Source organism: Poecilia mexicana, unplaced genomic scaffold (genome assembly GCF_051168715.1).
Source record: "Poecilia mexicana isolate PSO_F unplaced genomic scaffold, ASM5116871v1 scaffold_14, whole genome shotgun sequence".
NCBI lineage: Eukaryota > Metazoa > Chordata > Actinopteri > Cyprinodontiformes > Poeciliidae > Poecilia > Poecilia mexicana.
The window spans coordinates 19,295,079-19,581,214 of record NW_028263383.1 but is presented as its reverse complement, the minus strand read 5'-3'; the positions used below and the strand labels follow the sequence as shown (position 1 = coordinate 19,581,214).

The 286,136-nt window shown below is 41.5% G+C and overlaps 15 protein-coding genes across 23 annotated transcripts in view; 3 read left to right on the top strand and 12 right to left on the bottom strand.

Moving 5' to 3' along the window:
• Window positions 1-2,905, bottom strand: part of nccrp1 (P1, F-box associated domain containing) — a 3,152-nt gene extending 247 nt beyond the window's left edge. Inside the window, exons 1-6 of the mRNA XM_014986444.2 lie at window positions 2,699-2,905; window positions 1,887-1,967; window positions 1,693-1,789; window positions 1,451-1,546; window positions 1,140-1,278; window positions 1-1,036 (exon numbers count right to left, since the gene is read on the bottom strand). The exon at window positions 1-1,036 is cut by the window's left edge and continues 247 nt beyond it. Of these exons, the coding sequence (XP_014841930.2) occupies window positions 890-1,036; window positions 1,140-1,278; window positions 1,451-1,546; window positions 1,693-1,789; window positions 1,887-1,967; window positions 2,699-2,840 (702 nt within the window). The 5' untranslated portion in view covers window positions 2,841-2,905 and the 3' untranslated portion in view covers window positions 1-889. The remainder of the gene's footprint in view (window positions 1,037-1,139; window positions 1,279-1,450; window positions 1,547-1,692; window positions 1,790-1,886; window positions 1,968-2,698) is intronic.
• Window positions 2,906-10,691: 7,786 nt separating this feature from the next.
• Window positions 10,692-14,302, top strand: ckma (creatine kinase, muscle a). Of its 2 annotated transcripts, XM_014986439.2 has the most exons (8): window positions 10,692-10,799; window positions 11,859-12,066; window positions 12,168-12,322; window positions 12,405-12,537; window positions 12,735-12,906; window positions 13,289-13,412; window positions 13,506-13,695; window positions 13,808-14,302. In XM_014986439.2, the coding sequence occupies exons 2-8, from the start codon at window positions 11,874-11,876 to the stop codon at window positions 13,984-13,986; spliced, it is 1,146 nt and encodes a 381-aa protein (XP_014841925.1). In that variant the 5' UTR covers window positions 10,692-10,799; window positions 11,859-11,873; the 3' UTR covers window positions 13,987-14,302. The 2 variants fall into 2 exon arrangements, with proteins under 2 accessions (XP_014841925.1, XP_087868450.1); XM_088012324.1 differs by lacking the exon at window positions 10,692-10,799 and having other exon boundaries at window positions 11,843-12,066.
• Window positions 14,303-16,045: 1,743 nt separating this feature from the next.
• mark4a (MAP/microtubule affinity-regulating kinase 4a) lies at window positions 16,046-46,598 on the bottom strand. The gene is made up of 17 exons (XM_014986435.2): window positions 44,366-46,598; window positions 40,095-40,292; window positions 38,323-38,376; window positions 31,054-31,102; window positions 30,873-30,938; window positions 30,293-30,363; window positions 29,511-29,567; window positions 28,799-29,035; window positions 27,565-27,684; window positions 27,381-27,480; window positions 27,173-27,282; window positions 25,621-25,807; window positions 25,151-25,362; window positions 24,345-24,448; window positions 23,022-23,306; window positions 20,977-21,021; window positions 16,046-20,714 (listed from the first exon to the last, which is right to left on the bottom strand). The coding sequence occupies exons 1-17, from the start codon at window positions 44,417-44,419 to the stop codon at window positions 20,378-20,380; spliced, it is 2,286 nt and encodes a 761-aa protein (XP_014841921.2). The 5' UTR covers window positions 44,420-46,598; the 3' UTR covers window positions 16,046-20,377.
• Window positions 46,599-59,288: 12,690 nt separating this feature from the next.
• exoc3l2a (exocyst complex component 3-like 2a) lies at window positions 59,289-71,630 on the bottom strand. Its single transcript, XM_014986432.2, has 13 exons — window positions 71,350-71,630; window positions 68,796-69,365; window positions 68,073-68,287; window positions 66,922-67,672; window positions 66,711-66,825; window positions 66,513-66,623; window positions 66,319-66,419; window positions 65,444-65,554; window positions 65,221-65,356; window positions 63,972-64,094; window positions 63,688-63,843; window positions 62,632-62,753; window positions 59,289-60,396 (listed from the first exon to the last, which is right to left on the bottom strand). Exons 2-13 carry the CDS (start codon window positions 69,338-69,340, stop codon window positions 60,087-60,089), a joined length of 2,796 nt encoding a protein of 931 aa, XP_014841918.2. The 5' UTR covers window positions 69,341-69,365; window positions 71,350-71,630; the 3' UTR covers window positions 59,289-60,086.
• A 2,576-nt stretch (window positions 71,631-74,206) lies between these two features.
• Window positions 74,207-82,962, bottom strand: ppp1r14aa (protein phosphatase 1, regulatory (inhibitor) subunit 14Aa). The gene is made up of 4 exons (XM_014986431.2): window positions 82,660-82,962; window positions 81,146-81,226; window positions 80,902-80,934; window positions 74,207-77,311 (listed from the first exon to the last, which is right to left on the bottom strand). Exons 1-4 carry the CDS (start codon window positions 82,849-82,851, stop codon window positions 77,135-77,137), a joined length of 483 nt encoding a protein of 160 aa, XP_014841917.2. The 5' UTR covers window positions 82,852-82,962; the 3' UTR covers window positions 74,207-77,134.
• Window positions 82,963-83,828: 866 nt separating this feature from the next.
• Window positions 83,829-88,981, bottom strand: dlb (deltaB). Its single transcript, XM_014986430.2, has 7 exons — window positions 88,700-88,981; window positions 88,370-88,609; window positions 87,700-87,757; window positions 87,340-87,597; window positions 85,910-86,271; window positions 85,394-85,610; window positions 83,829-85,264 (listed from the first exon to the last, which is right to left on the bottom strand). The coding sequence occupies exons 1-7, from the start codon at window positions 88,748-88,750 to the stop codon at window positions 84,543-84,545; spliced, it is 1,908 nt and encodes a 635-aa protein (XP_014841916.1). The 5' UTR covers window positions 88,751-88,981; the 3' UTR covers window positions 83,829-84,542.
• An 8,292-nt stretch (window positions 88,982-97,273) lies between these two features.
• On the bottom strand, window positions 97,274-103,547 carry LOC106917453 (uncharacterized). Of its 3 annotated transcripts, none has more exons than XM_014986427.2 (5): window positions 103,427-103,547; window positions 101,447-101,642; window positions 100,921-101,337; window positions 98,425-98,478; window positions 97,274-98,307 (listed from the first exon to the last, which is right to left on the bottom strand). In XM_014986427.2, the coding sequence occupies exons 2-5, from the start codon at window positions 101,571-101,573 to the stop codon at window positions 97,862-97,864; spliced, it is 1,044 nt and encodes a 347-aa protein (XP_014841913.2). In that variant the 5' UTR covers window positions 101,574-101,642; window positions 103,427-103,547; the 3' UTR covers window positions 97,274-97,861. The 3 variants fall into 3 exon arrangements, with proteins under 3 accessions (XP_014841913.2, XP_014841914.2, XP_014841915.2); XM_014986428.2 differs by having other exon boundaries at window positions 101,447-101,645; window positions 103,427-103,545; XM_014986429.2 differs by lacking the exon at window positions 98,425-98,478.
• An 888-nt stretch (window positions 103,548-104,435) lies between these two features.
• Window positions 104,436-110,119, bottom strand: capns1a (calpain, small subunit 1 a). Of its 3 annotated transcripts, XM_088012323.1 has the most exons (12): window positions 109,998-110,112; window positions 109,502-109,646; window positions 109,259-109,308; window positions 109,133-109,169; window positions 108,689-108,781; window positions 108,552-108,609; window positions 108,319-108,383; window positions 108,101-108,169; window positions 107,781-107,859; window positions 106,463-106,579; window positions 106,314-106,372; window positions 104,436-106,234 (listed from the first exon to the last, which is right to left on the bottom strand). In XM_088012323.1, the coding sequence occupies exons 3-12, from the start codon at window positions 109,303-109,305 to the stop codon at window positions 106,208-106,210; spliced, it is 651 nt and encodes a 216-aa protein (XP_087868449.1). In that variant the 5' UTR covers window positions 109,306-109,308; window positions 109,502-109,646; window positions 109,998-110,112; the 3' UTR covers window positions 104,436-106,207. The 3 variants fall into 3 exon arrangements, with proteins under 3 accessions (XP_087868449.1, XP_014841911.2, XP_014841912.2); XM_014986425.2 differs by lacking the exon at window positions 109,502-109,646 and having other exon boundaries at window positions 109,998-110,119; XM_014986426.2 differs by lacking the exon at window positions 109,502-109,646 and having other exon boundaries at window positions 109,259-109,305; window positions 109,998-110,119.
• An 11,667-nt stretch (window positions 110,120-121,786) lies between these two features.
• On the bottom strand, window positions 121,787-154,353 carry nova1 (NOVA alternative splicing regulator 1). Its single transcript, XM_014986422.2, has 4 exons — window positions 153,886-154,353; window positions 145,187-145,330; window positions 131,510-131,676; window positions 121,787-131,005 (listed from the first exon to the last, which is right to left on the bottom strand). Exons 1-4 carry the CDS (start codon window positions 154,088-154,090, stop codon window positions 129,986-129,988), a joined length of 1,536 nt encoding a protein of 511 aa, XP_014841908.2. The 5' UTR covers window positions 154,091-154,353; the 3' UTR covers window positions 121,787-129,985.
• Window positions 154,354-156,842: 2,489 nt separating this feature from the next.
• kptn (kaptin (actin binding protein)) lies at window positions 156,843-163,631 on the bottom strand. Of its 3 annotated transcripts, none has more exons than XM_088012321.1 (12): window positions 163,299-163,629; window positions 163,134-163,216; window positions 162,523-162,607; window positions 162,387-162,441; window positions 162,094-162,172; window positions 161,596-161,669; window positions 161,169-161,275; window positions 160,047-160,142; window positions 159,894-159,957; window positions 159,667-159,802; window positions 157,822-157,995; window positions 156,843-157,415 (listed from the first exon to the last, which is right to left on the bottom strand). In XM_088012321.1, exons 1-12 carry the CDS (start codon window positions 163,498-163,500, stop codon window positions 157,257-157,259), a joined length of 1,314 nt encoding a protein of 437 aa, XP_087868447.1. In that variant the 5' UTR covers window positions 163,501-163,629; the 3' UTR covers window positions 156,843-157,256. The 3 variants fall into 3 exon arrangements, with proteins under 3 accessions (XP_087868447.1, XP_014841907.2, XP_087868448.1); XM_014986421.2 differs by having other exon boundaries at window positions 160,038-160,142; window positions 163,299-163,628; XM_088012322.1 differs by having other exon boundaries at window positions 157,253-157,410; window positions 160,038-160,142; window positions 163,299-163,631.
• Window positions 163,632-164,960: 1,329 nt separating this feature from the next.
• hnrnpl (heterogeneous nuclear ribonucleoprotein L) lies at window positions 164,961-177,184 on the bottom strand. Of its 2 annotated transcripts, XM_014986418.2 has the most exons (14): window positions 176,868-177,184; window positions 175,209-175,327; window positions 174,800-175,037; window positions 173,976-174,061; window positions 173,753-173,849; window positions 173,100-173,172; window positions 168,199-168,234; window positions 167,852-167,920; window positions 167,504-167,754; window positions 166,539-166,660; window positions 166,243-166,444; window positions 166,082-166,139; window positions 165,380-165,475; window positions 164,961-165,297 (listed from the first exon to the last, which is right to left on the bottom strand). In XM_014986418.2, exons 1-14 carry the CDS (start codon window positions 176,949-176,951, stop codon window positions 165,239-165,241), a joined length of 1,590 nt encoding a protein of 529 aa, XP_014841904.1. In that variant the 5' UTR covers window positions 176,952-177,184; the 3' UTR covers window positions 164,961-165,238. The 2 variants fall into 2 exon arrangements, with proteins under 2 accessions (XP_014841904.1, XP_014841905.1); XM_014986419.2 differs by lacking the exon at window positions 168,199-168,234.
• A 4,393-nt stretch (window positions 177,185-181,577) lies between these two features.
• LOC106917446 (interferon regulatory factor 2-binding protein 1-like) lies at window positions 181,578-187,694 on the top strand. Its single transcript, XM_014986417.2, has 2 exons — window positions 181,578-183,643; window positions 186,854-187,694. The coding sequence occupies exon 1, from the start codon at window positions 181,830-181,832 to the stop codon at window positions 183,597-183,599; it is 1,770 nt and encodes a 589-aa protein (XP_014841903.2). The 5' UTR covers window positions 181,578-181,829; the 3' UTR covers window positions 183,600-183,643; window positions 186,854-187,694.
• A 49-nt stretch (window positions 187,695-187,743) lies between these two features.
• On the bottom strand, window positions 187,744-195,353 carry micu2 (mitochondrial calcium uptake 2). The gene is made up of 12 exons (XM_014986420.2): window positions 195,097-195,353; window positions 194,554-194,689; window positions 193,727-193,758; window positions 193,553-193,628; window positions 193,341-193,388; window positions 192,389-192,471; window positions 190,696-190,749; window positions 190,516-190,613; window positions 189,879-190,050; window positions 189,696-189,804; window positions 189,445-189,602; window positions 187,744-188,612 (listed from the first exon to the last, which is right to left on the bottom strand). The coding sequence occupies exons 1-12, from the start codon at window positions 195,295-195,297 to the stop codon at window positions 188,511-188,513; spliced, it is 1,269 nt and encodes a 422-aa protein (XP_014841906.2). The 5' UTR covers window positions 195,298-195,353; the 3' UTR covers window positions 187,744-188,510.
• An 8,002-nt stretch (window positions 195,354-203,355) lies between these two features.
• Window positions 203,356-235,580, bottom strand: sptbn4a (spectrin, beta, non-erythrocytic 4a). Its single transcript, XM_088012320.1, has 20 exons — window positions 235,430-235,580; window positions 234,528-234,682; window positions 221,530-221,793; window positions 218,632-218,865; window positions 216,482-216,571; window positions 216,117-216,395; window positions 215,892-216,022; window positions 214,705-214,909; window positions 213,036-213,281; window positions 212,769-212,903; window positions 212,419-212,660; window positions 211,650-211,788; window positions 211,468-211,552; window positions 210,998-211,209; window positions 207,759-209,212; window positions 207,600-207,660; window positions 207,230-207,498; window positions 206,089-206,259; window positions 205,875-205,917; window positions 203,356-204,295 (listed from the first exon to the last, which is right to left on the bottom strand). Exons 1-20 carry the CDS (start codon window positions 235,500-235,502, stop codon window positions 204,011-204,013), a joined length of 4,773 nt encoding a protein of 1,590 aa, XP_087868446.1. The 5' UTR covers window positions 235,503-235,580; the 3' UTR covers window positions 203,356-204,010.
• A 14,844-nt stretch (window positions 235,581-250,424) lies between these two features.
• Window positions 250,425-251,273, top strand: bhlha9 (basic helix-loop-helix family, member a9). Its single transcript, XM_014986411.2, has one exon. It carries the CDS (start codon window positions 250,425-250,427, stop codon window positions 251,271-251,273), a length of 849 nt encoding a protein of 282 aa, XP_014841897.2.
• Window positions 251,274-286,136: the final 34,863 nt, after the last annotated feature.

Sequence of the window (286,136 nt, the reverse complement as noted above, 5' to 3'; positions counted from 1 at the left end):
GTTGAGAAAGGTATTAATTTTAATATGCCATTTTTGCTAAAATGTAAATAAAACATTTTTCAGAACAAAATACAAGCGGAGACATGCAAAAAGCTAGTCAGCATTTAGAAGTGTTTGCTTTATACGAAAAATATTCTCCAATAATAATTAAGCAGGGTATAAATTATTTTTGAAATGTCATTTTATTTTAATTCTAAAATGTAATTAATAAAATGAAATTTTCCCCAAAAAACATGTATTTTTTACATTTTGTTTTAATGCCTTTTGAGAGATACTGGTCTGACTTCCTACTAGAAACAAATTTCTTGGTTGCATAAAATGCATATAAATCTGAAAGTGACCTGACTAATTTTGGACTCCGACTCAACTTTTTTTATGGTAAACTGACTATTTGCACTGTATAATAGTTAATCATTTCCAATTAATGGATATTAAGATTGAATTGCATTGATATAAATTTAAATTACTTGGACTGAATCAAACTGTATCCCATATAATAATTTGAAATGGAGCCGTTTGTAAAAGTCCTTTATGTGACTTAACTAAATTGGCAGTATGAAAAACATTTGATTATCATCAGCCTTGTGTGGTTTTGCATTTAGAAACAAATGCTTTTTTTTAATTTGTGGTTAGCGTGCCCACCCTGCACACCTATTTCATGCAGATGTCAGCTCAAACCAACGATACAATGATTTTATGAAGCCACAATAATGTGTCCGTTCCCCACGGGTAAATCCACCTAAGAACAGAGGTGGAATGTGTCAAAAATTACTCCAAACTAACAGTTGCACAAAGTAATAAGTTAATGGTAAGACTGATTGGTGTAGTGCAACATTTATTATGTTCTTTCCAAAGCTGACCTGAACTAGCAGCTGCGTTTCTGTTAAACCTATGAACTGGTTCTGACTGGCTTCACAATGACAGAGCTGTCAGTGAAGCGTGTGGGGAAGAAGTCGTTTAAGAAGCTGTTCTTCAGTCTGTGCTGGAAGTGGACGTATCTCACGCCGGGTCCGTAGCTGGAGAACACGTGAGACACCTGCAGGCCAAAACAGGCAGTGAAAAAAAAATAAATCCGGTCACAGGCGAATCAACGTAGCAATCGGAACGGACTAGAAAAAATAAATAAATAAAAATCGTACCTCCTTCCAGTTGTGGGAGTAAACACTCAAGTTTTCTGTGGGCTTAGCCGTGTGCAGTGAGATGATTGTTGTTTTGTCTGCAGCCAGCAGCTTTACATGCAGCTCATAGATGTAATCATGCAGCTGACTTTCCTCATACCTGATGACGTAACAACACACATGACTCGCCTTGCAAGATGCACGACACTAATTATTAGTAAACCACTGTAATTAGGAGACTGGTTGTTGGTTTAATTAAAAGGGATCAATAAAGTATAGTCTATGAATATTATTTTTAGAGTTGGAGTGGAGGCGAGTGCTCAGTGACCTACCAATCTTGAATGACTATTTCAGGCTGGAACTTGTCCAGCAGCTCATCCCACAGTCCCTCTGCCTTCAGGTCCACAACCTGCTCCAAGGTGAACCAGCTGAGGGCAAAACCACATGGCAGTGAATTCTGTGTACTGCTGTTTTTTCGTTTGTTTTTTTTTAAGCTAAGCCCACAGTTTAGTTTTAATAGCAGTGTGTATAGTATATTTAAAGATAATCCTTGTTAATGTTCAGCAAAACCCACCTGTACTGCGGCAACCCACAGACCACAGCGCCCTCTGGGATGCCACTGGTGTCATAAGGCAGGACCTCTGTTTTCGTGGTCCAGCTAGCAAAGTCACCTGAGATTTAAAAGATTAGTTCACTGAAATGTACTGTTTTTTGTTTTGTTTTGTTTTTTTTTTTAACAAAAAGAGGCTGATTAGCTCCGTCTCTCACCTTCAGGCTGAAAGCGGGGAGGTCCATCTGGAGGCGCATCTGGATACTCAGGCTCAGGCGGAGGGGTGTCCTTACTAAACCCTGTAGGAAGAGGCAATTCACCACCATGACCTCAGGAACCCCCAGGAAAGCATCACAACTCAAAAACAATAGTCCCATTCTTCTGAATAGGATTACTGGGTGTGTACAAATGTTAGGCATTAGTCAGGATCATTGATGATAAATTTTAAGACACACCTCAGCTCTGAAATGAGGAAGCTTAAGTTTCCAGCCCTCTGAACAAATATTTTAGTCACCGCAGTCACAGCTTATCCTTATGTTACCACATTGTTTCAACAGGATTACATGAATGCACTGTTACAACCCAGAGGATGCAAGTTTGTTTATATTTCATCTGTCCTTTTAAAAAAGTTCCAGAAATCTAAAAGAATAATGAAACTCAAGACTGTTTTCTATCCCCACCTGCAAACTAACTTGCTGTTTTCCCCTTCATATTTTCTGAGAAAGTAGTTATCAGTGTGACCTGAGATCATAAACAGCAGGAAAAGTTTGTAGAGCTGAAATCTCAGCTCTATAAACTATATGAAATTGTGACAGTTTACTCTGGAAGCTGACTGCTCCCTTCCCGTCACAACTGACTCAACAGGAAACTCCGAGCCAGCTTCGCATCGGTTACTTTGAAGAACGTTTCCCTGTGGTAGCTTTACGCCTTCTGATTCGGCCTGAATCTGTAAAACAGCTTCGGAACCAGCCCAGTAGCCTGCTGTGAATCATGACAGGACAGAAACTTGAGTGTGACAGTGAAGTGGTACCGATAGGAGACGGGTTCTTCAGCAGGTTCCGTCCCAGCGGCTTGGCCTCATACACGGACTTCCAGTCCACAGCGTCGGGCATCGGGGCGCCCTGCAGACCCCACTCCGCCTCGCATTTCTGCTTCCACTCTGCGGCAGACATCGCGCGTGACAGGCTCCGCGTGGTCTCGCGCTGCTCTTAAATAAGCAGGAAGCGTGGTGTTGGTGCATCAGGAGCCCCACCCAGCTGTTGCAATGTAAACAGAGGACTCCCCTCCGCTCTGCGGCCTCTTAAAGTCACAGCAGCGTAGACAGAGAAGAACCCAAAGGACAAATCTAAACTAACTAGTGATGGAACTGCTGAGTCTTACAGGGGAACCGAATCTTAAGGATGCGTTCACTTTAAAGAGCCGGTCGAAAAAGCTGTTCATTTTTGGAAAATGTACATATTTCTAGCAACTAATATAATTTCAAAAATAATTTATAAAAACGTGCTTTTATCATCGAAATTCACAAAGAATTAGAATCACTGAAGTAAAATTAATATTCAAAGAGCACCAAATAGAATCACAGTATATTCTTGCAGCATATCTATAAACACAAACATAAGTCGAGCTACTCTCATTGGATAATTACCCGTTTTATTACTTGTATAGCGACTCAGCTGCGGCAATCACATTGCCGCATCCCAACATAAAGGAGGAATTGCTGAAGTTCAAGCTGAGCATCAGAAAAGGGATGGCATTGACTTTAAGCCTAGTTGCCAGTGTCAGATCAGACGATCTGAGTATCTCAGAAACTGTAGAACTGCCTTACTGGACACAGTTGTTTAAGAAACAAAAGAAAAAAACATCAGCTTAAAAGAACAAGCTGTAAATCACTTGAACTCACTGAACGATTACAAAGAGGCTAAATTGGTCAAACACCTGAAAAGAATCCAGTTGGAGTAAAATGTCTATGATGTTTCAGTCTAATCAGTTCCTACTGGCTCTCTCTTTACTCACCTTTACTGCATCCAGAACCTTTGCCCCCACAGTATCACTCCACGGTTGTAAGAGTCCTGAGAAAAACCTTTGGTCCATGCTGATTTTCTCAATGTGGACTGTTAAGTTGTAGGTTATACAGTTATCTTTTCAGGAAAAAAGGAGGGGTTGTTTTTATAGTATAACTGACTGGGCAGAAAAAAAATGAGTTTGTTAGTGGTGAGTGCTAGACCATGTGTGAACAGGTTCATAAGTTATAAGGTGCAAGAAGGTTTGTAGAGATATTTTGTGACTTAGAATCCATTTTGAACTCATTTTGATGTGGAGGAACAGAGCATGACACATGGTTTTAAAATAATAATAAAAAAAAGGTTAGGAAAATCTGTAGGAGAAATATGAATTAACATTTGATCGAGTCAAATAGCAAGAATGTTAATTAATTATAAATTGACAAGTAGGAAAGGGGCAGGACATTATAAGATATTATATCTTCTACCTGCTCCTTTTCAAACAGAAAATATAAAATTTGCATGTCACATGGGCAAAATAATTTGTTTTACATTTTATTTCTTAAGTTTGTTTCATTCTATTTTATTTTGTTTTTCTTTTTCTTTATTGTCTGTTCGAAATAAATAAATAAATAAATAAATACATAAATAACGTTACTCATCTTTGTTTCCGACAAGGCTGGAATAGAGTCCTGCTTATTGGAGTGGAAAGGATGCCGATGTGCTGCAGACCACTAGATGGAGACATTTGTAAAGCAATGCAGAAGGCGACAGCCCTCCAACTCAGGAAGTTTCCATAATCTGTGACACAATGAAACGACGTCTCTTAGGCTGGGAAAAGAGCCAGACAGTTAACTAAACTTTAATTGAAAAGTAAGGAAGTTTGTGTTTGGCTGATTATTTCTTTGTTGCAATATTTCATGGTAATTAACCTAAAACAGTTGGGAGATCAGTTGGGAGAATGTATGTTTGTAAGAAACATACATTTGCAGGCTGAGCATCAGTGTCAAATATGTGGCAATGCCAAACCTTTTTGTAAATTGTATTTGAACAAGCAGACTGTTGCAACTACACTAATTGTTTTTATTCTTAATTTATTGTGAGATCCACAGAGAATGGCTTATGTTGATGTAAAAGGCATAAAACCACATCAGCTAACTGAACATGTTTCCTCATCAGGCCTTGAGTTAGACAGATACTCTGGGTTTTCATGTTTCTCAACGACATCCACTTCAAGTACTCAAGCTTGCGTCTTTTTATGCAATTTCTTCTTTTCTACTTCTTCATCAAGTTTCCTCAAAATGTTAAGGACACATTGCACACTATGCTGTCATGGGAAACAAAACACTATACTAGACTAATATGTGTTCAAAGAAGCTAAAGACCACTGAGTTAATGCAAAAGACCTTAAAAAAAAAAAAAAAGCATGGAGCACTACTGAACACTTTAAGAAACAACCAGAAGGTCTAGCAGCTGCTTTAGAATTGCAACCTGGGGTCTTTCTGCATTGTGTGTATGCATGGGTTCTCTCCATGTACTCCACATTCCTTCGACACTCTTAAAACACCTGTTAGGATAACTGTTACGTTAATTGGTGTGTGTACATGGTTGTTTGCCCTGTGTGTCTCTGTGTTGTCCTATGATAGACTGGCCACCTGTCCAGGTTGTACCCTAAATTTGGCCAGTGACCAGGTGCCTACCTGGTGGAGGTAGGCACCAGCTCCTCATGACCCTGCATGGACAAGTGGCTATGAACAATGGGTAGACGGACACTTGGTGGCCATATTGGCTTTGAGAGACTGTGTTGTCAAGAAATGTCACACAGTGGAAGCCTGACTTTAAGACTGATTCCTTTGTGTTTCTCCTGAGTTGTAGCTGATTGTAAAATTAGATTACAACTTGCTGTGATCCATGGTACCATAACATACTGAGGTCCTATGGACTGTCAACCCCTTGTCCATTCAGATGAAGTGATGCACATTTTCTATGCTAAAATAAAGTGTTTCCTCATGCATTAGTTAGAGAAGGTAAAGCCCATCTTGTCAGCATTAAACCTTGTGTTGTTAACTTGTTAATGCTGTGGGAATGAATGAATGAGGTAGAGCACACGCCCCATCCACGGTTTGTGCGTCAGCTGTGGATTTGAAAGTGTGTTTGCAGAAAAACCTTGTTTGCGGAGTTTTGCGACCTGCTAAGCTGGAGCTAAGGCCCAGTCTGAGATGAATAGAAAACTGAGTCGATGAAATTGAATCAGGCTCCTGCCTGGGTGGGGGTTGCTATCCGACAGGGCGCACTTGGAGCTAGCAAGCCTTGTATAATTATAGCGTCGCCCCTGACCATGATGCGTACGCATGACTTAAGTTTTACTGGGTGAAGACTTTGCACCGTGACGACCCTGCAAAACAAAACTCCTGGGATATACAATTACAATCTAGTTTCAAACACTTGATGGCAATGACAAAGGCTAAAACAGTCAAATGATTTGATGTCTTCTAGTCCTTGATGAACACATGCAAGAGAAAGTCTGTCTGCAAGAATTACCCCGTTGCTCTGTGTGATGCAAGTCTGTATGCCAGTTCCTCTCAGACAGGTGCTGCACTGACAGAGATTTAAATATAGTCTGTCATAAAGGCGATATTTATAGCCCCTTCGTACGTCATTTTCGTAGTTGCCCAGCACATAATGTATCCATGCTTGTCATGTTTTGATGAAATTCACATTCCATGCCCTTTAAACAGTAGAAATGCATTGATACTTTTAACAAAGGCATTGAAATGACATAAATCCTTCTATTCCTGAGCCACTTGAGCTAATTTGTTCTCACCTAACAGTTAAGTGTAGCCCTGGGTGCAGCTGCAGCTTGACACCAAGCTATTCTGACACCGGTCAGGCAGTTGGCCAGGATTCCTTTCAAAGGGTCATGGTGCTTTAAGAAAGGGGTTCTGCAGGGTTATGAAGGGTTGCTCACTTCCTCTGAGAAAATGTAGCAGCCAATAAAACAAAAACCAAAGATTCAAGTACTATTTTCTGTTTCCATTGCTTTGAATTCTATAACTTAATCAAAATCATTTAAAACCTGCTGCTACATTGTACAACATGAGTAATTAGGTGAGTATTTCTGTAACCTGTTGGGTGTTCCAGTGTACAAGTTGCAAGGATCGTATCACCACCTTGTTGCATAACTGTCCAAGACTGGAATTATTCAATTGCTGTAAGTAAATGTTGGTGTCAGATTTGCTTGTGTCAGTTCCCCTTTCTAGAAACCAGACCTTTAAACTCAATTTGAGCGATGCTAACTGTTGCGGTACACATCTTGGAACAACTTTTGTTTCCCCAATCTTTGGAGTTTTTCTAACTTAAAAAAACAACAACTCCCAAGCCTGAGGAAAAATCCTTTCCCTTTTCCCTCGGGCTTAGGCTTGGAGGGTTGCAAAAGATTTCTTGCACAATGTATTTTGCACAGACAAAACCAAAGTTAAGATGTTTTGCAATAAGGTACAGGAAGTCAGAACAAAAAACTATTAAGGCAAGGTGGTGGAGGGCTCATCGTTTAGGTTCATTTTGCAGCCGTAGAACTGACCCTTTTGCAATCTTTTAATCAACTCTTTCTAAATATAAATAGATAATTAAATCATGGCCATAACAAAACATCTCAACAAGGAATTAAACCATTGCAACTCTCTACTTGAAATGATGTAGGATATCAGCAGACCGTTGACCAACTGAACAGTTCCTAATTTAAATTACATAAAAAAGGGTTTAAAGAAAAGAGTGTGCCAAAGTTTCTCAACGACATGTTCACTCAAAGATGATGATTTCCTAATTTTGCAGCTAAATAGCATTTATCCCAAACATTTTGAATTTTCACCTGAGATTTCGATCCAAAACCACTTCTTTTGGTTTTCATATTGTAAAAATTAGACTGTGCTAAGATTTTCTAAGCTTTTCCACATATAATGTGACATTTACCATGTGTATTCAAGAAAAAGTATATTAGACAAATAGATAAAAGCATAAGTATGAAAACCTGCAAACTAATACCTAGGTGATGCACCTGAAATAAAGTTTAAGTGTCCATGTGATACTTACTTATTTGCGGGGGTTTTTTCGACTAAAGCCTGCAGAGAGGAGAAAGACAGTCTCAAAACAAGCTCCTTCCAAGTACGGTGTCAAGAAGTTGAAGACCCCTTGAATCAATGTCATTCCAAAAAATTTAGCAAAAGCTTAAATACTGCCAAAAATAAGCTTCATGAAACACAAAGGTGACAGCGTTGTAATTTGTGGTGACTTTTCATCTGATGGAACTGAGGTTTCGGCTGAGATGGATGAAAATATAATCGGGTCAATTTTGACCCAAGACTTTCAGAACAGGAGATCAAAAATTGATTGGGATTTAACGTTCAGAGCAAAACCTTACAAAAAAACCTACGAGGTCACGAGGATAGGCAATGAGGACAAGGGATGTCCTCGTTGTCTGTGAAAAGGTAGAGTGATCAAAGCAAGACATGGGATGCAGATATTGAATCTTGTACATGCCAGATTATTTTTTATTTTATCTTCACGACAAGCTTTGGAATGAGACCCAGCTAATTGCATATTATAAGCTTAGCACATGAAGTGGTTGCAGAAACCTGCTCTAACTTGGTAACCTTTGACTTTGTGCAGGACAGGCAGTGGACAGCTGGGTAACATGAGAAGAGGTTACATAGGGAGCGTGTGGGCAAACGGCCCCGTCCGCTGCGCCTCCTGATCCCGCCTGCGCCAAAAGCAGGAACAAGGAGAGAAGCTGACAAAATACCGTCGGAGAAACTGTGAGAGCTCTTTTGTCTCAAGATCTTTGGCTGCGACGAAGTGTAAGCTTAGCAGGAGGGATGCGATCCCAATGTGCCGGCTGTGCGCAGACGGGAGCAGTGATATCACGAGGAAGCAGGAGTAGCAGGTGTGAACCAAGCAGCTGCCTGTGAGAGGGCCGGGGTATCCCACAAGCACAGCTGCAGGAAGGATCCTGGGATCATCACAGTTTTAGCTCTAACCTAATGGTTCAGCAGTTAAAGATCTTATTTGACAAAAATGCTTGGGTAACTACAGAGCAATACAATCTGTAAAGGAGTCCAAATGAAATTATAGTAAATAAATGGCAGACTGATCGCTTCAAAACAAAAGCAGATATTGGTGGAATCGTTATCTATAAGGTAAGAGTACACTTAGATGACTACAGACATGATGAGAAGAGCAGCAAATAAGCTCTTTAAATGCATCACAGACAGAAAATTCACGGGTCAGTACTCTTTGAACAAATTTGGTGTATTTGCAAATAAAAGCTTGTAAATTCAATAAAATGATTTGATTGGTCCTGAGTTGAACTTTTGCCCTCATTAATGCAACATTCAGACTGGATGCATTAAAATGTCTCTTATCTTTGTTTTCTTATATAAAAAAAAGGTTGTGACTGTTTAAAAAAATGAAATAACTAATCAACTTTGCTGCAGAATATGTTACATTTTAACTGTAGCATTAATGAACAATCAGGTCTTTCTTTTTAGATGAATTTGGTGTTAGCACCTAAATTTACTTTGAAGTACATGACGAAGGATGAAAAATCCTCATGTGAAGGAGGTTTTTATTAAATTAAGTAGTCTTAAAACAGGCAAGCATTCATCTGACAAATACGGATCAAAGAATTGCAGGATCTCCTGTTAAAAAAAAAAAAAATTTTAGTTAAAAAGTTGAGAGAAGCAGTCACAGAAAGACAACTTTCCCCAGATAAATACTTTATGCAAGTTCAGGCTTACTTGACTGTCTCAGCAATATTGGATAGTGCACTTTACTTAGGGCTGCATGATGGTGCAGCTGGTAACACTGGTGGCTTGCAGCAAGAAGGACCTGGGTTCAAATCCCTGCCTGGGGTCTTTTGGCATGCAGTTTGCATGCTTGTAACTTCCTGGCGTCTCTCCAGATACTTCAGCTTCCTCTTGTAGTCCAAAAAATTGCTTGGCTAATTTGTTTCTCTAAATTGCCGTAAGCTATGTGTGTGTGTACTGGTACATTAGACTCTCTGACAGACTGGTGGCTGGTGATAATAGACTTTGGTTTTCCCCAGTTGCACTGTTTGACACTTATGGCAGCCGTCTTGAATTTTAAGGTTGGAATTCAGTCTTTCAGAAGACATTCCACTTAGTTTGAAACTGGGAAATTCAGGTTTTTAGAAACGGAGTAGAAATGTTTTTTTAAGACTCTTAGTCATCACTTTCACACCTGTGGCTCAGAGGGAGCAGCTGCCTCAAAATCTGAAAATTGTGGGTTCAATTCCAGCTTCCTCCTGCAATGTATTGATGTGTCCTTGTGCCAGGCACTTAACGCCAAGTTGCCTACCAGTCTGGATAAATAAGTCCAGTTTGGTGAATGTGGCTCTAGTTTAGAGCTTTGAGTCGTCATAACGACTAGAAAACATAATAAATTCAACCCATTTACCATTAAACCCTAAGCCGTGAGAAAACACCTTATACACGTCACAAAGAAAGGTTCTGTTACTTGGCAAATACCGATGACAAGCCCTCACTACTCATCATCTCTGAAATCCAGAGAAGACTTTGCCTAATAAATAAACAGTGTTGCCAGGCAGCATCACTTAATACATCTGCTACGCCCAAGAGAGAAGAAGACAAACTCTGTCTAATATTCACACCTAACACAAGGATCCCTGTTCTTCCTGGCACGCCTGGCAAACCACAAGCTTTTTCTTGTATCTTTGCTCGCTGACCGCCCCCTCTTTCCTCCCCCAACCGTCGTATCATCTGCACCTCTAACTGCATTACTCCATTACTCTTCCAGTCCCCTCACCCATCCTACTGGGGCTATGTATGGGTCCTTGTGGGAGGAGGACCAGCTGTGGTAACCTTCTTGGATGACAGTGTTGCAAAGGCGCCCCTTTCACAAACTGTTCAGAGTATCAGTTCAGAAACCAGCCAATGAAAGCCCAGCAGGCACTAAAATGGCCAAACGAATGGCAGACGTCTGCCCGGTATATAAACAGGGAGCAGAGACCTCCAGAGCTGGGTGACCCCTATTTTGGCTGTGGTGAACAGGATCTGATCCCAAGGACTGTTACCTCTGTTCTTGTCTTGTGCGCAGGTAAAATATATATATGTATATATATAACCCAATAATGTTTTGATGTTAAAGAAGGTCAAGACGAGGTAGAGATCTAGTTACTGCACGTGCCAAACATTTTAGTAGCTCAAAATACCAGACCAAAATTTCCACAGCAAAGGAAGACTCTGAAACCAGATGGCTTCAAAAATCGCTAGGGTAAAAGTTGCAGTTAGTCTTTGTGGATGTGCAGAATGTGTCTTCCTAAAATAATGTACCAGGTTCTCCAGTTTACTGAATTTTGCCACTTCTCTGTGTTTAGTGAAGCTGACTTGAGATAATACTTTAGGTCATTTAGGTCCTAGTAAAGGTGTTCTGCAGATATTTCTGTCATATTGAGAGTGCTCTCTCAATGAATGGGGACGTGCATGTTTAATAAGCAATCTATAAACCGACAAGCTGTTTTGGCAGCTTTTCTTTATGAGCTTTAATCTTATAAAATAACAACTAAACTTAAACAGTTATTATGTTGAGTAAAAATGTATCGCAGTGAACAACAACTAGAGAAATCAGAAGTAAAATTCAAAGTAAAGTGAATATTTCTGGTGGGCGAGGTCTCGGAGTAGAAACGTGTCTCTAACTTGTTAAAATTCTATCTTAGGCTCACCACAATGACACCTGTGAGTAATACTCTCACAGTCGTCTGATCTGGTGTAGCGGTGTGAGACATGCTTTCAAAACTTTGTATTTTTGCCCACAGATTATTAAGGTACTGCCTGTGTAGCGTGAGTACATAAAGGGTATACAGTCAGATGCACCCGAGCTAAAAATACCCAAAGATCAGGCGCTGCTCCATCTAACCCTCCATTTCAGCGTGACACCTGAGCCTGAGTCTAAGTGACACATGTTACCAGGATTCCACAGCAGGCGCCATTTAAATTTTGCAGCTGTTCCAGAGAATACCTAAATCATAAATTATGATTCCGTTCACATTGAGCCATATTACGCCTTCACTTATGATAGACCCAAGGTGAAGGTTTGTCTTTCCATCTTTTTTTTTTTTTTATAAAAAAAAAAAAGAAAATTTTCCTCTCTCTGTAGTGTTAGAAAGCAATCATGCCTTTCGGAAACACCCACAACAACTTCAAACTCAACTACAAAGTTGAGGAGGAGTTCCCAGACCTGTCCAAGCACAACAACCATATGGCCAAGGTTCTGACCAAGGAGATATATGGCAAGCTGAGGGACAAGCAGACACCAAGCGGTTACACTTTGGATGATGTGATCCAGACTGGTGTCGACAACCCCGGTGAGAGAGACGGCGATGCTAGTAGTCAAATATGATTCAACAGAACCAGTTCCATGCAATCTACTTCACGCTCTCCTCCTGCACTTGCTCCTGTGCTTCAGGTCACCCCTTCATCATGACTGTTGGCTGCGTCGCTGGTGACGAGGAGTCCTACGAGGTTTTCAAGGACCTTCTTGACCCCATCATCTCCGACCGTCATGGTGGATACAAGTCCACTGACAAGCACAAGACTGACCTCAACTTTGAGAACCTGAAGGTGCCTGAAGCTCCACAGCAAAGTGACTCTTAAAACCCATCTGCATAGGAGATGACCTAATGAACTGCAACTTTTTCTCTAGGGTGGTGATGACCTGGACCCCAACTATGTCCTGTCCAGCCGTGTCCGTACTGGTCGCAGCATCAAGGGATACACCCTGCCCCCCCACAACAGCCGTGGCGAGCGTAGAGCTATCGAGAAGCTGGCTGTTGAGGGTAAGCTATAATTAGTTTGAGAGAACTAGAGGGAATCCTAGACACAACTGTTTGGGTTGTGTGAAATGGTGAACCCAGAGAGATACCTCAAAAGAAACATGTTCTGTTCTTTTAATAATAATTAGCTGTCAGGTGACCAGAAACTAACACCGTCTCTCTTTGCTTAAGCTGCCCTGACACACTGTCTGCCCCTGCAGCTCTCACCAGCCTGGACGGTGAGTTCAAGGGAAAGTACTATCCCCTGAAGTCCATGACTGACGCCGAGCAGGAGCAGCTGATCAGCGATCACTTCCTGTTTGACAAGCCCGTCTCTCCCCTGCTGACCTGCGCCGGCATGGCCCGCGACTGGCCCGACGCCAGAGGCATCTGGTCAGTGCACCCAGATAACCTTGAGACTACACAAAACACTCATGAGAACGCCCATGACCACTTCTATGTTTCTTCAGTAGGGGTGATGAGGTGGGGCTTCATCCTGTAACCGGTGGGTTGCTGGTTTGAAGCCCTCCTCCGTCTGTTTTAGTTGTTGTCTGCTTGGGCACTTCAACCAGCCGGCCTGCTGCTGGTGGTCAGAGGGCCGGGTGGCAGCCTTGCCTCCGTCCGTCAGACTTCCCCGGTAGTAGCTTACCACCATTCAGTGAATGACTGAATGTAGTACAAGGCACTTTGGGGTCCTCTGAACTAGATAAAGTGCTTTAAAAGTATAAGCCATTTACCATTTTTTTTCTGTCTTTTCTTCTCCGTCTCCTCTTAGGCACAATGACAACAAGACCTTTTTGGTCTGGGTAAACGAGGAGGATCACCTGCGTGTCATCTCCATGCAGAAGGGAGGCAACATGAGGGAAGTCTTCAGGCGTTTCTGCGTTGGCCTGCAGAAGGTAGGTGATGAGAGGATTTTTAGGTTTTTTTAAAGTCTTTTTCTGAAAACAAAGAAATAATTTTGCCCTAATTGTCTTCTCATGATTCAAAAGATTGAGGAGATCTTCAAGAAACACAACCATGGCTTCATGTGGAACGAGCATCTCGGCTACATCCTGACCTGCCCCTCCAACCTGGGCACCGGCCTGCGTGGCGGCGTCCACGTCAAGCTGCCCAAGCTGAGCACACATCCTAAATTTGAGGAGATCCTCACAAGGCTGCGCCTGCAGAAGCGTGGCACAGGTACTAGCAGACCGCACTGCTTTGACTATTTGTAGATCAGCACTGGAGTAAGATCCTAACAGAGTGCAGAGATCTGGTTTTCAGTCTCTCATCCCTTTCTGTCCTGCTCTAGGCGGTGTGGACACTGCGTCCGTGGGTGGCGTGTTTGACATCTCCAACGCTGACCGTCTGGGCTCCTCTGAGGTGGAGCAGGTCCAGCTGGTGGTTGACGGCGTCAAGCTCATGGTTGAGATGGAGAAGAAGCTCGAGAAGGGAGAGGCCATTGACGGCATGATCCCCGCCCAGAAGTAAAGAGGGACAATCTTCCTGTTTTCTTGTGACCATTCATGTGCAATCGAGCCAGCTGATGGGTGTGCAGAGAACAGCTGCTCTCCTAGAGACTTTGGCCTCTGCTAAACTCTTTCCTTCCAGCTTTTTTTTTCTTTTCTCGATCATTTTGAACTTTTTTTTTTCACGTTCTCCCCAGACGGTTGGTTACATATCCTGGGATCAACCTCCACTGAGCTGGGCTCTCCTGGCAGACGTGGCATCACCTACTTTTTGTAATAAAAAGTGATGATTAATAAACCTGTTCACACTGTTCAATAAAAAGTGCCCCATTATGAAATGTTCAGAGTACTTTTGTTTGCTGATTGGTTTCCGTCAGTTGGTTAGTATATTGTCATTTTGTTTTGCCAAAGGTGATTTTCAAAATCACCTTTGGCAAAAAAATGACATAGACTATTAGTTTAGGAAGGTGACGATATGCAAGTTTGTAGTGCCGACTTTAGCAGCTCTGCCTCCAACTCTAAAAAGCTGACTCTCCTAACCACTTTTCAGGCTTTTACATAGTTGTTGATGTATTTTGGTCTGGCGTTGCTTCAGTTCATCTGGATAATCCTCGTAAGGTCCCACTGCCACGTAGTAATCAGACTTTTTTATGGTCGTGCTGCTGTTGATTTGCTGCAATTCTGGAATAATTATTATATAGATGATTAGGATTCAGATGAGCTTCAGATGTCAGACAGACAGGCTAAAATTTGACTGTGCAATCCTCAATTAGACATATGAATTCATTGTCCGACACAAACATCACAATGGCCCTGCTTGACCTTGAGCTCTTTGGTTTGTACCAAACCTTTTTGTCTCTCTTGTTCAAAAGACAGTCGGCTACAGTAAGGAAGAACAAGGACAGCTTGTGAAGCCAGTTACCATATATCTGTTTAACATAATTTTTAGTTATGTCATGAATGTAAATATTTTCTAAGCCAACTCCGACCCGTAGAATCTGAGATTTAGCTCTTTTTTGTGTCATTACAGTTTGACTTATCTTGCCCTCTGTTTAATGTTGAGACTCTACATTGTTTGGAAATTGCTTTAGCGACTGTCGTTGCTGTTATACTTAACATACATATTTATCCAAACCTTTGGCTTTTAAGGCAATCGGTAAAACTCAGAAATGGCCCATTAATTACATGCTTTACTTACCAAGCAATTACTGCAACCAACACAAGCTTAATGAAGTGACAAAGGAGCTTTTCTTTTACATCTTGCTCATCCAGTTTGGCTTGTAAGCAGTAGTGGAATCTGTTGCATGTTTAGGTAAATTTTAGGCGGATATTATATCATTTTATGACCTCAAAATTCGATAATCGTTATTATATTCTGAATCACAAAACTTCTGAGTATGTTTCCAGGATTCCTACATGTTTTTAATGTAAAAGTTTCTCAGCACTTTATGTTAATTTTGAAATGCAAAACACTGAAGGTTACCTTAAACCGATAGCTTTATACATTGGGTAGATAAGGATGGACGGACAAACACAAGGAAGCAAAGATAGAAAGAAAGTAAGGAATACATGACGAGGAAAGAATAGATGATACGAAAGGAAGAAACAACACAATGGTGAAAGGAAGGAAGCATTTGGAGACAAATGGAAGAATTGACACAAGGAAGGAATAAAAGAAAAACAAAGAAGGAAAAGACACAAAAAAGGATTGGAAGTAAAACATCATGATGACAGAGAGATGAGAGGAGGGACAAAACGATGGCAGGACAGAAGAAAGGAAACACACAGAGGGAAAGGAGAAATGGGACAAGAAAGGAACGAAGGGTACGATGGAAATATAAAGAAGTTAAGAGAAGCCAGATGAAAGGAAGTATTTTCTTTTTCCACATTTATTCTGACCTAGAAACTACTAAAAATCTAATTCCAGGCGTTTCCAGATTGCGTGGGAATCCTGACTCTGTTGTATAATGACTGTGCAGAAGCACCAAATGGGAGCCAGTGGTCGGCCGTGGGGGAAGGAAAGGAACAAACGACCCAAAACCAGGGAAAATACATCAGACACAAAAACAAACTGACAATAATGCCAACATCAGTGAATTTTATTCAACTTCAGCTCCATGTTCTCTTCAGATACCACAACCAACCAGTCTCAGTTTACAATTTTGCTTCTGTGGGAAGAAATTTAACAGCAGAACAGAGTCAGACTGTGACTATTCCTACGTTTGTTTTGCATACAACATCAGCTGTTCTGAAAATCCTTTTAGAAATGAAGTCGGTGTAAAACACTGAGCCAACTGAGCTTGTAATACTGTTCTGTTCCCAACAACCAGACCAGACTCTCTTCCTCTGAACTCCCACCAATAAATACTCCTTTAAAAAGTCTTCACAGTAATTCTTCACACTTCAAGACAACGTCACTCCATCTTAAGCAATAACATTGAGTTGTGTGACTCGAAGGTATAATCTTTTCTTTTTTTCCCCACACACATTTAAGATCACACACCAGTAGTATAGCTTTTCTATGGCTTGCTTGCAACTCTGGGCTTTTTAACCGTGTCATGGCATTAGCAGGATTTGTGTGAATTCAAGTTAAATCTCTTATCGTCAAACAACGAGGTGGAAGAAAGTCACTGTATCTCACTGGAGCCCTTCTGTTTGTTTCTGTCAAAAGGGGGGAAGGTTTAAGGGCGAGGGGGAGCTGGAGCTTCATTGAACAATTGGCTTGTACAAACTGATGGCGTCTGCATTTCATAAAGCCTCCAATCCAAGATGTGCATCACAGTTCATTTCCCCCCCCCCATCATAATCCAAACTCTGAAGTCATGCAGGATTGCAGGTTGGTTTTGCTCCCCCATGTCACTGACAGAAACAGTTTTAATCTAGAATTACTTCCCTTGTTCTAACTATAAATAAACCTTGAGCTCTAAGATATATACTATATTCATATATTTTATATACAGCCATCGACTGACTGATATAAATCCTGTTTTTTTTAATGATATTATTCTAAAAAATAAATAAAGTACCTGTGCAAATATCCACAAATTGAAGTGTTTCACATTTAAGACATTGGCGCCCTCCAGTGACTAGTACTGGGCATGACCTACACAGGTACACTGGAGGGAGCTGATTCAAGTCAAAGCAAAGTGCATTGAGGTCTATATTACCTAATGCTAATATACACCACAATGAAAACCGTCCAGGGAGAGGACATGGACAGACTCCTGGCGTCCATGTTGGTGCGTGCTTCTCAACCTGAGGGGTTGGGGGGGACAGCAGGTCCCCCTGTTGGACTCCCAGAAGCAGCACACACCAAACAGGACCGAGAAGATTCCACACGACATGACAGAGTGAAATACGGCTGATTGTTTCCCTGTGGGGGACGGAGGAGGGGGGATGAAGCCAAAACACTCACTGTGACTCATACAAAAAAAGTTCTCGGTGTGTATGAAGGCGAAGGACCGATGGGTTTGAGTCGAGGAAGTTGGTGGAGTCCTGATGGGTGTGGACATGTGGGGGCGGAGGTGGGATGGGGTTGGTTTAGTTTGGGTTACCATGAGTAAAACCACAACTGAGAGAAAGTTTTAACAGTAAATCAGCAGCCAAACAATATGACCTCTGTAGTCTACGCAAATATCACAGTACATTGTTCACTAAAAACAGGGAGGGAGCATAGAAAGCTTTCTCAGTTTTTTTTTTTTTTTTTCCGTTTTCCTTTTTTACATTAAATAAGTACTGTATGAAGGCGCTGGGGGGTGTTCACTTTAAAGGCAACTGGACTAACAAGAAGAAAACAGTATCCACATTGCCTCCATTGTGCCTGTCCAGGTACAGAACCCGCCCCCTGATCTCCGCAGTCACCGATAATGGACTGAGCAGTTCTTATACGGGGGCTACAGGGGTAAAGAGGTGCACATTTGGGGGAGTACATGACCTCAGCATGTAAGGGTGAGGTGGGATGAGAGGTGCTGCTGCTTGGCTGATCCGTGTTTTGGTGTTTCCCACCAACAAGAGATGATGAGCAAGGTGAGATCACATGGCACAGAATAGAGTCAACACAAGAGTTGCATTGCATTGATAGTACACTAGAGTTGCAGTGTTGCTTGTTATTCTGCAGAGCAATGAAAGACTGTTACCGTGGGATTAACAGATCCAGAGGGAAACCCAGACCTCCCGCTCACCAGAGACACTCATCAGCTCATTCTGGGCAATCCCCTGGTCAGAAGGGAAACATGGTCCCTCCAGTTCGTTCTGGGTCTCCTTAGAGTGGGATGTTACTGGAAGACCTTCAAACGGACACAGCCTGATCAAATACCCTCACCACTTAAGCCTCTACTCTCAGCTCCCCCTGGATGACAGAGGTCTTCAACCTATTTATAATGGAGTGCCTTCACGCAACAAAAAGAACTACCATAATTTCAATCTGTCAGTCTAACGGTATTCAAACAGGTAAAATGTTCTTCTGTTACCTGAGGATTTTGAGCAACTGGATAGTGTCTGTATTCATAACCCTAAACCTAGATTTATCTGTTCCCACAATTTAGTAAAATACTGTAATATTTGTTTAAGTGAACAAATCCAGCTTAAGAACGAGCTACAAATCATTATTTTAGTTGAGTAAAGTTGAAAAGTGGGACAAAGCCTCATCTTTAGGCACAATAATGTTTAACCTCAAACAGTTTTCAAGTCACCATCTCATTACTACAAACGTTTTACATCGAAGTCTTTTGTGTCTTCAGTTTCATATAATTCCAGGAGGATTCCAGAAGGAGTCCCGGAGCGACTGGAATTTTCTCGTGGCGCTTCCCAAGCTGTTGCCGGGTGCTGCTAGCTAGTCGGCTAAAGGAAGACAATTCTTGTCAACAAACACAAAGCTTGTGTTGAAAGATATTTCCACTCAATCATCGCTTCTAATAAGGTAGCAGTGTTTGCAAACAGATCATAGCAACAAGCTTTGAGAGTTACTTTGCCTGTCAGTAAAAGAAAAGCCTCCTGGCATGTTGCTACTGAGGCTAATTAATCAGCTGCTAACAGATTGTTAGACTTGGATGTATTGTTTGCTTATGAAGTACTAGTAAGCAGAAGAAGGCTATTTCATATTTAGCTTAAGTATGACACAATTTTATATGTTTACGTAATCTTTTAATACAGCCTTCTGGCTCTCTGATAGTTTATTCGACACTGACTTTAGATTTTATGATGCTTGTGGCTGGAATAATTTAGTTTTTATTAGTTTCTCAAGTACATGAAATAGCTTAGCACAGATTGTGCAACAATGATTTAACACCAACACTTTCCATATGTCAGGGAAGGGAACTAAATGTTATTGTAGCTATAATAGTAACATTGCATTTTGATATTTTAGCAGCACTGATAATCTTATTTCTCTCTTTTTTTAAATAATTATATTGGGCTAATACATTTTTGTGTTAATACTGTCACACTGTAAAACAAAAGTATTTTGCTCATGGTTTTTGTGGGAACTGCATGGGAACCAATTTGACCAAAAATAATTTCTTTCCTTTTTTAATTTCCAGTCATGAAGAAAGTATGTATGTTTTTTTAATAAAAGTAATTCCACCATGTTATGAATTTTTGTTTTAATTAAGTCAGCAGTATAACAGTGATGATTACAAAAAGTGACTACGCTGTGAGAATCTCAGACCAAACAATGCCAACTGGAAAGCTTTGCTCCACAAGTTCATGAACTTGGAAATCTCATTGGCTTTTTGGACTTAGAATACATCCCTGATTGGCTATTGTTACTCCACATTAGCCTCTGATTGGCCTTGACAGACACATCAACTCCCAGTGACCTTAATCTGACACAGCCATTGCCAGACTGTTCCCATGAGTCAATGCAATGCAACCCTTCGCCCATATGACCACGGAGTTGGACATGTTATCATGTGTGGCGACTGTCCGTAAGTGGTCAAAAGTAGAATGAAACAGTACATGTGACTGTCATATAAAAAGAGTTAAAAAAGGACTTGGTGGTCAGTGACATCTGATAGCGTAGGGATGTTTCTTTCTGTGGAGATGAGAGTGACAGTGGGTAAAAACAAGGATCAGAGCATAACAAAATAAAGAGTCATTATGGCTAAGAGTAGCAATAAAAAATATTCAACTAGGTTCCATCTGATCCAGATCCAGTGGTTGCAGTAGCTCAGTGAAGAAGCTGGCTGAGCTGGGTCGGTGATTGGGTGGACGGTGGGGAGCTTCGGTCAGCGTTACCTTACTGCTCAGGTGTGTGCGAGTCTATGTGTGTGTGCAGAGGGGGTATTCCTGAAAGGGTCCAGCCCCTTGCCCCCGTCTCTGTCCCCCACCCGGTCCCCATGCCCCTGCTTCAATTCACTTGGCGCACACACATAAACGCACAGAAACACACTCTCGATGCAAACACTCCCTCTGGCTCAAAGTTCAAGGTCCTTCGAGATTTGGGTAGCGATGTCCCGAAAAGCTAGCGGTGCCCCCCAGAGTCGCGTGTAGCGTACCCCGTTAGAAGTCTCGGAGGTGCCCGTGGATAGATGGCACACCTCGGCCTCAAAAGCCACGCAGCCCCCTGCCACGCCGTGGGTGCAGGAGAGCAGAAAGGGGCCGGAATGGTGGACCTGGCAGCCACATCCGAGCGCAGCCTCCCGCAGAGCCAGTACCACCTCCGCAGGGTCCCGCCGCCCACCGCCTCTCAGATTCCAGCCACGTCCGACGGCCCGGGGCTCGGACGCTTTTTGATACCCAGGTAGATGGCAACTAGGGGAGGACAGTTCAAGCGTTAGGATTAATGTGACAAAATTTTGCACAAACAAGTGAGGAAGTTTGTGCGTGGACGACGATATCGTCTTTGATGTAACCGTGCTTTACAACAAGAAATGCTAAAACCACAGATGCATTTTCTGTACAAGGAACAAAAAAACCCACATTTTTAAAAAGTAGAACAAAGACATAATGAAGCAACCACAAACGTGTGCAATTTTTGTTCCAAGTATCGTGTCTCAAAGCAGACTGAGCTCACCTTGTGACCGCAAATCTCCTGATTCCCTCAGATTCATTTGTGACCCTGAAGGGCAGACAGACAGAGTTAAGAACTAAATCCACCAGAGAACAATAAGCCTTTTAAATAATCCTCGGTTGTCAGATGAGATGGCATTCAGCAGTGGATACTGTACAGTGAAACCAAATGAGCTTCAAAACAAGCGAGTGACGTAAAGACCAGCTATCCTTGTCCTACAGAAACATGTATCTTCACCGTGGAAGTCACACTTCATACAGCATGCAGATACAAACTCAGCGATTTATGCTACCTCTGTGCAACGTACACATATTGATCATTTTGTTCCACAAAATGAAATCATAACACAACAACACTACGGCTGATGCATGAGATGATATTCTAGAACCAGTTGGACCATGAAAGTAAAAATAATCAATGTCTGTACTCATGCTAAAAGAAAAAAAAAAAAATCAAACGGGGACCTAGAGACAGAAAGAAGAAAATATTCACAAGCCATGCACACAACAAGCAGCACGTGAAGTCAGGCGCCGGCGGAAAGAACTGTGTAAACTCCAGTGAGAGGAGCTAAACGGACGGGGGCAGCACAGGCAGACAAGAAAGAAGCGAGAGACATGGGAACTTACTAACTGTTTTTGATCCTTGTGGAAGAGTACAACCCGAGACTGATTTGTTTGAGCCCTGGCGCTTGGATGGGTCAAGGTTGACCCTGATGCCATAACGGGGTGGGAGGGAGGAAGCAGAAGAAGATAAAGATGGAGAAAAAAAAAGAGGGTTAAGAGCAGGGGGGTCGGGGGAGGGGCATAGAAGAGAGTGTATCTGAGTCACAGGCGAGCAAGTGGCGAAACAGAGCGCAGCACAGGAGCTGATTGGCAGGGGCAAAGCTGAGGTTTGATAAGATTAGACATGTGTGATTATGACGACCAGAAGGGAGAGGGGAGCGCTGGATAATCCACGGCCACAGGAGGGCTTGCCAAAAGGCCAAAATGGATCAAATGTTTGGATAAACATGAAGCCATACTCAGACTGCGCTCAAGCTGAAAGGAAAGGTTTCAGGAAGTCAATGCTGTAAGATAATATCCAACATTTTTATTGCCCCGGTCCAGATTTTAATCTACCTGCAACAGCAAAGTGTAGTGCTGTATAAAGTAGAAAAATCCCTCAAATGCCACAAATGTTCATGTCTTTTACTGGAATTTTATTCGGGTGTTTTCCCACCTGATTCCATTGGACCGGGAACCAAAACTGCAACGTTTGTTACATTTGTAAGCCGGTGTGGTTCGTTTTCACACTGCACTGTCAAACAAACCAAACCCGTTTGAAAGAGCTGCTACCCCCCTTCGCCTGTGGTGGCGCTGTACCAAGAACTACTGAACGCAAAAACCTCTGAAGAAGACACGGAGCACAGCTTCCATCTTCACGAAATGTAAACAAAAATAAAGTGCCGTCAAATGTTAGCAGTTGTAGGATTTCTCTTTTGTTCTTGACAAAACACCACAAGCCATTTCTCCTGCTAGCGCCAAACTCGTGCATTTGTTTTGGTGGTACTTACCCAGAATGCCCTGCTCTTTAGTTCGCCTGCTGCTATTTACAGGCTTAAGTGAAAAATGTAAAGCTCTTCGAGGAACAGTATCCTTACTAGCAACAGTACAGATACTGTTGCTAGTATCTGTACTAGCGTCAATACAGATACTATACTGACAACAGTACAGTATCTGTACAACAGTACAGATACTGTTGCTAGTAAGGACACTGTTGCTAAAACGTATTCGGCTGCCTCTCTCTCATGTAAGAGAAACTTGGCTCAGAACCGAGCTGGTGAGGAGGTGTGAAGAGAACCCATTGTTAGACAAGCTCCGCTGGTCGATTTGCTTTTCTGTCAAACTGCAGAAACTGTTTCATGAAGAAGCTCAAAGTCAGCTAGTAAGGATGTAAAAGAAGACGATGGCTTTGGCTCCATCTCACCTCATATCGCAAACTCTTCCCATTAGTATTCAGAGGAGCAGAAGTTTCCCCTCTGAGCTACGTGTTACGCAGTACATATTCACCTGCGAGTGAGTTTGGAGGTCAGCTTGGTGAAGAGGTTGGAGGTCGCTCTGGTGCGTGCATGGGGCAGCGGGCTGGCATCGTGGTGGGACAGGGTGGGCGATGTGGGCGGGGCGGAGTAGACCGGTGGACCGCGGTCCCTCAGCTGACCCCCGTGGAAGGTGCTGCGGATTGTGGATCCTCGTGTCAGGCGGCATCTGTCCGATGAGGAAGAGGAGGAAGCTGCGCCGGCTCCGGCCATGCTGAGCGTGGAGGGGGACGCTGTGGGCATGCGGTGGCCCAGAGAGCTGAAGGGAAGAAGAAGAAGAAACTGTGTCACATCACCCAGGGATTGGTGTGGCAGAGTCCATCTTATTTTCATATTTCTCTATTCCACACTGGATATTGAGGTTTGGTCCACACGCAGCCAAACAGCTGGGAAAACAAAGACATTTTTATGCATTTTGGCCATTCATCCACACAAAAACAAGCATCACTAAAAACGATTATTTATAAAAACCCTGTATTTATGTTTGTGCGTAGAAGGGGAAACAGAGATTTAGGATCCCGTGCATCATAGACTCGGACAAATAACACGCCACTCTATCCACACGCTTCTCTTGATATGATTCCTAAACAAGATTGTGTTGTGCTCAATTAAAGTTATATTCCAATAAGCTATTTAAAAGTAGTTCAACTTACTTATTTTCCAACACAAATGGACCTCCTGGCGCCATGTTTAATTGCTGACAGGAAGTCCTGGTTGTTTTGAAGAAATCTGACTGGCTGACAGAGACTTTAGCTTAACGCTACACTGCCCCCTATGGGTTTGGCATGTGATAAAAGAAGCTCAACGGGTGTATTTGAGCGGGTTCAAGTGGATAAAAACTCACCTGAAACCGACCCCATGTGTACAGTGCTATTTGTTAAAAGATGAGGCAGAGGTATTCGTTTTTAAGAAGACTCCACTGTGTGTGTGTACACGGCCTGTATCATAATGCTGACTAAGGTTAAACACAGTGCAGTAAGATAAACATCTGTATTTTGGAAACACTGGTATGACTGCATCCTAAAAGCTTACGGTATTTACGTATTTTATGTGCTCTTATTATTTCTTTTTATTATTATTGATTATTCTTTTATGTAAACTGGACTCGGAGTCTGTAATAAAATCTGTCTAACAGATAGGTTTTGTTGCAGTTGTGGTTGACATTTCATTCATTCATTTAATCAGGAAATGTGACAAAAACAGATGTTAAGCGTATCCGTTATAGTCAACATATATTTCTAACTTTCCAGGGTTTTTTTGTTACAGTTTGAGCAGATGGCGCCGGCTCCGGCCTTACCTGTTTTCTTTGCCGTTCTGCAGAAGGGAGTGCCTGTCAGCACCTGAGCGGTCTGTGCACACGTATGTATTCCGGCGTGTCATGGTGCTTCCCGGGATGTTATTCTACGCAGAGATGAACAGTTCGAGAGGCTGACGTTAGGATTCCTCAGATGCTAAAAGCTGTACAGCTACTACAAAATCCCAAAGCTACGGCCATGATCCAATCTTCAGCTGTTGGGAAGAGAACCGGTTTGCACAAGAGACAACAACAATGACCTGCAGCCATGACCCCCTCTGTGGCTCCTCCCACAAAGTAACCACGTACAACTTCTGTGGACACATACCACATAAAAAAACGCACAAAGACACAAAGACTCCAGCACCCACATCTGCAACATCCATAGTTTGCATGACCTGTGAGGTTCAGGCTTTTTCCACCCATCCTTCACTGTCTCTGATTGGCTTAGACCATGATATGTCTGCTGTTGCACCAATACTCTTTACATGAATGACCGGTCTCATTGGCTGCCTTTCTGTTAAAAGTGTGCACAAAACTTTGTCAATATTCTGCTAATGTCGAAAAAGCGCAATTTTGCAATTGCGGTGTTTTCATGAAATAAAACACTGGAAAGCTATGAGTTAGGAAAATGGTCCTTCCAGTGTATCTCACACTCACACACACACACACACACACACACACACACACACACACACACACACACAGATACACAGATTTCCAGATTGGTGCAGAAAGTGGAGGACAGCATGTCTGACCAACCAAAGCAGTGTCTGCCCTCTCCTTGCGTTGATGATCGGCTCACTGACCGTGGTGGCAGTCATGTCTTTGCGGCGGTCTGGGATTTCAGACTTATTGGGGTTGTTGGCACTGCTGACCATTGGGCTGGAGGGAGGAAGGCTGTGGCTCCCCATTACGCTGCAGCTGGCTTTACGCGAAGGCATCCGGCCCTCCCGCAGCTCCCGGTCCCCGGTGCTGGTCGGGCTCCGCTTGGGGTGCATGACGGGCATGGAAGGCCCGCCTTTGTTGTGGAGGACAGCAGAGCAGAGACACACAGAGACTCGCATAAGGAATATTCTGTGGGCACGGTGATGATCCCGAATAATGTGAATGTTTTGCAAGTATGCTCGTGGTTTGCTGAAGATTGAATTAGCAACACAGACCCTGTTAGAAATTATTACCCCCCCTACACCAATGGCTGTTTAAAGCGACTGGTTAGAATATGAAATCGTGGCAAGTTTAAGCCTCAGGATGAAACTACAGCAGAGAAGAGACTCACAGAAGTCGCTGTGTCGCCGTTGTCGGTGGTAGGTGGAGGCACTGCGCTGCGACTTGCTGTGGGAGGAAGAGGTGGAGGAGGAAGAGGAGCCAGTGGCTGATGAGTGCTTGTTCGTCCCGTTGGTGATGGGGCTGGGTCGGACCCTGGCCAGAGACAGTGTACTAGCACTGCGAGCATCACTGCTTTCCTGTGGCGCCCAGTAGACGACAGAGAGGCGAACATCCAGACAGAAGGAACAGCAGTTAGTTCGTTAGTCTGTTTAGGATCCACAACTAGCTGCACCACTGTTCTTACATCGGTCCACACATCATTAATACGTCACTAACGCAGTTTTTCGACTATAAATAAAAACAGGACAAAAAGAAGACAAGTAGCTTCCCTCGTGGTGCATTACATACGTCATGGCCAACTGTTATCGATAGGTTGAAATCAGATCCGATCATTTAAAACTTCAACGTTCCTAAAACGAGCAGTCGTTCCTCAGAACCCGACGGTCCAATCCCTCTGGACGAAGCAAAGCGCAGAATAAGGGGCTTTTGTTTTTACCAGAAGCCATAGCAGGAAACAGAAAGGCAGGTGGATGGAAATGGACTACAGTCAAGTTGGGAATTCAAACCTCTGGATGTTGCTGAATACCACTTAGATTTAAAACTGTTTGCAGCTGGTGAGAAAACGTTGAGCCAAAGTCGGCTCCAGAAAGCACCCACAGCGATTCTACAGCAAAATATGATAAAAATAGTTTAAAAACATCCCTCCCATTCTCATTCTTTTGCGGCTTTAATGCAATAATAGAATCTTTTTGTAGACCTTCATTTAGTGCAGTGACTCCCCTCTTTCACATACACACAACAGGGTGCCGCTTCTGCTGCAGATGAATAATTAATGCGTTCACAGAAGGAATTCTCCACTTAATTATACAGTGTAGTTAAAATAAAATCAATGCTTGATTTAACAACCCGGCAAGCTGAGCTGCACTTTCTTTTTTTCTTCTAATGTGTTTTGATTACAGGTACAGTAAAAACAAACTAAAATGTTAATAGTAAAGAAAACAAATTACGAACAGTCATGTTTTTAAAACAGATATCAGCAAAATAAAGAAATTCATAAACAGTGCTGGTTTTTTAGAAAATATTTGGTATTTGGTCAGATTAGAAATTTAAGATGGCCTACGAAACCAGTTTTCAGAATGGCCAGTCTCTGACCCAAAAGGCCCTTTCTGAAGCAATTTCATGAAAAATAAAAATGCTCTAAAAAGAAAATTTGACTGGGGACTGACTGCTGGAAAACCAAACTAAATAAAGTCAATCTTTTTTCAGATTAGTGAATGCAAAAAGGTGCATGCTGCCAGATTGTGCTGCCAACAACACTCTTTGGTGTGGAAGTTGTTCTCACAGGAAGAAGTTTCACTCTTAGCTAGTTTTAGCAACACTGATGGATATAAAACGAAGTGAGAGGAAGCAGAGTGAAGAAGCTACATTTTGTAGCAAGTCCTTCCGGGTAAGTTCTGCAGTGTGATCAGTAAAAAGAGGCAGGAAGCAAACAGCCGACTCACGTCGCCTTTCCGACCCAGCAGCAGGTAGGTGGCGGTGACCTCGTTGTACTTCTGGTTCAGGAGAGCGTCTTTGATTTCTTCAGGGGTGAAGCCCATCTCGACCATCACCTCTGAGCCACACACACACACAAGTAAGCAAAGCCAACAGATCAGACAGGAGATCACCGTGACGACAATCAGGCGGTGGAGACAAACCGAGCTGGCTGACCTATGCGAGTCGGGTCGCTGTAGTCCTCCACGGGCTCTATGTGGGGCTTCAGGTCGTCCCCCTCGTACCCTGTGTTTATCCATTTGTCCTTCATGACTTGCTGCGTGGACAGAGGCATCGACACACTTCAGTCTGGAGAGCATTTCTACCGCCGCTGCCCTTGCATGCGAGTCGCTCCTCTTACCTCGAGCGTGCAGCGCTTGGCGGGGTTCAGCACCAGAAATCGGCGAAGGATGCCCTCGCAGTCGGTTGACATGTAAAAGGGCACGCGATACTTTCCCCTCAACACGCGCTCTCTCAGCTCCTACAGGCCACAGGCGTCACATGTTTAACACTTAACTTTTGGCCTTGTTATGGAATATTTCTGACTTAAGAGATTTATGGCAATGACTACCGATAACTGCAGAACTCTTCAGAAAATCCCTAAGATGCTGCGTTCGGTTGTCATGTTACTATAGCAACTGGTTTACAGAACAAACAAGTGATGGAAATATTGACTAACAAAATAAATCTTTGCTGATTTTGTTAATTGAATGAACCATTTGTAGTTAAGATACGTACATTTCCTCCACCAGTTGAGTTGGTATTCAGGAATGGAATACATTCTGGCTCAATTAAAGCTGATCCTATTGAAAATATGCTTTTTGGGTGCATGTAGAATGTAAGTTTTATAAATTTCTATATTTTAGTGAGTCTCTACTCAGAACAGGATTAACCCACTGAGGTGTGAGCAGACTGGGTATTTTAAATTTGAACTAAAGACGATCACTGGGTAACACGTCTAAGAAAAATGGAAAGAGTGCTCCGCTCGAAGCTGAAGGTTTGGGCTTAGAAATTTTCCAGAGTTTTGTGCCTCTGAAAAGCACAGATTCTCCAGAGGGAGGGAGTATTCAAACCCTTCCATCCCAGCCAAGACAAGAGTGATTCCTGCCAGTCACTCCTGATAGTTCCCAGTTTGGACTGGGAATGTTCTCTACATTAGAACATATTCAGCAAATGTGTTTCCATCTCCCCTTTAGTGCATTATTTTTTTTGTTGCTGTTGTGGAAAATTCTAAAGCCACTTAAGCTAGTGAACAAAATTATTTTGAGACATTTCCATCAACCATTTCTAATACGATATTTCAAAATGCGCATGAGAAAAAAAATAAAACAGATAAAAACATGACTGGTGAGATTCCTGTCAGGTCTCCTCATAGATTATGTATTGTGGATGAGTTTCCTATTAAATGTTTCTGCATTTATTGAAAACATTTATCCATCCTGTTTGTATCCACCTCCAACAGATTTTTTATCACAGCTCGACTTCTTTTTTTATATTTTTTCCTTGATTGAAGAACGTGTGCATTCTTACAGCGTTTGACAACCACGAAAGTAAACACTGCTCATACTTCCGATCCCCCTGGGGGGAAAACGTACCTTTAGATTCTGGCCGTCGAACGGCAGAGAGCCGCTGACCAGTGTGTAAAGGATGACTCCCAGGCTCCAGACGTCCACCTCAGGCCCGTCGTACTTCTTTCCCTGGAAGAGCTCAGGTGCGGCATAGGGCGGGGAGCCACAGAACGTGTCCAGCTTGTTCCCCAGCGTGAACTCGTTGCTGAAGCCGAAATCAGCGATCTTGATGTTGGCGTCGGCGTCCAGCAGAAGGTTCTCCGCCTGAGGTAATTCGGAGCGAGTGGAACGGTTGGACAGGAGCAGAAAAGGGACACGTTATGCACACAGCAGCAACACACTCAGGGAGAAAAGATGGATCAGTGTCGAGAACTAGTGGGTCAGGGGCACGAAGAGGGGAATGGGAAACAAGAGGACAGAAGAATAAATGAGTAGAGATGAAGAAAATAAAAGGAGAGAGAGAGGAAACACACACTGGACAGATTGGTGGGTTGGAGGGGGGGAGGACTGCATCCCGGACATGACTCATGCTACATGTATGTCAAAGCGTGTTTAGGCTCTGGCTCCGACCTCTTTACTCAGAACTGCAATTAGGATGCTAAAGCACTGCTTTTAGAGACACAGATCCAGATCACTCCCACATGCTTGACTTCCAAATTCTGAGAGGAAACGAAATCGTTCGACTATTGGAGTTCTTCTCCAGGACTATTATTAATTCCATTCATTTGCTCTTCCTCACCTTCAAATCTCTGTGGACGATGTTCTTGGTGTGGCAGTAGTGGACGGCAGAGACAATCTGTGGGGAGAGAAAACAAAAACAAAAAAACAGATGGAGCTGAAATACAGAGCAGTAAGAGTTGAAGGCAGCTGTGCTGTAAGGGCCAAGGTTATTGAAGTCGATTAAAACAAACAAAATAATGGAAAATGAAATTGAGAAAACATTTTTGTTAACTAGAATAAGGAAAAACAGTAATCAATGGGGGAAAGCTGCAACTATACGGAACTAAAACTAATTGAAACATACTGAAATTAAAGACGTAATATTGTTTGTTTTCGTGTTGATGAATCTATTCATTAGCCTTTTGAACTGATATGGAATCAATTTTTTTTAAATCACAGCACTCCATACTTATCTACTAGTCTACAAAATGACAATGGCAAAAGTTGGGATAAAACACCAGAGACAGTTGGTTGTACAACAATACTTTTTTGAAAATAGTTTCTTCAGTTGATTATTCATTATCCAAACGATATATATACATAATCACAATACAATAGTTTGACCTTTTTGAATTCTGCACCTAAAAATGAGGCATGAAAAAACTAAAACTATAACTAATAAAAAACAAAACTAAACAATATTTAGCTCTTAATAACTCTTGAAACATAGCAAACGTACTCTAAAGACGAATCAAAATGAACTGAATTAAACAAACAAAAAGTCACAATAAAATAAAACAAAATTAAAAAAAAAAAAAAAAACACAACCATTACAACCCGGGTAAAGACGACCTTTCCTACCTGTCGGAATTTGGCTCTGGCTTCGACCTCCTTCATCCTCCCATGTGACACGAGGTAGTCAAACACTTCACCTGAGAGGTAGAGCATCCGGGTTAGCAGACACAGCCGGAAGGAGTCCAGTCATTTAACGGCGTGATTAAATATGGCGGATAAACAGAATGGAATTCATTAACTTTAATTTCTTGATTAATATTTAATAAACAGCAGCTTCCACCAGCTTTATTGTCCTCAAGGAGGCACGCTGCAACACATGGAAAACATAAAGACCTAAAAGATCCTTTAACTAAATAGATTTTAGTTCAGATCAATAGAGTTCTAACATCTGACCACCTAATACGAAAAAACCCCCACAAAACACCATCTTGAAACTATAAGATTTTATGTATTATGGTTTTTGGGGCACATCTAGCTTTTCACAAAACCTTTAAAAAAAAACTCATTTAGCTTAATCTTTTTAAAAAAAATAAACAAGAACCTGGGAGAATCTGTGGTTTGATAAGATTTAAATGACGTTAGAACTGGGTGAAGACCAGACCACATGTCAGAACCATAGAAATACCACCCAGGCCAAACTACCCACCTCCACTGGCATACTCCATCACAAGGTAAAGGGTCTTCTCCGTCTCTATCACCTCAAACAGCTTCACTGTAGAGCAAAAAAATACAATTTAACACAATGTTAACAATGCTATCTGGTCACACACATACAAAGCAGCTGCACATATTAAACCAATAAGATGGATGGGAGGAAGTTGTCTTACCTATGTTAGGGTGATTTAAGCCTTTCATTATTCGTACCTCCCGAAAAAGCTGAAAGACAAAACGAGGAATAAACGATTATGATGAATGAGGTACAGTTTATAATCCACCAGACGCAAAGGTGCTTCACTTCAAAACTCTGGGACCTAATTTGTCTAGAGCGGCATTTGGTGTTTAAGATAATTATACAGCAATAACCTAAACAATTCTAATTGATATACATAAAATTCCAGTTCACAACGAAAGTCATCTCAAGGCACTTCACATGAAAGTTAGATCCAAGGAGAGCAATTCTCAAAGTGAAGTCGACTTTGACGAGAGTGAATGCCGCCCCGCGCATAAAACACACATGTTCATAAAAAAAGATGAGCAAAAACCAGCTTCAGTTTATAACATTCATGTCACCTCTTACTCACACATGTGTCTTTAAGACAAACTACATAGGACCCCTTACTAGTTTTGATAACGACAGCAGCTTTGAGAAATCGGGTAGTGATCAGTACATTGTGACTCTCACCTTCATTGGCCATGTCAAAGATCTTTTTTTTTTTTTTTTTACAATTTTGTATAAAACGGTAGAGCTGCAGATGGACATCATGTTCGATTCCACAGGTGACCAGCCTGAACTCTTCTACATTACAATGGAACGCGACTACCATGTGATGGTGTCTGAACGTTTACGAAACTGTTTGTGATTTACTTATTAGATTGTAAACCAATCCCACGTTTGAGAAAGAGAGGGACAAAAGTTTTTACCGCTATATTGATGGGTTAATTCATGTAAATAAATGAGAGGTTTTGCATTTTGCTGGCACTAATTTCTCCCTCTGCAGAGATCTTTTATAAAACAGTCAAAGACTATAAGGCAGCAAATGTGGAAATGGCAATTTGATCTGGGAAGAGCCTTTGAGTTAACATTGCACAAAGCACTATCGGGTTGTGCTGAAAACAACACCAGGTGTAGAAGCTGCTACTGAGTGAAGAGTCAAAATTAGCTATTTTCAGTACCATTAGCTGCCTTTCCATTACAAATAAGTGCAAAACTTTGTTGATATTCCACTATCAACAGAACAAAACAAAAACAAATTGCAAATACAGTGATTCCATTAAATAAGAACAAACTTCATGCAATATTTAAATAATATGTCAAGACATCTCATCCACGTACAACTTCCTGTCGTCTTTTTCATCGTTTCCAGAAGGAGTAACATCCGGTCGTTATTTACATGACTTATGTGATGCGAAAAAATTTGTGTTTTTTTTTGTTGTAGTTTCGTGAAATACACTAATTTCAATGCAGAAGAAGAACCACCTCATCCTAGCGTAAAAACCTTCCATTAAGCAAATTTATTTTTGTAATTCCAATTTGCTCAAATAGGGAAACGTAGCTAGTGAGATGTTAAAAAGTAGTTATGGGGCTGCAAAAAAATAAAAGTGAGAGAAAGCACGGCTTTCAGCAGATGACAATGAAACTAAATTAAGTATAGTAAAACTGATCTTTTTGCGTCATGGAACATGTTGGGTTTGGAAATGTTGGCGGCACAGACACCGCTGTTTTAGCCATGCTAACAGGGCTAATGCAAATACCAAATTATATAAACAGTTAAAACTGTGAGCTCCACAGTCATTTTGTCTGCGTTTCAACAAACTAGTCGGTCTTTAATCTCTTTTTAACCAGACAGGAAGTGGATGAAACAAGACGAATCCCACCAACGGTTCCGTTGCGCAGACATGTGAGCAGTCGAAGTCTCAGGATGACCAGCTCACACAGACAACTCGACACCTAAAATAACCGCATCACATTTAGGATTTGCGAAGTCCTCCTCGTCGTTTAAACACGGCAACAACAACATGATGCCCACGCACAAATGTGCAAGTGAATGTGCAGCCAAGAACCCGCCCGGTTTCTACTCCGTGTTGGAGGTCTGCCGTGAGGCGACGGGCGGCGCGGGGGGATTAAAACCGAGGCAGCTCCCCCTGATTTTATGTAAATAGCTGCATGTTTGCTGGACCAAAGAGCACGGCTGAAAACAGACAGCTCTAATCCGCGATAACAAGGAGGGAAAAGGGAGGAAAATGATGCCTGATAAGCTATTCTACTCCCCGTCATTTCTCTGTGTTTTCCCCCCACCCTCCTCCATTCAGTTCTTCTAGCAGCCTTCGCTAGCCTGATGTCACTGTTGCCATAGCAACCCAGGTATTAAGCTCTTCCCCAGCTGCGCTGGAGAGGAATCTTGGGATACGTAGTACTTGAAACCCTCATCCTGACCCATGCCGTCGGCTCCCCCTGCTCAGAAGCGGCGGGCGGACGGGATCGGATCCGTCAAAAGGAATCACAGCTTTAACAGCTCCTCCAGCGAGAAGTTTGACCCTCGTTGCTGCTGATTAAATAGCGGCCCCGTAATGGCAGCGGATGTGCAAAGCTCTGTGGCGACGAGGCCCCTCCTGCAAATCCTGGCTAGAGTTCAAATCAAACAGATGGTGACAAACTGCATTAAAAAGGGAGTCGTTGCGCCGATGGGTTTTGACTTAAAAACACGAAATAATAATAATAAAAAGAAATGGTTTGATTTGATTTCAGAGTTTTAATAGAACAACGCGGAAATCTCACGAGATTTAAAAGCTGCCTTATGGACGATAAGATGACATTTTCTCCATTTGCAATTTCACTTCTTTCTTCATTGTTCTACGTATGAGACAGCCATCCTTCTTTCTTTCTCCTCTCTACATATATTAGCACCCAGATTATGTTAATGTGGGCTCATTCATGTCTTAGGCCCACAGAATATTCCCCAGCCTAAATACATGTTAAAGAAGTCCATTATTATTATTATTATTATTATTATTAATATGGTCTGTAGAAACACAGGTGAAAAACTAACCCAATGACAGTGTAGCAATAAACTCAACAGGAAATGAGTTAATGTGAATATTAATCTGTTAATATTCAACATGAAATTCTGACAGATTCCAGCTGAAGAAGACTGACTATGAAATTTGGTTAAAAGAAGTTTAAAGCTGTGCACATGTTTTTCTCCCATCATAAAACAGATTTCTCTTTTTGTTTGTTTCTGTCAAATTGGAATTATCAGAGCCACCGTACATGAAGATGAAGCTCTGCTTTATTAGTTGGAGAATTGTAAAAATATTACGTGGATTTGGTCAAACGAAGCCTAAAAGCTAAAGATTAGATTTGTTTTGCCTTTGACTTTTTTATTTATTTATTTATTTGATCAAAACTAATCTTTTCCTCCTCATAGCCTCTGTGACACCAGTGACCTTGTGCAGTTAGAGTATTATCCAGGGTTTAGCGCATGCAGTAAATACAAGAGCTTTTTGTTGTTTTGTAATCCAGACTCTTTACTCTTCACATGCATCATTTTACGTTAGAACATAAAGTGGGTATTTTCAATCCATCTTCTGCGCACTTCCTATAAATTAGATTTTACTTCTTTAAAACACAAAATTGTTTCAAAGTTGACATTTTAAACCAATTTAAGCATTCACTTTACGTTACAAATACGAGATTAGAAAACATGTAATGTTCCGGTACAGAAATGACTTGTGACACAAAAAATAACCAGTGTTAGTTTCTTTTTACTTTGGCTTCAAAGCAAGCACCAACAACAGATGGCAAGTCGCTGAAAACGATACATTTTCTTCCATCTTAACACCGTTTCTGTGAAAAAGTTGCATCGACTACATCTGATGCTTTTGCAATAAAACATCCAAGTTGTGTTTCTTTAAATCTTTCACAGCCCTCTTAAACATTTGCTGTAACCATCAATAAATAAATTACTGCCACAAAAAAGCGCAAATTGATTGCTGTTCAACCAGTTATTTGCAATATTATTATTGAATATAGTGATATTGCCATCATGTTAAAATTGTGATGCATTGTGCAGTGTTTAGATATTAAAATGGTCGAATGAGGACGTCTCTTAGTAGAGACTGTGGGACAAATACAGTCCACTCTCTGGCTGTGCTTTTTACCATTTTGATTTATACCACCAGTTTCCTACATATATTTAATTTCTCCCAAATTTTTGAGTTATTCAGCAAAATCTCTCAGGATACAAGACTTTGCTGCTCTAGCATGTTTGACACCGACATGCTATTTTAGACTCGAGTAGCTTCACTGATAGGCTAACTGCTTTTAGCCCAACTTGAACACAACAGCAGTATTTTCCAGCGTCCAATCAGATCGGTTTTTGAAGCATAGATTAATCCCAGTGGACCAAGAGAAGCGGCTTCGTTGTTTGCTGATGTCGCTTGTGCGCGTTAGAGTTATGGGCATAGCAGAAACGCACAAATACAAACGTTCCGCTTGGACACTTTTGTATGTAAAAAAAAAAAGAAAAAGAAAAAGGCTGTGATTAATTACATGGAATTAATTAAACAAAATGTATGCGACAACGTCCCAGACTTAGTTTTCATTTTTCCACTAAAGATGTAATTCTTGAAAATCTCCTGATCACTAAAACTACGCCCTGCTTTGCTTTTGTTAACATCTATTCAGCATTGGCCTGAATGCCAAAAATCCACAGAACTCCTTCTTACTTTTCAAGAACAATAAACAGAAACTTTAAGCTGCTTCCAACATTTTGAAATGCTAAAGGTGAAAAACGATTAATTATAAACTCAAACTTTAAAGTCTCAAAAACCTGCAATTTTAAGAGGGTCTGTAAGCAGCCATGAACATGTTTAAAAGTGGAAATCTTTTAGTTCACAAGATTCTTCTTCACAGAAAGGAGGTGCAAAAGACAGAAATCCTCGGAGCCCCTTATGGCTAAATGTTGGTGACGGCCATACAAGAACACAATCAGCTCTGCAGGATGTCTGTATTCTTAGTCGCTTACATATCCCCTTCAACTTTCACCCAATTGTGTTACATGCAGCTGCGTGAGGTGATGCTGAGATATCTGGGATATAGGAAGTAAATATCTTAGGATTCTTACGCATCTTCAAGTGAAAATACAACACTTTTAAGGCAGGAAGGACACGACACAGATAGATAGTATTAAAGAAAAGAGGACAAAGAAAAGAAAGATGGGGAAAGTAAAGAAATGAAGGAATAGTATGAGAATATGAGGAAAGACACAAATAAGGAGAAAGTACAGAAGAAAAAAAAAAACAACACTTAGAAGGAAGGACACAACTTTTAGTAAACAGAATGGGGAATAAAGTCTGGAACTACACAGATTTTTTTTCATGCTCTCATTTTGTTTCATCGCAGCCCCTTCCAGACTTAAGGAACCCCGTCTACTGGTCTCCGTGTGCCTGGACGTCCAGCACAGGTTCTCCTGCTCGACATCTCCGTGAGTCAGGCTGCAACGGTGGAGCTTGAGTCACCCCATTCCTGTCGCGACACTTCTCCCCTTTCCACGAAAACGGTGACAGATCCCGACACGAACACCTCTACAACACGTCCTTTGCCGTTACCCGCAAACGCGCGTGTCTGAGGAAGACGTGGTAGGAAGACATGCACACAAACAGAGGGGAGCGTGAGCCGGGTGACCGCGGCCTCCGGGATGAGTCAGCCCCACCCCCCCTCTCTCAGGACAGCGATTAGCCAAGAGAGAGACGAGAGATGATATGTGGATCAGAGGTCTCCTCTTGCTCCCGTCCAAGCCCTAGCACCTGCCACACAGCATCACATCCCATGATCCCCCTCTGCATCAGCATCAGCTGCTCTCCCTTCCTGCTGCTTTCTGCAGGGGGAGATGGTGGAGGAGGAGCCTGAACCTCTCACAGCCCTCTCCGGTCACGGGTTGCGTTTCCGTTGACCAGTGTAATTGTGCAATTTGACATTTTGAAAATAAATTTGCTACGTGGACACATAACGATTTTGAAAAAAAAAAACCCAAAAAAACTGATTTTTTGATTAAAAACATTTAGGAGCTACGATGGTTTATTTCACAAAGCTTAAATGGCACAAAAACAAAATTCACATCGGTGATCAATAACCGGATGTTACCACACAAAGACGACAGAAAGCAGTCGGAGCATCTTGCCGTGGCGTCTTTCTTAATGACAACACATGAACAAATGTATCCACATGTGATTTTGACTGAGTTTCTCATTTAATGAAAGCACGACAGTTGTAAAATTGTGGAATAGTAGCTCCGCTACAAATGCGTTACAAACTTTGTTGCTTTTCCACTAAAGTCAAAAAGAGAATTTTGCAATCGCGACATTTCCACTAAATGTGGAATGCAATTGAAATCGCATGCGAATAAGTTTGTTCATGAAGTGAGTCACTAAAAAAACAAGCCATCGTGGACCAAAGTCCAACCTGGAGTCTGGGTGAATCCGATGAAAAATCTTTTCTTTAATTAAAAGTTAAAAACAAAAAAAAATAAAACAAACTAACAAGAAAAAAAAACATGGGAATGCAGAGAGCCAGAGCTGAACAAAAACAGAAATCCACAGAAAACTACACAAGGGTGTTGGTGGAGAAGAAACAGGAAAATAACGGGAGGAACCAGCCAAGAGTGAGAGGAGGTGAGGTGTGTAAGTACTGGGAGAACGAATGCTGAAACAAAGGACCTAGACTGATTAGCTGACGGGTTGCAGGTGTGGTGGAAGAGAGAGACACACAGGGGGCGAGGGAGAGGAAATGAATCTAACATTAAAGAATAACTAGACATAAGAAACATAATTAAACTAACAAATAAGAAATAATTAACTATAATAAAGTGGAATCTCTAAGAAAGGACTGAACTAAATTAAAACACAAACGAGACTGGTCTAATCAAAAAGGGAACTGAGGAACTCAGAGTTATAATGAAATTAGAATCAATATATCAAATCCCAAAAAACAACTCTGAAGTCTCTTTCCATTTCCTTTTGTTTTCTTCGTCTTTTGTGCCAGAAGCAACATCCGGTTGTTGATTGTGTGACTCATGTGATGGCAAGAAAAAGCATTTCCATCGCAGTTTTGCTGAACACACTAATTTCAATGCAGCCGAAAAACCACCTCCTGTTTGCGCAAAAACTTTTTACAAAAAAAAGTGTTTTTATATTTTTTTAAATTGCTGTGTTTCCATTAAGAGATCTATTTTTGCAATTCCAATTTGCACGATTTTAAGGCCAATGGAAATGCAGCTATTGACTAAAGTTTTGCGCACATTTGTAATGGAAACTTAGAGGATAAAACACAGCGGAAGCACAACATCAGACAGGGCAGTCTGCGTTTTCTTTCCTTGCTCCTGAAAACACGGCACACATCGCTACAGGAGCAACTCAGAAATACAGAGAAGAAAACTGACCTTTTGCAGGCTGGTTGGGTTCAGCTGGGTTTTGTCAATGATTTTTATTGCGACCTGTAAGAGACGAGGAAGAAGACGTTTTGATGAGGAAACGCAAGCAAATTCTTGTACAACAGCAAACATAAAGCCAAGATATTTTTTCACGCATGTCAATTTGTTTCTGTGTATCTCCACTTAATCTGAGCATGTTTATATCTCAATAGAAAATAAAAATTTAAAAAATCATGTCTCCATATTATTTTTACAGTGAAAATTCAATCGCCTTCTACCCTCCAAACAACTCATTCATGCTCTTCCTCTAATGCTCCCGCTTAACATACAACATGCTAACTGAGAAACAAAAAAGTGGGAATTTAAGCTCTTGGGGTTTACAGCTTCTCTGGAGCGTCAAGTGGAGTGACTTCTGGTTAAATTTGCAGGAACATTCACTCCTAAGAAGATTGGCAACTGTCTTGAGTGTTTTCCACTTCGGGACAAATCTCTCCCACTGCAAAGCGATGGACTCTAATTTGACCTGAAAACACCATTTAAACCAAGAAAATCTAGCCCCCAAAGAAAAGATTCGCTAACTCATGCGAACGCAAAGCCTGGTCTGGTGGATCACTAGTTCCTGAACATACAGGCTGACCCGGGATCGACTGAAACAGTTCAAGGCAGCTCCTTTAACGGTCATGGAGAAAAAGCAGATGTCTTTTGAAAGACAGAACTGAAAATACAAGACTGGAAAAATAAGCCGTCTTTAAAGAAATTACTCTTCAAAAACATATGTAAACAGTCTACAAAACATTGATAATGTTGAATATAGAGGGATCCAAGTTAAAACTAAATATATTTTTCTTCGGTCTGTTACATTAAATAATTTTATTATTTGTGCATTTTAACATTTGGGTCATTGTATTTATTTTATTACTTAGATTTTCTTTCTTTTTTTTTTTTTTACATTAATTTTGCATTAAAGGGGCAGTATTATGTGATTTCCCGGCACATAGCACAATATAGTAACTATGTTAACTTCCATGGTTATGAAAATGCAGTATGTATGAAATATGACTTAATGGAAATTTGACTTCATAATTTAACACCTTGAAAATGTCTCTTTAAAAACTCCTGCTCTTTCTGAAACTCTGCCTTCAGGAAGTCATCACAACATTAATCTTCTATTAACCCTTTAACAACAATTTCACTAGCATTGCACTGAGAAGTAGCTTGCATAAGAAGCTCAAAAGATGTGCAGTTCCAACAGGTGCCTGCTAATTGCTGCTGGCTAGTCTGAAGGAGCCGAGTGGGGGAGTGGACTGCTGTGTGAGACAGAAACGTGGAAGCTGCAGCTCTAAGGAAAAGCTGCGTTTCAAAGGCAGAGCTGGGTCCACCCAGGTGTTTTGCACAGCTGAATGGTTGCCAGGGGAGATTAAAGGATTTCTCAAACATGCATAAAAGAATCAAAGCAACACTCCAGATGATGAGGGAATAACATTATAACATTATGTAAAGTTGTTGATATTATATAATACTCTTTAAGATGACATGTAGCAAAGCAAAAACAGTGTATCAGTTATATTTGAATGTGTTTATTCCATACTGACCAGAATGGTTGTAATTAATCAACACTGAGTTCTCTGAAATTATTGCCCACAGGAAAACAGGAAGAGCCCCAGCAGCACTGTGAAGTTACCGCCTTCCCTCGCCCAGGAAACATTTCCATCAACAACATATTCAGCCCACTCATCCTCTTCCTGCCGCCACCCGGGGGTCTCTGCTGCCCCATGGCTCACCTCCCTGCATGTCAGGACGTGGCGCGCCAGCTTGACTTTGGCAAAGTTTCCCTTGCCGATGGTCTTGAGCAGACGGTAGTTGCCGATGTGCGGCTGCTCGTCTGAGCAGGAGGCGATGGAGTTCCTGCACCGGGCGCCCAGAGAGCGGCTGGACTGGCTCGTGGCCTTGTCTGCGCGGCTGGCACCGAGCGGCACATGCTGCAAGAAAAGAGGGGAGCGTCAGGGAGTGGAGAGAAGGTCGGCACCAGCATGACACGCTGCAGCACCAGCATGACACGCTGCAGCACCAGCATGACACGCTGCAGCTGCAGAAATAAAGGCTTTCAAACATCCATCCTTGTGTAATTATTCCATATGTTGTGTTTAATCGGGCGACAAAGTTCCTAAAATAAACAGGCTTTTCAATATTATTCTAATTTCAATTAGAGGGAGCACAGAAATTAAGTAGTAGGGCTCAAATATTTTTAAGTTTTGTTTATTGACATTTTGAGAATAAAGTCATAATTATACAAGAGTAAAAGTCATAATATTAGCAGAATAAAGTCGCAATATTAAAGTCGTACAATTTTTAGAAATAAGTAGTTTTAATGAGAGCAAAGCTTTGATATTCTTATCCAGATCTGACATGACCAGCTCATCTAGTCCTTGGTTCTTTCATCAAGTCCTGCTGCTAATCGTAATCCGATGATGATGTGTTAAAAATGTAGTAGAAAGTAAGCATTTCCTCAACTGTAAAACCGAAAGTACCCTCTGCTTACATTTGCTAGCTAAGGCTAACCATGCTAACCCTGCTAACCACGGTAATCGTTATTCTAAGAATACTCTGTGTTCTTAAATGTTTTTGTTTTAAGATGTTCAGTTGAGATTGGTATTCAAAGGTTTACAGAAAAATGAAAACATTGCAATAGCTATATGTGTTCTGTACTTGGCTAAATACAGACCCCTTCTTGAAATTAGAGGAAAGTCACTTATCAAAGCATATGTGCGTACACACGCCATTTGTGCACACAGACAAGCTAACAGCTGAGGGCCCACTGGGCTGGCTGGCAGAATTACAGGGTTCAAGAAAAGAAGACGAGACTGTTTTCCAGACAGCTGCACTGATTTACAGATGTTTGAACACTCTGAAAAGAAAAAAAAACATAAGAGCATCTGAAATTGTTGTTTTTGCTAAGCAGATGCCTGTATAGCGCTATAAGGGAGAGCTAAATATTGGTGGGTACATTCCTCCAGATGTTCGAAAACAAGTGAAGCTGAACTGAGCTTCATGTGACTACATGCCCCTTGTTTCTGGGTAAACAGCTGCTGTCCAGCACATGAGCATGTTGCGTCTTTTTTTGGGCTCAGAATGGGCTTACTTCTGGGCTCCTGCTACTTGTTCACGCAGTTTCTGTGGAGTGAGGCGCGGCTGTTTGCTGGGGTTCGCAGAGGTCTAAACGGTTCTTCTGTTTCTTGATTGTTGACTAAAATAATAGTTGTGCAACACTGATGATAAAAAGATTGAGTCACGTTGTTTTTAATATGGAGATGCATGTGGGACGGCCGGGAGTTAAATGGATATCGGAGGTGTGAAGTAGTTATCACGAGCTCTGCATTGGTAAAAGCTAATCTGTTGGTTGCAACACAGAAAACATGTAAGATTCACTTGTTGTACTGCTCTGTGGCTAGGCTAACCATTACCATTAGGCTAGCTACTACCATTAGCACAAGCTAACAATGATTTTCTCCACAGTTTCCCCCTTTTACTATTCTTATTGGCCTGTGCCGCAAAATAACCAACAGTTTATAACTATAGCTTACACTAAGTCTATTCAGGTGGCAGCCATATTGGATTCTGAAACTCTTCTGTGGCTAGGCTAACTATTACCATTAGCACAAGCTAATAATAAGTTTTTCCACAATTTCATCCTTTTACCACATTTACTGATGTGTGTCATTGATTTAATGACACGCAGTCAGAAGAACCAAAAGCTTATAACCGTAGTTTAAGTCCATTTGCACAGCAGCCATATTGGTTCTGGTGTCAGGGTAGATAATACGCAGCTGCAGATTCGCCACCTCTCTGAGGTCTCTCCGTTCAAAACCCATCCTGGTTCATGGAGGATTTACTTTCCAGTTAACACTTGTGCAAAAGCAAACCTGTGCAAGTTTCTTTCGAATTATGAGAACACTTGCAGTCGAATGCTTCTTCTTAAGGTTAGTAACAAGCCTCAGGCATTCTAAATGCATCTCCACCCGCAGAGATGGCTGCCATTATTTTTTTTGTTGGCCCATTACAAATAAAACCCACCAAGAGACCGCTGACCTTCCAAATTTGAATCCTAACATCAGAGGTTGTTTCGGTTTGTCTCTTTGGACATGGAACCATGACATTCTGACTTTCAAGTGGGAAAGAAATAAAAAATGAAATGATTTCTCACAGAGATATCAGAAGAGCAGACCTGGCAAATGTTCTTTCAAAAAGAGCAAGCGTAATTTTTTTTTCTTCTTCTGCTCTGACTGATTGCTATTATAGACGTTTCGCTACCTTTTCAAAAACATGACTGAAACAACCATAAAGCTGAGTTCACCACTGCTTCAGTTAAACTACCCACAATGCTGTGCTGCATCATTAACACATGACCAACCAAATACCACTTGCCCAACCTCCTTCCATCTCCCTCCATAATGGCAAAAAGATGGGGGAAAAAAAGTACCGGTTGTTAGTATCATCCCAGTTTTGGTTATCGGACCAATGCCGATAAGTTAAAAAATGACTAATGTCAGCCGATACCAATGTCAATGCCGATATATCGTTTGTTCTTCTAATTTCCACTGGAAGAAACGGCAACAAAGTAAACAACCATCTAACACAAACGGGTCAGGACCAGCTGATGAACTCACTCCTGTATGAGAATCTACCATGGGTAAAACACTGATTACTAATAACTACCTCACAGAACCTCACTTCAGTAAACACATCTGAATTATTTGAAAATGGGCAACGTCAGCAGACATAAACCCTCATACCTGGAACCAAAAGGGGCAAGAAGATAATATCATGCCTGGAGCAGGTGCAAAGTGGCCAACAGGAGGAAAGAGTGGCTTATGGAAGCTTAGAGGTCTGTAGCCGAACAGGCCAACAGTGCAATCCCAGAGGCTGCAGTTACACAACAATAACAAGCCCACAGCCCCGTGCCCCACCTTCAGACATGGTGCTTCTATTCCTGCTCCCACCTCCCTACCTCCAGCACAGCTTGAGAAGCTGGGGGGTGGGGAGGAGGCAAAGTGGTGTGGTGTGGGGGGTGGAGTGTGGGGCACACATGGAGAGCAGCAGAGTTCCTGTCAGGCTTTTCACCTGAGCCATCATGGCACCAGTGATATCTGCTCAATTCACTCATCTGTCACAAAGACCTAATTATACAGAAGATCTGCACTCAGAGACAGATCAATGCTCAATAGATAGATAGATAGATAGATAGATAGATAGATAGATAGATAGATAGATAGATAGATAGATAGATAGATAGATAGATAGACAGACAGACAGATAGATAGATAGATGTGTTGTGTCTTTCCCGCAGGCCTCTCCTCTGTTCCCCTGTAGAATGTATGGCCTGTCTGACACCCACTGGCTGTAGGGCTGGGCGCTTTGTAGGCTGCGCAGCGACGGACTGCACATCATTTTACGCAGTAATCCCCTCCACTTCGTACCAACAAGCCCACATATCCTCTATGCGTTTATATCTGGGCCTCCTGCACTCGTCCCACCCATCCGATTTTGAGAGAACACACACACACAGAGAGGAGAGGAGAGGAAAGGGGTATAATGTGACATCACTATCTCTCCACAGAGGTACATATACAGAGATGTGACGGCGGGTTTTCATGCTTTCTGCGCATATTTGCTGAGCGATATCGACTCAGGTTGCCATCAACTCGTCTCCCTGCACACACACACACAAACACATACACACACACACACACACACACACACACACACGCACACACACGCACGCACACACTCAAGGTTAGCACTTTCCCAAAGAGCAGCACGGTGGCCTCACATCCTGGGCCCCTTGATCTGTACAGAACGAGAAGAAACAGCACCGTGCATGCTCCCCTCCTCCTCCTCTTCATCCCACCCTCCCCCCATGCGCATGGAAAAAAAAAAGGGAAAAAAAGCCCAGAATGCCAAAGGCCACACATAGCAGATCTGTGCTCGGAGATGCACCACCTATCCTATCCTATCCCTCTGCATGCACACAAGCACAAACAGCGGCTGCACTTACATGTTCTCCGGTGCTCCTGTCGTTTCCAGACTGTAATGCAGATCGAGACGACATGTTTTCCTTCTCTTTCGCTCTCCCCCCCACCCCCTCTTAATTTTCCTCTCCCCACCCCCCCAGCTCTCGAGCGACGTTCGCCGTGTATTTGCGCGGACGGTGTTTACAGGATCCACAGACAGAATGGCATCCGCGGATGCGAGGCCCCACCGTCCCGAGTCAATCTGCCTGCTCTCCGAGCGACCGAGCCGAGCTCCGGAGGAGACCTCTGCCTGTCATGGCAGCGATGGATATGTGGAGGAGAGGGAGAGAGAGGTGGTGGTGGTGGAGGAGGGGTGTCCTCAAACAAGCTGCATTTTCCACCATGCACCTTGCAAAGATAGATGTCTTTAAAAGAAAAAAGAAAGAAAGAAAAAACGACCGGGTCGATCAGCGACGCAGCTCAATGCAGAAGCCCTTGCATGCAAGGGAGGAGAAGAAGAAGAAGAAGAAGTGGTGCTAAAATGCGGCGATGTTTGGCCGGAGCCCAGCGTCTCTGTGGCGACTCTCCACCCCCTGCCTCATTTCGCCACACAAAACAAACACGGCTCCGACTGGACCGCTGTCATCCCGTCGCTGTCATAACAGGAACGCTTCGCCCGGTCCCCGCGACGCCAGCGCGACCGCTGCAGAGACGGAAACACGGAGGCTTACGGTGCAGCAGGGGAGAGAGGGCCCAAATGTTCCCAATTCGCTATTCCAGCTCGATCAGATGCGCACAGATCCGTCGAGGCAGCGGCAATAAGCGACACACAAAGGCTTCCGGTCCGTGGTTTGGAAGTAAAAGACCAACCCACGGAACAGGAATACAATTACACTTGTTGTTTACTAGTCCATAGTGCCGACAGTGATGGTGTCAGAGGTGGGCAGATTGGCCAATAAAATAAAATAAAATAAAATAAATTAAAAAAAAGGTATTCAAGTGAGAGCATATAATATATTTTAGCTCAAGTTAAAATAAAAGGTATTCCATGAAAAGTCTGCTTGGGCTCTGAGTAACTGATCGTAAGGTCTGATTTGATATTTAAATGATTCAGACAGAAATATAAAGTTGTCTGGTGCAAATTATTGTTATGTGTTATTTATAAAAATTCAACAGAGCCATGGAGATTTACATTTTACATTTGCATTTTTAAGCAAATCTAAATTCTTAATCTATTGCTCTGGTGATGACGAACATTCTCCTTTTCTTTTCATTGAAAAATAAATCTGCTATGTTATTTTTCAAACATGTTCACAAGCTCATTTTATAATTTATGCCAGCTATCAATTTTCAAATCTTCAGAGTTCTTAACTCGCGGCTGTCTAGCAAAAATAAGCCTCTGGGGTTAGGGACCTCTGAAGAGGACATAGTGGTTCTACTGAATGAATGAATGAATGAATGAATGAATGAATGAATAAATAAATAAATAAATAAATAAATAAATAAATAAATAAATAAATAAATAAAATAAATAAGAGTACAGAAATGTAGCGCTTTATTTTGAAACTAAGATCCTTTGGAAACTAAGATCCATTGACTTCCTGTTCCGACCTGCAAATCATACATTACTTGATGCAGCTGAGATGCGCCACATCAGAGGCTGACGGGGCCGGGACAAAAACAACCACTGCGAGTTTCCCCAGCGTGTATTTGTTCATTTTAATGAATCCAACGTCTCTGGAAAAAAAAAATACCGTGTGGAGAGTTTTCTCTGCCCGGCCCCGTGATTCCTGCAGGGTCCTCTGTTTTTGTAAGACCTGCTGTTGATGACAGGTGGCGTGGCATTGGCCTGCGTGAGGAGGGCTAGTCTCTGACTGTGCGCCAAGGCTCTTCCCACTGTTAGAGCAACTCGTGTAAAACGACACAAACCTGGAGATGAACCACAACATTTAATTTTTGTTGTTTTTGCAAGGAGAACCCCTCCGTCTTACCCAGTGAGCAAGATTCATCATGGACTCTTCCAGAGACGCAACCATTAACACTTATGTATTTACATTTCTACACCAAATCAGTGTAAAGACAGAAAATGAGCTCTATCCACATGTTTATCGGGATCTAGCTGCCATTAGATCGTTGAAACTGTTGATGGCGCTAGGCTCTCTGCTTCCAATACACGATCCCTTGTGGATGTTATGTTGCGTCTTTTAGACTGTTTTCCTAAAGTTTAACTTTTAATTGAAATACTGGATGAAAAAAAGATGACATGATGGCAACTATGTCAATGCACATATTAAAAAAACACGTACAACTAAATGTGTTCCATCAAAGGGAAAACATCCCAGCCTCTCTGGGAACATTTGTTCTAGGCTTAGGCTTAAAGTGATTGGAAAATTGTTGGACAAGTAGTGTAGATTTTTTTATGGGTCATGGAACAACAAACCAGAGAGTTGATACTGCAGAGTTCTTAACATATTGGAGTTTATTTGTCTGGTCCACATGTGTTTTGAGGACCATAAGAAAGCTGTGTCCCTTCCTGTTGTGGGAGTATTGTGGGAATATGGAGTGCTGGAACTGTTTTTACAGAGTGTTTGGTGTCAATAAAGCCAGAAGCATGTATTCTTTGCACAAAAATGTGGTGAAATTAGTTAGAGGTCTCAGAGTTAACCAGATCGGATATTTTAGCTGCGTTAGTGGTGGTGTTGCCCTTGTTTGTTCTGGTCAAGAAGGCGCCGAGCCAAAAGGCAAAGACCTCATTTTACAGCTATTTATACTCGAGGCATTATCTACAGTCTTGAGATGTGGATAATCCCTGAAAGAACAAGATTCTGGATGGACGCCCTACTTCCTCAGTAGAGTGTCTGGCGACAGCCTTCATGACATGTCAAATAGCTCCATCGCCTGGTCGGAGGTCAGACTCAGGCCAATGCCTTTTGAATGTTTTCAGCTGAAGTGGCATCTGGTCAGGATGCCTCCTCAATGTCTTTTTTTTTGTTGGAGGTTATCCATTCAGATCCCCCTCAGAGGAGACCCCAAGACAAAAGCAGAATTTGCCAAACTAGCAACTTCTTATCCCTTCTTTAGTGAAACTTCTTGAAAAACCCCAAGAAGAATTGAAGTGTCACTGGGTGGAGGGAAGTCTGGGTTTCCATTCCTGACCTGCTGCAAAGACAACAGATGGATGGCTTATCAGCAAAAAGAACAATGTTTCTTCTTTTTTAATGTCATTGAAGAATTTTAGACATTGTACGTCGTTGATTTAACTATTTTGACATCAAGATAGTCTTGTCTTGAATCTCTGTGGAATGTCTGGAGTGTACTGGTGCTCAAAGCTTCATTCGTGCAATAATCTAACGACAATGATCACATTGTGATTCTTTGCCACCCTTTAAGCACGTTAAATTCTGCCAGTCATTGCTAGTTAATTGATAATGGTGTGAAACAGAACAGAGCAGTGATGGAGTCTCAAAGGTTCAATAATTGATGAAGTTTCAGATTAAGTTATGTATGTGACACTGTCAGTGCTGGCATGACGATGGCATGAAGCATTTCTCATATTTATAATAGACTCGGTGTCTTCTTTTAAATATACTTTATCATGTGTTCAAGGTAAATAAAATATGAATCCTTCCATTTAACTGCTTTAAATTTCAAGGAGCACAAAGAGACAACCTTCTTGTCTCTGTCGACAAGAAGGTTGGCTGCTTTATGTAATTCTTCCAGGAAGCCACCAGAGGGAGACAGATCCTAGATAATGTTGCGCCTTGTCAGACAATTTGGATCGGTGTAAAGAGCAACTCCGGAGTGTTGAAACACACATTCACTCATTTAAAGTAAGAATTTCAACGGAACATCACCAAAGTTTATTACTGCATCTTCTAAACCATAGTGCTAATGCTGTCGGGGCTTACTACCCTTCACACAATCACTCTTATTCAAGAGACAAACTGATCTCTTTTTAATTTTATTTATTTACTTTGATTCAGCTACGGTTTATCATCATGCACAAAGTCAGTATTTCTGACCGCATTCATACCCAGGGAGAAGAAAGCAAAACATTCCCTCAGTGTCTTGGATAAACATACAGAAATCAGTCGGTTCGTGTGTCAGAGGCTACATGGACCAACCATGAAACATGAAAGGGCAAATTTGCAGAAGCGGCGGGAGCGGACATGGAGCCATTAGCCTCAAACAGTTATCTCTCTGCTGATGAAGGACGATGCTGGGGGTGGACAGATTAGGGGGCCCAGGAGTAGGTCAGAAAGGCCGCAGGAGCAACTTTGTGATGTTTAGAGCTTTTGAACTTAAACCTTACTTTTTAAATGTTACTTTTATTGTGTATGGATATTAACTTTATGTTGGAGTTCATTTACAATATGAGGATGGAGCTATAAGATATATCTTTTTTCTACAACTGAAAAACATAACTGCTAGATTAACTGTGGTTCTCTCTCCTGTCCTTAGGTGTGAGTGTGAATGACTGTATGTCTGTGTTGTCCTGTTGTGGAATGGCGACCTGTCCAGGGTGTACCTCACCTCTCGCCCAATGACTGCTGGATGGATGGAGGTTTTACCACTTATTATCAGAATCTAGCACGAACGTCATCAGAACGCTAGTTCACTTACAGTTTACTTACAGTGATCTTTAAGTAAACTGCACAATCAATTCAATTCAGTTTATTTATATAATGCCAATTCACAACTAAAGTCATCTCAAGGCACTTTACAAAAAAATCATTCCAATTCAATCATACTTACTGAAAACTTTTAAGAGCTTTGCCAGCTGTCACTTTATGGTTGTTGATGATATTCCATCTTGATTCAACCAGGAAACACTCATACATTAAAGAATTTTATTCTCCGTCCCAGACCAGCAGCTCATAAATGTGAATACATGCATAGGACTGTAGTAGTCCAAGTACAGCAGTTCAATCTGTTTCATTGTGATGTGTAAGTATTTACTTAGAATGGAATGCTTTTTGAGTTCAATGTTACAATTGAGACCAGCGAAAGGGTCAAAATGACACCACTAATAGGTTCTGAGAAGCACTGTGGAACTCTCGGTACCCGATATTGGGCCTTGCACAGATTTCAACACTGAATAATTTGGAGTCTCGTCCCACAAAAAACGTTAGCGAATGAGAGAATCAAAGAATACCTACCAACAAATAGGCAATAAATCACTCTAGTTACTTGAACCCAGTGTTTGGGTGAGAATCCAACCCAGTTCTCTATCCCAGCAGTGTTGTGCTGCATCGTCCCAAAATTGGGCTTGCAAGATAACCAGAATTGTTTTGTTTCCCACTATTTTTAGAGTGTAAGTGCACCCTGTTGTTCTGTTTACCTTTTGCAGGTTAGAGTTGAATATGGACCAAAGGCAGCTGGATGATATTCGGTAATGCTAGAAAGAAATACAATGAACAGATTATGTAGCTGGTCAGCATAACCTGCCAGCAATGTGGAAACAAGCCAGCCTGCAATCAAATTCCACAAAGCAGATTCCAGGCTCCCTGTGGAGTCCGGTGCGCAGGGTCACACTCGCGTTTACCCTTTCCTTCACCTCCTTTTTGAAATCACACAAGGTGTCTTTTGGGGCCTAGTCGATGCTGAGAGTTTACTCTGTATCTCACCTCAGAATTGGTTTTCCTGAAACACCTCTTCCTGATGGGGTACAGGACGCGTCGTGCTTACGTAAATAAGCAGGGGGAGCAGGCACAGCGAGCCAAAGGTGAGACCCTGCTGCCATATTTCACAAGAAGAACCATTGTTTTGTTCCAGACTTATTTCTCGCAATGCAAAGCAGTTTCCGTTCTTGCAAATGGCCCGAGCCAATAAATTTGTTGTTAGCGGCAGGAACAGACAACTTGCTGGCAGGTACAGAGGGACTGCGACAAAACAAAGCCGGGGGAGGCTTCTTCAGAAAATGGTTAGACTTGTGTGTTTCGCTATTGTTCACGCAGAGAAACTGTAACACAGAAATGTGTGAACTTCACTGAAGCATTTTTGGACATTTTGAAATTCAAATGATTCCTAAATTGTAGGGTAAAGAAAAAATAGAATCTTGCACAGATTCTCGTTCCATTGCTTAATCTGACCAGACGAGGATTTCAGACATCAGATTATTATTATTTTTTACTATTGTAGACAGAAAAAAAGAGTGAATTTCCACCGAAAACCTCTGAAATTTTCATCTTTTTAAACTCAGACATTTTCCTTGTTTCTTTTAGAGAATTTCTGAGAATGACATCAAAATTATTGAGTTTCTTCTAGCACAGTTTCAACTTTACAAACTGAGAATTGTCCTTTCTTCTTTTTTTTCCAGAAAATTTCAGTGATCAATTTAAAAATTTTTATGGTGGAAATTTCACTCTCCGTTTTTTTTTATATCTACAATGGTCCTTATATGCCCGTTGTACTTTTTAAAAGAAGCTTGAACAAGCATGTTTGTTTTTGGGGTCTTACAACAACAGCCGTTCTTCCCAGAGAATGAAGGTGAGGCCTCTCAGACAGGTCATGGACTTCCCTCACAAATATACAGCCTTTAAGGATGTTCGTTTGAGCAGACTTCTTTTTCTGTAATAAAAGATCTGACTGTCTGGTCTCTGACTGTCATCCCCACTCTCTCCTCTTTCTCCTGCCTCTTATCTATTTTTAAACTCATGTTTGTGCAAGTTTTAGAAGGAGCTGCTGCCCTGAAAAGACACAAAGCACTCTTTCACTTGCTAAAGTAGAGAATGTCAGGGATGTGTTTTTTTTTTGTTGTTGTTGTTGTCTTTTGTTTTTTTGGTGCACTTGAAATTGTGCTTTTGATATGAAACGGTTGCATGATGAGTAAAACTGATGAAAAAGTAATATGGTCCACTCTCTTAAAATACCAGATGTAAAAAAAAAAAACTTTACAGAAAAAAAGTAATTTATAAAAGCTGTATATTGATGTATGTGAACATTTCTTGTTCTGCCCTGGTTGAAGGGAAAAGGTGGCCATTAATATTTGTTATGCTTTACATATAGGTTTTTTAAATCTTATTAAGAGTTTTCCGGCTTTAGAGTTTATCTGGTGACTAAATAGTTGGATTTCCTGTCACTTTAGTTTAATAAAGTTAGACTGAATCATTTTGCCTAAAATTCTAATGTTTCTCTGGGTCATATTTGTCATAAACTAGGTCATTGGTGCCGCACACCAATTGGGATACCGGATGGATATCGAACCCAAGCACCTTCCATTCTAGTTTTCTTGCATAGAGTGGTTGAAGGTGCTTCACACATAATACACAACACTGCCCCTTTAAACAGGAGCAGCAAAAGCAAAGGAGGTGGATTAGCTATGGCTGCTAATAACATATAGTGGCATCCAGGAGTATCGTCTCTGCTCCCCGGACACTAAGGCATCTCAGTAGCATGTCGTCATCAGAATGTCACACAGCGTGACCATCCACAACGACTCTTTGAAGATTCGGGGACGATAAGAGTTATGTCATTCAGTTTCCCTTTGAGATAAATAAAGCATTTCTGAACTGAATCGATTTGAATGAGCTGGACGGACAGACCTGATCGACAAAGGTTTTGCCAACATGGGTTCAGATTGTTCATAGGGGTATTGCATTGCTTCTGTTTTGCCGATCGCACCTGAAGGTCAGAGGTCTCCTGTCCTCCGCCGTCCTGCCGTATCGCAGCTCATGGGCAGAGACGGTCTGCGTCTCGCTGCCACGAGGCCAGGACTGCGAGGCCAAGGGCTGTGCTCACATAAATACAGACAATCAGTACCAAAAAAGCCTCCTCCTGTTTTTTTCTCACTATTATAGAGATGTCAAAATAGTTTAAACAAAGGAAAACAAATAACTCCACAGGTTGGGATGTTTATAGCATACATGGCGTTAGGCCAGATCAAACTTGAGAAAAATATTTGGATCCCTCCACCCAAATACAAATCAAATAAATCAACTCTTATGGCGGGACATATAAGTAAAAAAAAAAAAAAAAAAATCTGATGCATGCCAGAGTTTCACTCATGTGTTTTTGTACAAAGCCCTTCTAATTTGGAGAAAGTTTACTTAAGATAAAGTGTTGGCTTTCAACAAAGGTGAGCTTCCTCCAGTCTGCCCGCCTGAGGCCAGGGTCCTGAGAAACGATCATTTAATGTGACTGCTGATAACGAAGCAAACATGTTGACGTGTCCGGAGCGGAGCGGGCACATGGGAGGCAGGGCCCTGCTGCTCCACGCTGCTAAATAAAGATCCACTTGATGGATACACTCGGATAACATAAATCAGGATATCCCATCAGGAGTGACGAAGTGCACTATTGTTTTGGTTCAAGTGGGGAGCCATCCTGATAGACAGCACATTCTGAGCGCAGGGAGAGGACAGGAGGTTCTCCTTGTGGAAGCTTTCCCCGATGGGTCATGTCAGAGCTGGTTGTTCTCAGATTGTTATGTAATTGTTGTTAGCTAACAAGACGGCACTTGGCCGCTTCCACGAGGAAGTTTCACATGTGAAGTGATTCTCTTCTTCCGACATCGGGATTGATTTGCTACCAGATTGTGATATTTTTGTTTGCAAGTTTTGTTTAATTGTTTGCTTTTTTGGCAGTTCCATTTGTATGTTTAATATTTAGAGATTTTCAAGAGGCAGAGATTCAAGCTGAATCTATTTTATTAATTGCAGTTATTCATTCTAAGGATACAACACTGCAAAAACGCAAAATCTTAAAATCTTACCACGTGTTTTTGCTGAGCTTCTAGTGTAGATATCCATGCACACTTGAAATAAAGCAAAATTGACTTACAAATGGTTTTTCAACAAGATATAGGAACTTGTTTTAAGTTAATATTTCCTTAATATATTAAAAAATACATTAAAAATCTGTACTTTTTAAAATTCGTGTTCTGCTGTTTGCTGTCTACAGGTTCTCCCAATTCAGAGAGATAACTTCATCTTGCGAAAAACAAAGTAATCAATTTCAGTCAGTAGATGTTAGAAGCTGGTAGTGTTAATGTCTGTTAGATCTTAGTCGTCTTTTGTCGTTTTAGTTACAGTTTTTTCTTGTACGTCACCTCAGTACTTTACGTTATCTGTTCTCCCACAGTCGATTCTCATCTGTTCATTTACTCACCAGAATAGCACTTAGCAAAATTCTGTTTTATATAAATATTCCCATTATATTGGTATAGCCATTTCACTGTCAGAACCTCCACTGTCTTCAGCTGGCTTCCCTGTTTGTTTCTGACTTCTGTTATTCAATTCCTTTATTCCTCTGCTCCTCCTTGCTGAACTCAGATCCTCATCACACTTTCTGGAATTTTATTTGTAACAAGATGTAATTATTTCTAGAGAACGTAATCCACATGGAAGGAAGTACTCTCCCAGAAGTGAGAATAGCAGATGGTGAGTAGAGCTCTAAGTACCTTGAAATACCACAAGCAAGTTCAGCTCAGTTCAATTCAGTTTATTTTGCACCAATTCACAACCCATGTTATCTCAGATCACTTTACAAACCAAATTCAGTTCAATCCAGTCATGCATTCACTCCAAGTGATCCTTGTTATCAAACAATTCAATCAAATTCAGTTAGTATTCAAACTGGTTAAGAAGGGTTTCTATTAAAACAAACCCAGCAGATTGCTTTGAGTCGTTGATTTGCAGCACATGACAACCAGGAGGAGGCCTCAAGGAAAATACACCTACATTAAGTAAGGCCAGTTCTGAGAAGTCAGTTTAATGGCAAGGATGAGATTTGGGCAATCAACGGCCTTACGAGATGCTCAAAGGAGGAAATTCAGAAGACTGGTGTTAAAACATAAAAAACATTGAATATATCTATAGTGGATTCCATCCAAATTTTAAGTGCGTAGAAGGAGGAAGAGGACTAGTGAGCATCAGAACCAGTATCCAAGATGAGACATTCAAGGACAGGTCCAAAAACAAATCAGGAAGATGGCCACAAGAATGAACCACTCAGAGAATGTCTCAGATGATGGCAACTGGAAGAGACCTGGGAATAAAAACCCCTTCGTTTGATGTACTAAACAAAGGGGCTTGGTACATCCCCTTCGTTTGGTACATTGAAGGGAATGTACCATATCCTATGATCAAATCCTACCAAATAATTGAAAGAGCATACCTGAAAGACTGCCTAGAAGCACTGATCATGATAGGACAGCAGATCCAGATCGAGCACACCAGACAAGATCCCACGTGCAGGAAAAGAGGATCCAGACTAGAAGGAAAGAAATGCATTACTGTATACCAAGTAGCTGGTATACAGTAGTGCACAGAAATTAAGTGGAAGTACGAAGTGGAGACCCCTAGGTCAAAGTGGAAATCACTTCCCAAAGCGGTGGAAAACAACCAAACTAAGATCCTGTGGGACTTCCACATACAAGCTGTCAGAACAGTAATGGCCAACTAATGGTTGTCCATCACACTGTACAGCACTTCAGTACTGTACATTTTCTACAAACTGGATAAGCAAGTGATCTGCAGAAGCTACATAAGTCAAAGTAGTCGGGATAAACAGTCTAGACTAAACAAGCCCTCTTGCTTAGAACTGCGCAACCTTTTGAGTACTTAATAACACACTGAAAGCTGTATGAAAAACAAACAGAAAAGAGTGGAAGCGTGAAAAGTGCATGACAGTGTGAACAAAGCAGGGCACGGCTTGCTTCCGAAAACAAACAGCCTGATGGATTTTCCATTGCAGTGCAGTGTTAATGAGAGGAAGCAGGGGAGTGCTTCCCAGGGATTGCATTGTGATATCGTGCACCGTTTCACCTTCAGCAGCTTGATCGAGGGAAACCTCCAAGAGTTTGGCCAATCTGTCCTTCTCAGTCAGGGATGGTAAATCCCCGCTTGGGACATTTGGAAAACTGCCATCCAGCATCCGCTAACCGCCTGCTATAAGAAAGGATGTTTGATAATGCCTTTAGATATAGTTCTGACTGAAAAGCCAGCCTGCCAAACTTAACATTTAACCTATGCCAACTTTACTGAATGTGCTTCCTGTTCTATTCCACAAATTCTTGGAACACATCAAAATAAAATCAAGTGCAGAGAGCAGTCAGAGGTCAGAGAGATGTAAGATCTGCTGGTGATTACAGGAAAAAGCTTAAGGGACAAGACTTGATGTGTCAAATGAAACCCATTGTTATCTAGACGGTGGTGCACCTTCCTCTACCTGGCTGCTATGGATCCTGATAGAACCAGTTCAGTTTTATTTACATCATGCAAATTCATATCAAAAGCAATTTCCCAGGTACTTTGCAGTACAAACAAATCAATAGAAATTCATCCAATTCTATTCAATTTATTGCAAGGATGAGGTGACAGTAGGGAGAAAGTTTACCAGCTGAACCAAGCTTTATTGGGCACAGATTGAAACTGAGAGGTAACTGCAACAGAACAGCAACATAAATATAGAGAACATTGTAATTCCACATGAATAGAGCGTACAGAGCTTGTAGTCTCCAGAAACATTCCTGACGTATGACGACAGTGTAAACAAGCATAGTGAGCAAGAATGGATTACTTCTTGTGTAATGTATCACTCATGTAGAAGAGATCTATACAAAAACGGTTCAGTTTGCTAGAAACTGATACTTCTACAGCAACCAACAAATGACATAAGAAGTCACGTCACAAGTGGTGCGACACCATTGTAGACAGTTTCCAGAGCAACCAGTTAAATGCTGGGTGTAACTTACACTTCTAAGCTGTTGACATCCATCTACTGTAAGGGTTCATGAAGTTATTCTGAAGGGTGTGGCAGGTGGGCTAGTACTTGTTTCAGTTTGGCCTACAAAAGTCGGTTCAACTCTAAGTCCCAGGGCAGTTATACAAAAGCAATGAAAGACAGACTTGGCCGATCCGTTTGATCAAACTCAACCAGTTTTTAACCATATCCAGACAACTATAAACAACTTTGCCAAGATGTCTTTTCATCTACTCCTTTTTAAGCCATATTTTCACTGCTTAAACATAAATAGATTTCGTCATTTCTTTGTTTCGAAGAAACAGAAACATAGTCTAGGGGACGAGACACAGAGGATACCTTGTAAAGACTGAAGACAGCATTGCCACCAGTTGATGGGAATTGATTTTATCATGTCTGATATACTGCATGGGCTGCACAAATGTCATCGTGGTCTGCTGTCAGAACCAGCGGCTGTGTTAGACCATGAGTATTCTACCTAAGACAGACGACATTAATTGAGGACTGGGCTATTGTGTTCCAAACACTGTATAACCCTAACCTATCTGGTCCTGCCACACAAGTTTTAAACTCTTTACAACCATCTTATGTCACCTTATGATGTGTTTCAGTAACTGGCCTCAGTCTGGAGGATCAATGCAAAGGCTGACCAAAGGAAAGTAGGGTTTTCTACATCATGTGCGATGCTGCCACCAACATCTTTCATTGATATGTGCAATGCAATGCTTTTATTATGTTGTCTGTTCACTAACATTCTCTGACAGACCTCTGAGGCCTTCACATAACCAAGATTAAGTTACATACAGGTGGACTCTTAGATTTTTTAAGGGGTATCAAAGTAAATGGTGGTCAATACATACTGTATGCATGAAACTCTTCAGATTTTGACCTTTCTGTCTTCCGCTAAAAGTTGGTTTATCACATAGAAACCCAATAAAAAAATAATCAACTTCGTGGTCAGGATGTGAAAACTGTTGAAGGATTTCAAAGAGGATGAGTCCTTGTGTTTGGCCCCTTTACCTTTCAGTTTGTCATTTGAATTCAGATTCGAAGTGCTGACTTGGAGAGGTCAGTATGCAGAATGAACCCTGATGAGGCAGGCGAGCTTTGTTCTGATCAGGCCACGAGCAGCTCAGAGATGAAAAAGCTCCCCGGCTGAACCAGAGGGGAAGTTTCCTCCTGGTGCCAAATGTAAACTTGGCTCCAATAAAAGCATCCGCTGGCACCTCAGTGGACAACAGGAAATCTTTGTTTATCAAAAACTATCCCGTTGTTGGCCTCGGGGTCTATGACCCCTTTTGTTGTGGCAGAGCCCCTTAATTTAGGATCTGTTTATTGAAAAAAAAAAGTCAGGCCCTTAAGATAAACAACAAAGACATAAAGTATGCGTGTATATATAGGCATTGCACAGATTGTGCGTCAGTTTGTCCGGCATTTATCTTTCTGTCAAAGTGCCTCTTGATATGTATTGTTTCACATACGAGGAGTCCCAGACTGCGAACTCTCCTATTAAAGATTGAAGCAGTAATTGAAGGATAGCATATCTATTTATTGTTCAGGAAAACAGAATACATACAGTTCCATTAGAAAGTATTCACACTCCTTTCTTTCTTTTGCTGTTTTATATTCTTATTCCAAAATCCATTTAATTGGTTTTCTTGAAAACAAAAACAAAGATTATGGGCAAAAAACAACCCACAATCACAAACTGAAAACTAATTTTTAAACATCTCTTAAACTTATGAAAAATGCAAACATATTTTTTGAAACTCAGAATTGGGGCGGGGGTAGGGGGGGGGGGGGGACGGTTACATCCTGGACAGATCACCAGTCATCAAAGTGCAGCGTGGAGACAAACAAAAGTAGCTATATATGAATCCTAGCAACAATTTTGTGTGACTAATTAGCCTAGCATGCACTGTGTGTCTGTGTGAGGAAGCCGGAATAAAACTGAGGTCATGGAGCCCCACTTCCATCACCGGATTATGGCAAATAACAATGCTATGGAAAGTTACCAAATATAAATACATTTGGCAGCATCCAACAAACATTATGAGATGTACTGAAAGGAATGGAGGAATGATGACCCTGCCCAAATCATCTTGTTCAACCAAAGCGATCAATCCCAGTTCAAGATCCTTGGCGAACAAGAACCCAGCAGTCATTGAAGGACAGCTGCACTGTTATCTTCTGGAAACAGGAGAACCTTTCAAAATACCAACCATAGTTAACGCACTCCCACAATCCAGCCTTTATGATAGAGTAGCCTAATGTCCATGGGAAAATGTGATGGGTTTGAAGTTTTGCTGGTCAAACCAAGAGAAACAAAATTTTCTTATGTGATGACCTAAAATCTGAGTGGCATATCTTGAGAAAATCAGCCAAGACTCTTTACCCGGTTGACACTGTCCATATTGTCAAGCATTGTAATGGCAGCCTCGTGCTCAGGAGATGCTTCTTTGCATTGGAACCGATTGAAACGGCTGCATGAAGGGAAGAGAGGGACTCTTCAAGAAAGAACCAAGATGCAGGTGTACAAAAGCCTATAGAGCTATAGAGAGACCCGGGATTTGAGACTCTAAGCAGGGTTAATGCTATCTCAATAAAACCTTAAACAATTGGTATATTTATGTTTGTACAGTGGACCCCTGCCTTTTCTGTGATTCAGCGTTCGCATATTGTCCTAAATTTATGTGGATCATATCTCTATAATTATCCATAGAAAATCTGCCTAATCACAGATTATTATTATATTTCAGACATTGACCATGTCTGAAATATTTAAAAGAAAGTGACATGCTCTTGGCATTTTCAAAGCAATCAATCCAGGACCGCCATTTTTCCCCCTCCCCTTGGTGCCGATTGGCTGCATCTGCAAGAGCAGAGATAACAGAGACTAGATGTTAGCTTCTGTGGAAGTCCTGAGACAGTTTCCACTGTGTTTATCACGGCATTATTAAGGTATTTCAGTGTTTGAATTTTAAAAATAGGCATTTTTAGAGGGGTTCTCAAGTATTCATGGATTTTAGCCCCACTGTCCCCTTTATTTGTAAATATTTACATTTTCTAACATTTAGAAAACTTGCTTTATTCATGTCATTGTGAGCTGTTTTGTGTGAATTGTTTAAAACTATCCTTAAAAATCGAGATCTGAAGAAGTCTGGCAAATTGTGGAAAAAGTGGAGGGGTGTGAATACTTTCCGACGGTACTGCTTATCAACTGTGACAGGTTAGAGCATTTGAACCAAAAACAACTCAGACGTGTTTATTCTGCCCAGTCAATGGGCCTTTATTATGTTTCCAGAAATTAATCCATTTCATTCACAGTCAGAGTTCAACACATTTTCACACCATCTTGCTTTACAATAACAAAATCAATCCTCCAAGTTAAAGAGAGCATTCTCTCCAAATTAAAGCAAATAACCATTTTTAAGTTCTATTACCTTCCAGAAAAGTGCCATAAAGGGGGAGGGAATAAAACTTGCCTTTGAAACAGCACAGTCTTCTTGGTCCACTTACACACACCTACCACTACACTTGCAAGCTTCATCTCGAGAAAGCTCAGAGTGTCTCTGTGATGCAGAGATCAGGGCTCTGTGGGGGCCAGCCCATCTGTCCAGGAATCTTAGTACTTTACGTCACAGAAGAGAACTCTACAGTTTAGCTGCATTATGCAGAGTGAATTTAGGTCCCATTATATATAGCAGATGATGATGACTTGTAGATATCTGAATATGACGAGGTTAATACACTGCAATATGTACGTTATACTGTACGATATATTCTAATGAATTTTCCAGAGTTACAGAGGAATAAAAAGCAACAAAAAAGTACAACACAGATTGTTTTTCTTTGTCTTCTTCTCTATATGTAAAGATCAACACCAAGACCATTAAGCGCAGTGATTTCACAAACCCCAAAATCTCTTTCGGATTTTCTAAGGTGAAGATGGAGATATGTCAGCGAGCATGTACAATACCAGCAGTACCTGAGGTCAAGTTTTCTTTAGCAGACTGGTAACACTGTTTGGTATCAAAGGTGCATGTACATGTCATCAAGCTCCTACTCTTCTCTGTGAAGCTTGCTTGGGTTTTCCTCCGCCTCAGCTGCTTGAGGCGCAGCATGCCGGGATCTCGTCCTGCGCCGCGGCCGGTGCTCTGAGAACCAGTTGGACACGGTCATGGCGAGACGCAGGAGACTCAGGCTGATGCAGTGCACCTCCGACGTGATGGGGATGTCAGCAAAGAGAGCGCGTTCCCGCGAGATGAGGGCGCTGCTGCATTCGAAGTCTTTGACAATGTTAAGGATCTCCTGCCGCTCTGTCTGCCGTGTCATCCCTCGCACATTCAGCAGGGTGGAGACGTGCTTCTTCCTGTCAGGCGGAAAGAGGCATTGAGGAAGTTAGCTGGCAGGCTGACGGTAGTGTGAAACCATCACTGTCTGGTGTCGTCAATGACTGTCAGAAGTGTGAGTAACAGTCAAAACTCTCTGACTCAAGGCATCTGTTTCTGGGAAGGAGCACCAGGAAAACATGCCACATTTGATTTGGACTCATTCAGTTACGGTCAGGAACTTTCATTATTACCGTTAATGTCATGTTTATTTTGGACTTTGAAAATGTATTTGGATGGGAAAAGGATGGTGGATTCCAAGTAAACCAACAATGGTTGTGTCTCCTGTGCTTTTTAGCATTGTCGCCTGTCAGTTTTTTCTAAAATTGAGCTCAGAGTCATTTCAGAAGCTTGTCATTATGCTTTTCCTGCTCGGAAGCAAGCTTAGGAACTTTTTGCTGTTGGAACGCCAGTGTTGTCAACACTGTCAAGAAGGTGACGCTGATCAGTTGGATGAAAAGAGCCTGATATCATGCCGCACATTATTCAGGTAGTGTTTTTTTTTTTAAGAATTTGTTTGGCACTAGTCCTATTTATTTGATAGTAATCTGACAGGAAAGATGCAGAAAGAAGGCAGGAAAAGAGATGCGACAAGGGAATCAAAAATGGGAGTCAAAATCAGGACTGCCGCAGTCTGCAGCTTCTATACGCCCACTGTAACCACAATGCCATGCAAAGTGCGTATTCCAGTAGCCTTTGCCAGAGTTTCCAGTACATCTTTGGTAAATTACTTTTTTTTTTTTTTACAATTCAAACTGCCTGACAAATTCACCTAGTTCCTCATCTTTCATCTTCTTGGAAGAATCAGTCTTGTCACATGATTGCAACTAGACGACTTGCTACACAAGTTGCTTCGTAAATTCTTTACCCTGTTGAGTAAAGAATCGACAAGGTGACTAGTTGGTGCAACTCCTAATTTCAACCATGTGGCCCACCTATCACGCTCAGGTGTTATGCAATTGAGCAGGATGTCCTAGAGCAACCCAGGAACCACATAGATCAAGTCAACTGGAGTGACATTACCCAGGAGACCCAGGTTTTAACAATGCCATGGACCAAGTAAGAAGCTGCTGCTCCAAAATCAACACCTTCAAATTTGACAGAAATGTCTTGCTTCCACAAAAATAAGAATCAAATAGTTGTCAGTGAAAAGTTTGACGATCAAACAAGGCAATGATTGAGTTTTTTTTTTGTCCACAAGGTCCAGAACAATATTCATAGGTGTCAAATGTGAGCACAGCAAGTTCAGGTATTCTGTGGCAGCTACTAAGTACTAGAGAAATAGACTCACCATAGCTAGATAATAGACCCCTAGAGTGGATGAAAAAGGATGACTACCTGTCATTTTCACCTCAAATCAACAGCTGGTTGAAATGTAGCAACAGCTTGCCACCTGTGTTACAACAGGACAAGAATCCCAAACCCACATCCGAACTTATTCTAAAAGCAATCTAAACATTAAGCTTTTACAATGGCTTTGAACACTACTCCAATAAAAAAAACATGCAGACTATGCTTAACAGCTGGGTCACTGCCAGGGAAGCAACCAGTCTGAATGAACTACAAAAATATCCAACCAGGGTTATGCCAGCTGACTGGACAGTGGTCCAAGTAGGATGAAGCACACAATACCAAAGGAACGTCTGGCCTCTTTGATGTATCAGAGTTCTGCTATGTGGTAGTTTATAATAAACACAGAAGGAAGTGATGGCTGAATGAGGAGTTTATGTCTGAAGTGCCATGTCTTATCCTCTTCCACACCTCCTTCTTTTTTTAATTCTAATTGTGGCACCAGTCTGTCTCCTGCTGGGTGGCAGGAACAGGAAGTACTCGGCAGCAGCTTCCTGTCTATTCCTCAGAGACTTGTACGTCACATGCTGATAGAGGTTGCCAACGGTCACCTGAGTCATAATCTGTGCAAACAAGCTGGAACTTCTCCTCCCGAACCCCTAGGTGGAAGGGGGGCCTCTCTTGTCTCATCCATTTTTAAACCAGACCCTTGCTGATCTCCGAAAATAGTTTGTGTTAATATAGAAAAGTTTCCACAGCGCTTTTCCCTGTTTTGATCCATTGTTTTGATCCAAAGGAGAACAAAAAAAAAAATCATACATGTTTTGTTTTGCTTTTGTAGTTTTAGTGTCAGCAAAGCCACGGTGAGAGTGTGTTTTTTAAGCACAAAATAATAAAGGGAGTTCAAATCCGGGTTGTGACCTCACCTTATATCGGGGAACTCCTTCACCAGGACAGCCACCTCCATCTGGATGGAGGGAGTGTCTTCCAGGAGGATGATGTCAGCGAGGTGGGAGATGGTGCTGTCCAACCAGGACGCATTTGACTCCTGGAGCACAGAAAAGTGCATCTTTACAAACTCATTAAAGCGATCAGCTTAGTTTTTGTTTTTCAACTAAATTTGAACCATGTTTTTGCCACGCTTCTTCTGCTTAAACATTTCCTTTTCAGAGGAAGCATGGAAAGCAGTCCAATGAGAGCAACTTCAGAGGAAAAACAGATTAACGCCTCCTGAGGCCAGAGGTCAAACACTTAATTCACTGGTGAATAACAGATCTCCACCTCCGTCTTCCGAGTTTTTGTTTTCCCCTCAAACGCTGAGGAAAAGAGAGATTAATTCCTTACTTTGGCATTCGGTAAAAAATAACAGCATCCCTTTTAGACAGCCATTAAAAAGTCATCCTCTTCCCCTCTCCCTGCCCAAATGTTCCCAGTCTCCACAGAGGCTCCTTGCCCAGCAAGGCCATCAAGGCCAAGCCAGAGGCACATCAAAGCTGGCCAGCTGACAGGAACAGGAAGTTCCTTCCAAACACAGCAACTTCCTGTTGTCAGCCGAGGTGACGGACACTTGTTTGAACTCGCACCCAAAATGGGGGCAAATGCCACTGCGTCAAGCCCAGCCGTACTCTCTCTTCCCTCCTTTGACAAGTGCTAACGTAAGCCCGGCTCATCCATCTCCATCTTTGTGAAGGCAGCCATTTTTCAGGGCTGCCATCACCGAGACATGTTCTTTTCTTGTGTAAACATTGTCTGACTTTTTCCCGACCCGGGAAGTTCAGAGGTCAGTTTCTACTCACCGTCTCCCTTCTCCCTCGCCAGCTTGTTGTTTTGTTTTTAAGAATCATCCTCCCCACCCTGGAATACCTTAACATTTCTTGTCTCTAAAGATGTAAACTTTACGCCGGTTGTGGATGCTTTCCCGTGCCTAAAGTGTTTCTTCCACATCTAACACATGTCGTTTTGCGCGTGCACATCAAACTTACCAGATCTCTAAAGAGGCCTTTCAGCTGCTTGGCCTCGTCTTGCAGTCGAAAAGCCATCCTCTTTCTCATCTTGGAGGAGGTGCAAATGATCCGTCCTCGCATAATGGCCCGGACGTACTCCACCAGGACCCGTCTGTGCACCTCACCCACCAGTGCCTGCCAGTTTAGAGAAAGTAAGCAATGATCTGCTGCATACACCATTCAACCAATTCTTTTATTAAAAAAAAAAAGCCTTTAAAATATTTGTTCCCACCTTACAAGGTCGGTGAAGGTTTTTTTTTTACCTGATACGGAGGAGGGTCCATCCTTTTGAACTTTTTGAAGTGCTGTTTAATGCTGGCTTCAATGGCTTCAAAGGCATCGGTGTTGTTCAGCCACTTCCTCTTCATCAGTTTGTCGAAGAAAGGCTGTAAACAACAGATCAGAAACGCATTAACAAAGTGCAGTGTGGTACATTTCTGCAACACACATACACACACACAGCTCTCTGGATGCTTTTTATAGCTACCTCATACATGTACAGTCAAGGGAAAAACAAAAGAAAGTACGCCCTCTTTCTGTTGTAGGGCTGCGTGTGGCAGGACAACGTGAAAATTATCTGATATCTACCAACTTATGTAGGAACTTTAAGCATGCAAAAATCAAAAACTACAAGCTTCCTACTTGTCTGGATTGGTGTTAACTGTTGTGAAATCATTATTTGCCAGTGGAAGACATTTAATATAATTCCAAGAAGTGGACTTCTCGCTACATTCACAACAAGATCAGACTAAAAAATGCTCAGAGAAAAGGCACTGCGTTTTAGATTTCTGTCTGGAAGCTAAAGCTTGGCACAAAGTGGCTCATCAACACGACATGATCCTGAACACACCAACAACTCTACAACAGAACAGCTGAAGAAGAAAAAAATTAAGGTGCTGCCAGGGCCCAGTCAAAGTCTAGACTTCATCCTGATTGAAATAGTGAGGGAACTTAAGAGAATCGCATAACAAAATTACATAACTGAGCTATGATTGAAATATAGCAATGTGAGAGACTCAGAAATCATACAGAACATGATTACATATGTAGTAATTGTTGATAAAAGTGACTCTACAGTACTTAGATTTTCACTTGCAACTGAAGTGAAAGATTGATCTTTGAACCAAAGATCAATCTTCCAAAGATCAAACCACAAGATCAAACCAAAGATCTTTTGGTTTGATCTTTGTTAACGGCAGTGTGGAATCTGATGTGTATGTTTCTACATGTGAGATTTATTTATTTATTTATTGTTATTATTATTACTTTTTTTTTTTTTCAAATCAAACTCACTGTAGATAAGATCATTTTCTATATCCAGCACTGAAAAAGGAAGTACTTTCTTCTAACAATGACTGTAAAATAAAAATGCATTATCTTAGAACTGGTCATCTTTAAAAAAAATGTCATCTCTGAGCGTTTGTAATGAAATTTGCAAAACTAGCTACTGAAACTGAACATCCTGCTGGAATATTAACATGGTTAGTAATGAGAATAAAATTTCCTGCTGACCCTGATGTGCTCAAACAGTCTGCTGGTCAGAACCCGCACTGACAGGCTGACGACTCTGTCCAGGGAGGAGCTGGCTCTCTGCGCTGACTCCTCGCTGCCCTGTGGGTCGCACTGCCTGCAACGCTCCACAAAGTTCCTGCGGCAAGCAGCACGTTTAAGTTATCTACTGCAAACCTTCCCATCAGTAGTCAAGTAAATCATGTCACTATGGTTACGGTTGTACCTCAGGGGAGGGCAGCAGTTGACCAGCGCTATGGTCTTGGACACGTATCCGTCCCCTCTGTCTCCAAACTCTGCCTGCGTGTCGTGAAACATCTCCACCTTCCTCTGGAAGCTGGAAACATGTAAGGTTTGTGAGAAATTTCTGGGTGAATGTCAACCAGAGAAGCTATAAGCAGCAATGATTGGCCAAGAACCTTAGGTTAGACATATGTAAACTATTTTACAAATTATTTAAATTGTCTGAGCTCTGAACCCAATGGGACTCCCCAAGAAATAATAAACCCAATAGCAATGTGCAGATGTTTTACATCTGTGTCGTGGTTACATGTTGGGAGTTTTGGTTAACCAAATGATCTTGTAATCTCAGTTGAGAACTGTCCTCGCGACCCTGTTACCGGGTCACTGATGTTACTTCCTCAGACTACTTCTGATAGAAAGTGACCACTGCAGACAATGAACAGCCCACAAGAACCGTTTGCTCATTTTTCCTGCATCCAACACCTCAACTTCAAAGACACAATGTTCACTTGCTGCCTGATATATTCCAACCACTGAGAGGCGCCATAATGATTAGATTAAAAAAAAAGTGTTATTCACTTGACAGTGGTCAGTATGTCACGCCTGATTGGTGTAAATGTCTTTGCTCTATTCCTAACATCAGAATAAAATGTAGTTTCCTTAAAATCATGAAAACAAACCCATTAATGTTGAGTGTGAGCTAAAATTAGAATTGTTGTTCTGTCTGTGCTTTGTTTATAGCTTTAAAGTGATCTTATTGTTAATCCTGGTTCCCAAATTATAAAATGTATTCTTACGATAAAGCTTATCATCCTGTATAAATTATCTAATCTAATTTCATGTTTGATGTGAACTCACTTGTAGAGGAAGTCAGCAAGCCCAATAAGACAACAGCGGGCAACTCTTGCACCTAGAAACTGGCTCACAGACGTAGATCTATCCAAATCCACCTTCAGCCTCTGGACATATCATAAATAAGGGTTAGGATTTACATTCTCAATCAGAAAATTCCAAGACGTTTTGGGTAAAGCTACCAAGACGCTACGCTGTACCTGGATCACTGAGCGCGCCAGGTTGGACTGATACTCCTCTATATGTAGAGTCTGGGCCCATCGCCTCTCCTCATCATCCAGAACCTGGATCAGCTCTGTTGTCACTTTATCCTGAAAAGAAAAGGTTCCATGAAAATAAATTTTCCATCCAGCTTCTCTTATGAATGTCTATCAAAAATAAATAAATCTTCATCTTACCCTGACTATACTGATGCAGTCTTCTTCCAGCCTGTCCACTGTCTGTTGAGGAAGAATGGGCTCCAGTGCAGAGTAGTGTATGGCTGTACTGGTGCCAATGATTCCTAAGACATCCCTATGGGACAACAGACATTAACAAAAAGATGCATAACGGAAACTTAGGTATATCTTCATCAGACTGATGCATCCTGTAAATACTGTTGTCACCAACCTGTTGTAGATGTTGTAAAACCAGTCTAGCAGCGAGTAGACGTCTGTGATCTGCAGCGGCCCACTGGTGATGGTCCGGAGACGTTTGGCGACGGCCTGATGGTAACTTTCCACATACACCTGGAAGGCTGCAAATTCCTCTGGGTAAATGGACACGGCATTTCTCCTGGCCGCATCCAGGTCATCAACCATCCGGCTCCTCAGACGCTCCAGATACGAGGCCAGCTGGCCTGCCTGAGTGTCCACCTGGTGAGGCAGGCTCCAGTCTGCAGCTTCTGCCACTGCCTGCCTCCACTTGGTCTTCAGCCTTCGAGGGCGCTGGCTGGGTTGGATGTGGGGACTCACTCGCTCTGTCTTGGACTCCTCTCTCAGAGCCCAGGTGGCGTCTGCGTGCTCCTCCTGTTGTATCACTAGCACCACTAGGCCAAGGTTAGGGCCAGCACTGGGCTGGCGGAGCGACTCTCTCACCACATCCCACATCTCCTTCTGCAAGGCTTCGTACAAGAGCTCCACATCCTTCACCTTCCTCCTGCTAGAGTCTAGCGTTGCGTTCGAGCTGAGGGCCTCGTCAAATGATGAAGATGACAAAAGGTAGCTAATAGGTGGGGTGCCGGGACCTAAAGTAGAAGTAGGGCTGGATGCAGTTGTGGCTGGCAGCAAAGACAGGAGCTCACACTCTCGTTCCAACTCCAGAATGTGTGTGTCAGCCAAGAGAAGGTCTCTGTGGTTGACTAGCTGTAGAATCTCCAGAACTGTTGGAATGCAACAAATAGAAACCTAAGTTAATCAGCAAAAGTGACAAGACACAAAAGGATTCGGATAAAATGGGGGACAGGCTTTTCTGCAGTCATGATTATTGAGTATCTGCCCAAGTGTCTGAGCTACGGACTGGGTTATCTCTGCTCATTCTCTACATTCTTCTGTTCAAGCAATTTTCCCAGTGGAATAAGTTAGTGGTGGCTTGGTTAAGCTTTTACAAGAACATGGGGTGGGAGGAAGTGCAATCATTTCCTGATCTGACAGTCAACTGGTGAGCGACTCGGGAATCTGGGGACCTCTCAACCTAATCAGAGTGTTGTCTTAGACTCACAGGAAACACACATAAACCTTGAACGGGAAGTGCTGAACTGATGCTGTTTCCTTGATTTTTACCTGACAGGGGCTCTCTGGTTTTGATCACCGGCTCCTCCTCCACCTCCTCCTCGTCGGCCTCTTGGGAAGCCTTGTCCGACATGGACTCCCTCTTGAGCTTGCCCAAGCTGATCCGAAGAAATGAGGGTCGCCTGGATCCCTCTGCCTCGCACTCCGTGCTCAGGTCCCCACAGGGCAGGCTTTCCCTGCGCTCCTCCTTACGGCGACCTGTGAAGCTGGAGAGTATCCATAGCAGCGACACAAATTAAAACCTCCTGAAGGACTGCTCAGTGCATTTCAGAACAGTATTTGCTGCTATGATTGGAATGCCACTTATTTACACACATCTGCTAAAGTGTGCTGCTGCAGAGAATAGCCAGCTCAGTTAAAAATAGACTAATTCAATGAGCCACACAAGTAGACAACATGTCAGAAGAAAACAAAAGAGGTACTATAGAGCCACCACAACAACATTACATAACACCTTTGAACTAAGCTTCAGGTCTAGACGATGCTGAGACATTATTTGAACGGTTTCTCCATTTTTGTTTCTTACATTACTTTTATTGGAATCCAATGCACTTGCTCTTATTTCAAGCTTATCCAACATTTTTTGAACAGACTGACAAATGTATGTGTACCAATAAAATAAGCCATATTGTTGTAGAGGCACACAATCACAACTCAATATATTTGTTTTGCAGTTTGTTCCCCATCCCACTCTCCTCAGGACCCCATCCTCACCGAAGCAGGGTCATAATCCCCTCCGAGCCTCTTCGCAGCCCTTTCTTCTTCTCCTTCTCTGCCGGGAGTGTATTTGAGTCTCCATGGTTGTAGTGGGGAAAGCTGCTCCCCCACACATGTCGTCCTGATATGCGAAGACCCTTCCCCAGTTTTCCAAGGGTTTTGAGGGGTGACACTCCACAGATCCGCTCCAGAGTCCCCCTGAGCGGCTTCGCTTTGGGGTTCCCCGCCCCGTGCTTCTCTGTGTTCACTTCGTTCTCTTCCTCTTCTCCATCCCGGGAGGACCTCAGCTGGAGGTTCCCCCTTACCTCCCCCATGAAGAGGCCCGTGTCGCCCCCGTTCTTCTCGTCCTCGTCCAAGTCCACATCCTCAAAGGGGTTGAGGTTCTTGTTCAGGTCTTTCAGGTCCTTCAGCTCCTTCAGCTCGTTGAGATCGTTCAGGTCCCTCAGGTCCAAGTCTAGCCGAGGCAGGATCAGTTCACCGTTTGCTCTAGGGAACTCGTGACAGCTCTTGGATCTTCCTGGGGGTTTTTTCAGAATAGGCATGATTGCAGGTGATCCTTAAAAACAACTGCAAAACAAGAACATTTTAGATAAAGCCACGTTGTTCAGGCGCAGGACAACTACATCCAGGGTGAAGGTAAAAAAAAAAGTTCAATCAATTAATTTGTTTGTTTTAACTATTATTATCTAGACTATGATGTAAAATCCAAACAAATTTTTGATGCTTTTGGACATTCTTTTGCAAGACAATAGTTTATATAACTGAAATCAAAAACTTCCTACTACACTTATGTAATGCCCCTCACAGAGGAAATAGGAAACATAGCTAAATTATTGCCATCTTATCTGACAAACTATTTGAAGATATTTGTGTTGGCCCACCTGCAGCTTTTTGAAGAACAACCAACAAGAAGGTTCTAGAAGGCGACTTACCCAAAGTGACGGGCCTGTTACTGCTTTTGCTTTTGGACGATTAATAAAATGTGAATGTTTTTATGAAAAAGTAAAATAATCATTCTCTGCAGAAACTCAATAATGTGTTGTCCCTTAGTCCTCAAAGAGAACTTGATTTTTAAGGCAAGAACAAATGGAAAGACTTTTTCATTCCATCGGTAAAGTACATTTCCTGTGCCTACTTTATGCTTACTAGCTGCTTGTCCAGTGTCAGACTGGGTGAGAATTGTCCAGGTCCACCATGGACACAAACAACAATGCACACTCTTCCTCATACCCTCTGCCATTTTAGGATCACCTATAAAAACACGCATGTCTTTGGAATGCATGAGGAAGCTGGAGCAGCGGCGGGAAATCCACAAAGACTCAGGGAAAACATGCAAACTTAAAGGGGAAAAGCTTCAGCAACCCATTGGAATATTGCTAATCATAAACTACTAGACTCAGTGGTTAACCACCAATGCAATTAGAGTCACAGGTTGAATACTAATAATTCTATATTTTCTGTAACTTTGTGACTTTGGACTCCAACACGTGCACACACCATCCCAAATCTTTAGAAATACAAAATGTAAAATGCAAATTATTACTACCAAATATTATCCCTTCAACTGTTCTTTATAAATGAGGTTCAGTTTTAATGCATCTAATGTTTTCTAACAATTAATGCTACTTTTCATAAGGAGTCATCTGATTGTTTGCAAGCCTTCACTTACACAAACATGCTGTTATGCGCATCTAGTGTATCCTATTGTTTGCTGCTTTGTTTCTTGTTTTTGTCTTTACTAGCAATACAAAGCATTCATACCTCTAATACTAACAGCTTGACACAGACACAGTACTAAATGTAAATGCACAAAGTTGTGTTATGAATGAACTCAAAGCTGTTACGTTTACACTTTTTGTTAACTCAGTCTGGAACTCCCATGAGATTTATTCAGACTAAATAGCTTTAGTTTTGTCAATTTTTTGTAAAATAAATTGTGGCTAAAGGATTACACATGCAAAAATATAAACTTTTTAACAAAAAACAAATGTAAATCCACTGATATATTTTTGATCATCAGATTGGTTTTAAATTTTAATTTTATTCTGCCCATCAAGCTACCTTCCATATGCAGTGTGCATACTTTTTACACATCTGAAGATTGGTTTCCAGGTCCAGACGATCACTTTCGAGTAAGGTTGGAAAAACATTTTAAGGTAGTACAATAAAGATCAAATAGGTGCATAATTTAGGATTCAATTTAGAAACCTGAATCAGGACCATTATTGAGTGAAAAATAATTTGTTGGATTTACTCTTTATGGAGAGAAATCGTCCATGAAGAGTAAAAAGAGTAAAAAAACAACATTAACAGGGACACACAACACAAACCAGGGAAGTGATTTTATGTTTTTTTTAACCTATTTTCATTATTCTTGTCTTTGTCAAAAACATGACGAATGTCAATTTAGAGATGTGTTAAAATATAATAACGAGGTAACTGAAAGACTTCTAACAGCATTATAAACGATTGGGATCATCATCAGAGTAACACCTTAATTGAAAAGTCAGTTATGTTGGTGGAGTCAGGAGAAAAGCATCTTAGGACTTACCTGAACGCTGTGCCTGTGCTGCGTTTCAGTTCAGTGTCATCTTTGAGAGTACTGGTCTTGTGAGCTGCCAGGCTGTGGGGTGTGTGGTCATGTGTGAGTGTGTGTGAGAGAGACTGATGAGTGCAAGAGCGTGTCTGAAAGTGCTGGGTGACTCAAGAGAGCAATGGGGCTGCCTGTGGCTTCCTGATGCTCTCTATTGTGGTGGAAGGTGATATGTTTTCCTGAGGAAAGACCCCCACCTCCGCCGCACCCCCTCACCTACACCACTGAGCCCATCCTGCGCCCCCCACGCACACACAGATACACACACCCGCACCCGAGGGACACTTCTAATTACACTAATTGCACGAGCTGTCCACTGGAGGGGGACAGGACATACCCCTTGCTCGTCTCTCTAAAATGGGGTTTTGTGCTTTTTGTGACAGTGGTCTTCTAGAGGGCAGAAAACAAAGAAAGCAAACAACAGCCTTGAGAAGAAATTCCATTTCTACCTCATCAGCCGCTCATTAATCCCCAGCGGGAGATTTAGGTGGAAGATTTGAACTTTTATGACAGTCAACTCTGCTGCTGTGATGTCCTGGCTTTACTGAGCAGCTTCAAGCAGCAGCAGTATGGCTGTTTACTGCCACCCAGTGTTCACATTGAGTTATGACAAGAGCTTATAGCGCCAGGACAGTCAATGTAAAGCCGAAACATTGTTATTATAAATACCACGCTAGCTAAAATGTTGTCTGTCTGTTGAGTTTATGATTAACTGTTTGGTCAAATTGTGAATTTTGAACATAGTAGCTAGCACTAGCTTGTGCTAAAGTACTTACGTAGGATGCGTCTGCTTAGCTAGGGTGAAGTAAGCTACTAACACAACCAATTGACACTGGTAAATGGACTGAACTTGTATAGCGCTTTTCCGGTCATTTTAACCACTCAAAGCGCTTTACACTAGAGTCACATTCACCCACTCGCACTCACAAACGCCCACACATTTATACACCGACACGCAGATCGGTAGGCAACTTGGGGTTAAGTGCCTTGCCCCGGGGCACATCGACATGTGGCAGGAGGAAGCTGGAATCGAACCTACAACATAGCAAAAGTTTACCCTTTTATTTAAATGTCTCATAACTTCAATAAGGTCATAGTAGGTTGATGTGTGTTTCAAAATGGCGGCTTGTGAGGAACTTAGAGGCTCTTTCTAGTCTCTTCTCTAACCAATACACTGAATCACAGTTTTGGCCTGCTTAGACTCACAACCTTCAACCTCACAAAATGTGGTCTGTTTGTTAGGTAGTGACAGACCCAGCCAGCGAACTGGCCTCCGTCTTTGTCTGGAGTTTCTGTCATAAATCAGGCTGAATTGTTTTTTCTGCTTTATTGTGTTTAATCTTAACATGTTTACATCATTTTGAGTTATTTATTTACCTTTTCTAATGAAAGTTTGCTCGGCTCAGTCCATCTGCGTTTTCCTGGAGGTTTCTTCTTCTGTCACTCTCATCCACATGGCTCACATCTTCACACAGAATGGAGGGGTTTAAATAACAGCCCATTGTTGTTTTTTTTTTTAATCAACTAATTTCTATTTGATTTGTAATAAGAAATGATTAACTGGTGTGTGTGACTACTGTAAAGTTGAATGAAAATAAATTATTTTGTTTATACAGAAGGATACACTTTGTGAACTGGATATGTAGCTACATGCATATAAATATGTAAGCTACATTCATGTAGCTTCACAATAAGCATCTTCTGAATGTGATTACTCACAGTAAAAATCAAGTTTTCACTGCTCTCTGCTGGACAGATTAAGTAATGTTCCCAATTAACTTCCATCCAGTCTGATGGCTTTGATAAATCTTTAGCATGCAACTGATCTCATCTGTTTATTTATTTGCTCCAACTGTTAGATGTCAGTGTAGTGAAGTTCATTCATGTGAGCGTGTACTTCCCTCCTTCTTCAGCTGTCCCTCAGCCAATTAAAATGCAGAAAACGAAGTTGTGCTTTTTCCTAATACATTCCAAAAACCAGTTTCATGTGTGTTTAGATTTATTGTCCTGTTGAATCATTCAGTTGTTCTCAGGTCTTAACCTTCTAGTTGTTTCTAAAAGGTGTAGTTGAATAAACTGGTTCCAGTTCTTTTTCATTTTGTCATTTAATTTATGCAACGCACCCATAACACTAGCAGCAAAACAACCCCATGCTGTGATGATAGCGTAAAAGATGCTACTTAATCTCTTTACCGTTTTTTATTACAGCACACTTTAACTGTCAGTCAATACAGAAGGTGTCGTTTGTTGAACTCGGCCTGGTCTGCACCCTCTCAGCCCATGCTGATATAAAAACCGGACTTCCAACATCCTCCCTGTTTATCATCTGATCAACGCTGGTGGATCCTGAGCAATGTAACCATCCGAGCCATTGATGAGTGGATCACACTGGATCCAGGGTATGCAGTGTGATCCACTGGATGGACTGCTGTTTTGATCAGTTTCTCCAGATGTTGTTTCCTAACTTCATAACGTTTTATTTAAAGAAATTACACAGAAGGAAACCAGTGATTTGGTTTAAATTAAATCAGATTCAGAAATGATTTTATCAAGCAAATGCATTTTGTTGTGAGTGAAAGCTGCAGGGATTATTGCAGAGTTGTCTCTAATCTCATTTGTCGCGCGGCAGCGAACTCTGTTATGTCAACACCTGGAGAGATATTGTGAAATAAAAATATATAAATGCACTAACTACTGTAGTGATACAAATAAAACTATTTTTAATTAAACTGAAATACCGCTCCCAGAAACATGCGCTCCCTTCTTCAACTGCTCTTCAGACGCCTTACAAACATGAAGCAAAACAAATAGCAAATAGTTGCATAAATTATTTTATTAAGTTGACTTTTTTTTAACAGTTCTCTGCAGAGGTGAACCATTGAAAAGCTACAATGTTTCAGTGATCGCAAAGGTTTCATTCCCAGCGTCACATCATGTAGATACAGTTCAGTGAAATTTTTTTTGTCATACTTAAACATTTCAGATCATCAAAAACAAGTTTTAATATCAAACCAAGATAACCTGGCCGAATCTGCAGAAAGCTTCCCAAATTTTCATGTCAATAAGTAATAAGTAATCCACAGAACATCCAAAATTACTCCCGGAGCGCATCAACAACTCTTCCAAGAGAACCTAAAAGAACGCAGAACCACATTCAAAGTGGTGCAGCACTCAACTACTGTTAGAGCTGCAGTTCATGATCCAACAATAAGAACTTAACCAGCTTACAGGGAGAGTTAAAAACCACTGCTGTACAAACATGGTTCAGGTTAAGGGGTGATTACTTCTAGTACCAGATTTCTTTGGATAGATTTTTTTGTCCCATAAAAATTTAAACTGCATTTTGTGGCTATCTTTTGTAATCTGGTTGCCTTTGTCTGATATTACGATTTTTTTGATGTTCTGAAACATCAAAGAAGTCAAAGTGAAAAAACAACAACAAAAACTGAAAGATTTGTAGGGGAGGAAATACTTTGTCAAAGCTGTGAATATGGAATGTTTTTTTTTATAAAGTTTGTCTCATTTTCTGATTACTGAATGGAAAACCTGAATGTGTTGTTTCACATCATGGTCAGTTAGGTATCTGCAAAATAATGCAAGTGTTTTAATGATTAAAAAAAAACATTTTGGTGTTTGTTTCTGGTTCTGGTTCTTCTCTGCATCCCCAGAACCAAACATGCAGCATGCAGCTTCAATGCACCACAAATCTGGAACAAACTTCCAGAAAACTGCGCAATGGCTGAAACACTGAGTTCATTTAAATCAAGGCTTGACCTAGACCAAATCGTAAAGGATGGATAACTGGGTCAGAAAATCTCCAGAACAACAGTTTTCGTTGGGTGTTTCTGGTCCAAGGAGGGAACAGGGCAGAACCAGAGACAGCAGCAGAGAGACGCTGAAGCATACGGTGAGTAAAAGTCGACCTGCGTGGAAATGTAAGAGTAAATTTATGAAGAAAGGCGGCTTCTGATAGGAAGAGGCATTAAAGTCTGTAGAGTTGCAGCAGCACCAAACCAGTCAGGAATGATCCCAGACTTCCTGCCATTTTCTCTCATTCAACAATAATTTTCGCAATTATTCTTATTCTTATTCTGACGATTAATTGATTAATCGGGTTTTAAAAATTGGAACATTCTGCAGATTTTCCATTTAACCACTTAAGCATTCTTTTTACGCAATATTAGAAATACATTACCAGATGCAAATGAGCAAACAATTGAGTTCCGTTTCTGAAGAAGGAAATTAACATTTTCTTGCTTAAAATGCAACAGCGTAGCATTTCTGTAGTGAACGGTTGATCATGTGTAGCAAAGGATGCATCTAAAAAATACTTCTAATGTGAACATGTGAAAAGCTCAATCCTTCCTGCTCAGCTTAGCATTAATATTATATTTTATATTAACCAGTTCATAATTGGATTATAAAATGTGCTTAGTAGATTTTTTTATTTTATTTTATTTTATTTTTATTTGAACCAAGTGAACACTTGATCTGTTTTGTATACAGACCAAAGTTGGAGTTTTTTTTTCATCCTAAATACAAAATGTACATATTTGTTGTACAATTTTAGCTTAATATCTGTTCTGAGTATTTTATTTTTTCAGCAAATGGCAGACTTTTTTTGAGTCTGTGTACTCCAGTTTTCAATTAATCGGCGACTAAATTGATGATTATTTCAATAATCGATTAATCACCCCTATTCTGATGAATTGTTTCAGCTCTTTCAGGTCACTGAGGATGAAACATAATCAGACCATTAAAAATAAGAAAACCAGTAGATTACATCACTGCCACGTTCTTAAAAACTGGATGTGCACATTTTTAAATCTCAAGCTGATTTCTAAAGTTCTTCAAATGGATCAACATGAACTCATTAGCAGCAGAATTAAAGAGACAGTCTGACTGGAATCAGCTCAAAATGGTCAAGTTCAGACCCAACTTCTTTGTGAAACTGAGCCACATCATCAGCAGCTGCGTTTCCGTTGACCGTTTAATTGTGCAATTTGGAATTGCGAAAATAAATTTGCCTAATAGAAATGCGGCAGTTTAGAAAACATTCATTTTTTTGGTGAAACATTTCTGCATTAGGATGAGGAGGACAATGGCACAGTCTGTTTTTTAATGGCGTCGCACGGACAAACGTATTCATGTGCGATTTTTAATTTTATTTCTTATTTAATAGAAACACCTCGGTTGTGAAATTGTGGGGTTGTTTTTTTTTTTTATTTATTTAATTAGCAGAATAACAAAGTTTTGCTCACATCCGTAATGGGATTACAGATAGTGTTACCATTTAAAACAAATCTTTTGAAGAAACCCTTTGCAAAAAATAAAGGATGAAACAGAAACTATAAGCATCTTTTTGATAACAGACAACAAATCTGGCATTAATCCCCTGCAAATCACAGTTAAAATCGTGGACTAAGTTGCGACCCAAAGCAGCAGAAACCTGCCGGAGCACTTCTACCAGAACGACTGGCTTTGCAGCAGGTTAAACACTAACTGGTAGTAGATTAGACTTTGTTTGCCTCCTAACTCAGGCAGAGTGAAGGTTTCTCTTTGCATTCCTTCATGCTTTAACTGAGAGCCGATTGTGAATAGAGTCACTATCTCTAACCCTCAGCAGGAGAGCCTTACATTTGAAGTGTGTCAGTATGTTTGATGTTCTGTCGATCCCTGAACCTTTCAGTCCATCACAGCCGACCTTGTGCGTCAGCTCGTCTTCGCGCGGATCCGGTTCCCGTCAGAGACTCTGGTTGTGGCCTCGCGTGTGAGGGAAGTGGTGCTGCGGGTTATTGAAGTGGTAGGGCTCGTGGCGGTGGAGGCTGTGGCAGATGGCAGGATGCCCGATGCCTTCGCTCTGCAGTTCCTCCTGCTTGTGAACGCCCACCAGCTTCGCCACCAGCTCCTTGATGAAGGCCTGAGGAGGAGCACAGAACCCAGAGCCGTTCTCACACACAGATCCACTGACACTTTACAATCAGGCATGTCACTCAAGCTTTGCTTTGCAACCCGTTGACGTTTAAGGAGCGAAATTCAGCAACAGATAGGCAGTGTCTTCAGTATTTACAGTATTTACACACCATTGATGTATTTTGAGATTTTATGTAAACGACAAACATGAAGTAGAAGTTAAGGGTATTTGGTTTTCATAAACAACTGAGAAGTGTGATGTGGATTGGTACTAAGAAAATACCAAGAAACTAAATGTTGTAACTCATATCATCCAAGTATCAGCTTGGAAAGCTGTGCGGAAAGATGTTGGAGTTGGGGATATGATCCTGGCCGTGTCATCGATGGAAGAGTTGGTTTGAACTTCCTCCTTCTCGCTCTGCTCTGCCGCAGTGAGGCAGAGCAGAATCTCCTGGGATTCAGGGTCGTAGTTCAAGTACTATTTCAGCTCTTTGGATGCTAATCGGCTGCTCCCAGTTGTAAAAACAAAACCTTGCTGCCATGGTTACCCATCATAACAGGTGTTCAGAAGCAAAAGAGTGAAAGAAAAAAAAATCACAACGTCCAAAACCAGAGGGAAGAACTGTCCGAAAAAGCAATGCTTCAACCTAAAAAAAAAAATGACCAAAACTCTACCAAAAGAAAACATCAGAGCAAACATAGCAGAACAACTCCAACATGCTTCCATTCTAGAATATTTTATTTTATTCAACACCTTTTGCTCCAGTAACCTTAAAAAACTCCAGTGGCCTTCTGTGTTGCATAACTTGTATAAAACGTTCATCTGTGTTTAATAAAATCTGCCTCAGAAGTTTGTAGAAGAAGAAAAAATGAATGGACAGGGTTGAGTTATAAAACATCATCCAAAACTAAACATCTTACATCTGCTCAATCCATCATCTAAAAACAGAACAACTGGAACTGGACCAGAACCAACCAAAACAGAACTTTTTTGCCCCAAACTGAAGCACATCATCTGCATGGTAAAACATGGTGTAGACCACACCACCACCAGAGCTGTCATATTAATAATATTAATAATATTCATATTTCTCCCTAGCATTCTTGTCTTCACAAGGACCATATGAATCCTTGTAAATTTAAATGTTTTGGGGCCATCTTTCCTGTAATTTGGCAAATCCCGACAAAAGAATAAAACTGTGTCCATTTGCAACTTGCAGGATATGCATCACACACGACATGAGGAATTCTGCAGACTCAGTTAATACTCAAAATGCTCATAGAGAGAATGTGATTGTGAAATGCTTTCATGGACCCATACAAAGCAGGACGCTGTTAACATTCAACATTATGTCATTCTGGAGCTATGAATGTGAATTGTGTCCATGTGTTTATATTTCAACCCACCTGGTTAGCAGTCATATATCACACTGACAGAAAAGGCAGGAAGATGGCTTGGTAATGATGTCTGCTGCTTATCTTACTCTCTAGAACCTCAGGGTGACCCAATGTCAGACTTCCTGTCTTCTGAACCAATCAGATTGGAGCAAGAGAAAGCAGGCTTCTAATACCACAACTCTGGATCAATCCCCGGACAATTTAATTTCGACAGAAAGTCCTGGTATTCAGGCCCGTCGCAACCAGATGTCCAAACCCCGCCTGCCGGCTGTGTTTGCTCCTGCCTCTCCTCTGAGACTGTCCCCAAAAGTCTACAAACTCATCACCATTTCCCCAAGGGAGGGTCCGGTTCAGCTGCTCATTTCAGCTGCTTGGTTTGTGACCTTACCGTTTCACTCGTTACCCCACCGCCCACGATAGTAGAGGTGGGAACATCAAGTTGCACTCCCACTCAATTCTCCAGCAGCGTTTTCACACCTGGTACACTCGGTTCGATTAGGGGCCAGAATTGCAACATTTGCTACATTTTCTGTTGATGTGGTTCGCTTTCACGCTGCATTGTGTCAAACGAATCAAAGCCTTTGAAAAACTTGTTCCCCCCTCTCGCCTGTAGGGGCGCTCCACCAAGAACCACCAAAGGAAACAACACAAAGACATCTGAAGAAGACGTGAGCGTTTTTCTTCTTCAAACTGTGTAAACACAAAATGGAGTGGCCTTGGATTTTAGCAGTTGTAGGATTTCTCTTTTGTCTTTGGTAAAAGACCACAAGCCATTTCTCATGCACTAGACTCTGAGGTTGGTTTTGGTTATTCACCCAGAATTCCCTGCTGTAGTTCATTGGAGCAGACCAGAGATCAAGACAACCGAACAAAGACCGAGGTATTTTAGATAAACCAGAGTTCACTTTTTAGGTCAGCATTCACACCTAGAGTTCGATTAAAGTCAACTAAACGAGACTATTGTGAATGCCCCCTTCAGCTCTCCATTCCTGATTCAAAGCTGAGAACTACTACTACAATCTCTGACACAATTCTTTGTCTCATTATTGTGAAGTTCAGCAAATAGAAATGTTTTCGGTCATTCTAGCTGAGAAGTTTGATCTGATTTAACTTCACACAGTGAGAAAAACAGGTTGAACGAGGGACAAATTGGAAGCTTTGATAAATATTTTTCACTCATCAACAGTTGTTCTATCTGCAGATCTATAGATAGCCTCTTAACCCTTTCCATATCGATGGGCAGCAGCATTTTTTTCTCCACTTCCATTGCTGTTGCCACTCGATTGTGACTCCATCTAATATTCTCAGGGATTATAACACTCATGTGGGGATTAAGCTTTGCTAAATCTATTTATGTATGCAGGTTGAAAAAACAAATCGGTTCTGTTTACTGACGTAAATCACAACACGGATTCTTCCAAGAACATAGGAAGGTCAAGAGACCGAATACGACGGACCTCAGAATTTAATAAACAAAAAGGGAACATGTGTCATCATCGCTGCTTTTTTTCTGCATTTGTCTATTAAATAAAATAATCAGTCAAACTCTTCCCTTGATCTGCAGTCCGTTAGGGTAAAATTAAAGATTACAGCCTGCTGAGAAGCAAAGGGCCCACATGCATCATGTTGTGACAACGATGCAAACGGACACAGGAGAAAGGCAGCCAAGTTATTAGTAAAAACCGACACACGGCTGCCTTGTTCATTATTCAAACTTTGAGTTTCATATTTAGAATTCTTTCCCCGTTTACTGTAAGCACAGCAAAAATAAATTCAATTGAATGCACAGATGAATATCACTCTACTTCCAAACTGATTTTGGGACCAAACAGGGACTTCTTCTCATTTTTCTGGATAAAAAACAAAAAAAAAGTTTTTATCATCACATGGGAAAGAAATATTTATAGTCATTTTATTTGTTTTTAGGCCTGACTCAATAATAAACCTGCGCTCAGCTTAAACAGCAGAAGCCGCGGAGTATCTGGAGGCATTTTTCCAGTGACTGACGTTTAAACCAGGACTGTGCGGGAACAATGTTTGACTCAGGAATGATCCGCTGTTTCTGCATTATAACTGAGGCAAGAGAATACGGAAAGCTATTGTTGAAATCAAATTCAGGTTAGTGAGTTCGGAGCGATACACTGTGCAAAACGTGCTTAGAAGTGTATAAAATTAGTAACAATTCTTATTGAATCTCACCTCAGTGTTGTTACTGCAGCTATGGAGGAGTTCCTGTTAAAAAAAAAAACAAATAACATCACAGATTTACAATAAAAAATTCCACATTTATCCTCAGATTTGTGGCTCTATGATTTTACAGTAATGTGTTCTTAAATCTACTAATGTGACTATTGGGGGAACTGTTCAATAACACAAACTGTTTCTGAATAAATAAAACCACCAAACACAGCAAATCACTAAAACATGTGACACGTCGCGCTACCTTTAACTTCACGATTCGCTCCTCATCAGTACGAAGGTCAAGCAAGTCGTCGATGTTCACCTCCTCCGGCATGTCGTCCTCCTGACGTCGTCAAATGTTTGCAAACAGGACAAGGAGGAAAACATGTTTAGTCAAAGTGAAAGAAACACAGACGGAAGAAATGCAAACACAAAATTCTATTTGTTGCTCCTCCTGCCAACTGCAGAAGGCTTTCATACCATTAAATATAACATTCCCAGCTTCTGAGTCGTTCAAACTGCAAGTGAAACTTTTTAATCACTTCTATGTTTCTGGATGTTTCTCAGATAAGACCTGTTTTGCCTAAATGTTGCTAATGTAGCAAAATAAAATCGCGCCATCGTCATGTTTGTCCATGAAGTAAACAAAGGAACTGAAGACAGATTTGATGAAAACTAGAAACATTTTGAGGCAACAAGTTGTCATATATTTTAAATAAAGACAACCAATTCGATTTTACAGTGTATCCTTTGCGATGACGCCGATGAAGCACAAAATCCGAAACACTTTGGCCAATCAATACACTTGTTGAATAGATCAGCAGGAACTTTGACCTTTGAACATATCTCTCTTGCTTGAGTTCCTTTGAGTCGACTGTCATTTTCTGAGAACCGGCTAAAGTCCTTGCACTGTAAACATCTGTAGGCCCAGGAGGCTGAATAGTGAAGTTTGCATAATACTGTAACAAAGGCCTGTTCTGCTGAGACAAGCAGCCATTGTACAAGCAGAGAACCCAGTCGTCCACACCACTGGACTGAGCTTCTCCGTTTGATTGGGATCTTGGCACAAGCAGGACTGCGGCTCGACGGTACACCCAATCTGTTCTTTGTGGACAAGACTTTTTTTGATTTCTGCAATAAGCAACAATCTTGAACCCCTTTTTGGAAACAGAAACTACTTTTTGCACTTTTAGCTCACCAGGAAGTGCATGCTCAGGCTCCAACAATTAAGGAATGCAGGTGAAAAAACCTGTTTGTCCTTTGCTTTATCGCTGTAATCCAAATTCTGTTGCCTGAAAATCTAGTAAATCTGCTTTCAAAACACAAACCCATCGAGTTGCATCCAAAAACACCCTTTTCTCTGCGTCTGGTGATGTGCTCCATCCCCCTGTCAGCATCTAGTACACACAGTTTACCTCCTGGGACACTCCTCTCCTCAGTCACTCTTCAGTCTGTTGTCCCATGATGTCCATGTAAGGACAGAAAGCCCCATGTCAGATACAGATCTATGAGAGGGACCCAGCCCTTATACACAGAGTCTGGCCATGTAAGGACATGCAGCCCCCCTCCTCCCCTCAGCCCTTTCAACACCTCAGAGACCACTGGAGCCTTGGGGACTCCCCAAGGCGCCTCCAAACCCTTTTATAGCAACTTAATAAACTTATCTGAAGGGATTGCGTGTTGGATTTATTGCATTTCTGTACCAGTTCTAATCAAATAGCGAGGTGATAAAGAGGCAGCAGCGTGCAGTGGAGCCACAGCAGCTGCGGGACCCACCTGGCCCCTGTACAGCTGGTCCAGGCTCTCGTCGATCCACTTCTCCACGTCCAGCCGCCTCTGCAGCTCCTTCCTGTTGTACTTCACCGTGACCCGGGCGTGCCTCTTCGGGATGTTTCCGCTGGGCTCCAGGTCTGATGGAGCCGGCTCGTCGTTGTCTTCGAGCGGCGTCCCGCTGCCGTCAGTTGCCATCGCTGCTGTGAGCTTGCTCTCTCACTCGCTTCTCGCCTTTCTGCTCGTCTGGAGAGCGGAGCGCTGGGAGGCGCTGGGAGGCGACAGCAGCGGCTCTGCGGGCTGTCCGGATGTTTATGTGGGTGTGGGATAATTGTTTAGGTATTTGGTTTTGTCTCGATTAGAGTCCCTCTGTCAGTGAGTATAGCCCCATTTCGTACCTACGCACTGCCATTACGTACTTCCATTTCGTAGCAGCAGGTAGATAACAAATGGTTTACATGTAGAATTCGTGAAAAATTAAACTATTGTTGTGCCTTTCCTTTTTGCTTTAACAAAACCCACTTAGATAAATACTGATAAAAATGTCAAAAATATAAATAAGAACAAAAACCCTGAATTTGACTGTGACAGACTTTGAGCAAATATATTTCAGAAAAGTCGATGAGGTAAGAAACGCCCCGCTGAGAGTAATAATTTAAGCATTCTGGGAGCAAAACATGCGTCCTGTGGTAGATTTTGAACTGCAAACAGGAAATGACAAGCACCTGTTCTTTTGTTCAGATAAAAAAAAATTAATATTCTATTTTCAAAAGATTTTTAGGTTCTAGTGGCCTTTATTAAGTCGTACTAATAGGGGAGAGAAGGCGATGACGTGCAGCCGCCGGTCACCTGGACAACCAGGACTTCAGTCTCTGTAAACGGTGCACGCGCTCCACCAGGTGAGAATATGGCCCCCAAAATAACCCCATTTAACTACAACAAATAATTTTTTTCTTTCCTTAAAATTGATCACAAATTTAGTTTGAACAATAAACTTTTTCAATGAAAAGACTATTGAGAAATGACTGACGGATGAATTATTAATTAGAATGGACATAAAAGCCCTAAAATGCACTTTTCTAAATACCTTGTTTATACAAAATCTTGTCCCTTACCAAGGAGACTATGCCTGCTATAATCCCATGGTGCAATCCAAGGAGCTACACATTGCACTGTTTTATATCAAATATTTTATTCCACACCACACACAACATGAACTTAAATAAAATGAGTGAAAAAATGCAACAGAACACAAACTTTGGCATGAACTTAAAATGGCACATGAGCGTAACGTGACCTATATCTGTATTCGGTAACCTTATATGTCTTTTGAAAAAATGGCTCCTTTTAGCCCCACACATTTATCTTTGGGACATTTCACATATCCAGATGCAACAAACGTCAGTCTACTCTCAGCACCATATAAATATATTTCTACATCTGTGACAATCAAAGTGAAGCCATAAACACAAGTTTTCAAATAAATAAATAATATAAAGAATGGGGGGGGGAATGATGGTGCACACAATAAGGAAAAAATGGTCAAAGGAAGATTGAAAAGCAAAACAAAAGTCTTTTTTAACAAAGGAAAACAAAGTGGATGTGTTGAAAATATATTGCTTCATCCTGCATTTGGTTTGTGTTGTAGGTCCTATCAGCGGCGGGTTACATTATTGGTCTCTTTGGGTCTTGAACACTAAAGAGCACAATCCTTCACAAGTCTCCAAAAGTCTTGTAAATCATCATTAGTTCATGTGTCAGAACTTAACTTTTTACATTGACGTTTCTATCTGTTTATGGTTCTGCTCCTCTCTTCAAAAAGAGAGAAAAGCAACAAGTGCTAAAATGTTCTTTGCCCCTGTTTCAACGTGTGTGTTTTTGTCCTGGTTTCATCTCAGCCCGGGTGCAGAGCCCAGCATGGCGTCATCCCTCCACATGAAGTCCTGGCGCTCCATTCTGGCCAGGCTGCTCTCCACCGGGTTGTGTCTGTACCCGGGTCTGCCATCGGGGCACAGCGTGAGGCTGAGGCGAGCTGTGCTGTTGCTGATCTTGAAGAGGCTGCTAGGACTGAGGAAGGCATCTCTCTCGCTGCCTCCCAGATTGTTGACTGCCTCCAAGTCATTGTAAACCGCAATGTCGCTCAGCTGCTTCCTTCCCTCCATCCTCCTCCTTCTCCGCCTCAGGAAAAGGATGCCTGCGACCAGAACCAGCACCAGCACCGCCAGGAGGCAGGAGATGGTGACGGTGGTGGTGGAGGAGGGCTGGGAGGCTTGGCGCAAGGCGGGCTTGAAACTGGGTTGAAGTGTGAACTCGCAGCTTGGACCCATGAAGCCCTTCGGACACTGGCATACAGGCCCAGTGAAGTGGGTGAAGCAAGTGCCTCCATTTTGGCACGGACGAGCCCCGCAGGCGTCAGAGCGGATGCTGCAGTTCTTGCCAGTGTACCCTAAGGTGCAGGAGCAAGTGTAGTCATTCACACCGTCCTGGCAGGTTCCAGCGTTTTGGCAGGGATTCGAGGTGCAGTCGTCGATGTTGACCTGGCAGTTGGCACCGGTGAAACCTGGCTGACAGCGGCACAGGATACTCTGGCCGAGGTCCAGACAGTCGCCACCTGAAGAAGAGTGAAACACTCAGCTCAGTAACGATGAACAAGATGATCATGCTTAATAAAAAAGAAGCGTGCTTGTTCACACTTCAGCCACAAGATGTCGCCAGAGAGGACTCTGACGGCAGAACTCACCGTTCAGACAAGGCCTGTTGCTGCAGCGGTCCAACTTCTTCTCACAGTTGGAGCCGGTGTAGCTGGGAGGGCAGCGGCATGTGTAGCCGCCTGTCATCGTCTCCACGCAGGTTCCGCCGTTAAAGCAGGGACCGTCTGCGCAGGTCATGGCGATGATCTCACAGTTCTTTCCGTAGAACCCCTGTGGACAGGTGCAGGAGTAGTCGTTCTCCAGGTCCTGGAGACAGATTATAGATATTAATATTCTGCACTTGCTTTGAGTTCAGTCTGGTAGAAGATTAGCAGAGATCTCCTGGACAATAAGCCTTAGTGACTACACAGCCTCTGCAGAAGAATAACTGTCGTTTTGAAGAGGTGCCCATTTTCTTTTATGAATTAACTAAAAGTAATCTATCCCTCAAGCAACAGCGTTGGGGACCACTACATGATATCTTAATCCCCTTGATCCACAAGCCAAATGGGACACCACAATCCCTGCACAGCACACAGGTAGGGCCAGTCGTTGCGGACACTTACATTGCAGCTGCCTCCGTTCTTGCAGGGGTTGCTGTCACACTCGTTGGTTTCCAGCTCACAGTTGGTGCCTCCAAAGCCGGGCCGACAGGTACAGGTGTAGCTGCCCTGACCCGTGTTGGTGCAGGTGGCCCCGTTGGCACATGGCTTGTGGTTGGTGCAGTAGTTGAGGTCCTGGTCGCAGAAGAGGCCCCCCCAGCCCTCCTGACAGTTACACTGCCACGGCTGGCTGCACGTCCCATGGAGACAGCCTGGGTAACGCACGCATTCATTACAGGAGGGGCCCTGCCAGCCCATGCGGCATGTACAGCCCCCAGGGGCCTCGCAGTAGCCGTGCTTCTCGCTGCAGTCCGCCGAGCAGATGGCTGGAGAACGAAAGGGAGGGGAGGAGGTGTGATTACAATGGGCACGCCTTCTCAAACACACACACACACATACAGATCCCCCCCTCCAAGTCTGAACCCACCCTTGTCTCAGACTTCACTGTTGGTTAAGTATTAATCCAAGCAGCTGGCAGGCACACAGCCGAAGAAAGATGCTTTCTTTTATGTCCTTTCCATCACACACACACACACGCACACACACAAACTGTCACTGTCTCACACACACACACATTGCCTCTCAGATCACCTTGAAAAATGTGTCTAAAGGGGGCCACAACTCTTTCTCTTATTGTAAGAGAACAAACGGCAGATGGGACATAATCACCATCATCATCAGACTGTACCAGCACAAAACACCCATTGGCTCTGAAAACTCTGGAGTTTATCTTTAAGCACCAAAACTAAAAATACACAGTTTTTCCCCCCTCAACATTCAATCAGTTTGAGACAGACAGTTTGGTCTGTGTTTGAAAACAGGGCATTGCTTTAAGTATTTTCCATAACTTTAGAACTTTAGCTGCGTTTTGTGTCCGATTCAAAACGGTTAAATCATAAAACGTTAAATCGTTAAAAAAAAACAAGTGAACATGTCATTGCTGGGATCAGAGTCAGAATGAGACATAAGCTAATAAAGCTGCTGCTCAGGGTCCCCTGGTCAGTAGGGGCCCCAAAGGAGCAGTTCACTTTAATCACACAGCACCATTAATGGTGGCCAACTACACTCATGTGGTGGATCACATAGTTTACAGTAGCAACTAGGAGAAATACGAACTTTTAAATGTGCTTCAAAGGTTTCTGACCACCAAATGTAAGACTTTTACTTCCTCGGGAATTCAAATCAGTTCATCTAGAAAATTAATTATTAATTTACTGTAATTATTATTTTAATGATCAATTTTAATTCTTAATATTTATAACACATTAACTGGAAAGGACAATCACTGATTACTGTACAATATGAGCTGAAATGTGGGCCCCTAATCCAAGGCTATTTATGGCCCCCAAATAATTTTTGGCCGCCTGGGAACTTCATCAGTAATCTCCACTCACGCTCAGAGCAGTAGTTTCCCTTCCAGCCCTCCAGGCAGATGCGGTTGCCCTCCTCGTCGCAGGTGTAGTGGCCCAGCGTGTCGTCCCTCGGCCTGCAGTAGTCCGCGCAGCCGTCCCCGAAGTAGTACTCGTCGCAGTAGACGTGGTAGGAGTAGCGCAGCTCGCTCTGCTCGCCGAAGTGCACGTCCTGGGACCAATCCTCGCCGATAGCCAGCCGCCTCCTGGTCGCCAGGCGGCTCACGAGGTTGTTTTGGTTGTCTGAGAACGAGAGACGCGATTAGTTTGTTTGTTTTTCTGGTCATAAAGTCATGGAGTAAAAACAAAACAAAACAACAACAAATAAGAAAAGAAAAAGTCTACCTGTGTACTCTGTGGGAGATTCTGCGTTCCAGGCTTCGATGATCAATGAAAAGGTCCCCTGAAAAACACACAAAATGTTTAATAATTCATATTCTAAAGATGATGGTGTTGGAATTTGCACGTTATTATTGAACTATGAGCCACCGCTACGGGTGATATGATTTCGTTTCTTTTCTTTAGAGTTGATCGCTTCGCGTCCAGCACTTTTGACTACTAAACGAAGCTGATAATCGATTAATTAAGGTACTTACCGGTTATCTGCTCAGACTAATAATAAAAATAAGCTGACTTGTCCATGAAATATGACAACCAGCAAAATTTTGAGTTATTTTGGTTTGGTCAAGTACCATTAACTGTGGCCAACTACAATCAATCGTGGTGTAAGTAGGGCGAAGGCTGTAAAACACATCCTTCAGAAATCGGTATAGCTAAATTAAATTATATGTCATGTTTGAGTATATGTGATTGCTTAATGATTCATGAACAATTTCACACAGGGAGAAAATAACGGATATTAATTTGTTTAGGTTACAATAAAGGACTTGTTAAATGAAAATTGAAATGAACGAAATGGCGAGTGATATTTTATTATTATTATTATTTTTATTATTATTATTATTATTATTATTATTATTATTATTAGGTTTTTTTGTGTGAGTTTTGCACTTACCGGCCATTTAAAGTGGAAGGGGACTCGGATGGGAGCGCTGCTGGAGATCGACGTGTGATCCGCCCGGATTACGTTCGTGTGCCCGGTGCCAAAGGTGCAGGGCGGCTCGGCTGAGATCACATCCTCCGGGTGTTTTAGGCAAATCCTGAAGAAGATATGACAGTCTCTGTGTCTTCTGCAGATGCGCTGCGCCGTGTGGAAGGAGTGGATCTTCAACTCGAAGACACCGGAGGACCAAACCTGCGACAGGGCGACGGTGATCAAAGTGAGGCACGGCAAAATGACATTGTAAGGAGGTTATTTAAGTTAAGGTAATACGAGTCAACTCACCACGTGCACCAAGGCCAAAGCCAAGAGGTATCTCAGGTGTGAATGCGCCATTGTACTCGGTGAAAGTCCAGTTCCTTGGGTTCTGAATAGATGTTCGCAATAATATCCCAAAATAACAGCAGACTTCGGAAGCGTTCTGTTTATAAACAGTAAAATCTCTTAAAGTTTCATCCCCATGGAGTGGGATATCCTTCCAGTGCTTCCAGTTCCTCTCTGCTGGTCTCCCCTTGGGTCCTGTGAGGAAGCTGGCGCTCTCTTGGTTCGGTTCTGGTGCGAAAAGTCTCAAAGGGCTTTTATACCCGCGCGTTTCGCACGTCACGGCAAGGAGGTGGAGCGCGCGCAGACCTCAGGGGAGCATCCTGACACGCCGGGGGGGGCTGCTCGGGGAATTAGGCAACCCACATTACATCTGGAGTGGAAATCTGAGGGATATTCATAAGAAGCTGGCGCGGAGCAGATACGCTCCCTCTACAGTTTTCTCATCACGTTAATTAGCCACGCAAAGTCAAAGCGATGGAGGTGATCTGTCACCGTCCTGAGGTTTCAACAGCAAATCAATCGCGACTCAGTAGAAAATATTTTTTCTTTTTTAAAAGTGACTTTAAAATGGAAAAATGTTCGAATGAAGCAGTTTAGCTTAATTTTTAACCACTCAAATGTTGACAATCCTGCTGAGACTTACAGGATGATCTCAGCTTTCAGTTTCCTGCTTTTACCAAACAACCACAACTTTCCCTTTTAAACTGACAGATTAAGAAGTTTTCTGAATTTAAGATATGAAAACTATGGATTATGAGAGAAGGAAACCACGGATACAGTCTGCTCCGATCTAGAAAGAGGGGGCTTTATTTTTTTTATTCTCTTCTCTCTTTTCCTCCCCCCCATCCCCCCTTCTGTAATTGCTCCGACGCGTGTGCGGTGACAAAAGGGTGGGCAGGTCCAGGATCAGACTTTATTAAAGCTTCTAGCAGTTATCCGGGCCTCCTCGGCTTGGTGAAGGGGCGCGAGACGGGGGGTGTGGGGGGGCTTTATTTGGAGCACGAGCGAACAGCTGTATGGTAATCAACGGCACATGCTCGAGCTCGAGAGGCTCCGTCCCCTTGGCTTTTGTCTTGCACGCACCGGAGCCTACAGACCAGCAGCAGCAGCCGCAGCCTGCGCTCTCATTGGCTGGTCTCATTGGTCCAGCACCTGTTGCAGGGATGCGGTAAACACACCTGAACTGTTCGCCTACAAACACTGACCGGACGCGCCACCTGCGCCGCCGAGATGGCAGCTGATAAAAATCTAAAAGTTAATGTTTCACATCAACAGTGTGAAATGTTAGCTGTGGTAAAAGTGACAAAAAGAAATCTGATCCCAGTTATAAATACAAACTTTTTTTAACATAAGTCATGTTTATTAGGGCGCAGTCGGATTTCTGACATAACAAGTTGTGTTTTCTACCTTCTTTACAGTGTGTGTTTTGCTTTGTGTGGCGCCTGGGTGAGCGTGGGTGGGGGGTGGGGACCCATTCCTATTACAATGAGTCAAAGGGGACGCGTGCCTGAAGTGGCCCCACCTCGCCTCCCACTCACCCCACTCACAGTGTGGCACGCTTCTCTGCAGAACAATAAAACCTCCATCACGCACACATGTGAAGAAAGCTATAATTGCTGGAGATGTGAGAGAAGTGACACCTCCAACACGCCAAACTTTCAAGCTCCGTATGGGGCAAAACTCTGGGATGAAAGCGGAACTAAAGGTCATTCAGGAACGCCCGGAAGTCATCTGCAGCACAAAGCCGGGCTGGCTGTGGGATATCTAAGCACTAAGACGCAAAACAGTCCTTAAATGGCGACCCACTGTTAGAATGTGAAGGGCTTCACTGAATTGTCTCACTGCAATCCCTTATTTTGTTGGAGTAATAACGCTGGAATAACGCCGTTACGTAGACATGTTGTTTAAAACCCTTTCTAATGCGCCTTAAAGTTTTTCTTCATCCGTTTGTTTATTTCTTCAATGTCAGCATCGCGAAAACGTCACATTTCCTCAGATTCAGCTTCAGGCTTTTCAAAACCGCTTCATGTCTTTGACTGTGTGGAGAGCAAAAAGTGCCAAATCACAATAAATAACTGATGAAGTCATTATTTAATTGTCATTCATTTATTAAAACTGCAAACAAATGCAGAAATAATTAATTAAATAGAATTAATTTATTTAGTAGAATTAATTTTATGCACCTCGATTAAATGTATAGATGTAATTTTAAAAACCAAATAACATTTCAATGATTTCACTTCACCCATCAGACTCAGAGGGCAGGATTAGGGCAGCTGCTACGGAGACCCTGACGTCTGATTGGCCGTTTGCAACGGCAAACCAAGACAATTTCTTTCAAGTTTGCTGCAACTCTGAGGTCAATACCTTCATTGAAAGCACTTTCTGTAATTTGGCACGCGTCTCTCTCCATATAAACCGTTCCTTGACCAACTTTTTAAGAGATGGTCAATTCAAAGGAAACACTACATCATGTCAAGATGTCATTAGAGGTCAAAATAAAAATAAATGTAACTTTGGCATTATGTCAAATCTTCAGAAAATATTCCGGCTACAATTGAATTCAATTGCATGTGACTTTTTTATTTTGAAAATATAAAACCACAAATAATAACTAACAAGATAGAAATGATACAAGTGGTTTTCGTGTGTGATTTGTTTGGCAGACAGTGGAATGAAGTCAGGGTATGAATGAGTGAAGGGAAGGGATTAACTCTCTTTTTTTATATATATTACTCATACACATGTCAGACTTGACTTACTTTACTTTACTTATTCACAAATGGGAAAGGAAGAATCTTCTTGCAGAGTGATGCAGAAAATCTAATCAATGCATTTATTCTGAACTTTGTTGTTCTCCATTGTCAGGATGATTTGAGTACAACTTCAGCAGCGAGGTGAGAATAAACGAGTGAAAAGATCCGTCCAGGTTTAGTTTTTCCCTCATTGTTAAACGCAGATCAGAATTGAATGAACGCTCTGCTCTCAGACAGCAAGTTTCCAGCGGTGCCTGGTACTAGAATGGGAGGCAGATCTTTGAGTCAACAGACTCCTCTCCTGTGAAACCGGAGCCGTGGTTTTGTCTGTGAGGCAGACACCCTGCCTACTTCAAAAGATAAGATAACAGTATAATTATCCCACCATGAACAAATAACCAAATCCATCACAAAAAGCTCTATTTGTTCCCACCAAATGGGAACAAGGAGAGTTCCCATTTGGTGGGAACAAATGGTTCCCACCATGAACCATTTGTTCATGGTGGGATAATTATCCCGCCATGAACAAATAACCAAATCCGTCACAAAAAGCTCCAAATGAATAAGATGAGCAAACACAAACGTCTGACTGCTACTGTAAATTCTGATAATATATAACATGCATGTCTTTATTCACAGTAAGTGGCTCAGAGGAGAAAGGTCATTGCTGTAGCTTTGCTGCTTTAGGCTCACGCTGCTGAGGACAAACTGACCACTTTCTACTCACTTTCTTCTTCTGCTGCTGCTGCTCTCCAATTTGCATTTTTGCTGTCATTTCACCTGTTAACTTTATGTTTTCTCTCCATTGAAGCTACATCTGGTCCAGCTGCGACACCTGCCTGGTATCGACAACTAAACACTCTCTTTCTGCTGCTTTTTGTTTCCTTACTTTTCATTAGCATAGAAAGTACTCCAACATCAACCCTTCTGTTTTTGTTTTTTTTGAGTGTGTATCTGCGCTGTCTTCTGCAGATTATACTGAGTCAAGTTCGGCTGGAGGTCTCTTCCTGCTAACAAGGATTTTTTCCTCTCCACCGTCGCCACATGCATGCTCAGTATGAGGGATTGCTGCAAAGTCAATGGCACATTGCAGGTAATCGTCCGCTGTCACTAGTTTTTTTTTTTTGTTTGTTTTTTTTTACTTGCAGCATTCAGGAGGACTGAATACTGCAAGTCAATGACTCAGTGCAACATACTGGGTTTCCTGAACACTTTTTGAACTCATTTAAATAATAAACTGATATTCATGGATTGTTTGAGAAGATCAGCTGGAACGTATGTGTGACTGGATTGAAATGACCTGAGATTTGTTGTGAATTGGTGCCATATCAACTGTGTCAGATAGATAGATATATGAAAAACAATAATGAATGCCGTCCCATGTTTACTTTTAGCAAAACAAAAGACATGAAAACATTTTCCTCCTGGTCTAGAGGTTTTGTGCAGTGTTGTCCTGACACTTGTAACACTTGTAGCTATGAACCGAGGCATGCATGCCTGTGTGGTGCTCGTTTCCACAAGTCATAATTCTTCATCCCGATATGTATGACAGTTATCATGAGCAGCCCATGAAAACACTAACTTTAGACATGTGCTGCTTATGGTGAGCCGATGTATCTGCTGCAGGGCCGTGGCTTTGTGCGAGGGGAGCAGATGGACATTGCTGCTGTTGTCTGCGTTGCTTGCCGGAGTGTGACACGCGTGTGCCACGGGGCATGGGAACCTAAGAGGAGTCGTGTCATCCCCCCACTCTCCGGACCTCCCATCACTTTGACTGGCCGGCATCTGCCTCCTCCACAGCCGCACAGCAGCTTGGAGATCCTTCTCCCCAAGGACCCCGGGGCAGAATGAGAGGGGTATCTCCTGCAGATCTGACCCCCGGGGGAGAAGTCGGGCTGTTGCGGCCGCTTCTGCAGGCCAGGCCGTCCGTCTGCCTGTGGGACAAAAGGAGGTGTGGAGTGGGTGTCTGTTGTGGGTGGTGGATGCGGATGTAGAGACTCAAATAATTTATGCAGGCAATTTGGTTGATTGGTTTATCTCATTAAGATTCTGGATGCTTCCACTGACACAGAGGAAATGTTTGGGTTTGGTCAAAGTGGTGTGGGTGAGAAGTTAAGCATTTAAATTATTCACAAACAACACCAGCGCGGACACTGGAGCTTTTACCTCTTTTCTGCCTTTAGCACATAAATGAATCTGTTCTAAACCTTTTTAGACCAGTAGCATTATTTTCTCCCCCCTCCAGGCTGTCTTAATTACACAGTCAACTGAATATTAATTGTTTTATTCCTCCTATAAAAGTTTACAGTAAAAACAGCACAAACAAGACTGCGGTTGCATTTTTGCTACAAATGCATGTAAATTTCTGTCGATGTTCAACAAAAAAAAAAAAAAAAAAAGATTTTGCAATGGCAGCATTTTCATTAAATAAAAAAAAAAAGAAATTAAACTCATACGTCAATAAGTTTGTTCACGCGACAAGTAAGTAAAAATTACGACGACGACGTACATGAATATTCATAATTCAAGCCATTGGACCGACGAGCCTCTTATGCTTGGGAGCTTTTACTTATGCAGCGTTCCGGGAAAATTGTAGTAGCCGATTTCCAAGCTTCTGTGCTTCCACCTCACAGAGCAGCCCACCACCGCTACTCATCCTCTCTGCTCCTTCAGACTAGCCAGCATCAATTAGCAAACACCTGGTGGACCTGTGCATCTGCTGAGCTTATTACACAAACTATAGTATTATCATAATAAAAACTACTTATTATACAAACAACTTCTCAATCCAAAACATTAAAGGGTCAATAGAAGAGTGATGCTGTTATGAATTCATGAAGTTCTAGAAAGAGCAGGAGCTTCTTAAAGAAACAGAGACCCAATTTCAAGGTGCTAAATTATGCCTTGTGTAAAGTCCTATTTGATATATACAGCATTTTTATAACGACTGAAGAACACATAGTTACTTGATTGTGCTATAAAATGGCACTGTGTCTGGAAAATACATACTACTTCCCCTTTAAGGAGAAATAATCATCTTTACTGCGGTATATAAAAATCTTTGTTACAAGGATGTAACAAAGATTTAGCAATTTAGCAATTGACTAGGCTTCAAAGACTCTGCGTTTTGTGTGAAGTATAGTTACTCACATTTTTGAGTCTCCAGATGGTTTTGTGCGTCTCATTGCTCACAGAGCAGCACACAAGTGAACATCGTCCTACTGTGGAGCATTTTCTTTTAGCAAACCACAGCAAAGCCCTGGACAATAACCACAATGTTTCTTACTTCCTGTCTCTTTAAGAGCACATATATGCTGATTTCTTGGTAGTTTTCTGTGAGGTCTAAAATGATTAACATTTTAGCAAATACGTGTCTTTTCCGTTGTTTTGATCCTGAAACAATGAGGTAAGTAAATCTGAACTCAATGCCTGGACAGCAGACACACATTTGCTCCGCCGCTGCTGCTGGGGCCCTAAAGGAGCCACAGCAATAATTTAATCCCGTCCAAGTTGATTGCCTCGCTTTCAGTCCACCTTTCCGGGCTCTATCCTCCTGCAGCCCTAGTGGCAGATGGGATATGAAAGAGGGAGCTGGAGGAACGAGGGAATGGGAACAGGTGGGGGTGAAAGCTGAAGAAATGAAAGGCCACAGGGGTCAGGAGGTCAGCAGGAAGGGGGACGAAACGTACATGCGGACTTGTTGAGGAAAAGATTGATGGATCGATTTTCCCTCCTTTCATTGTGTGCCTAAAGCCTTAAACTTTTCACCATATGCGCACTAGTCCTAAAGGAACGCAATAAAATGTAAGCAAGATGGGGGAGAAACAGTCTCTCCGCTGAGCCATCTAACTTTATCTGGGCTGGACCTAAAGAGAGTCTTTAATATTTGGTCTGTCAGCAACAGATTGTGTTTTATGATAACATGAAACAGGCCACAGGACTTCAGCATATAAAGGCATTTCAGTGCGAGCAGTTCGGGTTTTATTTTCAAAGCCCAGTTCATTTTAATCTGAACAGAGGATGAGAGGTTGAAGGGAGTGAAATGCAGTTTTACAGGCCGTCCCAGAGAAGAAGGCCCCTTCAGAAAGGCTTTAGGCTCAGGTTTAAGGGCTGCGGAAAGAATTGAAGGTAAAAGACCTGCTCACAATGTGAATACAGCTGCCTTTTCAACCCCTCCCCCGTCCCCACAGCCCAGACAGCCTCCTGCCTCTGAGCCTCAGAGGAAACCCCAGCAGATTGTTGAACTTCTGCTAGAGACCCCCCTCCCTCCCCTGCTGCGGCACGCCGACCCAACCCTGACAGCTGTTTAACTAACAGAGGCAGAAGGGGCTGCAGACGGACAATGCAATTCGATTTAACTATGCCTCTTTCTTTCCTGTGTGTGTGTGTGTGTGTGTGTGTGTGTGTGTGTGTGTGTGTGTGTGTGTGTGTGTGTGTTTTCACTTTGTTTTCTGGTTTCTGCTCTGTTTTGATCACTCCTACCAAAGGTGGAGCATTTCCTATCAGTTTTACGAGCAGAAAGACTCAAAGTGTCCAAAAATAATAATAATAAATCAACTATAAACTGAACTGGAATCCAGGGATTTTGCTGAGTTTCACATCTTTGGAGAACCCAGGATTTGTTTTTCATGTTTCCCTTTATTTATTCAGTCATTATTATGCGTCTTATCCTCTGAGAGAAGAACATGAGTGCAGCTCAAGATAAGCTTGTTCGTTGAGACAAAGACACACTCAGCGTGGTTCTGCTGCAGCGGTGCATGTTATCGCTCAACGTTTCAGTGAAAAGCTCGGAGATGTTGTGGCTTATGGCGTTACCATGGAAACCAGCAATCTGCACACTTACAACCATTAAAAACACGAGAGTAAGAGCTGATTTACTTGTTTGTTTGCTTGTTTATTTAATTCGTTTACAGCTTAAAATGATCATGTTGACATGAACAAAAGTTCTGAATGAAATGGAGCAGCTGGAAGAAAAGAAATCTTGAATGCTCTAATCTTTTCTAAAAAAGTAAATTCACTAAACCATAAGCAACTACACATCAATCAGCCATCCATATAGGCAACGTATATATATATATATATATATATATATATATATATATATATATATAGAATAGTCTTCTACTTTAAACCAGCACAAGTTAAAACAAGATCGTTGTTTCTCCGTGAATCTTCCCAACTTCAGCATCTCTACTGAAAGAGAAGCTAAATCTGCTACAACAACCAACCATTGCCTGACTTGTCAAACCGCAGGCGGATTTTTAGTGTAAATAAAGTTGTGTGCGTTCAACAGCAGCTGTGCTTCAGGCTTCGTCAGCAAAGCTGAGGTGCAGCTCCCCCTACTGGCATATATGTGACATTATAAATCTGTCTGCAGGTCTGCGCGTGATTTACACGTCTCTAAATCCATCTTCTTGCTCATCCTTACTCTGTATTTCATGTTACATTCTGACAGAAAGGCTTGTGAAAGTTCCAGTTTTATCCGAGTGCAGCAACAGCAGGATTAGTTGGTGATAAATCCAAGCTTGAGCTGCAGCTTCCCTGCTCCTTGTCATGAAGCAGCATGTCGGAGAATCCCAGCTGTGTGGTTTGGGTTCTAGGGATTCAAACTCTCCGCAGGCAAAATGTCTGCTGAGATTGGTTTAGGTCTCTTTTTCGTCAAGTTGAGAACCTTTTTGTTAGCTTTGATGAGAAAATGACGCCAGTTCTGTGAATGTTGTAGATGTCCCGGTGTGTCAACACACCTGAAACAAACGGATCCGAAAAAAGCAAGCGTTGGTTCAGTTTTCTACATGTTGGGTTTATTCCATATTCAAAAGAACTCATCAGAACCTTTCAATTCAAGTGTTTGTGTGTAATATAAAAAAACAGACAGCCACAAACTCTTAACATATAGTTCTTTTCAATGCATCTAATACCAGCTTATTCAGCTCCTAGACATAAGGACCATATGATGGTCAGGTGCAGACGGCCACTCAACCATCACAGTACATGTGGTAATCTCCAGACACCGAGGCAAAGGAAGGTTACAGCAAAACAGCACACAAAATGACGAGAAGATTTTTCTTAAAAGAAATCACCCTTTTCTCTGTCTTTTATTTTACCATTATCGTGTTAAAGTAAAAGTTTCAAAAGAGGGGCTTAATTTAGAAAAACGAGGCAGGAGGAATCCCACCTTCAGTAGCAAATTAAAAAGAAAAAACAAACCAAAAACAAAACTTCATGGTCCTATTTCTGTTTGTACCAATAAAGTTTCAAAATAAAGTACAGTAAGCAGACCTGCCAACCAACAGAACTTCATGTTCCTGCACCTGAGGGCCAAGCACAAAGTCAGTGTCGCGGCTCGCCGACCTCTCTCCGGGTCGTGTTATAACGCTGGCCGTCCGTTCAGTTTGTCGTGCATGAGGGCGATGGCTCCGCCCGTGAAGTCTCTGAGCACCTGCACCGTCTCCCGCTGCAGCTGCAGCGACTCGCGCACAAACTCCTGCTGCGTCTCCGCCAGCTGCTGCACAGACTCGGCCAGCAGCTCCAGGGAGCGCGACACCGTCTCCAGCAGCATGTTGGTGGCGTGCTGCTCCTGCAGGCTAAGGGTGGCGTTCTGCAGCAGGCTGTCCCTGGAGTTGTGCGCCGCCGGAGGGAGCGTGACCGCCGGCGACGGAGCCGGGGCCGGAGCGCCGGCGGACATCGGCGGCTGGACGTGTTTATGGACGCCGTTGTTCACTTGGTGCGCTTCGGCGGATTTTCCTGGCTGATTGGAGGGAAGCACGTCTTCTCTCTGGTCGTCGTCCGAATCTCCAAATGGGGTTTCGGTATCTTGATTGCAACAAAAAAAAAAAAAGGGGAAACGTTAGACCTTTTGTTAGCGAGAGATTATGAAAACGTATTTGAATGTTGTCCAAATGTTTAAGAGAAGAGGGAAATCCTAATCACCTTCTGTTGGGGGAATCTCATACTGCATATCATAAGCTGGCTGTGATGAGTCCCCTAGAAGGTTTAAAGCAGCTGTCATGCATTTTAAAACAAGCAGCTGAAAATCCAATAACAAGTCACATCTTCACAAAGAAGCAAAGTCACGGACAAGAGTTATGGCAGTCACTGTTGAAGATTTTGTGCCGACAGCTTGCCTTAAAGGGGCAGTATTATGCGTTCTCTAGACATATAGTGCCACTTCATAGCACAAACAAGTAACTCTGCTAACTTCAGCTATTCGAAAAATGCTACATCTGATACATGGCTTTGAAGAAATATTACTTCTCAATTTAACGCCTTGAAATTGGGCCTCTGTCCCTTTAAAAACTCCTGCTTTCTGAAACTCCGGCTTGAGGAAGTCACCGCAGCATCGCTCCTCTTACCTTCACTGAGAAGTAGCTCGTACATTGAACTCAGCAAATGCCCAGCTTATTGGAGAATCCACAATAAACGATTCATCGTATTAACTGTATTGAAATAATCATCAACTAATTTAGTAATCAGATTTTTTTTAAAAAAGCCACCTGCTGAAAGAACAACACACCCAGAGTAGTTAAGTACGTCAAAACTGTACAAATGTATAAATTTTGAATTTAAGATAACAAAAGAAACCTTTCTGTAAATATATTCTACCCAGAACTCAAGTGGCAGTTTTAGTTTCAGTCAATTCAAATTTTGTAAATAGAAAAAAAAAAATCTACTCCTACTCCTTTTGCAATCCAATTATTAATCAGTTAATATGAAAAAATAATCAACAGATCAGCCCTACACCATAAAGCAATTAGGGCTGAAACGATTACTCGAATGATTCGAGTACCTCGATTACTAAAATTCCTCGAGGAAAATTTACCTGCCTCGAAGCTTCGTTAATTTATGTTTTATTAGTTAGCGCACCGTGTTCCGGCCGGGACTTCATTTGCGTTGCGCGGAGCTCTCACTTCCGCCTCTGAGTTGTTGACAAAAGCTAAGTCTCAGCGGCATAAAGTCCAATCTTCAAGATTGGCCCGTGGGGATTTTATTGATTGATGATAATGCCCGACTTTTTATTGTTTTTGGGGAACCAATAAGCATCCTTAAAATGACTGGGGGAATGCCTGGAGTACGGCAGCATTTCTCCTCCGGGGCTGCTGGTTGAAAGCGAACGGCGGGAAGAGCGCTGAGGTGAGCGGATAGCCTGAACAGAGCGGGCGGCTGAGTAGCTGATGCTTACCGTGTAAATGTAGCTTTACCGACGAACCGCACAATAAATTTCATATCCCGGTCTGAAGAAACGGGTGGCGGAGCGCATCGTACATGGCTGGTAGATGAGTTTCTGAGTGTGACCAGTGAAGGTGTCGTAAATATCCCGTATTGCTTCCCCCGTGTTCGTCCCCCGGTCTAACGGTTCGTCAGTCCGCTGGTCTATTTCCTCCCCTCCACCCCATCTTACATTAGTTCATTCGCCCTCTCCTCCCACTCCAGGCGGCATTTCCCGTATTTTCAAACCCAAAGCGTGACAGGTTAGGTGGCAAGGTGAGTTTAATTAATCTATTAAACTCACTGAAGATGAATACATAAACTAAAAGCTGGATTGTAGACATTTTTTATAAGTATATTTGTGAGCCTGCCTCTTTGTTATTAAACTCAATATAATTTCAGATTTTTCTATAACTTTTCTTCTGGTTAACTTAGAAAGTGAGCTATTATTGTTACAGGTTAGTTTTCTAAACTACAAAAAAGCAACTGTTAGGGATGCTCAAATATGAAAAATTGGACTGATATTGATATCTGACAGTAACACCGGTATTATGCCAGATTTACCAATATTTCATTTTATAATTTTTTTTTTATCCGATTACTTGATTAATCGTAAGAATAATCGATAGATTACTCGATTACTAAAATATTCGTTTACAACAGCCCTAAAAGCAATTATTATATGTTGTTGCATTTTTGGCAGTAAAATATCACTTTTGCAAAGTTGTATAAAAGAAAGTTGGTTAAATGAAAAATCTGCAAAATGTGCCAATTTTTTATCCAATTAGTCACTAGAATAACAAATTACTAAAATAATCACTAGTTAATTACATGGAAAAGAGAAACCAATAAACTGATCAGATTCCAAGTATTGAAATAACAAATATCGGTCACCATCACACATAACAGAGATTTACAGAGATTAGAATCAAATACGCATAAATTAATCATGTTTACTTGTTGACTGTTCTCGTAATTTTGACGTGTTGATAAAAGTCTCAACGTTTTTCAAATGCTTTAATCGTTCCTCATATATATGACAGGAACATTTTAAAAGTTTCCTGAAAATCTCAAACCATTTGTGTGGTCTGCCAAACCCTTCAGCCGTGACTTGAGTGCTTTCTGATGAAGGTGACGTGGAAAAGTTTTGACTTTTCTTTTTTATTTTGATTCCTGCATAAATTTCATCTTTTCCAGCTGAACTCCTCAGGTTGTTCATACCGTAAGAAGTTGGCGGCGGCGGCATGGACGACATGTCCCCCCCGCCGTTGGGAGAACTCTGCATGCCCATCATGTCCTCCTCTTCCATCTCCTCCTCTTCCTCGGGAACGTCGTCGTCGTCCCCCAGCGGACCGCACTCTCCGGTGCTCTGGTCGTCTTCGTCCATCTCCAGTATCTGAAGGACTATCTTCTCCGTCTGAGTGAGGTCTCGGGAGAGACGCGAGTTGAGTCCCCTGTTGGGCACGGTCCCCGACCGCATGGCCGCCACTTTGCGCTTGGTGTCGCACTTCAGGTCGGACCATTTCTTGATGACCTCTATGACCTCCCGTTGGCACTCCCCGATATCGTTGACGCGTGCCGTAATCTCCGCCCAGGTGCGCTTCTTTGAGTCGGTTGGTATTCCTCGGTTGAATTTGCCTTTGAAAAAGAGAGAAAGAAAAAAACAGATTTGCGTTAGCTTCGAAGCCGTTTCAGAAACTAAAAACACGCCCTCGTCACAAAACAGAGAACGCAAACACACACGTACCCACAACCACCGAACGGTTCTTCCTCACTTCATCCAGCAGGACGTGGACTTCACTGAAAGAAAAACGAGCTTTTCTCTTCTTGAAGCGGACAGCGCTGTCGTGGTTGTAGTACACCGGAGAAGACATCCTGTCCACCCAGTCCTAATAACTCCAGCTGCTGCTTGGCCTCTGTAAGGCTTCCCCAGCGGCTACAGTCTGCTGGACAGCCAAGGAGAAGAAAATGCAAGAAGTGCATCCACTTTGTGATTTATATAAAGTTAGAAACCTTTAATGTGACATATTCTGACCAATTCACGCTTAAAAAACCCCAATCAAATCTGTCTCTGGGTTTGGACGTATATGCTTCGACTCATTGTGATGATGAAAGATTTCAATGCCCCTTGATCTTCAGCTTTCAAAGACACGACTTAAAGTTTCTTATAAAAACTGACATCAACTTTGAACTGTTCATAATCGACAGTCTGAGAAATCCCCCGTACCTAAAAGCATCATTGTCCTGTTATGGAAGCCTGTGGTAACAGAAGTATGGAAAAGGAATAGGGCCAAAAGAAAATCAATTCTGACTTTAATCAGAATTGAAAGCTATTTCTCTTCCTGCACAACTCAAATCTGTCTGGTTGCTCCAAAGTGTCAATCTATATCAGAATTAATATTATGAGGTTAAAGTAAATAAAATAAAATAAATTGTTGACTCTTATTGTCTTCCATACAAATCCTTTTCTAATGCTGCGTTCCAGTTGTGTTTCAAAATCAGAAAAATCAATTGCAACACCCTCTGCTTCCCACTGGGAAAGCCGGAGCAACTCCAACTACAGTAAACCACAGTTATGACTTGACAGTCCAGCTTCGCGTTTCAATATGGCCGCTCCTCGGATCAACAGTAGTAAGCTGTGATGGAAACATCTTTAGTTCAAGAGAGAGACACTTGTAAGAGTGCGTATAAAGTCAATGCTACGTGGAACTCCTACAACTCTACAATTAACAACTACAAGTTGTGCTTGTTAATGGAATGTCAACTTTAAAATGATGCTCGTAAGAGTTACTGCGAACAATATATGGGCGCCGCCATGTTGAAATCCCGACTTTTTAACCGGGACGTTGTTACTTCGGGTGTGACGTCAAACCCAGCACCGAGTTCTGACTTCCGAGGTAACCGGAACGCAGCATTAAAGGGGAAAGCTCTCCTTTGTATGCTTTTTTGTAAGCTACGCTCTTGACTAGTGTGAAAGGAGCAGTTTGTAGTGTTCGGATTCATTATAATGGTGGCGGGAGGGTAATTCAAAGGCGAACAAGCTAAAAAGGTGCTTCAACATGGCTTACACACCATAGTCAGGTTATAGAACATTTTCCCCCTTAAGACAGACATGTTTTTTCTCTTACCGGCTGCATGTTAAATTAAATGTCGTGTATATAGAGACCATCATTTTTTGTCAAAAAAAACGGTTTTTTAACCGGATTGAAGGAGCAGAAACGGTTGGCTGGTTTTCAGGGCAGCTTTATGGAGCAACGATTCTGCAGAGCTGAGGGATTTTTATCACACAGCTGCAGTAATATGTGGATGCACAGCAACCAGTAGATGATTGCTTAAATGCTCAGTGAAAAAGCAAGAAGCTAACTAAATAAGCTTACATGCATTAATGGAGAGCACAAATAAACCACGGGGGTGTTGAACCTTGTCGTTAGCTCAGAACAATGGACGGTGTGTTTAAACATGCGACATCCATCCAGACCTCAGGTTGGTTTCAAGAAAACGTCTTTATTTTTCGTGATTAGAAGCGCCGAGGCTTATTGAGCTTCTTTCAAAATAATAAACACCAAGCAGGCGTTCATTTTCTGTTGCACAACAACCCACGAAGCTAGCTCCCTGCACTGTCGGCTAGCTACCTTACCTGGCAGCTAATGATGTAGTTTCCGCATGCAACCACAGTTTACACGTCGTATTCCTATCGCAAGCATAACTAACTGAGCGATGGACTTACCTTCAAGATAAAGAAGGCACAATTTATTAAGAAACGTGAGGAAAAAACTTCCTTTTCCACTGGATAGAAAGTCAAGCTAGCCTGTGTGACGCTAACGTTGTATAAATTATTTCCGGTTAACATCAGCGGCTTCCAAAGTAAAGCTTTATGAATTTCTAACATATACCCCACAATTTTATATCATTTACAGCGAATTTGATGATATGTACCACCGCCTGTTTTATTATTCCTAATCATGTTTTGTTATCCAGTGAAATCTATTTTATCCACTGGTTGAGTGTTTTATTTTGAAGGAGCGTTCAGAATTTAACTAAGCTTTCTCTTGGCCATGAATACTCTGGGGGATTTTCATTCAAAATCAGTAGTATATTTCAAGTTTGTCAATGATGATAATTAAAGTATAGAAAATAAAAGAGGGGAGGGGGGAAGAGAAACACCTAGATGGGCTGTTGGCGTCTTTTGATTGGCCAGAAACTCACCCCGACAGAAAAGCTGCAACATGCAAACAATAAAAAGCATTTCAAACCTCACTGAACTGAAGGAGATGGGGATATTCTTAGGACGCTATTGCTAAAATACAGAGCAAGCAACATCAATGCATCTCTAGCACAGGAGTTCAAATATGCCATATAAGTGTAAATTGCTGGTTGGAGGAAACATGTTTAATACTTCTCCAGTGTTGCCTGGATGACCAGGAAGCAGAAATGAAATGCAGGCTAAGATTTTTTTTTTTGGACACAAGTTAGGTGGAGAGTCATGGATTGTGGGTGACTGAAAGAGATATTTACCCAGATTCTGCTGATAAATAGGTTTTTTTGTTCATTTTTTATATAAACATCTAATTAAGAAAAAGTTTTAACTGCCCAGCATATTATAAACATGATATAAAAGGGAACCAAGTCCTAATTCAATAATGCTTATTTTGACATTTTATAATTCAGTGGCTGAGCATGAGAATTCAATCTACAACACACTTATCCACCACAAAGAAAGACGACTATGAAACAAGTTTTATTCCAAACATGGCACAGGCATTTATTTGACATCAGCACAGTCAGTAACAGTTAAATGAGCAGGATTCTAACTGCATGGCAACAAACTTTTAGCATGCATTAGAGGCACATAATTGACTCACATAATTCATTGTGCTGACAAAACCTGGTGCACATTTTACCACAGCTGTAGTAATGCATAAAGTGAGAGGAAGCAGTAAGTGCGCTGTTAGTGAGCTGTTCCAACAGAACTTAGGTTTAAAACCCTGCGTACCAAGATGTGTGATACTAGATTCGCTCACTTTAGAGAAAGGCTTGGGGTTAGAATTTCGATACATTCAGAATGTGTTGGCGTTCACCAATTTCTTTTAACACCCTACAGGTGCAGTATGTAACTTATGAAAAATGTTTACATATTTGTTAAAACTGTCACCATGGCGTGACGGTATGTTATGAGAAAGATCGCTCTCTTTCCTAAGCCTCTATTGCTATCTTAAGTAAAAAAAAACAACCAATCAGAGCCAGGAGGAGTGTCTTAGCACTGTCAAACAGAATCACATACTTGCTGCTAAATGTGCTGCTGGCAGAGAAACGACTTCCTGTTACAGGAAAACCGTTTATCTGCCATCGTTGGTGGCCATGCTAGCTAACATAAGCATTCACAATAGCATGCGCTGGCTTGCAGCATAATGGAGAGCGGTGGTACAGGGAGGAGTGGTTGAAGGTGCGAAGACCTTCCTCCTGGCTCCGATTGGTTGTTTCTAGATTGCATTGGGAGCAGATAGAGGAGCTTGATTTTTTTTTTTTTTTTTCACAGATTGTCTTATTCCTTACTGTCATAACAGGACAGTTTCAACAAATATTTACAATTAAAAGTTGAACTGTTGGACTAAAAAAGTCAGTCGGTTAATAAGGACATCGTTGTCTTCATAGTTGAGGGGTTTTTAAAGTAACTTTGGCAGAGATTAAGAGATTTTAATTTCATCATCTCACTGTTGTCCAACTACAAATTGGTGGTTACTGCACTTGAAGCCGGTTTCGCAAATGCAGGGTTCTAACAAATCTGACTACACACAAACCAGTGTTCTTAGAGACCTGCATGCTGTACACACGGTCTCAGTAGTGGAAGTTGACATGTCAAGGTTGAGGCTTTATAGAGCATTTCTAGGAATTTGCCAGGTCAAGGTTGCAGTCTTCTTTCAACCGCTGAAGGAATACCCTCCCACACCCAGCAGGTCCAACAAAACAAAGCAAAGCAGGAGCGGCGGCGGTAGACACTGCTGATGCACACTCTCTGGGCGTGCATCAGGCTGATACACGCCCAGAGAGCTCAAAGAAGAATCCAAACAGGTGAAACTGGTAGAAATAAGCAGGCGAAGCTGAACCGGGCTGTCACTTCACCTTGCTAACTTACTTTCACCAACACAGCACTAGAGACGTGCTAATAAAGCTGTTATGGATATGGAAAAGGAAATTTGATTGCAAAAAAAAAAAAAAAAAGTGCAGTTATCTCGCAAAATGTCAATTTTTCATAGCATGACCGCCAACCCTCTACCACACATCTGACCATCTTGGAACAATACACTGCAGATATGGAGACCATTCTGCTTGCAGGTGTGACCTACATGCGTTACTCAGAGAAAAAAAACTGCATGCATGCGCTCCTAACTAATGAGGAACACAGGAAGCTGTGGGGACGTCTAGATAAAATATTTTTGAAGTGCTTAGATAAAGAGTGGAGTCATTTCAAAAAACCAGCCGGTGAGGAAGAGGGCGACATCTCCAGGACTCAGGAGTACATGGTCAACTGAAGCCACTGCAATGACGACAACAACCACACAATGAAGTCACTGAACTACAAAACTTGAATCCACTGATATTTTTGATTCCATTACCTCTTGAACATTCACTTTGATAGTGCCGTTTTTGTCTTTGTCCAGGGTTTGGAAGGCCCCTGCAGCAGATTAAATAAAGCTTCAACATGACAACTCGTTGCCCCGATAAAGCCACTAAACTGTCAGACGATCTGCTCAGATCCACTTACGACACATTGCATCCAGCCTCACGAGGCAGCCGATGTAGTTGTCAAAGTCCATGTTGCCGCTTTCGTCGCTATACCTGCGGATGATCATATTGAATAGCTGGTCGTTGAGGGGGAAGCCTGCAGGAGGAGACGCACAGATCAGACCAGTCCGTTACCATGGAGCTGCAGCGACACAAACGAACGAACGCACCGGAATCTTGTGTACAGCCTCTGCTGTTCGTTTGTTTTATATATTTTATGCATCAGCATTGGTGAGCAGCACTGCACAAGCATGAATGATTGACAGTGCTGTGACCCTCCTCCTGGCTCTGATTGGCCGTTTCTAGTTAGCACTGTGAGAAGGCAGAGGAGCTCCATTTTTTTTTTCCACAGATTGTCTTGTACGATACACTTTTGGAGACATCTGCAGGGTGAAGCGTTGGTTCAAATTTCTTTGAAACACAAGCTCAGCAACATAAAATCAACTTTGCATACCCTCTACTGGATTTAGGTCTAGACTTTGACTAAGCCATTCTAAAATGAAAATCCTTACATACAAGGTCTTCCATTGCTGTCTGCATAGGATTGTGCTGGAAGCTGAACCTTCACAGTCAAATCTTTTGAGCCTCTAACTGGTTTTGTTCTGGGTTCTCTAGTCAAAGTTTGGACTTGACTCCAGCCAGGGTTGTGGTCTGACCTTAAACAGATCATTCATTCTCAAAAGACTGACTGTTGCTTTAATCAACTGCAGCTGGTCGTTTTCACCCAGAGTGAAACAAACAGTTCTCCACAGAGCCAGGTGTGGCGCTTGCGCTTTGGATTTTTTCCCCCCGAATAAATTAACATAAAAAAAGTCCTCATTTTGTATTTATGAAAGTTATTTTTAAGTCTAGAAATTGTTACACATTTATGCCCAAGCAAGGGACAAAAAAAATTAAGAGTAATAACTCCTGCACAGTTGTGCAGTTGGTAGAGCTGTTGCCTTGCAGCAAGAAGGTTCTGGGTTCAATTCCCAGCCCTGGTCTTTCTGCATGGAGTTTGCATGTTCTCCCTGTGCATGCGTGGGTCAAAAAACATGACTGTCAGGTTAATTGGCCTCTCCAAATTGCCCTTAGGTGTGAGTGTGTGTGTGCATGATTGTTTGTCCTGTGTGTCTCTGTGTTGCCCTGCGACAGACTGGCGACCTTTCCAGGGTGAACACCGCCTCTCGCCCGGAACGTTAGCTGGAGAGGCACCAGCAAGGGACAAGGGTGTAAAGAAAATGGATGGATCCCATCCATCAGAGGAAAAGCAATGAGGTGTGTGCATGTTTTCATGTCGCTGTACTGTGAATCCTCACCTGCAGCTCTGAACGCGTTCGGCAGCTCGTCTGCACCGATGAGACCTGAGCGGTCAGCGTCAAACTGCTTGTACACGCCCTAAACAGAAACAACGCAAATATTTAGGGCACTTATGCCAGCGCAGTTTCCTGGTTAGTCAGCTCAACCAGACATATCTAGGAAAAGCAGCCATCTGTTCTGGTAGCTTATTCCATCTCAGATTTGCATTCAAAACAAATTTAAATTAACGAGGATTTTTGGCACGCCGTTCATTCAAATCAGATGACAGAGCTCATCTCCGCTGCATTCCTTTGTGTCCGACAAGTTGTGCTGCACCGACCTGCCATTTCTTTATGTTGTTCCACAGATGTTTGAATTCATGGAAGCCAAGTTTCCCGGTGCTGTCCGACTGAAACCATGTTGAGGAAAATCAAGCAGAAAGTCCAAAAGTTCTCCGGCTTCAACCTTACTTCCTATCTTGAGACTTCTTTATTAGTATTTATAGAAAACAAATTACATCCATTAATATTTACAGATGACGCTTGACAGAAAGGATACGTCCATGACAGCCACCATGCTCCTGCAGGATTCGATGCTGAAGCCATCCGTCTTCAGGTCTCCATCTAAAAACGAGAGTAATTGATCGTTGGACAAAAATCTTTTAAGGGACTGATTCTGTGACGCACAAATGAACTGTTCAGACCGTCGTCACAACAGGAGTCTGAAGAGTTAAAGTGAACACACACACACAGATGAGAGCTTTACATGCAACAAACAGAACCGGCGCTTACGCTTTGAGATGATCCGGTTCAGGATGTTCATCAGCTCAGTAGGGCTCACCTCCATGTCCTGTGAGAAACAGAAGGAGACAGTGTCATCAAAGTGTAACAAAAATAAAATAAAAGAGAAATAAAGATGAGACGCTCACATCTCCAGCGAGCTGCTGGAAGACTCTGCGGAACTGCTTCTCCTCGTCGTTTTCATTTTGCTCTGCGTAAACGGCTGGCCGGCGTGGAGGAGGCTGTGGGACGGAGATACCGCACAGGTTAGAAATGCACCAATCGGGCAGCCAGAAATCGATTCCCTTGATTGGCTCGGATCAGTGACCAGCAGGTCAAATACAGAATAATTGTTTTCTTCACTTTCTGAGCGGAAACTCACAATTTTCATCTATAAGCATTGTGTACTTCGAGTCAAAAAACAAACAAAAAAAAAACAGGCAAAGGTTTTGCACATTTTGATGCATTAATCTTTTCTCTTCACCTTTATTAAATAACCTACAACACTATTTTTTTCTTTTACACATTAAGGTCGTTAAGAATGAGAAAACACATGGAAACTGCAGGTATGGATGATGTTATCACTGACTTACAGGATTTGAGGGCGCAAACTGCTCGGGGTCAATGTTGCTGTAAAAAGACCAGAGATGAAAATGACCTTTAACACCGCAAACAGCGCTTAGATTTGCATCACGCATATGAAACGTTCAGATTCTCACCTGACAACGTCAACGATGCCACCGACAACTTTTTTGAGAAAGAACATCTTCTGTCAACAATAATAAAACACAAACAGCAGAACATAAACTTGAGGCCTCGGTTGGGTTTGAAAACAAAGGTGTGAGTGAAGTAATCAATACAATATGTTTGATATCATGAGGGCCAATGATCGATTAATTAAATCCCCCCACACAAACCACATCAAATCAACTCTTGTGCTTGTTTGAACATTTTTGCTTTACCGAACAGTAACCGGTTTGTGCTTCTCAGTCCCACCAGTTGGTCTCGTTAGTCCCAACAAGAATTTCCTCTGCCTTCCTCCGAGTCTATTAGCCACAGACACGCCCCACAGCTCCCTTCAAACACTTCCTGCTATGGAAGCAGACACTACATCGGACGCACACAGAGGTGGGAAAAAATGCAACTAAACACAAGTCAAATATGTACACGGCGTTACGTTTTGTTTGGGCTAAAAGTTAGGCATTGCCTGGCTAGACGGTGCTTTTTAGCTAGTCATCTATGTCCTTCAATGAGGTTTACGTAACCGTCTAAACTTAAGCGAAAAAAAAGTTGCAAATGAGAAACTGCAAGTTTAAGACACAGAGTTCTGACGCAAAGCAGCTAATTAAGTTTAGCTTCAGCTAACGCACCAACTCCGACGTCTAACTACGGAAAACTGGACCAACAGGAGTCAACAGCAGTGTCCCTGCTACCACTCCGTGTTTAAGTTGTAATTACCGTGTGGCTGGAGAGGTTTACAAACTTGTCCTGTGTCCGAGCCTTTGCGTGACTTCCAAAAATGTCAGTAAGACCCAGGATCCGTGAACACGCCTTAACTGACGCAGCAGGGGTGAAAATAAGGGAGGCGACAGGAAACGTTCAAAGCAACTTCCGCTTTCCTTCTTACAAAATAAAATGCAGCAGGAGAAGAAATTACCATTGCTCTTTTTATTTGATGGTGCGTCTTAATATATTAGATTGGATTGAATATAATTATTTCTTATCATTTTTGATTATCATAACCAGTACCTTAATATTTTACTTATTTTACTTAATGTTTATATTACATAATAAAAATAGTAAAAAAAATAAAATAAAATGTTTCGTAGTTTCTTAGCAAATAAATACAACAAAATCTAACTGAAAATTATTTCCATGAACTTGTCATCGCTACTTTTACATCAATTAATGCATGAAGTAATGTATGTCCTAGAACTGTCACTAATGTTGGCAGCATTGTCAGTTACATTATACTCTTTATGTGTACTCAGTTATTTATGTAATTATTTATCTATCTATTTATTTACGTATTTTCTTTTTTTTCTTTTTTTTTATTTACTCATCAGGCTTCTTAAACTGGGCCAAAACATCCTGTGAACTCGTATGACAGCAAAAAAAAATCCCTGAATCCTTGGGTCCTTGAACATTAAGTTTCTTCAAAGTCTTGTTGTAGATTCTGATGACTGTGAGCAGGAATATTCTGCTCACAGTCTTCTGCACATCTGCAGAAGCCTCTGACTGAGGACACCCTGTTGTTGTATTACAGTCTGAAGAAGAGGGGTTCTCAGGGTTGTCCATATAATTTTCTTGATTCTATGAATCCAGCTTGTTTGATAACATTTTTGCTTCAGAAGACACAGTTTGAATTTCCCTCGTCTTTCTCTCCTCTTTATTCCTGCTCCGGATTCACAGTGCCACCTTTTCAACTCATCTGGGATTTATGGGTGCAGTTAAGGTATCATTTGCACTTTTGTGACGTTAACCAGCTCCGGTTGTAAACTATCTGGTTGCCCTGGTTATGCATCATAACAAAAGCCCAGAAGTGGAAAAAGTATCAACAAAAATCCTTCCAGCTGCACAGCATTCAAAACCAGAGAACACTCATCCAACATGGTGATAGTTTTTTGTCAGAAACAGAGGAAAAAAGTTATTAAAAAGAAAAAAATTCAAAATAAATTGACAAAGTTACTCTAACATGCTGCCACCTAGAAAAGCTCTTTTGTATTTGTTCTTATTTTCTCTCTGCAGATTTTTCTTCAGGTTTTTTTTCTTTTAGACAGCTCCTCAGCCACTTCTTGTCTTGTATTTTGTGCAGCTGCAAGGATTTTTGCTCCAACTTCTCCACTTTTGGATAGCTGTTATGAGGCGTGTCCATAGCAACAAGGCATCGTTTTTACAACTGGGAGCAGCTAATTTTGTCCAGATTTGTCCCGAGGTTAGCTCTGTGTTTGTTTTGTTTTTTAACCACACATTGTCCTTCCAATTAACTTTCCTTTAAAAAGCACTCTGTGACCTGCCAGCTTCTTCAGCAATGATCATCTGCAGCTTATTGTTCAGGGTGTCAACACCTGCCCGCTTGTTTTGTGTTAAAACGGCTTTGTTTTTGGCAAGACTGGATAACTGATTTTTGCAGTTGCTCTCCATTCAGTCTGACAGTTTGGGCAAATATTTCACTCTTTCCAGGCACACAAAACTGATACAAAAACGCCAGAGTAACACCCAGAGCAAAAGAAAAGAAAAAGTTAAGAACCACCTCGCATTTTCCTTCTACTGTTCAATTATGCATTAGGTTGCGTGTGGTGGTAAAATGTTGATGGAATACATTTGCAAAGCTCTGTGTAATGCTTGAGAAAAAAAAGTTAACATTTGAGTAAATTTCTTTCTCTTCTGTAACACTACTTTTAGATTGCTGAAAACTGCTTTTTGACACTTTCGCCTGATCCTTTTGACCCGAAGCGACTTTAATTAAGTGTATGTTGGACTGAAAGTTATCGCATATAAATAAACTGTTTTAATTTTTTTTATAGATCTTTACATAAAATATTATCTTGGTGGATTTTTTTTTTCTGTTACAAATTCTAACGATTTCGGAGCCAAGTAAGAAATGATAACACCTCACACTCAGCAGTTAACCACATCTTCACGAGGAGGGAGAGAAAATTGGGTTCTCGTTTATTTTGACAAAATCTTACTCTCTGTTAATTGGATTATATAAGCTGTGATTAGCACACAGTGGACTTCTTGGATATTCTGGGAAAATTGCTCTGAAAAATGACACTAATACAAACTGCTGCAGCTTCCCCACAGGAACTCAGAATCCATTCCTGAGAAAAACTTTGGACCTTTGGAGTCTCTCTCTTTCTCTGTCTTTTCCCTCTTATCACTCAGAAAACTTGATCACACTTGAAACATGTAATTGACATCAAGAGTAGGGCATGTTTCTCTGCTGTGCCTCCTTTCAGATTTATTATTTTTATTTATTTTTTTTTTTTTTTAAATTTTTGGTGACACCTACATGTGTCAGATCATGAAGCAAGTGTTAGAATCATCCAATTATAAACAGAGTAAATGCTGATGGCTACTGTGCTGTGGTGGATGGTACGAAGGTAACAAGACTCAGCGTTTAAATTGGGTTTCTTCTGGTCAGCTTGTGTTTGGTTTATTGTGCTTCTTTATCAGTGGAAGGTAAAAATAAAAAATAAATAAAATAAAATAAAATAAAATAATCATAAAATATTAGGTCAAACTAAATGTCAGTGGATCCACGCAGTCCTGAGAGCTTGGCGCTGCCTCTAAATTTTTGCTGCAGTTCACACGTGAACTTTGTTTGTGCGTGTAGTTGCTGAATTCAGCCGGTAGATGGAGCCAGAGAGCATCTGACAGGGCTGAGTTATGGCAGAAGGAGACATTCATCATCCGTACCCGCTGTGTAAATATTTTGTGCAGTATGAATGCAGATGTGCCCTGCTCACATTAACACACACGCCTGAAAACACGAACATTTAAATGTTTCAAAACAACACAGACCTTTTTGTATTATTATTATTATTATTATTATTATTATTATTATTATTATTATTATTTGGATGCTGGAATGTAAAACTACAATTTAAAAGAAACAAACTACATGTATACTTTGCATTACTTTTTCTTTTTCTTTTTTTTTTTTTGACAAATAAGACAATCTTCCAAATGCACCAGAATTGGGAGTTCGTTAGTCTTGAGCAGTGGCATCACTTTCATCCCACTGATGCACTTTTTGAATCCCATCTCCAATAAAACTAACAAAAAAACAGTTTCAGCAGCATTTATCAGTCTGCTGCGGTTATCTAGATAAGTGTTCTGCCTCTCAGATTCACTATAAGTCAAGCCTCTTGTGCTTTGAACGAGAACAGCTCTGTTTTATATACATATATACATCTCTTCTTGATGATGTGATGGTTGCATCCTCGTCTCCCTTCTCTTGTTAAAACACCTGCAACTCCCCACAGACACATGGCTGTTTCAGGAAATGTTTTGCATGTAAAATGATTGTTACGGCTGGGATTTTCTCCCTTCTTCTACCCAAATCTCACTTTTGCTTTTGCAGAACAGCAAAACCTCAAATATGAGCGTGCGTGTCTGTTGCAATTTGCAGCCTGGTTTTACAAAACAATGCACATGAGCAAATCCTCCAAACTGTGACACGTCCAGAATGTTTGTGCTCAAAAAAAAAAAAAAAACATACAGCGTGTGACATGACGTCGAGCTGAAAGGCATGATAATAGCTGACATGGAGAGAACAGTGATACGTTTCCCTCAGATCCTACTCCAGCTAAAATTACTCCATCCATGAAATAGAGGTATCCATGGTTACTTCAGGAGCCATGTTAAAGGGTGCCTCGGTGCATCTCTATTCTCCAGCACTTTCCACCTCTTCTCTCATTCATCACTCGAGAGAAATTGCCGAGCCACCTGAAGGTTTCCGACAGTCACAATTTGGCTTTTGCAAATGAGATCTGCAGAGAATAATCTCAGCGATGTTGATGAAGATGGAGCGGCTATTAGAGAGCTGTGAATTATGAATGCAAAGGACATTATATCTGCAGTCACCTGGCCGGCTGTGAGACAGCAGAGCCCGCTTGGTTCGCTCCTGCAATTGGGGAGCTGCAGCGGTGGTGGTGGTGGGGCGGGGGGATATTGTATGGGAGCATCACCAACATGACATATTTGCAGTCTTCAGAACAACCTGTTACCTTGACAACGCAATTTTATCATTCAAGCCCACTGCTACAATCTCTCACAGCAGGAATCAAATGTGCCTTAAACGTATACTGCTGCAGGGTTTGTTTTTTACTCCTCATTTCAAGGGAGGAAAGAGGACAGATCCTGACCCATTGTTGCACAGTCAGAGTTCTAATTAATTATTATTATTATTATTATTATAATTATTATTATTATTTTGTCCTTTAAAAGACTTCCGTTGTGTGTGTGTGTGGGGGGGGGGATTCGTGGGAGGAAACTCATAAAACATTGAATCAGACAAGATTTTTGTCAGATTCTGAAAGGTAAACTAGATACTGAAGCTGATATTTCACAAAACTCCTAAAACATGAGCAGCAGGGAGAATATTTATTTAAAAAATAATAATAATAATACAACTGGAAAAGCTTTTGTAATGTTTGATATTTGTCCCATTTCAATTACAAAGCAGCAACATATTGTGCAGTGGAAAGAAAATTGTGCACAGTTTCAGAAATGTTTTTTTTTTTTTTAAGAAATTGTGGTGTGTATTTGTATTCACAAGTGAAAAACCAGAAATACATTTCACCTAAATGGACTGCATTGAATATTTATTAAATTTCATGATGTCAACAAATCCCTAAAAAGTTGGAACAAGGCCATTTTTACCACTGTGTGGCGTCTCCCCTTCTTCTTACAACACTCAGACGTCTGGGGACAGAGGAGACCAGTGTCTCAAGTTTAGACATAGGAATGCTCTCCATTCATGTCTAATACAGGCCTCTAACTGTTCAATCGTCTTGGGCCTTTTTGTCGCACCTTCCTCTTTATGATGCGCCAAATGTTCTCTATAGGTGAAGATCTGGACTGCAGGCTGGACATTTCAGTACCCAGATCCTTCTCCTATGTAGCCATGATGTTGTGATTGCTGCAGAATGTGGTCTGGCATTATCTTGTTGAAAAATGCAGGGTCTTTCCTGAAAGAGATGACGTCTGGATGGGAGCATATGTTGTTCTAGAACCTGAGCATAGTTCTCTGCATTAATGGGGCCTTTCCAGACATGCAAGCTGCCCAGGCCACCAGCACTCATGCAACCCCAGACCATCAGTGATGCAGCTTCTGAACGGAGCATTGATAACAACTTGGGTCATCCTTGTCCTCTCTGGTCCGGATGACATGGCGTCCCAGTGTTCCATAAAGAACTTCAAATCGTGACTCATCTGACCACAGAACAGTCGTCCATTTTGCCTCACTCCATTTTAAATGACTCCTGGCCCAGTGCAAACGCCTGAGCTTGTGGAGCTTAGAAATGGCTTCCTCTTTGCACTGTAGAGTTTCAGCTGGCAGCAGCGGATGGCACGGTGGATTGTGTTCACTGACAATGTTTTCTGGAAGTATTCCTGAGCCCATGCTGTTATTTCCTTGACAGTGGCATTCCTGTTTGAGGTGCAGTGACGTTTAAGGGCCCGGAGATCACGAGTATTAAGTAGAGTTTTACGGCCTTGACCCTTATGCACAGCGATTGTTCCAGATTCTCGTGATGTTATGCACGGTTGATGATCTTTGCTGTTTTACGCTGGGTAACACCATTCTGGTATTGCTGCACTATCTTTCTGTGCAACAATGGTGGAATTGCTGATCCTCTTACCATCTTGGCTTCAGAGAGACTCTGACACTCTAAGAAGCTCTTTTTATACCCAATCATGTTGTCAATTGACCTAATTAGTGTTAATTGGTCTTCCAGCTGTTGGTTATATGTTCAATTTCCTTTTTCCAGCCACTTATTGCTACTTGTCCCAACTTTTTTGGGATTTGTAGACACTGTGAAATTTTGAATCAACATAGTTTTCCTTTAAAATGTTACATTTACACAGATTAAACTTTTGATCTGCCATCTATGTTCTATTACGAATAAAATATTGACATTTGCCATCTCCACATCATTGCATTCAGTTTTTATTCACAATTTGTTTAGTGTCCCAACAGTTTTGGAATCCGGTTTGTAGTTTAACTGTATATAACTCTATTGTTAGTGCTGTTACACAAAAATATGTTGGTTGCTACATTTTTTGAACCATCATAAATTAAATTGTAACAACTGTTTACTTACCTCCTTTTCTCCTTCTTTTGAATGTGTGCAGTAATCTGAGGTTACATTTTATTATTATTAGTTAACATCATATACATCAACCTGCCAATGGGACTGGAGATGGAAATTAGCCACTTGGCCATAATCTTATGTATTTGCATGTTTTTAAAAAAAGACATTGAAACAATTAGCAGCAACAAACAATTTTAGTGGCAGTTTCTGTCATCTACTGGGAAAAGGGGGGGAAACTATTTTATATCCTTCAATATTAGCTGATCTGCAGTCTGAGGCCTCGAGTTTTGAACCATTAATCTGAACAAACTCTGGTGGCAGTGCCTGGAAAACACTTTGGATTATAAAATTGCAACATAGCGAATAGTTCAACAGGTGCTGTATTTCACTAAACAACGGTCGGATCAGGTTTGCTGCCGTTTCTGGTCACTTTTTCATCCAGTTATAATGAAACACCAGTTTATATTTGCAATTAAATTAGGCATTCAAATAGCTGCCGTGCAGGCAAAGTTTTTTGTTTCTATGTGCCGATGTTTCTCTGATACAGGATTTCATAAGCAAACAGAAAGGAACTGAAAAAATGGACTGCACTAAATATCTGTAAATAAATCAGTAATCTTTCTGGAAACGGATAGAAACAAAAGGCGCATAACGCTACAGATATTAATCGGAACTGCATCCTCTGAGAGCCTGATTAATAAAAGATGTTTTCAGCACAGATTCCAGCCAGAACCTGTTTTTATTTCCTATCCTTCCTGTAAATCAGCATCAGAATTCAGATCCCCAACGTTTTTCTGTTAGATAATATCATAATTGCGAAAGCAAAAAACACCAAGGCCGTCGTCTCAGCAGAGCTCCGGCTTTTTTTTTTTTTTTTTAATTCCTCATGGCTTGTGCAGCCGAGCTCAGAAGATTAGGAACGCATTCGATAATGAACAAGGTCAAACCGCGTGGGAGGAAGAGCTGGGTGCAGGATGGCTCATGGCTGTCAGTACGTGAGAGTCGTGTAGACAAACTTGAACTGGACCAGCTCAGCCGCACTGGGAAGATGCCCTGTTAGATTTCAACCCAAGCTCCCCACACAGAAGCTCGCCTGTGGTTACAAACAAACATCTCTGGTTGCCAGAAGAATGACTGAATTTTACTGAACATGCTTTAGCAAATCAGGCCCTTTAAATGCCAGTGCATCGAACAGACACATTTCTAATGGTGAGAGGATTTAACTGTTAAAACTCTACATGTACACATAAATGCAGGTTGTGTGATTAGAGCGTAAGCTTAGATTTACATGCTGTTTGGGACAAAAGATGACGTAGAGTTGTCAGTCGCCGTCACCAACATAATTTCCATTTGGTAAATGCCAGAATAATAAGCAAGATCACATTTTCTCCTGGACTTTCCTCAAATTCAGGAGCTTACATCGAGGTCATTGTAGTAAACTGAAACTAGCGAGATAACGAAAACTGAGGCTGAGAAGGCATTTTTACATTTAATGGGAACAACTAGAACCAACTAGAACTATGTTGTCCGTTTGTAAAACGGACTAAAACATGTTCGAATTATAGATATGATGCCCTTTGTTTTCATTTTTTTTACTAAGCTACAATGGAAAAACCCAAATCTATTATAACCCAGTTTACATAGAGTATTTCTAAGTATCTGATCTCATCTGAGTTGAATGAAGACACAACATTTAATGTATTTTAGGGCAACATCTCAACCACAAAGACGCAGGAGAATTTCATAAGTCTGGCTGGTTCAGGGGTAAAAACTTGAAACGCCCGAAGACATCAGGTTTATCTGCTTAAATATTTAGGCCCACGTTCAAGTCCCATAGTGTCCTGGAGATGAAAAAAGCAACAGACCTTTGTTTAGGTAGCTGAAGCTACTAGGACAGCACTATTATCCACCGTGAAAAGATTTCCAACACGGGCTGAAGAGCCACTCTGAGGGGAAGAAGGCATTACTCCGTCATTAGCGTAAAAAGACTGATTGCAGTTTGTGAAGGTTGCTACAGATGGTTAGACACGTTCAGGTGGAAAACGTCTAACCAGTTTGAATAAAAAGTCGAACCTGACTGTACTTTTTGATGACCGGGTCACGTCTGTCACCGACTCTGAGTCACGCACTCAGGACTGGTTCCAGTTTCCAGCCACTGTGACATTTCCGTCATGTCGGGCGATCACACAGACCTAACACACTCCATCTTTGCCTGGCGACCTTCCGTCTCTGTTTGGACTGACTGTCAGTTGCTCCAGTAACTGCCTGTACTGATTACGAGGCCGCACACGCCGTCCTGGCGCCCCTTCGTGTCCGCTCCTTACAAATCGATCCAGATGTAGCGTCGCAGCAGGCAGTTGTCTTGTGTACACACACACACACACACACACACACACAGTGATGCTCGTATCGGACGAGACGCTGAATAATTCATGTCGGGGTGAGTGTGTTGGTTTTACTCCCAGTCATTCAGGTCATCTAAACTTTGAAACCAACTTTAACACATTGTGCAAAAAGGCCCATCGGTGCCTTTTCTATCTAAGGAAACTTTACCGGTTTAATATTGACTGAACCATAACGGCGACGTTTCACCAGGATTTTATTGAGTCTGTTTTATCCTTTGCCTTGGTGTCTATAAACTGTCCTCTAGACTGATTGGAGAGACACAACAACATAGGACAAGATGCCGTTTTTGAAATGAACAAACTGATGTGACATTAACGCTTCGTTTTACTCGTCTGTTTTATGCCCTGCTTTGATCTGAATTTGACTTGTGGAGGATTAAGCACCTTCAAATGTGAAAGGTTCCGGTTGTGTCGACGTTCAAGCATCAACCAGTTTAAAAATAAATACGAAACTATATTACTCACTCTGTAGGGAAGAAGGGGGATTAACACAAATAGGTATTATAACGTCTTTCTTCCTTCCTTCTTTCTGTGTTACTTTTACCATCATTAGTAGATTATTATTGTTATTGTAGCATTAGTTTTTAAAAAATCATATTTGTTTGTTATATTATGACCATGCATGTCCGGTTGTTATTTACAGTTATTATTATTATGGGTCAGTAAATTTTCCTGTCCTCTTTTGATAGATAACTTGTAATCATTTGTTTTATGCAGTCTAACTTATTTGTAAGTAAACTGAACTGGCATATGAACACCACAACATGTTTTTAATTACAAATGTCTGATAATTATTGAGTTGGTAAGGGATATATTTCATTAAACTGAGAAAAGGGACAGGATTAAATTAGTGTTCAAACAGAGAAGTAGTGGCAAGTTAATGATTTTGTTCTTGGTTATGTATGCACTTATTTGTTTTGTTTTGTTGATAAAAACCAGTTTTGAAATCAATAAGTAAATGCAAAACACACGTTCCTCCATTTTACGGTGTGTGTTTGCGTGGATGGGTTCGCCTTGCATCTAGCTTTGGCTACAAACAAAAGTAAGCTAACTAAAGCTAAGCTAACCTACAGGAAAACCTGCTATAGTGAAAGAAATCTCATGCCAACCAACTGAATGTCTGCCAGCATTGTTGGTCTCCACTGATCATCCCATTAATGTTAATTTTATTGCTACTAAATCTAGTCAGGCTAAGATTTATTGTGCCAGCATTGACTTGTAATTGCAATTATACCCAAACTGTTGCACTGGGGAAAGTTTCACCTTGATTAAGACAATAAAGGTTTATTAGTTTGTAGAACACGTTTAGAAGTGGGTAACCCAGTTATAAAAGGCTTTTTTTTTTTTTTTTACATCAACATGTAAATAGGCCCATCACTTTCATTGAGTTTGAAAGTTTGAGGGCTTTCCTCAGAGATTTATGCTCTGCAGATGTAGTTCTTGGAGTTCTTCCCGTTCTCGCAGTGTCTGAGAGGATGGCATCGATGTTTTTGGGTTATGTAATCTTTTAATCTCTAACTGGAACATTAAACTCTTAAAAAAAAAAAAAAAAAAAAAAAAAAGTATTTGCCTCCAAGCTGAAATGAATGTACAAAATGCTCACTCTACTAAAAGCTTTTCCAGAGCAAGCTGAAGTTCTGTCTGATGAGTTGAGAAACTGGGCGAGCCTCAGCGTCTAATCAGCACTCAGGAGGTGATTAGACGCCTCAATCACAGGATCTCCACAGCTGCAGTTCTCGTGGTGCCCCCCCCTCCCCCCCATTCCCCCCCAGAGGTAAGAATAGAAAAACTATTAAAATTGTGCCAACCTTATGGGCAGCTCAGCCTCATGATGTAGGTGGGAAGCAAAGCCCTGGCTGGTGCTGGTCCAGCTAATAAAAGAGTGAAGACAGCTCAGATTACAGGCGGGGTTTATATGGGTCCAATTAGAAGAACATGGGGCAGTTTGTTGTGTATGGCCGCGTACACAGCAGTCAGGGTGGTCCGGGTAGCCATGCTTACTTTTAGCCATGACTGTATCAGACGAGCAGGAGAGGAAAACGGCGTCTTGTTGTCTCATTGTCTTCCACAGTGTGTTTACCTGGAGGGACGGTCAGAGGGGCAGACTCTGCCAGGAAACCTCGGGCCTGTGCTCCTCAGAAAGACTCCGTGTTTACGGAGGAGCGTTTTAGTTTGACTAACATTTCGAGATTTCATTTTTTTTTTTAAATCAGGCTTCCCAAATGTTCCCAATCTTAATTGAAATTATGTGCTGGAAAAAGGACGAGTGTAATTTGAGGAACTCTCTAAGTTTTAAGTGACAGGTGTCAAACCCAAGGCCCGCGGGCCAATTCCGGTCCGCCATAGCTATTCATGTGGCCCTCTAGAGACTACAGGATCAAAGGCCCGATTGGGGCAGAATGTGTTGATAAACCTACCAATTAACGAACTGTTAAAATATTAGTTTTCTCTGCGACAAATTAATTAATCGCATGATAAATTAAAACAAGCTTGAGAATTTCCATTTGCATAATTTATCATTTTCCTCTTTCCTCCAAAAACCGGATGACAAAGCCTTCGGACTGGTGCATTCGTCTTATTTTGAAGGACACTTTTGTTAACAGAGACGCCATAGTTCACTTTATTTGTCGTTTCGGATTTTTTTGGTTTATTTATTTTGGATATCTAAAACGTTCCAGTGTTAGATGTTTATTTGCAATTACTGCCATTATGTTACTCGAAAAAGGTCTAGAAACAACATTATCGTTTATCGCGATAAATTCTGGGACAATTTATCGTGCGGCAAAATTTGCCGTCGTGACGGGCAAAGTTGTGACGGTGCAAAAATTGTGAAATGCATGTGAATCCCTTTTTTCCAAGGCACTGTATAAAAACCAGGTATAAAATACATTTAGATTTTTGCCCTCTCCTTTTATTTCGCGTCATGGCGGAAGCGTCAGAGCAGAAACGTGTCGGCTGCTGCTGCGCAGGTCCGACCAACCTGAGGCCGGGGTGGAGAAAGAAGGAAGCAGAAGACAAGTGATGTTAAAATGAACATTTATAATGACTCTTTTGTTGCCGTCGCAAAAATAATCTTTAAAAAACAATTCAATTATTAACACTGAAATGCTGACTTCACTGGTAGTCCACGAGTCATAGAACACAACTCACTGAATTTCTTTTACAAACACAGTACTACAGTTACATTAAATAGTCATTACCGTTAAATCTATTATGAGTGATGCTCAAAGAAACAAACAGAAACAATGACGAGTAATTAATCCTCTCATTCCCTCACCGTAGTAGCTGTTGTCTTTTTTTTTTTTTTTTTTGTAGAAAATATCCTGCTTCTGAGATGTTTCTGACCAAAGCAGAAAACAGACTGGCAGCATAACAATAATGGTACGTGAGCTCCAACATTGCACAAATAGGGTGATGTTTTTTTTTTTGTTTTGTTTTTTCCTTTTTATAGGGGAGCGGAACCGGGACGGGATCGTCCCGCAGATCCAACAGTTACGACGGCTGGCTGCCTTTTGGCTCAGTGTGGGATTATTTGGCACTCTTATTGACAAAAAGCTTTCTCGTTTTTTGTTTTCCCTTAAAATGGCACAAGAAGGCGTTTTCTTTCCAAACCACGTTCAAGAGACTCGTATAAATGCTCTCAGAGAAAGCCCTTTAGGTAGCCTTACGCTGCGGACTTTCACAGATTCTCCTCGTTCGTCACGACAGAAAAGACGGAACCGTTCTCGCTTGTAAGTATCGAAGAGAAATATACCCAATGAACGAAACATCACTCCCTGCTCAAGCCGAAAATATTTGATCTTATGCTGTCAGTCCATTTTTGTCTGAGATGGAGCGAACGGAGGTTAAACGCCAAAGCAAATCCCAAAACCTAAAGACATGAGAACTTTTGCAAAGTACAAATGTGCTTCCCTTACATTGACACATAAAGCAAGCGTTCAGTCAAAGGAAAAAAACAAAACGAAACAGAACAGAACAGTCTTCCAGAGCTTGAGAGTTCAATCTCCAACACACACATGAGTTCTGAGGATGTAGAAGGTCAACAAAGTCCATGGGAGGTTCTGAGGGTCAAACACAGAAATGGCCTCATGTCTGGTTGGAAAAGAATCCTTTTTTTTTTTTTTTTTTTTTTTCCTTTTTCCCAGAAAAGCCTTAACCCGTTTTAAAGGGTGGACACAGTTGCAGGTTCTCGGCGTAATGAAACAAGTCGTGGTATCGACAGAGAGAAAGAGAGACTCAGGTAGAATTGGTTCAAAGAGAGGAGTGAGCAGCCGTAGCCAGTTTTGTAGCGTTTCAAAATCAGTCCTAGCCTTCTTGTGAAGGGGGATGAATGTCCAGAACACATTTGGAGTGAAAATCAAAACCGACAAAAAAAAATAATTAAAAAAAAAATTGCCTTTGGAATGACGCTGCCAATTAGTCTGGCGCTCGGATGCGAAACACGGAACGATGAAACGGATAAATCGTTGATACAAGCAGGCCTGAACCAATCACAGCTTTTTCCCTTTGTGGTTTTCCTCCGTTTGGGGCGGCAGAGTCGCTCTTCATGTTGCTGGTGCCAAGGACGTCTCTCAGATCTGATGTTTTACCCTTCACTTCAAATCTTCTGGCAAAACAAGAAAAGAAAAAAAAACAACACACACACACACACACAAAAAAAAAACAACAATCCTAATTTGAGATTTAAAACCAAAGTGGACACGAGTGTAGAGATCAGTCCTCCGGGAATGTGGCAGAGAAGCCTTAGAGAGAGGAAACAGGTGCTACTTTTCTATTTTGTCCGAGATTCCAGCCCTTCCCGTCATTCTCGAGACCCAACACGGTAAAAAAAAGGAGAAGAAATAAATCAGAACAAAGGATGACAGCAACATGGTTGTGGAAAGCCAACACGGTTTGCCTCATTTCCCGCCCACCCATCGATAAAGTGCATTTATGCAACACCAAACAAACAGGAAAATGTTGACAGCGAATCGGAAGTTGTGTTCGCATATCTGGTTCATGACTGCGGCCGTCTGAGGCCTTTACCTGACTGGAGCCGTTTAAACGCATTTAACTTTACATGTAGTTGACATTCCTGCCGTGAATTTACATTAAAGACAGTTAGACATTCAACAGAAACCCCCGCCGTCCCCCCAAAAAAATGCTTTTTTAAAATTTTTTTTTACAAAAATTAATCAAAAGAATACAAGAAAAAATGAGTACATTCATTAGATTAGATCTGGGCTTTCAAGCTGTGACAAAAAGAAAAAAGAAAGAAAGTGGCATATTCATGAGGTTCCAGCTGAGATCCTGAAAACACAAAGAGCCAATGCACTGAGTAACATTTTCACGTTTGCTTGTTTCACATTTGTAATCCTCCTCTGGATCTAAGAAAGAAAGAAAGAAGAAAAAAAAACATTATAAAAACAAAATCTTCTCAGATGACGTTAGATGAGTTCGACCCATGAGAAATCCGATCTCAGATGCGTGTTCATGTTTGTGTCTTTTTTTTTTTTTTTTCTTTTCGGGCCAACACGACGATAATGAGCTCCCTCCCAACTCACAACATAAGGATCCAACAGTTTTAACATGAGGTGAGTTCAACTCAAAGAGATATACATTTGACTGCATGCAGCGTTTATGTCTCTGAATGTTGCGAGACTCCTCGCAAAATTTTTAGACTTTTTTTTTTTTACCCCCCCATTTTTTCTTTTTTTTTTCCTCCATAATTTTTACTTTGATACCATGCAATAGAAGACGTGCAAAAAAGATAACACCGAACTCCACAAACACATCGTTTGATTGTTAATGGCTATGTTATGGATGCTTATAACATGTTATGCTTAGTCCATGCTGGCCTATAGAGACATTTGTGAGAAAAAACAGCGGTACTTAAGCCACAGGTCAAACGAACACACGAGGGATGCATGGAGTGTAAAACAACATGGATCCATAAAAATCACAACCTTTAACTCTTACTCTATGTACCTATGGGATAAAACAATGCACAAAAAAGTTCTTTGTCCTTTGTTTTCTTAAGTGATGCGTTTGATTATCTTTTCTTAACTTAAAAGATAAGTGTTTGATTGGCACTTGATCAGCACTTCTAAACAAGTTATTGATATCTAACATTTGATCGCACATCTACAAATTCAGAAGCTGCGGAGGTCTAGTTTGGCACAGGTCATACTATGGAGTCTATTATTTATTACTTTTACTATCTTACCAATACTGTATAGCGCTCTATACACCTCGGCTTAATGCTCCACCCCGTCGGAGCGCGCGTCTCTAATCAACAGACCAGACATCTTTTCCACTAAAATATTTTTGTATAGTTTACTTATCAAATAGCAGCATTTTCATAACTTACAAAAAGAAGTACATGTAAACCTATTCATTCAAAATCTTAGTAATTTCAAAGGTTCATACAACAGACATAAAACACAAAACAGGACAACATGCTACTATATTGCTTCCAATATTCTTAACATTTTTCTTACTGTCAAACTAAATCATCAGTGACAGAAATATGGACACCGCCGCTCGATGATGAGGCATCATAATGCACAAACAAACTGCGAAGCTAATCTTAGTCAGGCTTAGTTGGCACTCTCATCATCCACACAAATATAACATAGTTTTCACATTGTATTGACAACGCTGGACTGCATTTGGACTACAAACTAGAATAGCTACAATAAAGTACATATAGATCATATGACGTGACATATTGTATTCCACAGAAATGAGCTCTAGTCATTTTTCAGATAACAGGATATGCATAAAGGATGTCACTGTTTCGGCTTGAGGTCACAAACAAGTTCCCACGTTGCTCTCTCTCTCTCCCGCGTGTCTTATGCATTCTGTCCGAAATATTTTTGTTTAGAGCTCGAGCTCGGCCATCGGATTAATATTCGTTCTGCCAAGATTTGCCTTTTAGTTTTGAAAAAAATAAAATAAAATAAAATAAAAACAAACTAAAAAATTTTTCCTTCCTTTTAAAAGGCCAAACCTATTCCCCCCTCACCCACAAAATCTTTCTTCGTTCTTCCCGCTGAGGAAAAAAAAATTTGACACTTTTGAGCTAACGTTTGCTGGTTGGTCTCGGTGGGTGTCACAGTTTTGGAGGCAGGTGTTTTTCTGTGCATTTTTAGCCTCGTGAACTCTGCGGCCTGGGAAAACATTTTCATACCCCTACAACCCCGTAGTGCATAACTCCCACCCACGGCGCGTCCAACACATCGCCCATGAGACGACAAGACAAGAGGAAGGAGAAAGAGGGGGAGAGCACAGTGTAAGGAGGGAAGGACGGACAGACGGAGGCGGCTTGGGGACGCAGGAGGAGCCTCAGAACGCAGACGGGAGGGCGTGCAGGGGAACGAAAACATCGGGAGGAAGAGGAACGTTAATGGGAGGGAGAGGAAACGGATTTTGGCACAATGTATGGATCAGGGAGCTCTGAAGGAGAAGCTCTCTGGAGTCCAACAGTCCAGTTGCATTGATAAAACACCCCCTTGTTTTGTGCTTTTATCTTATTATATGCTAAAATCTCGGGCAGTAAAAGGTTCGCTTATGCAATGATTTCACAGGTGGCCAGATTGTAGTTATGGATGACTGTGAGGCCTTCCAAGCACAGAGTGAAAGGAAGAGACGTGAGGTGGGAAGAAAGGCCCACCGCTTGTATTGCCACGCAGAATGTTGACACACAAAGAGTTGCTTGAAAGTAGTTTGAAATCTGCTTACTTCTCTCTCTCTCTTTTTTTTTCTTCCACACACGATTCGTCAAAAACAAAAACGTCCATTCATCAGATTCTCCTGAAAACTGGGAGCGTCTGAATTTCTTTCACACAACTCAGCACCAACCCTCACAGCTTTGCATTAAGGAAGCTGATCACAGAGCTTGGGTTGATGGCGACTGTATCGGAAATGTCCCTTAGAGCAACAGGGAGGCGGACGCACGACGACCGGGGAGGTTCAGTTTGGGTCGGTAGAAGATGGGTAAATTTAGTAAAGGGGGAAAAAAAAAGTCAAAAGACGCAGGTGTAATAAATACATGTGTGGAGAAATCCTCTCTGTTGGTACAGTAAGGCAGAGCCGGCCCAAGACCGTACGGGGCCCCAAGCAGAATTTCATTTGGGGCCCGATTCCAGTTAAGCCCCTCCACCAAGGCACCAGTAACGCCTATTTAAACTGCCCAAGCTTGATTGTTTTCTTGTTCATTCTTTAGTAATAAGACAACAGTTACTTCTTAATCACAGAGTGTGTTTCACTCGACCTTCAAATTATTTGCTTTATTCACATTATTTGTCTGTTAGGCACCAGCGTAGACAAAAGCAGGACAAAGAAAAAAAATGAACAAAAAAAAACTAGCATTAAGACCATTAACTAGAACTTAATCGTATTAATTCTGATTAATTAAATATAGACAAAATTGTGGGTAAAAAAAAACGACAATGCATTAATTGCAGTTCTCTTAAGTTTTTGGCACATTGGTAAAACTGTTCCACACCCTCCAGCCCAGTAGGAGGCAGTAATGCACCTTAAGTCTAAAGTCAATGAACAGGACATGTGTGAGCTTGGTGAACAGTGATGAAGGACTTGGCTTGGTTTGTTGGGCGGAAATGTTTTTTTTTTCCCACAAAGGCAGCTGAAATAAGAACATGGTTGTGTACAGCTTACACCTAGACTTCAGAGCCAAATAAAGCAAATCTATATCTGACCTGATCACTTAAAACATGTAGAAATCGACTCACTGATTTAGTCATGAGCCAAAATCAATTAGGATTGACAAACTTGCAAAGTATCGCTGATTTAAAAAAAATAGATTAATCAACATTAATTAGAAAACTTCCAATTAATTTGAATAATTGCGTTCCAGGACTACTGCTGGAATCAAAGACCATTTCTCTCCACATGACTTCAGTTACTACATTTGTCAGATCTTAAAAATAAAAATAAATACATTTTTTAAAGACAACATTTAATTTAAATTTTTAAAAGAATTTAAAACTCTTAGAAATTGCTAAATCTTCTGAGCGACGTTAAAGATAGACATATGCTTTCTAAACACTGATACATATTTGACACTTTGAGAAGTCAAGTGCTCTCTGGGGCCCCCTGCTGGCCTTGGAGCTCTACGTAGTTTACTTATGCTATGCCCTTGGATAAAGGTTTGTCAAAGAAACTTGGGATGGAGGCTATATGCTAACGTCTTTTTAAAAAATTGACATGTCCTTGATATGCTAACCTAATAGAGACAAGATGGCCATGTTTGGAGCGTTGGGCCGGCTCTGCAGATTGGTTTTGATCTTGTGACATAAATGTGCATATAAAGATGTATTCACACCCCTAGCAGGACAGACACACTTTACATTGCGGTCTAAATGCCTCACAGTGCAGTCTTTAGAGAGCCAGCAGACTCGGGATGAACGCTATGGATAGCAGCACAGAGGGGGTCAGATGCAAAGTAATCTTGGAGTGCTTCAGACATTTGGCCTGCCACTGTCAAGACAAGCAAAGTGGCAATAAAAGACAACAATCCAAAAAACACGTCACGTTTCATTAAATGCTCCACTCGAGCATTAACGTACGTTGGGAACAATAATATTCTGCTTAAGTGAGCTGCAGAAATTTCTCTTTTGTCGTCATGTCAATTAGGAAGCATTTCTCACAGAACAGTGACTCCAAAACTTCGCTTTCTGCTCCACGTTGGGACTATTTGGTACCCTTACAGAAAAGGCAATAGCTTCTTTGTTCACAGATGTAGGTTCTTACAGCTCTTCTTATCAAAAAAAAATGCTTGTGTAGTGCTTTTGTTCTCTTAGCGAACTGCCACTGCTTCCAGGAAGTCTGAGCCTGTAGATAATTCTTGGGTGTCACGAATGTCTGGCTAAGGCAAAAAAGTATGTCAGGTGTTATCTACTGCAGGATGTTCGGCTTGTGTTATAAAACAAAGGACTCATATTAGAACAGCCGGACTGCTTTGACTCACAAAATATTCTGAATTCAATCAATTGTCATTAGGTAAGAAGCCGGGTCAGATCCAGTGGGCTACCAATGGCTGGACGACACGACGGCTACTTTGAATCAAGTAAAAACTCAAGTTGTGGAAACGTTTGAATTCCACGGTACAGGAGGTACAAATCTAAGCCTATAGCACCAAGAAAGGGTTCGTCAACAACATATTTCTTTGTGTTTGTAGCAGTGGCTGAATATGAAATGATGTTCTAGTGTTTGTGCGTTTGTGGGAGCGTTCTCTATGTGTGTCTGTGTTAAAATATAGATTATACATTCCTGTGTGTCTCCTCTGTCCTCTCGCATTGATTCTTCAACCCCTGAACTATACCTGCAGACGGCAAGCGCACAGTTCAGACTGGGTTTGAGTTATACATTTCTTTCACTGCAACACAACGTTTGATCCCTGGAAAGGAAAAAAAAGAAAAAAAAAAAAATAGCAACAGGCTAAAATTGTTTTTACATTCAGATCAACCTGCATTCGCAGGTTTAAATAATCTACTTGTGTTTGAATGAGACTATGTCAATAAGTTAAAGGATGAAAATATAAAATACCCAAATTTTTTGTCATTTCAGTCATGAAATGAGCTAGAATTCGACACACGTCAACATAGATGCGCTTTTGTTTGCTTGTAAAGAAATTATACTTGGATTGCTGCCCTAAATAGCTGAGATGAGCTCAGGTGCTTGTCATAAAACCTCTCCCCTGGTAACAATGCCTTCTGCATTGAACACAAAGAGCAAGGTTTGTAAAACAGCTCTATTAGCTGGCCGGATCTTCATCTGATACGCTCAGCTCACCGGGAGCCGAGGTCTCAAACCGACTTAAATCCAACAAAAAAAAAAAAACAACAACAACAAAAGAAAAAAAAAAAGAACAAAATGAAAACAGTAATGAGGTTTTAGAGGAGGGTGAGACTCCGCAGCCTCACTCCTGAATCTGCAACTTGGCAGTGGACCAGTTCAGCTTACTCTGATCACCATTGTCAAAAGGACTTGACACAAACTTTTAAAAAACATCAGGACTTCTGTCCTAAAAACACACTCACAAATCACACACACTTATCTTGGTTGTCTCCCCCACCTCCTCCTTTGTAATTCTCTCGTTTGATACTGAAATATTGAACATATATTTGGACATTTCTTTTTTCTATTCTTCTTGACTCTCTTAATTCCTTTCTATTCTCTGTCTTCATCCTTTCCTTCTTTTGTCTTCGCTTTCGTTTTAGCCCACCTTCTGTGGGTTGGTAGCGCGCACGCCCTGCTCGTACGTGATCCGCTGGCTGATCAGATACTGCGCTGCTTGTGTAGCGGCCGGCGACCCTGTTATTGTAACTTTACGGTTCCGAGTACCTGGAATGAACTCTCCTTTTTTGGAGATCTGGATGCGGGCTCCTGTCAGCTCCTGGTACTCTACCAGTGTTTTCCCTCCTTTCCCCAAAATGGCGCCCACCAGATTCTCGGGCACAGCAATTTCAACCACGTCCTTGGCTCCGTCTGCCAACTTTTCTGTTGCCAACAGGGAGGAAGCCATCAATGGGGATGAAGCATTTAGGTAACCGTTGGAAGCTCCAGTAGCAGCTGCTAGCGAGCCCAGGGAGAACCCACCGAGGCCTGTAGCGGGGTGGCCGGCACTGCTGGAGGCATCATTAGCGTAGGAGGCCAGTAGGTTAGCCGCAGCGGCAGCAGCTGGGTTGGCACTAGCTGCCACTGCAGCGAGGACTCCAGAGGCAGCTGCGGGGTTGAGACCCAGGCCCAGGGTGTTAGTGTTGTAGCCGTAGCTGGCCAGTGTATTCAGGGCTGAGGTGATGGCCAGCAGATCGTTGCCAGAGAAACTGGACATGGTGGCAGGGAAGGCACCCATTCCTGTCAATCCGGCCTGACCTAGAAGGCTGGAGGCAGTGGCAGCTGCTGCGGCTGCGTTGGGCAGCACCTCGGCTGTGTTGGCGTAAGGGGAGCCGGTGGGGTTGGAGTTGGCCACTGGGCCCGAGACGTTGGAGTAGCTGATATTCAGGCAACTGCTGCTCTGAGGGTCCTCCTGGATTTTCTGCACAATGATTTCCACAGCCTTACGGTTCTGTTCTGGCTCTCCACTGATGGTCACCACCCGCTCCTGCAAGTTGATGCCCTCCGGCTTCTGAGAGAGCTGTACCCAAGCTCCCGACTGCTCCATCACCGCCTTCACTGTGGCACCACCCTTACCAATGATCAGCCCTGCGGTGCTATTGGGTACAATCAATTTGGCCTGCAGAGACATAGAAAGATTGTGGTAGCAAAAGCAGGAAATATGAGCAAGATTGCACAACATTAATGGTAAATGGATAAGAGGAGTATCTCTAACTGAGTCAGAGTACTACACCAGCCCTCACTCTACTCAGCAGTTTGCTAATCCCTGGGGTTTAGGCTGCAGCTGCCACACTGCCACATGGTTCTGTCTAGCTATGGAAGACTGCAGGTAAAAATAACCCCATACACTCACATTTTCCTGACCCTACCACACTGTAGGTCACAGACCACAGAACAAGTAGGATAGGTAACAACCAAAGTGTTCAGGAGCTACTTCACACCTTAACGCTCCTATTGTTAAGAAATATTAGGCATTGAAACCCTTGGAAAAGCTACAGCTGCTTTAAAAACTTTGTGTTCCTCAACTAAACTATAAACAACTACTGCATCGGAGAGACCAGCTTAGGTTTGCAACCGTTTGTTCCTTTTCAAGGATCTAGCTGCCAACTCAACAGACTCTTACCTGTTTAACACGGTCAGGGTTAACCGTCGTCTGTGGTTGCAATATGCTGACAGGTTCTGGTTTCTGGGCACTCTGGGGCATCTCGCGGACTTTCTCTGCAATGAAGTTGTGGACGCTATTGAGGGCTTCGACAGTACCCTGTATCAGACAGACTCGTTCAGTTGTTCCTGTGATAAAAGAGGCAGAAGAGGACAAACGTGATCAATGGGCGACAATTACAGTCCTCTGAGTGGACACTTGGCGAGCAGATTTGAGGGATTTGCTTGTGGCTAAACTAAGATCTACATTTGTAATTAGAAGTCCTGGATGCAATGAATGGTCCTCTACGTTAAATGGAGCTATTCTTCACTCTCTCCATTTGCACAATCAACTGAGAAACAGCTGAAAGAGTGAACACTGCTTAGTTAGCGAGCCACGGGGGGGAGAAGGATTCCTCTTCGATGATGTAACACTTACTGTGCTGTAATCCTGAGCCTGTCCTTGCCTTGCAGCGTTAATAGACTAAACACACATTTGTTCTTCCTCCAGGCTTCTTTCTACGCCCACATCGACGACCCAACTGGCATTCTGTTGCCATGGTAAAGGGCCCAAGCCATGGAAACAGGTGATGCAACACCAAGTCTTTTATACTGGCTTGCACGATTTCTACAACACTCTCCTTTTTATGTATCCATCTTGCTCTTGGCAACATTTGCCTGTCCTTTGGAAGAATGGAGGACGTCTACAGATTCTTTTTTGTGCATGTGTGTCGGCTTGACGTATATCTGTGTGCAACCCAAGAGAAAAGTTTGGATTCCTACTCTGAGTAAAATCTGTAAAAAAGACCACCTGATGAGATGATATTTAACAGGTTTGCTGTACAAGTCTGCGTCTGTCGTTTACCAATTTACATGCACTCAGGACAGCCTGAAACCAATAGAGAGAAAATGCATTTGTCAGATTTAATCTGTGTTGTGCTACAGAAATGTTGAATAATGGATGTGGACAGACTGCTGGTCAGTTTAAGCATCACAAGAACTGAGAAGAAATTCTGTGTTCAAAATTGGAAACGACACAAGGCGTATTTGAGTTTATTTCCTCGTTCTGTTCTAGATGACAAGAAGAACGTTATATTTCTTAAAATAATCCTTCCTGTAGGATCTGTGGAGAGTCTCTTCCATTGCTTTCTCACACACAGTGAGAGTAGATTTGGTTTTCAATACGCCGGCTCACCGGCAGCTTAGGACTCCTTACCAAAGAAACATTTATCACACAGGAAATTAATAGCCAATTTAAACACAACATCCTCAGCAACACCAAGGAATACACTGTGTACAGTAATTATCTGGCAAACGGTTACCTTGGAGAAATCAATATGCATGACTAAATGCATCCATGAGTCACTATGTGATGACTTGAGGAAGTTTTCAAACTTTTCTAACTTCCTGTGGCAGTGCCGCAGTGATAATGTATAAGCAGAAAATGGAGATCTGTTTTCCGTCGCGTTAGCAAAAATAGACACAGACTGTATAAGAACTGTCTGAGGTTAAATCAGACTGAACTTTTCCTGTTGTAGCTTATTTCTGTTTCTAAAGGCCTGAGTGTTGAGAGAGAATGAAACAAAACATATATGTCCTTAGCTTCTGGTAGAATTTGAGTAAAATGTTTTGGACCCCATAAGCTTTTCACCACAGTTTGCTGGAATATTGGCCCATTCCTCCAGGTAGGTTTGTAGGTTACCTTCCTGACACACACATCTTTTCAACTCTTCACAAATTTTCCATGGGATTAAGATTAGGACTTTTGCACAACCACTCCTAAACATTGACTTTGAAACTAATTTGCTGTTTTGCTTAAGGTAGTTGGATATTTGCAAGACTCGTATATGCTCAAGCTTGATTTGAGCATACGTGATGACACCGTCCTTGTACTTTATACTATTCTTAGGTTTGCTTGGTCATTATGGTCAAACACTTCAAAACTTTGTTCCTAAATACATTTGCAAAATGTAATCTGATGTTTTACGTAGCTTTTTGAAGCAATATCTTCCCGTCGCCCCATGTCAATGCAGGACTCATAATGACTCTCTTATCAGCATCAACCAGTATCTTCATAAGGTATTTTGCATTTGTTTTGGGGTTGATAATATTGCACTAAAACATATTTATACCTGGGACAGAGAACCCGTCTCCTTCCTAAACAATTTGACATTCTCATGATATTCCCGCTGAATTTCTGTGTAATACAGGTGGATACGGCACCTCCAGGCAAGTAAATATCTGGATATAACTGCAGTGTTCCTCGCTGCTGTTTTATTTAAGTGTAGAGTTTCAGTTAAGCGCAGCTTCTATATCCAGAAGCAAACACAAGCGGGTTAAAATAAATCCAGAATACTTACCGACTGCCACAATACTTTTTTCTGTTTGTGTTCTAGCGTTCTTTTAGAGCTTTATGAAACAAGCAGACTTGCACACTTTGACATATCTCTCTGTCACTACAAGTAGAAATTGGGGACTTTCATGTTCACCCTTTAAATTACTACAGGAAGAAGCTCTTTAAATCTGGCCTTTTCTTTAACATCAACCTGTTAAACATGGTAAGAGTTCTAGGTTTCAAAGTGCTAAAGGAAAATGTGGATGTTAGATTTTCAGAAAATTAATGGAGTTCGATCTGTTGTCTGTACCCGCTTGTCCTTGCGGGGTTGAGCAGGATGCATCTATTCTCAATGGTGATTGTTCGAGAGGTACACCCTTGAGACAGGACTGTGCTTGTACTCTCATATACAAGGGCAGTTTACACAAACCAATTAACCTGGGATGTTTTTGGACAATGGGGTGCAGCCAGAGTACCAGGAAAGAACTCACAAAGGCACAGGGAGAACACGCAAACTCCACGCAGAAAGACCCCAGGCTAGGATTTGAACCCAGGACCTACTTGCTGCAAGGCACCAGTGCTAATAACTGGTCCACCATGCAGGAATTACTGCAGAAAATGGTAAAACTAGATATTTTCTTGTTTAACAATCCCTTTGATAGCCTCCATTATTGTAGGTAAAAACAAAATGCATAAAGATATCAGAACCAGAATAGAAGAAAGAACCAGCATATGCGTACAGGATCATTTCCATGAAGTATAAAAAAAATATATATATGCGACTTATTTTTAAGTAATTTTCTCACACTGGGCGGCCTCTCACCATGCCGCCTTAGATGCAGAAGAATATGAATTGGGTCATCTTCAGCTAAGCAGAACACACTTAGAAGATGCATAGCCCTGAGTAATCTTGCTTATTGCTTTTTCTTCGGTTTTCCCAACACTAAATGCTGAGAGAGGAAGTCGCTCTGCTTGGAACAGTAATTTTGAATTACACATCTACGCAACCCATAGGCTTTCAAAGACTGACATTACATCTCCCTAGACAGCAAAGGTGCTTAAATGCTGAAGCAGAGGCCTCTTGCTGTTGATGAGACACACAAAGAGGACATGAAACTCTCTGGATCTCACAATAACCTCTGTCCGGTTTTTTTTCCACTTCCTGAAACGTTTGCATCAGCTTTCGCCTCGCTTTTGTCTGCAAGAGTGAGGCGTTTCGCTGTGATAGGTGTGCGCGCATCGAGTCCCGCTCGGAGTTTGCTCGTCCTACTGCTGTCATGAGGGGGAGAAAAAAAATGTGTCAGGGCCCCGGAGAGCACACATCTCTGGCTCCAGCTTTCCCCACAGGACCAAAGCCTCTCACGTTCTCCATCTTGATAACAAAGTGCAAAAGTTCCAGCACTTCTCAGGCAGCTGGCAGACGGTTTCCGAGATGAAAATCTAGCACAGAATGAGCTTTGTTTGATTTATTAGGACTGCTCACACCGCCACACGTAGAATACCCCCGTAATTACTGTCAACACATCAGCAGCTTTCCGATGATATTATCCCTGCTACAAACCGAGCTGAAACACTTTTATTGCAAATGTCAAAGCTGAATATATTCATCGCGTCACATTGTTGCCATATGGGATGTCTGTAAAATGTAAGCAGTCACTTCAAAATGTGAGACCTTATTGTTAATCTTCCATTTTCACCAAGCTAACCAGAAACAGTTGTGGATTACGTCACATCCCAGCCAGAGGTTCGCACAATCCGTGTGACCTTGTATGAAAATCAACATGCTCATCGCGAACATTTGCTGTCATGTAGTCTAGTGAAATAGGTCTTCAAAGCACAGATGGATTTGCTTTATGTCCAATGTTTTCCTCCATAAATGGTGAAGAAATGATCAAAGCTCCACTTTGGGGGACTTTTATCCACCAGGACGGATAATAGTGACGTCTGGTCAAGAGGTGCACCAGCCTGGTAAAAACCAGCCTCCTGTTCTACGCTTTGCTTCGTACATGCACAACAAACTTCAGAAAACCACAGAGGTGTAAGACTCCAACAACAAAACCAAAGACATATATATTTTTAAAATTGTTTAAGATAACTTTATTAGTGAGTAGCACCATTAGGGAAGCTAGCATCACTAGTAGCAGCAGTCTCTCCTCTCCAGGTCTTAATTTTTTCCCTTTCAAGACCCTTTTGTCTTATAAACAAACTAATATTTCCAGATCCTGCATATTTCCAGATCCTGCACAAAAGCAAAAGCAACTTCCTGTAATCCAGATAAGCTTCTGGTTGTCTGCTGAAGCTTCATGCAGCTCATCTGTCGCTCAGTTATCGCTCTGCAAAACCTTCTAAATGTTTGGTCTAAGCATATAGGAATTAAAACATCTCCACAGCAAGCCATGCAGCGCAGCAAACTGCTCATTCAGTTATGTAAACTCACTTAAATGAAGCTGTTCTTCCTACCGACGCTTGTCAGCTGCTACAACAGACAGCCAGACTTTGACGGCCTCTCCTCCCTTTGCCTTTTCATACCTTTGTAGTTTTGGTCATTTTGAACCTGACTTGTTCAGGAGAGACGTCTTCCACAGGATGTCAAGTCATCAATTCATTCCAGTTTTTGGAGATTCCATTGAATTTGCAAAAGATTAGTTAGCCCGGAGGAGATCCCAGAAAGGCTGAGCATCTTAGAGCAGAGCTGCTTTCTTTTATGGTGTGAAACATGGAGGAAGTTCTGTCAGCCTTCTGGGAAACTCAGAGTTAAGGTAGGAATGTAGATTCCCTTGGAGATACACACAGAACCTGAAATTAGTGACAGCAGAAGATGCCCACTGCGCTTACTGCTAATACAACATGCTAACATTTAGAAACTTCAAATCATGTCATCGGTTTAAATGAATTAAACACAATCTAACAGTGTCTCCTCCCCCCACACACACAGTGGAACGTCACCTCTGCTCCTTGTATAAATAATCAGTGACCTCTTGTGGCAGGAGGGATAGAATAAATGCTGTTAATTAGTTTCCCAGAACAAACAGAAATGAGTTAAACAGACACTAGCAGGTCAAAGTTTGACAGAAACAGGAATCAGAAATCGGCCACAGATCTCTGAAGCATCTCTACTGCAAGTATATAAGTATTTTTGCTTTTTGCCTGAACTATTTCTGAATGCTACGCGAGTAAAATATTTCTGACTTGGAACTCAGAACAAGAGTCGACGTATAATTAAGTGAGTCACAACACCAAACTGGAATTAAACCTGATGATTTAATTCCAACACGAGAAGCAAGAAGTTCCTCAGTACGATACGGCTGCAGGGCTTATAAAACACACATTTAGTAATTATCCGTTTACGTGTAGCTCTTACTTTTACCAGGAGAGGACTGTGTTGTCTTTATGGGTAAATATATCGGCCTAGCTTTGGTTTGTCCAAAATGTTGAGGAATATCTTGTTATGGGTTTGTGTTGCTAACAGCCGGCTCACTGACTACAAATGCTAGCGAATCCCACAGGCTTCCTGACATGGTTAAGCCGAATACAACGTCACTCTGTGACCCGGGTTCCAACTCCTTCTGCAAAGCAAACATAGTAAAAACCCGGTAAATAAAGCCGTATTCCTAACTAAACGACCACTTCCCCACATCTTTTCTTCCTCCTTCAGCACAGCAGCTAATCGTAAACGAGCCTTTCTGAACGTCTTAATGGGAAACAGGACGAAAGCATCAAAAGATGTTCAAACTTCAGGTTTAAGCTAATGTCTGTTTGTAGCCGTTCCAGATCTTTTCAGAAACGTTCAGTTAATTCTGAATAATTTCCCAGGGGGATTACAGCTGCCTCTGCTTAAGGCTGTCACAATCATATCATTTTAGGAGACAATTAATTGCCGTGCAAATTATTGCAATTAAAGATTCAATTATCTTTCTTGGAAGTCACTGTTATAGTAAAAGCCAACTCATAATTTATTGATTTACTTCACACTTATGGGAAATAGCTGCATCATAAAAAAAAAAAAATCATATTTCTTGCCTTTGAGACTTTGTAGCATGGAAAAAAAAAAGTACTACAAGATGGCGTCATTGAAAAGGCAAAATATAGAAGTAGTCCATTTCTGGTTATTTAACCTGCTTGTTGCTATGCAAAGAGTTAATATGCGGTATCAATATTCTGCCAATTATTATTTCAAAAACATTGCTCTGATCAGCAGACCTTTACAAATATCAAGAACTAAAGAAATCCCAGCAGTTGTCGCCGTGCTGAGCGCAGCATCAGGCTCGTCCGCCAGTCAATAGTAACATCTCTAAACAAGATGTTAGCGTATATCAGATGAACAATAGAACCACGCAGCAACACAGCAACTGTTTCAGATCAAAGTTGAGCCGTGATTCACCAGAGAGGCCCAGACAAATGTGGGGAAGTAAAAGCTCCAGTTTCAGTCCGTTTACAATCCCACCCATGACGTCATTGTAGAAGGGATGAAATCAGCATCGAGACATGAGGCGTTTGGGAAAAACCCTCGTCTCTGCGCTTGCTGACATTTCTAGCTTTCCTTTCACTCTGTTTTCTTTCACACAACCTCACTGTTTAATTGAGTGTTTTTTGTGACATTCCAACAACGGAGTGTTATGCTGCAAACAGTGTGTGCATGTATTTGGCTGGTGAAGCCGCAGAAGGCAAGAGGGCGAAGTTTTGTTTCTAAGTTTAAGTCCAAAAGGAGAACTCCCACAGCCCTTTTTTGCAGCTACTTAAATATGCGGATGTGTGTTAGTAGGTGTGCGTAGGCCGCCTGCATGAGCGAAACGCAAAGTGCAAGTGGGTGAATGCGTAGTGTGTCATGTTTATCGTATCTCTAGCAACTCAACAATGCACCAGAGAACATGGGCTCAAGCCAGAGAATAAGAAATCAAAATCAGCAGCTTGGTGCAGGGAGAAACCATGCAGAAAAACAAATGACAACAAAAAACAGAAATAGATAAAAATGAAGCATGACATCATCGCACTTGGCCTAAAACTCTCCTAACTACCAGGAACCAAATCTAAGCACAACAATGATCGGCAAGGAGGGAAAAGGAAACTTGGCGTGTGTTCGAGCAGCTTGAGTACAGCTGGGAGAGGCTATTTCTGGGCCTGCCCCTTGTCCCCTTACCCTCCTGCAATCATGCATCATCCACTCCCTTCACTCTGTCCACTCATCCATCTCGGTAACTGCAGGACCCAGTTGTACACTTCCCCATTATGACATTTAATTCAGGTTTGATTTCTTCTGCCGGGCGGCTGGGCGACGCATGGAGGGTGAGAGGCTGACTGTGAGCCGTCGCGGAGGGATTTCAGGACAAAATGGCCTCAGTGCTTATTGACCCTTGATTGGTTTGGTCTGCCATCGTGAGTGTGATTGGTCAGCGGTATGAACTCGGTGGAACATTGTTAGAACGTTTTGTTTTAAGGCCGGAGATGCACCGCTCCGATTGGGAGGTGTTTCCTTGATAATCGTTAATCAGCAGAATGTTGACATATAAATATTCAACTTCTCTTTAATGTTTTTTTAATTAGTGGTGGGACTCAGTTAAAAATTTTAATTGAGTTAATTATAGAGTCTGTAATTTACTCAATTAATCACATTTTTAATAAAAAACTATATATCAACAAAAGAAGCAACATTTTCAATTCAAAAACCCTTTTTGCTGCTAAATTATAACACAAAGATATTACAACTTATTAATCTGGTTTTTAGGTTATTCAACTATCAGATTTGTGCAAAGTGCTACTATAATCACTCAGCGATCAGGTTTTCCTGGAATCTGCTCATTCATTGACAAATTCTTTTGAAAAAAAAGAAAAGAAAACCTTATTTAGAAACATGGATGCAGACATTAGCGTTGGAGACGTCTGTGCTGCTACGACACGTTTAGCATCGAGATGCTATTTTATTTTAGGCTTGAACAGCTTCGCTGGTGGGATCACTGGTTTTAGCACAACTTGCACATCGCTACTTCGCTGAGTGTCGCTGTTGTTTGCGGATGTCGCTTGTGTGTCAGATTAACAGGGTCTACCAGAAACGCACGACTACAAAGGCTCTGGCATGAACTTTTGATTATTAAGGCTAAAAGCGATTAATTTCAAGCTAATTAATGAATTGAAATGAATGCACTGAGGTGGCGGACTGATAGACAGAACTCTCACACTGTCCAGTCTGTTAAGACACCAAATAACAGCATGTATTTTGATGCACTTTTTAAAGTTTAATTCTTAAAAAATCAGATAAAGGTGAAGGAAATGTGTTTTTGTGGGATTCTCTTGTGTTAGTTAATATTCTGTTGCATTCAAAATCATCTGAACCATGTACTTTCTTAAATGCTGCATACTGATGTAAACTGACTGGTGGTCTCTCATGTTCTTGGTCACTCTTTGACTAGCCTTTAGCTTTAGCCTCAAGTAATCTATAGTTATATAAAACAAAGAGAGCCATCGGCTGTGAGTAAGATTCTAACACTTCAACAGAAACTCATTTTAAAAACCCATCACTATCCCTTTAATGATCCCTTAAACTCTTAAATTTGTGTTGCTTTGTCGTCGCAGACCTTTCAATCTGTCGACACTTGAGGCAACAAAGTTTCGGCTGCACCGACTTCCACAAAGCGGGGCTTTACTGTACAACAGCAGCTGCTTCGTTTTACTTGTGTGGGCCAGAGTAACCACCCAATCAAATTCCTGCCAGCACCCTCTCCCTGAACTCCTCTCCTCACTCATCACAATAATGAGTCGGGGGGGATGGTGGCGAGCAGGTGGTGGCCTATGAACACATGCATGGCTTAAAATGAGAAATAAAGATACATATGACTCGTTTTATGTGTTCGGTATCTGCGGAGCATTCCCTCAAACGTAGCTGTCCTCCCGCGCGCTGCGCCCTTCATCATGGCGAGCAGAAACAGGGTGGAAGATAAATTTTTAGAAAAATATTTGCAAGCACATGCCCTTCCTGTCCTCCCCTCAGTGATTTCTTGCTGCAGTTCACTTGAACAGATAACACACATTTCTGAAAGAACAGGCCAGATCTAAATTATGTTCTGTTTTTTTTTTTATCCAACTCGTACCGTTATATTATTTTCCTGTAAATGTTTCTATGCAGGGGGGGATGGGCCAAAGCATATCATTTCCTATTGTTCTCACAGTTAAAAGGTAATTTTAGAGAAATGAAAGAGAAAGTGCCACAGCTAAACTCCTGTTGCTGCACACTGCCAGTCAGCTCTCTGAAAGGAGGCAGCTGCAGTTTTCCCTTGCTTCCAAAACAAATTATTTTGTTTGTGAATTATGGTCATGAATAACACAGATAGTGGAAATGAAGCGAGTCATATTCAGTAAATTAGATTCAACATTCTGATGAGACTGATTTGTCAGATTAAAAGTACCTTTTGAAAATAATATCCTTCCAGCAGGCATTAAACATACTTTTTATTAGGTCCACATTTCTATCAAAAATTGTTTTTTTTTTTGGTCTGATGCAATATTAAAATTTCAAACTCATGTTTTTATTAGCTGTAAGCGAAAAACCATTATTACAAACAAAAATGAGGGCTGTCAAAATTAATCTATATAATGTGTTTCACTGAGTGATAAAGCTCCTAAAATAAATAGACTTTTCAATAATATTCTAATTTATTGAACAAGTCTGTTTCCATCGCAACAACATATTTACTAAGGTTCCAGAATGTTTATTAAATTTAGAGGACAGTCTTATTTTTAATGTAATAATTAATGTGCTATTTGTTTTTAATGGGAATAATTGCTGCTATCCTGCTTTATGTCATACCATAAGAATCTCATGCCAGCCCATTCCCACTACAGAAGCTCAGTGCAGTCATTTATAACTCGGATTGCGTTCTGGGAAACTGCGTTTTTCTGCCTTTGTCACCCAACAGCAGCAGTGAATTCAAAATATGAAAACATCTGGATTATCACCTGAATAAACAGTTCATTTGTGAGCATGCTAACAAATTACAACTGCTTGTTTCTTACTTTAAGCACCAATCTTGCTTTCTAAATGTACCTATGGTTGATAAAATGTCTACAACAACATAAGGATTATTTGCTCGCATTGGTTCTACGGAGAACATCTGGACCTAATAAGCAGCGAGACGCTTGGCACCTGTTATTTGCAGCCGGCTCACAAACCTCCTCTGAAGCATGAAGGACAAAGCGGCAGGCTCCTCTATGAATCAAGCGTTTGGTGTTTGGACGGTAAGATGTATCGGCGCTGACCTCCACGCTGACAGGGGTCACTGAGCTGCATGTGCAACGTTCTCCTGTTGCCATATTTGAGCGATACTCTTAGTAGAATGAATGCTTAGGATGTGCACCTCTGCATATCCAAACTATTATTTTAGGGGAGAAATGCACAACAGCAGCCAGGTATAGACTTTTGTGGGGATTATCAGGCAGCTTTCGAAATAAAATCTGCAACCTTTGGGGGAAATTATTAAAGATGATTATATAGAATCAACTTCTTTGAGCTTTAAATCATGTTATAATGTTATTCCCTCATCAAAACCTGGAGTGTTGCTTTGATTCTTTCATGCATGTTTGAGAAGTCTTCTAATCTCCCATAGCAAAACCCCTGCTTGGACCGAGCGCCGCCTTCAAGATGCAGCTCCTCCTCGGAGTTGCAGTTTCCAAGCTTCCGATCTTTCGCCCCACAGAGCATCCCTTCCCCCGTGACTCCCCCACTCAGCTCCTTCAGACTAGCCAGCAGCAATTAGCAAACACCTGCTGGAAATGTGCATCTGCTGACCTCTTTGCTACATCTCAGGGAAATGCTGGTAAAAAAGTTTTTTAAAGGTTCATAGTTGAGCAATGTTGGGATGGCTCCTTGAAGGCAGAGTTTCAGACAGAGCAGGAGTTTTTAAAGAGGCAAAGGTCCAATTTCAAGGCATTAAATTACAAAGTCAAAGGTTTTAAGTCATATTTGTTATTTAAATATAGTTGCTGCTCACTGCCACTCGATAGGCTGGAGGACGGCTCCTGAACTTCTCCCTTCCTAACAGCAAACACAGTTCTGAGATATTTCTGGTCCACAAACAATCCTGGTGAGATACCAGAGGCTGCCGACTGCAGGCTGTCTACCTGACTGAGAAGCCCAATTAATTATCTAACTAACATCAGCTTGTTATGCTTCTGTCACTCTATGGAAAAATATTTTTTGTGTGCGTCTAATTTTAGCGGGTCTTAATTACAGCTTTCAGCTTCAGCAGTCAATGTATCAAAACCTAAACAACAAATGTATGTTACAGAGATCACTGTTATCAGTAATAATCAAAATGGTAACGCCACCTAAGGAACAACTGTTGTTTTTCTGTTTTAAATAAAAACTATGTTTTACATTTTTGTTTTTGTTTGAGTAAAACATGAGTGTTTTTGGTTGAATGCAGCAGTGGGGCATGTTTCCCCTCCCCCACTTGTTGCGGTGAGCTGTCAGCTCGTATGTCCAAAGCTTTACCTCGTTTAAAGAAAAATCAGGTTGGCTGACATTTCAACTCCTGACACGACTCCATCTTGTAAAACGTTCTTGAACACAAGCTAGCGACAAACACAGAGTCTGTCTGTAAAATATCCAACGGCTAACGATGAGGGAGGTAATATGACTTACAGATTCATTTTATAAAATCAGGTCCATTAATCGAACCGATGGCAGACCAAGGTTTATAATACTCCAGACTGAGTTTTCTCTGGCTGCATGGAGCAATGAGTAATGCCCCTCCCCCACCTCTTGCTGCACATTGCCAAGGAAGGTGTCCACATTTTTTCCTGACATAGAAAAATAAAAGATGGCAGCTTAAAAATATTTGTAGACATGGACAAAAACATGCACAGTCAGAGTGTGCAAAGTAAAGAATTGCCACCTATCACTATTACTGAGACAATGCTATTTTATATCTGCTGACTGGTTGAACAAATAGATAACTCAGCTAAATAACCAGCTAACAATATTAGCTTGTTATTTTTGTTTTACCTCATAAACATCAGTAATAAGAAGAAAAAGTGAAATAGTTGTGATATTTATTATGGTTAAAATCCCAGCCTGCATGGAGTTTGTGGGTTCTCTGCTCTGACCGTTCAAAAACATAAATGTTGTCTGTAATAAAAAGTCAAATTTATCATCATACATTAGCGCAAATATAAAAAAATTCCCTACAAACATTTCTAAATTGGCACCACAAAATCTGTCATTTTGATTGCAAAAAACACAAAAAAAATTTCAAAACTCCAGGAGGGACAGCGATTTATTGATATTTTAACAATTGAATTGGTTTTAACAATGTACTGTGGCACAACCGGCCCTTTAAGAACATTCAGATATTTGATTTGGCTCAAAATAAAAATTACTTTGACAGCCCTGATCTGAAGTAATCATACTTGGAGAATCCTTTACCATACAAAGTCCAGATGTCATTTTCGCCACATTAGCCAAAGAATTCGCGTCCCTCCTTTCCAAATACGGCAATTACATGTAAGCTGTAATTTTTCTGAAGGTTTGAACAACTGGCTCAGCTGAAATAATCACCTCTCCACCTATTCTTCCAGAACAGATGACTAAATGACACCAAAATAGCGTCAGTATATCTGTTATTTCACCCGAGGGCAACATACGCACATCTCCTCTGTCACCACCAAATGGCAACCAAGTCAAACTCTGTCAGACCTCTCAGAATGACAGCTTGCTGTACTAAAGCCTGTTGTTGTTACCCTATGTCTGTTACAGCTCAGAAGGATTTCGCAACACAGAGGTGGCTGGAAGAAGTTCGAAACATCAATATGTAATGAGAGAGAGAAGTGAAGCTCGGCTCCAGACTTTCAATCAGTTTCCTCTCCTTCATTTAGCTCAGATGCTAGAAAAACGCCCCGGCGCCGCAACAAACTGTCACCAGTGGAAGCAACGAGAGCGGGATGAAGCGGCCTGTCAGATTCCCCCTGAGCAGCTGATTAGAAGTCAAATTAACCAACCTCTGCTGCGGGTCCGGTAGTGTTACCGCAGCAGCTCAGAGAGCCGCCATTTTGAAAGCGACACATACTTGCTTCAAGGTCCCATCAGGTCAGATCGCAATCGCAAATTCTTGGAACGACACCAACACGTCGAGTTGACACCAGATTACTAGAGAGCAGACGTGCTTTGGACAAGCGACGCATCCAGATCCGGTTTTATTCTCGAAGACGCTTGAGTTCACGGTGTGGATAAAAAATATTTTTTGTGCCAAAGCATCTGATGAGTTGGAGGACTCCTGACATGCTTATGAGCCGTTCTGATTTGTCAGTCTGATTGAGTGAGTGAGTGTTCCCTCTTACCGGGGTAGAAGTCTTTGGATTTGGACAGCTTAATGGTGGCACCCGTCTCTTTCTGCAGTTGTACGATGGTCTGGCCACCCTTGCCAATTATAGAGCCGGCTGCATAGCTGGGGATCAGCACCTTCAGGAAGTACTCACCCTCCTCTGGGGGAAAGACACACAAAGTGGGAAAAAGGCCACATCATGTACAGCAGCTCTAAGCATCACACATATATATGCACTGAATGACCTCAAAAAGCAAAATATTAAAGAAATAATTAATGAAAAAACATATCATTAATATGTGTTTTAGATCAAGCAAGGAGAAAGGTTGGTAATATATTTTTGCTGATATTTTTCAGAAGGGGAAACATTCTCAGGTATTTTGGGTAGGAATATTTGCAGCTTTCACGTTCTATTAGCGATTGGAGGCATGTTCTGTGTCCTGGCCCAGATTTTCATGTGGAGTAAATGATGACCTCCTTTCCAGTTTGCAGAGGTCTAATTTTAACCATTTTCAAGGAGTTTTAGCAACACTCTGAATAAATACCCGTCAATGCTCGGTGTCAAGTAATCCTGCTTCACGCTGGAACCAAACGCCGGAAATCAAAACAAGACAGAATGCAAGAAAAAAAAAAAAAGAAAAAGAAGAACCCCGAGATGCAAACTATCAGGACAGAACACAATTACATCCAACTCTTCATCCAAGCAGCTCGTGAATAGCCACAAAGAATTATCCGTCGTAATTAACCGACGTGTGGGGAACATATGGGAAGCAATCCTGCAGATTTGTTTAAAGGGTATAGAGCCAAAATGGTTTAAATCTCCTCCATTTTGGAGGGGCTTTTGTGGTTTAAAGTGGCTTTTAGCAGTCACTGATTGACAGAGTGTCACTGTGCAGCAGAATGTGTTTCTCCTCTTAGCTTGGTAGAGCTCCATTTTCTGCAGTTCTACTTAGAAATCAGTCAAAACCAAGAAAGCCCTCGTGCCACTCAGTGCAAACTGCGACGGAGCAATCAGCCACATTTGGCGCTTGTGCCCATGCGTTATTGATTGACCCGACAACGTTGCGGTGATGTCATGGTGAACATTTGACACAGGTGCACACTTGAACTTAAGCACGGGCACAAACAATCCCCTCTGCATGCTGATACGGATGCAATGACGTCATGTTCGATCCCTCTCAACTGCCAATAGGGGTGACGTCAGTAGAGCGGGGCAGCGGTGTTAGGAAGCGCCGTAAAACCTTTCTGGCCACGGTTCTGCTACCTTTCTCTAAAGCGTGCCGTCGGACTGTCAGCCGTCGCAGCCCGTCACCGTGTTTTGTACTTTGTTGAGGACATGGAACGCAGAGGCGCGACCTGAGTGCTGAAGACATGGAGGATGGGGCGGCGGGGAGGAGGGGGGGATGCAGGTGGACTGAGACCAACCTGTTGCCTCAATAATACACTCATTAGATTGAGATGTGAATGAACATGGCACTGTGACATAGGGGAATTTCACAGCCCACATGGTAGCTCTTCCTCTTGTTGCATTAATATGCCCCTCATGTTCCATTCAGACGTAGGCTCGGTTTGCTCAACATCACTCGTAACCAATGGCTCTGACAAACATCCACATATTCAATACCATTATTAGTGGCAGAATTTTTAGTTTGGATCTATTAAAACTCACTTTGACAATTAAAAAAAACACACCACATTTTCGGAATATTTCAAGTGAGGATAAAAGCTGACGTATCTTTTAAGTAGAAAAAGAAAAACGGATGCGTTCGATCAGATTCAATGCTCTTTATCCTCCTTCATCTCCTCTTTGGATATCTGAATCTTGTGCAGGGTTGCAGTCAGCTCTCTGCTTTTCTCTTAACGTGAGACACAAAATGACCTTGATGGGAAAAATAAAATAACGCCGTCGCCAAAAACCTCCCGAGCCACTTAAACTACCTGCTGCCTGATAACCGACAGCGTGCCAGTAGGAAAACATTTCACGGAATGATTTCTTTTTACTGGATCACAATATTCCGAGACCTGTTGTTGCCAGACGAGCCCAAACCCACTGCGTAACTTTCTGCTCATCTTCAGCCGGGAGTGAACCCAGCAGGGGAGGAAGCCGCTAAGATTCCCCTCTTGTCGCCCTCACAGCCACGTTTGGTGTCATTAGTCAATAATTAATTCCATCCCAGTGTCTGAGATCACAGTAACAGGTTTTAATGGCGTCATGTGGTAGAGTAAACATGGCAATCTGTCACCAGGGAACGGGAGCAGTGGGGCACATTGGGAGGTTGAGCCAGTGGGGTGTTAGTTCAAACCCTTGCTTCCAGTACTGGAAGGATGGCTTGGAGGAGAGACATGGTCTCTGAGCCAAATGCGTTTAGTTAAGTCACTCAAGGGGGGTGGGTCAGGAGGAAATGCCTTGTGACCGTCCTCCCCTCCTTCTCACAACCCTTCCAAGTACCCATTCTGCATTTCAATGGACCAACCTGCTCCTGACGGGGGAGCAAGGACGATGGAACAAAAATGAGCCGCAATGAACAAATCCGCCTTAAGATGTATGAAAGTACTCATGGTGCAGCGTGATGGATAAATTCAACAAGTCAGACAATCAGAGTTTGAAGCTTACCCATTCTGAGATCTGCTGCTTCTCAAGTCCTCTGTCAGATCGCCATCAATGCCGGGGCGCAATCTCTAAAGGGGCTCCTGACATTAGCCTAGGCATAGGTGCAACGGTAGTGTTGAGGAATGCGGCCAGTCGACCTTTTTTTTTTCACCGAGGTCTTATTCATCAGTGGGGTGCAGAAAAAGAGATTTCACCGCAGCATCCGAGCCATGCCTGCAGCTGGCCCGAGCCTCAATTGTCTGAGAAAATGCTAATGCAGGCTCTGAGTGTTTTCAGTGAAAGACGGCACGCATTGTTCAAGCCTGCATCGGTTTGAAGGGGGGGGGTCTTCCCTGCCGCATCACCCTTTTCACTGCTCTCATCCATATTCATCGAGTGGCCTGTCCGTCTGCAGCAGCACGCAGGACTGGCAGCCGGCGCAGCCAATGGCCGGCCTCCTCTCCTCAGGACGTCACGTTCCCACCCCCCCCAACGCCGGTCCCCAAAAAATTGAATTTTCTCCTCTACTCCGCCTCTTTTGACGCAGCACTATAAAGTACGGCAGTCCATTCACTCACTCTTTTCAGAGAAAAGTGACAAAGGTGAAGTGGCTGAAGGAGCGGACGGCAGCGCCGGACGAAGAGCTTCGCACAATGACCTTCAGTAGAGGCTGGAGAGGTGCATGGAGAACATAGCCAGATGATGGAGGAGGTGGAGGAGGAGTGATCGGAGACGGCGCGCTTTACGCCACCCACCCTCCTTTCCTCTTTTCCCCCACCCCCAATCCCTGAGACGGCCATGTTTGAGAGGGCGGAGGGGCTCATCAACCATTGCAAATGGCAGTGCCGCAGAATGGTGGAGGGGGGTGATGAAGCCAATCACTACGCCTATAAATCTTACACCGAGAGGTATCTTTAGTGACCGAATGAGTGTAAAAAACTGCAGTGTGCTTGTGTGCAAGTACCTGTTAGTGGACACGGGGGTCCAGCTTCATTTAACGACGCATTCCAGGAAACCTGCACACAATGAACTCGCTCCCTCCTGGATGTTGATCAGTTTGATCAAACCATAACATTTTTTCCTTTTTTTTTTTTTGGCTGTTGAAACAAACACCTTCCAGAAGATTCTAGCAGAGAGATGCTCCACTGTATAGCCTCAGCTTCCCTGTAGACTCCACTTTCTCTCAGGGTCTATCTGGCTCCTCTTTTCTCTCCGTCTCCTCATTACTTTCGCTTCCTCCTATTCTCTGTTTCGCTGCCACCTGGCAAATTCACAGTCCGCTCACGTCACATCGCTCTGCAAGGGCACCTGTGTCCTTCCCTCCAAAAAAAAAAAAAATCAAATAAATAAATAAACAAATAAAAACACAGCTCACATTCCTGTGCCAGCCTTTCCATTAGCAACATAACGAGATCATAGAACCCCCCCTGCCCCCCCAAAGCAAACAATCTTTCGGAAGGCGTCTGCTTGCCAACAACGTGGGCTCACAGTACGGATAATTTAGAAAGAAAAAGAGTGAATGAATGATGGTTCATTTTGAGGAGAGAAGGGCGTAGCTGATAAAAGAGTAGTCATTTCCCTCATTCAGTGTCCACGGCTCCTAATGCACAGCGAGGGGGGGCTCTCGGCTTTGAAAGAGCCAAGGCTTTCTTCTCTTTGTTGTAACTGCCAGTCATGTTAATGATCAGTTGGGTTGGAATAACGTGATCAATATCAGACGTAGTCTTGGGGCTGGTGATTACAGGGGTGGCTGAGGATTAGCAGCCTGTCTAACACTGTTGTCAGACAGGCTGCAGAAGAGACAATACAAAGATCACTGGATGGAAATGATTTGCTTTTCTGCATTTGTTTTAATTTTTCCCTCCACATCAAATTCCAGTAAATAATTAGGCATTTCAGAAGGGCCTTGAGGCTGTTCTGCATACCGCCTTGCTGTACTGTTAAACTCAGACTATACGCAAATCATACATTTAGGCAGCCAACTGCAACATAAATTAGTTTAGATGTTAAAAGAGAGCAGGATAAAGTTTCATCAATTTCTGGCACTTGAGCACCAGAAATACATTTCCTAATCAATAAATAGCAAGTTGGAGTAAAATAAATACTCATCAATGTCAATTTAAACAGTTTTTAGAAATTTGAAACTATTCCAAATTTATATTCCCAACTAATGTCCACCCATCGTCCAGACTGGCTTTACAGAGGGTCTGCAGCAGACAGTGGGAACGGGGGGGGCTGGCTCTAGACAGGGTTTCAGTCTGTCACAGCGCAATGCAGGGACATACAAGACAACCATTCTTCACACCTAGGGGCAACTTAGACTCACTAATCTAACACAACATGCATGTTTTTGGATAACAGAAGGAAACTGGAGTACCTGGGGAAAACCTATACACACCAAATTTCTTCTGTAGGTTGAATATCAAATTACGTACCCCCTCCCCCAGTTTTAGTGTCAGCTACAGTTGTGATTTCTGATTTTGTAATGCACTTTCTGTATAGGCATGGCCGTGGCATAGGGGTAAAGCGTGCACCCCATGTACGAAGGCCTCGAAACGACACATTCGTCACGGGTTCGAGTCCAGGCCCGTTGACCTTTGCCGCATGTCTTCCCCTCTCTCACAGTCCACTTTCCTGTCAACTACCTCTCAAACAGAGGCCGCTATGAAGTGGAACATGTTGTTTTTGTTTTGTTTTTCTTTTAATACCCATTAGGCACCAGTGTCCTTTATTTAACAATAATTGGACAGGAAACAGGAAGCAGAGAGAAGGGGAACCCAGGACAACCGCGTCGAGGACCACAGCCTCTGCTCTACTGACTGAACCACCCAGGGTCACAATGGCAGTTTTGAAACAGTAGCTTCATAAAGTATTAATATGCGGGTAACTAAGCCATGCCTCTTCCCCTACATACACTTCAGAGACACACAGAGCAGGGTAATAGGTGATGCTAAGCTGGTAGGAGACGTCAATAACCAGAGTTTTGACTCAGAGCATCTATGACCATACGTAAATAAAAATGGATGGTCTTCTGATGGACTAGCGAACCTTCCAGAGTGCACCTGTCGTCCCTCAGCGTCCCCTGGGACAGGTGCGAGGCTCCTTGACTGATCCTGTATTACTTAAGACATAAAACCCTGCTCTCGAAGCTGCTCTTTCCCCAGAGTCACTACATCAATTATCCAACATCAGGTTGCGAAATTATGGAAGTGGCAACACTAAAAAGCCAAAACCATATGTGCCAATTAAAACGTTCGTCAACACTCCTCCAACACTCACATCAGCTGGTAATTGAATGAGAAAATCCGAGCCGGGTGTTGGTGCTTGCAGGTAAACGGTGAAAAACTCCCTCCGAGAAGCAGGAGCGCCACGTTAGCGCTTCTTCTGCAGCTGATTTTTTTCGAGGTGTTAATGGATGACATGTGGGGTTTGGAAATGCTCTAAAACACTGCCTGGTGCCATCAGGGATCCCTTCGTGCCTTGCTGAAATTTCATTTCTGAGGAGCAGTGAAGTGCAGAAAGGATCCGCTCACGCTGTCAGAAAATATGATATAATGCTGCTGTCACCGAATGAGGTGCTGCTGGTGCACAAAGGGAGAAATCCTAGTAACATATGGTGAAAAAAACAAAACAGTGTTTCTCTGCAGACATCTAATTAGCATTAAGTTGTTGAGTAAGTGTTCGCTGTGAGCTGCAGAGCATAACAGCCCTACGCTGGAGTAAGACGTACAGTAGCTGGAATCAGCCATCATCCTCTGACTGCGGCTCTCTAAACATCTTGCAGAAAAATTAGGACTCATGCAGTGGTTCTTCGTCACCACTAAACCCAACCGTTACCGTGACAGTGCAGCAAATAATTCCCCGTTTTTAGTATCCTATGTTTATGTTCCAAAACAAGTCTTCTCTTACATCTTTTTTTAACAAGCATTTCAAGATTTCTGATTGGTATTTTATCCTCCAGCCCGATTGGCCTCATCAGGAAACCTATAAATAACCGTGGTTAGATAGAAATCTGAACTACGACCGGCGATGAGTGTTCACCCTGGAGGCTTGTATAAATTTTACCTATTGGTTTTCCTGCTTAGCTGAGCTTATGATTTAAGTGTCAACGTTTCGAGAGCGCCACAGCTCCGAGAGTGACTCTGAAACTCACAAAAACAAGGATCCACCAGACCTCCGCTGTTCCTCGTCAATGTTCATAGAAAAACATTCAAAAGGAAGCTCGTTTGGTGATGGATGAATACAGTTGTTTAGCAATTACATTCATAGAGTAAAAGAAGAACAACCAGGACAGATGCTGACAGGAGCAGAGATGCTCCTACAAGTGGTCTAGGTTACCAGCATCTTTTTTTCCTTTTCCAATCAGTGAACACACCATGTGAGCTCTCACTCTTTACGCCCGACAATAACACTCTTTGGTGTGGAAGCTATTACCGAGCGATTGACTCAGACGCTTCGAGCATCCACGGGGTCGATGAAAGCACAAAAACTGTATGAAGCTTTAGTAAAGGAAGCTGCATTTTCTACGCTTTCTTCAAACGGCTGCAAAGAGGAATCAGATATCAGCAGATAAAACGAAGATTAATATATTACAGTTACTGTGTTTATCCTTTTTAAGAGTTGTTTTATTTCTGTCATAAAACATGCTGGATGTGCTTTGGAAAGCGCTCAGTTAAGGAATGGATCTGGTCTCCAAGGTAGCTAATTAGTAATGCTAACAATGCTATTTGCCAAAATAAATGAAATGCTGAAACCAGTTCAAAAAGTTAATTCTGTAATCATTTAGTCTTTGTATTGAAATTTTAGTAAAATCCTGCACACAGAATGACAAGGACACCTGTGAATAACTGATCACAACACAGAAACTTCCTTAGGGTTTTGTATAGTAACAACAGGTGGACGGATTAACCCAAAGTATTGATAAGTTCAATAATACCAATAAGTTGGTATCAGTGGTACGATCATTGCTTTAGTTTAAGAATCTCTCCTAAAATTGTATTTTAATTTTGTAATGGACTTTCTCAACTCCACCTCAGAAAAATACTTTCTTTTGATTTGTTTACAAATCATGTTTTTTTTTTGTCTGCTTTGTTTATGCAGAAAAAGATTCACACAAATATATTTTGTTTTTCTATTAAAGCATAAACCTACAAACTTTGCCCAATTCTGTTTTAGGTTTTAACAAAAAAATTAATTAATTAAAGGAAAACCCACAAAAACACCTAAAGGTCAGAAGCCTGATGATACATCAAACTTGAATACAAAAAGTTCTGAATCGGTATCGCCAATACTGGAGCTGTATTACTTGGTACCTGATCAATATCAAAATATGCCTTACTGCCTCTAATAGTATCATTAAATTGCTTAATAATGACCTGAAAGACCTGTCCATGTTGATTACTTAATTTTATTTTAGTTCTACGTTTCATAATGAGACTATGTTTTGGTTTTAGCCACTTCCTTGGATGTGTTTTTATTTGTATGGAGGACTCCTGTGCAGGAACCGCCTCTTTCTAAGTACCTGCAGCGGCTGTGATCTGTTTTCTCTACGGTTCCAATTATCCCTGCCATAAACACGGTTTATGTTTCTTGCTTTTGAGGGTGGAAAAAAGAAACGGGGAAAAAAAAACCCAAGTTCAACAAAGATTTTTGTGAGTCTAATAAATTCGAGCCTATAACAGAGAGCAGACTAATGAACAAAGCTACAACATTAAACCAATCAGCTCTCTGTTTCTCTGCATATCTCCAGCTCCAGATGGGGAGCAGAGAGCTTTTTTGGATTCACATTCAAAGCCGACCTGGGCTGAGGAGGCCGTTCAGTTTGTCATGCAGCCTGCCCTCCCTGTTGGGATATGAAGTAACAGCCATAAACACTGGGGAGCCTTCCAAAGCGCACAGGTGCTGCGCTGGAAACGCCAACATTCAGCCTCAGCCTGTTCGCTGGGCTTCCATGCGCTCTGGCTGCACGCTGACGTCTGATACTGACAGACCGCTTATGTTGTTGTTTGTTTTGCGTTTTTTTTTTCTTTTTTGTTTGTTTCTTGGCACAGATTCCGACACCAACCTGCGGCTTCATGTGGAGGAGACGCGGAGGACTAGCTGATTTCGTGTTGCGGCGCTCTTACCTCCGGTGTTGGTGCGCTTGGTACAGCCGGCCTCTTCAGCCGGAGTTTCCAGCGGCCGCTTGCGGGAGTCCGGGTTATCCGCCTCCATTTGACTCTGCTGCTGCTGCTGCTGCTGCTGCAGGCTGTGGAGGTTCGGGTTCGTGTATATCCCGTTGTGGTCCATAGCTGCTGCTCCACCACCATCTCCACCACCGGCCATCATCATGTTTCCACCGATAAACTGTTCCCCCTGCCTCTCTCCCTCTCGCTCTCTTCCTCTCCTTCTCTCTCTCTCTCTGACACAGACGGAACACGCAGCGCTCTCACCACCACATCCCCCCCGGCCGCTGCACCGCAGCCCCGGCGCTAGGTCTCTGTGGGGGTTCGGATGTTAAACAACACCGGGATCAGGGTCTCCTCTCCCCGCCACGCTGCTGCTGCTCCCCTCACGGGGGCTAAATATAAAAGCCAATTGAGTTCAAGGCGCCGCTCGCTGATCCCGTATTGTTGCACCTTCACGTGAAATAAAGCAGAAAGCGCGGAGTGGGAAAGAGATCCACGCAGCAAGGAGGGATGGTGGGGGGGGGGGGCAGCTTTTTAAACTGTTCTTCACGACACATTTCTCTTGTAAGTCGGGTGTGATGAGCGCAGCTGCTATTATTGTTGCCTTTGTGGTGCGAGAGGAGAGGGGAGAAAATAGTTTTGGGAGGGGGGTTCCAGAGACACTACAGTGCCGCTGACCGGCCGAACTAACCACAGAACCAAAACAAGAGGGACCCAGCTCCATTAGCTGCTGTAACTCTGCATTCAACTATACAAACTGATTCAATACGTTTTTGGTTTTTTTCATCAGCCGTTATAAATTATTTCGGTTTAGTTTTTTACGTTTAAAAGGGGAACTCGATGTAAAAATGACTCTTTAAAAAAAAAAGTTCTAAAGTTATTTCATCAAAAGTGTGTTGCTTCGACTCTTTCGTGCATGTTTGAGAAATCTTTCAATCTCCTGTTGGCAAACCATTCGGCTGTGCAAAAAGCTCAGAGCTGCAGTTTCCAAGCTTCCGCCTCACAGACCACGCCCTCACTCATCTCCTTCAGACTAGCCAGGAGCAATTAGCAGGCATCTTGCTGAGCTCATTACATGAGCGACTACTTAGTGCAACACTGGTAAAAATGCTGCTAAAGTGTTGACATAAGAGCTTGTGACGAAGGTGGCGTTTCAGAAAGAGCTGGGGGTTTAAAAGAAACAGAAGTCCAATTTCAAGGTGTGAAATTATATTAAGTCATATTTGATATATATAAAGCATTTTTATAACAACTGAAGAAATTGAAGAAAAAGAAGTCACAGTGCAAACACCTTTCAGTGTTGTGAAACAGGGTTCACTACCTCCATCTTATCCAACTATATTTGAATTTGTTTCATAAAGGAGAGTCCATATTAATAATCAACATGAGTATGCTGAAACAACCATGTAGATATGCCTTCAAAAGAAGTCAACTATACCTTAACAATAAGCACCTTGTGCAGGACAATGCAAAAAAATTAAGCACCACACCAAGCAACAGGCATCCAATAACATGCAAATAAATAAAAATACGCCAAGTAAAGCAACAATGCATATATCTACCAATATATCAATGTGTATTTTAACAAAATACACAGGCAACATCGCACAATTGAACAGCCAGCAATTTAGCTAAACTTTTCTGTTTCCCAGTTAAGCTCAACATCAATCCAAACTGCTCAAATAGCACATGTGAACAATTAAAATAAAACAATATTAAGCAAAGTTTGTATGAGAATGCAATAGAAAAGTAACACTCACCCATTACTTGTAAATAGAATCCACAGGTTGTTGTGCTTAGTGCTAGCTGTTAGCCACTCGTAGCGCTCATAGCTAAAATACATTACAAAGTTCTTACTCATCCGTATTAGTGAATCCAGGTTTGGTATGGATTATCAATTTTTAGTTATTTCTTTTTTTTATCCGTTAAAGAGCTTCTTGAAAAGGGCGATTTTGATAACCCTGCAATTAGGTCAAAGGGAATTGAAGCGGCCGCCATTTTGTAAATACCATGTTCATTTCACTGACGAATACAGGGGAAGCTCTTGCCTTACAGCAGGGCCTGTGGGACGACAGGTGGTTCCGTCAGTCAAAATTATTGGCTGATAATTCTGACTGACAGAACCTCAACCGATAATTCTGTCAGTCCTGCCAATTATGGCCTGTTGCGCGGCATTTTTGACAAAAGGGTAGCTGAATTTGTACAGCAAGTCCTGGGGCGGAGCAGCTCGCCAGATGCGTTTAGGCACTTTTTAAAAGTAGGAAATTAAAGCGAAAGTTCCATAATACCAATTAGCAACTGGTTTGTGGAATAAAAATGAAATTAAATATAATTAAAACATTTACACTTTTTCTTTTCAATTTTCTAGGGCTAGCAGTGAAGACACTGCTGGCCCTGACAGCCCACCACTGGTGATCCCCAATGGCAGAATGAAGAAAAACAACACAAACAGTCAAACACTAGAACATATTAATTCATAGCAGATTATGTGCTCTGAATTACAAGAAATACATAGCAAGAAATGGTTAGTAATAATAATGGTTAATACAAATCAGCAATTCTAAAAAGGAAGTCACAGCCATAAAAACATTTAATTCCCCAGTAGCTTGGTTGTTAATCATAACTCTATAGTTATGGTTAACTATAGTTATGCATTTAGTTCCATGCACAACACCCATCATTCATTATTGTGTCAGAGTAAAGTTTGGTGGAGATAAGAAAATGGTGTCGGGTTGCTTTTCAGGAGTTGGTTTCAGCTCTTTAGTTCCAGTGAAATGAATCCTTAGACCTTCAGCATACCAAGAGATCCCAGACAACAATGTGCTGCAGATTTTGTGGGAACAGTCTGGGGATGAACGCTTCCTGTTCCAACATCAGTGTCTGACCTTATGCTTTTAGTGAAGAGCCAAACCAAATGAGGACAGAAACCCATTGCTTTTTAATCTCATACCAACAGTTAGTTGTTTAATTTTGGTATTTTTCTATCTCCGACAACAGTCAGCATTCTCACAGAAAACACAGAAAAAACAAAGACCAGACATCCACGAATCCAAATATGTTATTTTCTGTAAAAACTGTACACTTAATCTCAAGATCACATCACTTTATTCAACTTGAGCAGCGCTCCCTTGTTTGTTTTTCAGCCTACCTGCAGCAACAGAAACCAACATATTGAAGTTTTGCCTACTGAATACCAATGTGATGTTCGATGATCTAATCAGTCCTAAACGCAGTACACCCCTGAGATAATCCTTTAAACTGCACTTTAATTGGGATGAAGCGTTCCAGTGTGGTCCTTTGGGACTAACGGGTAAATAAATGCTGGATCTTTAACATGTCGACGTCTGATCGCCACCTTCCTGGCTCTGAGCGGGAGCACTGCTGTCCTCAACGTCTGCCGCTTCATCTGGCTCAGGGCTGGCAGCCAGCGCCGATGCCCTCTGTGTGAGCCTCTCCAGAACCAAATCAGCAGTGCAGGAGAGGCTGTGCTGAAGAGATGAGCCACAACAACAGGTCAGAACCATAACATAGGAGACAACTGTTGTTTTCGCTCATGCAGCTTTGCTGGGGTTAAATAAGCGAGGGTGAGAAAGCTAAACGTTTGCGGTGTAAAGTCTGTCAAGGTGATCAATTCAAGGTGGAACAGAAGGACTTCCTTCATCTTTAAGAAATATTCCAATAAGCAAAAAGCAGATGTGTATTTTAGTAGAAATATGGTCAAACAGAAAAAAAAAAAAAAAAAAAAAAAAAAATTCAACTACTCTGCAATTTCTCTTTCCAGACAGTAGAGGTCAGCAGGTATCACTTGTGCAACAAGATATTTGACACTCAGTTCTATGGTCACGTGGAGCCTGACAGCAGAGAGAGACGGTGTCCTTGACAACAGTGTGCTACCTGTAGGATGTGCAGTCCTTTCAGAGTGAGGACAGCCAGCTCTCTCAACCCGTCCCCGGTCAGGTCGAGGTAGATGACGGACAGCAAGGGACTCTTGAAGCTCCGCCTCCACTGCAGCTGGAACTCTCCGTCTTGTCCGCTGCCTGCTGGCTGGAATTTGTAACAAAGAAGTTCCTGCAAGATAGAGACGGAGAGCTTTTTATTGGGAGCTTACTGTTCTTGTCTGGTGTATACAAGAGACGATAGCATGTCCTGTTTTATCTCGTACTGTTTGGATTAATCAGATATGACTTTGAATTCGTAATGTCAAAACATCATCCAAAAACAAAAGAGCTCTTTGATCTCATGACTCAAGCTTTTGACACAAGTGCTTTTGCAGTGCAGTGTGATCAGATGTAAATTCGATCGTCGTAGGTCTTCAAGAAATTTGCTTAATTCACTTATTTGCATTTCTAGCTTAGAGAAAAGTATACAGGTGGGATCACTTTGCAGTGAAATGGTCTCATGTATAAGACAACTACTCTTCAGACTGAGTTACAGCCATGATTTAAGCGCGACAGGAACGCAGTGGGTCAAGGGGTGGGGGGATGTCAGTTTGGCTGGGAGCAGGAAAGGAGGATGCAGAGCTTGCCGAACTTTGAGCTGAATGCGCTTCAATAATTCATCGTCTCCTTCCCTGAAGTTTTTTTTCCTTCTCAACAGTTCCTTTTAGATCACTGGTGATACATGGTTTATTATTAAAGCATCTCACTGTTGTGGTGGGGATGGTGTTGTCTACACAGAAGTTTATATGGTCGGTCACACACTCAGGCCTCTCTACATGTGGCTGGCACAGAGCGACCCGATCGGTAGCGTAAAAACATCCCCGCAGAGCTTCTTCAGCTTACTGAGACCATTTCTCATAGTTCTTCCTTTACTACATGTTGCCTCTAAAATAATTTGAGAAAACAAATTTGTGATCCGATTTGCCAACAGAAGGTCTGGGAACAGAGGTGCATGCATCCCTGACATTGTATAAAACAAATCAAACACATTATTTCTGGTATACTAGCTGAGAAAGTGTTGAAACACAAAGTATGGGAAAGTAAGGCCCAAAGTAAGGTGTGATTAAAATCGCCTGACATCACAAGCACTAATAATCCACCTCGTTTTCTGTTGCTACTTCTTTAGATCTTTTTCTTCTTGTATGTTTGGTAAGCCAAAGATCAGCAACGTGGAGTTTGCAATATCATCCTGCAGCCTCGTCTCAGTGAAACATCCTCCTGATACACTGCCTGGATGTTTGAAGTTAATCCATTTTCATACTGGAGGCCTCACATTCCCAATTATGAATTAATAGGAAGGTGAGATCTCCACTGTCTGCAGTGGCTTCGATATTTGAACCTCTTCCGCTTTGTTTCATGGCGTTGCACGTCACAACAACTGTCCAAAATAAAAAGTAGAAAAAAAAATCTTTCCAGCTGCTGAGTATCCAAAGTAAAATTAAAAAAATATATATATATTTTGAAAACTCGAATCAACCAAAAAATTGAGAGGAACATTTTTAAATGAGCAAATTACAAGGACTGCATGAGAGCCACTCCAATAAGCTGCCACCATGCGCGGCACTGTTCTAGAATTGCATATTGCTGATTAACCGTTCCAGTGTTCGAAATGGTTCTTCATCACTACAAGAACTATAATTCATAATTCAGTCAAGCTGTTTGCCTAAAGACATAAAGTAGGAGTCGGCACTTAAAATAAGCAGTTGGAAATTAAGAGAAAGGAGCAAAATAATCGTGGTTCTGGAATGACTGGACTTAATGGCCAGCAGAAGATCATCTCTCAGTCGTCAGTGGTTCTGACCTGTCCGTATGTTCCCAACAGCACCTCCTTCTGCCCATCAAAGTCCAGGTCAATGACCAGAGCACAGAGGACGGCATCCCACTGGTCGCTCCCTGAAAGACATGTGGAGCGCGACAAACCACACTCCTGGACGTCTCTGAGGAAACACATACCGGATTGTCTCAGTAAAACTGATGAGCTCAGGAAAAAAACAAAAAAAAAAACATCCCAAGCTTCCTGACACAAACCTGTAGACCACTGCCATCTCTATGGTGCTGGTTATCAGAAGGTTGTAGCCACCAAGTTCTTCTTCTGGGAGAAAAAATAAAATGAATAAATAAACAGCAACAACCCTGAGAAACGCTGTGGATTTAGCAGGACTAAGTCCATACTTCTCTCACTGCTGGCCTCACTGGACTTGGTTTGGCAGCTGAGTGGAAACAGAAGCACGGTGGAAATCGGGCTGTCAAACTGCACCCGCCATTTCTGCAGGACCTCTTATTGAAACACACAATAAAATACTCGTGAGCAACTGAGCACCCAGCTGCAGGTAGGTGCATCAGACTTGTAATGCTGCAAAGTAGCGATAATTATCTCAAGTGCAGCCAGACTAAATCAAACTGTGAAAGCCTTGGAATGACCAAAGCTAAATGTATAAATAAACACTTAGTGGAGCTGCCTAAAGTTTATATTATCTCATGTGTGTCTTTTAATAATCTGAGCAAAGGGGACAAATGAAGGATAAAGAAAAATACCTGGAGGATGAACAGTATAACTTTTTAAAAAATAATAATAAAGCAATTCACATAGGACCAACTTTCAGTTGAACATGCCTGATGCTGAAAAATGGTTTTGAAATCCATTTTAATTATCGTTCTTTACTGGTTGCCGTAGCTTCAACTGTAGAAATCAAAACTTAGAACATTGAGCTGTACTTCCACATGGTAATCAAAATAATTCTAAATATATTTTTCAATGCAAGGAGAGAGTACACAGCGAACACTATTGTCAGGTGTAAATGTAAAAGTGAAAATATTTAATAATAACACAAAGAATAATAATTTTTAAAAAAAGTTAACACTTTATTACAAATTAGCAAAGTACATATTCAGGTCTTCCAGGAAAATATTTCTCTCCTTTTGTCATGTCTGTGCCTTTCTAGTAGAGAGTCATGCAAATGTGAAGAAGAAGAAGAAGAAGAAGAAAAATACGAGTGCACACCGTTCATATTGCTGTTTTAGACTTGGGTATGTTTTCACCAACATATAATTAGTTCTATTTGTTTTGTAAATCAGATACCACACAGATTATAGCAGAGACACAACATGTGGATAGTGGATGTGTCCCTTTGTCTTCATGGCAGAGTGCTATTTGCAAAGTGCCTAAAGAAGCACATTAAGCAGGAGCTTGTTCTGCTGTAGATCCAGATAACAGAGTAATCCTTTGGGGTTATGATCTTTTTGCGCTTAAGTGATTCAGAGCTGCATGTTTCTGATCTGCATTTATGGCTCATTTCTTCTCACCTGGTCCGTTCTGGTTGACCAAAGCCAGTCCAATGCAGCCGTTCTGACAGCCATATGCCGAGAGCCGCTTTCCACCAGCTACACTCGCCATGTCCAACCACAACACACTGCGCAGAGGGAGAGAGCAGGGGAAAAAAAATAGTGAACACAAACACTCAAAGAGATGCATGAAGAAATCACTCGGTGACCAGAATCAGCTTGTTTTTAGCTTGGTTGTTAAGGCTGCAACATAGTAAGAGAGAGCAAGTCTTTCAGGAGAAAACAGGAAGGCAGTACCGTAAGGATGATCAGATTTATCATTCGCCGCTTTTATGGAAGCCTGATTTACTGTAAGAATCTCTATTTTCCACTCAAAACATACATATATACACAATAAGCAACATGACACATAAGTAGAAATGGAGGTGAGAGGCTCAGAATAACCAACTTGCTGGGCAGCTGCTGTAGTTCAGGGAACAGTTTCTCTACTGGTTGCTCTTCAAACTGGTGCAGGGAGGCGTTCTGTGGAGGAACCAGGAGTCAGGCTTCAACACGTACAGTCACGCTCAATAACTGCATTAGAACATGTGATCAGATGAGGCATGTTAGTCAGAAAATAACATCCTAAAAGTAGGTATCAAACATACTTTTCACTAAGGCTACACATCTGTATTAAAACTGTTTTTATAATTGGTCTGATGTAATATTCTCCTTGGCAACTGAACTGTTGTCCGAGTGCCAAGGAGAAGAAGCCCAACAGTTTTACTGTCACAAGTGGGAGTATTGCAGCTTTCGCGATAATGCTCCATAAAAAAAAAAAAAACAACTTTATTTGTAAATTGCTTTGGGTTTATCTAAAATGCAAAGATGCATCCTTTTTCAAGAAATGGGTCAAATTGGACCACTAAGCAAAAGTTTTCCAGTATGATCTGAAATCTGTGCCAACCTCCATGTACAGGTGGATCCTCTGGTCATGACCACTGAGTAGAAAAACCGTCTCCAGGCATTCATCAGGACACTGCACTCTGACAGAGAGAGAGAAAACACGCTCCCAATCAGACACCCAATCACAGAGCGTGAACTGAGTAGTAATAGCAAATTTCTATTTAGTCCAGTTCATGGACAGAAAAATGTGCTTAGGTGTAAATACAGTATCCTGACTTTAGTTAAAAAAAAAAAAAAAGTGTTACCATGGTAACTGAACCCATCACCTCCTGTCCCTTAGGGGGATAAACTCACTCTGTGTGGTAGAGCTGGAATGGGGTGAACTGCAGCTCCAGATTCAGACAGCTTTCTGCTCAGAGGAACACGTTCACATCAGTTCACGTCACCGCCAGGAAAAGTGTCGCTTTCATACGGACACAGCTTCACTCACGCGCGATGGACTCCAGGTTGAACTCAGAGCCGGGTTCATAGTCACAGTAGATGTTCAGGAAGGGCGTGGCTTTGTCACCGGAGTCCTGCAGTAGGTCAGATACAGGAACTGTTCAAACCACTGCGGCATTTTCTGACATGACCACTACAAACTTCAGAAGGTTTTATTAGGATGTGATGTAATAAACAAACATATAGTTGCATAATTGTGGAGAGAAAATGATAGGTGGTTGATTTTTTTTTATTACAAATAAAAATCTGGAAAGTGTGGCATGCATTTGTATTCTATGATGCCTTTTTAGGGCCACTATAAATAGAAAAAAAGGAGTAGTAACTTTCAAGCAAGCAGAAATTTTGAGAGTAATATCAGAAATATTCTAGTAACAAGGAAATTTCTGAGCTTCAAAAGTAGAAAATGTAGAAAAAAAATAACATTTTGAGATTAAAAGTCGAAAATAAAGTTACTTTATAGCAAATATAACTGAATTGTGATACTGAATCTTAGTATATATACACACAGATGTTTTGTGAAGTCCTCAGCTTTCCGTATTCTGAATACAGAGGAACACAACAGACAGCTCGGGGTGAAAGATGTATACCAATATTTCATACCTTTATGAAGGTGATCCCCACTACCAGGCCTCTTTTGGGCGAAGACTTGTTGAATGCATCAATTGATACGATTTCTGCATCAACTGCATAAAGAAGTTAGGACTCAGTCTGCTACATCAAGCAGCCATTAGCAGAACACACATGCTTCTTTAGTAATCCCAGTACCTGGTATGTAGGTGAACTGGACCTCCTTAGCCACCGGCCGGACTTTATGCTGCAGCTCCTGGTACCTGAAACACACCACCTTCCCTTTGAGAGTGGCTGCGAGCAGTTCCTGCTCCCCGGCCTGACACAGCCCGTAAATGTTGCTCTGCGACGGGAAGCGGTTGAAGCTGTCCTCCACGAAGGGGTAGGACTCCCGGAGCATCCTACAGGACAAAAACAAGCCCTTCAAATGCTAAAACATGGGCTTAATGGAGCCTGGTTGTTATGTTTCAGCTGTTCCTCAAATACAATCACAGAGAGTCAAGTGAGGTCACGGAAGACACATCACTTCCGGAGGATAATTTCAAAATAAAGCCGAAACGGCGGTCTAGCGAGAAGGACCTCGCTGCAGCAAACAGAATGGGACGAGGGCGGACCACTGTCAGATTCATACCTTATTGGGAAATGGGACCATTGCATTACGGAAGTGAAGGGGGCGCTATTTCCTATATTATCCGCGGCCTCCCGTTTTTATTTTCTTTACCTTAAGATGAAACTAGGCTATCAAGGTGGAAATTTTCCTTCGACTCTAAAATGATCAAATAAAACACATTCAGAGAATCACAATATCAACAATTTGTGCATGGAGTAAAACAGTTAGCAGTTATATGTTATCATTTAATTTGGTCAAGAGTAATTATTGCAGTGTCAATAAATGACTTTCTTAGTTGCTAGAGGAACACGATAAGCTCAGAGGTTCAAACTGATGAAAAAATGAGGATGGATGCTCTCTGCTAAGAAATTCTTTCTGTAGACTTTACGTTTTGATGATTTTTAAAAAAAAATAAGCGCCAGAAAGACTAGATTGGCACAGCTTTAAGGAACCGGTCTTCCTGATCTCTGTGCGGCTGCGCGCAGCAACTGTGTGGCGCTGCAAAACAAACAAACAAAAAATTAAAGCACAGAATAATAATGAAGCCTATGATTTCTACATATAAAAATCTGACTGTCACTACATACCCACTTATAAAAACTAAAATGGAAATAAAGTTAATTTATTCTAAAAATTTCTGCATGGTTCTTCTCGCATAATCTTTGTTCGCAGCAATGATGTATTTAATTGTCCTCAAAACCATCAGTTATTTATCCATGATGTTTTATATTTAGCAACTTATTTGCCCTTCAACTCTCCATTTATTGGAAGCAACTGATTCAATGAAATGTCTATAATACGACTGCAGACACAGATGTCAGCTGACCAAGCAGCAAATGAACTGGTATCTGGTGCCATCTTGTGTAAATTACAAGCAACTGCAACATAATGATACACTATGAATTTCTATTATCCCATGAATAACTAATTATATTCTAACAGCGAACTGGTCAAATGATCACCGTTTGTTACTTTGCAGTATATATGCACATTGCTTACAACTTTCATGAATATGAACTTTTTCCTGCCTGATCTATAAAGAGAGAGAGAGATCTTTATATATATATATATATATATATATATATATATATATATATATACACACACACACACACACACACACACACACACACATATATACTGTAAAAGAAGGATGAACGCATCCGACTGTTACCTATTGTATAATATCAACACTGCAGTGCAGTAGAAATCAAAGTTTTAGTTTAAAGAACACACCAGAAATCATTACATTATTGGTAACATCACTTTATTTATAAACCAGATACATGGGGGTGCGGGTCAAGTTTAGTACTGTGAATATACAAAATTAACAACTTATTGAAAACAAAACAAACAAAACAAAAAAAACAGCTGAAGTAAAAATTAATACAAACAGGAGAAGGTATAATTTAAGATAGATTTTGTAAAGCACATAAATCCTAGTTTTAGTCAACAGTGCTCCAACAGAACATGACGAAATAAGTGTGCCATCCATTGCAAAAAAACAATAGAAATGAAGGAGAGCGGATTAGTTGGAAGGGTGTGTGGTTGAGAAACACAGCTTGAGTGTGTAAGGATAAGGCCCACCTAGGAGACAGAAGGAAAACAACATTCAAGCTTCTCTGTCGAGTAGAACTGAACTGGAGAATGAAGAGAAAAGAGAACTTACTGGGATTTTTCATCTGGTAATGGTTTACCATAGCTAGCGCTTCCATGGCGTCGTTGATGGATTCCCACTCCAACAGCCCAGACGAACTGCGCTCACCTGTAAATGACAGGTGGATGGTTTGAAATCAGAGAAGAATTTCAAAACCCAGGGCTGGGTTTGAATTTCATTGCAAATAAATAATTTTATAGATAAAAGTCTTTACTCTCTGAGCTTCGCTGTGTTTTGTTTTCGTCTCTAGAAAATCAAGGTTAAAATAAGGAGCTGTAGCTGCGTTTCCATTAACCATATATATAATTGCTCAACTTGATATTTTGAAAATAAATTTGCTTAATAAAAATGAAAACACTGTAATTTCAGAAAAAAATCCCAATTTTTGCTAAAACATTTCGGTGCTAAGTTGAGGTGTGTTTTTTGGTCGCATCGAAATTGGTTTATTTCACAAAACTGCAATGGAAACACTTTTTACTAAAAGGATATTTATGTCTCAAAAACTGATCACTAATTAGTCTCTTGTCTATCGATATAACTTGCAAAAGAGGAAATGGGAGAAATGTTGACATTTAGAAGCAAAACAACAACAAAAAACACCGTTATCAAGGATCATGATGAAAACCAATACAGCAATAAAAAAGGAACACACACAGCAGGAAGAGATTAAATACTGAAATCTAACCCAGACCTACAGACAGCAACAATACTCACTCTTTCCAGTAAAGAGCTTAATACTCGTAGGACTTTTAATTCCCAGTTCCTCGCATATCTGGGAAGAGAAAGCAGACTCGGTTAGTGCGATACCTGCAGCGGTGACGTTAGCCTCGTTTTATTCGGCAGAGGGAGAACTCCTGTTTTGAGGTTTTTCTCACTTGGAAGAATGTCTCCTCTGTGATCTCCGGCTGGGCATTGAAGAAGTGCAGCACGTTGCTGGGGTGCTGGATTCGGTTTTTAGCCGCTTGCTCTGGGGAGGCGAAGCGGTTGTTCCGAGATCCGTGGAAGTCTTTAAAGCTGCTGGTGTTATCCTCCAACTGGTAACTCTGTCCTGGTACGATGGCCTGCTGCTTGGACACGCTGCAGGCAGAGAGAGAGGCATCGGCTCTTTCAACTCTTTGAAACTCTTAATCTGCGCTGCAGTGTGGAAATGTGTCTGGGCAGCAGCCTTTACCAAACATTGAGCTTCTGTCCAAACAGGAAGGTGTTGTTGAGGTGACTGATGGCTCGGTCCACAGAGTAGCAGTCTCCCATCTCTACCATCGCTGCTCCAGGTTTACTTTTCATGAACTTCACCTGAAGATGGAGAGAATAAAACCAAAAAGAAAAAGTTACAAAAATAAAAAGACAATAGTCATTTGCTGATTCTATGCTCAAGGTGAACTCTTGTCATAATGTAACCATCATGGTAATTGGAAAAATAATAATAATCTCCAAAATATGCTACACTTGAACATATTTTGCAGCAAGAATATTTTTGGCTTTCTCTTTAAAATAAATCCTTTTAGATAAAGTTATATTATTTACTCTGATTTTCTGTGACGCTGTAAAGATGTCTTACATTTTCATTAAGGGGCAGTGTTATGTATTTTAGAGGAACATGGTGCCATTTTATAACAAAATCAAGTAACTGTTAACTTCAGTTGTTACAAAAATGTTTATATATCAAATATGACTTAAAAGAAACGAGACTTTGTAATTTACTACCTTGAAATTGGGCCTCTGTCTCTTTAAATATTCCTGCTCTTTCTGACGCTCCACCTTTAGGATGTCATCACAACATCGCCCCTCTATTAACCTTCTGTCAATGTTTACACCAGCATTGCACTGAGAAGTAGTTTGTATAATAAACTCAGTAAATGCGCAGTTCCACCAGGTGTTTGCCAATTGCTGCTGGCTAGTCTGGAGGAGCTGAGTGGGTGGAGTCACAGAGAGGGGGAAGCTTGGAAACTGCAGCTCCGAGGAGGAGCTGTGCCTCGAAGGTGGCACTCAGTTCACCTAGGAGTTTTGCACAGCTGAATGGTTGCCACGGGAGATTAAGGAATTTCTCAAAAACGCATGAAACAATCAGGACAACACTCCAGGTACGTTTAAAAACCCCATAAATGCCCAGGAGGGTTTAAGCAGCATTACACTCACCCTCTCGATGTTGCCATAGAGACAAAAGATGTTAAAAACTCTGTCGGCATTGATCTTGGATGGCTCCAGGCCGTACACCATCAGGACAGGGGAGTCGGCGTGGGGGCCGTACTCGGGCGGAGGCGGCCCGTATCCTGCGCCGTAGCGCTGGCTCCCACGGCCCCGGCCCCCCATGCCCATCCCCATGCGATGAGGAGGAGGGGGGCCGTACGTGTCGTCGTTATAGCTATGATATCCTCCTTGTGGACCTCCTGTAGTACAGACGAAAAAGAAAACGTCAAAGGCAAAGTTTGACAGTGGGAACTATTGTTTTACACTTCATAATATGAATTTCTCAGAGACAAATACCATAATCAGGTGGGTGGTCTCCCAGGAGAGCGGGCTGCCTCTGGCGCTTGTTGGGGTTGGCGTTAGGATCTGAAAATGGTCAAAATGTTCCCATCAAACAACTTGTGCTGCATGCAGCACAGATGCTTCACTTGGCCTATCGCATGCTATGAGACGACTTAGTGAAGTGCATGCAACAGAGGAAGCTGACCTCTTAAAACAAATAAAATATAATAAAAGGTTTGGCAGGCTTCGTCTGTTCATTTAGGCTGAACATAATGGAGATTTTTTTATTTAGAAGTGGCCGTAGCTTTCAAAGCATTCACTAAATGGGGTCCTTAATCATCCCGATATAAACACAAACACACCTTGTGATATGTTCCAATTGCCTTCACCATCTGCATCTGTGCAAGTACACATACACATGTCAAATCCAAATACACAGCGTATTCAATTGGTAACACTAAACACACCAGAAAATGATATCAAAGCAACGCAGGCATGTGAACGTGACAGATCAGAAAGAGATCGTACGGCTCAGTGCCACAAGCGGCTCCTGCCATTTTATTAGAAACTAAAACAGCTTTTACAACCCGGATGAGACAGAAGGAAAACACACGAGAATTGAAAATAAAAAGCATCACATTCTTCAAAAATCAAACCCTGACATTTAGTCTGGAAAAAAAAAAAAAAAAAAAAATTACTAAAAACTTGTGACTTCATTTGGACTTGAGCTCTGACTTGAAAATTTAACACAATGGAGGAATGCCTGCCGCTTTAAGTTTAAGTTTAAACATCATTATATTCATAAAAATTTCTGACAAAAATTTGTAGTCATTTGTATTAAGAGGAGCATCTGTGTGTGTCAGTTAGACACAAATTTAAATTTGGCTGTATTATTTTCAAGCCACTTTATAGAAGAACTTTTCATCCCAAAAACTAACAGGAAAAAAACTATATATCATTACAAATTGATTAAAAAAAAAAGAATTGAGAAGTCAGGTTCTGATTTGGTTGCAAAACCTGAAAAGATTACAGATTGCTGCTTACATCAAAGTCTCAGGATGCTTTCTGCTAACCGTACAGCACTACACTAGACTTGAAATTGGGCCTCTGCCCCTTTAACAACTCTTCCACCTTCAGTATTTACCCATCAACCCTTTATCAAGATTGTTACCAGAGCTGCACTGAGAAGGAGCTCATATAATGGGTGTTTGCTGCTGAGAGTTCACAAATCTGGAGTAAATTTGACACAAAACTATAATGTCAATGTGGACCACAATCTCAGAGAGAATTAGAAAAAAGACAGTTCTGAAGACCAAAGTGGGTTTAGCCCCCTGCAATAACAAGGTACTAACAAAGAAGTGGGCCTACTGAAAACTATATCCATGCATGGTTTATGCGCTCTATACTTGGTCCGTACTTGCTTTGCTTCAATGTGGAGGTTATAGGAATGTGGTTGTGATGAGGTGCTGAGGAAGCCCAGTTTGCTTTCTTCACTTTCGGTTCTAGTCTTTTATCTTCCACTTGTCAATGCTCCACAGAGTCCCTGTGGAGTTCAGGTCCAGACAGTTTTCTGTCTAATCAGCAAAGGTGACAGCTTGGTGATTATGGCAGGTATAGATATATGTGGGCCAGTGCCATGTTCTGCTGGGAAATGACATTGCACTGTAAAGCTGGTCAGCAGCATTTCCTGGTAGATGACTGTGTTGACCGTGGACTTGATAAACCCCAGTGGACCACCACCACAGATGACATGGAACCTCAAACCATCCCTGACTGTGGAAACTTCAGGCAGCTTGCCTTCTGTACCTCTTCACTCTGCGATAATGATTTCTGAACTAAATCCAAAAAAAATGTGTATTTTCATCTGCAGAGAACTTTGGACCACTGAGCAACGATTCCGTTCTTCTCCTCCTTAGCCCTGATAAACTCTTCTGATGTTAAGACTTTTGTGTGGCTGTTGAATAATGCCTCCAGTGAATTTCCCCAAACCTCTTCAATGGGCTTTGCTTCAAACTTGAAGTTATCCCTGTTGCTTGTTCACCCTTTTCTACCTCCCTTTCCCTCTTTAATGAAGCTCTCCAAACAGCCAGTTTCTTCTGTGGCTCTTTCAGAGAGTTTGGTTTTCATTAGCTAGAAATCACAACACAAACAGAAGTAAACACTTGAAATATGTCACTCTATGAGTAATGAATTTTCACCTTTTGGATTCGGTTATAGAAATACATTTGGCTTTCAATAATATTCTAATTTATAAAGATGAACATAACTGAAATTAAAGACTTTGCAGATTACATTATAAGGGTTAAAATGTAAGTGGCAGTGCAATGGCATAATCAAAATTACCCAAGTAGAAAGTAAAGTTCTGCTTCAGCATGCTTCTAAATCAGTATCAACCGTTTCAACTACACAGCAGCTAATAACTTATTGTTAGATCCCAGGACTCCATTGAACAGATTGAAAAGTTAAAACAATAGTTCAGTTCAGATGTCAGAAATAAATGCATCACTTCCTTTTATCAAAGCAACATCATGAGAAATAACAGATGGTTCATGACTACCAGAGAATGTAGTCGAATGTAAAATAGAGTAGAAGCAGAATTCATGTAGTACATCATAAACATTGAACTATTAGATCATTCATTCATTCATTAAGTACTTACAGCACCACATAGGGAGCATAGGACACAGTGGGCAGGTAGGGGGCAGTCTTCAGCAAGGATGCTACCTTCCAACCTCTGACTCCAGCCTCAACTCAATCCTCCTCCTCAGTCTTTAGTTGCTTCTTTCCATCCTTGCATCCCACCTCCAGACCAAAAAGTGCATCCACGGGCTTCCAGTGTTGACTTTACAATCGGTGCCGCTGCGTATTCAAAGTTACCATTAGAGGCTCATTTCCATCTTACCGTGCTCTGATCACAAAGCAGGGCAAATGCGCCACTTTCAGAGTAGGCTGTCAGTCCACAGACACATTGAGCCAAACCTGCATCACACGGGAGGCATTAGAGGCGTCACTATGGGCCAGTGCAAAAAAAAAGAAAAAGAAAAAAAAACGCAGAAACAACATAAGAACAGCACAGAGAGGAGGGGAAAAAGGGGGAATAAGGAACAGGGGAAAACAGAACACCAGAGTCCATAACTGTGGAAAGCTTTGGAAAAGGATTTGGAATCTGTTTGCCTCAGTGCTTGTATGCTTGACAGGTGTCTGATGTTGTGTCTTCGTTAGGGCCCCACTGTGGGTATTTCTTCTCGTGTAAAAGTGGGTACTTGCTTTATTTATCTGCTTTGAAAGCTGTCACCTCTTGCAAAGTGAAAGCATTTAGTGCTTGATAATGAGTCGTCTGGAATATCTGCGTGAAGATGTGCTGTCGTGGCGGCTCGGCTGCGTGTTGCCTTGGATTCTCAGCTCGATGTGCGGTCGTGTGTTCGGCGGAGGGAGGTAGAGATGAGGTGTAGTGTCATTTGAGAGAGCAAACCGCCCCAGTATGTGTAGTCGTCTGTTCCCTGGCCGGACTGAGTGTGTCTGAAATCCTCTGTTGCTCCCTGTGCTTGTGTTTTGTTTTTTTTTTGTTTTAGTTTTTTTTTTTTTTCACAAAGAAACAAAAAAAAAAATCCAAGAGTGTGACTCCTGCCCCCATCATCAATGTGTTGTGACTCCTCAGGGGGTTTCTGGAGATGAAATGTGCTGCGCCAGTAACAGAGCTGCCGGAGGTGCTTATCAATCTATCAGCGTCGGACTGTGGTGGATATGCGAGGTGTTTTGTTTGGCGACCTGGGGAGTTATTTCTGTCCCTCTAAACTCAATACGTGGCGACTTTCCGCCACTGAAGGAGAAAAAAAAACAAAAAAACATGACATGACTCCCAGGTCGGCTGGTGAAGATGTGGATGATGATGGAGTACTGAGTTGAGGTTGTGTTCCAGTATTTGATGCCCCACTGTGCCCCATGTGTGCCATAGAGCATATCTGTTGTTGCTGATATGTCGGAGCTGTGAAGGTCGCTGTGTCTGCTTGCAAAGTCATGGGAAGCCTGTATGAGGTTATGGAGTAAGGACACAAGGAGTACCTCTGGGTTGTTAGGAAGCACAAAAAGTAGGACACAGTAAGAAACAGCTGAATGAGCCTCGCTATGTTCCTGTTTGAGTCAAAGCTGCTGACTATGAAAAACTGATACTTTTTTGGATTTTTTTGTCCTAAGAATTAAAAAAAAAAGGTAGATATGCAATTAATCCTATGAAAAAATAAAAGGAACTTGATTAATTTTCATTCTGATTATACATTTTTTTGAAGGGCAATTTTAAGTCCATTTTATCTGTGGTTTCTGTTGTTTGTGTTGTCTGTTTTCTTTTGGATACATAAAATATATTTCTTTTCCAGGTATTCTGTACAAAATTAAACTTTTGTTAGTCTTTGAGATGGATAACTTTCATCATTAAGCCTTTATGAATACATTACTTGAAAATGGTCTCAAAACAACATTACCATTTTTTTGCAATAATTTCTGGGACAATTTATCATCCAATACAATTTTTCATGATAAGCCTGCCAATAGATCAACAAAACTGATCTCCATCTCCTACAAAAGTTTTTCTTTCTCATGTCTTGTACAAACTGTACATTTTCTGTTAAAGGTCCCATGAAATACGTGGCCATGGATTCTAGTAATTAGAATTACTAACAGAGTTATTTGAGTGAGAATCTTATTTTATTTCAACATTGTATCAAACCAAGTTGAACCTTCTGATTCTGCTCAAACTTGAGAGCTGCAGTATCATTTCATGGGGCCTTTATTAATAAGTCTTACTTTCACTTTTTTACAAAATCTCCACTATGCTTGAAAGAATGCTACCAGGTGTGACGCTGCATTATGGTACCTGGATTAAAGTAAGCAAGGACGTGAGATAGTGCAGCTGTGACATGCTCTACAGGGACCGTGATCCTGTGTGACATGTGGTGCATCTTCTTCTACTGCTAGAATGGGTGCTCCATATTTTCCACATGCATGAGTCTAGAATGCACGCTGCCCCCAGGCAGCTCCTCATGCCCTTACTTTGCACCTGCTGTGTGGTGAGAAAATACATAAGGACTGACGGCGTCGTGGGAATACTGCCTTTGAGCACCGAGCTGTACTGCATGGTGAGACAATCCTTTGTGAACGAAGGCAATACCCCCCCGAGGCGGAGAACCCTCAACCGTCCTGTGTAGTGACATGAAAGAAGAAGAGGAAGAAAATAATGGAGAGGGATTGTTTGGGGAACACACGTTACCTTGGCCACTCAGGTTGGGGTTGGTGTAATCCCATGTGTCCTGGTCGTTCTTGAAGACGTTAAGGCGTGCGGGCTGTTGGACAGGAAGGAATAACAAACATGGACATCAGACATTGGGTTAGCGACTTGTTATTCACCATTTGCAAGAGGTAGTTGGGCAGCAACTGCGTTTCCATTATAAATGTGCGCAAAATTTTGGCAAAATGCTGTCAATGTCGAAAAAAATCCAAGTAGCAGTTGCAGTGTTTCCATTAAAATCGTACGTGAATATGTTTGCTTCACACGAAGAAAACATATTTATCGTTTGCTTTGTGTGAAGTAAACGATTATCTTGTTGTTTTTTTAACAACACGATAAGTTATTAAAAAACATGATCCTCTTACTACTTCCTGTCTTCTTCTTTGTGGTTTGCGGCAGCAGTAACATGCGGCTGGTAATCGCGCGAAGCAAAGAAAGTGTTTCCATTGCAGTTTTGCACAGTAATCCATTTTCAATGTGGCCAAAACACCACCATATCCTATCGCCATCACTTATTATCAACAAACAAGATCACTTTTTGAAATTGCTGTTTCCATTCAGCAAATGGAAACAGCAAAATGTCAAACTGCGCAATTATATGGTCAGTGGAAACGCAGCTCGTAACACACACATACCTTTGCATATTCAATTTTCAGAGTGCAACAGCCAGAATAGATGTCGGCTCCATTCAAAGAGGCTTTGGCCCTCTGGGCACTCTGGACCGAATCAAACATGGGACCTTCAAGTTAAGGCCTAAAGAGACGTTCAAATATGATGTAGAAACACGATGTTACCCTGCTGTGGAAAGTTTATAAAAGAATGTCGCCAAAAAAAAAAGTTGATGCTTGTAAAGGATATTCAACCATAGCCTGAACACCATTCTTTCTGAAGATCACGATCCTCTGTACAGGCCCGCAGTTGTTACAAATAGTGTAGAGGACATCCTGTAGGACACAAAACATGTTTAGGTAGTAAGGCTCTCATGATAAAAAACCTTAAGTGAGAAATCATTGTTGGCATGGAAACATGTTTTGGCATTATCTCATTTTCCCATCAGAACCAAACCTCTTGGTTGAAACACTTGGAACCCGGGGTGTGAATAATTTTAGGTTTAGTTGTAGGATTTCTCTGCCATTTTCTGACAGTTTTTTTTTTTTTTCAATCCCTGGACATTAAATCAAACATTTAGTAGAAATGGAACAACATGTAGTAAAAAGTTATAGAAATCCATCACAGCTCAACTGTGTGAAGTTATATACTACATGAACTATTATATGCAAAGGCATTTTCTATATATGGACATAAAATCCACGCATGAATTACGATACTACAGTTTAAATACCAAAAAGCATATACAAATGATTTTTAATTCAACTCTATTAAGGAATGTAAAAAGTCAAACTGAACTATTTCAAATGTATAAAAAAAAATCCAGATATTCACTTTCATTCTGCCAGTTCAGAAAGTTTTAGGAAACAAATAGTGGTGTGGGATTCAAAGGTAGAACTACAACAAACTGCTTTAAACAAGAAAGGAACAATAGAATATAATTCTTTTAACTCTGTTTTAATTGTGGATTACAAGTAAAAACAAGTTTGTGACTGACTGAATTTGTAAAGTTAAATAAAGTTGTAACTTGCCATACAGCACTAAATACTACTAAACCTCTGGGTGCAGGTTACCGTGGTGATGGGATAGATAGGGTTCAAGATTGTGAGCAGCAGCACGTTGTTGACGCTCCGAGTGTCGTCCGAGTCTCCCGGCCGAGAAATTTTCTGACTGGTGGAGTAGTTGATGAAGGCGGGGTGGGCTGCGATGTAAACCTGGTTTTCAGCTGCGTAAGTCACAGCGTTACAGGAGCCGTTCATGTCCTCATACTCCACCAGCGCCTGCCGCTTCTTGGGCATCATCACAACATAGCTGAAAGAAAAAGAAAATAAAAAGGCACTTACAATCTCTGTGGGAGTTTTGTTTCATCAACGTGTTAAAGCTTCAAACATCCCGTAAAGATAAGAACATATAAAGCTCTTAAGCTTGGAAGTAAGAAAACGTCCGTGGCTCCAGTTAATATGTAGGAACATCTATTGTTACCTAATTGTCCCAAACTCCTGTAGCGCCTCCACCAGGTCAGCCTCCATCACACCATCAACCAGTCCCCTGATGTGCACCACAGGAGACGGCAGCGGCTTGTGAGGGTCTTCATAATTTTCCTACAAAGGGAAAATAGTACTGATGAAAATCATCCAGCAGCCAAAATATGGAATCACCAGGTCACTGGGTGCAGGTCAGAAAGCTGCAATCCGTTTTGACAATTTTATTTAGAAAATTAAAGTTAACTACATGGCACAAAAACAATGTAGTTTTGTAATGTAAACAGATGCAAAATACCAACAGTTTTTTTCCCCTCACATTCATGTCAGCAGCAAAGCCTCAACATACTGCTGAAGCTTTGGGAATCCACTTAAGTGAAGAGTACTTTTTTTTTTATGTCAACAGTAGTTTTCAAATTAAATGATTTGATATGTGAACAGGTGCTTATTTAGCCACACAAAGTTTGATTTTTACACAAAACTAGGAAATAGCTGCTAATTAAATTTAAAATTTCAATTCTAATGTTTATGCTGAAAATGAAAATCTTTAAGAAGAACGTTCTCTGTTGCTGTTTCCATTTGTGAAAATATAGAACAAGGTTACAAAACTGAGCATAAGATTGAATAAAAGTTAGTCAATGTGCAACATTAATTAAAAGGTAGACATTTTATTTTAAAAATTAACATTTCAAAACAATACCAGATATTTTTTATTTTGAAATTATGAGTCTATTATTATAAATTCAAGGTATATAAAATACACCACAATGGCAACTTTTCAACAGTCTTCATTTTGCCCCACACACACATTAACTTGGTGTCATTTGGCAGTTATTTTATTGCTCTTTCCAGTGAAAACATCAACAAATTCCTCGTGTTTTGGTCGGAACTGTTTATTATAGAAGAGGAACAAGCCTGTCCAACAGACCCAAAGATGGTCGAACCAGAGCCAAATCAGTCAGCTGAGAACAAGAACCATTTTAGGGAATAAATCAGCATTATATTTTCAAAGCCTAAGTAACTTTGAGGCAACAATTTAGCTTTAAGAATAATTTTGAACTAAGTTCTAGATTCAGACTCGCTTTCCAAGGATCTGGCAGAATCCATTCATGTTAAAAACATGTAGGTTCACAATGCAACAACTGATTCTATGTACAAAACGATTAAAATGCATCCAGCGGATGTTTTAAATTATTAATGCTGTTTTTTGTATTGAAATTAAGTAGGTAGTAAATTAATTCATTCATTATGCATTGGATATAGAGATGTTTTTGTCTCAGAGGGATAATTTTTCCCACTTATTTGGTTCTGAAGCTTGTCCTAATTTGGCCAACATCTGACAAGCTTTTATTTTCATGAGCACTGACATTAGTCATTTCTTTGACGAGTCTTTCTTTGTCAATGAATATAATATTTAAGCTGTCCTGCTTCAACGCGATGTTTAAATGAAGCAGCTGAGCAGCTTTTCGGGCACGCGCCGATGTAAACTCCATTCCTATGTGTGAAGTAGCTAAGCAAGCTAACGCCTGCTAGCATTTTCGTTTTAGCTAGCGCCCGATTTATAACGTTTTTAATGCTCAATTACTTTCTAAGACAACGCAAAACTATAATAGTTCAGCTCATTGATGCATTCGCTTCAAAGGCAACGATGAAAACCCACCGTTGTCATTCCGCCTTCTTCAGTTTTCTGTCTTTTTGTCGCTCTGCCGCCTTCGCCGTAGTATCGGGACGCAGCAGCAGCCATGTTGTCCTGTCCACTTTACCGGGCTGGTGCTGCATTTCAGTGGTGTTAAGAAAATAAACGTTCTACCAAACGTTTGGTTTTATTCTTCAACCAGAATTGACCCTGGAATAATTAAACAATGTTTTCTCATGGTGTTTAGATTCCACCTTTGTCAAAGAATGTTTGTATTCATCTTAGCAGCATTTTAAATGATGTGACACTTCTAAAAGGTGCCTGTTAAAAAGCTCATACTGATCAGTGAACGCAACAGAACTGTGTTACATTGAGCGCTGAATTCCCATTGGCTACCTTGCACTGTCAATGAGTGGACGCGAAGCCAGAAGGGTGTGCACCATTTGTCAACCGGGAAGGCAATCAGGACTCTTTCAAACGGTGCATAAGCCGGGTGTTGATTTCTTCAAATGTACTAACAAGAGTAAGGTACCCGTTCTCTTACCATGTCACTGCCATAAACATACATTTTGGGTGCCAAATATGTCTTTAATAGTGAAGAAAGCCGCTTAATTTCCAGATGATATGAGTCAGGTCATCTCTGGCAATTTTTGTCTCATTATTGTCTCATTATTCAGCCTCCCACTGACCCCGGTTTCCTGACTCTTGATGGCAGTGTGCAGAGGATGGCTGGCAATCTCCACAGTAGCCAGATGTCTCTGCAATGTTCTCGATGCGATGACTTATTTACAATGCCCTAATTATCAAAAAATTTTAATTAAAACCATGTTATAATATTCATGTTTCTGTTTTTCTGTTCGACATACTGTGCTAAAGAGCCAACAAATAAATTATATTACATAGACAAAATGGTTACAAACTAACTCATAAGACAAGAAAAATCTATGGAAACATAATTGTAATAATGACAATTTAAATAACAATCGGACATACAGCCATAGAATAATTACCAACTCCTTGCCAATGTGCACAGATAAATTCTTTTTAATTTGTGTCAACTTCAACTGTGATCTCTACATAAACAGAGCTGCTCAGCCTTCAGCGAAACCACCACTCAGAACCACTTTTCTTGCAAAAAAATCATCTAGTTTTCAACCATATTTATTGTCTTTCAAGTCCCTTACTTAACTATGAACTACTTATTTTTTTAAAAAGTTGTAAAATTACAAAAATGAAAACAGAATTTTCCACTTTTCAATTTTCTCTAATGTGTTTGAAAAAAGAATCAACTTAAAATAGCAGTAAAGCTGAACTGATCATGTGAAGTGGTTGCATAAAACAACATAGTGATCAAATTGTATATTAAAATGCAAGGCAACAGTTCATGGTGGCTACACCCCCTAGGAACTTTCTGTGGGCTGTTATCCTGAATTATGTCACAGCGTCATGGCAGCACAGTGCTTCCCATACATGGAGTGGAGTCTCCATGTATAATTATGGTTAGGTTTAATTTTCTTTCATCCTCAGTCTTTAGTGTAAGACGCCCCCTTGTGGTTTTAAATAATCCCTTCACTCCTTTCAGAGCCTGAGATTTATTGCTGGTGTGTTTTTTCAGAGAAAAAAACAACATGAAAAACCTTCGGTAACACTTTATTTGAAGGGAGGTGAATAAGACTGTCATGACACTGTCATAAACATGGCATAACACATGGCATGAACATGAATAAGCCTTCATGAATATTTATGACTGTTCTCATAAAGCGTCATTCGGTAAATTATGACACTTTTAATACAAAGTTGACATTATTCAAAATGTCTTTGTTATGACAACTTGACATTAACCAAGAAATCATTACTGTTTAAACTTTACCTTTAATAACATAAAGTTACCTCATTTTTAAAGTGCAATCAGTAATACTTTTATAAAAAAAATTATATCAGTAATGATTTCTTGGTTAATATCTATCTATCTATCTATCTATCTATCTATCTATCTATCTATCTATCTATCTATCTATCTATCTGTTCCTGTGCAGCCAGGATGAGGGCCTCTGTGCTGTCCTTGAGTCCAGCTTTTTCCAGCCATTGGTAGGATTTCCTGATATCAGCCACTTCAGTTATTTGTCGGTGGTACATCCCATGTAGGGGCTTGTCTTCCCATGATGGTTCCTCCAGTACCTCATCCTCTGTTCCCCATTGTCTGAGACATTCGCTGAGCACATCGTCTGTTGAGGCTTTGTCCTTGATGTATTTAGGATGTTTCATCCTGGACAGTGGCTCTCACACTCACTAGTCCTCTGCCTCCTTCCTTACGGCTTGTGTACAATCTCAGGGTGCTGGATTTGGGGTGGAACCCTCCATGCATGGTTAGTAGCTTCTGAATCTTAACATCCGTGGCCTTCATCTCTTCCATTGGCCAGCTAATTATTCCGGCAGGGTATCTGATTACTGGTAAGGCATAGCTGTTTATTGCACGGATCTTGTTCTTGCCATTGAGCTGGCTTCTCAGGACTTGCCTTATTCGTTGGAGGTATTTGGCTGTGGCTCCTTTCCTTGTGACCTCATCGAGGTTGCCATTTGCTTGTGGTATTCCCAGGTACTTGTAACTGTCCTCAATGTCTGCTATTGTTCCTTCTGGGTGTGAGACCCCTTCTGTGCGGACGACCTTCCCTCTCTTTGTAACCATCCGGCCACACTTCTCTAGTCCGAATGACATCCCAATGTCAGTGCTGTAGGTCCTGGTGGTGTGGATCAGTGAGTCGATGTCTCGCTCGCTCTTGGCGTACAGCTTGATGTCATCCATGTAGAGGAGGTGACTGATTGTGGCCCCATTCTTAAGTCGGTATCCGTAGCCAGTCTTGTTGATGATTTGGCTGAGGGGGTTCAGGCCTATGCAGAACAGCAGTGGGGACAGAGCATCTCCTTGGTATATGCCACATTTGATGGACACTTATGTAAATGGTTTACAATTGGCTTCAAGGGTGGTTTTCCACAGCCCCATCGAGTTTCCAATGAAGGCTCTTAGAGTCCTATTTTGTACATCTCTAAGCATTCAATGATCCAAGTGTGTGGCATTGAGTCATAGGCTTTCTTGTAATCAATCCAAGCGGTGCACAGGTTGGTGTGTCGGGTTTTGCAGTCTCGGGCGACTGTGTGGTCTACAAGGAGTTGGTGTTTGGCTCCTCTGCTGTTTATGCCCATGCCCTTCTGTGCCGTGTAAAAAAAAAAAAAAAAAAAAAAAATATATATATATATATATATATATATATATATATATATATGTGTGTGTGTGTGTGTGTGTGTGTGCGTGTGTGTGTGTGTGTGTGTGTGTGCATACAAGTCCTTCTCAAAAAATTTGCATATTGTGATAAATTTCTTTATTTTCCATAATGTAATGATAAAAATTAAATTGTCATATATTTTAGATTCATTGCACACCAACTGAAACATTTCAGGTCTTTTATTGTTTTAATACTGATGATTTTGGCATACAGCTCATGAAAACCCCAAATCCCTGTCTCAAAATATTAGCATATCATGAAAAGGTTCTCTGAACAAGCAATTAATCATTAATCATTAATGATTCAGATGATTAATCAATTAATCATCTGAATCAACACCTGCAAAAGATTCCTGAGGCTTTTAAAAACTCCCAGCCTGGTTCATTACTCAAAACTGCAATCATGGGTAAGACTGCTGACCTGACTGCTGTCCAGAAGGTCATCATTGACACCCTCAAGCAAGAGGGTGAGATACAGAAAGACATTTCTGAACAAATAGACTGTTCGCAGTATGTTGTACCAAGACACCTCAGTGGGGAAGTCTGTGGGAAGGAAAAAGTGTGGCAGAAAACGCTGCACAATGAGAAGAGGTGACCGGACCCTGAGGAAGATTGTGGAGAAGGGCCGATTCCAGACCTTGGGGGACCTGCGGAAGCAGTGGACTGAGTCTGGAGTAGAAACATCCAGAGCCACCGTGCAAAGGCGTGTGCAGGAAATGGGCTACATAATCGGCGCGCCGCCCCGTCCAGACGGGGTTTTGACGCCCCCTCTGGTGCTGCGCCCCTATGCTTGCATGCGCTGCATACCTACTTTTTGCGCCACTGAAGACAGGGGTGTCCAAAGTCGGTCCTCAAGGGCTGGCATCCTGCATGTTTTAGTTCTCTCTCTAGTGGTAGTAAGAACCTCCTCAGCAAGTCAGTGTTCTGCTTAGGCCTTTCTAACGAGCCATCATTTGATGCAGGTGTGTTAAACCAGGGAGAGAACTAAAACATGCAGGATGCCGGCCCTCGAGGACCGACTTTGGACACCCCTGGTGTAAGAAAATGGATGGATATAAATCTAGAGATATAGATCTATATCTGAAATAATTTCTGACAATGCGCATCGGTTTAGTCAATAGACATGGTTTTAGTATTTATTTATTTTTTAAATTTAAGTTAGTTTTGTGTATTCATACTTTTACCTCCATTTATTTATGTACAAGTCCCATCTGGTTATATATAGTGGCCACGACTTATTTCTTGAGAACAACTTAATTATAACAAGTCGTGGCCACCGGAGCCCGTAGATAATAATGATTATTTAATCATATAAAAATTAAAATGACCAAAGTTCTTTTTTCCTCTTCGTGTTGCGAATATTCTCCATTTTTCTACCAACGAGTTCAGCGAAGTGGTGGCTTCGCTCTAAAAACACCACTTCCCAAAATGCTTCGCGCGCCATGCGCGTAGGTGTTTCCGGTGTCTCGTAACATTTTACTTCCTTCCACACAGACCGACACGAACAAACCGAAAAAGAAGACGTCGCTAACGTTAAGTATTGTCGCCAAAAACCGCCTTCCGAGCTTAGTTTTTGTTGTATTTTCGTCGGGTAAAACGTGGCATGTGGTCCTCGGTGTCCCAAGACTGAGAATTAGCAGAGAACCGCAGACTGTATCGTGTAGGCCTCCGAGGGAAGAAAGTTTAGTGTCGGGCCTGTAAACAACATGTCCTCCGCCTCGCAGCCTTCCTCCAGACGGCAGTGGTGCTACCTCTGCGATCTGCCCAAGATGCCGTGGGCCATGCTGTGGGAGTTCAGCGAAGCGGTGTGCCGGGGATGTGTCAACTACGACGGCGCGGACCGGATTGAGCTCTTGATCGAAACGGCGCGGCAGCTGAAGAGCACGCACGGGGTGTTAGACGGCAGGTCTCCCGGACCCCAGCAGAGCAAACCCGGTTCGGTGGGGACCGTCGAAACGGGGCGGCAGCATAGTGAGCGCGTAGACAGGGGGAGGGGGGAATATGGGGTGTCTTCACGGCTCCCTAACGGCTTGCACCGAGCTGAGGACGTGGCTTTATCGGAGGGAAGCCGCCAGAGCCCGAACACCCGCCGGGTTGTGACCGGTGCAGTGCCCGGGCTCCACAGCACCATCTCTCACGCCTTGATAGCTCAGGGGTTGGTGGCGGCTCCTCACGGTCTTTTAGCCCCATTATCGGGCTCCCGAACTGCCAGCACACCCATCGCGGTCTCAGCCGGGCCCATCATGAGTGAGGGTGGCAGAAGGCAGGCGGTGTCTCTGGGAGTGGGCGCCAGCACCTCTGCCCTTGTGGGTATAGATCCAGCAGTGTGGAGGAACAATGAGGTGATGGCCGAATTGAACGAAGTGGCCAGAAACCGGGTGGAAGGCTGGCCGAACCGACCCAAAGCGGTGCGAGACGTGCTGGTGGCCCTGAGCAACTCCATCCCCTTCAACGTCCGCTTCAGGAAAGACCACAACCTCCAGGGCCGCATCCTGGCTTTCGACGCCAGCACAACTCCAGAGTTTGAGCTGAAGGTCTTCATCGAGTATCCCGTGGGCTCCGGGATCATCTTCTCAGGGATCCCGGACCTGGTCCGGCAGATGTTCCGGGATTCGGCGAAAGATGCAGGTAAAGCTGTGAATTCCGGCCTGCGATACGTGGAGTACGAGAAGCGGCAGGGTACCGGGGACTGGCGTGGGCTGTCCGAGCTCCTGAACGACGGCGTGAGGATGTTCAAGGAGCCACCCATTCCAGAGGTCCTGCCCCAGCCAGACCCGGTGCTGTCATTGGCAGCGACAGGCCGCCCTGGTCCGGCGAAGAGCACGACCAGACGCCGCAAAGCTTCTCCTGGCTCGGAAAACGGAGAGAGCGACGGGAGACCCGACCACTCGGCCAGGGAGTCCTGGGCCCGGAGCGCCTACACGGAGCCTCTGCCCGGCATGGCGGCACCTCAAGAAGGGCCGCCGCGTCTCCACAGCCAGCCGTCGCCCATCTCGGCCCTGATGGGCGTCACAGACAGCCTGAGTTCCAGCCAGATGCCCAGAGACAGCCCAGGCATGTCCGCAGCCCACTCCTCGGCAGCAGGTCGCTCCACCAGCAGTAGCCCGTCCACCGCCTCCACCTCGGCCTCCCAGGTAGCCATGGGCCAGGGCATGAGCGCAGTGGGGCCGAGCGGCAACGCCAACACTGGGGAGAGCACGAGCAGCACGCAGGGCACCCTGCTCTGCTGCACGCTCTGCAGAGAGCGCCTGGAGGATACACACTTTGTCCAGTGTCCCTCCGTCCCTCACCACAAGTTCTGCTTCCCCTGCACCCGAGCGTTCATCCGCAGCCAGGGCCAGGGAGGGGAGGTGTACTGCCCGAGCGGGGAGCGCTGCCCCCTGGCCGGATCCAACGTGCCTTGGGCCTTCATGCAGGGCGAGATCTCCACCATCCTGGCCGGAGATGGAGACGTGACGGTAAAGAAGGAGGAGTGACCCCCTGCTGACCTCCCGACGTCTCCGACCTGTCATGGTGAATGGTAAGATGGACAGGAAACCCTGTGTCACATCAGTCTGGTCTCAAACCACTAAGTTATGAGGTTGAAGCCAGTTAGGGATGGGAAGCTTAGATATTTAGACAAAAACTAAAAATTAAATATAACATGCATAATTAGATTTTGTTTGAGCCTGAAATGCAAAAATTATGACTTAATGGTTATTATTTATAAAAATATTAGTGGTGTTAATCAAATTTAATCGGATTAATCACGATTTATTACTATTCTTAACTTTGTAAGCTTGAAAAATAAATGTGCAAGCTGTTGTGGTGTCTGCAGGAATGGCGCCCTGGGCATCTGCCTCCTTCTGCTGCACTCCAATCAATTAAAATACAAGAAATTATATCACAGCACAAACTAGGCTATGTATTTTCCCAGTAATCAACAGCAACTAAGGGAAACTTATTCCACTACACATGCATACAAGTAGTAGCAAACACATTATGGGGAAAACTGACAGATGAGATATATTTTATGTTCTAGTTTTTGGGTCCCACGCCCCCATTTCTCATGCCTCCCTGGGAAAATGCCCATGAAGCCAATATCAAAGACTGTGAGCAGGTTTCCAAAGAATTGAAAGAAAATGCTTTATTGTGTCAAACCAAACATGTTTAGAGATCCTCAGTCTTCCAGGTTTTCTCATATTCAAGGAAAAAAACAAAAAACTTTTCACATTAAAACACGTTTGCTTCAATTACACTAATATACACAGCAAATATGGACGTTTTTTTGCTTTTAACTTTAAAACGAAACATAAAAAAGTGTTCATGTTTGCTCTGTGACAAAAACTGGATAGCAACAGAAACTCACATCCTGCTCTTGAAAAACATATTCATTTGTAATATGCTTTTTTCGGACACCAGAGTCATAAAAGGGTTATTTGAAGTACTCGACTGCACACAGTAACCGCTTTTAATCATATTTTAAAATGTATTATTTATTGACACGCTCATTGAACAAATGGAGAAAGTAGTAAAAACTAACAGTCCTTACAATATGGACAGTTTTGAGGCTTTAAACATAAATAATTAGAATTTATCATGACATTGATAAATTATTTATACATTTATTATTATAAATGATAAGCAGTAGAATAAATGCCCGTCCCTACTTTACATATAATTACACATGCAAAAATAAAATAGTTGAAAGTGATGAACTGCTTGTCATTACGAGAATTATATTGAAGTTGGACATTTCACACTCTGACAATTTTTAACAGAGCATTTATCAGAACCTATAAATGGTCCAAACATTTAGTCAAAAACAAGTATGTTCAATTTTTCCAGTTTTAAAAATTAAAATAGATGTCGTCCAGTAGATGGCGTTGTAGAGGAAGACTGTTTTCCTTCAGCACCATCTTCCCTGATTGTTTCATTGGAAGTTTTTTTTTTTTTTTTTTCCATTTTTGAACAGCATCCAGATATCAGGAATACCACTGTCTCTTCCTGACTTTGTGTAAACTTCCACATTGAAAACATCCTGTAGAGCAATGCTGCGGTGCATTCAAAGACCAGGTAGAAAACGGCTTTCTGAGCGCCTCATGCAGTCCAGCGGCTGAACAGTCGCTCCATCCTTAAAGACAGAGCGGCTAGCTGGAAATAAATAATATAAATCAATAAATGATATGGGATTCTCTTTTGCCAGTTTTCACTTCTGGAATCATAAAAAAAAAAAAGAAAATAGCTTAAACCAAGGAATTAATTGATTTTATAGATTTCAGTGGCATTTAGTTTTGATTTTAAGCATCACAAATTAAAATTTTATCACTGATTTGTTTGGACCCTTAGAGAAATATGCATCCATTCAAATATAAAAAAATGGTTCATGACTAGTTTTTACTTTTATCATTTATTCAGGGTTAGATCTGCCACAGTCGCAAATTTTGCTGGAAGGTAAATTGTCCCTGTAATTATTGCGATAAGCGATATTATTGTTTTTGCAAAAAATATACTGATGACATAATAATACAAATTTGCCCTGACAAAAACCAATAACTTTTAACTCTATAAAAAAAACATGTAACAGTAGAACTGGAAGATATTTCATATTTCCAAAATAAAACACAAAAACGATGAATAAAACAGAAATGAGAAGCACACAATCAAAACTGTAAACAATATGGATTATAAAGTGTCTGTAAACAAATTTCTCTTCAAAAAATATTAATCTGATTGTAAATTGAATTAATTTTAATTCACTGATGTTTCTTGTCCAATCATTTAAATGTTCTATCAATACCTTTGTCTACTGTCTCCACTGCTTCAGTTAAACTACCCACAATCCTGCATCATTGTCACCGGTCACATTATTCACTCACCCTAAAGAAACAAACTGCAACAATATGGAAATATCAGCTGTTATAGTGTGCATGCATAATAAAAACCAAATTATTAGTTTGTTGTGGTTTCACTTGTTTTTATTTTTCTCTTTTTGCAGGTTTAGAGGCCGACTTGTTGACTTTTGTTTTATTTACTCGTTTCCCTCCTCTACTCAAATCTCCTTTTAAACCTTCCCACTTCCACCATTTTGTCTCGTTTTTTTCCCCCTCTCTGTTATATTTGAAATAAATCCAAAAAAATTCTAAGAAAGTTCTATATACTGCTCAAAAAAATAAAGGGAACATTTCACTTTAATTTTGTGTGTGGCTCCAAATCCAGGCCTCCATTGGTTAATAAATTTGATTTCCATTGATGATTTTTGTGTGATTTTGTTGTCAGCACATTCAACTTTGTACAGAACAAAGTATTCAATGAGAATATTTCATTCATTCAGATCTAGGATGTGTTATTTGAGTGTTCCCTTTATTTTTTTGAGCAGTGTATTTATGCATCAAGTGGAGCGTCATGGCAAAAGCTGTAAGGCGCCGCTTGTGTAAGTAAGTCTGTTGGGCCTCACCTTCACATTCGGGCAATACAGACCTCCACACGTTGAAAACCAAAACCATAAAAACTAATTTATCCATCCATTCCTTCGTCTGTCTATAACCTTTCTTCTTCCGCTGTCTGTCTATGCAGGCTTTTATTTGGCTTTGTTTTATAAGAATGGCTGCCAGGAATTCATTGTGAAATTAAGTATTTGTACAATGGTAGCATGGAGAACTCTGCCTCTACTGAAACCAACCTGTGTGAAACTAAACCTGTTTTATTTTCTTTATATTAAGTTTCCCATCTATTGTCCTTTTCTCTCCAGGGGATCAAACACTTTGAAAGCACTTCCCTTTTTATCTCAAGCAGAGGTCCACTTCGGCTGCATTTCATCAAGCCGTGCCTCCATAAGCAGAGAAAGTCCGAAGCTCCAGGAGGACAAACTACACCAGGATCAGTTAGCAAAGACAAGAAAAGTCACCAGTGAGGAAGAGGTGGAGGCTCAGATCAGCCGTTCTTCCTCGCTCCATGTGGCTCTAACAGCCTAAGACAGAAAGCACACACGTTTGTCTGACAATCTGATTTGTGTTTTTTTTTTTCTTCTGTTTTGTTTCCCCCTTCTTAGTTTGTTCTAAATGTTGCATTGTGTATTAAGCCGATGCAGGACAGCGTTATTGATTGATGACTTGGCTAAAGTAATGCACTTCTTTAGAGAGAAAAACGGAAAAAAAAAAAAAAAATCGAATGTTGAACATAAAACCCCATTTGGTCCTTAAAGCCAAGGAGTGCAAAAAAAAATGTAATCCCACATTATGTCTCGTAGGTATTCTTCTGTTGTATGTTTCAAATGTGAACTTCCTTTCAATATGGCTATGTAATTTCTATTTTTGATACAATACAAATTTCTATGTATTTGTTTATAGTGATAAGAAGACCAAAGATGGCTTCATGCTCAGTGTAATTTTATTGTAGCTGTGTATGCTGTATTCACTGATAACCTTTGGCATCAGTCACTAATTAGTCCATCTATCACAGATGTATGCTTGTTTTGTCTATTTACTTTTTGAATTCTATGTATGGTAAGATAATTAGCATCACATCGAATGGTTAACCCACACTTATGTGATCTGAACAGGTCAATTCTACAATAAAGGACTAAATAGTCACAGCTGCTTTACTCCTTTGCTGCTGATTTCAAAGGATTAAGACTCCAGGTGGATTTGTGGGGAAACTTTATTTAAATGCTGACAAGAAACATGAAAATCTCCACACCAGACATTAAACTCCTAGTGGCACTGTAAACATGCACTCAGTTCAAATATAGACATTTCAGCCGTGTTTAATACATTCTGACTTGCAAGGAAAAGAAAGTGATTGGAAACTTTAAACCTGATTAAGTACAAATGTATATATGTATCCTGGATGCAAAAATGATCAGCTAGTTCCTATGTGAAATGCTTGTAAATGACAAAACCCTACACTTTACCTAGAGTGTGAATGCGTTTTCTACGGAAGCTCATTCCTGCCGTGAAAGAAATATAAAAGCCCAACAGGAAGTCAAGAGAAGTCAGAATTTTGACTTTCAACTTCATAATTATGAGTCAAAGTTAGAATTTCAACTTTCAAAATAAGGTGTTCAGATTATGAGATCGATAGTCATGCTGTTTCTCTACGGAGGCTTACTCTACTATCTCATAATTATGACTTTATATCTCAGAATTGTGTTTGTATACCTCAAAATTATGACTCCGATTCTCATAATTATGAATTTGAAAGTCAAAACTATGACTTCCTGTCATTTATTTTTTATTCTTGGGCTTTGATTTTTTTCTCTTTCATGACAGAAATGAACTTCCATAGATTTCAGATAAGGCAGTGGTATTATCCTATATTTTTATGTGCATAGATGTAGAATCTCACTCACACCATTTGTTCAATAATATAAAACATAACCATATGCAGTGGGTGGACGTGTGAACATGTCAGATGGGGCAGCCGGTGTCTCCCAGGGCCTCCTTGGCCCCTTTTAGGGTCTCTCTCTTCACACACTTCCAGTAGCCAGAGATGCCGGTCTGTTGCTGCACCTGCAGTCAGGAGACGAGTTCACCGTGAACCAGAGGGAAGAGGTGAAGCTGAACATGTAGCCTCTCAACTACTTATTTTTAATTATTCTGTTCCGGTATATCCCAGAATAAAAATCCAATGCCATTTAAACATTTAAACCATAAAAGTTGCGTGCGTGTGCCCACACCCACATACACACACACACACACACGCACACACACACACAAAAAACATTTAATATTTAATTTGGATTATGGCACATTTTCACAATGGTATCATACCAGTAAAAGCCCTATTTGTAATTCCTCTTACAGCAAGAAACTTCACAAATATCCAAGAGCAAAATAATAAAGCATCAACCATCACCAGTTAACTCAAATATAATGGAACTCCTCATTTTACTGGGTGACAGGCCAACACAAAATAGTGTATAGATGTGAAGGGGAGAAAATCTGAAAAGTGTGGGATGCATTTATGTTCAGTCCTGTAACCCATCATATCAATAAATAAAATGAAGTGCAACCAACTGACTCAGTAGAAAATAAAGTTGTGATATTTCTGTACAAAATGCAAAATGCTACACCTGGCAGAGGACTAACAGGTTTGTATCAATTCCTTATCAAAGAGGGATGATAAAACTTTTAAATTGATCGTTACGAGGATGCATTCTGGTGGAATAACCTTGGCAGGATTTGACCCGTGTGGTTACCAATAGTCAACCCACCGGTGCTAACTTAGTGACTTTATAGAAAAAAAAAAGTTTGGTTGATAGTACCAGAAAACTGCACTAATCAGAACCGCTGATAAAAATCTGTAGTATAAAAAAAAATAGAAATGAAAGTGGAAGCTCACCTTCAGACCCCGCAGCACTCTGTCCGTCATTACCCCCATGAACTCCTTGTGACTCAGGCAGTTGTCTCCGTCCATGTCGAAGAGTTTGAACACCGTGTCCAGAACGTTCTCTGACAGCTCGTGGCCCGTGGCGATCTTCACGGCTCGCTTGAACTGGGCTGTATCAAAAGAACGAGGAGGACGCTCTCATGTAATGGATGAACCGTTTAGTAGATGCACCTGCTCATCCCAACCCAACGGCGAGGCCTTACCCATCCCCACAGGACGGTTGGCCTCGGTGACCATCTTCATTGAGAAGACGAAGTCCTCCATGTTGTTGGTGAACAGGCAGAAGGCTTTGAACTCCTCGAATGTGATGCTCTGGAAGGGGAAACGCGCCTGTTGACTGTTGATCCACGCGAGTCTCGTCCTGACGGAGGACGAAGTTTCCGTACCTGACCGGCTGGGATCTTTTTCCTCATGTTCTCCCAGTAGATCTCGTTGTCTTCTTCGTTGGTGTAGTGCAGCAGCCACTCAGCGAAGTCTTCCCTTCTCATAGTGTCCATGCCTCTGGAGAACTGCAGGAACTCCATCTCCTGGACCTCAGCCTGCAGGTCCTCCATGAATCTGTACGACAGAGATTGTTTACAGGAGCTGGGACGGGCCGAGACCCCGAGGTCCAACTGGAGGGGAACCCTACCGTAGCTCCAAACATGCATCGGGTTCTGCTATGCAAGTTGAGGATTTTTAGAAAAATTGTGTTTAGCAGAATATTAGCAGAATACTGACAAAGTTTTGCACATATTTGTAAGGGGAACAGAGCTGGTGATAGTGAAAAAACAAAACAAAAACAACAACCAACCAAAACCCAGGAATCTTTCAGATTTTATGTATCAGAACATAAAAATTTTTCTAGTGATCTTCATGTAATCAAAAATCCGTCCCTCTGGGATTTTGCCATTGGTTTGTGAGTTTTTGAACTCAAGATCACTTACTTTGTGCCGCAACTTTAGAAATAATTGCAAGGAGTTTTGTGCCATCACCATCTCCATCCAAAATGTTGGTGACTTGACGAGATCCTGGTTCTCCTACCTGTGGAACTCCTGGTACTTCAGCTTGTTTTCTCCTCGCTTTCCAAAGAAGTACGCCTGAAGTGACGTGTTTACAGCCGCCCCTTCCTCTGCCGCTTTCTGGAATCACCCACGAATTGTCCTGTTACTATAGAAACTGATAACGATGCACGAGAAAAGCTAATAAGATGTGCACACACACCTCTGCCACGTCCTTCGGAGGTTTCAGTTTACTTTTGCCGATGATGTTCTTGAGCTTCGGCAGAAAATGAAAACATTGTCTTTTCATTCATTCAATTCAGTTCAGTTTTGTCATGAACTCGAAACCATAGAAACCTCATGTGTTCACACACACTCACATTTCATCCAGCTCATTACCAACATCCACTGAACACAGAATTTTGTATTTGCTAAATCTCTCTAGCAAGACTTTTTCTCGCAAAAGTATTCACACCCCTCGGACTTTTAACATTTTTGCCACACAGAACCCACAAATGTCAATTATATTGATACTGGGATAATAATACAAGTTTGCTCTCTCAAATACCAATAAAATCTACTTTATTTAGGAACACGTAACACTGGAACTGGAAATTATGTTGAATATCCAAAATAAAACACAAGCAAAAACAATAAGTAAAAGGCAAATAAAAACCACAGAGAACCAGAACCATAAACAGAATGGATTATGAAGTTTCTAAACAAAATTTCCCTCCTTCAGATTTCTTGAACTGCGACTCTATGTTGAAAACCACGCGTCGTTTTTCTTCCACTTCAGAGTTAAATGCCACGTTAGCAGTGTTTCTATTACAAATGTGCGCAAAACTTTGTCGATATTCCACTAGAGTCAAAAAGAAAACGCAATTTCGCAATTGCGGTGTTTCCATTAAATAAGAAACGTGATTAAAAATCACAGGTGAACACGTTTGTTCACGCAATGAGTCCTTAATATATGCCGTCATCCTCCAACTATTCCCAGTTGTCTTCGTCTTTTTGCCAGTAGTAGCAATCCCACGAGCTGTGTGACGGGAAAAAGTTTCCATCGCAGTTTTGCCAAAGGCACTAATTTTAAAACAGCTCAAAAAACACTTTTTTTTTGGAAAAACTTTGTTTTTGTTTTTTTTTCTTTAAATGAGCGTGTTTCTATTAAGCAAATTTATTTTCTAATTCCAATTTATAAAATGTATTGAAACTTATAGTCGTATTATAGACCCACATTGTGAAAAAGTTCATGGAATGTGAATACTTTTGTAAGGCACTAGATTTCTCCCTCTCCTCGGGGAGCTAATATGAGCTCTACGTCCTTCTTTCCACTCTCAGAATCAACAAAACACAGATTTATTGCATTTAACTAAAAAACAAAGCAAAAAAAAAAGTCAAGGCAAAAGCAAAAAGTAGTGGTAAAAAGCAGGACCACCGTCAAAATCCATGCACTGCTGCTTCCTGCTGGATGTTTTGTTCTTTCTGCGCCATGTCGGAACATGACACACAGGTTGCAACACAGGCCAACATGCCTCCCAATGAGACAAAAGGTAGCCGAGGCCTAAGCTGAGCGGCAGACGGGAGAAGTCTGCTTGGAACCAAAAACTCGCCAGGTGGCTTCAAACAAATAAAACCGAAAAGCTTTCTGCGTCAAACACAAGGCAGATGAAGGACAATTGAGCGACGGGAATGCAGCTCTGCCTCACCTTCACATGGAGCCCGGTTCATACTTACAGCTGCGGCAGCATCAGCAGAGATCTCGGCAGCATTAAAGTGGCAATATTTTCACATTTGAGTGCACACAAAGATTTGGAATATTGAAATACTGATATTGTTACGTAATCACAGAGTTTGTCATCTAAAAAAAAAGAAGTCTTATATTTGATCTTTTCTTTTACCAAGCAAAGTCTTACTTTAAGAAACTCTTTTTTGTCCACTTGCTCGTTGCCGTCCACGTCCAGCATTTGGAAAGCTATGTGAAACCCGGTCCGCGGCTCTGCAAGAGAGACAATCATCTCATTCAGGAATTCATTACCTACGACAGCATACTGGGACCACTCTGGGTAGAAAATAGAGAGGAGCAAATATCCTCTGAAGAAAAAAACCCTCCAGACGTTCTCATGAAAAAAAAAACCAAAGACATTTCTGAGCTCCAAAAGTAAAAAGATTTGCCAGAAAAACTTTTTAAAATTTTGAAATAATACTCAGAGATTTTCTAGAAAAAAAAACCCTGGAAAGTTCAGAGTATGAAAAGTCAAAAATTTGCTAGAGAAAACTTGGAAATTTTAAGATATATTTTCTAGGAAAAAAACGTTGAATTTTTGACATTCTGGAAAATGTCAGATTGATCTAAAAATTTCTGAGTTTTTTTCTTTTTCAATTTTCAAGTTTTTTGATGAAAACTGACATTGTTTGGCTAACTTCAGTTGTTATAAAAATGCTACAGATATCAAATATGGCTTTAAAGAAATTTGACTTTGTAATTTAATGTTTGGAATTGTCCTTCTGTCTCTTTAAAAACTCTTGTTCTTTCTGAAACTCTATCATCAGGAAGTCAATACATCATCGCTCCACTACTAACCCTTTAATGTTGTCATGTGATGCAAAAAAATGTGTTTCAATTGCAGGTTTGCAAAATACAGTAAATAAATGTTGTTACTGTTGAGAAAACCACCTCATCCAAGCGTAAAACTTTTTTTTAGCAAAATTTTTTATTTTTTTTTAACTGGAGTGTTCCCATTAAGAGAATGTATGTCCCTAAAGTCCAATACGCACAATTATAAGATCAATGGAAGTAAAGCTGCTGATAGATTGTCCAGCTTCAAATAAAACCACAAGATCATGAACACAGCAAAGTCAACTTACTGGTCATGATGGTCAGCAGGAAGAGATATTCTGTGTAGGATATTAAACCTGCAAGGCACACACAAATACACTTTACAGCCTTTAGACAAACAGAATCTAGCCGACAGAAAAAAAAAAAAAGAAAAAAAAAAGTGAACATCACCATAGAAACGTGGATATGAACAGCTCAGGCCACACAGCAGAAACATTCAGCAGAAGGCCGGAGAGCTCACCGTTGTCTCCTAGGTTTCTGAACAGATCGCTGCCGGGACGAGCTTTAGCGGCAGCCGCCAACATCTTGTTCACGTCCTGCCAAGAGCGCAGCAGGAAACAGATACCGTCACCACAAAACCCCCGGCACTGTGCCCTGCATGTACAGTTTTCACACAGTGAAGCTGTAAACATACCTCTGTTGTTAAGATTCTCTTTTGGAGCTTTCCTAAAAAAAAAAGAAAGAAAACAGACCAAACAGAGAATTGATGCCAAGCAAAAAAATATTGCTTTTGACATGTTGATGTTAGAAGTGTTTCTTTCACTGCAGATGCATCTTTTGCTACAAATGATACGCCGAATGTTTATTTTCTTATTTTTAAAAAAGAAATGTTATGATCTGCTTTTCATCTTTTAGTACATTTCTAATTTGTATAAAAAGGCTAAAGTGGGCAAATGAAAATTCTGCAGATGTTCAAATTTTTTAAAATCCAATTAATGGATTAATCATCAGAATAATTGATAGATTACTAGATAGCTAAAATAATCATTAGAATATAATGTGAAAACACACATGATAATGTGAGAATACTCTATAGATTAAGAATGATTTTATTTGGGGGGTTTTAAAGCCTAGTTGAACAATGGTAACAATATTTATGATCACTGATTATGAAGCTAATTTATTTGGTTTGTGTAAAGTACGTCAGCATGGAAATCCCATCTGCTCTCCAATAAATACTGTTTGTTTTTCAAACGCTACCAGCAAACTACATTTTGAAAGAGTAATTATCCTTAAAGAGATTCAAACAGATTAAATAGAGTTTTGGATTGCGGAGAAAACTGAACGTAACTCTTATGTTATTTACTGGAGCAAACAGGACAATAATTTAAATAGGGTAGGATTGTTGTTACTCAGGTTAAGTGGTTTGAAGTGCTGTTTGCGAGCACATAGGGAGCAGGGATATTACAAGGTGTATGTGTGTGTGTCTGTGGGTGTGTGTAGTAAATATGTGCTGCTTACGATCTACTTGTTCCAGCATGACGGAGAACAGGAAGTCCCTCGGGGTCATGTAGGGCTCCATATCGTACGTCACTGAGGCAAACTGGATGAAACGGATCTTTCTGGCCGACAGCTGAGGAGCTGCAGGTTCCTGCAACTGAACAAAGGGGCAAAATGATCTGAAAGTTTCTGTCATACTGATCTAAACACTAAACATTTCCTCTGTGGCACCAACCAGGCACACAGTTTTTACCTAAACGATAAAGGAACATCTAGCTATGAGTAAATTTAAGATAAAGTTTGTTCCATTTTAAACTTCATTTTAAACTTACACTTACCCATAAACTCTACAAATGAAGACAACTTTGTTTTTTACAATCTATATACTAAACGCCCTCTAAGCGCCACTAGAGGGCGCTAGGTAACATAACTTAGTATTTACGCCTTCTTAAAAAGTAATGTCTACTTCTTTTTCGCAGTTTGTGGTAATCTTTCAGACCGGAAAACGAATAAAGCGGTGAAGTATTTTCTATCAAAATAAATCTGCACGGGATGTGTACTCACTTTTTCTTCCTCTGCAAGAACAGTGAAGGGTAATGTCCTGACGTTAGCATGGTGATAGTAGTAATAACAGAGACCCCCGGTTCCAACGACAGAGCCCAAAACACCGGAACCAATAGCACGGAATGCTGTAGAACTCTTCAGAACCCGAGAGCTCCTGGCCACATTCCTAAAGACGGCGGTGAACTTTCCCCAGAGGGCCATTTTCAGGAAGCTCGCTGGCTGCCTTGTTGCGTAAACACGACGGCTTCCGTAGCTGCTCTGTGAGTTAGCGACCGAGTCACGAAACGCCCATTTTGGCGTCACCAAAGTAAACAACTTGCATGTTGAACACCATAAAGTTAAGTTCTTTGTTTTTTAGGGGTAGTTCTCATTGTAGCTTATGACTCAGTACAGGTTTCTTTTTTTAGCTAAATAAGGCTCCAGTGCTTGTTTATGGTGATTAGCTCTAATGTTATGTTACAAAAGTTTAGTCCAGTCCCCCCCAAAAAGTCAGAATATTATTGAAAAATCATTTTATTTAGGAACTTTAAAACTGCATGAATGTAGTGAATGATTACACACAGATGGATGTTTGAAAGCCTTTATTTCTCTTAATTATGATGCTGTGTGAAAAATGACCCCTGTCCCTGTCATTGTCGTGTCTTGTCTGCTGTGACAGCACATGAAGTCCTTATTTTGAAAATTCACTCACGCAGTTCAAAGACGATCTTGAGGTTTCGGTTGTGTAGAGCAGAACTGCCAAGGAACTTGTAGGCAACCAGCTTCACCTCGTGGGGTGACTGAAACAATGGACAGGACATGCCATAGCAAAAAGACAAGCAAACAAGAACATGATAGTTTTCACATGAAAAAAAAACCCCTATACTTAGTCTTGAACTTTTTTTAAATTTGCTCATTACAGAAGGTGACCTGAAATTAAGATGCAACCTGACTACAAGTCAGTCTGTGTTCAGACTTAATAAATGTCTAAAATCAATTCTAGATGAACTTTTAACCCCAATATCTACAAAGCACTTTGATGTTGTTGATTTTCAACAAGAAACTAACTTTGTTATGTCGTACATTTGGCCTTTCAAACTGCATCAAAGTGAGCCTTCCTTCAAGAGATAAGAAGGCTTGAAGCTGCTGTTTTTGTCGTAAGCTTTCAACTTATATCTGTCATGGAACAGGATTGGTTTGGAGATGATTCGTGTCGTTTACGATTTCACACAGGCTGTTACTCATTCTTAATGGTATGCACACAAAGACTGTCATTTTAGCAAGGCTAGTCATGCTAATGTTAACCTGAAATGCTAAAAACAGCTAATCGTTTTAATTTGGCTTTACAATGGTCAAACTCTGTTTTAGAGCACAGAGTTAGAGCAGGAAAACAGGAACACACACATTGAAAACAATTTTTCTTATATAGTTTTATGGTTTCTAAACTGTAAAGCTAAATGATCAGAATTTGTTACACCAAAAATCGGAGATAGGACATTGTCTGCAAAATTATGATCGGTGCAACTCTAAAACCTTTTCAAAAGCTATTCAAAACTAGTGTGCAGGATCAATTATATCACTGGAAATTATATGGAACTTATGACTACTGTTGACACTGAAAAGTGGTATTTACTTTACATTTACCAGAGGTATTGTAACATTTAAATGTTAGGTTTTTTTCCCCAGCTCTTGTTGGGTTTGCATTTCTCACCAGTCAATATCAGTCATATGGTTCCAGAGATGTTGCTGTAATTGCTTGCTTTTACAGGTAGTTGTTCAATGTTTGGTTGATAAAAAAATAACAAAAAAACATTTCTATGATGGGAACCATGGATCAAAACGATTTGATTTCTAAACGAGTCAGCAGAAGCAGATGCACTACATTGGGAAAATAAAGATGGTGAAGGGAACAGAACTGCAACACACATGAAACCTTGTTCTGCAGCATCTATCATTGTGTTGCGAGTCATCCTCCTGTCTCGTATATCACAGCAGGCTCCATCTCGGTACATGGTGTCCAAGGGACCGATCTCTGTGAACTCTGCTCCGGCAGCATCGGCTGTGGACTCGGAGATATACATGTGTAGAAAAAAAAAGCTGTCATTCTCCACCAAGGCTGTCACACGTTACAGTTCAGAAGACCGAAGAAGATTGAATTGGCCGAGACAGTGCTTTGAAAAATTACCCTCGCCCTTAAAACCTTTTTCACGTTTTGTCGCATCACAACCGCAAACCTCACTGTATTTTCTTCCCCCAACTCAAAGTAGTGTAGAAAAAGGGAAAGAAAAACATGGAGACATTTTACAAACACAAACAAAAGCTGGGTTTGCATTTGTATTCCCAATCAGACGATACTTTCTAGAAAATCACTTTTTGCTGCAGCTGCAAGTCTTTAATTGTTTCTCTCTTGCAGCTTTGCACATATAAATTCAGATTTTTTTAAACTATTCCTCCTTGCAAAAAAAACTCATACCCAGTTAGATTCAGGTCTGGGGTTTGACTGGGTCATTTTAACAATAATGTTCTGATCTAAATCAGTCTACTGTAGTGAACCTCCTGGTCCGTCTCAAATCTGTCACCCTCTAATCGGTTTTAATGATGTTTTACTGCAAAATGGCTGTAAGGAGGAAAACATTATTTAATGATTTTATTCTTTCCATACACAAATGTTTGGATCTAAATCCAAAGATCCAATCAAAAGATTAAAAATACACATTCCCAAAACTTGGCTTAGATTGTTCAGCATTTGGGCTGCAGATGCATGTTTCTGTTCAGTGGAGGACCTGCATCACTGCTGCTGCTTCGTGGAGCCTCACTTTAGAGCATGAACCTTTATTTTTATTCACATGAATTATTTACATGGATCTCCGCATTTTGTTCCTGCGGCACAGCATGAATTCCAAATTGGTGATCTTTCGGTGGCAGCTGTACGAGAAACTTCAAATGCTGCATCCCCAAAAAAATATTTGTGGGGAACCAGGAAATGTTTTACAAATAGCAGGGCGACACAGCGCCAGAACATGATGACTACAATTCCTATTGGTTTTTGTTTCTTTTCAATATTTTGACAAAACTATTTTTAAATCAGAACACAAAAAATATGGTTTGCATTTGTATTTCACTCCCCAGAGTTTATAAAACCAGCCTCGGCTGCAGTTATAGCTCCAAGTATTATGCCGATACCAGCTTTGCCTTACTAGACCATAATGATGCCAGTGCCATGTTTTATAGAGGGGGTTATATATTCCGGAAGGTGCAAAGAGTTAAGTATTTGCAATATATAGTATCCAACATTATACCCAAAGTTATCTGTGGAAAAGCCTGGGAACAGATAATCAATGAAAAGCTCCAGTTAAACACCCAGGAAGTGAGATTTACCTGGCTGCCATCGACATGCTCTCTGGAACTGTTTGTCTGTCTATGGCTTTGAAAACCTATCATGCCTTTTACAGGCTACAACTCATTCTGGTTACTTTGTAACCTCAAAGCAAACTGTTGGAAAACAACAGCTTGCAAAAAATTAAAAGTAAAATAAAAACAAGAAAAAAGACAGCTCAAAAAAACAAAAAGACACAGATATGGTTTATTTTGTGTAATGTTTCAGTGGAGAGAATGTCTGAATTGGTTAATAAACGAAACATCACTTTAATGGTGTAGCATGTATAGACTTTGTGGTCTCGACATCAGGAGCTTGAAGGGTGTGGGGATGCTGGCACGGAGGTGGTCCTGACTGTAGGGGTACTGGGCTTTTGGGTTCTGCCCTGGGGTGGGGTACAACAGGGTCTGGGGTTTGGAGAGAGTTAAGGGATTTGGGCTATTCCCAATCAGACATTGCAGGTTTAGAGACAAGGTGAACCTTCAGGGGCTCACTACTGCTTGGAGTCATAGCTGATGTGATGAGTCTTTCAGTCATCCTCTGCTGGTGGTGGCCTAACTTTGCTGGCTTGGTCCGGGTTCTATAAGGCCGGTTCCGAACTTCCTATGTGATCTCCTCCCAGATTCTTTGGGAATCTCTTGAGGGCCCCTAGTCATGGTCGCCGGACGGATGCGGGCCAATTGAGGGAGTTGGCCACAGATACACGCTTGCACCATGTGGGGTGGGCTGGCATATGGGGAATGTAGTGTGCTCCTCATTTGTCTGTGCTGGTTTGACAGACACTGGAAGTCTGGAGGTCACTTAGTGTGTGTGTGTGTGTGTGTGTGTGTGTGTGTGTGTGTGTGCGTGTGTGTGTGTGTGTGTGTGTACTTGTTTAGCTGTCTATAAAGGACCATTTCTGACATATTTACCAAACTTCTGAAGACTGATGGGCCTTAGAGGAACCAAAGCTTGATCGCATACACTGGATCCCTTGATTTATGGTTAAGGCTAGGGTTAGGAATGTACTGGTAAGGGTTAGGGAAACTGTCTGGGCTAGGCATAAATGCAGTTACTAAAACGAATGGAAGTCAATGCAAAGTTTTATCATGGGTAGAAATGCAAACTTGTGTGTGTGAGACAGAAAAGGGGAGAGGTAGAGAGAGAGAGAGAGAGAGAGAGATACCTGCAGGTTTATCCACATCAATTCCACATCAAGTTTGTCTCAGCAAGTTTGGAGGTTTATTTAATGTCATAGCAGCAAGTTGTATTGTAAAGTAACAAAGACATACACACTTGTAAGACCATCAATAAAGTCAACAAAGTTTGCACAATATTTCTGTCTTCAGTCATGGTTTATGCTGCCTATCTAATTCTGGCTTTCTGTTTTAACATAGTGGTAAATATCCCCCTGTGTGTTTCATAAAAGTGGTGGGAAGCAAACACTTCAAATGCACATGTTGGCGTGGCCTTAATATCCGCCACAAAACCAGGACAATCACAGCCACAGGAAAATGCTCCTAATTCTGTTAAAAAATATGTTTCGCAATGGCTGCCGGTCGCGTGGATTAGAACGACCCTCCTTGTGAAGCACGGTTAGAGCAGACTGCATGACATGGCACTTATGTAAAAACCCCTAAAACAATAGCTCACAAATAAAAGCAATGGATTCTTATCCTTGTCCAAAAAAAATTACAGCAGTGTAGAGAGACACACCACAATCCTCATGTCAGCGTGTTCAAACAGTGCTGCATCTCGCATATATACTTTTGGTGATCCGTCTTTGAAAGGAAGACATTTATTTTAGAAGCCTTTTTTTTTTGTTTGTTTTTGTTTTACACAGGAGAGGTGCAGGATGGGTAGGATGGGGACACGGGAAACGGCATAACAAGAGAATCTGACAAAAAAAAAAAAAAAAAAAGAAAAAGATCTGAGCTGCTTGCTGCCCGTTTCTGCACAATGTGGCTGTGGAGCTCCTTTAATACTGCAATTCAAACCACATTTTTATGTCGACGTTACAGAAAGTTTATTTGTACTCACACGTGTAAAAAATAAATAAATCAATAAATAAAAGAGAAATGAATCTCACATGACAAACGAGAAGTGGACCGATGCCTATTCGTCTCAGCATTCACAGTATACCGTACCTTATACCACCTGCGGCAGGCTGGGTAGGTTTGTAACACACACATTTAGCTCTCCTGTCACAGACACACTCAATCAGCTACATCAACCGGATCTTCTTAGGGACAAAAACTCCTGAATCTGACATGAATAAATATAAGCATAGAAAAATACAAGAAGCATACCGACAGGATGTCCTGCTGCTCCTCCCTGGTAAAAGTTTTTTTTTTTTTTTTTTTTAAATAGAACTAGATGCTGTACCGGTGTATTTATATATACACTCTATGAGAATTAATAGTGAGTCCTAATTTGCATATTTTTAATTTAAATGTGATAAACATCAATACACGGTTCTCTTTGTGGCTTAAAATAAATGCTTAGGTTTTACCCACGTCAGTTATGAGCTCAGAGTTGTTTTATTTAGAGCACAGGGTTTACTGGTATACATACAAAGTTAGGTACAGTGGGGAGAACAAGTATTTGATACACTGCTGATTTTTCAGTTTTTCCCACTTGCAAAGCTTGTAGATGACTGTAATTTTTATCATAGGTACTCTTCAACTGTGAGTGATGGAATCTAAAACAAAAATCCAGAAAAATACAATGTATGATTTTTAAATAATTAATTTCCATTTTATTGTGTGAAATAAGTATTTGATCATCTATCAACCAGTAAGAATTTTGGCTCTCACAGACATGTTAGTTCTTCTTTAAGAAGCCCTCCTGTTCTCCACTCATTACCTGTACTAACTGTACCTGTTTGAACTCGTTACCTGTATAAAAGACACCTGTCCACACACTCAATCAATCAGACTCCAGCATCTCCACAATGCCCAAGACCAGAGAGCTGTGTAAGGACATTAGGGATAAAATTGTAGACCTGCACAAGGCTGGGATGGGCTACAGGACAATAGGCAAGCAGCTTGGTGAGAAGGCAACAACAGTTGGTGGAATTATTAGAAAATGGAAGAAATACAAAATAACGGAAAATCTCCCTCGGTCTGGGGCGCCATGCAAGATCTCACCTCGTGGAGCATCATTGATCTTGAGGAAGGTGAGGAATGAGCCCAGAACTACACGGCAGGACCTGGTCAATGACTTGAATAGAGCTGGGACCACAGTCTCAAAGAAAACAATCAGTAACACTCTACGCCGTCAAGGATTAAAATCCTGCAGTGCACGCAAGGTGCCCTTCCTCAAGCCAACGCATGTCAAAGCCCGTCTGATGTTTGCAAATGACCATCTGAATGATCCAGAGGAGGAATGGGAGAAGGTCATGTGGTCTGATGAGACAAAAATAGAACTTTTTGGTTTAAACTCCACTCGTCATGTTTGGAGGAAGAAGAATGATGAGTACAACCCCAAGAACACCATCCCAACCGTGAAGCATGGCGGTGGAAACATCATTCTTTGGGGATGCTTTTCTGCAAAGGGGACAGGACGACTGCACCATATTGTGGGAAGGATGGATGGGGCCATGTATCGTGAGATTTTGGCCAACAACCACCTTCCCTCAGTAAGAGCACTGAAGATGGGTCATGGCCGGGTCTTCCAGCATGATAACGACCCAAAACACACAGCCAGGGCAACTAAAGAGTGGCTCCGTAGGAAACATCTTAAGGTCCTGGAGTGGCCTAGCCAGTCTCCAGACCTGAATCCAATAGAAAATCTTTGGAGGGAGCATAAAGTCCATGTGGCCCAGCGACAGCCCCGAAACCTGAAGGCTCTGGAGGAGATCTGTATGGAGGAGTGGGCCAAAATCCCTGCTGCAGTGTGTGCAAACCTGGTCAAGAACTACAGGAAACGTCTGATCTCTGTAATTGCAAACAAAGGTTTCTGTACCAAATATTAAGTTTCATTTTTCTGGTGTATCAAATACTTATTTCACACAATAAAATGGAAATTAATTATTTAAAAATCATACATTGTATTTTTCTGGATTTTTGTTTTAGATTCCATCACTCACAGTTGAAGGGTACCTATGATAAAAATTACAGTCATCTACAAGCTTTGCAAGTGGGAAAACCTGAAAAATCAACAGTGTATCAAATACTTGTTCTCCCCACTGTATATACAATTCATGACAGTTTTTCCAATGAACTTGCCTTTGGTGGAGAGGCTTCAGTCGGTTTAAACTCTGAACGAAAGGACACGGGGGCAAAGAGCACGACTTCAGGGCGTTACAATTTAGGGCGCCGCCGGCTCTCGTCTGGCGGCGGTTGAACATTTCACAGCTGATATCAGTACATTCTGTGGAAACTAAATTTGCACTAAGATTACAGACAGCAGAGGGGCTGTCTGGGCTTTGGAGAGTTCCAAACAGCCCCCCCGTTTTTTTGTTGTTGTTGGGTTTTTTTTTTGTTTTTTTGTTGCTCATTATGCAAAAGACGAACCCTGCTTTTGAAACGTCCCTCTCGACTCCGCCCCCCTCTTAACCCGAGCTCACGTTAAATTATTGCAACTCCCTCGTCGCCTGTTCTGTGACAAGATCAGAAAAATAAAAGGCAAGTTTAACAGGTGCAGTAACAGACCATTTCATGCAATGTTCCAAGTTTTGTCATCATGTATACAAAGGCATTGTGTCTCGTAGGCTTAGTGTTACACACCTCGGGTTAATGGGTTGAAATTTTTCCGGAATCTCTTTTCTTGACACATAAAACATCGTGGACAAATAAGTTTAATAACTGTCGTAATAGAAACCAAAATGAAACGGTAGAAATGTGTTTTCACTGACTCCACTGAAGTTAGGCGGTGACACCAGCATTCCAATATATTAACATGATCCAAAGCTAGCCATGTGATGGGGGATAAATGTCATGTTTACTGTACAGATGTGTCAAGTGGTAAGGTGCACAACTGCCTGGAGAAAGTTTCAGAGACAAATCGAAGTTTTTGTCTTTTTTTTTTGTGTTAAATTACTTTTTGTTTCATCCCCTCTTTGTTTCTTTGGCAAAGAGGGAAAAAATAAAAACAAAGTATATTGCTTCAAAAAAAAAAAAAAAAAAATTTTTTTTCTCCTCCGTATTGACGTGAAACATTTCATTCACCGCTTCTCGGATTTGTCTTGTTAGACAGAGCATTACATTTTCAGAGATACATACAGAAAGATGCTGTGAATTCATTAGATCAAACAATCAGCAATGGAAAGTGACAGTGACTAATTCCTGGGACCATTTGTTGGAGACTGTCTGTCTGTACTTGATCTCCGTTATCAACCAGCAGGTGGCACTATGCAAGCACGGATGTATTGCCCGGGTGAAGGGGAGGGGCTGAGAGATTAGTCTGGTCACAGTTACAGCAGTAGTCAGTCCAGGAACCGTGGCCTCAGAGGGTCTTTAGCCTCTGTGACGGAGGGTCTGCAAACATGCTCTCCACCTGTCCCTCCCTCCCACCCCCTGTTTCCTTTGCCTTTTGTCGGTGACATTTAACAATAACATTAAAACACAAAGGGATTGATCATTTGCTCCTGCCAGATGTGCTGGAGCCCCCCACCCCACCCTCCAGCTTGTCAGCAATTTCAGATGTGTCTAGCTTTTCGGAGCCCTCGCCTTTCTCAGACCTCTCCTCCCCCTCCACCAGCTCGGACCTCTCTGACCTGGCATCCGCGTCCCCCTCTGACTTCTCCTTCCTCTCCGAGCGGTCGGGGTCCATGGACGAGGTGCCAGGTTTGTCCCACTTAGCCAGGTCATCATGCTCAGCAATGCTTGTGGTGATACTAGAGGTCCACGCCTTCAGGTCCTCCTGCAGGAGACAATTGAAGATATTTTCTGAGGTGTGGAAAGGAAAGGGAGGCTATTACGCAAGATTGATGGGTTCCTATAAGCCTCGAAGGTTTAGTGAGGCTTCTTTCAAAAATGTTCTGTACCCGACTATTTTGTAACTGGGAACAACTGGCAGGTGGTTGAGGCTTGGGTCAAGACACTGAGGAAACAGCAGACATGACAAACTACAAGTCCAAACCCTTTATCCATTCATCCAGATTTACATCCAGATAAAGGTTAGTCCCAATCACACCATAAAATGTAATTCTCTTCAATGCCTCATTTGTTTTGGAATCCTTGAGGGAAGTTATAGATTTGATGGGACGATAGTGGCGACGGTGTTGGTAGTTTGGTTCTCGCTCCACCTGTCTCTGTCATTGTGTCCTTGGGCAAGACTTGCTTTGGGGTCCCTGGACTTGATAAGAACGCTTCACAAGTACAGGCCATCTACCATTTGTCATCATGTGCAGATGTTCTAAGAGACTCCAAGAGAACCAGACAACCTATGATGTAGTGCAGTGCCTAGCATAAGAACTTTTCCTCCTACAGCATGAGACCATTCTGCATTGACCGTTTTTGTTAACAGGAAAAATTCAGGATTTTGCCCATTGAGTCTGATTTCTCAAGATGAATTTCATCCAGGCCAGTCAGCAAACAGAAGGATGCCAGTTTTTTTGCACTGTCTTAGAAATGTAGTCTGCATATGGTTGTATTCAGCACCATAGAGAGAGAATTTCCTGTAAGCTTCATAGTGTAGCTTCCTTCACGATCATTCTGGTACGTCATGGCCACATGTTATTGATTGAGTAAAATCAGATCCAATCATTTCAAACTTCAATAGCGTCCAATTGTTACTCAAGAGACCCTCTGGACAAAGCAAACTGTAGAACCATGGGCTGGCTTTTACCAGCCTATCAAAGAGATGCTCAGCCAGGGAATTGAAAACCACCCTCCTCCGCTTTCAAGTCCAGACAAGTTTGAATCCAGTAGTTGAGCTTTTTGTGTAGTTGAGGCCAACTACTTGCTATCACTCAGCCTCCTACACCATCTGATACTTTTGTTGTCCACTGAGGTGACATTCCCACCTCTAAAGTGGCATTCCATGTATCTACAGCCAGTTTACATTGACAAGGATCGGTATGCCCAGGCCACTTTCTGTATCTGCCACCCAGGTTGAATTACCTGAGACCACAATTTCTTTGGCACCAATGTTGAGGCAATGTGAAGGTGGAAGTTTGATTGGGTGAAACATAATGAGCTTGAGAAGCCAGACAGGTGACCTGCCATCTTAGAATCACCTTTTGGTCTAATCTCTCCCCAGAGGGAAGTTTGTCATGGGAAATCACAGGGATACCCCACAAAAATGAAAACTTTTGTGGGGTATGTGTTTTTCTCTCTTACTGAAGAGATAAAAACAAAAGTTATGTGTATAAAGTCAATCATCACCCACTCCCCAGATAGATTTTATTACATCCAGTCTTTCTTATTTTACACCGAGCATCTGCAGTAGGTCAGCGTATATCTAAAATATATAATATGGATGTATTAAAGCTTCTTACCTCATCTTTAGCATGGAATACAAAGTTGGTTCCATCATTTACTCTTTGATGAGAAAAGACAAAAAGAGTTCATGTCAGTTTCATATACGTTTCACTGTGTATTTTTAAAGCTGCATTTCAGATTAATGATAATATTGTGCTTTAAAAAAGTTTGAAATGTTAACTTTCAGTTTTATAGAGACAATAACTTCTGATACTATGAAGTAGGCCTTACTGAAGTATGAAGACATTTTTCTTCTTCTTGTAGCCCATTGAAGGATCAAATTTGCAGTCACTCATGTCAACAGAAGGCTCCCCGTTGTATGTTGCTGTCAGATTTTTAGCATCCTTATAGAAAGTCAACTTTCCCTCCTTCAGCACACAGTATACGTTCACCCATGATTTGCTGCAAAATCATAAACATTGCATTAAAATTATTTTTAAAGGTTCCAACTGGGAGAACATGAGCTAGCTGAAAAAACAACAACAAAAAAACAGTTCTCAAATGACCAGGCTTTGTTTCCGTAATACAGATGAGTCATATTCACAGACGTGAATGTGAAGCAAAGAGTTTTCCCACCTGTACTATGTGATTCACAGTGGAAGATCAGTGATAGGTAGAGACTTAAGTTATCTCCAGTTTGAGACAGTAATGAGTGGGAGTCCAGAGAGATACTAAAACTGCTGCAATCTTGTAATTACAGTGGAGTCCCTTGTATACGCGGTTCAGTTTTCACAGATTTTTCCATGGAACCTTTCTCTAAATTATTCGCAGAAAATTCACCTATTCATGTATTTTTTATTTTGTAGAATTTATCTAAAATATTAAAATGAAAATGCAGCTTGGGAAGTTAAAATACCTTGGCATAATTTCTATATGACACAATAGTGTGTGGTGTTTGCAAAGCAGCCAATCCAGGAGCAGCATTTATTTTCCTTGACACTGACTGGTTGTGCCCCCAAGAGAGGATATAAAGAAGACCAAGGAGGTTAGCTTACGTGGGAGTGCTAAGACACTTTCTACTGTGATTAATAGATTATTATTACCAATAGATTAGTACTGCGACCAATAATGCCTATTAAGGTATAGTTGGTGTTTGAACGATTAAAATAGGCAGCTATAAGTGTTTTCAGAGGGAGTCTCAACTATTTACTAACTTTAGCTATTCATGGTTGGCTGTATCCCCATGGATACCGGGGGTTCACTGTAATTAAGAGGACGCAAGCTTGTTTAGAGGAAGTGTGCTGTTGATTAGCGGAAGCAAAGCAGCACTGCTTTGATTTGTTCAAATGTCCAAAGATTAACAGAATATGATGTTGTTTATTTTTTCTTTTTCAAACATTCATTGACGATTTAGTAGTTTAGATGGTTGTACCTGTTAGGGCTCCTCTGCTGAGCTTCAAGGTCAGTGCTGGTGGCCTTTTTACGGTAGAGGAAGCCTTCATTTTGGGCAGTGTGTGACGGAGGCTGAGGTGTGGTTGGGGCACCAGTTGCCGGGGCCGAACGAGAACGACGAGTTGTCTCAGGCTCTTTCGGACGGGGCCGCCTCCTTGGCTTAGGACGGTCTCGGGCGCGGGGGCGTCCGTCAAAACGAGTCACAGGCGCTGAGAGGCTGCTAGGAGGACGATAGGGCTCTCCACGTGCCTGAGAGAGCCAATTAAAAGAAGAATATAGATGTTACACCAAACTATGAGAAGCAATGACCCAACACATCGTCGTTTAAAAATGCTTGCGTGCCAACATACATGTGCCGCCTCTCTTTCCTGGACTTGTTCCACAATTTCTGCCATCGTAGATCTCTTCTCCCTGTAGGGACACAATTATTGTAGAATCTCAACAAATTTTTTGGGATTCAGTCAAACAGTGCTGGAATTTACTGCCTGCAGTCGCACAAGTTTGCGTACCCTGAGCGTTTGTCAGAGCCGTCCTTCACAGAGCCCTCCATGTCACTGGAGTCCTGTCTCTGTATCCTCTGCTTGTTGCTCCCCTCTTGTTCGCTGGACGACTGCCGCTCTACGCGCCTCCTGTAGCGCTCCTGCCGCACTATCAGCGGCAGCTCATTCAGCCTGGCCTGGATTTCCTGTTCACTGGAGGTCTGTCTTCCCAGCTTGTACTCCCTTTCCCGCCTCAGATGGTCCATCTGTGGATCCGAGCGGCTGCCGCGGGGATCCCTTTGGAGACGGCCATGGAGAAGCTCCAGTCCTGATTCTGGTCCCACCATGTCTGCCATTGGGATGTCTCCGAACTGTTCTCGCTGCAGTCTGCTGGCCTCTAACAGAGGATTTATAGCTTTGTGGATGTGGTTGATCCTGGGCTGCATGAAGTCAGCTTTCAGGTGCTGCCATGCGTATGCCATTTTAGGGTCCATGATGCCTCCACTCTGGGCCAGGAAACCAGAGCTGCCCAGACTTCCGCTGCTGAAGTGATTTTGTGCCAAAAAACCCGAGCTTCCCATTCCACCACTGCCCTGGTAATTCTGCGGTAGGTATCCTGAACTCCCCAAATTAGGCGGTTGTGCCAAATACCCAGAACTACCCAGATTAGGCTGTTGTGCCAAATATCCAGAACTACCCATATTAGGCTGCTGTGCCAAATATCCAGAACTCCCCAGATTAGGCTGCTGTGCCAAATACCCAGAACTACCCAAATTTGACTGTTGGGCCAAATACCCGGAGCTCCCTAGGTTAGGCTGCTGTGCCAAATATCCGGAGCTTCCCATATTAGACTGCTGTCCAAGATAACCTGAACTTCCCAAATTCTGTGGTTGGGCCAAATATCCAGAACTGCCCATATTTTGTTGAGGCAAAAAGCTAGGGCTTACCATACCGCCACTGCTTGGCTCCTGAGCTATGTTCCCTGAACTGCCTAACTTACCAGCACCTAGATGATTTTGCAAACCACCCAAACACCCTGTGGTCACTCCAAAGTATCCAGAACTCTCTGCACTACCAGGAGTTTGGTGGTTTATTCCGTGGTAAGTCGAGCTGTCTGCCCCTCCACTTTGGGATGCTGATAAGCCAGAGTCACTTCCAGCTCCAGCCACCTGTTGGTTCATCCCAAGGTATGAGTTGTGTCCTACTTTTCCAACGCACTGTTGCTCCAGTCCATGGTAGCCTGAACCGTTAATAACTGGATTATAGCTGGCGAGTGTTGTAGACAATCTCTGGGCTGCAGAGCTGGTACCCAGGTCAAAACTGGTCTGGAAGGGTTTGGGTTCTATTTGAGCCTGTACTGTCTGCCTCAAGTAAGAAGAGGTAGCACTGGTTGAAGGGACACTGGGAGTCAGACATGATAACGGGAACATTCTTCGACTGGAGAGTGGGGTTGTCTTTTTTTCCTCCTCTTTTTTCTTCTCGGCCTATAGAAACAAACGTATATGTTGTGATGCTCCAATCAAGTGTCTGCATGACAACCGTGACGTACAGGTGCATCTCAGTAAAGTAGAAAATCATTTAAAATTCAAACCAAAAAGCTAAACTGATGTGTTGTAAAGGTTTACTGCTGTTTTTGAATGATTAGTGCTAAAAACGAATGAAAACCCAAAATTCTGTCCATCAGGAAATTGAAACTTTACAACATTGCCAAGAATCTTCAAAGCAAATACATGTTTGTCCATCCCCTCTAAGACCTCTTGATCCTCCTTCCTGACCTTTTATTGTTTTCTGTGTTTGTTGTTCCAACCCCACTTGGTTGTCTTCAAATTTGGGTTGAATTAAGTCAGCAATGCAATAGGGGGAACATTTTGCCACCCTGACAAGCACAATATTGTGTACTACTAGGTGTGTACTAGCTGGGGTGATGCTGGTGACGGAGGCAGGAGTTCGCCCTGCCACCGGTGGGTTGCCGCTGTTGTGTCCTTGGACAAGACACTTCACCCACGTCGCCTGCTGGTGGTGGTCAGAAGGGCTGACGGCGCAGAAAAGCAGCCTCATTTCTGATGTCATAGCAACGTGTCCAGAGTTTTGCACATAGCTGTAGTTTTCGATATGATTGTCTTGGGTTAAATTCCTGGTCTCTGTCCATGCTCCCTATTTCCTGTCCATTTACTATACAATAAAGATCACGAGCCTGGCCAGGTGAAAACCAGCCCCTTCTTTGTACAGAGGGTCTGGACTCTCAGCTATTGAGAAACATTTATTTCCTGGAGGCATTGACTCTGTTAAAGGTTTCAATTTTACACAATCCACTACGTAATGCCCATGATGTATGTAATGTGTCAGTTCGACGATATGAAGCTTACTGGAAATTGCCTGTGATGTAAACTACCCTCTGCTGCAGAGCCAAACAAGATGGCCGTTAATGTTAATTCGATATCTGGTAGCAAAGATGACGCGGACTCGTTCACTTTGTCCAGTGCCATTGCTAAGACTACAAGCAGCCTACACTTCTAAAACAGCGCAGAAAATCGAGGTCGTCCTTCACAACTTCTCCTTCTGTTCACTGATTGGCCCGGTAGAAATTCTACTGGGGGTAATCCAAGTGAAAGGGAGAAATCCAAGACTCTCAGTGAAGAGAGTTTTCAATCGAGCGGAATAGCAAAGGGAGGCAATGTCCAAGCTAACTAACTGTGTGTGGGCAAATCGTTTAAATAAAAAAACAGTTTCCCTGTACATTGTTAAGAAAACTAAACAGACCATACTGTTCCCTAGTCTGTCAGCTAAGAATGCACAAAAATTAAACATATAAGCAATAATTAAGCATGTTTTAAGAGCAATAGAGTGAGCAGATCCTGTATGATGAGGTTGTATTAACCACATTTTGGGTTTTCATCAGATGAAAGCCACAATCATGTAAATTTACAGGAATGAATTTTGAAATAAATATTTCTGTACGCAATGGAGTTTCACTTTTAAATTAAACCACTGACACAAACAACTGGTTTGTGATTTCGCTGAGACGCACCTGTATGCGTCTTTAGCTCGTCGTTCTAAACACAAATCAAAGTAGCATGGAAGGCCGACCGAGTGAGGGTTCATGAAATGCGTTCATCACACGATGCGTTCAATGATGCAACTGCTGGCATGTGCAAATGTCTGCTAAGCAAACACAGTATCCTGTGGTCATTTTTTTTTTTTTTTTTTTTGCAGCATTAAACTGTGGCTGCAGCAGACACGATTAAACTTTCATCTACAGTAAAGCTTACTGCGGAAAGCTGGCGGAGGGAGCTGAAGCGTTCTTTCCAGGTTACAGCAGCCTTGCGGAAGGCCTCGTGGCGAAGTATGAGCTGCTCAACCTCGTCTGTTTGGGCCTGGGCCTCTTCTCCCTCTTGCTGCTTGGAGCTCATCAGTGGCTCCTTGGCTTTCAGCCAGGCTTCTGCCTTCACCGTCTCCTGGGCAAACTGGAAGTGTTCTTGCTCTGGAAGTGACCGTACACAAACAGCACACTTACCTTACATAATCATGTTATGTTTTATAATTAATGCCCACTCAACTGTAAAGCTGGTATTTACATGTTTGAGTGTGTGCGCGCATTGCGATTCGTGCTACTCCAATATGGATTGCAGCTCAAATAATAGTCCTAAAGCTAAAGTAATGTTTGATTTTTACATACTAGTGCCTCCTTGTTTATAGTCTTAGTCCATTTTCTATTGCAGCTAAGCGTCTGTGTACTTACTGCGTAGTAACCTTTCCTGGTGTTTGTCCCATTTTTCGACCAGATCCTTCTGCTTTGTGAGTAGACTGTCCAACTTCTCTTGTATCTGTTGCGACATGTTTAGATAGTTTAGACAGGATGGTGACTTTTTGCAATGCTGCTTTATGTGTGCCAGTAATTGTGCATTTGTTTGCCTTCCCCACCTCCTCTGACGCTGGGTTGCCTGCAGCTATCAAAATCTTGCCTAGGTCCGCACACTGCTGGATGGTCTTGCTGCGGCCGTCTACTTTGGCTTTTAGATCCTGGTGATGTTTCATCATCACTTCCAGAGCCGTCAGGTCCCTGTGAACAAACAGGTCAAGATTGTTCAGAAAAGACTGATTGAATACGGTAAGTTCATAATAATAACCTGTGGAAGGTAAAGAATTAAATATGTGTTAAATGGCTCATGATGAAACCTGGCAACCAGCGATTTCTATTATTTTGCATCTCCAACTAGTTAAAAAGGGGTTTTAAAACGCGTTAAAGAGTTTATGAAAGGTTCCTGTGAGACAACCTCTTGGCAAAAATACCAGACAGCATTATCTTAGGCTTGATAGCTTCTTGTCCAAAACAACATTCAGAACCTCAGCACTGAGCTGCAATTTTATTTTGTTTAAAACGAACATTGAAGAAATTCTCTATAATTACTTGCAGTTTTTAAAGCAAATGAAATGCACCTGTGATCGTCAGTAAGCTTGTCCTTTTTTTTTATTTGCATTTTTTGTCAGATATATCTTAATTATATATTTTTTACAATTACAAATTAAAACCATTAAGACAGAGCACTAAACCAGGTCAAGGTTGCCTCGTTTCACACAGAATGTAAAGACGTCCGCACGAGAACCCAGAGACATTTGGTGCAACTCAATGCTCGCACGCTTTCAGCAACTTCAACACAAACTAGCGGCAGCGAAGAAACAAATGCCTCACCTTGGCTCATCCCATCTTATTTGGCCCATGATGCCTTCCATCCACATTAGGTTTTCACGCACCACCGAGAAGAACTGCACCTTGTCGGTCACGGAGGTCACCTGGATGCGACTGGCCTCGCAGGAGCTCAGCAGTTCCTTCCAAGCGTCCATGATTTCCTGCTCTTTCACCATGATGGCCTCTGCCTTTTCGCCGGCGTAGATGGTCCTGAGCTGGGCAGCGTTCTCCTGGAGCTGCCTCACCTTCGAAGACACGGAAGAGACGTGAGAAGTCGCGTCGCTTGTCCGATCAAAGGACGCTTTCTTACATCCCGCAATAACTGATTTGCAGAGGGAAGTTTTATCGCTTGCCTGTGCGACTAGCAGTTGAAGGGCATGCTCAAAGGAGTGCATGAGTCTCTGCAGGGTGGCTGGATTGGTGATGTTGGCCTGGCACGCCCTAACCTCTGGCAGCTGCTTCATCTTCCCCGTGATCTGAGCCAAGACCTACAGCACGGGAAAGCGTTGTCATCACGAGCGCTTTAAAAATAGATCCCTCGCACCAGACTCGGGCCGTCTACCTTCTCCCTGCACGTCAGAAGGACGAGTCACGGCACATGTCATTTGTTTTGACTCTACCTCTTTGCAGTCGGTGAAGAACTTGTGCAGCTGTTGGGATGCGGCCAGCATCTGCCTGCGCGTCTCCATGAGCTCCAGGAGGTCGGCCCACGACTCGTTAAGGCCGTCCTTCCATTCGGCGATGGTGGCGGCGTCCGAGTGGCCGCAGTCGATCATCTCGTTCACCATTTTGTTCACCTGCTCCATGCGCTGCTCGCCGACGCTGTTGGTTTCGGAGGCAAACTTGGTGAACCTCTCCTGAAGCACCTGGAGCGCACACACACACACACACGCACACACGCACGCACACACAGCCCATAAGGACCAGAAACATATTAGTACATGATAAAATGTAAAATGCTAAATGTAATCTGTACTTCCTGTCTGTATCTGGCCATAAACGACATCTGCACAAAATGCTGACTTTCACTGTTACACCTGATATAGATGTTAGTGCGAGATGTTGAACTGATTGGGACATAATGTTGATGGAAAAGAAGGAAATTAGTGAGAAGAATGTGGGTTAATAACTTATATTATATAATGCCACCTTCCTAAAAATATCTAATTTTTTTTATGCCAAAAGTGATTTTCCCCCCTCTAAATCTTGGGGGGAAAAAAGTGGTGATTTATTTTTATTTTGACAAAATCTCTTTAGATAAAAAAATTATTTAGGTTTCTGAAGTTGACAATAATTCCTACTGTTGTCTGTATATCTAACAAAAACAGAGCAGCTACACGTTTTCCTCTTGTAACACATTTTTGCTGTTTTTTTTGGAGTCGCTTCATCAAAATTCAATATATCGGACGGAATAGCTGTATTACTTCGTTGACATATAAAATGCAGCACTCTGTTCATAATTATGATCCAAACACTAAATTTTAGATGCATTTGCTGGAAAAATAATTTTTTATTCAAAATACTGTTCGTCGGTTTACAAAATTATTCGAACTACAAAACGATTCATTTGACACATTCATGCTGATTCAAATTACCAATTAACTTACAGGCATCTCTCAAGAGATAAAAGTAATAGAGTGTTCATATTGCATCCATTTTAATAACAAATACCGTGTTGAAAAAGATTTATACCTTCCTCAATAATCAATATTAGACTCCCTATAGACTCAAACTCTTCCTATAATTACTGAGGAGCTTTTGCATGTTTCCACTGATGTTTTGATGATTTATCTTCGATCATGAGCTCTGTCATGTGACGGACGGGCGACCTGTCCAGGGCGTGTCCTACCTCTACTGCTGGAGACACACAGCAGCCACTGCTGCGAACACCGGATCTCCTCCATAAATATTTCAACAGGACAAAGTAAAACCGCACTTTGCACACATTCCTCCCTCACACGTGGCTGAGGGAGTTCCTACTGGAGTCCCGACCAGCAGACGCAGCGAGGCGTCTTTATGAAATCATGTACGGTTTTTAACCCTTGCTGTTTCTGAATACTCACGAGTGAATGAGGGAAATTAAGACAAAGACTGAAAACATTAAACACTTTCACCTTATTCAGTGCTTAACTGAATATTTGCGAAGCACAAGTCAAAGTCGAAATGAAATGCAGGTGTTGTTTGTGTCCCTCTTTTCTATTTTTGTGCTCTCAGATCATTGCACATATTCTATCCTCCGATATATTTCCTGGGGTAAAGCAGACACTGGACCCATGCTGGTGAACTAACCGTCACTTCCTCAAGGTCGTGGCCCAGCTCGGTGGAACTGGCCACGGCCTCGCGCTCAGTGATCCATTTCTCTAACTCCTCAACTTCCTTGTTGAGCTGGTAGAGCCAGTACTGCTGCTCCAGCTTGGTTTTTCTGTGCTCCACCATGTCTTTCAGGGACACATACAGTCGGTCGATGTGGGACTGCTGCTTAGTGATCTGCTCACTGTGGAAAGAAGAGAAAACGACAATGATGCAGCCACAAACAGACAAATAATCGACCCGAGTGTGCCATAAAGAAGCATTTGCCTCCTCCTCACACAATTCTTGTTTTTCCCCCGTTTTTTTGTGCAACACTGAAATGTTTTGGATCATCAAATACATTTTCAGACAAAATTAGACCCAAAACCTAGTGATTCGTCATTCCACCTCATGTGGCAAAAATTACCGTCAAGCGTTTGAGGTAACTGTCAAAGAGCCTTTCGTCACTGACAGACTCTTACGTTCCTGTTAAGAAGTTTTGGCGCACTTATATTGAAAGGTTTGCAAAAATGAACAGCCATTTTGAGATCATGATGCAGAATCTTAATTAGATTTAAATTAGAATCAGACTTAAAAAAAAAATAAATAAAAAGTTGTTTAGACTTGGGCTTGTAGTTGTGCCTGGGCGTGGCGAGAGAAATTGAAAACAAAAAAACCCCACTGTGTATTATTCAGCGATATTATAATTTCTATTATTATATATAAATGTTGTTGCTGTAGTTTCTTGGTTTTTATTTTGTCTCCTGCAGGTTTAGAGGCCGACTTCTAGGGAGGTGATACTTGTGTTCTCTCTGTGCTTCTTTCTCTCCTCTCTTTCTATATCAAGTTCATTATATTTAAAATAAACCCAAAGCAATTTCTAATTATGTGTCACATATAACTTAAGTGTAGCAAAACAAAACAAAACAAACAAATGGATAGCTGTTTCTTTTTTTATTATTTTAAGTGAAGTAAACAGCTTTTCAGGTAGGGCCAAATTGATATGGATAGTTTGTTTCATCAAAAAACTATTTAGATTTTTTTTAGTCTTATTTTTAATATTAAATGTATATGATGATCTGAAACATTTTAGTGAGTCAAAATAAAAAAATAACAATAGTAAACACAAAATAAATCTGTAAGGAGTTCAAATACTTTTTCACAGCCTGAATAAGTCCACAGCAAACCTCTCTGGGTGTCCCAGCTCCAGTAAATGCTGGCATTGCTGGGAGAGCATGCCTACGGTCTCAGCATACGTTTCCACCGTTTGCTCCAGAGCCAGGTGAGCCTTCAGCAGCTGCAGGGTGCTGGCCTCATCCTGTGAAAGGTCACCGTAATGTCAAGCTACAGCAGACGCAGCGTGTTCGCCATCGACGCCCACATGCGCTAGCGAGCCACTCGTCCGAACGTACCGTGCCTTTCTCTTCGTTGGCGACGTGGAGCTTCTGCCCCGACAGCCAGGACTCCACCTTGGCGGCCTCGCTGTAGTACTGCTGAGACTGCAGGGCGGCGTCCAGCATCACGGAGCGCCTCTCCGTCTCCAGCTGCAGCACCTCCCACAGCTGGCGCACGTGCCCAGCTCCCTCGCGCACAAAGTCCACCTCTGGAGTTCTTAGCGAGGCGATGATGGCGGCCCGATCCAAGACCTCCTCGATCCGAGCCCGCCGCCCCGTCAGCTCTCTCTGGAGCGTCTGCAGGACCAATAACAGACGAGCACTTAGGGTGAGAATGTCCGCCTGTCAGCTAGCCGTAGCCAAAGGTCGGCCATGAGACGTACCTGGTGTTTTTTGACATGCTGCTGCACACTCTGGAGGTTATTCCCATAATCCTTACACGACGCTAAAGGAAGCCTTTCTTGGATCCACATCTTAAACAAAGATAAGTGCATCGTTTATTTATTATTATTATTTTTTAGAATGAACATTTAAGAATTTCAGCAACGATATGAAATGTGAATTTTCCCAGTTTTTCTTTTTTAAACCTTTTTCGTCGCATGTTTTTTTTAGACTCACTATAAGAATAAATGTCATTAATTCTGGTCTTTCGATGATAAACTTGGACAAAACAAACAGTTTTAATGATTGTTCAAAATACAAACTGAGTGCTGGAGTTTGAATTTATCATGGAATGTCTCTGATTCACACACACTAAAACATTTGAAGGTTGTTTTAATTTGAAAATGAAAGTTTGACAGGAAAACTGTTTTGGTTTTAACTCAGAATTTGAATTGCAACAAAGCTGATTTAAGGGACATTGGTTATTTTTAGACTCGGATTGCTCATCAATCTTGAATTGGGAGTTGTTTTAACTTAATATTGTGATTTAAACCAAATATTTATATCACAATATGCGAGAAAACTGCCCTCAGCTTCTTTGTTGTTTTTACTCACATTATAAAGTTGAAACAAGTACTTATCGTAAGTAAGAAGAAATTAAATTCTTGATTCAACTCGCATGTACAAAATATCTTATGATGCATTTTTATTAATATCACAAGGGATTCTGCTCAGTAACAATTAATTTGAACAAGGCTTAAACAATAAGACCTGGTCCTCAACTGTTGCAAAAATAAATTATTTTTTGTCTTTAAACACTCAAGCAGATCAATCTCACTCACTGCACAACACAAGATACAAACACCTGCTGCAAAGCACCCTGGGAAATAGTGCTTCTTTTTCTTCTTTTGTTTTCTTTTAAGCTCTAACTCTTGGATACATAACAAAGTTAGTAAAAAAATTTGCACAACTCACTACTGTGAGTTTACGTTTCACAAACTCAGTCATTTAAACTCAAAATCTAAAACTTCCAAGATATTTTTAACTTACAGAGGAGAAGTTAGGAGACAACTAATGCAGTCAAAAATACACACTCTAGCTCAAATACACATTAATCCCCAACTATTTGGATGTTTTAAAACCTTTGTAGACTTTTAAAGGTTATGCAAGCAAACCCTTACAAGGTTTACATTTATCATGTTTACTCTCATGAATATGCAGAACATATGCTGATCACCAGGAAGTGTAAAATACTGCGAGGACGATATGCAAGTGTATTGACTTAGCACCTGCAATGCAATTTATTAAATGTGAACCAGAATGTTTCTGCACCTATATTTAGCACAGCTGAAAGGCAGGTTGCAAACTGCAGAAGCAAATCTTTCAGTGTCAAGTGATTCAATCCAACTCCAGTTTTTAGGGTCACATTTCAATTCATGAACAATTTTTGACTCAGAAACGATTGGAAAGTGGAGCTCTGAGGAGGAGCTGTGCCTCGAAGGCGCTGCTTGCTCCACCCGGGTGTTTGGCACAGCTGAATGGTTGCCACGGGGATTAAAGGATTTCTCAAACATGCATTAAAGAATCAAACACACAAGGTATGTTTTTGATGAGGGAATAACATTATAACATGATGGAAAGCTCAAATAAGTTTATTTTATATACCTTTCAAATGTTTTTACTATTCTGTTGTAGCACTTTGAGATACTTATTCAAACTAAAGGGTTATGGTTTGGATTAAATCCTCATAGGGCGGTCCATACCACTTTCTCAATTCAATTCAACTCAACATTATCTTACTAATCCCAAAGGGAAATTAAATGTTGTTATAACTCATTATTTAAGTTTCTCCAGAGACTTGTTGTAGGCTACAAGGAATGCCTGCACATTGCCGAAGTTGTTAACGAAATATTCAAAATATATAAAACATTGTGCACCTACTTCCTGTTTTAGAAATGATTTGAAGTTTCTTATTCTTTGTAAAATTGTATCCTGAAAAAATACTGGCTGAAATGCATTATTAAAAGCCCAAATTAAGATGGCATTCAGGTCCAGGATGAGTGGATGCGGCTTCTGACTAAAACCATAACGCATGTGTGTCTCATCACCAGCAGCTGAGTGATGGATTTTCATCAAGCAAGAGGAAACTCACAATTTCATCCTCCAGATCCTGGGCAACCTGGTGCATTTCCTTGGAAGCCAGCAGGATGCGGCGCCGCTCCTTCAGAGGCTCGATGAGGCGAACGATGCGGGTCTCCACCTCACCCGCCTGCTCGCCGCCCTCCTTGTCGCCCGCCACCAGGCCTCGCTGGGGAAGGCTGAGGCCCTGCAGGCCTCCCAGCTCCCCCATGTCCTTGTAGAAGTCCCCGATCTGAGACTCCATCGCCTGCAGAGAAGAGAAGAGGAAGGTCATGTGGCAGCCACTGTATGTGAAAAGTGGACAGAGCGCATCAGCTGTTTTCCTGTCAGAACATATCAGGGTTACATAATAGTTTGCCTCACTCAAAGAATAAAAAAAGCACACGAGGCATTTTTTATTTTTTTTTTTAATGCCACTGAACATTACGTTTGAGAACATGCCACCGCGGAGCAAACTGAAATGTTTCAGACGGAGCTGTACAGTGCCTCGAGAACTACTCAAACCTGTTGAACAAGCGCATAACTGTAAGGTAGCACAAAATTATAGATACTGTTTCAAAATCTGACAAGTGTGAGCTGCATTTCTATTCAGACGCCCAAAATTAATACTTTGCAGAGCCCACTGTCACTGCTTGTGCAGCTTGAGCTTCAGCTTCTACCAGCGTTGTACATCTAAAGGCCGAAAGGTTTGTCTTTTCTTCGTGAAATAGCACAACCTCAGTCAAGTTTTGCCCCAGATTCTCAATTGAATTTAGATCAAAACACTGACTTGGACATTCATATCAATACGATTCCATCCAAACCATTCCACTGTGGCACTGGATGCATGTTGAGGGTCACTGTCCTGCTGGCAGGTGAACCGCCACTCCAGTGTTACATCTCCCTTCTTCTCTGTGATGTCCTGGATTTAATCCCACCGACTCTGACTAACTTCTTTGTCCCGGCTCATGAAAGCATGATGCCGCCACCATCATGCTACACACTGAGGACAATTTGTCCAAACTGATGTCCATCAGGGGTTCACTGATTGCTCATCCTGATCTTTATGGTTAGTCTGTTTAGTCTGCCTTTGTCTGATTTTGGCCCATACCAATTGCTTTGACCTGAAATATAGGGACAAAGTTGCTTAGTTGGCAACAGTGGGGTGGCAGCCGGGTCCGTCAGTCAGCTCGCTCTCAGCAGAGCAAAAGGGAAAAGGAGATAGTGGCTGATTTTCAGGCCTTTGCGGAGTTAGATAAGCTCAATGGATAAGATCGGTTTCTCATGGAACTGATTGGAACTGATTGTGGAAAGCCATAGGAAAATGTATTGGTGCACCCCTAACATCCAGTGTTATTTCTTTCAGCAATTATAATTAACGCTTTATATTTTGGACAAAAGGTTCAGTTTTGGTCTTTTTTCCACAGGTTTGCAGCGTCCCTGACGTGGCCTGTGGCAAACTGCAAACCTGACATCATAAGGCTTTCTTCTCAGCTAGAATTGTCCAGCTGCCACATGCACAGATTCTCCCAGCTGACTTGTGCTTCTCTGACTAATGGTCTCCTTTCAGCTTAGGTGGACGGTCATGTCTGTCCATCCGCTTCCCATTTTCAGATGATGGAAATGAACAGACCCCTGTGAGATGTTCAATTAGAAAAATACTTTTAGAACCTCACTACCATACGTGACTTCTGAATGCAGCTGGTTGCATTGGAATTTAATGAGCCACACTTTTCAAATTTTAACATTTAAAGAAAATTATTAAAGTAATCATTCATCCTTGGTCTTCCATACCACAGTAAGTACGCCTTTATGTTGGTCTATCGCTTAAAATCCCAACTGAGCACACGGACGTTTGTAGCTGCTTGTTGTAATGTGATGAAATGCATAAAAGTTGGCAAGTAAATTTTAGTAAGTCGCTGTGCACAGACAGCAGTCTGAGTGAGACACACAGTCACATTCATGAAATTAGAACGCATGTTCTGATGAGGCTCGTTTCAAAAACACAACCTTTAAACTTGCAGCATGTAAATTTTACTACAATTTTTTTCCACGTATTTGTTAAAATTATCATAATGTTGTGACACTATCAGACAGATAAAATGTGAATGCTGTTCCCAGTTCTAACTGCAGAAATACAGTCAGTCAGAAGCAACCAATAAGAGACAGGGGGACCGTCTTAGTGCTGTCAATCACCCTCTTGTACGCGCTACTTATCTCCCTTACTCTCAGCTGGTTCACCACCTGACACAAATGCTAAGGCTAGTTAGCATAGGTACTAATGATGGCGGATAAACAGTTAATCTACAGGATGGGCCATAAGTTTCCATACGTAGGAGAATGTAAAATTTCTTTTATATTTCAGGCACCCAAGATGACGCGTTTGACAAAAGAGCAAAGAATTGAAATTATATCGACGGCTAGCTTGGGAAGTGGTCGCATGGCTGCACGAAACTAACAGAAAACATGGAACGAGCATCACACACACGGCACTGTGGCAAAACTTATTTGTAAGTTTCAGAAAGCTGGAAATGTTGCAAATCAACCACAAAGTGTTCCAAGACGTGCAGCGATTACACAGAGTCCCACAAAAATAAAAACGGTTGTCCAATATAAATTTTTTAATTTTTTCTATGTATGGAAACTTATGGCCCACCCTGTATATAATGTGTTTCACTCAGAGTTAGAGTTCCTAATATAAACTGACTTTTAAAAAAAAATAATATTTCAATTTATTGAATGGGTCTGCATTTAATTTTAAAGTAAAATTACATTTAAAATTGATTGAATTGAACTTAATACATGGAGGATGACAAGCTGCTGCTGAGGAGAAGGTTTGGATCATCTGAGATGTTTTGTTGCTGCTCATTAACAGACTGATAGGTGCTGTAAATGTCTCCTCGGGGCGACCCAGTAAGGCGCTAGCGCTTGCCTGGAATTTCTGGAGCTGCTCATTGAAGGTGGGCAGGTGGTGTGCCTGTTCCAGCTGGGGGGGCTGCTGCTGCAGGTGGGACAGCTGGCTGTCGAGGTCCGAGTAGCTCTTCACTGCTGGCTCGGGCTTGTTGTTCTCAAAGAGCTGGCGGGCCTTGGCCTTGGTGGTGGTCTCCAGGTCCGACCAGCACTCTCTGATCTCCTCCAGCTTCTGCTGCACGACCGGACGCAGCTCCGGCTTCTCCTGGATCAGCTCTTGACCCTCCTGGGTGGAGAAAGTCAAAATGAGCAAGCAGTTACTAAAATGCATTATTTTACTGTGAGCCACAACGCGTCGCGTTTATAAAACGTTATCGGCAGCGAAAGGCCTGCTTTGGCTGACTGGTTCCTCCTCACTCTGCACACAGACAATCTTTAATGTCAGGCTTTGCTTCGAGGGAAGGTTCTTATGCTCTCAAGTGATTGTTGCCCCAAATTTTACCACTCTAGAAATCCATCAACAGCACAACTTGTTCACTGTCAGCCATTTTACATGTCAAATTCAGCTTACAATCACATTCGATAAATGCCATAAATATAATTTTACTGGAATTGATCAGTTTTCGGCTACCAGAGGAATACAGCCCACTTTCCCAGGATGCAACAGTGCCCACTGAGAGAAAAAGTATCCACATCCCTTGAAATCTTTCACATTTTGTCAGGTTCCAACCTCAAACTTGAATTTATTTTATTGGGACAACTGGGGAAAGCCCAGTTGTCCCAATAAATACAAAAATGCACAAAAAGTGAATTTTGCACGATAGGTGGCTTTTAATTTAGGGGTATCAGAGTGAAGGGTGTTGAATTCAAATACCATGTTTACTGATTCTTACAAAAACGACTGAAAACCACATATTTACTTCCACTTCCAGGGCGACTGTGGGTCTCTGGGTAGAGGGTCGTCATCTTGTGATCGGAAGGTTGTAGGTTCGATTCCAGCTTCCTCCTGCCACATGTCGATAAACCCCTGGGTAAGGCACTTAACCCCAAATTGCCCACCGACATTAACACTGTGTGTTAATGTGACTTAGTAATGCGCTTTAGTATGAGTGGTCAAAATGATTGCAATAGCACTATACAAGTTCAGTTCATTTACTTCATAATCATAACTTTACGTAATTTGTGTATGCATGAATATTTCTCCCAGGCACCACATAACAAAACAAAAACCTGTGGATCTTTGTTACAGTATCACAGGAACGTCCTGAGCGAATAACAGATGATGCCAGAAACAGGGTGAGTGCCTAAAATAGCTGGGCATAACAGATCTCCATCCTAAGGCGGGAGGCCCCCCTACATGCTCACAAGCAGGTGTAGAAAAAACAAGCATCATTTGGCCTTGAGTTGACCTAAAAATCATCCATGGTATTTCTAACAAACCCCTGTTATATCCTCCCCATTGTTCTTCTCTGCTCCCTTTTCCTCCCCGAAACACCAGGCTCTGTGAATAATGTGATTTGGATGAGATGATAGAAGCTTGTGGAATTGACTTTTGAGGGAAGGAAGCCCTGTGTGCGATCCAGTCTGCAGTGCAACGTCAAATAAAAGGCACATTTTCTCTACGTTAAAAGATGGCGGGAGTTACACGCGATGAAACGCGCGCCCCGACCGCCGCTTCGCTCTGTAATCTCTCGCACAGTTGAACCTGAGGTATATCCTATGGCTTTCATAATGCAGTGCTGCATTCCCTCTCTTGGCACAGGCTCTCTGCTCAACTGCTGCTAGCACTCACACTCTCAAACATCCCTCTCTTGCTCCTATCTTTCCTCAGCCTCGCTTTCCCTCCCATAATGCAGAGCCAGCAGAAAGCAAGCGGCTCCCTCTCCTCTCCTTCGCTCTCTCCTCCGTCTCTCGGCTTTACGGACACGCGAGGTGAGGCAGAAGGAGAAGGAATCAGAGAGGGGAGGAGGAGAGGAGAGGAAGAGCGAGGGAGGGAGGGTGCGGGGAGGAAGCAGACTAGAGGAAGAAGGCGAGCGAAAGGCGAAAGAATCAAAGGTTTATAGAACAGGAATGAGGCTGTTGTGGTGCTGCACTCTCGGAGAACTGTGTGATCCAATGGGCATTTGTGAAAGCAAATCTTCAAGGCGCTTATGGCAAACATAGTGGGATATTTTAAAGGCCAGCACGCATAAATCACGGTATCATGGCGGCAGCGTGCAGCCAAATTCTGCTGGCTTTCTTGCAATGCTGACGCAGCATAGCTGAACAGTAGGTGGGATGAAAGGGCTTATTTTATACAAACAACAATGACTGCCCACCAAATATGCCCGTTTGCGCTGTTATCAGCACATTTACAGTGCTTCATTTTGCAATTTTCTCTCTTCCGACGTGTTTAAACATGTCTTCCAAAATCGAATGGGACCAAAATATCCTACCGTACATTTCACTGTGCACTTTTTTAGTCAATGTTTGACTTTACTGCATTGGTTTTTGAGCTGTGTAGCAATCATCCTAGGAGGAATTCAAGCCCAATTCTGCTCAGGTTTTGGGATCTTGAAGGTTTCCAATGGACTTTTATTTCAGTTTTCCCCAAAATATTACCTACAAATTGTTTTAGCAAGATTTAGAAAAAAAAAAATAAAAAATCATTCGGCTTAGTTACTACAACCCAGGTTAAGCAGAGACTGTGGCACTGAGGCTTAACTGGAGATGAATTCTCATCTAATACTGGGTGTGAACCATGTTGATGGAAAGTACAAAATGTTTCCTTGGTGACTAAGGTGCAGTCTAATCGAACTCTAATTTGTTTGTCTAGAGAGCCTGGCCCGTTTAGGGAGGTGTGAATGCATAAAATGCAAACTCTTGTCCGCCTACAAACCTAGGTGTTGGTTCGGTTGAAGTGATCTCTGGAGCGGTGTGAATACATATGTGAACCCCAAGCGGAGTAGAAACCAATCCAAAACCAAGAAATGGACTATCGTGCAGAGCATTCTGGGTACTAACAACCAAAACAATTACTTGTGTCTAGAGCTGGTGCTAGAAATGGCTCACGGTAGTTTGCGAAAAATGAAAGAGAAATCCTACAACCACTAAAATCTCCATTTTTGTTTCGCTTTTTGCGATGAAGGAAGTTGCACTCAGTGTCTTGTTAAGAGGTTCTGGTGTCATTTTCTTCAGTGGCTCTTGGTGCAACATGCCCACAGGTGAGGAGGTAAAAAGGTTTTTCAGAGGTGAGGCTTGTTTGGCACAGTGAAGTGTAAAAGCGAACCCCAGCAGCTGAAAATGTTACAAACGTTGTCATTTTGCTCCCCAATAATTGAACTGAATCTAGCAGACTATCAGCTGTGATAACGCCATAGGTTTCTACAATATGACCAATCAAGGCATGTGTCAGAATGTGTTGCACTTGTCAGTGAAAAGCAGCATTTAGAAGACACTTTCAAGCCAACTTCTAGACATGTTCTGCATGCCTTGGTGTTTATTATAGTTAAATGTAATGGAGGATTGAAGTTACCTCCAATGCTACGGCTCTGGACCTCGAAGCAAGAGAGTGACAGATGCAAGTTTTGCAGTTGGTAGCAAGTGAAATGTCCCAAATCGTAAAGTTGGCGTCACACTGCTTTCTGTACTTTACCATGCATGTTGGCATCGCTAAAAACCTGGATAAGGCAGGACTAAACTTTAAGAAATAAGGTGCTTTCACTGAAACAGCCATGACTGATTGTGATGCAACCCTGTAGCATATTGTGTGCTTATTGGGATTAAGGACAAGACATTACAATCTGCTCCCTCATCAGGACGGATTAAATTACTTTGCCAGTGAAGTCAACGTCTCTATTTTTTTTCTTTTCCGTTTCAAATGACAATCTGGGGATGAAAGTCCAGGGTGCCCAAGTTCAGCCCTAGAAAACGACTATCCTCCAACGTTTAGATGGATCCCTTCAACAAAACACCTCTGAGTATCCTTACAATGCAATATATTCCCAGATCAACATGTCTAATACCAGACTATATTGGAAAACAAGTTCACATCAGAGGTGGAATACATAGTTTTTCTTTCTTCATTGTTTTGTTATTTTTATAGAGATTCCTGTTTCATTTCCTAAAACAAATGTCTTAGTTGAATCAAACAGAAATTAAATATGACACAGGCATAACAAATGTTGGAGCTTGTTTGTGAATAAATGATGTTGCTGAGCAAAAAACATCTCATATTAAACCTCAGACTAAAGGCTTAGCTGAGCCTTTAGCAGAAGAGGTTCTGCTTAACATCTTCCTTAACAATAACAATTAAATATTGATTGGGATAGTTTCATTTACATTTCTTAGCCAGGGTGTAACCACCTAAATCTTTTTCTTTTTTTTCAGATACAAAAATTGATTTATGTGGTTGTATTGTGTGAAGCTCGGAAAATTATTCTGGGTTCAGAAACTTTACACTTGAATGACTGAAGATGACAATAAAGACACAGCTCAGTTTTTACATTCACTTGAAATTTGAAATGAATCTCTAATTTTGTTCACGTTCTATTTCTGATACATATTTGTAAAATTTGTAAGGAACCAGTCTGCTTTGTAGCAGTTCTGCAGTGTTTCTGCTGCCTTATTGGTAATTTCCATCTCGTCTTTGCTGCTGACCATTTTCAAGAGAAAAACAAAACAAAAATCAAAGCTCATGAAAAATGTCAAAAAATATGTGAAGCACAATCACAAATTGTGAATATATATATATGTAATAGGTTCAAATATGATCCGTAAATCTGAGCTACAGATTTACGCCTTTCCTGGATTAGTAAGTCAGAGTTGATGCAACAGAACTAGCAATAAGTAGGAAGGTGGAAAAAAAAACTTGTTTATAAAAAAAGAAATAAAAGAAATGAATGTATCGAATACAGTTATAACACCAAAGCCTTTTGGAGTCACAGGGTGAATAATGGGGTCCAAACTAAACACCTGAGAAAGAAACCACGCTCCATTTAGAGACAAACACCGACAGTAAGCAGAGGCGTCTTATAGCTGAAGCAGGAAATAAAAGCTCTGAACTGATTTATGATAACATGATACGTGAATGCCTTCCAGGAGACACTTTGGTTATGAATCTAAGGATGTTCGAAATCTGAACATAAGTAAAAGTAGCATTTAAAAGAAGGAAGGAGGCTGTTCTTTTTTTCTGACCGGAAGAAATGTTTTGAAGTAGCTCAGCCAGAGTTCCTACTATTGAATGTGATAGAGAGTCTGTGGAAGAGGCTAAAGATTAGGATGATGGCAAAGAGGCGTTAAACAAGTGACTTGAAGACACTGCATCAGATACTTCATAATTTGTAGTTAGTCTTACAAGTCAACGACGAAATCTTTTGCCAAGATAAAACGGTGAGTCATTTTTGTTGTGAGCATCAATCAGCTGTCTGCAGTAGCTCAGAGAGACAGTTCAACAGTCAGTCCAACTCAAAACTCTTATGACGAAAGTTGACCTATCAATAATTCCAAGAAGTGGCAGAAATTTTTATAGAAAAGTCATTGCAAATATCTCTTAAACTTATCCACAGTTTGTTACACAACAACCATAAACATAGCATGAATCCATCTGTCCTGTGTTAGGCCTCATAGGTTTGTAAGAGAACATTAGAGAACACACAGCATCACAAAAACTAAGGTGCACAGCAGACAGGTCAGGGAGCAAGAAGTTACAGAGCTACCTTTAAGAGGTCATCTAGAAATGGACAGAATACGGCAAAGACTGGCAGGAAGAAAGCCTTAAAAACCTTAAAAAGACCGGTTCAAGGATCGCCACAAGCCATGGAGGACACAGAAAAACACGTGGATGAGGGTCAAATGACACCAAGACTTTCCATTTTTGGCCTCCTCTGGGTTTCCATGGTGTCCAGAAAGCCGAAAGCAAGTCTCGAACTTGACTAAAATATTTCAGGTTCTGGACACGTATGGTAAAAGAGACCGATGAGCGGAAATATTTGTAATTCCAAACTTTACATTTACATCTAATATGCAAGTCCTTCCTTTTTGTTCTTTTGTTTCCAACCAATTCCTTATTTAAAGCCTGACCCCCATGAATGCAACATATTCACAGTGAATCTCGGTGCTTACACTTTCAGAACTTGAACATGACAACTTGTAGGACTTTTGAAGAAGCTGTGTGTGTGATGGAAAACTAAAAGGACCAAGACCATAAAGCTTAAAGTCATAGCTACAACTGATTGTTTTAGATGACTCCACAATGGTGTATTTGAATGGCCCAGTCAAATTCCAGACTTAAGTCCATTTAAGACTTGATAAATGAATCACAATGAAAGGTGGTTCTACAAAGAACTAACTCAGAGAGGTGACTACAAATGCATGCCACACTTTTCAGATACTCAGGTTTTCCTCCTTTTCTCTTTTTGACCATTTGAAGCAAAAATAAAGACCACCAGGTCAGAAATCTTTTAAAAGAAGAATATAAAATCAAGGAATAGAAGATGTATTCAACTTCTTTTTAAGATGCTGAAGTATCTGAAGAAGCTTCTTTTGTAAATTTATTTATTTACTTGGTTGCCAAATTTTGAAGTTTCATGTGAGATTTCATAATTGCAGTACATACACAGAAGGCACAGAAATGTGTTTTTTTTTAGTACCACATGGATAATATCCATGCGCTTAAAGAGAAACGGGACTTCCTCGTGAAAGTTATACTTTATTCACATGACATTTTATTAGTTAATCTATAGCTAATAAACAGAATTTGCTCAAGCTCCATCCTTGTTTATGTGCTAGAGTGCTGAGCTTGGAGCTCGTGCCGAGGCTTGGCACAAGGTCAACTGTGAGTCTTCTCACTGTAACAGAGAAGCATCCACAGATCCCCCACATGCACGCGTCGGCCCCGAGCTGTGCGGACGGCTTCATGTGCTGAGTAAGTGCTGCGAGAGAACAGAGGTGCAGGCCGCGACGGGAATGCTCCGAGAGGACGATGAGTTCTCTGAACACAACAGGAAGCGGCGTCCTCCTCTCTCGCCGTCTCTCGGGTAGCGACAGAGACGGATGGCTGGATTAGGTAAGGCTAGCAGGGCCTGAGTGACACGACGGGCTCCGTAGCTATCTGTTTGGACACGACACAGGGAAACTCACGGCAGCCGGCACCGGAGAGACAGTCTATGAGGCAGCCATCTTCTGCACTCAGTGTAAGGCCTCACTGTAGGTTCCTGGTTTACCATTATTATTATTTTATTTTTTGTTTTTGCATCAAAAAGTTTATCCAAATGTGCTAATGAATAAGCAATAAAACTGCATCATTTTTCACTTTGTTTATGTCTGCAGCTGAAATAGGATGAAATATGTAATATGATCGAATGAAATCAAATGGGTAAAGAAAAAAAAAGTCCAAAAGTGGAATAACAGTAGATGCGTTATATTACAAATGTGCACAAATCTCTGTCAATATTACGCTAATGTAAAAAAAAAAAAAAATTTTTCAATCGAGGTGTTCCATTAAATGAGAAATGAAATGAAAATCACACTTGAATAATCTAGTTCATGCGATAAGCTGTTAAAAATAATGGCAGCGATTTATGTATAACAACTACATGAGACATATTCATAATTCAGTCATGTTGCTAGCATTCATCATCTATCAGCCATCAGTGGAGACATCTGAATCTTGGTCAGGCATTGGAACGGCCCCTTATAACCGGGAGCGGCTACATGTGCTGCGTTTTGGGGAAATTATAATCTGCAAATTCACAAAAGACTTATGGATTCAAGTTCTGTTCACTGGCACAGAATTGTCAATGAACTGTGCGACGCTTTTGAGAGCCGGCTGCTTATTGTCCGAAAAACATCCTCCAAACCATCATCCTCCTACTACTTCCTGTCGTCTTCTTCATCGTTTTCACCAGTAGTAACATCCAGCTGCTGATCATATGATTTGTATGATGTGAATAAAGTGTTTCCATTGCAGTTTTGCGAATTACATCTATTTTGATTTGACTGAAAAACCACCTCATCCTTGCACAAATTAAGAGAATTTATTTTCGTAATTTCATTTTGCGCTATTTTATGACTAATGGAAACACAGTTATTATAAATTATGACAACCTTGATTCTTAAAAAAAAAACAAGTTTCACGATGGACTGTTTTGAAGGAAAAGCGTAAAGATGAAGTTTTTGTATGGATGATTCTAGTCAAAACCTGTCACTTGTTCTGGTGCCACTCCACTGTCTCCATCTCCACTGTGAATCAGCTGCTCATAAGATAGATAAAGACTATAAAATCCTTCGCTTAAACACCAATTCCTTTAATTATTCAGTCTTCATTTGGTTCGAAAATGGTTTAAATACTGGCTCAAGTTTGCAAAAATATGCAGCAGATTCCATAGTTTCATTATCTATTAAACAAAGATGAACCCAAAAAAGAGAAGATCTACGTGTGGAAAAGCTATGCATACGCCACAAAGACTTTTAATGTAGCAGCTAGATACTGTTAGTAAAATGCAGCCGATTGTTTGATCATCAGCAGGTGTAACTCCCTCAATAGAGGCAGGAGTTGCTTGACTGGAGGTTACAGGCGGTGGGTGTTAACACAACGTGGTCTTAGCAAATGAACCGTTGCTGTAGTTCAATGTTGGAACGCTAATAAGGTCACACCCAAAAGACTGGATCATTCTGCTGTGAAAAGGATTTTTCACAATGTAAATGAAAATGTAGTTGACGTCGCGCAAGACAGACCCCAAGGTTAAATTGTGCAATGCTCAAATAAATTGCAATAAACCCAAAAGTACGCGTTCAGACTCCATGAGTCTGTTAAAATGTAAAATGTTAAAAGTCTATGACAGTACAATTAGAAAAAGAAAAAAAATTAAATGAAAACTTATTTAAAGGGATGCAAGAAGGCAGAAGCTTCAGTCTAGAAAAGAATATGTTAAAGTTGCTTCTGGTTGAATCACAATATCCATTGGAGAGATGGGCCTAAAGCAGCAGTGACACTCAGCCAAGACGCTTATAACAGTAACAACACTACAAACCAGCGGTCCAGAATGGTGGGTATCAGGGTAATGTGTGAGTCCAAATAGGGTCATCAACAGAACAATGATCCCAAACACAGCAACGAACCCACACAATGGCAGAATAAGAAGAGTATCAGGGTTTTGTAATGGCCCAGTCAAAGTACAGCCCTGTGTTGGTTCTTAGACATGAATTTTACATTTCGGCTTCAAGATTTGTTTGATAAGTAAGAACAATATGCAAATGGTGTAGTGTAACTAGCTATTTGGACTTATTGAGCATGGCTAACGCAGTGCTGAGAGAAAAATCTGGTAAATAAATGTAATTTGTGTTTTCCTGGATAAATCAACTATTTCCAGTCAAAGTAAGGTGAGTGTGGTATAACTCCTACCATGTTGAGTCAAGTGCAGAAGTGATGGTGGGCACAAATGAAATAAGGCATAATGTTAGGATTTCTAAAACTCTCAGTTTTCTGCTTTCCAGTTAGCATTTTCTCATTTTGATTTTCTGCAGCTCTTAAATCAAACTCTGATTAACACAAAAAGGCCTGAAGAGGCACAAAGATCTCAAATTTTCCCCAAATGTTCATGAAAATATCATAAAAATATGATTTTTTTTTTCTTCTTTATTAAAATAAGACCAGAGCTGCGAATGCTACAGCAAATTAACTTTTATCAGGAAATGTCCAATTAGTGTACGTTTGTTTTGTTCAGGTTTGGGCAAAGAATTTGTTTTGTCAAACCAATAAAAAAGGAATATGTGTAAAACAGAAAATCAATTGTTCCTGTGTTCCCCTGAATATTTCAAGCACCTCCGCATTGTTAACAGTTGAAGAGAGATCGTATCCCCTGCTCTGAACTTCAGCTCACAAAACTAAAAAAAATACAAATAAATAGGCCTGCCTATATTCAAATACTTACTGAAGAACTGAAGACACAAAGCAAATTCAGGTTTGTTTGTTTTTTGTTGTTGTTGTCCCAAAACTAAGAAGAACACATTGCACACACATGGACAACCAAAGCTTTTCCTCAATAGATAATAAACTTTAGTAGTGTTGACTCCAAGGCTGTAGTTATAATTAGTTTCCCTGGTATCTAATTAATATTTTATCACACAGCTTACTACCACAATGGTGTGCAAAAATCTATAAAGTCTAATCAATTTTTGAATGTATTCAAAAGAAATAAATAATTAAGACACAAGGAAATATCAACAAACACTCTTATATTATAAGGGATGTAAATACATTGCATGTTGGTCAAAGTTGACGAAGGTTTGCTGCGTTTTCAAGAAAAAAAAGGTTTCTGTGTGACATTTTGTGGATACTCGTGTGTTGCTAGGGCTTTGGAAAGCAGAACACCACTTCTTGATTTATCTAGATTGCAGTCATTTTTAGAGATCAGTCAAAGATTGTAGTAAGTCTATTGATGATTTACTACAATAAGTCATCAATACATGGGCCCTGATTACCAGCAGCAAGTTCTACTAAGGTTTAAAAGGGGCATGGTTTAAATCTAACAGTTTCCAGCAAACTGCTCTCTGGTTGTGCAGGAGTGACTGAAGTTTTCTCCAGCTATAGGGAGCAAAGAGCAACACAGATTTTGCTGCACACTGACGCTAAGCTGGCTTATAGACGGCTTCCAAGATGGTCGAATTGAATAAATTTGAAATATTTATGGAAAAAAAAAAAGACATTCATGGTGTGAGCACAGACGACCACATAACCAGCAAATATCAACTTGTTAAGCTTTAAGTTTCTCTACAAAGAGCAGAACAGCTAAATAAGTGACTGAAATAACCACCTAGCATATGTTGAGTCTATACTTTTCTACCATTATACCTCCAATGACCAGTATGACCAGAATGTGCTTTTATTTCAGCTGCAGCTGGAAGACTGATGTCTTGTTCTGCTTTAAATACAAATCAGTGCTGGTCCTGAGCTGAAGATGTCATACCGTGTTCAGAAACTCTGTGACATATTTTTAAACAACAAGCTTAACTTGGAAACCAAAATGATGTCAACAGATCTCATTAGAGCAGGGGTGTCAAACTCAATTTCACAGAGGGCCACTTCAGCATATTGGCCCCCCTCAACGGGCCACATTGACGGTACAAATCAGGAGTGGCCAGGTGCAGTCCTCCAGACTGCAACTTTTCGATGCATCCCTGCTAAAACACACCCCAGGCAAAAGGTTGACTTCCCTCATTCAGTTCTGTAGAGGCTTATAATGAGTAAATGATCCAGGTGTGTTAGAGAAGGAACGCATCTAAAGTTGCAGATGGTAGTTCTGGAAAACTAGACTTGGGCCCCCCTAGTATAAATGTATGAAAATACAGTGCTTAAAATAAATTAAACACCTCATATTGTTAAATAACGCTTTGGAACGTCTGGTTAGGAAGCCCATTCAAAACCTTTGTTTGAAATGGCGCGTTAAATTCAAGTCTCCATTACAGACCAGAGAAAGCTAAAGAGAATGAAACGTTTTGTTAATCCATTTGAGGAGCCGGCAGTTTATCTTGAGGAAATAAATGACGATGCAAAAGTTAATTAGATTGTAACATGCGCAGTCCGCTGCTCAACCACTGCGGAGGCAGTTACGTTACGCCACTGCGAAGAATTAAAAACCGCTGAGAGTAACTCATCCAGCGGATTTAACAAATGGAGCCTTCTGGGTTCACGTTACCCAGGAGAGCGGCGCTCTGGAGGAGCTGCAGACGTGACATCTGTCCGTTTCAGAGAAGCTAAAAAAAAAAATAAAAATAAAAAAATCCTTAAAGCTCACACCGGACCGCGCAGGGTAAAACACTCAGAGTTCAGTTGATCTGTTTGGATCAGACAGATCCAACTGACTGATGAATTAGTGCAGATTTTTCTACAGATTTGAACTAGGAGGAAGTGCGTTCAGACCCCAGCGGGCGAAGTGATGCTAATTTAAGTGAAGTCGCTTAATTTAATTTATTAAAAGTTATTGGGGCCTCAGTCAGTGGTTTTTGTCACTACGGAGAAAAACGTAGATGCTTAATTTGTGATGGGATCTGGATTCACGATGAATATTAACTAACCCGCATAAAATGCTGCTAAATAGCCGATGTTTATATTATTGTAATTTCACGGATAAAAATAGTACATGACCGATTTTTTTTTTTATGTTGCCGGTCAAGATAACGGATAACAAAAAAAGTCTAGCGCGACCTGCCGCCCTGACACCAACTCACACATCTTCATTCACAGTCTTACTTGTAAATCGATTTTTCTTTTCTTGGACGTTTTGATGTTAGCTTGTCAATGTCTCAGTTTTATTCGCTGGTAAAATCAATAAGCAGCTTGAGGTGACTCTGCTGCTCTCTAGTGGCGAGAAGCCGTAATGTTGGCTGGTAACAATCGGAATGCATTATGGGAGATGTAGTTTGTCGTCAATTCGTGCTCAAAACCTATTTTAAGTCAATCATTGGCCTATAAAACGCTTGGGGGGCCACATAAAATGACATGGCGGGCCACATGTGGCCCGCGGGCCTTGAGTTTGACACATGTGCATTAGAGGCTCATGTGGATTTCAATCCACTGGGGCCGGAGAGCATGGAGGGTATCCTGCGTAGATGGGTTGTAGCAAAGCATGATGGCAATGCAGGACCAAAAAAACCAAACAAGAGAGAGCAATAAATGCTTCACACCAACTTATACCAGACTCTGTAGCACACGTTGTGTGTCTGCTGTAAAGTTAGAGCTTTCTCATTTTGATTCTCTGCAGCCTGCAAGTCCAAGTCTGATTAGTGCAAAAAGGCCTAAAAGAGGCACGAAGATCCAACTAAATGTGAAAGCAAAAGTGACACCACTGTTCTTTCTATGTAACCTTGAGAGTGTAACAGGACGTTCCTGAGCATGGTGAAGATACAACAGCCGAGTGATGACACCTCACTCAGCTTCACCTTTTTCACTTCCAACTTTCACCACACCCACCGCGAACTCTTGTGTTCCCCATTTAGCGTGTGCCGCCTTTCTGCTCTCCCCCTCCTGGTGCCTCCACTCACCTGTTCTATCTTGGCCAGCCATTCCTTATTGCGGGCCAGCTCTGCCATAAAGGCCTGGTGCTTCAGCCACTTCCTGTGTAGCTTTTGAGCCTCATCCCGGGCCGTGTCTCGGGCCATAAGCATCTTCTCTTCCACCTGCTGTCCCAAACGCTCAGCTAGGGGAGACAAAAATAGCCACCATCAGGAGTCCAACGTTCCAGTCAGCCCTTCTTCCCCCCTTTCCCACAGGACGTCCTGCCTGGCTCCTCTACGCAAGAGCCACCCGCTCTGCTCTGTAGGGGCCTAGTTACCTGTGCTGTCACCACCCACACCAACCCCCCACCAGACACCCCTTTCTGGAAAAAAAAAAATAGAAAAATCAAGATGAGCACCTCAGCAGTGGTACCAATGGAAGTACTCAAGCCCTTCCTTGGGGTTGCCCCTGGGTCCTCATGCCCTACCCCTTCATGGATCTTGCGGTCCTGATGCTGCAGTGCCTGCTAGCCAGTCTCTGAGACGGCAAAAACAACCAGCAGGGGAAAAAAAAAACAAAACAAAAAAAAGAAGGAAATGCACCAGCGACAACACTGGTACAGAATGCCACACACACATCCAAGATTCCTCGTACGCTTCGGTGCTATTTTCAAGCTCCGGAAGTCAGTTAACAATCCAGCCAGCAGCAGCCAGGGTGCAGATGTAGCATAGCCACAGAAGAATCCTTCAGCTGGGGGGTAAAAAAAAAAAATACCCTGACCATCCACCGCTTGCCAGTCCCGGTCAATCTGTAGTCCTGTCTAATGATGCTGTAGAGAGGAGGAGGAGGAAGAGTTGGAGTGGGAGGAGCAGGGTGAGCGGGATGCAGAGGCAGTGCAGAAGAGACAGGATAGCATAAGCCATCCGCTCTTGAAATGCATTATCCTCACCTCTGCTAAGGTGCACAAGCAGGCTGGTCTGAGGTAGCAAACTATTTCCCCTCCCGCGATCTGCTTCCTTCATTCCCTGAATGGCTGAGCCGCAGATGCTGCATGCTGCTGCAGTACTTGCTACTCAGCTACGCTCCTGTGTGCGTGTGTTCGGGCGTGCTAGCCTGTGTATGTGCGTGCACGCGCGTGTGTTTGTGTGTGTTCAATCACAATCAGCACTGCAGTGCCGGAGCAGAGTGAGAAGGAGGGGAGAGAGGGGGAGGGAGTGAGAGGAGAGGGGGACGGGGAGACTGGGCGAGGAAATGGAGAAAAGGGTAGTACCAAAGCAGGAAAAAAAGAAGGGGAGAGCAAGTCAGGAGAGGGAAAACATGGTGTTGGAGCTACAAGGAGATGGAGGGTGGGATGGTGAGGGTTAGTGAAACAGAGAGAGGAAGAGAGAGCCTGCGTCATCCCTTACTGTCACTGGGGACATTTCTCTGCACTAGAAATGACTGCACTCGGAGATGGATGAGAATTGGGAAAGAAAGAGGGGGAGGTGTCGCTTCTGAAACAGCTGAATGAAAGGGAAGGAGCACAAGTGCGTCCGTGGTCCAAGATCTAGCTGGCTGATTTGGATCACTAATCACTCGCCTGCTTTAAGAAACCCCGCATGCGTTTCTTCTGCTGTCAGCATGTTGCTTGGAACGCGTTACGCTCTGCTCTGAGGCTAACACAGCTTCCTCTGAAATCATTTCTACTCAATATGTTGACAACATGTTGTCAATGAAAATAAGAATAAAAACGTGACTTTAGTTTAGGCCTGCACTGACGTTGCAGCATTTGAAGCATTTTTATAAACTTTTTTTTTTTTTAAATACCAGTTTTAGAGCAAAGACAAATCACTATAGCAAACTAGGGATTAAAGTTTTATGAGGTTAAAGTGGAGCACCGTCCTGAAGCACCAAGTTTTGCTGCTCAGGCAAAACTGGCTTTATCTGTGTTCTTTTCTTTTAGAGATTAATAGATTTTCTGTTATTTATCGACTTTGCTAATCTCACTTTGCAATTCACAATACAGTGTTTCAAATAAGCACAAGATGAACATCAATGTTTTTCATGTGAAATACAAACATCCATCCATTTTCTTTACACCCTTGTCCCTTAGTGGGGTCGGGAGGGCTGCTGGTGCCTATCTCCAGCTAACATTCCGGGCGAGAGGCGGGGTGCACCCTGGACAGGTTGCCAGTCTGTCGCAGGGCAACACAGAGACACACAACCCATGCACACACACTCACACCTAGGGCCAATTTGGAGAGGCCAATTAACCTGACAGTCATGTTTTTGGACTGTGGGAGGAAACTGGAGTACCTGGAGAAAACCCACGCATGCACAAGGAGAACATGCAAACTCCATGCAGAAAGACCGGGGCTGGGAATCAAACCCAGAACCTTCTTGCTGCCAGGCAACAGCTCTACCAACTGCGCCACTGTGCAGCCCGGAATACAAACAATACATACAAAAAAAAAACCGGACAAATTATATGACTTCACCAATGAAATGCCTATTAAACATGAAAAGTCCTGCAGATGTCTTGAAAGAGGCAGTCAGTTTAAATTTAGCACATAATTATGAAATTACTATTGGATTATTCCCAGTTTGTCATGTACTGCGGTTTTAAGGTTGAACCACAATGCAGAGAATTTATTAATAATAACTGAAAAACATATGAAAACTAAAGCTGAAAGTCCTGAGCCACGGGCACACACTCTACACTCCCAATTCCAGGTATCATCCCCCCAAAGGGGCAACCAGTCCCTGGTCCGAGGAAATGGTTTTCTTCTTTGTGGGGTGGAGAAGGGCAGACAGCTCCCTTTCCCTCGCCCACAGAAAAGCTCAGACACTGGGCTATATCCAACCAGCACAAAAACATTGAACACATGCCCCCAGGCACAGACGTCATGAACCTCCCACCCCACAGGAGAGCTCTAACCCCAAAAAGCTAATGAGACCATGACAAGGAAACATGAGGATAAGAGGTTGATGCACGCATTCCTCTGTAAGTGCTTGGTGGATACTGTTACTTTAAAGTCTCCATGTGCTTCTGTTGGGAAGTTAGACTGTATGAAAGGTTTGCTAAGAATCCTGATGTGCAAGTCCTTGTCTGATGTCCTTTCCACAGACGGAGTGTCACTGGAGTGACTACAAATTGTACAAGTAACCTTCCCTGGGTAAATCTGAGTACATTATGTCTCCCTAATGTACACTAGATGGACCCTCAACACTTAGTATGTTTCCATGTACACTAAGACTCACTGACATACACAATAAATACCTTCTATTGGTTCTCCCTCTATGGAAGGGGACCTTGTTGAGAGTACACCAACTGTCCATAAACCCTTCACTGGGTTAGTTGGTTTACACTATACCATCCTGGTGTACACCACCCAGAACCTTCTTAAGGGAATCCACTTTACTCCGTCGTGATGACACACCAAGTACCCGCCTACCTGTCTCTTTCATCATATAAAATGTAGCTGTTCAATCACCTGGGACTTCCTGAGCATCAAGAGTCAGTTTCCAGCAAGCAATCATTTCTCAATAGTTGAGGGTCCAGAGCCTTTGGGCGAAGCAAAGGGTATATAATAAGGGTTTGGTTTTTACCAGGTTACCTTCAGTATAACTCATTCTCCATTTTTCTTTCCATTTACACCATAATAGAACAACTTGAATTATTCTCCTAAGATTCAATTCCAGCTGCCTTTCCACCTGGTCTCCTGGACACATAGTATGTCCACCTTCCTTCCATGTTCTCTCTTTACATACAGCCTTGCTACAGTCTTGTGGCATTGTTAGAAATGACCAACCAGGATCTTTCTATGGTCTGCTTCCAACTATGGAAGTTGGTTGCTGCCAGCTGCAGAAACTTTCTCCGGGATTGGTGTCCTTGTACTCCTCTGCAATGCTGTTAAAATGTTGCTGGTTGTAGTTCTCATTATACAGATCTGGACTGCTGAGTCTATTAGGGAAACCCAGCCATTTTGAAAGGCATCAACTGATTCTCCATTGTCTCCACTGTTATTCTGGGTACATCATAGAGAAGCAGTGTTCGAAGGATATTGTTGGATAAAGCTTTCTGGGGAAAGATATTTTATTATCTTTATGAAATACTAAAGAAACTTCAACAACCTCAAATTTAGTGTCTTACTAAAATGCAAGCACAAATTTATGTAAAAAGAAAAAAAGAAAAGAAAAAAAAGAACGTTTAAAATTTTTAATCTCTCCAAAACTTTTAAGCTAGTTTTTAATACACTGCCTTGTAGTGTACAGGGGCAGGTGCAGGATATTATTATGCTAACACTGCATTTGACCCACGAGAGCACAATCACATCACCAACGCTTACCATGCGCATAAAGCCAGCCCAAACCTGAAACACACAAAATACAGGCCATATACGTAAAGTGCGGATTAGATCCGCTTTTTTAAATACATAAATAATAAAAGCAAAGCCTACCCGTGTGATCCACGGGAGGTGGATGATAGAGATCCCAAGGTTCATGTATCTGAGACTTCCAGACGACGAGGAGATGAAGCCACAATGTTTGGTTGATTTCCACTCTTTTGGCAAAGTTTCAGCTAGAATTAACCGTTAACCCTCCAGCAGATGCTCAGGAAGCGCTCGCAGATGTCATGTTCGACCAATCCGGTGACCCGTTAGCTCTTCAGTTAGCGAAACCACAAAAAAAGGCTGCTAAACTTGGCGACCCTGCCAGAACCGCGCACACGGTAAGAAGCTCAGGCGGGGTTCACCTGACCCATGTTAGAACTAGGAAAGGGTTCAAACTCCGCTTATTCATTTTTAGCTCACAGAAAAAGCGCCAAGACGCCAAATAAACAAAAGTAAACTGACCAATAGCATTCAGGTTTAGGATGGACACGCGCGCGCCCCCCACAGACTTACACAGATGTTATACATACAAGATGTTTTGACACGAAATATCTTTTTTTTTCTCCACGATTTTGTTAATAGTAAAGAGGGTTAGATAATAAAGAAATAAAATAAATAATTTAACTTAAAGCAGGGGTCCCCAAACTTTTTCCTGTGAGGGCCACATAACTTTTCCCTTCTCTGGTGGCGGGCCGGACATTGTTGACTGGGGGCGGGGGGGACGTTTCTCACAATTTATTTTCACAATTAACAAATACTTACGAACAAATCTTGTCTGAAACACAACAAATGAAGACAATAATCAGCTACTCCACGAGCTGTTTGGTGTTGCGTTCCACCATCTTTAATCTATTTTTTTCTTTTAGCATCACAAAAGCAACATAACAAAAATATCCACCAGGGGGTGCTCTAGTGGGGTTTTCAAAACCTTGCTGGTCCACCTTAACTAAACAAAAGGCAGCACAATTATGTTTAAGGGTGTTTAAAGTTCTAATTTCGAAATTGGTACAAATATACTTTTAGTATGCTTCAGATATATTTTAGGTTGTACACTTAATACTTAGTTGACTTAAAATGTACTTTCACAAATGTAAGTATGTTTGAAATATACTTAAAGTATACTTTTTTCACCTGGGGTGAGCCTCGATATAGCCAAACTAAGTCAAGTATGGCATTGTTTTTATGCCATATTAGACTGATGCATTTTTACGTGCTTCAGCCCCAACACCGAGGTAATTTTCCACCACAACACGCAAACTTCCCCATTCACTCAGTGCGTTATAGTTCCACACGACATCGCTTAGGATTTGTTGCTGGGCGCGGGCGGGGGTGCGGGGGGGGGTGCGTTTCTCGATTGATTTTTACCCAGAAAGCACATGGGCAAAAACCATGAGTGAAACGGTGACTGGGACTGACTAGCATATATTCCATTGAGGGAAAGTAACTATAACATATTAATTTCTCATATGTTAACATATATACTGTTTTGAAGTATAAGCTGCTACTTACAGGCATCGCTTCGAAGAATTCAACCTGGAATGCGGCGTTCATAACAGACACGTGTTCATCTGCTCTACCTTTAGCAAACAACTGTACTGATTAAATAACATAAAAGTCAAGCAGTTCCCTAAAAGTCCAACAGATGGCAGTAATGCGCCCCACAGTTTACAGGACACATTTCCTGCTAAAGAGCCCCCTGGTGGTTGAGGAAAAATCCACATATAAACCGGAAAATACAATGAATGAAAAAAAATCTGAATGCTCTCTGGTATTGTTCAGGGGGCCGGACCAAATGTGGAGGCGGGCCGGATCCGGCCCACGGGCCGTAGTTTGGGGACCCCTGACTTAAAGGAAAATCTTAAGGTACGTACAGCCGTACAACTGCGGGCGCTACCGGTATGCTGTGTTAGCAATGCATTCATTTCACAAATTTGAGCTGCGAAAAACCGAAACATTACCTTTTTTTAAAAAATAAGTCCTATCTGGACTTACTTGCCAACAAGCAAGTTGGCATGCTTGTTGCATGCCAACAAGCAATGCCAACAATGCTTGTTGGCATTGTTCTCATGAGAACAATGCCAACAAGCATTGTTCTCATGAGAGCATTGTTCTCATGAGAACTTGTCGTGATTGTGTGCACACACACATATATACTTTAATTTTATACAAACAAAATGACAAAAGAAGAAGAAGAGAAAACAAACATCCCGAACATCATATAGAGTAGGTCCATATTCTCTACGTAGCATGTACTCCATCATCAGTTTGGTGTCTGGGAAATTCAGAGGCTCATCCATGCATTTCGCTTTACCAAAGGTTTCTACAGTACGATACTCCCTTTAAGTTACAGCTGATTGTTGTCAAAAACCCAACACAACCCGCTTACACCATCTACAGGGGGAAGTGAGTATTTTCACTGTCACTTATGTATTGACTTTAAATCCCTCAGGTATCATAAATGATGTTTCAATGTCATGAGCTTCAAAAAGTTTGAATATGGCTAGCATGCATTTTTATGTAACAAAATGTTTCACCTTTGACTGGAATGAACTGTGCTGGATGTGACCTGCCTTTTACCACTTAACTATGGGGAAAAAATAAATAAATAATTCAATAGTTTAGATTTTTGACATTATTCAACATTACTGACATTATTTAAATCTATCCATACATATATGGTATCTGACACATGGAAAATAACTCTTCAGATCAGAAACATTCTTGTCAAATTATGTCTGACTAAATTCTTTAAGAACACATCGTGGTTCAAGCAAGTCTTAGGTTCATTCTTATCTCCACGTTACCATTTATTTTATGTTGATGAGACAAAACATAAACAAAATTAAAATACTTATAAGAATGAATAAGAGAGGGCCCATTCCCCCAGAGCCTAACCTTGATCGATTCTGATGTTTGTGAGGTGTAGACCTTACAGAGTAAGCCAATATGATAACTATGTGCACGAAGTAGACAGGCAAGGCAGCAAAACTTATCTAAGAATACCTTCAGACATATTTTCATTTTTTTATGTTTTAGGAGCAACTGAATTCCAGTTTAGAAATGTTTACATTAAAAAAAAATCCTTTAAGGAACATCATATAATATGAAAAACAAGCACAAAAAAATGTTTTAAAGAAAATGTTAAATAAGAATATTTCACTGTTGTGATTTTTCATTAGTTTCTTGCTGTTTCATATGTCAAGCGTGGTGTGATATCTGTTTTCCACTAGAGGGCAGCATTTCTAGAAATAAAATGCTAATAAAGGGAAGCTCAAATACAAGTATGCATCACATACTTTCAATATTTTATGCATATTAGGTATATTAGGGTTAGCGCCTGTGTAATTTAGCTGTGTATGCTAGATATTGAGTAACCTGCTCCTCACTACTACTGCTCACCAAATGTCCCTTTAGATAGCTTTAGTCTTACTGATTATATCTGTGTTTGAGTTATTGCCTTATAATGTTACCCATTTCAGTTATTTGAATGAATTTTAGGTCACATCATGTGCTTTCAATCATGATCATACTAGTCAAACAACTTTAAAGTAATAACATGTAGCAAAATCAGAAACAGGACTTTTGGAGTCTCATGCTAGTCGTCATCTAGAAAATGAAGATAAAGCTGATTTTGTATGACAAATTGATTTTGCTGTCATCTTAACGGTTAGAATTGTCTTTCACTCATTTTTTTATGTGTTTAGCGGTGTAGAGTTAGCTTTTTATTTGTCTAGGGTGAGCTTGCGCTAGTTTTGTAAATGTGTCTTGCAATTTAGCATTAGCTTCAACACATATGAATGTGTTTAGTTGTTCAACGTTTGCGAAGCTAAGATTCTTGGTTAGAAAGTTAGTGGTTAGTGAATCTAACTTTTTGGTTAGCTGCACCCACCCACTGGCAAACGCTTCAGTTTTTTAGTCGTAGAAAATGTCATGCATTGATGTTCTTCCCCTTCAGTTGCTACTGGCCAGAGGGAAAACAGGGTTATGACCCTCTGACCTGAAGAACAAAGCTGCAATTATTGGCAGCCACGTAATAACAAAAAGAACTTTCATCACTCTCACGTTCTTTGTTGTGGATGTTTGTCTCAATCTGTGTACGATTTCTTTTGCAGACTTGAGCTACTTTGCGACCCCTCGCTTCATCGACAAACGCACGTCAAACATCTCCTTTTTGCTTGACTTAACACTTCACACGCAGATCCTTTCAATGGGCCATTGTAAACCTTTTCGACCCATTTAACCACGGGGTTGCCGTGATGCTTTGTAACATCTTAAGTGGTCAGAAGGCATTATTTTAACTGCTTGTGGTTGTGTGGGAACTGGCCCCACTGACAGTTAACCTTGACCACATGTTCCAGCACACCAAACGGGCCCTTTAATGATAACCTGGTGTAATGACTGTCTTCTTCGGAAGGAATGCTCCATGGAAAACACAGCGCTCGCCCTTTTTTTTTGCGCATTTTTGTTCAATGTGAAAAGCTGCACGTCCCAATGCTGAGCCAACTCAAATTGGAATGAAATGAACAACTGAGTCTCTGCACTTTTCCTTTCTTTAATAAATGCTCTTTATTTACTGCAGTGCACGACTTTCCTGCTGTGATCTCTATGCACATGGCAGCCAAATAAAAATGAGTGATTCATATCGTGATTCAAGTATTTAAGACAGGGGAGGAAATGTACTGACATTCCTCTGGGGAGGAAACTGTTAGACATGTCATGACATCAGTGCTGACAGATTTGCATGGTTTTGCTGCACAATATAAATCACTGAGAGCATGGGTTATAGTAATGTTGCGCTTATGGCTAAATTAGAGACTGCAGAATTTTTAGTGGCCCAAAACAAAAGTGTGCTGTTTTTTGTCTGCCTGGCAACTGGCCTGCCTTCATGACCTGACCTTGTAAAAAATACCCCATTAATCAGGTGTCCACTCTTTGAACTTGAACTTATGGAAACTTCTGTCACCAGAATAAACACAGTTAAATAACAGAAGCTACAACAAAGTTATCAGATATTTAGCCTGTAAACACTGCAAGCAAATCCTATCAAATTTGATCAGATTTTTTTTTTTCTCACACAAAGCTAAAGAGTTTATAGTCTAGAGAAACATAAAATAGATTCCACATAATTATTTCTTCAGCAAAAATGAAGCCAATGAGAAAAAAAAGAAGTTGTGTCAGAAAACCAAGTTTGGCATTGCTTATGGGCTGAAGCTTAGAAATAAATTCAACAAAATGGATTCAATGATCTTTGAACAGCATACAAGTGTCTGTTCTGGATCCAATAAGGAAAGAAATCAGCAATGATCTAATATAAGCCAATATCGCTACCCATCAAGTTATAAGGGCATTTTCTACTAAAGTGAAACCTAATTTTAATAATTGCTTTACACATCTTCAATAACTCAATAGAAAACATTAACACTTTCTACCAATCTGCCCAAGAGAGACGGAAATCCAGCCTTAGGTCAGAGAGTGACATGCTCAGAGAAAATGCATCAAATCTCCATCTTAGACTCCACAGGGCTTGGTTAGCATGCTAAATGTCAAAGTTCATGACAGGATACTTAGAAAAACACTGATCATATCTGACAGGCCAGGAAATGCTGCCAGCAGAAAGCCTCTCCTCTCCACATATATGACATTATGAATGCAAAACTTCACCTGAATGAACTGCAAGGCTTCTGGAAGAAGGTCCCTTAAATAAATGAGATCAAACCATGAACAGTATGTTAGGTGTAGACATCGATATCAAACATTTATTTATTTATTTATTTATTTTACCCGAGACCACCTGTGACGCATTGCGTAGGCCTTGAGATCTGGGCCTGTTTTGGACCCGAAGCACTTGGGTACCTTGTAGCCACTGAGTTCATAATGAAGTTGTGTGCACAGGAAAGCTCAGGCGAAACTATTTGATAAAATGGCTCAGTCAAAGTTCAGAACTCTCATGATTGAGATGCTGTGTTGTGTTAACAGAGTTGCACAAAGTCAAAGACCTGTGAGCTTTAATGGATTTACGTAATGTTGTAAATTAGATTGGCTCACAATGTCTCCAGAACCATGAGAAAGATTTACACAGTCTGAGAGAAAGTGACGACTTCAAGCTACTGCGGTTTAAAGCTATTGAGTCATAGGGTGTGCTTTTGTGCCAAGCTGTTCACACTGGAGGTCTGATGAAAATAGATATTTTACAATGAAACTGAAGAGACAACTTACAAAGATTATTGGTTTAAAAAAAATACACAATGTGGTGAAAAATGACAGGAGACCAGACGAGGCAAAGAAAGGATCCGGCAAGTGTGGAAGGAGAGAGAGAGAGAATTAAACACTGAGGGAAAGGTGGAAATGACAAAAGGGATCGGAAAAGCTAATTACAGGAGAGTGGATGCAGCTGGGCAAGGGAGCAGGTAGCAGCAAATGAGGAAATAATGAACAGCTGGGATGGGGAGCAGAATGGTGGGTGAGGTAAAAAACAAAGAGAATGAAAGGAGAAAAGAAATTGGTCAACGATGGATAGATTACCTACACCAGAGGTGTAGGTAGAAATAAATATTAATCAAACGAAACAAATCTAAAGACAAAACGGAGAATAACTGAACTGACACAAGGAATAAACCATAAATGGCAGGATAAAATGAACAACTATTAGGAAAACAATCCAAAAAGAAAATAACTGAATTTAAAAGTACAAACCTCAACAGATCTTAATAGCAACTTTTCTTCAAAGTTACAAACTTCTGTATTAAAGTTTTCTAGAATCAAAACACTTTGGATCTCACAGACAAAAACAACTGGAAACCTCTGCAGTGTTGTAGAATAATCTTTAACACACCTCTATGATTAATAGCTGACGGACGCATGACAGTCTGTGTTGTGAATAAGACTGCTGAAATATGCCGGGCATTGTCTCAACCCGACAGCAGGGATTTTATAGCTGCCATGCGCCGTCAAAAGAGAGTTCAGCAGCCAACTGCACCCAACTGCCGGTAAATCTCAGACAGAGTGATTCATAACTACTGTGTCAGTTTGCTCGGTGTCGTCACAGTTTGTTTTGTTGTGTCCTTGGAAAACTCTGCAAACCAGACGCAGACGTGTGTTTTTTGAAGTGCGACTTCGCCGTATATCTTGAGTGTTCAAAGGCATGGAGGGAAAGTGATGCAGCAAGAAGGCCTGCAGTTCAAATCCTGGCTGGATTTGAACTTTTGGTGTGTTCTCCTTGAGATTGATCGTTTCTCTCCTGCTATAAAAGTATTAACAGCAAATTGGTGGAGATGTGGGATTAAACTAAATGTGCCCGTTTCAGTTTGTTTCGGTGCCCTTTGCACATTTTTGCATTTATAATCTATCTGTTTTCCTAAATGGGAGGGAGATAATTAACAGCCAGAGTGTATTTAACTTCCCACTTGAGGATTATTGCAGTATTCATACATTGAATCTTTCATTAATTCATACATTCATACTATAAAGTCATGGCATTTTTGCTCCAGGGTTTTGTTGGCAGATGAATACAGTGAAGGATTGGCAAGAACACGATGTAAGCATGAAAAACAAAGTAACCGATTCAGCCGATTAAATATATGTATACATTCTCAGCAAGAGAAGTAGAAGTGGTGGTGTTTGTGTCCATTTTGTTTGGTGTCTTTTGGCAAAGAGAAAAGTCTCTAGGAATCCAGGTAAAGACCACAACTCTTAAGGTTCTGGTCGATAGGTTTTAACAGGAACTTTTCACTGTAAGAATTTGACTTTTTCTTCAATGCAATTCAGTTTATTTATATGGCACCATTTCACAGCAAATGTTGGTCTCAGGACACTTTACTGAAAAAAGCCATTCCGGTTTTGGTTATGAAACAGTGGATTTAGCTCAGTTTGCTATTGTAATTAGTTTAAAAGGTTTTCTGTCTCAGGAAACCCAGCATCAAGTCACTCAACGTTCACTGAATAGACTTTACCTGCTCTGGGATTTCTGACTAGTTTGGTTTGCAGGGAATGATACATCAGAAACACCCCAAAATTGACATTTCAAAATAAAGGCACATTAATGCTTTTTTTTTTTTTTTTTTTTTTTTTTTTTTTTTGGCTGAGACCTACTTTGAACTTTTTCAACTGGTCAGCCTGACAGTCAACTATTTGGCTCCATCATTTGACCCCTCTGACCTTTGAATGAACGCCTTTTTCCTGTTTCACCTCAAATCTATTCTGCTTTGTGTAATTTTGTTTTCTGCACAATAACTTTATGTGCATGATAACTTTATGTGGATGATAACTTTATGCGTGCCATATTATTCCCAAAGACGGAAAACATCAAACATAAAATATAGATATGACTGGCGCGTAGAAAGTGACTTTCAATGAATTCGAACTGAAACTGAAGGACAATGGTTCAATAAGATGATAAAGATGAGACACTAGCTAGTTATGTGAATAAGAAGCTTTCTTAAAAAAGAGAAAGCACTTTGTGGACAAAAATCAAAGTGCACTTTAGGCGAGCTCACAACCATGGATTGTTCAATTAATGCAGCTTTTCAAAACTATTTGTACTTATCAGATCAGATTTTATTGAGGTGAGAAAATTCCATAGCAGACAGCAATAACATGCATTAACATACCTCTACAAAGGCTAGGTTAGCAAACCCGGACTTACTCACTTATTACCTGTAAGTACCCCTTTGGAAATACACATCTATAACTTTTGGCACACAGACCTCTAATAACAAACGGCTAACAACCAGTCATTATGGGGGCTTGAGCAGGAGATTTACAAATCCTAGGTTCGGTGGCGTTGGACTGGTTCCCCCTTGCTTGAAAATGGTTATTCCATCAAGGGCACAGTGAGCAGCGTGATAAAATCTGCCTGATTTATTCCCGGCGGCTGATAATTACTGGTGTCTTGTCACCTGTCAAAAATGAATGGACAGGGAGAGTCCGAGGCAGTATTCTCTCCATGCTCTGTTCCAGCAGAGCAGTAAATCTGACGTGTTTGTAAAGCCATAAATCACTCGCTGCGATAAAGCCTTTGCTCCACTTGCGGCTGAGTGACATGTGCAGAACATTTTGAACTGTTTTGGCTACGAAGATATTTGGGATATCAGAAAGAGAAAGGTGTGGTGCAGAGGGGTTTTACAACCTTCCGGGCGTGGAACGTCATAAACAAGAAAAATATCAAAACACTTAGACTGAATGTTGTTCAGGTGACTTCTTGCACAATTTTAGGATAATCTTTGGTCAAATGTCAACTCTTTTCACAATAGTATTGCATATGTATAGGAATGTTTCAATTTAGCTTATACACAACGCAGGGGTGACATAATTATGCAATAATAAACTTAAGAATGGATCAACTGGGGAAGTTGAAGCACCTTGCACCAAGAAGGTCTTGGGTTCGAGGATTATCTGAATGGCGTTTGCATGTTGGGTTCTTTCTGGGTTTAAAAGCCTGTAGGTCAGAATAACATTCAGAAAGTGGCCCGTATGCTTTGAGAGGCGTATGACTACTCTTCACAGTGCCAGTTTAAGAGAATATGTGGAGAATCAGCTATAACTCAGTGGTTCAGAGAAATACAGCCAGCTGGGTCGGACCGGACGAGACTTCAGCAGATGACTGGCTGAATTATCCATACTAGTGAAAAGACTGGTGTTCAATAGTTGGACTTCCAGGGGTGAAGGTCTGGACTGAAACTGGGTTTGTGTCTCAAAGAGTTGGACACATAATAAAAGGAGAGAGCAGGAAGGAAGCAATGCTTCTCAACGACCCCCCAGTTCAGTGCCTGAGAGGCTGCTTTTAATCTACCCATCGTTGACCAAACACTCTGGTAAAAGTCAAAGGAATCACCTAAAGACACAGCAGCCATCTTTGACGTGTCAGTCTTTTCTCTTTTCACTCTTCATTTATCGTCAGAAGCAGATCACACATGGTGAATGGTTCTGATTGTTTTCTTCGTTGACCCAACATTCCTTCTAACAAGTCACAAGCAATTATTCATCTTACGCAAAACTACGATATGTGAAACTGTGCGAACGTTCCACTTCCACCAAAGTGGCACCCTTTCCTCACAAACAAAGGATGATGAAAGATCGATTGTTGAGGCCAGCAGCAATCACAGGTTCTAATTGTGAAATATTTACCCTTGGTTTTCCCTCTCTTTGAAGTGGAGGCCTCACTTTGGTCTTGTCCTCAGGTGCTGCCCAGGCCTGATTTATGGGAATGGGTTTCAGGGCAGCCACTTTAAATTACACGGCCCTTAAAGCTGAGCAAACAGTGAGACAGGGAGAGCGAGAATCGCCACTGTAGAGACGGCTAATTGGCAGGATGAAGCCTACCTGCTGGAGATAAGAAGGTCCCACTTCACCTAGACTCGTCAGGAGAGGAAATGTACACCAGATTAGGTCACTTTGATAAATGTTCAGTTCGTCTAGGACAGTGATTTCCGAAGCCAGTCCTCAAAGGCTGATATCCTTTAACTTTTAGTTCTTTCCATGGCTCGTCACACCTGAATCAAATGATGGCTCATTAGCGAGCCTCTGCAGATCTTTGTCATGTTAAAGAGGTAGCTGAAGCATTTGAATGAGGTGTGTCGAAGCAGAAACACATCTAAAACCCAACTCTTGAGCTGGACAGGGGTCCTCAAATCCAGGCCTCGAGGGCCAGTGTTCTAAGACTTCTAGATGAGTCCCTGGTCCAACAAATCAAATGGTTGAATTACCTCCTCAGCATGCAGTCAAGTCCTCCAGAGTTTTGCTAATGGCCTCATTATTTGACTCTTTGGAGCAGAGACACACCTAAATGTTTCAGAACACCGACCCTCCAGGCTTGGAGCCGAGGGCCTCCGGTCTAGGATGTATGTATGGTAAATAAATACGCAGTGCAGGAATCAAAGTATATGATTCAATGTGATTGTTTCATTTCAAACTGAAAGAGTTGGAAAAGCAAATCCCAATATTTGGGAACCATAAAAACTGCTCAGCTATGCTGAAAGTCTTTAGGGAAAGAGTATGAACAGAGGTACTGACGTAATGAGAGTAAGTAAGGAAAAACTAGTTTAATAAACCACTTCAATAAGTTGTTAAAGAATATTTGAAATAGTTTTGGTAATTCCAACTGACCTAAAACGAGGAAAGATCGGTCTGATTTAATGTCAGACAGTTAAAGGAAGGCTATATTTCTTTTCATGCAGTGTGTGTAAATATCTAGTAGTTGCAGCTCTCCTGGATGATACGATGAGAGATGTGAGGGAGAGTCAGCGCAGGAGGAGGAGGAGGTGACAGTGCCATTTGCCTGCAGGGCGCCCATAAACTTGGAAGGGGCGAGAGAGTGCATCATTCCTCTCAAATGATTGTACCATGTGACTCCAAGATCTTTTAAAAAGCAGACCAACCTGTCTTTTTGAGGTAAAGGTAACCACGGTGCACCAGAGGAGTAAGACAGAGAGAGAATACCTGGGCAGCAGCAAACACCGGCAGCCCTACTCACTGAACACGCCAAAGAAGCGCGTTGATGAGGCAGGCAACTTCTAACCAACGAATCCCGCTCTCAGACTTTGCTGGGACTTGTCTGGTGTCTGCATTATTGAGACAATGAGCTGCAGCAGTGTCACCGGTTCCGAGTTTTCTGAGGAAGAGCTTGAGATCGGCGTGCTGGGACAAGGCGATGACGATGGAGGTGTCAAACAGTCTTTCCAGGGCAGTCCTAGCGACCCTGAGGAAGGCCAGAACAAGAAGCGCAACAGACCGGTCCGTTCGAAGGCTCGGAGAATGGCTGCTAATGTGCGAGAGCGAAAGCGCATCATGGACTACAACCAAGCTTTCAATGCTCTCCGAGTTGCCCTGAATCATGACCTGAGCGGCAAACGGTTGTCTAAGATCGCCACCCTGCAGAGGGCCATCAACCGCATCTCTGCCCTCTCGGTATTCCTGAGTTCAAATCCTCCCAACAAGCCGTGCAGCCACCGGGAATGCCACAGGTCGCCCGCAGGACCAGCTGTGGTGGGAGGGTCTCGACTGGAGCAGACCAAAGTTGGAGTTCCTCGCCTGGAGCATCAAAACTATGTCCCCTGGCACATCTCTCAGCAGCTGCAGCCGCAACAGGGGCCTCACCTCCACAGGCTGTCTGCGGATCCACACGCATACATGGATAATGGGGCGACATCATGTCCACCTTCACCACACTACCCCTGTTATCCAACTGAGGGACATTTTTACGCCTCTCGTGGACACTGCAACAGCCCTGACGATCTCCCACCCAGTCCGCTGCGATACCCTCAGATGGGTGACGGGTTGGGGTATCAGGCGGGGATGTGGACCCCGTGTCCTCAGGGATACGTGGACAGTTTTGTGGAGCCACCTCCTACTCTGGGGCTTCCATGGCAGGTGAGCTACATGCAGGAGCCAGAGCACAGCTTCCCTCTGTGCTCAGATATACTGTAACAGACTCGGGTTCTACTGTGAGCCCAGAGAACCGGACAGCAGCAACAGACTTTCAGAAATGAGACTACTGGGCGCAGGACCAGCTAACTGAACTCTGTGGACTGCAGGGGGGGGGAAGTATTATGAGCTAGCATTTCTAAACGTTTAATCTAAACCGTTAGAAAGCGTGCTTGTCGAAAAGGATGACATGGAGTCAGATAAATGTCATTCCTTGTGGTTTTTAAAGTTTCTGTTACATTCCTCGATGTAAGACTTTGAAAAATGAAGAGAACTGTGAAGAGAACTGCTTTGTGAGCGTTTTATTTTGTAGAAACCTCATCTTCAAAACTGCAGCACCCGTCAGTGTATTTATTCTGTCGTTTTGTGTTGAAGATATACATTAAAGCGTATTTTGCTTTTGCAAAATAACTCATGCATCCCTTTTTTGAACTCTGAAATTAAATGTTTAATCTAAATGACTTTTGCCTCCATTTTTTTTTTTTTGCAGTTTCACAATTGAACCAACACAAATCCTGCAAAGTGTGCAAGGATGCTTGGAGATGTGTGCGTGTTTGTGTGTGTGTTTGATTATAGCCTCAGGATGGTAGTTTCTCGTATTCTGTGAGATGACAGAAGTCCTTCGCTCGGTGGAAATGTCCTTGCAAGTCCATTCTTGTCATTTTTCTGAGAAGAGAAGTCAAAGTGGAATTTACACACAGTTCAACAGAGGCAGGAGCACAACTGTGGCAGAGGTTCAAACTATAAATCAGCGGGCAGTAGAAAGAGTGTGAACAGTGCTTTTCAAGAAGAACGAATGCATCGTGACTGGCTGGGTTATTACCAATGATCCTCCTTAACGGCAGTAGTCGGCCTTGTCAGGATGGAGGCTCTTTATAAACAATAAGGGGTGAGTCCCAGCCGTGGCCAGTGCTAACAGCTACACCAGACCATGCTAATTAACAATAGCTTTCCCTTCCTTGCACTTTGGCGTGATGGAAAACAGCTTTAATATTAGACTCCAGGACAGAAGCCATCGACAGATTTATGTGGGTTCAGGAAGGAAGAGTGCGCCCCGTCATCAGCGCAGTGAAATCCCCTGCTGGGCTGCACCGGCCCGCAGGTGGAATAGGGTGTGTTAGGAGTTTTCTTTTTTCTCTCTCTCTCTCTCTTTTTTTTTGAACGTCCTGGAGGTCTAACAACAAGGACCTCGAGACAGAGAGAGAGAGCTGGTGCGCGCTCGGTGGAAAAATAACCGGGTGTGTGGGCACAGCAACAATTAGCAAGCAGGAAGCAGTGGGGAGACGGACACAGAGATGAATGGAGAGGAGGGGCGAAATAATACGAGAAGGAGGATGTCGGTGGTGAGAAAAAGAAGAGTGACAACACTCTGGGCCTGTTGTTTAGTCTCTGCACAGACGTGAATCACTGGGAAAGCTTGAATCACCAGCGAGAGACAGCGATGGCTGACAGCGCTCAGTGACGGCATGTCTCTTTCTCCTCCCTCTTTGGCTCAAAAGTTCGAGCTGCATTTGCAGTTTATTTGCTCACTTGAGCGCTGCGGAGTGACAGTGAGCTGATGTGATGATCTGTGAATCATATTTCTTTTCCAAAGTCTTTTAAATTGTTTGTCTTGGTTTTACGTTATCCCACAGAGTTTGGCTGAAGAGTCGTGAGTTTGTGATGAAAATGAAAACCATTTTGTTAACTGACCAGAGTCCCAGCTTGTGCTGCATTCCACCCAATTTAATGTCGCATCCAGCAATCATGTGACTTACTAGTAATTCTAGCTTACAATAATGCATTTTCCTGCATTCAATGCTTCTAAGCAATGAAGAGTTGATCATCAATTTTTCTTCGGTGCAAACGAGAATTGTGTGTGGTTAAAAAAAAAAAAAAAAAACTAACTCTGCACCTCAAAATAAAACACAGTGGTGGCAGGATCATGATGTGGTGATGGTTTTCCTTAGCATGGACAAGTAAGATACAGGGATGCAGGAAAATCCTGGATAATACTTGTCTGGGATGGAGCTTCCACCTCCAGCATGATGTCACTAAAAGGCCAGAACTGCAATGGAAGCGATTAGATCAAATGTGCTAAAGGGTTTACAAGTCCAAACTAGTAAATCCACCTGCAAGTCTGGGTCAGTACTTAAAAAGTGGTATTTATAGACACTTTTCATCCAATTTGACTGAACTTGAGCTACTTTGCAAAAAAAAAAAAAAAATGGTCTGAATACAAAAGCACACTGTACTGTGAAGAGTTTTACTTTCAAAACCCTTCGAAAAGCAGATATTTAGTTTTCCTTCTGCTTTGTCACTTGACACTACATGTTTGTTTAGCTCATAAAATACAAACCAAACATGTTACTGTTTGTAGCGTAGCACAATATGAAAGATTTCAAGTGATATAAATACGTTTTCACAGTGCTGTACATTTACCAGTCTCATTAGAGCAGAATTTTAATATTACATGAGGAAGGGCTTGGCTAGAAAATGATAGAAATTGATTGATTTATATATATATATATATATATATATATATATATATATATATATATATATATATATATATATATATATATATATATATATAGTGGCATTTTGCGATTCAAGAAATAAGTGTGAACTAGAAAGAGCTCTAAGAAATGAAAATCGGTTGTTAGATCTCAACTTTCAGGCGATTGTGTTGAGTCGGATTCATCAAAATCTGGCGCCTGGACTGTACTGCTGCTGGTTTGCAGAGAAGTGCTTTAACAGGTCAGCTTTTTTTACGACGACTCGTGACTCATCTGAGGCCTTACCTCACTCCTCCAGCTTGTGAGCCTGTCAGTGATGCATCGGTTTTTTCTCAGCCTGCCCCGCCTCCCTAACACTCAGGCTGCCATGCTGATGGAAAAGAAAACAAGCAGAAATACGAGAAATGATGTGACATGCAGCATGTGTTTGCATGATATGCGGCGATGAGTCAGTCTTCAGAGTGATTCCTTTCTTTATATATACGTAGCCGAGCCACCGCTGCTTCATGTTCTTCTCGCCGACAGCCGCACATGCAGCGTACACACACACACACGGTGTGACGCGATTTCTCCAAACTTTGAGATTCCTTTGCGGATGCCAAAAGTGACGGTTTTGTTTTTGTCTTGTTCTGATGACACACAGAACTGGTCCTTGTTTTTAAAGGTCTGAGACTGTCTAACTGCTGTCTGTCATGTGGTCGATCTGCAGAGCCTTGCCAAAGCACTCATTTAATTTGCAGTTTGCACATTTTGACACATCGCAACCACAAGCAATGTGATCTATTGGGATTTCATGTGATAAACACATATACACACACACACACACACACACACACACACACACACATATATATATATATATATATATATATATATATATATATATATATATATATATATATATATATATATATTCTGTTTGAATTAGACTTTGTAAGCAAGTTTTAACGTTAGCCTTAACGCTCAACCTTGGAAAATACAATGTAAAAACAACAAGCGGGTGTTTTGCTGCAGGTTAAGGAGTAAAAACATCATCTTTAAAACTCACTAACTCACAGCTGTCACTTTGAGAAACACTCAGTAACAAGATGCTGTAACACAGGATATATAGTATGAGGTAATCGGGCAGCAAATGTGCATGGTATTGATATGTTTATGTTCTTTGTCATTTTTATTGACAACTTTTAGGGAAATGTTATTTTGTGAAAAAATATTTACTGCTGGTGAATTGACATTGTCAACATATTTCATGTGCTAAACCACTTCAGATAGACAGCACAAAGAAAAAAGGAAAAAAGTGACTTTTACTGAGTTTACTTGAGGCAAGCACAGAGTAATTGCACTTTGTTTCAGTTTCGCCTCCCTTGCTTCGTCAGTAAACCTGAAGAGGAGTCATCTCTGATGTGAAGAAGGTAATTAACTGATTACAAAACCAACATAGAGCAATGAGGGCAGCACACAGTTTTTATTTGATACAATTTGTTATGACAGAGACAAGCTAACTGCTTGGCAAGTGAGTTCTGGTCAGGTGACACAGTGATCCTCGGGATGCCATCAAACGCATCAGAGGCCTGATGATCCCACTTTGTAGGAAGGGAAGCACCTAAAACGTAGATAACAGTGGATCATGAGGGCCAGGATTCACAAGCACTATATAGACAGTAGATCCATGGATTTGTTTTTTCCTCTCTCTGTTTGTATCTGCAGAGTTTCACCACTAGATGGAAGCCGGGCCACAGCAAGCGGAGAATCTACCTTCTGGAGATATTCTGGAGTCAACAGCTTGCTGCAGTGAATATTAATCCAATAATAACCCATTTATTCTTTTGCATTCAAATGCAAAGGTTTCCATGCAAGCATAAAATGGTAAAAGTAAAGAATTGTCACACCGCCATAAACGTCTGCCTTTTTGAAACGTTGCACATAAAATGTGGGCACAAGAAATTCCCTGTCTTTAAAAAGGAGGACTGTAAGATGAAAACCTTACATTTATTAAGATGAGAAACTGAAGAATAATTTGCTTCTCAAGTCCAGTGGTTTTAAAAGGCAGGACTTTTAGATGTATATATTTTTGGATAGTGTGACACCTCTTGTTTTGTCCTCCTGTTTCCTGGTGAACACACAGCGCGCCACGTTTCATGGTCGGGTTGAAGGACCGGAAATAACTATCAAGGAGAATTACAAAGTAACGATAAAAATGTTTCATCAAGTCCACTTTTTAATAACGTGTAAAAAGGTCCGGCTTGTCGGGACTGAAGTATAAACGCTTAATTTAAAACATCCGCACAGGCACCTCGCAGTAAGCCGCTTCATGCCTGAACGAGCGACGTAAGGCCTGTTGGCATTTTCATCTCTCCGTTAGGACCGAACCTTTCGAAAACGCTGCGTTACGCGCGGCAGCATTTTACTCATCTCCTCTATTAATATCAGACTAGCTTTTACTGCAACCAATAAAACCTGAAAGGGCTGCGTTAAATATGCAGGAGGTGACGTAGGCCTTGAGACGCGCGAGCGCTCGCAGGCTAACAGGATTTAATTTCTAAAACAATTCACAAACACCGATGTGATGCCAAATAACAGTTGGTTTGCTGTGAAGCAAAAGGCATTAAAAAAAAAAAAAAAACATAAGCAGGAGGCTATGAAGCTTGTTGTCCCCAAATTGGCTTTAGTCCTTCAGTCCTGGACACATCTTCAGCTGTCTGAGTTGAGAGCCGCCATGGATGAGGATCTGCCACAGATTTTCCTACTGGGAGAAGAAGAACCATCATCAGAGCTCCACCACTGAGACATTACATAATGCGTGTGCACCGTTTCAAACGTGAAACAGACAATGGTGTCTTTGCATACAGAGACAGTGTTTCTCACTAGGAGTTTGAATGTCTTTTTATGCGAGAAGCTCAGTGAAAAAAAAAAAAAAGATTATGTTCGTACTTGCGTGCTTCTGTAATTCATTTTTTGAAGATCTTCTCTCACCTGTTTCTTACCCAGAAGCACAAATACAAATGAACAGGATCAAATAAAAGAAACACTATGAAATTTTAACGCCATGCAGTCGTATTCAATAAATTAGAATATGCGCTCTGATGAGGCGTGTTTGCCAGATTCAAAGCGTCGTTTGAAAGTAGCATCTTAAAAGCTGGTGTCAAGCATTCTTTCATCAAGCCCACATTTCTGTATTGGAAATGCTGTTTTTTTATTGGTCTAATTTTAAGTATCACATTTTTATTAGCTGAAAATGGAAAATTATTATAATGAACATAAATAAAACCATGCAGCTAACTAATCTGTTTAGTGTGTTTCATTTAGTGGTAAATGGACTTTTCAATAATTTATTGTTTATATAGAAAAAATAAATAAGGCGAGGTGAGATGAGGCGTCTAATCCGACTAGAAGGTAAACACAAAACTCTTTTACACTATCTGAACCCCCCCCAAAAAAAAAACAACAACAAAAACCCCCCCACATAAACCCCCCCACATAATATAAATTCAATCTGGAGAGACTCATCGATTAAGAAGTTTTATCGACTAGATGAATTAAAGTTCTTTGGCTCTCAGAACCCGGCAGAAGACATCGTGCTGTAAATTGCAGTAAGCTTGGATGAGCATTTGCAATGCTGATTTGAGATGTCTTCCCCTGGGCCCCGTACACTGGTGGTCAGAGAAAGGATGGAGGCCTGGACGAGCCAGGAACATGGAGGTGGAGGTGGGTTGAACACGGCTGGAGAGCGGATGATGCCGTGATTGAAGGTCCTTATAAACAGGAGCTAGATCGGTGATTGGCTGTGACGGGGCATGGTCCGATGCTGACAGGCTGGCGGCAGATAAACGTGACGCGGCGACTGGATGATGCAGGTGAGGATGAAGAGTCTTCATCAGAAACTGCTGTTCACATGCAATTTTTTGGCAGATTTTTTTTTGCCAATTCAGCAATGTTAAGGACAGCCTGATTATCGGGATGACTCTTACAATCTTAAGAGATTCTTCCATGTGTGGTGCTTTAAGAGTGGATCTGACCACTTCGATCGACCATATTCGACGTGCTGCGTTGTCTTGTCCCGATATCGCAATGTGTGGGCTGTTCCCCGAGACCCAACCTGTTCAGTGTGATATGTAGACAAGGAGGAGGAGTTCTTAATAAGACAAAACAAAACCAGATAGTCTGGTGAGCGTCACATCTTTTTGTGTTATATATATATATATATATATATATATATATATAGTCCACAAGTTATCAGCAGTGCTTTTCTAGTCGACCACGTTTGTTCACGCTGAGCTCCTGTTTGGTCTCAACAGTTTTTGCAAGATTTTCCATCTGACCTCTGAATGTTAGTGAGTGAAGTTAGTGAGTGAAATCAGTTCGTGTGTAGTGTGTTGCTAATTAAGTATCTCTGCACAGACCTAAAAACTGTCCAACCAGACTGTGCTTGAGAAGATCTGCCAAGAAGACTGAGGGAGGGGGGGGGAGTAAATGTATGCAGACAACGTCTTCACAAAATTCCTATTGATTGATGTTTATTGACATTGTCTAGGTGACACTTCCAAATTGCCTATACTACTTTAAATATCTTACATTAAATTTGGAAAAACTTGAACACAAAACTTTAAAGCTTCCAAAGTTGCAAAGTCTGTCAATCTCAGTTTGGGTATCATACATCAAAATCCTGAACGCCTACATCAGCTACCATTAAGTGACAGATTCATTAAAAAATTATGGTTGGGAGGCAGAAAAAGAAAATTCAGACGTCCCAGACAAAGGAAGTGTGTTTCAGTTCCAACAATATGTGTCAAAGGAGAAAAAGCTGCAGTCAGTGGAAGGTTGGGTCTGAAGAACTCTCTCTGAGCTTGGAGCCGACTCTCAGAGGATGAGGACTGCTGATGGTTTTGAGTGAGATAAACTTCTTAGGACAGGAAAGAAAAATAAAAAAGGAAGAAAATATTATTGGTATGTATTGAAAGTGAAGCTGGTGCGTGATGTAGCACAGAACACGCCAAGAAATCACAGAAGCAAACAATTGTTGTCTGATCTCAGAACCATGAAAAGAGAGAATAATGTGAAAAGAGAAAAATAAAAGCACTCGAAATGCATGAAAGAGAATTGCGGGGAGTGTGAAGTCGAGCTTTGCAGACTGAGCCACGAGAGCGAAAAAAAAAAAAGAGAAAAAGGTGACATTCTGACAAGGCGACACATCTCCCAATCCTCCATGGATAAATTGCTTGGCTGGCGCCCGGGTTACAGAGACACCGGGATAATCTGAGAACAGAGGCTCGGCAGGAGGGCATCCGGTATTCAGCATCCGGCTTTAAAAGCTCCAGGTTTATGAATATGAAGCCACCTTTTTATTGGAGTTCCAGGCCCATGACCCTCGTCTTTGGCTTTTCGTTAAAACCCGTCTGACTTCGTGTGAGCCGTATGAGTTCCTGATCTTCTTTGAGGATATTTTTCAGAGTTTTCAGTTGATGTGGAGCAGGAAACGTCTACATATACTTTATTCATTCTGAATTCAACATACACTCTCACACTTACACAGAGGTGCTGTGGCGAATATACGTTGATTATACATTTTATTTATTTATTTTTTTCACAAAATAAAAAAGGCTTTTTTCGCCTCGTCATCCACTCCCCCTGTTTTGCTGTTTGCCTACTTCAGTAACTCTGCTTCGCATTCAGCGTTGACAGCTTGTTTTTATTAAAACTGCATCAGAAATGCACAGAGAAAATCTGACAAAAAGAAAGAAAAAACAACTGGGTCATCTTTCAAAGGCTCTGCTGCTTAGATCTGACTGCTGAGCCCCGTCAGCAAAAAGCAACCTCTGCATATGCAGCACAATAAAGGAACTGTGTTAGTCTGAATCAACAGGATTGATAAGAAAAGAGAGTCTGACAGTAAACCGAAACCATAATATACTGACCATGGGAGCTTAATGAAAAAACTGATTTTTCATGCCTGAATAAACATAAGAAAATGTTTGGGTTTCCATCTGCTCTGATGGACTGGTGATCTGTCTGGGTTAAAATCGGACCTCTGTCTCTTTAAGAAAGTCCTGCTCTTTCCAGCACTTTGCGCTCAACATCACAACATCTATTAATCCTTTAACAACTATTTTTTTTTTTTTACCAGCGTTTCACTGAGAAGTAGCTCCTATAAAGAGCTCAGCTCAGTTCCAACAGGTGTTTGCTAATTGCTCCTGGCTAGTCTGAAGGAGCTGAGGGAGGGAGGACTACTCTGTGAGACAGAAACTCAGAAACTGCAGTGGGGGAGGGGGTAGAGGCGCTGCGACTCGAACACGATGCTCCGTCCATCTGGGTGTTTTGCACAGCTGAATGGTTGCCAGGGGTGATTTAAGGATTTCTCAAACACACATGAAAGAATCAAGGCAATGCTCCAGGTAAAGTTTTGATGAAGGAATAACATGACATGATATAAAGTTTAAAAAATTATATTTTACAAAATACTGCCTCCTTAAACATCCATGTTTGAGGTTTATTAATATTTTGGATTAAAATGGAGCGCTACACCTGGTGATTAATAACAATAATCCTCAGAAATAAGACTTGCATAATAACTGTGCGTGCGGTTTAAATAAGTATCAGATGTAATAGAGAAGTGGGTGAAAGAATCACCTCCCAGACTGGACCACGGCTTAAGTGGATCTGAGATGATTACATGACGCAACGGCTGCATGTCCTGATGAGTAAATCCTCTGACAATGTCTGTTTCAAATGTGAGGCTCAGGAAGAAGAAGGGTTTGAAAACACGTTTAATTTTCTTGGATTATGTTTCTTGGAGAAACACGTTTTCTGTAAAAGACATGGGCTGGAGGTCAGAGGGCGCGTTACGACTTGAATCTTTCGAAGGTGTAACACAAAGCACAGGGCTTATTCAGTGTTTCAATCTGATCACTCATGTAGCTTCTCTGAAAAAAAGAAAAAACAAAAACACTTCTTTAGAAATGTGAAGTGTGGACGCTGACGTCAGCGTTGCGGATGTCTGCAGCATGTTGAGCATTGAGATGCTATTCTGGGCTTGAATAGCTTTGCTGATAGGCTAACTCCTTTAAGCACAACTCGAACACAACAATAGTCTTTTCTAGTGTTTAACTGACACATTAAACTCCCGGCTCTAGTCTTGATCCGAATCAAAGATGATGATTTCTCCCAGTGTTTCTCTCCCTGTTACCTTGGGTTACCCCTGGCAAATCTAAAAATGACATATCTGTGAAAGGAACACATCTGCAAGATTAAAATCCCTTCATTTCCACTGAGCTCCTTCTGAAATGTTGCTGGGACTCCAGTGTGATCAGCAGCTGTGTCGGTGCGCCTCCTCTTCTTGTCCTCTCTGATTTCAGACACGTACGGTACATGTCTGCATTTTTCATCACGTGTTTTCTGGTGAGAGCCGTGTGTGTTCTCACATTGACCGTTTCCCTTACACTAAGTGTTGAGGTTGGCGTTGGTCTCAGTTAATCTCTAAGGTCAGACCATTATTGATGCGTCCGAACTTACACGAAACTCCAAACAAAAACAAAAACACCAGTTTTTTGTGCACACTTTTTACACAAGGCCCCTGGTATTTTTCGCCTACTTCTTAGTGGGATCATTGACACGCTGTGTGTCAGAGAAACTAGGTGACGTAAAGTTGGTAATTCAGCTAATTGAGTGTGTCTAAGTAATTGGGAAAAGTAAATTGGTATTTGAAAAGGTTATCTGTACTCTGACACACAGCCACCTCACAGGAATATAAAACGACACCTTGTTAAGCAATTGGACAGGCTCATTCCCTCAGCTCACACATAAATTATTTAATTTTCTTCTGCTCTAGGAATCCAACTCTGACTGATTGATTTCTCTTAAAAGGGAATTGGCTTAAAAACTTTTGTTCGGAGCAGAAGTTAGACAATAATTGTGCAGACGGAGAGGGAGTAAAGATTTGTTGGAGGCAGGAGAAATGTTGAGGGTAGAAAATGTCTGGAAATCCACATGGGGGGAATTTCTCCTGGCATTCAATTAAAGCCAGTACCTAGAGATCAAAATTAGGATTAGAAATTAAAGCCTGGCATCTTCGGATCACACGAGAAACACGCCGACTGATTTGAGGCTGCATTGATTTACTTTTTGTGCTTAGCAACACCTAGCAACAGGGCTGAGCTGCAATGTGAGCGCTACAGACATGGTGTTATTAGTCATGGATAAAGATACATTATATGCCAGACTTACTTGGCCCCTGGGGCTTTACTCTAGTTTTTCTTGACTGAGGTTCAGACCCTTTTTTTTCTTCCTGCCGGGCCACCGAGACTCACAATTTAATCAATTCCCTTTACAGAGCCTGAGAAATAGGAAGAAAAGGCAATTACTGGAGGAGAAAATATAATAAGGGTAAAGAATTTAACCCCGACTGCCAAAAGAAGATAGATTGGTTTGCTTTGCCTTGGTAAGTTTGACAGGTTTGCTTTATTTACTCTGCTTCAAGAAAACGATCCCCAGGAATCACAGGTTCAACTTTCAGAAACAAGCAGTTCAGTAAAACACATTACTAGAGGACTGTGTTTGGAAAACTAGTGCCTACAAAAACAACGAAGCAACTTGAAAAGATAAAATGTTTTGTAATGACGCGCTATTAACAGCTTTCATTGCAGTTAAATAAACTATTTCAGATTTTATTCCAAAGTTTAGTCATTTTCCCTTATCTATTTTTTTCATACTCATTTCTAAAGTCAGCTAGAGATTCTCTGGAAGATCTGCTTCCTTCATCTGAGGAGTGAGCGTATCAGCAAAACCACTTGGGAGAAAAATTAAACGTGAAACCTTTGGAAATGTAAAAGAAACGACACTGGAGAGGACAAGAGCATCGTTTTCAAAAATATTTACTCAGAAATAAACATGTGGTTTCAGTTTATGGTTTTTTTAAAGATGTTTGCGAAACTCTCACTAATGCAAACGTCTACGACAATTTAACTTAAAAAAAAAAAAAAAACTCGCCCATGCTCAGCTAGTGATGGCTCTGAAAAAGCTATCAGTTTTCAACTGCTTTATTTATTTTTGACATCCATCCATCCATCCATCCATCCATCCATCCATCCATCCATCCATCCATCCATCCATCCATCCATCCATCCATCCTTCTTACCTCCAGCTATCGTTCCGGGCGAGAGGCGGGGTCACCCTGGACAGGTCGCCAGTCTGTCGTAGTTATTTTTGACATATTTCTTTCAATTCAGCAGAAGCTCAATCCAAGACTTTCTGGTGATATTGGTCATTATCTTCAGATCTAGAATATTGTTACTTTAGGATTTTGTGTTATTTTGTCCTGTTGTTGAAAAAAAAAAAAAAGTTAAAAAAAAAAAAATTGACAGTAGCTACACATCTGCAATATGCCCACATATCTTTAGCTGTATTTCTATTCGCAAGATGAATAATTACATACATTATAAGCCTCTGGGAGATTTGCATTCTTATCAAGGACAGAGTTGCTAACATTTGTAAACAACAAAAATGCTAAATAGTTTTATTAAAACCCCTCCTGTCAACTTTGTTGTTACACTGGAGAGTAAATACAGCGGTCTGAAGCTGTGTGTTTTCATGAACGTTACGGCGCGGTTTCCAAATGTTTCAGGCTCTGTTCTGTCTGCGAACCAGTGGGGAAAATTAATGGTGTTGCACTTTGGACAAAAAAGAAAAGAAAAAAAGCTGATGATAATGTGTTGTCTCTGACCCAGATTAAGTTAATTATTTCTCAGAGCTGCATCACGAAAGTCTGCTCAGGCACTTCTTTCACAGTGAACATCTTGCCTAATTAAATAAAGCTGCATCCTAATGTAGATAATGGACGGTTTCCTTTCAATTGTGCTAGTGCTGTTCACGGTTCACTGGAAAGAAAAAAATAAATACAACAGAGATGGTGATAAAGTTATGAATTACAGCTTATTCCGATTGCTCATTTTTGGAACGCAGGACGGCTATTCGGCATGAATTCCCGTCGCTGAAAACTCTCTTTTCAGCTTTTCATTAGGGCTCCTCAGACAGGCTTCAGCTACACTGTACATGGTATATTTAACCTTTCAAATGAATGATTTCCTGCACTGTCAATTTGCTTTCCGCCCCTGTTGTTCTGTAATTGCGTCTGAAAGCGGGAATGCTGCAGAACTAATGCGCTTTGCTCGGCTGCATCTATTGAAACGTCAAACATTTTTATTGGACGGAGCGTGCCGGTCAATGATCCCGAAAGACAATTCTAAAGAATTGCTGATTAAAAGAGCAGCCGCGGGCTTTGTGTGCTGAAGGAGAAGTCTTTGTGAGGAAAAGAAAAACCCCTTGTCAGAAACCATTACCCAGCAAGCACCCCTTCTAGGATATTAAGTGTTTTGATATGTTTTCAGCTTCATTAAGAAACAATTGAAAGACAATTGGAAACTCCTGAGCCCTGCATAAACGTAAAATAAGTAGTGGAAGATGTGTTTGGGCTTTACGCTTTAAAGAGTTTTAAAACAAAACATCCATCCATCCGCCTCTCCTCCAATCCAACATGCAGGCTTTGGACGACTGGTGATGCTAACGGCTGTATAATCCCTCATGAATGGGGCTTTTTGATGAGTAATCTCACCGTCTATCTATTAGTATCAACTTCACCAAAAACTCCTGTTGTCTGACGTGTTTTTTTTCTTTCTTTGTCAACCATCAAGATCTGCAGCTGCAATTTGAATATACAATGCTTAAAAAAATCGGTACCTGCTGCACATACGCATTCTGTCCATCTGGGTTTTGCCATAAATCTTGAGTTTTTTCTTTCATGTTTCACATCGACTTGGACTGTGAAAGAAAGAGAGTCTGTTGTGAATGCAAACAGCTCTGCTCTTCGGTTTTATCGTATTTGGGTTGATGACATCACAAATCCCAAAGAAACTAGCTTCAGAAAATGCTATGGTGCACAAAAAAACAAAACAAAAAAGACAAAAAACTTCTGTCGAATTTTGAAACAGACTCTAAAGTATTTTTTAGTTTGACTCTGATGACGCCAAAGCTATGACTGGGAATGCTGCGAATGATGAAGAAAATAACTTTTCCTGGAACAAATCTGTTTACATTCTGACTTCTTTCACCTAATTGACTTTCTTGGATATTTTCAACTTGTAAGATGCGTTTCCTCCTTCTACCGCGTTAATGGTCATTTATTACTCTACAGTGGCATCAGGCTAAGCGGCAGCCTTTAGCTTATTTTACCTCTATCCTTTTCGGCGGTAGTATTAGCGGCTGCAGAACTTCTCCAGGAAACATCAGTGAGAATTTAAAAGCATCCCATTGGATCACATCAAGCTTACCATGGGTACATCTGACCTGAAAAAAAAAAAAAAAAAATCCAATCAATTATTTTATTCTGCTTGATGGATACAAGCACCATACATATATAGAGCACTAAAATTTAAGCTTCTAATTTTAATGGCATGCATGATCAACACATCTAGCCCTGACTGACAGCAGGAAATATGAGTATTAAGATGCTGTCATGCAAGAGCTGTTATTTTTGGATACTGAGTTCGAACCTCAGTGAAGTTTCTTTCTGATCTTGCCGGTTATGTGCTGATTAATGTTCCCCATTTAAAGAGTCTACTGCTAGATTTATAGTCGCTGCTTTTACCTTCTTCCGAGCAGCAGATACCTGTGTGTGTTTGCATGTGTTAGGTACGCAGCTGTGGTGGTGCGGACTAATTACAGGTCTGAGCCAAATGCTGCGCAAAGTTTTCCACTATTTTTTTTTTTTTTTATCAGATCTGCGCTGAGTGACAGTAACGCAGCAATGCTACAACGCTGATTCTGATTCTGTCCAGGTTGCGTTTCCTGTCCGGGAATCTCAGAGAACAAGTTAAGATACAATACAAAACAAAACAATACTTTATCATCACAGTCATTTCAGTAACAGTGCAACTGAAGTGCACTTTCTGCAGTATAAAACACAACTTAATCAAAATACAGACAAGTTACGGAAATATAATTTCCAGTAAAACAAAAATCTAATTACAATAAAAGTAAAAGGTTTTAAAACACAGTTGTTGTCTTTTTTACTTATTGCACAAATTCTGCAAACAGTCATTTGTACTACTTACTCAGTGCACAAACTGCCTTTGGGTCTCAGCTGTATTTAAACCTGTTTGTTCTTGTTTTTTATTGTCCTGCAGCTGAGGCTGAGACAGACCATGTATCAGTCTTTCATTAAGTTTTTTTGTTGTTGTTGCCTTACTGAGACAGCAGGAGTGATAGAGTTCAACCAGGTTGGGAAGGGGGCAGCCAATAATTTTCCAGGCAGTGGTGATAACACTCTGGAGTGCCTTTTTCTCTGCAACAGTGCAGCTAGCGCTCAAATTAAACACACTCGCAGTGTGTGAATACACTCTCCACGTAGCAGTTGCTAACGGCCAGGAGCAGCTTCTAGGATAGCCGCTTCTTCCTGAAGAGCGATGGAAAGTAAAGACTTCACTGGAGCTTTTCTGTCATGTCTGTGCTTTCAACAGGCCAAGTCTGATCCCTGTAACTGTTTGATACACTCTTGATGTGCATTAATATGTTTTGTTTTCCCTGGTTGTTGTTTGGGGCAGCGAGGATACTAACAGGTAGGGAGCTAAACACACAGCCTGGGGGAGTCAATGCTGAGTCTTAGAGCTGCACCCAACGCCCTTTTTTGTGTGAAGAAGGTTAAAAACATTTAGAAGTTATTTCTAACATTAGTTGTTTTTTTTTGTTGCTAGTTAAAAAATTTATCACGACGACATAAACAAATGTACCCCTAAAGATGGAAAACGTTAGAAAAACACATCACTTAGAAAGGAAACACAAAGAGAGGTAAGACCTGGGATGCTAGCTAAGCTAGCTAGCTAATGTTAGCAATCGGCCTCTGTACCAAAATCCTTTGTCCAGCCCTCACGTAGAAAGATTTAGTCAATATTTTTTTATACAATTAGCTACCTGTGTACAGTATAAAGCTACTGTATGTTTTACAGCACTAGTAGTTCCCGCTTATTTCTTCCCTAAAAGTCTTGCCGTTGTCTCAGTCTCGATATACTCCGATCTTGATCCTGACTTGGTCTCAGGTTAGGACCTCTTTCCTACAAAACTAAGCAGAAGTATGTTCATATTTCAGCTTGTTTAGTCAGAGTAGATTTTATATTGACTGTCTGTTTCAGTTTGCAAGAAATTAGTCAAAAATGTCAATAAACCGAGAAAGACATGCTGCTTTATCTGAACCAAACTTGGGATCAACTCAGTCTCTCACTCCTCAAATGCTGTGCTGGTCCCTGACTGCAAGAACTGACATACATAATTAGGACAATAATTCCATCAATTGAGACAATGATGGAATAAATAATGAAAGTATTAGAAAGCAGAGCAACATTCTGCTTCTAACAGAGAAAAACGGCACAAACATATTGTTATTGGGAATCGTTTTAGAGTCTTAAATAATATGAACACAATTTAAAAAGGTAAGTTGAAAAAATAATAGAAAATCAAGGGAGCTTTTCACCGGTGTTGCTGTTCTAATTGATTACAGTTGCCTATTTAACGCCAAGATCACCCCGGGCAAATTCCTTTTCTTGGCGAATTATACTAAACAAAGCACAAGGCACTAATGAGGATGCTGCAGCCTCTGTAGATAATAGATTATCCATGACAATATAGTGCAAAACTGGCTCATTAAGACAAGGACAATTTACCGCGTTATCAGCCACAGCGAGCTTAAAATAGCCCATTAACTCATGTCAGCCAAGTAAAGCACTTTGATGCATTTCTTAGACAGGCGAGCGAAATCGCACCAAGACAGGATGGTGTGGGGAAGGTCATCTGACAGCCTGAGGTATTTATCAAAAAGCCTGTCAAATTACCGGAGTTCGAAAAGGAAACGACGTCGGGATTTGGCTGCGAACAGGCCGCTGATCTGTAACGAGACAGGCTCTTAAATGATTCAGAGGGGGTTGTGGAGTGTGACTGAGATTATACAGGAAATTATTTTGTTTAGCCAAATGGGCTCAGCCGGCGTCGGGGGAGCTCAGAATTGATATGAGACGACAATGAATATTTCAGCGCGCATTAGAGGCCATTTCTATGCAAACATTCACCTGAGTTAAATGTGCCTGTGAAAGAATGTCGAGATTCTTCTTCTCTAGTCAGATCTGCAATGAGAAACGCAGAGAAGGCCTCCATCTTGTCTTGCTATGCCATGTTATGCTTAAACTGTGTGTTTAAACCCATGAACTTTTCCACATTTTGTCCACATTTTCCACACTCAGCATTTTAGTGGAATTTTATGTAGCCGGACATAAATGTGAAGCGGAAAGAAAATGTCTTGCCCGGCACCGACATGGGACGGCGGAAAGCCTCCCAACAACAGTGACCCTAGTGAAGAAGTGAGTGAACATCGCGGTGAGATTCATAAAGCTGAGCGAGGCTTTTACGAAGAAGACTGTCGCGACTCAAGACTCTCAAAAGCATTTGAAATTAGCTGAATCCCTTCTGCTGCCTGCTTTCGGCCCACAAGAGGAGAACATTAAAAAGCATCAACCGACATGCTCAGGTTGTGACGGTGCGGTGAGAGGTTGGAGAAGGAGTTAGCAGCGGTGGTTAGCCATGCTAACCCTAAACAGCAGGACGCACTGTTGGAGAAAAAAATGCTAAAACGTCACCTCAGCAGAATATAAGTTTGATATAAAAGTGTATGTCCATAAAATCAAAACGGAGGTTGCAAAAGTTTTTTGAGGTTTGCAAGTTGGAAGCCAAACTAAAGTATGGAACAGAAACCCAGTGTGGTTTTCTTCTAGTGTGGCCCATCTGCTTCATGGTTTTATGTTTTTCACTCAGAGATAAGATTCTTCACCGCATTGAGGTGCTGTAATGTGATTGGATGATTAAACATTTGTATTAACAGGTGTGCTGTTTGTTCCTCTTTTGGACTGCTTATGCTATTTCACTAAAGGTTCAAATGATTTTTGTTAACTGCACAGCAGAAAGCAAGATGGAGGCTTTTAATTTGATATTGGAAGTTTAATCAGGGGGTCACTTGATAACAGAGAGACCCTGAGGAGTTTTTAAAGGTTTTCCAGATTCCACACATCAAATGCGTGCTGCACATTCCCTGCATTTGTTTCCTCTAAAAGGTACATCTCATTTTTCAGACATTTTCTTCCAGGTGCTTATGAAACATTCTAAACACAAAGCTCAAGGTGAAGTGGAAGCAAGGCACTGTAATTTGACAAATTGATTTAGTTTTTTTTTTTTTAAACTTTCCTCCCTTTAGATTACAATTAGCTAAAGCATTATGAATAATTAAATATAGCTCTTAAATGGAAGAGTATCCTCTGATTTAACACATGAAAGCGTTTCTACTTGTAAAGACGAACAGCTCTACGAGCTTCAGAGTTGCGGTTTTACCTTCAAACTGTGAACGGCTCTGACAATGCAGCAGTTTCAGAGAGGTCACTCGTAGTATTCAGGCTCCGTTTCACGGATAAATCCTCCAAACGTTGCCAGGACGGGAGTTGTAGGAGTGGGGAAAAAAAAGAAGCTGTTGTCATTTTGGGCAGCTAAGATTCAGCCATCACGCAGACAGCGGCTGCCAGAGGGAGCCGCCGGCCTCTGTCGGCCCCCGCAGCGGGCCGCCGAGCAGCAGGAGCCAGTGACAGCCGAGCAGCGGATCTTAGAGGGGCTGCTCCAGAATAGCAGCAGGGAAAACGGCAGGTGTTGCTCCAGAGATGAATGCGAAACGCCTAAAAGGACTTCTTGTTAAGAGAGGCTCATCCAAACTCTACCGACTGCTGCCTAAAATGTAGACAGAAAGCCTGTGGAGCGACACGTCTGCACACAGTTTGCCTACTGGGCGCGAATGTACGCTCCTGATTAAAAACCACAGAGAAACCGTTACAAGTCTTTTGTATGTTTTTTGGCTGCTGGATTGTAACAAGCTGAGGTTTAAACCAAAAAGAGAGAAAGAAATAAGTGGAGTAAATAAGGTGGTGTTTTAAAGCTGCTGCTGGACTGATCCCTATCTCACAACATCCTGTTGACACATGGAGGAACATGTGTTACACTGACAAGAATGGAAGCAAATTTCATGAAACGGCAACTTCTGTCACCTCTGAAGTTTGGTCATATTTACTAAATTAGGATATGCTGGTGATGTTGAAAATCTTTAAGATGCTATAAATTGAAATGATTTATTACTCAATTTGTCATAAGTTAGAAAATGCGATCCAATCTTTTTTTGTCAGATTAAAAGTACCTTTTGAAGATGACATTAGCTGGCCAACACAGACATTGCGACTTTTAGTGTGAAAGCATAAATACTATTGTACAGCATTTAAAATGAGACAAGGATTCACCTCGTCAGCGACTGCTTGTTGAAAACACTTTGACTTTTTTATGAGTTTGTCCAACTTTAAGCGAGCTGCCAAAAATCGCATGCAGGTTCCTGACAACGCAGCAACCTGAAGAAGTCAATATTCCTCTCTGGCTATTGAATGTCTCTGAGATTTAGACAATTCTGTGCTGGCAGATAAACCATTGTATGAAATGCAACATACGCAAAACAATTTCCAATTATCCCGAAAGAGATCCCTGAGGAACGCCGAAACAAAGTCTTGCTGCAGAAAGGTTTTTCTGTTTTGTCCAAACGACATTTCAATTGATGCAAGAAGAAAAAAAGTTACATAAAGTCCATATGTCGTTTCATATTTAAAGCAGACGAATTTGTCTGTCGAGAGATTCTGACTTTAAATGCAGAACTCTGTGTGAACCTTTTGGGACCGGCGGAGACAAACCAAACCTTTTTAGCATCAAAGTCTAACATTAAACTTCGGGAAAGTTTTTCTGTCTCTTGAGGGACGGCGTGACAATCTGACGAATGTCCTCCAGACGCGTCACTCTAATATTTCTTTGGATGGGTAAAGAGATGGTCTGAAAATGAAAAACTCGAGGCGGCTGGGGAGTTGGTCGATCTTGCGAGGCTCCTGGAGCTTTTCTGTTTAATGTAGATGCTGCGAGCAACTTGCATGAATTTATGAGCAATCGAGAGTTTTACAAAAATTTGAAATGTCTGTTGTTGTCCTAAGAGAGCAGAGGTTTATAATGTAGCCCAAACTTATTCTTCGAGTGTTTGCCATCATAAAACTTTCATATTGCTTAATAATTGCATCATCTATTATGAAATACTGCACATTAAAGAGCAGAGGAAGATGGACTATAATGGTCTTCATTCTTTATGGATGAGGCCAAATGATCCAGTTCCACGAGTAAAAAAACAGATTACAACTGATTAAAAGTAGCTTAAATGACTTGTGAATGATAAAACAAGGGACAGAAAATAAATTCGGTAGTTTACTATGGATCCATTAAAAGTTATCACAATTCAGAGGACGAAACTGGTTTAAATTCAAGATTTTCAGCCATCTGGTCTTGAATTTCTTTCAGTGTGTCGCTTTTTGACTCATTTTAGCTGACTTCAGGCTGTCAGACAGGTTATGCTGAAGTTATGTTATGATTCAATTGCTACATTTCTGCCAACCGTGTGTGTCGCTACACAGAAACCGAACTCAGCTTTCACAGGTTGAGCTGTGGTAAGCAGAAGAAAAACAGGTTTGATGAAAGACAAATAACTCGCAACGGTACAAAACATCTCATGTGGAGATTTGATGTCGTCAAGGTGTTTTCGAAGAAGGGCTTTTCGTTTGAGCTCTTTCGAATCGTGTTCCTCGTTGTTGTGTTGTCTGCAGGAAAAAGCTTTTCTCTTTCGCTTAGAAATTTTACCGTTATTGGATTAAAATGTTCCAGGATTCAGCAGCCTAAGAAAAAACGCCAAACAAAGAAACAAACAGTTTTTAATTAAAAGCATTAATTGGATTCACAAGGCAAAAAAAAAAAACCCATCCACGATCTGTTTGTTGGTGGAATGAACGGATAATGTTTTTACGTTAATATGCAGTGTGCTAATATCACATTTCTGCATGCTGTAATGAAGAACGATTGACTGCAGTGTTCTGCACTGGTTCTGCCTCTTTTTGCACACTAATGGGAAAGTCTATCGCCATTTAGGATTTAATCACCCAAGATTTCCCTTTTCTACTGAGCTTTTGGATGTAATTATAAGAGAGGAATTGCACAAGAATAAACTCCGGTTCGCTGTCGAAGCTTGCAATTATTGCATTTTTATTTATGTAAAGCCAATGATAATTTCCTGTTTCTGTGCTCCTGCCAAGTTAATTTGTTGTGGAAATTAGTGCTACACGGAGTTAGTAATTTTTAGTAACAGAAGTTGCAATCTGCTCGAAAAAAACAAAAATCAAACTCAACATATGGAAAGATTATGGGGGAAAAAATCCGTCTGGTATGAGGCACAAATTAAAGGTTCATTAATAAAGTTTAGAAGCAGATATGTCAAAAATAATCATAAATAAATTAAAACATTTATCCACATTTGGTTTAATACACATTTTTGAATGCAAGAACCTTGAGAATCACATTCAGAACAATCAGCGCCATCCCTGCATGTCATGACTGTAAAGAGAAATTATTAAGAAGATGCATAAAAAAAAAAAAACAATTAAAAAATTAAACGTTCACAATAAACATTCTGCGTTTGCATCATGACCACAACTTTCTGTCTTTAATAAACTTTAGTTCCCGTAAAACGAGATGTGTTTTACTAAGCCCGGGCTCGGATCTGTTACATTTGTCCAAGAGAAAACAGCAACAAACACAACCGGGTTTTCTTCTGCGGGCTTGACAAGCGAGCTCTCCCCTCGCAACCGTACACTTAGCCTGATGAGCAGACCGAGAGGCTGCGGGTCAATAGATGAGACGGCCTGAAAGCGTGTCCATTAACAGGATGTAAGCTCGGTTCCAACAGAAGATAGGTTTCGGAATTGAAAGCCCGCTCTCTTTTGCTGCACTCTCCAGATTCTTATCGTGGAGGAGAAGCAGATCGGAGGCATGGCGCGTCCAGGGGAGGAAACTCATCTCTAATCTACTTAATTTGTCTCTAACGCGCCTGACGACCTGCCCACTAACACTTCCACAGGCGCGGTGCGCATCATCGACGAATACTTTGAATCGAGACATTGTTTCGATTCACGTGGATGGATATACTTTTGAAAACAGTGGAGTTGATGCATTTTAGACGAAATGTATGAATAATAAAAAAACAACTAGAAAGTGTTGCGTTCTCCTTCTGCCTTTAGACATTTGCACAAAAGCTAAATGTGTCCTTTCTTGTACTTAACACAGTCAGAAATAACTCACTGGGCGTCGCCGTGATTATTTGCCTCCCAGTAGACTGTCGTCACTTAGCTCGCCATTTATCACCTCACAAATAAGCTTGGCCTCCTGTCATTTCATTGTACTCCTGAAAGGTAATCGATCCATGGCCGATGCCCAAACTAAACAACCAGCGAGTGATTGATGCCGGAATCAGACAAAATATTCCAAAGGTTGGGAGAAACGAAAAGAATCAACTGAGCTGAACCGGTCCAAATGAGGAAAATGTTTGTGTTTCTCATGTGACAATACAAAGAAATACAACACAGACTCCTTTGGCTGCCTCCTAGTAGAGCACAGAAGGCAGAGAGAGACAGAGACAGTGGGAGAGATGAGCTAATTGTGGGATTTGGGAGTGAAAGCAGCCAGGCAGATAGCTGTCGACCCAGTGTGTCTCCAGAAGGGTTTCTCTGGGACAAGAAACCCGTCGTTAAAGCTCACAGGTGGAACGTCGGCTCACTGAAGGCGAACTGAGTCACCGTAGCAATAAATATGAGGTTTCACAAAGTGCTACGTCTTGTTGACTCCCCCTCGCATTTATTTTCAAAAGTCTGCCATTTTATTCAAATATATGCTGTTATGTGGACTTTTTGACCTTGCTGTCGGTGAATCATGGCTGACTTACTGACAGCACAGTGTTGCAGAGGAAGCCCACATCACCATGCTTCCACCACCGTGCTCGAAAGTTACCGAAGGGTGTGACGATGTGCTACGAGTTACATCTGATGGCTCTACTTCTGATGCACAATGTTAAACAACGGTGCCAGGGCGTTGCACTCGCTCAAGTTTGTGTTCTTATTGTCGCTCAACAGGTCTTGCCATATTCACTTCACTAACTTTTAAAGGTCTTTCTGTGTCTGTTTTTGTCTTTGTATTTAGTAGTATTATTCCTCTGTTCATTATGTTTTCTTGTATTGGTGTTCATCTTTCCCCCAATGAGTTCTTGTTCAGCCTCTGTTTATTATTCACCTTCCCTCAGCCTGCCTGTTCCCTTCCACAGCTGTTCACAATCAGCTAATGTCCTCACCTGCGTTCAATCCTCAGTATATAGCTCTGTTTTTTCTTTGTGATCTGGTTTCCCTGCCATTCTATTGCCTTCACGTAGACCTGTGAGATATTGTTTTATTAAAGATATTCCATCCCTAAACCTACAAGCTTTGTACACCTACCAAATGCTGTAGTGATCTTTTATGAGACAAGAGATTGTCCCCCTTCTCATGTCCAATCCAGCAAAACTAGTCAGATTTTGTCAGTCATTTCCCAATTGCAAATGTATGAACTTTGACATCCAACATGCATTGAGGATTGTGTCAGGGATGGAGCCCTTGATTTCTAAATTTTATTTTATTTTTTATTTATTTATTTATTTATTTATTTTTTTTTTTACAATTTTTCAGTGCTTTGCAATGTCAGGATTTGAGTATTTTCCTCCTGGGATTAACAGTCTCAAAGGTTTTCCACTCAAGAACAAAAATTCTCCCAAAGTTCAGGGCTTTGAGGTCACTGCTGATTAAACCAAACTAATGTAATTCCTTCTTTGTTGATCTCTACTAATAATCAGTTAATCAAGCAGCAACCTGGTTACTTCCTTCCCTCACAAAGGTCTACTTAAATTTCCCATTATTAATCGTCTCAAAAAGGGACAGCTTTTTAAAAATATAAAATATCTAGCCCTAAATAATTATCCTGGATGTACGCTTCCTACATGGGCAATATCTTAAAAGTCCATGTAGCAGAGAATGTAAATGAAATGCTACTTCAAAATGCTTTTCAAAATAAAAGCTTGAATGCAGCAGCTGCTCTCCCATCAGCCCGATCAGTCATCGGTCCTGTTTAACAGCTTTTATGCCCAGTAATGTGTCATCTTTCTTTCACTGGACTGAAGAGCACATTTCTGTTTCACTCTACCAAATGCAAAGATGAACTTTAGCTGTCGTCGGCTCACACTTGGGGTGAAATAGTATCTCTAAACGTGTCCTTGAGCAAGACGCGGCGCTCTTCTGGAGCACGTGCAGCAAATGACAAAACGCATTACCGTATCGCTTTAAAGGCACCTGTGAACGCAGCCGGCCTCCGTATTCTGCTGCGTGAGGGTGACACCGTCGAAGGGACGACCTTTGATGGAGCCTGGAGGAGCAGCGGATGGTGAGTCATTACGCTCATGAATGACGACTAATCCACCGAGTGTGCAAAGGCGGCTTCAAGTTCAAGGTTGAGGACAGAAAGCATCCCGTCACAGGATGAAAGGACTTTGTGCAAATTATTATAGCAAGTCCCCTTCTTGAGGCTTGACAGGAGATGGTATTTGAAATGGAATTGATCAGCCGCCACATTCAGAGAGCAAACCTTCACAAACAAGTTCATCTCTGAGAAAAACTGTAATAGAAAGCCGCTTTCTTTGTATTTGTTGGGCAGTCTGTGCTCTGGAACCTGACAGATTAATTGAAATGTCCATGGAGGTAGAAAGTAACAAAATCCAGACCAGACTATAAAAAAAGTCCAGAATAAAAGTCTTCATCTAGACCTGTGAGTCCTAATGGGATCACTCCTTGCTGTTCTTGTTCCTCCTGTTTTATTATTATTATTATTATTATTTTTTATGATTCCTTCACCCCAGTCCTGTTTAGTCCGGTTTGTTTGCCGAGGCGTCTCCAGCTCTTCCTCCTCTCTCTTCATCATGTCTCTAAACCAATCGGCATCGCTGGCCTCACCGTCACATGGGTCTGACTCTGCTCAGAGAATCTGATGCTGCCTCCATTTTTGCTCATGCTTTGTGACGAAGGAAGTTGCGCTCGGCGTCTCCTTCAGGAGTTTGTGAGTTTTCTTTACTTCAGCGGGTCTCGGTGCAGCGCCGTCACAGGTCAGGGGGGTAAACGATTCGCACCAACTGAAAATGTTGCAACTTTGGTCCCGAATCGAACCGAGCGAACTGATCTGTCAGGTGTGAAAACTCCTTCAGACTAACTATTCTTGTTCATCTTTTTTGTTGTTGTTTTATAGCAAATATTTCCTTCAATCTCTGGATCCCTGTGGTGCAGCAAAGGCATTCCTTGGATGTAAAACTTTACCACCAGCGGTCAGTATTTAGGAGGATGCTGACCTGGTTGATCCAAACATGTCGGGAGCAAAGAGACGGGATTGAAAACACGAGGAATGTTTTGTCCTGCTTATTATCTGATTGCCTCTCAATATGCCTTTGAGTCCTCAAATTTTCTTTCAATTAATTCTTTATTCGCTGTAAATAAAAATAATGGATGTGTGAAACTGTAATGGCGAATTATCTAATGTAAAACACAATCACTAAAAACATCTAAAGATGGTGGGACAGGGTGACTTTTATCATCCGTCTAGTGACTGAGGGTGAAAAATAGCCTTCAGGCTCATGCAGGCATTTTGACAGAAATGTTAATAGAAATAAAATCAAAATAGAAAGTCAGAGTTATGACCCACGCCCATAGCTCCACAGGTCTGCATCTCATTGGTCCTTCAGTCCCACCTGACCTCTCTACAACCTCTCTCTTTTTGTGTAATAATGACCCTTCAGTGGATAGGGAAGGAGCTTGTCCTTCAGGCGCTTTTCTTTCTAGACTACAGGACTATTCCCCTTTTCAGGTCTGCCATTCATTACTCCTCTTTAGTCGTGGGACATATATAGAGATCACGACTTTTTAGACCACAGGTTAAAAGCATATTTTGTATGTTTTTGTGTAAATCCAAGGGTTTTGACTCAGAAGTGAGCCTCTGCTCTTAAGACGCCTTGTAGGTTTCGCTTTAATCCAAACAGTAAATCCGTCGCTCAGCGGCCGTAAATCACCGGTTGCATCATTTACGACCAATTAGAAGTATTGCTTTGATCAGCCCTGCAGATGCACATCAGGAAATCGCTGTATCTTACAGGCGTAGCTCACCAGCAAAAAGCAACTAATACCTTGAAAACATACGGATGAAATGCTGTTCTCTACGGCGCAGAGCAAGAACTGAGACAGAAATGAGCGTTGAGAGATCAGCAGGAAATCCTTTTTTGATAAACGCTGAAACGTTGAGTTTTTAAGCTGATCTACTAATAAAATTGCCCTTTGAGCTGCTTTTATCTTTTTAATCGCTTTACAGCTTTATCTGTTCTGAAATGTAAATGATACAGTAACATGAAAGTAGACAAAGAATCTGCTGACATCTAACGTGTAAAGCAAATATGCATCTTGGCATTTATTAACCTGTACTAATAAATACAAAAACAATTCATCTCTTCACCAATTCAAGGTATAAATTGTATTTATCCTTTATTCAAGGGATAATGAGGCAAAGGACGTTTTTCGATAAAACTATTTTCTCGCAAAAGAAATCTACTAATCATTTACCAAAACTGGAGAAACAGAGTTAAGTTTTAGTTCTACTCTTTTCTTTCAAGAGAGGTAAGGTGAAAGGAAGTAGAGCACAGGTTATAATATGCTGGATCTTTCTTTAAGGAAAAAATACAACTACTTTTAATAAATACAAGCATGTATACAAAAACATGACTAAATCGGCTCCCATACAGTCTAGTCCAATCACGGGGAAAGATTCGGCCGCCAGCCAAAGTCTCTGAGCATCTCTGATTAAATCACATCCTCTCACTTTTTTAGTGTAGCCAATGAAAATGCCTTTTCTGGGGGATGTAGAGCTCCTTTCAGATGTCTTTGATTTTTGATTTTTTTTTGTCACATTAAAATGTTCAGGATCATTAAAAAAAGACAAAAGAGAAACTTTTCAAGTGGGAAAAAGAAATCAATTCAAACCAAACTCATCCTGCGAAAAAACCTACTGTAACTTCCTCCTTTGCTGCACCTCAAAACAAATGTGATTAATCACAACTTCACTAGACACACCTACAGCAGATTGCTGCCTGCCTCGTAAGATCAACACATTTCTAACTCTGAAAAACCACAGCGGGAGCAAACAAACAGGAAGGCCTCACTCGGGTTTCCAGTCTTCTCTTCTGGGAAAATATTCTGTTGACTGACAAGTTAAAATGGGAACTGAAGAAGGCCAAAAACAAAAAAAAGAATCAAATTCATGAACCAGCAATACAAGATTATAAAGGAAAATGACAGTTTCCTGGGACTGCAGTGAACCACAGAGAACCATTATCCACAAATGAAGAAAACATGGAGCAGCGGGGAACTTTCCCAGGACTGGCAGATCGACCAGAATTACTCACTGCAGGCCTCAGTTAAGGTCAGAGTTCATGATTGAACGACGACAAAGAGAGTGGGGAAAAAAAAACTGCATCCACGGGAGAGCCGAGGTGAAAACCACTTCTGACCAAGAAGAGCTGAGAGGCAAACATGGCCTTTAGCAGCCAAATGTGTTTCCACATATAGGGCTGTGCCGGTTGTTTATTTTTTTAATTCACAAAAAAAAGCATTATATAACTTTTCTATATCTGTCTGTCTATAACAAAAACAGGAGAGGTCTGTAAGCATTCAGTAATTTGTTTTGCACTGGAGTACACTTGATCTTCCAGGAAGATATGGATTTAATCAGAAATGTGGTGACCAGATTTGGCTGATATTTGACTTTACCAGGAATTAGCTGGTAAAAAAAGAAAACAAAAAAAACAAAACTTTTTTTCCCCCAGTCATTAAAAAAAATGAGCTTGATGATCTGAAACTTAGAAACTTAGATTTGAAAAAAATAAATAAATCAACAAACAAAATCTACCCTCAGCTGAAACTTTAATGTGAACAATGTAAATGAAAAGCAGGTATTTTTCTAATTTTCCAGGATTTGTTTGAAGTTCCCCTTTGCTGCTGGCTTTCATGATCACATCCGTTTAGATCAGAACTTGGAGCCGCTTTCTTCCGGGAGGCTGAAAAATGAATCTCTTGTTTTTGATTGGCTAAATCTGCATGTTGTTCTCTGTGCAAATGAAATCGCTGACTCAGGCGACCCCGGTAAACCTCTCACACGCTCCGGCTGCGTCTCCGTCCAGGTTCATCATCCGCAACCTCGCCCCCACGCCAAGTAACCTGCAGGTAAAAAAAAAAAAACAACAAAAAAAAAACAATAAAACTTTCATTTGACGCCAGAGCCACACACACACACACACACACACACACACACACACACACACACACACACACACACACACACACACACACACACGGAAAGCGGATTGTGTGTAGCTAGATAATGGGAAAGCAGTGATGAAAGCGAGAGAAAAATGAAACACATTCCAAGCTCGGCTTCTCCGGGATGTCAGGGGAAATTTTGGACTTGGTTTATTTCTCAGCAGAGACGTACGAGGCTATCATCAGACCGAGAGAAGCGGATCTTACAGGGTGGTGGGTTTATCTGAAAATGCTCAGGAAATGAGACACTGGAACAAATATTCCTCCCTGCAACTGATGGGCTCACCTTTTGGTCCTAAAGCTTTATCAAACGCAACTCACTGCTGCTGCACGGGCCTCTGGACCTGCACAAGTAAATCTAGTTTTGAGTTGTAAATAATACAGTCATATGGGGGGAAAAATAGGACACTGCAAGAAACATTCATTCCTTCACTAAAGATGAATTAGCTTATTGAAGTTGAATCTTATTTTATATGCCTCTGGAAAACAAAAGTGATTACCGTTGCACTCAAACAACATAAATCAACCTGGCTTTACCTTTTAAGGAAAATATGCGTACATCATGAGAGTAGCGCAACTTTTGCTCAAGTAAAAGTAAAAAGAAGCCAAGACGTTACTGAAGGAAGGAAGGAAGGGTTAAAAAAAAGTATCTGGTGAAAAAGGTACTTGAGTACTGAGTAACGGATTGTTACGTCTGATTTAATGTTTAAAAATGATTACAATCAGACAGACTGAAAATATCAAATTAGAAGTAAATGTTGGTATTTTAGAGACTAACATGGAAAAAAAGCAATACAAATTCATAACAAAAACACATTTGAAGCAGGAGAAACACTTTTATGAATTAATATTTTTCAATGCAAAAATGTATGAGATCAATACTTAATGCTTGAGGTCAGTACCTGGGCTTTGACAGGACCACTGACTTTTCGATTCTTATCCACAGAGCGTTTGATCCAGCTCTGCTGCAGCTTTGGTCTTTTTTTCTTTTACAGACATTCACGTTTTCTTGAGGCTCCCTCTTAATTTGTGGCTGATTGATCTTTGCAAAAAAAAATAAAATGAAATAAAATTCCCTCTGTTCTGGTGTTAAAATAATCCAGTTATAGACTCATCTCTCTATAACTGGATTCATTATTATTATTATTGCTACAGTCAAATGAACATTATTCCTGGTCTTTGTCTATATCCTCAGCCTGGCCTTCACATTTTTCTGAGACATTTTAGATGCGCAGACTACGTGTAGCTCCCTGCTCTCAGGTTGAACCTGCTTAGACAGAGCGACTTGTTCTTATTGTCCTTTTGAGACCCCTTTAAAACCCTTTCCAGACTCATTAGCAGCTGTCTTAAAGGTTTTTTTATTCTCCGTTCTCTTTATTTGTTAAAATCACTGGATCCGTTTCACTGTGGATTAAAATCGATATTACCTTCCCACGTGTTCAAATGCCTACATCAAGTTGTAGCGCGGGGTCACGACTGCAACCTCGCCGACATTATACCTTAAAACATTTGCATCTTTTCACACTTCCACAGTCTGTCTAATGGAGGCTATGATGCCATTAGGAGCAGAGTGACGCTGTGCTGGGAAGCGCTGAGAAACAACAGACTAATTGCTTCGTGAGTGGTCTCATTAGCTGACATGGCTGATGAAAACCTAGAGCTGCACTCGGTCACTATAGTGACGGCCTTGGATTTTACCTGAAACCGGAATTACTCCCAAGTCTCTGTGAGGGAAGGAGGCAGACGAAGCCGCTGGTTAGCGGAGATCTGATCCGTGTGACTTCCCTCTCGGTGCCTCGTCGTCTTCCTGGCCTTCCCTCTCCGTCTGTAACGAATATAAACAGCATCTGATTTGGAAACATTAAACCATTTAAAATCGATTATTACAATAATTACTAAATTTCTGGCAACGCGTGGGAGTTAAAAGACTGATGTCTCCTGCGGAGCATTGCTAATTTTTTTCCCCCATCAGAGGACTCATTAAACTCTTTGCGAGGCGGCCCGCAATTAATCACAGCGTGTTTCTGGTAAACAAATATGTCAAGATTGTGCAGATCTGCCCCCCCACCCCCTAAAAAAAGATTAATAACTATTATCTTGCCTTTTTCTCCTCCTAAGAACTGCATAAAAATGGCTTATCTGTTGAAATTAGGTCCAGATTCTGATGCCGTGTTCCATAACTGCCTCTCAGTGTTTTGTTTGATAAGAACAAATTCTAATGAGCTGATTTTTCTCTGAACAACCTTGATGTTTATGTTGAATACAGAAAGACAAAGAGTTCTTTTAATTCTATAAAAACACCCGTAAAACTGACTCGAAACAAACACACTTCTACATGGAAGAAAATGGACGCTTGTGCGGGAAAAGTTCACATTTGACATGGAGTAACTGAGTCCTGGCTGCTCTCTCTTCGAATGGAAGGCCGAGTCAGATAAAATCTCTGAGGCGTGATACAGATCCAGTTAGCGTTGCAAACACGCCGCCGCGGCGTAAGATTAGATTGGAATCTACGTAATGAATTGTTGATTTGAAAAATGGATCCTCTTAATGATCCTTGTGGCGGATAATTTTCTAAATGCACTCCTCATAAATTGTCTGAAGTGTCCTCCAAAGGAGGCGGGTGAGACGGAACAGTCATTTCGCAACGTAGCGGCAGCCTGTCGAAGGATGACGCAGTGAAATCAATCCGACGGGGAGGAGAAGCAGAGCTGTAACACCGGGGCAGCGCGGGGTCTTCTGGATTATCACCAATGAATGGCGATTTCAGAATCTCGGGTCTGGATATCAGTGGCGTCCAGTTCACTATCGAAGAGTTACCCGACTTTTTGAAACGTCAACAAACGTAAAAGCATTTTACCCCTATTTAAAGGGGCACTATTACTATTGTGTGTTTTCCAGTCATATGGCGCCATTTTCTGACATAAATCAACCTGTTAGCAGCATTTTCACCAGCGTTGCTCTGAGAAATGACTCAGCAGATGAGCAGTTCCACCAGCTGTTTGCTAATTGCTGCTGGCTAGTCTGAAGGAGCCGAGTGGAGACGTCACGGAGAAGGGGTGATCCGTGAGGTAGAAGTCTGGAATCGTCTCGAAGGCGGAGCTGGATCCACCCAGGAGTTTTGCACAGCTGAATGGTTGCCATGGGAGATCAAAGGATTTATCAAACATGGATGAAAGAATCAAGGCAACGCTCCAGGTATGTTTATGATGAGGGAATAACGTTCTAACATAAAGCTCAAAAAAGTCGATTTTACATAATACTGTCCCTTTAATGGGTCACCAGCATGTGGCTCAAAACTGACCAGCGTTCAGTCGCTGCCGCCATGAGCAGCACAGGTCTGGAACCAGAAGAGAATATGAATGAGAAACGTAAATCTTAATTACAAATCTCATAAACGCAGCAAAAAACAAATGGTCAGAAACAGCAGCAGAAACATAAAGCAGCTGGTCAGAGATTATAAGAATCTAATAAATGTAGAGGTTTCGTTTATCTAAGAGGGGTTTGGATATTTGAATGTAAATAAAAAATGAAAACATGTTTATTTCAAATTCATACCCCTTACTCAGTGTCTTCCAGTGTTTTGGGAGACACTCCTGCCATTTCCAATCAGACCCTAACATCTTGGTTTTGATCAAAGTCAGTTTGCGCCTGACTTTATGAAACACCAAATCAACAAAAGAAAAAAGGCCGTCGTTTTTCACCACAAATTTGTCAATACTTTCAGGGTTAAATTTAATCTGCATGAATTTTTTAAAACATATTGGTGTCACAAGGTTTACGTACAACTTCTGTCCGTTTCTGATTGAAAATAGTTATTATTTTCAGAAATGTTATTAAAACCCACCAAGGTCAAGCTCAAGGATTAGTTGAAAATAGTCAGAGTTTAAGGTGGGTTATTAGAAATAAACCTATGAAGGACAGCACTGACTAAAAAAGCAAAATTAAAAAAGAAAACTCATTCAACCGTTTCATTCCTGGAACATGGAGCCAATGTTGCCATGAAATTTCTACACAGAAAAGCCGAATAAAGAGAGTATGTTTAAGAACATAAACGCTTTTCATAACCGGAAGAATGTTGCTGGTTCTCTCACCAGCGGTCTCGTCAAAAACAACATAATCAGTCAGACATTTCAACAGGTTTATCAACTGCGAGCATGCAGTCGAAAACGCGTGCAGACGCCACGAGGTCCTCCATGATACCAGAGACTCTGACATGATGAAAAGGTTGGTGGAGACCCAGCAGTGGAGCCAGCAGACAGTGGAGAGCCAGCAGACTCTTCATGTTTTAGTCATGCAGCATGACACGGACACACCGGAGGCTATCGCCGCATCTCGGGAGAGCGTGAGCGATGGGCTGGGGAGACGGACGGAAGAACGAAGGCCTCGCAGAATGTGATGTAACCTTTCACATCACAACACGTCATCCTGCTTTCATTCCTAAGAGGTCAAAAAGTGCGATTCCGAAAGCCAGACAGGTGTCTCTGACTCCAAAGACTCGAAACATTCAAATCTTTAGGCGCCTTTAGTTTGAGATGCTGCCAAAGGTGTTTGGTATTCCTGTGTGATATTACAGGGATTGAACGAACCCTATGGAGTTTTAGAAATGTCCCGGATATGACAATTTGAGGTAAATGGATCAATGGAGAAGCAGCGTCAAGCTTCACCTCAAATCTTTGAACAAACTGCCAGAAAACTGTAAAGCTGCTGAAACACTGAGTTCCTTCCAATCGAGACTAAAACTCCGCCTGTTCAGAGTTGCTTTTGAACCACAATAACTGGTAACTTAATGACCAATGTGTTGGATTGATTTTATCATTTTAACAGTGACACTTGACAAAATGCAACGTGGGTTACTGGTTTTCAGATACAGTGGCGCAACTGCACATTATTCAGGTGGATGCGAAAACATAAATCGGCGCCCCCCCCCCAGGGAAGGAACTTCACGGTTAAGGACCGACGCTCAACACCCCTATGCGTTGCATACGCTGCATACCCACTTTTTGCGCCTCTGTTCACATACGATGTTTTTATGATGTTTTTATGTTTCCGTGACGTAAAGCACTATGAACGGCATTGTTGTTAAAATGTGCTACACAAATAAACCTAATTGATTGAATGAAAATATGACTTTTTAGGGACTCTGTGTTTGGGTCGGGTCATTTCACAGGACATGAAGCGCTGTGGAAAAAGTGCTTGCCCCTTCAAGATTCCTTTTGGTTTTACGTTGTGATTCACACCTAAGGGGTTTCAGATTATCAGGAGAAAAAAAAAAAAAAAAAAAAAAAAAAAAATATATATATATATATATATATATATATATATATATATATATATATATATATATATATATATACAAAATGCATTTTTACATAATGATTAATTGAGAGAAAATATTATCCGAACACACTGGATCATTTTCCTTTTTGACTGGAGTTTCACTTTGGTTTCATTTGTTGACGAGATGATTTTCGTCCATCCCAATCAACTGCAAGAATCGGGCTAAATTCAATGACCTTCAATACGTTTTGTTTGTTTTTCACGCTTGCTGACACTGATATTTAAAACTTTATTGGAGCCAAATGATTTTATTTTTATTTATTTATTCTCAGCCTTTTTGATCTTGGTTAAATATTTTCATTTTCTTATTTTGTTTTCTGTAATTCTGTCTATCAACCAAGTGAAAGAGACGTCTAAGCCAGTTTCAGACTGTATTTTTTGAGCTTGCATCCTCAAAGATGTCTTGTCAAAATCCAAAACGTTGAGCATCAAACATGTTTCTCTGTCTGTCAAGGTACGTCTGTATGCATACGTGTTGATTTTCACTCAAATTTGCACTATGCAAAGTATAAGATGAATATAACAGGGTGTTACATTGATTATGTCTTAAGCTCAGATCGCAGAATTATTTAGCAAAATGTGTTTGTAATTAAACCATATTCCTCTTTCTCTAAATGAACCATGGGATCCAGCTTTATGGGATCCACTCCACAGGACTGTGCTGTGAGTGTGCAAAGCAAGAGCAAATGTGGCTGACGTGCCTCGTCGTTCCACTTTTAAGAGTTTTTATGATTAAAACATGTGGGTTTTGCATGAATATATCGTGTCGTGAAACACTGGCGTCAGTTCTCATCCATACCTCAGTCTGCCTCTAGCAGACGTCACATTGACCTTCAGAGTGCCGATGTATTGACGGCGCACACGACCTGGAGTCTGAAACGTGTTTGAAATGACGGGAAATTTGAGAGCAACAGAGAGGGGGGGAAAAAATGGCTCAGCGGTACAATAAAAAATAAAAATAAAAAAAGCTCTTAGCACACACAGTGATGGATGAATGAGCCACGGGGGTGTCTGCTGTGTGCATGAGCATGCTTCTGCACTTTTGATGAGTTGGTGGGCAAAGACACAGACACTTACGCTTAGGGACAGAGGATGGAGCGCAAAGTAATGACATTGAGAGGAGCCGAATAAGTGAAGCTGGTTTGAATGAGAACATTCTGTCGTCTCTCTGATCCCGCGGTGCTGGTACGGTTACAGAGGAATATAAGAATGAAGAACATGTCAACGTAAAGTAAAACCACCTGACTACGCTCACCGACCGCTTTATTAGGCGGAGTTTTCTGCAGGTTCCTGAAGAACAAAGTGCAAAGAAAATTATTTTAAACCCTCCAATGTGGCCTAGTTAAAACAATTTTCCAATAAAGCGTAGACCACACAGATTTCTCCACACAGATGTAAAAAAAAACGTATATATATATATATATATATATATATATATATATATATATATATATATATATATATATATATATATAAGGTGTACCTATCCTCCCATGTGGAAGATTGAAAGAAGGGTGGCATGTAGAGACATGCTGATTGAGTTTGCAATCTCTAAAGCCTTAACAGTCCAGCTCTCCCCAATACTTTAATCCAGTTTATCCCTTTCAGGCAAAAACAGCAAGCCTGCTCATCGT

Bases quoted from the DNA above. Each gene is read 5' to 3' on its own strand.
- ckma (XM_014986439.2), top strand. From the start codon at position 11,874: ATGCCTTTCGGAAACACCCACAACAACTTCAAACTCAACTACAAAGTT. The intron at 12,538-12,734 runs GTAAGCTATAAT...CTGCCCCTGCAG, and splicing joins CGAGAAGCTGGCTGTTGAGG to CTCTCACCAGCCTGGACGGT. The intron at 13,413-13,505 runs GTAGGTGATGAG...ATGATTCAAAAG, and splicing joins TCTGCGTTGGCCTGCAGAAG to ATTGAGGAGATCTTCAAGAA.
- mark4a (XM_014986435.2), bottom strand. From the start codon at position 44,419: ATGTCGTCTCGATCTGCATTACAGTCTGGAAACGACAGGAGCACCGGA. The intron at 38,377-40,094 runs GTGAGCCATGGG...CGTCTCTTACAG, and splicing joins ACGTCCTGACATGCAGGGAG to GTCGCAATAAAAATCATTGA. The intron at 24,449-25,150 runs GTCAGTGAGCCG...ATCTCTGCGTAG, and splicing joins AAGACATGACTGCCACCACG to AATAACATCCCGGGAAGCAC.
- exoc3l2a (XM_014986432.2), bottom strand. From the start codon at position 69,340: ATGCCTATTCTGAAAAAACCCCCAGGAAGATCCAAGAGCTGTCACGAG. The intron at 66,624-66,710 runs GTAAGATGAAGA...TTTTCTTTTCAG, and splicing joins ACTGCATCAGTATAGTCAGG to GATAAAGTGACAACAGAGCT. The intron at 65,357-65,443 runs GTACAACCGTAA...TGCTTGCCGCAG, and splicing joins AACTGCTGCCCTCCCCTGAG to GAACTTTGTGGAGCGTTGCA.
- ppp1r14aa (XM_014986431.2), bottom strand. From the start codon at position 82,851: ATGGCAACTGACGGCAGCGGGACGCCGCTCGAAGACAACGACGAGCCG. The intron at 81,227-82,659 runs GTGGGTCCCGCA...TGACGACGTCAG, and splicing joins ACCAGCTGTACAGGGGCCAG to GAGGACGACATGCCGGAGGA. The intron at 80,935-81,145 runs GTAGCGCGACGT...TTTTTTTAACAG, and splicing joins AGCGAATCGTGAAGTTAAAG to GAACTCCTCCATAGCTGCAG.
- dlb (XM_014986430.2), bottom strand. From the start codon at position 88,750: ATGGCGCATTCACACCTGAGATACCTCTTGGCTTTGGCCTTGGTGCAC. The intron at 88,610-88,699 runs GTGAGTTGACTC...GCCCTGTCGCAG, and splicing joins CTTTGGCCTTGGTGCACGTG to GTTTGGTCCTCCGGTGTCTT. The intron at 85,265-85,393 runs GTGAGTTCTGCC...ACTCTTCTTCAG, and splicing joins CAACAGGCCTTGTCTGAACG to GTGGCGACTGTCTGGACCTC.
- LOC106917453 (XM_014986427.2), bottom strand. From the start codon at position 101,573: ATGTCTTCTCCGGTGTACTACAACCACGACAGCGCTGTCCGCTTCAAG. The intron at 98,479-100,920 runs GTATGAACAACC...TAAACCTTCTAG, and splicing joins GCCGCCGCCAACTTCTTACG to GGGACTCATCACAGCCAGCT. The intron at 98,308-98,424 runs GTGATTAGGATT...GTTGCAATCAAG, and splicing joins TGAGATTCCCCCAACAGAAG to ATACCGAAACCCCATTTGGA.
- capns1a (XM_014986425.2), bottom strand. From the start codon at position 109,305: ATGTTCTTTCTCAAAAAAGTTGTCGGTGGCATCGTTGACGTTGTCAG. The intron at 108,384-108,551 runs GTAAGCGCCGGT...TCTCGTTTTTAG, and splicing joins GAACCGGATCATCTCAAAGC to ATGGAGACCTGAAGACGGAT. The intron at 106,235-106,313 runs GTAATGGAATCA...TCGTCATTGCAG, and splicing joins TCAAAGTGAATGTTCAAGAG to TGGCTTCAGTTGACCATGTA.
- nova1 (XM_014986422.2), bottom strand. From the start codon at position 154,090: ATGATGATGGCCGGTGGTGGAGATGGTGGTGGAGCAGCAGCTATGGAC. The intron at 145,331-153,885 runs GTAAGAGCGCCG...TCTTTCCCCCAG, and splicing joins CAAGCGCACCAACACCGGAG to AGGAGGGTGAGTACTTCCTG. The intron at 131,006-131,509 runs GTAAGAGTCTGT...ATGTCTCTGCAG, and splicing joins ACCCTGACCGTGTTAAACAG to GCCAAATTGATTGTACCCAA.
- kptn (XM_014986421.2), bottom strand. From the start codon at position 163,500: ATGCTCCGGGAGTCCTACCCCTTCGTGGAGGACAGCTTCAACCGCTTC. The intron at 160,143-161,168 runs GTGAGAAGAAAT...TGTTTCAATAAG, and splicing joins GGTCAACCAGAACGGACCAG to AGGTCCTGCAGAAATGGCGG. The intron at 157,416-157,821 runs GTAGCACACTGT...TCATCTCTTCAG, and splicing joins AAGGACTGCACATCCTACAG to CACAGCCTCTCCTGCACTGC.
- hnrnpl (XM_014986418.2), bottom strand. From the start codon at position 176,951: ATGGCTGCTGCTGCGTCCCGATACTACGGCGAAGGCGGCAGAGCGACA. The intron at 168,235-173,099 runs GTAACGTGTGTT...GTACTTGCACAG, and splicing joins CCCCAACCTGAGTGGCCAAG to ATGCAGATGGTGAAGGCAAT. The intron at 166,140-166,242 runs GTGAGAAAAACC...TTCTCTTCCCAG, and splicing joins CAGAGGAGACATTCTTCCAA to ATATGCGAGGAACTGGGAAT.
- LOC106917446 (XM_014986417.2), top strand. From the start codon at position 181,830: ATGTCCTCCGCCTCGCAGCCTTCCTCCAGACGGCAGTGGTGCTACCTC.
- micu2 (XM_014986420.2), bottom strand. From the start codon at position 195,297: ATGGCCCTCTGGGGAAAGTTCACCGCCGTCTTTAGGAATGTGGCCAGG. The intron at 194,690-195,096 runs GTGAGTACACAT...CCCTTTGTTCAG, and splicing joins TTCTTGCAGAGGAAGAAAAA to TTGCAGGAACCTGCAGCTCC. The intron at 193,759-194,553 runs GTAAGCAGCACA...TTTTTTTTTTAG, and splicing joins CATGCTGGAACAAGTAGATC to GAAAGCTCCAAAAGAGAATC.
- sptbn4a (XM_088012320.1), bottom strand. From the start codon at position 235,502: ATGAAGGAAGCAGATCGCGGGAGGGGAAATAGTTTGCTACCTCAGACC. The intron at 216,572-218,631 runs GTGAGTTTCCTC...TCTTTGTTTAAG, and splicing joins AGGATCTGGAGGATGAAATT to ATGTGGATCCAAGAAAGGCT. The intron at 211,210-211,467 runs GTAAGTACACAG...GGTCACTTCCAG, and splicing joins CCAGGAAAGGTTACTACGCA to AGCAAGAACACTTCCAGTTT.
- bhlha9 (XM_014986411.2), top strand. From the start codon at position 250,425: ATGAGCTGCAGCAGTGTCACCGGTTCCGAGTTTTCTGAGGAAGAGCTT.